The sequence below is a fragment of the Tachyglossus aculeatus genome, chromosome 2, assembly GCF_015852505.1.
Source record: "Tachyglossus aculeatus isolate mTacAcu1 chromosome 2, mTacAcu1.pri, whole genome shotgun sequence".
NCBI lineage: Eukaryota > Metazoa > Chordata > Mammalia > Monotremata > Tachyglossidae > Tachyglossus > Tachyglossus aculeatus.
The window spans coordinates 42,862,137-43,150,494 of NC_052067.1; the positions used below are offsets into that span (position 1 = coordinate 42,862,137).

The window sequence follows — 288,358 nt, forward strand, 5'->3', positions numbered from 1 at the left end:
CAACTCTATTGTATTAAGCTCTCTCAATGCTTAGTAGAGTGCCCAGGACACAGCAAGGGTTCAGTATATAATTTATTTGAATGATTCTGTCCTGAATTTCAGTCCATTCAGTGCAGTATCCACTTGGCTTCGATCTAGCCGGGATATATGTAGTCTATATTCCCTATACAAGATTTGTTTTCTTCTAAATTACTATCTATAGTCATGTCCATTTTATTCAATCATGTTTATTAAGCGCTTATTGTGTGCAAAGCACTGAACTAAGCAGTTCAGAAGCAGGGTGGCTCAGTGGAAAGAGCCCTGGCTTTGGAGTCAGAGGTCATGAGTTTGAATCCCTGCTCCACCAATTGTCAGCTGTGTGACTTTGGGCAAGTCACTTAACTTCTCTGCGCCTCACTTACCTCATCTGTAAAATGGGGATGAAGACTGTGAGCCCCACATGGGACAACCTGATCACCTTGTATCCCCCCCAGTGCTTAGAACAGTGCTTTGCACATAGTAAGTGCTTAATAAATGCCATTATTATTATTATTATTATTATTATTAACTAAGCACTTGGGAGAGTACATTTACTTTCACACAAATACCTGTGGTGCTCAATGCACTGATAGCATGATTTGCACCATGAGGACATGTGTGGATTAAAGAGATGCAGCATGGCCTAGTGGATAAAGCACAGGCCTGAGAGTCAGAAGGACCTAGGTTCAAATCCCAGCTCTGCCACTTGTCTGCTGTGAGACATTGGGCAATATACTTTGCTTCTCTGTGCCTCAGTTTCCTTACCTGTAAAATGGGGATTCGATGACTGCTCTCTCTCCCTTTGAAGTGTGAGTCCCATGTGGGACATGGACTGTGTGCAACCCGCTTAACTAGTATCTACCTCAGTGCTTAGAGCAGTGTTTTACACAGAGTGCATAACAAAGTACAGTGCTCTGCACACAGTAAGTACTCAATAAATACTATTGAATGAAATACCATTAAAAAACCCCAACCTGGGCAGGGAATGTTACTACCAACTCTGTATATAGTTATATATCATTATATTGTATGATCCCAAGTGCCTAGTACAGTGCTCTGCACACGGTTAAGCACTGAATAAATATGATTGATTGAACCTCATGCTTGATTGCTGACTGTCTCTGTAGTTCAGACAGGGACAGCTGTGTATATATCTATAATTCTATTTCTCTATTTTGATGGTATTGACACCTGTCTACTTGTTTTGTTTTGTTGTCTGTCTCTGCCTTTTAGACTGTGAGCCCATTGTTGGGTACAGACTGTCTCTGAAGACGAATTGTATTTTCCAATGCTTAGTACAGTGCTCTGCACACAGTAAGCACTCAATAAATACCATTGAATGAATGAATGAATGGCAGAAGTAAAGTGTTATTTATTTTCAACACTTTGTTGGATGTGCTGTTGCACAGAGCTGAGATTTTGTTTTGGATGACAGTCCAGGATCTCCTTCTGAAGCCTCTGATGGATATGTTTGTTTACTCAGAAGTTATGTAATGAACAGCCATTCATCAGGGAAAAAAACCCTTTCCAACAACACAACTGATCCTATCTACCTTGGATTAAATTTAAAAAATTAAACACTAACCCTTTCCCAAACAACAGTTCATTAAAACTGTCTTGTCCCCTAGATCCAGGTAGACAGATTTCAAATGGCCTTAATGAATTCTACATTCACTATTATGGCCATTATTTTGAGAGTGTCAACTGAGATTCTCCCTGCTGGAGCATGGGAAATGGATCACATCCAAGTCTCAGTTCCCACCATCGCCATCCCACCTCTTTGGAAAGAAGGAAGACTTGTCTGGGAATTTTTGATCTTAAAAATTCTTTACGCCTTTCCAAGAGAAGTTTGCAATTTCAGAACCGATTTCTTCCTCCTTCTCAGATCAGTTAAAATATGGAGCCAGGGAGAAGTGATACCACACATATAATAATGACAATGGTGTTTGTTTAGTGCATACTATGTGCAAAGCACTGTATGTGATAATCAACTCCCTTTGTTCTTCCCTTCTCCCACCCCCACAGCACTTAGGTATATAATCTGTAATTTATTTATTTGTATTGTCTATCTCCCCACCTCTAGACTTTAAGCTCATTGTGGGCAGGGAATGTGTCTGTTCATTGTTGTATTGTAATCTCCCAAGAGCTTAGTACAGTGTACTGCACAAAGTAAGATCTCAATAAATAAGACCGAATGAATGAATTAATGATTGAATGAATGAATTCGCGAATCAATGAATGAATCAGTGAATGAGAAAGACATAGTCCTTGCCCCACATAGGGCTCATAGTGTATGGGGGAGGAAGAACAGATATTTAACCCCCAGTTTGCAGATGAGGATACTGAGGCCCAGAGAAGTTAAGCGACTTGCCCAAGGTCATTAAGCAGTAAGTGTGGGAGAGCCTGGATTAGAACCCATATCCCTGACTCTCTGGCCTGTGCTCTTTCCCCTAGGTTACACTGCTTCCCGTGGATGAGGGAACTGAAGTTCCAGACAATAAATTCCATTAACAATAATACATATCACTGTTTCTTACACTATCAATCAATCAATCAATCAATCGTATTTATTGAGCGCTTACTATGTGCAGAGCACTGTACTAAGCGCTTGGGAAGTACAAATTGGCAACACATAGAGACAGTCCCTACCCAACAGTGGGCTCACAGTCTAAAAGGGGGAGACAGAGAACAGAACCAAACATACCAACAAAATAAAATAAATAGGATAGAAATGTACAAGTAAAATAAATAAATAAATAAATAAATAGAGTAATTACACTACAATTCCCAGAAACACTTGCACTTTGAGCCAGAATTTTTATGCCTGTTCGAATCCTGGGAAATTTCCAGTTATTCTGCGGCTTTTAATGAGATTCCTTGGAGAGCCTCCAAAAGCCAAGACATATGGTCACCCTAGTATGTTCTGTGATAAAGCTAGTTGAAGCTATTCTAGCTGGCAACAGAGCTTCTACTTCGAGAACAGCTTCCGTTCAATCCATTCTGCAATTTTCTGCAAGTTTTGTGCTCCCACAGCTCTGCAATGCTCATATTTCTCCCTAGAGACTTCTGTAAGGGGGAAGTGGAAAAACTACAATTGGTGCTCAATAAACGTTGACTGTCACAGCAGGATAGGGCAAACCTGATCTGGAAAAAGAGGAGTGGAGGGCCGAATGTTTTTAAAGGAGCAACTTGACCTAGTCGAAAAAACACACACCTGGGATTTAGAGGACCTGGGTTCTAATTCCAGCTCTACCACTTGCCTTCTTTGTGACCTGAGGCAAATCAATTTAGCTTAGCTTAGTTTAGCAAGTCATTTCGTTTCTCTCTGCCTCAGTTTCTTCATCCGAAAAATGGGGATCCAAACCATAACAATGATAACGGAAGAGCCTTTAACAAGGATATGAACTCTGGCAGAAGATTGGATGTTCTGGAGAAAATATGCCCATAAAGTTCTTATAAATCAGAAACGAATCAATGGCATTTGATACTAATAATAAATCCCTGTTCTCCCTCTTACATAGATTGTGAGCCCCAGGTGGGACAGGGCCTCTATCCAACATGATTAACTTGTATCTACCCTCACTTAGAATTGTGTTTGGCATACAGTAAAGGCATTTTAACTACTGTGATAATAATAGTAATAATAATAATGATAATAATAATAATCTCCCTTTCCCCGGGCCAGACTTTTCAGGGTCTTCTGATCCACTCCCTGTAATTTTGAGGAGTCTTAGAGAATCTTAATCCCTATAATTTTGAGGAATCTTAGAGGATCTTAAGAAATCTTTCAAAATCTTACTCTACACCCTCTTTTCTGCCCCTTTCTCTCCTTTCCTAAGCAGTTCAGCTCTTCCTTAGAAAAAATATCTGTCCAGACTTCACCCAAAATGGCTTCATTAGGGAAGACGCATTTAAACAGATGGACCTCTACATGCCCGCTTGACCTTGAACTCTTTATTTTTGCCTCAGTCCTGATTCTCTCTAGGGGTGAGCCCTTGGCCACATTAAGATGTACTACAGTGAACTCCTGAGATAGTAGCCTGCAAGTTCCTGACTTTCCAGAAGGAGAAAAATATTTTTCTTTTTTTTTTCTGTCCACATGATCTATGACACTGCTCTGCAGATTCAGGAAGAAGAAACTATTTTAAGAAGGCACCAAATGACTCAGAATCCAGAAGAAATAGAATAACAGAGGCAAGGTTTAGAATATCTGTTCGTCAGATATCATTTCAGTTCCTTATGTCAATAATATGAGGCTTCCCTACCCACAGACACCCTGTATTACTAGAGTGCACCTTTGTTTCTTGCGTTTCTGTGGAGACGGTTGTGAAAACTAAATGCCAGATGCTCTCTAGCTTCATCATCCCAGGTCTCGGTCCCAGTACAACTGTATTCACTCATTCATTCATTCAATCATATTTATTGAGGTCTTACTGTGTGCAGAGCACTGTACTAAGTGCTTGGAAAATATATTTCAGCAACAAATAGAGACAATCCCTACCCAACAAAGGGCTCACAGTCTAGAAGGGGGGAGACAGACAACAAAACAAGATAACTAGACGGGCATCAATAGCATCAATATAAATCAATATAATTATAGATATCCTTTGAAAGTTTCAACAGAGATTTCTCCCCCAGGGTAGCCTGGGTAAGGGCTGAACAATCTTTTCTTGATCAGAGAAGCTATAATAATAATAGTGACAACACCACCAACCTCTCTGTATCACAAGCTACAACCTTGCCTTTATCCTCGACTCATCTCTTTGCATTGAACCTGCATATTCAGTCTGTCATCAAATCCTGTCAGCTCTTTCTTCATAACATAGCTAGAATCCACCCTGTCCTGTCTTGACCACTGCATCAGCCTCCTCACTGACCTCCCTGCTTCCTGTCTCTCCTTTCTGCAGTTTACCTTTCACTCTGCTGCATGGATCATTTTTCTAAAAGAAAAAAATATGTTCAGTCCACACCTCTTCACTCCCCGGTGGTTACCCATCCTTCTCTGCATCAAACAGAAACTTCTTACCACTGACTTTAAGGCATTCAATCAGCTAGCCCATTTTTACTTAGCCTCACTAATCTCCCTCTAGCACCCAGCCTACAGACTTGCTCCTCAATGCCTACCTATTCACTGTACCTCAATCTCATCTGTCTTGCCAACAACTCTTTGTTCACATCCTTCCATTTCTCTGAAACTCCCTCCTGCTTCGTATCCAATAGATCGCTACTTTCCACGTCTTCAAAGCCCTACTAAAATCACACCTCAGTCAAGAGGTCTTCATCTTCTCCACTTATTTTTCCTCCCTTCTGCTTCATCTAGGCACTTGTGTCCATACTCCGTATGCAGTTTGATATTTTACCCAGCCCACATCACCCTTAAGCACTCTGATACGTCACCCCAGCCCCACAGCACTTATGTACATATCCTTATGCTTTGCCATTTCTCCAGCCTGCAATTTATTTTGAAGTCTGTCTCCCCCACTAGACTATAAACTCTTTAAGGGCAGAAATTGTGTCTCTGTTGTCTTGTACTCTCCCAGGGGCTTAGTACAGTGCCCCTATACCCTAAGTGATCAGTAGATTCCGTTGATTGATTTAAAATGTCATTTATTGGGGCTAATTATAGGCCAGATGCTGGAGGATGCTATAAGATAATCAGATCAGGCACAATTCCTGTCACCATCTTAGAGAAAGAACAGGTATTTCCTCCCCATTCAACAGATGAGGAAACTGAGTCACAGATGAGTTAAGTGACTTGCCCAAGGTCACATAGCAGTCAAATAGTGGAGCCAGGAGTGGAGCTAGGGTCCCCGGGCTGTCAGTCCTGAGTTCTTTCCACCAGACCACACTGCCTATCGATAACACCAAAATGAGCTAAATCTGTTCTGCTTGTTAAACTGTACACTAATGGTTTCAACTTAAAATAAATATCTTGTTGAGCAACACCATTAAAAAGTTCTACTACCCATGGCTCAAGAGAACTGTGAAAGAAATAACAGGAAGAAAAGGTAGGCAAGTTTTCTATTGAAGGACCTGAAGATAGAGGAATGCTCTTAGTGCTCATCTTTTTCCATAGCTTAAAGTTTGCTCTCTGGAGTGAGCCAGGAATTTAGGATACAAAAATGTCCCTCTGTTAAAAAGGTCCATCCACTCATATAAGCTGTAAAAGAAGAAATTTCTCATGGAAATGATTTTAACAGTTGAGATATGTGAGTGAATACAGGCAGACATTGGGATACAGAAATATTAGAAGCAGATACCATTAAAATTTCCTCCATATATTTAAGAAGATGGGAACTTGTAGGAAATATCACCTGACTCTTCAATTCCCCTCCTAGACTCAAGTTCTTTCAAGAAGCTAAAAGAATAACCACATTCTTGCCTAATCTCACAACTCAATTTATATTAGAGAGGAAGGGCCCCTTCTGACTCTAAAATCAGCAGAGATGAAGAAGCACCTCTCAGAAATAACTGCTTTTCTTCCTGACCCAGGAGAGTCACAGTTTAATCCAGCAGGAGAAAGAGCCCAGAACAAGGAGAAAAAAGACTTGGGTTCTAATCCTCACTTGGCCACTTGCCTGCTTCATCCATGACCTTGGTCTAGTCACTTCTCTGAACCTCGGTTTTTATCATCTGTAAAAAGGAAACTAAGTTCCTGTTCCCTCCTTAAACTGTGAGCCTCAAGAGGAACAGAGATGGTGTCCTTTATGGTTATCATATCTACCCCAGTGCTTGGCATATAATAAGTGCTTAACACTGATATCACAGTAATAATAATTATGGGAAGCTTTCACTGCAGAAAGATCTCCCCAAGCTGAGAGTGTGGGCAGAAATGTGGTAAAGAAGGCTCAGTATAAGCACAAAGGCACTGGGAAAGATACTAAGCATTGGGGGAGTACAGAACAAGAGTTGGAAAACATGTTCCCTGACCACTGACAAGACCAGCAGAATTGCTTGGGATTCATTCATTCAATCGCATTTATTGAGCACTTACTGTGTGCAAAGCACTGTACTAAGCACTTGGAAAGTACAATTAGGCAACAGATAGCAACAATCCCTACCAACAATGGGCTCAGAGTCAGCTCTAGTTGTGGAGAATGTATTCTATTGGTGCAAATGAGTTTCTAGTGACTGTCCAAGAGTTATTTTTTAATGGCATTTATTAAGCACTTACTATGTGCAAAGCACTGTTCTAAGCGCTGGGGAGGTTACAAGGTGATCAGTTTGTCCCACGTGGGACTCACAGTCTTAATCCCCATTTTACAAATAAGGGAACTGAGGCACAGAGAAGCTAAGTGACTGGCCCAAAGTCACACAGCTGACTAGTGGTGGAGCCGGAATTTGAACCCATGACCTCTGACTCCAAAGCCCGTGCTCTTTTCACTGAGCCACTGCTTCTCTTGTGCTTTACAGTGTGCTTTACATTGCCCCTAAGGGTTGAACATTGACAGTCAAGAGGGTAGTTAGTTACTTGGATCAAACCTGAGACTGATGGGTCTCCATGAAAGCCTTCTTTGTATGGGGAAAAGAGATTTTCACAGGATTTACCAAATACCATTTGATCAATAAGTCAATCAATAACATTAATAGAGTGTCTACTGTGTGCACAGCACTGTACTAAGCACTTGGGTGATTACAATCCAAAAGAACTGTAGACTCATTTTCTGCCCTTCAGGAGCTTACAGTCTAGAGGGAGGAGCTGATGATGGTTATTTGCTGATCTACTAAATCATGTTTGAGACGTGAAAGAGAAGCAGTGTTGCCCAGTGGATAGAATACAATTCTGGGAATCAGAAGGATTTGGGTTCTAATCCCAACTTCAACACTTGTCTTCTGGGTGACCTTGGGGCAAGTCACTTAACTCCTCTGTGCCTCAGTGACCTCATCTGTAAAATAGGGATTAAACCTTTGAGACATGGACTGTGTCCAGCCTGTTTAGCTTGAAGCTATCCTACGCCTTAGTACAGTGCCTGGGGCATAGTAAGTGCTTAACAAATACCATAAAAATAGAAGGAAGTACGGGGAGGTGGAAGAGTGATTAACTTTCATCTTGGTGAGTTTGGATCCCTGTTGAGTTCTTGCTGACTGAGCCCCCTCCTTCCTTTCCCCCTCCTCCCCCTCCCCATCCCTCCTGCCTTACCTCCTTCCCCTCCCCGCAGCACCTGTATTTATGTATATATGTTTGTACGTATTTATTACTCTATTTATTTTATTGGTACATATTTATTCTATTTATTTTACTTTGTTAATATGTTTTGTTTTGTTGTCTGTCTCCCCTTTCTAAACTGTGAGCCCGCTGTTGGGTAGGGACCGTCTCTATATGTTGCCAGCTTGTACTTCCCAAGCGCTTAGTACAGTGCTCTGCACACAGTAAGCGCTCAATAAATACGATTGAATGAATGAAATGCTTACTGTAGGATTGTAAGCAATTACTATCAGAATAGTGCTTGACACAGAGTAAGCACTTAACAAATACCGTAGTTGTTATTATGTCTCAGTTTTTCTAACTACCAATTCAGGAGAGGATCTACAAGATTTTTCAGGCTGAGGAGAGTTTCTTCAGTTAGGGGCATCTCACTCTTGGGTGCCCAAACCTTCACAGTAGCATTCGGACAGCAAGTACGAGAGAAGCAGTGCGGCCTAATGGAAGGGACATAGGACTGAGTCAGAACACCTGGGTTTCCAATCCCAGATCCACCACTTGCCTGCCGTGTGATCATGGGCAAGTCACTGAATGTCTCTCTGCCTCAATTTCTTCATCTGTAAAATGGGGATAAAATACCTATTCAACCTCACTCTTAATAATACTAAGGATGGTATTTGTTAAGCTCTTACTATGTGCAAAGCACTGTTTTAAGCACTGGGGAGGTTACAAGGTGATCAGGTTGTCCCACAGGGGGCTCACAGTTTTAATCCCCATTTTACAGATGAGGTAACTGAGGCGCAGAGAAGTAAAGTGACTTGCCCAAAGTCACACAGCTGACAGTTGGCAGAGCCGGGATTTGAACCCATGACCTCTGACTCCAAAGCCCATGCTCTTTCCACTGAGCCATGCTACTTCTCTAAGAATGCTTCTCTTAGAATGCAAGTCCCATGTAGGTCAGGAACAATGAACAATCTGATTACCTTGTATCTATTCCAGTGATTGGCCATAAGTGCTTCACTGATACATTATTTCCAAGGGGGTGAAACATTCATTCAGCCGTATTTATTGAGTGCTTACTGTGTGCAGAGAAACAAAAACAGCATCAGCTATTGGAAATCAAAAATGCAATAGCGAATCTTAAACTGCTACTACTACAATAATGATAATTATGATAATAATAATAGTAATATTGTATTTTAAGAGCTTTCTATATGTCGAGCACTGTTCTAAGCACTAGGGTCAAAACAAGTTAATCAGGTCAGGCACAGCCCCTGTCCCACACAGGGTTTCAAAGTCTAAGTAGGAGGGAGAACAGCTATTGAATCCCCATTTTATAGCCGAGGAAACTGAAGCATTGAGAAGTTGTGACTTGTCCAAGATCACACAACCAGAAAAGAGATGGAACCAGGATTAGAACCCAGGTCCTCTGACTCCCAAGCCTGTTCTCTATCCATTTAGCCACGCTGCTTCCTGGGAGAGAGGGTCAGTTTCTCAAAGGAAGTTTCATGAGTTTCATGGATAAAACTATACCATCAGTAGCATTACAGGAACCAACATAGACACACACAGACATTTAGAGATATGAAAGATATGACTAATCAAGCAGGAATTAGTATCCACAAGCTCCCGATTCCCTAGTCAAAATTTTCTACCTGGTCACCAATGCCTCACGACTCTAATGAAAGACATCGCCAGTAGAGGATTCACATGGCAAAGCAAAGCATCACAGAGACATGAAAAGGTTTAATGTTACATAAAGCCCCTGATTCACACTAATAGCACTGATTTACCCGTGCCTAATTTTGTGGGGAAATGAGGACCCTTCCAGTTTCACAAGTGTTTTCCAGAATGTTGCCCCTGGGTACCTCTCAATGTAGAATGAAGATAAAAGCATCCATCTCGGACACATTCACCTGATAGAAATGCTCATTACTGATTGGTTTGGAAGTCCTCAAACCAAAGGTTTATTTTCCGGCTTAAGCCAGGATCTTGGAATCCCTGTCACGTTTGGGAAAAATTCATGTTCAGGAAGTATGTTGAAAGGTACCTTCCACGGGTTCATGCTCTAGTGTGGCCTTGAACTTGTGATAAGAATCATGAGACCAGGCCAGGAGTGATGCGATGTTGGTCTAATTGGGCCGGACAGCATTCCCTTCGAGGATTCTGTGGAAGATGGATTTTCCAATGGGCTCTATCTGATCATCCGACAAGCTAGCTGCGTGCGATAAGCCCATTTCAGGTCGAGCTACATTATTCATTAATTGTCGTGTGCACTAATCTCACCAGCCCATTTCCCCTTTGGCTACTGCTTGCTTTGCTCAAGCTCCGAGGCCTGCTGTTTTATGGCTGCGATAAGACCTCTCGTTAATTTGTTCGTGCTCTGCAGCAGGGAGGAAAGGAAGCTTTCTGGCATTTTCTGTTCTTGCCAGGCTCATTAGGGAAATGTTCCCACTCAGCTCTCACATTTTTCACCTGCATGGCTCGCTTGGGGATGGGCTGAAGCAGGGCTGGATTACCCCCACTGGGCCCTCGGCATGGGCTGTGGAGAGACCACAGAACCCAGTTCCTCCTGATGTCACGATCGGGTCATCCCAGTTCCTCTGCTGAGAAGGGCGTATGTGGCAGTGGTGGGCAGAGAGGGTGGGCAAGCAAGAAAATTCTCGTCACCGAAATGTTTTCCCTTTCGTCTTGTTTTTTGCAATTCACCATCCCTGACTGCAGGAGAGAAAGAAGAGAGAGAGAGGGAGAGAGAACGAAATAGAAAGAGAAAGAAAGAGTGAGAGAGGGAGAGCCAGAATGAGAGCAGCAGTTGCCAAAGCAGAGTGAAAGTTTAACAGGCAGATTGCCCATTTCTATGCTTTCTGGAAGTCCGTCTCCCTGCACTGCTGATGGAATACTTTGTTTGGTTGATTCTGAAGAGCATCAGAGGGTTTAATCAGATGTTTCTAGACACGCTGTGTGTGTGTGTATGGGTGGGCCTGTGGATGTGTGGCTGTGTATACAAGCATGTGTCTGTGTTTATGAGTAATACACACACACACATACACACGCAGTATGTGTATGTTAGTAAGTATGTATAAACATACTGCAAGTACGGTGCCGTAACTCTGCTTGTGTGGGAGTGATGTGCGGGTGGGTTTGTGTATCGATGTTCTGGCGTGAGGAGGTTTGCGCAGATGTGCACATAGATTTGGGTGATTTCATGAAGTTGTGTTACCTGTGGGTGTGCATATGCATGCCAAGTTGGTGGGTGTGAGTTTGGAGGGTTGATTTACGTGTGTTGTGTCTTTGTTTAAAATTTACGAAGCTTGGAAAGGGCCTTCTTTTATTTTCTGCAGAGGGAAATAACTGACAACTGAGAGGAAGCCCGTTTGTGTGCCTGTAATTAACAAGGACTGGATTTAGGTTGGAAAGCAGATCACAGAAAATAGCATCAAATAAAATGGGTTGGGGAAGGACTCCTAGGATTAAAAAACTCCAAACATTGAACGTTCATTGGGATTTCCCACATATCTGTAATGATTACATTTTTAATGGTCTAGAAAAAGCAGCTCTTTGAAAGAGCTACCCTACACAATGTGCTGGCATGAGCAATAAAAAGGAGAAAATCTTTATTTAATATTGAGCAGTTTTCAGGCCCATTCTGGGTGTTTGGCCAAAGAGTATTATATTTCATATCATTTTATTATCTTGGAGAGAGGGATTTTGTATATGGATATACAGTAGTTTTATAATATAGTTACTATTATATACATACTATTATATACATACATATAGATATATAGTATGTATAGGTATACTTACTAGCATATATATACAGTATGTATATAGACATACAGTATGCCTATATTCATACTATTATATTCATGCTTTATATCTATATGCACACATATTTGAAGAAGGCATCACTGATGATGAAATTAACCTATGAGAATATATGTGGCTGTATAATTTTTTTAACAACGGTATTTGTTAAGCACTTACTATCTGCCAGGCACTGTACTAAGCATGTGGGTGGATACAAGCTAATAAGATTGGACATAGTCCCACGTCCCACATGGGGCTCACAATCTAAACCCCCATTTTACAGATGAAGTGACTGAGGCACAGAGAAGTTGCCCAAGGTCACCCAGTAGATAAGTGGCAGAGCAAGGATTTGAACCCAGGCTCTCTGATTCCCAGGCCTGTGCTCTTTCCACCTGTGCTGCTTCCTAAATGCCACTGAGAAACGTTAGGGTAATGGGTATTCACAGCTTCACTACAAGAGCATTCTTTTGTCCTATCTTTTAAAGCTCTTGTATTTTGCAGAGAAATTGTAATACTCATCCAATCAGCATTCGTCATTCTGGGAGAATTAATACTTTTGAATGTAGCATTCTACAATAGGCCAGTAAATTAGCATTCCGAGGAAACCAAATACTTGCTCTCTGAAGATGGAGTTCCAAAGGGTTAGGTGGCTTGTCAATCTCAGTATTGTCCTCCTTGAGTGGAAATTAGCATTTATTTCAGGAAGAAATGGGAGAGAGAGAGATTTCAGTTTTGAGCTCTATCTCCTTAAACCAGGAAATATAAAACTTCTTTCTTAGTGCAAACCTATTCCTCTGTGCTTTTACCATAGCATGGAAGGTTTAAACATTCCCCAGGGCCTCTTGCAGTGTTCTTTTTTTATTGTATTCAGTCAATTTTTTATGGTATTTGTTAAGCGCTACCAGGCACTGTACTAAGTGCTGGGGTAGGTACAAGCTAATCAGTTTAGACACAGTCCTTATCCCCCAAAGGGCTTACAGTCTTAATCCCCATTTTATAGATGAGGTAACTGTGGAGTCTAACCAGCCACACTAGGTACAGATGGAAAAGTCAAGTGATAATGCTATGAATTACTACCAGAGGAATGCATGAATCAATGGACAAGCCAACTAAAGTTCCCTCATCTTCAGAGAAAGAAGGAAAGAAAGGAAGGAAGGAGGGAAGGAGGGAGGGAGGAAGGAGAAAGAGAGAGAGAGAGAGAGAGAGAGAGAGAGAGAGAGAGAGAGAGAGGAAGGAAGGAAGGAAGGAAGGAAGGAAGGAAGGAAGGAAGGAAGGAAGGAAGGAAGGAAGGAAGAAAGAAAGAAAGAAAGAAAGAAGGAGAGAAAGAAAGAAAAGGAAGGAAGGAAGGAAGGAAGGAAGGAGAGAAAGAAAGAAAGAAAGAGAAAGAGAGAAAGAAAGAAAGAAAGAAAGGAAGAAAGAAAGAAAGAAAGAAAGAAAGAAAGAAAGAAAGAAGGAAAGAAAGAAAGAAAGAAAACAGGGGCCCTCTCTCATCTTCAGAGCATTTTATGACATCTAGGAATGCTGAATTATTTTTTGAGATGCAGTACTTTAGATAGTTTTATTCTGGTCATGTTCACAAATAAAAGCTTTAAGATGCAGTCCTGGAGAGGTGATTAACCTCTGCAAGTGATCTACCCTACTAGATCTTAGTACGGTGCTCTGCACACAGCAAATGCTCAATCAATACTACTGAATGATTGATTGATGGAGTAAAACTTGGGCCACTATTCAAGTGAATTCAGAAACAGTTTGATCATGGGGAAGTAGTGATGGGAACGTGTCCATTGATTTTTAAATCAAAAGACTTTCCTAATGCAAAAAAAAAAGGTATTTTGAAATATCTCCGGCATTCCCCTATTTTGCCTTTTCTTTCCTCTTTTCAAGATTTCTCCCACTAAATGCATTCCATTTGTTCGGTGTATATCCTAAGATTCTGGCTTTTCCACTAAGACATGTCGGCTCTCACCCACTCTTACCATCTCCGTTTCTCCCATTCCGATGTAATCCTCCTCCCCCACTTACTGCCCCCGTTTACATTTATCACACTTAAAATTGCTGATGAGGAAGGTGTGCTTTGCTTTCCTGATACACCTTTCAAGTCCACTAATTAAGAGATTGGGACTTCATGGAAAGGTTACTCCGGCCCTCAGCTTTCTGCAGTGGCAGGCAATGATGGTGGAGGAAAAAAGAAAAAATAACTGGTTTTTTCCTTCTAATTTTACTGTATAAGTGAGATTCAAGTGATTGAATAGCATTCACTCTGCCAGAGCCCCATTCATTTGGGATGGTACCTAATTTTATTGCTGGGTTCTGTGCTCTTGGACAGGAGATAAATAAATATCCTGTATTAGGTAGACCCAAGGCCACCATTTTCCTCTCTGTAGGGGCTGAGGAGAGTGCTTTAAAAGTGGATAGCAGGCAGAAGTCTGTCATCTCAAACCTGAAATCTGATCACTCTACCCACAACAAAATAGAAAGGGGAAACCTATAATAATGCAGAAGCAATCATTCTGCTCCAATCTGCGTGGTTTAGATAAAAAACCCACTCACGTGACTCAGCATGCTCACGTAGGTCTAATAACACCACTGTGATATTTGCATTTGTTTGTTTCTTGGTTTTTTAAATAATCAGGGGCCAAAAATGTGTCAGACGAACCCGGAAGAAAGGGAGGGTTACAGCTAAAATTTTGTTGTTGAGGAAATGGACGATCATTTGGAATAAAAGGAGGCTCAACTCTGAAGAGCTACAGCTTAACACTTATGATTTTCCCCAGGAGGCAGTGACACACCCATTATTTAAGATTTTCCTCCCTTTTCTAATAATATTTACTCAGCTCCTTTCTATTCTTAGAGGAATTCACGCTTGGGTTGGAGTATCCTCATGTGACACAAACCCCGTCGAGTCTTGTTGCTTTGACAAATAGAATTTCACAGCAATGTTTCCTTTGAAAAAGCACCTGCACCTAGCAACCCGAAGAGTAATTCTGGGTGGGTGAGCCGCAGAATGAGGGGTGTCCAATGATGCCATAGTTAAGGGTGGACTTTGGTCCCCAAAACACAGAGTTGAGTTCATGGTAAGGAAATGGTGTCCAGGCTAGATCATTTTGGGGATCTTCATGAAATGCAGGGTTGCCTAGTGGAAAGAGCAAAGGCCTGGGGAGCAGAGGACCTGAGTTTTAACTAATCCTGGCTCTGTCAGTCAGTCAGTCAGTCGATCATATTTATTGAGAGTTTATTGTGTGCAGAGCACTGTACTAAGAACTTGGAAGAGTACAATAGAGCAGTAAATAGAGAAGCAACATGGCTCAGTGGAAAGAGCCCGGGCTTGGGAGTCAGAGGTTGTGGGTTCTAATCCCGGCTCCGCTACTTGTTAGCTCTATGACTTTGGGCAACTCACTTCATTTCTCTGTGTCTCAGTTGCCTCATCTGTAAAATTGGGATTAAAACTGTGAGCCCCACATAGGACAACCTGATTACCCTGTATCTCCCAAAGCACACTTAGAACAGGGCTTGGCACATAGTAAGTACTTAACGAATACCGTTATATATATAAACAGACACATTCCCTGCCCACAATGAGTTTACAGTCTAGAGACAGAGAGCTTAAAGTCTAGAGGGGGCGATCACAAAATCGCCCTTGCCTGCTGTGTGATCTTGGGCAAGTCACTTAACTTCTCTGTACCTCAGGATCCTCATCGCCATGAGGCTGTGAGCCCTGTGTGGTATGGAGACTCTGTCTGCCCTGATTATTTTGTATCTACCCCAGTACTCGGTACACTGGTTGGCACACAGTAAGTAATTAACAAATATCACAATTACTATTATTACGGTGATGAGTATGAGGTGGGAGAGGTGAGAATGAGGGGAGAGAGGGTCTTTCTTCAATTTGGAGGCCATAGGCCATAGGTCCTATTTGAACACCTCCCTGTCACCCTGAGAGTCATGGCAGGCTTAGACAGGATCTCCATTCCCCTGGGGCCCCTGCAGGATTCAGCCCCAGTTCCTAGCTTTCCATCTTGTATAGTACTTCCTCGGGATCCACAAATGTTTCCCGGCAAAGAGGGATTTAAGGATGGGTAGTTTCTCAGTTCTGCGGTGGGGCCGCACCCCAATGGTTTGTAGTTCCGTTGCCTTTAAAGCAGTCAATTTCATTACTCCCTCCTATCTTGCCTCGCTGCTCTCCTACAACAACCCAGCTGGCACAGTTTGCCCCTCTAATGCCAACCTTCTCTCTGTACCTTGATCTCTTGTATCTTACTGCCGACATCTCACCTGTGTCCTCCCTCTGGCCTAGGAATGCCCTCCGTCTTCACATCCCACAAGCAATTACTCTCCCCACCTTCAAAGCCTTATTGAAGGCACATCTCTTCCAAGAGGCTCTCCCCGACTAAGCCCTCATTTCCTCTACTCCCACTCCCTTCTGCATCACCCTTGCATTTGGATTTGCACTCTTCATTCACCCTTTCCTCAGATCCACAACACTTATGTACATATCTTTAATTAATTAATTTATAGGTATGTCTGTATCCCCCTCAAGACTTTAAGCTTGTTGTGGGCAGGAATGTATCTAGCAACTCTGTTACATTGTACTCTCCCAAGCACATACTATAGATCTCTGCAGCAAGTGCTCAATAAATATGATTGATTGATGAACTGATCCATCAATCAATAATATTTATTCAATGTTTACTCTTTGTAGGACACCATATTAAGTGCTTGGGAGAGCACAGCAGAGTTAGACCTGAGCCTCGTCATTGACAAACTCATCCAACCAGAATACTGAATTCAGCTCAGACAATGAAAGGTTAGGAAACTTTTAGTTCAGAATGGAACAGCTTGTCCTAATGGATAGAGCACAGGCCTTGGAGTCAGAAGGACCTGGGTTCTAAGCCTGGCTCTGCCACTTGTCTGCTGAGAGACCTTGAGCAAGTCACTTCCCTGCTCTGTACTTCAGTTACCTAATCCATCAAATGGGGATTAAGACTGTGACATGTGGGACATGGACTGTGTCCAAACTAATTAGCTCGTATGTACCCCAGCGCTTAGTGCAGTGCCTGGAACATAGTAAGCACTTACCAAATATCAAAAAAGAAAACCAAAAAACCAACACAAAAAACCAATAGGATTTCCCCTTCCTGGACCAGGTCTTGTTTCTTACAGGAACCTGATAAATTAGTCCTCAGTCCCCTACTGGATTTTCAATCTTGCGTCCCTAGCTGAGCCTAGGAATTCCTAAGAGTAGGCTTTTCCTGAGCTTTGTCCTCCTCACAGGTATCCTGGGAAATCCTTCTAGATTGTCAGTCTGCCTTCTTTCCCCACGTTTGCTAATCCGGTCACTCTAGGTTAGGGTGACTTAACTGGAATAATTAATCACTGTGTTTCCCAGAATTGGAACTGAGGTACATTTGCCTTATAACGGAGAGAATGCCATGAAAGAGAGTGGGTTATGAATGAGTGTGTATAAATGAAAAAGAGGGGAGAGCCTTATAATTAAGGAGGAGCATAAATAATAATGAAAGTCATTAGTGCCATTCAGTTGAAAGAATGTCATAAATATAATTGGAGCATTAAAATGAAATCCATTATGACAAACATTAACAATACAAAAGAGGGAAAATGTGGTTATCTTTACTTAGACAGAGAATGTCAGTTTCTAGTAGGGTTTAGTTGGGATACAGAGAAACACAGCGAGTATTTTTCCTTTAGCATTTTTGGCTGGGGGATACTGGGGAAACAACTGGCACAGGAGATAATAATGGTGTTTGATAAGCACCAACCACTATGCTAAGCATTGGAATAAATACATTTTTTATGGTATTTTTTAAGTTCTTACTATGTGCCAGACACTGTTCTAAGTGCTGTGGAGAAATATGGTAATCAGGTTGGGGACAGGCCAAGTTCCACATGAGGCTCACCGTCATCTTCCCCATTTCTAGACTGTAAGCCCACTGTTGGGTAGGGACTGTCTCTATATGTTGCCAACTTGTTCCCAAGCGCTTAGTACAGTGCTCTGCACACAGTAAGTGCTCAATAAATACGATTGAATGAATTTTACAGATGAGGTAACTGAGGCACAGAGAACTGACACAAGTGCCTACGTGGGACTCACATGCTAAGGGGGAGGAAAAATGGGTATTGAGTCCCCATCAACCCCATTTTCCAGATAAAAAAAATGTGGTAGGAGATGTTAAATGACTCGTCCAAGGTCATACAACAGGCAAGGGATGGAAATGAACTGGATGATTTTTTTTTAATGGCATTTGTTCAGCATTTACTATGTGCCAGGCACTGTACTAAGTGCTGAGGTAGATATAAGCAAATCAGGTTGGACACAGTCCGCTTCCCATGTGGGGCTCACAGTCATAATCCCCATTTTGCAGATGAGGTAACTGAGGCACAGAGAAGTTACTGCCTTGACCACCATGACACAGCAGACAAGTGGCGGAGCCGGGATTAGAACCAAGATCCCCTCATTCCTCTAGGCCATGTTGGCTGAAGATTTTTTTATTCCGGAGGGGAGGGTCCAAAAATATGACACGGGTGGGTTTTATAGAAGCAGCATGATGTAATGGATAAAACACAGGCCTGGGAATCAAAAGGTCATGGGTTCGAATCATGCTCCACCACTGGTCTGCTGTGTGATGTTGGTCAAGGCAGCAACTTCTCTGTGCCTCAGTTACCTCATCTGTAAAATGGGGATTACGACTGTGAGCCCCACCTGGGAAACAGACTTGTCCAACCTGATTTGCTTGTATCTACCTCAGCACTTGGTACAGTGCCTGGCACATATTAAACGCTTAACAAATACCATCATTATTATAGAACCCCAGCCATTCACTGCCTGGGAATCAGCAATCTATTCACTGTTGTTCCAGGGGCCCAATAAACTCAGGGAAGAGGAGCATTTATTTTTATAAAGGAGCAGCTTTTTTCTCAGGGATTTTCCTTGTGGAATCTCCCTTTGTCGGTGGCTCAGTAAAGAAGATCCCAAGCAATCAATCCATCAATCAATCAATAATATTTATGGAACACTTACTGTGTGCAGAGCACTGTACTGAGCACTTAGGAGAGTACAACAGAATTGGTAGACACAATCCCTGCAACCAACAATCAGCAACATGGCCTAGTGGATAGAGCCTCAGTCTGGGAGTCAGAAGGACCTAAATTCTAATCCTGGCTCCGCTGCTTGTCTGTTGTGTGACCTTGGGCAAGTCACTTTACTTCTGTGAATCTCAGTTCTCTTATTTGTAAAGTGGGGATTAAGACTGTGATAGGGACTGTGCCCAACCTGATTAACTTGTATCTACTCTAGCACTTAGTACGGTGCCCAGCACATAGTCAGTGCTTAAGAAATACCATTAAAAATAAGCTTGCTGCTATCCCATTCATTCATTCATTCAATCATATTTATTGAGCGCTTACTGTGTGCAGAGCACTGTACTAAGCGCTTGGGAAGTACAAGTTGGCAACATATAGAGATGGTCCCCATCCCATTCACCCAAACAAGCAATAGTATTTACTGTACTCTCCCAAGCACTTAGTACAGTGTTCTGCACATAGTGAGTACTCAATAAATATCACTGGTAATGAAGATAATTGAGTTCTTACTCTGTGCAGGGCATTGGCTTAAGCATTAGTGGAAAAAATGTCTGCCCTTGAGGTGCTTTTGAAGTACCAGGGGAGACAGACCCAAAAATAAATTGCAGGGTGAGGGAAGCAAGAGACTTGAAAGATTTGTCAGTGAATACTGTAAATAAAAGGAGTCTCTTTCATTTTACCAAAAATACGCCCTCCCCAACTCCAGATCATAGGTCATAAGCCCTCCACTTCGTCCTGCCACTTGGAGTTTTCAAATTCCCCATCTTGGTAGACATGCCTTTTGAATGCTTTTAAAAACACCACAAAGTAAGGGGAGGGAGAAAGGGAAGAAAACGAGGACATTTGAACAATTCTGCAGGAAATTATATGATGCTAAAATTGAACCATGTACAGTGTGTTCTGAGGGGGTTCCCACACCCATTCTGAGCACTGCAAAGACTAATGATGATTTTTCTTCCCCCCAGGCCTGTAATTTGAGGCGTGAAAAATTCAGATTACAAAACAAAAGGAAAAATTTGAATCTGTCTAGAGACGGAGGCAGAGGGAGACAAAAGCAAAGGCAGCTGGGGAAGATTGGGGGGGAAATTAGGTTTAAAAAAATGAGTACACAAAGAGGGATGGGCAAGTGTGTGTGTTGAGGCGTGAGACTAAATAACAGGGTGGGGGAACATTAAAAGCTGACAGCATTTCAAGGTCAGGATTCCTGGCTCTTCAGCCACCACAGGGCACTCTTAATAAATGGAGGCCCTCATTGCTGAAATCTTCACACATCTAGAGAAGCAGTGTGGCCTAATGGATGGACCAGAGGACCAGGCTAACCCCTACTCCACCCTTACCTACTATATGACCTTGGGCTAGTCATTTCACTTCTTTGTGCCTCAGTTCCCTCATCTGATAAATGGGGATTCAATGTCTATTCTCCCTCCTATTTAGACCATGAGTTCCTTGTGGGACCTGATTATCTCATATTTACTGTAGTGCTCAGTAGAGTGTGTGGCTCACAGTAAGTGCTTAACAAATGCCACAACGATTATCTAGGACTCAAATCTACGTCTCCAGCCTTGATTCTCTCCCTCTCTCCAGTCTCTCATTGCTTCCTGCTTTCAAGACATCGCTACTTGGATGTCCCCCTGTCACTTCAAACTTAACACATCCAAAACAGAGCTCCTGATCTTCCCACCCAAACCCTGTCCTCCCTCTGACTTTCCCATCACTGTAGATGGCACCACTATCCTTCCTGTCTCACAAGCCCATAACCTTGGTGTTATCCTTGACTCTTCTCTGTCATTCAGCACACATATTCAATCCATCACTGAATCCTGCCTGTCCCACCTTCACATCACTAAAATCTGCCCTTTCTAAAATCTAAATCACTAAAATCTGCCATACAAACTTCTACCATGTTAATGCAGTCACTCATCTTATCCTGCTTGGATTACTATCAGCCTCACTGCTGACCTACCAGCCTCCTGTCTCTCCCCATTCCAGTCCACACTTCACTCTGCTGCCCGGATCATTTTTCTACAAAACGGTCAGGACATGTCACCCCACTTCTCAAAAAACTCCAGTGGTTGCCCATCCACTTCTGCAACAAACAAAAACTCCTCACCATTGGCTTTAAAGCACTCCACCACCCCTTCGCCTATACTTCACCTCACTTCTCTCCTTCTACAACCCAGCCCACATACTTTGCTCCTCCATAATGCTAACCTTCTCACCGTGCCTTGATCTTGCCTGTCTTGCCACCGACCCCTAGCCCACATCCTGCCTGGAACGCCCTCCCTCCTCAAATCTGACAGACAATTACTCTCCCTGCTTTTGCAGGCTTAATGAAGACACATCTCCTCCAAGCACCTTCCCAGGCTAAGCCCCATCTTTCCTCATCTCCACTCCCTTCTGTGCCACCCTGACTTACTCCCTTTGCTCATGTCACCTCCCAGCCCCAAAGCACTTATATACCTATCTGTCATTTTGTTTATTTGTATCGATGTCCATCTTCCTCCCTCTAGACTGTAAGTTCATTGTCTGTTTGTTGTATTGTATTCTCCCAAGCACTCAGTACAGTGCTCTGCACACACTAAATACAATTGAATGAATGAATACATCTAGGATTATGTCCAACCTGATTACCTTGTATCTACCTCACCTCTTAGTACAGTGTCTGGCACAGATGAACAATAATAATAATAATAATAATGGCATTTGTTAAGTGCTTACTCTGTGCAGAGCACTGTTCTAAGTGCTGGGGAGGGCACAAGGTGATCAGGTTGTCCCTCGGGGGGCTCACAGTCTTAAACTCCATTTTACAGAAGAGGCACAGAGACTTGCTCAAGGTCACACAGCTGACAAGTGGCAGAGGTGGGATTAGAACCCATGACCTCTGACTCCCAAGCCCAAGCTCTTTCCACCGAGCCACGCTGCTTCCTTAAGATTAAGCGCTTAACAAATAAATAACAAATGCCGCAATTATCATTATCAATAAGAATTGTGGTATTTGTTAAGCACTATGTGGCGTTGAAATGTCAGGTCAGACACAGTCCCTATTCCACATGGGCTCATGATTAAAGTCAGAGAGAAAACCGGTATCGAATCTCCTTTTACAGATGAGGAAATTGAGGCCCAGAAAAGTTAAGTGCCTCACCCAAAGCCTCAGGGCAGACAAGTGGCAGAGCCAGAATTAGAATCCAGGTTCTCTATCCTCTAGGCCACACTGCTTCTCTAGGCTAGTCTCTAGATAGGACAAAGTCAAACTGTGCAGAATGAGACAGAGTAGCCTGCTGGCCATTACACTGTAAGCTCCTTGAGGACAGGGATCATACTTACCAACTCTATTGTACGCTCTCAAGTGCTCAGTAAAGTGCACTGCTCAAAATAAATGCTCAACAAATACCACAGATTGAAAGAAGCCTATTCCATAGTAAATGAGTTGGATATTGTCCAGGAGTCGGATGGCAAATATTGACTGAATACCTACAGGGTTCCTCATGTTGAACGTGGTGCACCAAAAACAAGTGAGCCCACTGTGGGCAGGGATCATCTCTATTTGTTGCTGAATTGTACTTTCCAAGCTCTTAGTACAATGCTCTGCACACAGTAAGTGCTCAGTAAATACGGTTGAATGAATCCTTGCCCTCAAGGAGTTTACAGCCTAATTGACCCCCTCTCTGTGCAAGTGTCCCGTATCCCCAGGGTTTCTCTTCCCTAACCTAAAGCCTCTCTGGAAACTGTGGGCAGGAAATGTGTCTCTCCACACTGTTATATTGTACTCTCCCAAGCGCTTAGTACAGTGCTCCACACACAGTAAGAACTCAATAAACATGATCGATTGACTAGGTATGAGTTTTCTGGAGACTCCAATAGTAATAGTATTTGTTAAGCAGAAAGAAGCAGCGTGACTCAATGGATAGAGCATCGGCCTGGGAGTCAGAAGGTCCTGGGTTCCAATCCTGACTCCGCCCCTTGTCTGCTATGTGAGCTTGGTCAGGTCACTTCATTTCTCCATGACTCAGTTACCTCATCTCCAAAATGGCAATTAAGACTGTGAGCCCCATGTGGGACAGGGACTGCATCCAACTTGATTAGCTTTTATCTACCCCAGCACTTAAAACAGTGCTTGACACATAGTAAGCACTTAACAAATACAATAATCATCATTATTAAAAGCTTAATCCTTGCAGAGGACTGTAATTAGCAGAGGGAGGAATTAAACATCGTCCCTGGTCCTCATGGAACTAATAATTCTAGGGCTGAAAATGTTCACTGAGGCATCCCCAAAAGAGATAACCAGAACCCAGTGATGATAACCTGAAGGCATATACTCAAGAAGACACGCAGACTATTATAAATCATTTCATAAATTGCCTCAAAGTGCTAAGGACTGAGCTAAAGAAAATTAAGACCCAGTACCAATCTGCACCTGGCAATTTCAATACACAATCAAGGATTACCACCATGGTCTGGTGGATAAAGCACAGGCCTGGAGTCAAAAAGACCTGAGTTCTAATCCCAGCTCCGCCACTTGCCTGCTGTGTGACCTTGGACAAATCACTTCACTTCTCTGTCTGTCAGTTCCCTCATCTGTAAAATGGGGATTAAGACTGTGAGCCCCATGTGGGACGGGGACTGTGTCCAACCTAATTATTTTGTAACTACCCCAGCACTTAGAACAGTGCCTGGCACACAGTACTCACTTAGTGCTTGGCACATAGTAAGGGCTTAACGAATATTGTAATCATCAAATACCATAAAAAATAAAGAGTATAGACCTGGCAGGCAGAAGACCTGTGTTCTAATTCCAGCTCTGCCACCCTTTAGAGTGTAAGCTCATTTTGGGCAGAGAATGTATCTGTTTATTGTTATACTGCACTCTCCCAAGTACTTAGTACAGTGCTCTGCATACAGTAAGCACTCAATAAATCCAACTGACTGACTTGCCTGCTGTGTGACCTTGGGAATGTCACTTAATTTTCCTGTGCTTCAGTTCCCTCATCTGCAAATGGTCATTCAACAACTCCTGCTTAGATTGTGAGGCCCCATGTGGGACCTTTGATTTCCTGCTTGGAGAAGCAGCATGGCTCAGCGGAAAGAGCCCGGGCTTTGGAGTCAGAGGTCCTGGGTTCAAATCCCGGCTCCCCCACTTGTCAGCTGTGTGACTTTGGGCAAGTCGCTTAACTTCTCTGCACCTCAGTTGCCTCACCTGTAAAATGGGGATTAAGACTGTGGGCCCCCCGTGGGACAACTGATCACCTTGTAACCTCCCCAGTGCTTAGAACAGTGCTTTGCACATGGTAAGTGCTTAATAAATGCTATCATTATTATTATTATTATTGTAGTGACCCCATCGCTTAGAAAAGTGCTAGTCACATAACAAGTGCTTAACAAATACCACAATTATTATCTAGACTTAAAAGCATCATAGCACTTAAAGATATCAAAGTTCAAAACTCTCCACCACCTCACCCCATTATCTAGCACTTAAAAAATATTGTAGTACTTAAAATATCTCAAAGTTCAAGGCTCTCCACCAAATCACCCCACCTTTCACATTTGCTCTGCATTGCACTTTCCTGCCCACGGTTACTCCGACCTGGAACTTCCCCCTACCCCACATCCAACAGACAACAGTCTTTCCCTCTCCTCAAAGCCCACTTCCTCCTCTTCCATTCATTACTTGCAACCCCTATCACAATGATAATATTAATGATGGTATTTTTTTAAGCACTCACTATGGGTCAGGCACAGTACTGAGCACTGGAGTGGAGACATAGAAATGATAATAATAATAATAATAATAATGACATTTATTAAGCGTTTACTATGTGCAAAGCACTGTTCTAAGTGCTGGGGAGGTTACAGGGTGATCAGGTTGTCCCTCGGGGAGCTTACAGTCTTAATCCCCATTTTGCAGATGAGGTAACTGAGGCACAGAGAAGTTAAGTGACTTGCCCAAAGTCACACAGCTGACAATTGGCAGAGCTGGGGTTTGAACCCATGACCTTTGACTCCCACTGTTGGGTAGGGACTGTCTCTATATGTTGCCAATTTGTACTTCCCAAGCGCTTAGTACAGTGCTCTGCACACAGTGAGCGCTCAATAAATACGATTGATGTTGATGATGATGACTTCAAAGAAACCCGTCAGCCATCAATAATAATAATAATAATAATAATAATAATAATAACGTTTATTAAGTGCTTACTATGTGCAAAGCACTGTTCTAAGCACTGGGAGGGGGATACAAGGTGATCAGGTTGTCCCACATGGGGCTCACAGTCTTAATCCCCATTTTGCAGATGAGGTTACTGAGGCACAGAGAAGTTAAGTGCCTTGCCCAAAGTCACACAGCTGACAAGTGGCAGAGCCAGGATTAGAACCCATGCCTCTCTAGCACTTATCAATCAATCAATAAATTAGTCAATCAATCAAAGGAATTTAATGAGTGCTTACCATCTGCAGAGCACTGTACTAAACACTTGATAAGGTATAATATGACAGAGTTGGTAGGTGTGATTCTCGTCCACAAGGAATTTATGTACTTATACCCATCCTTAAGTCAGTCAGTTGTAATATTTGAGGGCTTAACGTGTGCAGAGCCCTGTACTACGTGCTAATAATCAACAGACACATCGCTTGCCCACCCCGAGCTTACAGCCTAGAAATTTAGGGCTTACTCAAATGGGCCTTTAAAATTGTACATTCCATTATTTACTTTGATTGCTCTATTTGCCAATACTTTTAGGTCTATCTCTCCCATTAGAATATAAGCTTCTTGTGGGCAGGGAATATGTCACTTGCTTGATTTCTACTTCCTACCTGATTAGAATACTGCATTGTACCCAGTGCTCAATAAATGCTGTAACTACTACTACTCCAATCAATCAATGCTTGAGTACTTGAGTACAGTGCTAAGCACTTAGTACAGTGCTTTGCACACAGTAAGCACCCAGTAAGTACAATTGAATGAATGCTGTCCCCTATTGGTGTTCAGTACAGATATGAGTCTGAAATAGATATTCACCCTGGAAAATTATTCTCCCAAAACCCATCTCTATATGTTGCCCACTTGTACTTCCCAAGCACTTAGTACAGTGCTCTGCACACAGTAAGTGCTCAATGAATACGATTGAATGAATATCAATCATACAATCGTATTTATCAAGTACTATGTTCAGAGCACTGTGCTAAGCACTTGGGAAAGTAAAATATAACACTATTGCCTGCCCACAGTGAGCTCACAGTCTAGAGGGGGAGACAGACAAAAATATAAATAAATAAATTATGGTGAATAAATAAATTAAGGGAGCAAATCGGGGTGATGCAGAAGAAAGTGATAGAATAGGGAAGGAGGGCTTAGTCTGGGAAGACCTCTTGGAGGAGATGTGCCTTCAATAAGGCTTTGAAGTTTCGGTGGGGTGGGCGGGTGGTCACATAGCTAATATGCCAGCATCCTGGATTACTGGAAGAGGCAATCTTCCAGGTCAACGTAGATGACAAGATCATTTTTCCAGAATTAGTGTCTTTCTCTCATCTGGGTTTTAGAGGCTCCAATACAAATCCACTGTCTATCTGGGATCCCTACACCACCGATCTGTTGTCCAAAATTAGGGTATTTCTTTTCTACTCGATATTTCAACTTTTTCTGCCTTTCCCGCTTGCTTTCCAGTTTTTTTTTCATTGTTCTCTTTATTGCAGCTATCCACTCATCCTATTTTGCTTAATTGAATGAGACTTGCTTTCATTCACGTGTACTTTGTGAGAGAATTTGCACACATTTGGGGGTTTTGAGCAGCTCAGAACATTTTCTCCCCCATGAGGGTCTGAGAGTAGCACTTTTCCCAACCCAAATATGAATATGATTGGAAAGGTGCTAATTGCTTAAATACATCATGAGCCTTCTAAGTACACCCCAATTCCTAACTTATGGTTTCTTCCTTGCAAATAGGGACTAGTCCCTTACTATCTCCACGTTCCTCAGGGAGGCTTGCAATTAGAAAAAAATGAATGAAATCAGCATTCTTTCCCACTTGCCAGAAACAAAGAATGAATCACCCCTGGCTAAGTGGCTATATTGGGGTTGCTCTTCAGAAAGCTGGACCCCATGGAGAGTATTTTTTTTTGGAAAGGCAGAAAAGTTTACATAGTGTTTGTTTGACAACTGGGTAAGTTGTCGAGCTGTAAAAGTGAAGCGTGAAAATTATTATTTAACATCCAGTGTTTCCATTCCAGTCTCACACTTGCCCAGCAGGAAATTTTGTTTATGCTAATTAAGAGGAACAATGGAGTTTCGGAGTTATTTACAATTCTACCCATAGAGCCAGAGAAGTTTTGCAGATGTACAAGTTTCCTTCTGTGTTGGGGAAATGTGAAAAGCAATTATCCCCTTTGCAGGAGGTTAACCGTGTTGTGAAACTGTGAAAAAGCCTTGCCTTTCCTATCTGAACTTCCTTGGAACCCAACTCCCTATTCAGGGATGGTCCAGCTGGATATTGCTGCAAGTCTACTTCCATCACCGCAACCCGATTTCTAATCCCAGTTCTGCCACCTGTTTTCTGTGTGACCTTGGGCAAGTCTTTTGACTTCTCTATCCTTCAGTTACCTCTATGTCAATCAATTGTATTTAGTCAGTTGTCTTCATTGAGCGCTTACCATATGCAGAGCAATGTACTGTTCACTTGAGAGAGTGCAATACATCAGAGTTGGTGGACACGTTCCTTGCCCACAATGAGCTCACTGTCTAGAGGACTCATGGCTTATAAAATGGGGATTAACACTGTGTGTCCAGTCTGGGACTGTGTCCAACTCCATATGGTTATATTGTACTCTCCCAAGTGCTTAGTACAGTGCTCTGCACACAGTAAGTGCTCAATCAATATGATTGACTGACTGGCTGATTGACTGGGTTATTTTACAGATATTTTACAGGCCTACATGAATGCCCTGGGGTTATCTGAGTAATCTAGAAAGACTTCCTGGTTGAGGTGTGTGTTTGAAAGTGTTAATGTTGAATATGGCTCATAATAATGTTGAGGTCTCCCAACTGAACTGTAAGCTCCTTGAAAGTAGGGACCGAATCTATTGTAGTGAATTCTCCCAAGCATTTACTACAGTGCTCCACACACAGTGAATGCTCAAAAACTACCATTGACTGATTGATTATGTGCAGAATTTCCTCTTTGTAATGACGATGGATCCATCAACCAATCAATTAATGGTATTTATTGAGAGCTTACAATAGTACAGTGGAGCACTGTACTAAGTGCTTGGGAGGGTATAATACAACAGAGTTGAAAGGTAGTGGACAGGGCTCTATAGCCAGAATAGAAAGGCAAAAGAAGAGTCAATCAGTGGTACTTACTGAACACTTACTGTATGCAGAACACTGTACTGAGCACTTGGGAGAGTACAATATAGCAGAGTTGGAAGATGATATGGACAGTGCTGATTCGTGCTTCCCCATGGAGTCTGGGAATAATCAATCAATCAATCATATTGCATGCTTACTGTGTGCAGAGCACTCAATCAGCCAATCAATGGTATTTATTGAGTGCTTACTGGGCATAGAGCACTGTAGTAAGCACTTGGGGAGTAAACTGTAACCAAGTTCTTAGGCATGTTTCCTGCCCACGTTGAAATTATGTTAGTCATATTTATTGAGTGCTTACTGTTTGAGGAACACTGTGTTAAGCGCTTGGGAGACTACAGTACAACAGAGTTGGTAGACATATTCCTTGCCCAGCATGTGCTTACAGTCTAGAGGGAGCTTAGATTGCATTGCCCATGCCTTCTTTCCTTGGTTACATAAAGAACCTCTCTCACACTTTTCAGTCACACTGATACTCATTACTAAACTCTTGCCATCCTTCAAAAAGAGAAGAAGAAAGTGGGGGAGGTAAGAGGGAGAAAGTGAGAGAAAAAGGTCACTGATAGTCCATGTGAGTCAAAGGATGTGCCCTATCCCGTTAACTTCTTTGTCCCTCAATTTCCTCATGGCAAAATAATGTGATAAAATAGCTGTTTTCCCTCCCCCTTAAACTGTGAGCTTCATGTGGGTCAGAAACTGTGTCCAACCCACTAATTATGTTGTATCTACCTCAGTGCTTAGCAAAGTGCTTGGGATACAGTAATCACCTAACACATACCAATATTATTATCAACATCATCGTCAAATTTCTTCACATTTCCAAAATTTTAGAGCTGATCTTACAATGAGAAGCAAAGCGGCCTAGTGGATAGAGCCCTGTCCTGGGAGTCAGAAGGATGTGGATTCTAATTCCAGCTCTGCCACTCATCAGCTGTGTGACCCTGGGCAAGTCACTTAACTTCATTGTGCCTCTGTTACCCCATCTGTTAAAGGGGGATTAACACTGTGAGGCTCCATGTGGGTCTGGGACTGTGTGTCCAAACTGATTGTCTTGTATCTACTCCATAGTACAGTACCTGGCAATATAGTAAGTGCTTAACAGATACCATAAAAAATACGCTGCAGACATCCCATTTCAATCAACTTAAGAAGAATGGCAACCAACTGACTGCCCAGGGGCTATTTATTTTTATGGCATTTATTAAGAATTTACAGTGGGCCAGGCACTGTACTAAGCGTTGGCATAGATACAAGGTAGTATTTCATTTGTGGAGCAGCTAACATCCAGGTCACAGCAAATGATGACAAATAAACACCGCTGAGGTACTTCGAAATCCAGGGACTGAGCACAGCCCTCTCTCATCATCTGCTTCAAGGCTGCTGCTTCTTGGGTTTCCAATATCTGTTTCCACTGTCTGAAGGGTTGCCACTGCCACTGCAGTGGTTGCCACTGCACCCACTCCAGTGCCCTGGGTTGGAATCCCCCTGGCCCATCACCTTTATTGTGAAACAGGGAAATGGGCTGGAAAATGTAATAACAGCCATACGACACCCCCTTTGACAAAATGATACACTAGATCTCTAATGAATCAATCCAACAATCTCATTTGCTCAGTCAATCATATTTACAGAGCGCTTACTATGTGCAGAGCACTAAACTAAGAGCTTGGGAGAGTACAGTATAACAATTTAACAGACAAGTTCCCTGCCCACAATGAGCTTACAGGCTAAAGGGAGAGCCAGACATTAATAAAAAATAAATAAATTATGTAAATTAATAAATTTATTGAGCGCTTACTGCATGCAGAGCACTGTACAAAGCACATTGCAGAGTACAATAGAACAGAGTTGGTAGACATGTCCCCAAAGGTACATTTATGTTCTTAAGCAAAAATATGCAATGTGATATGATATTCTGCAATATAAATGTTAAGTTGCCTTCAAAGCCTGAATCACCCAGATCATCACAGGCTAGGAATTATCTGCTCAACGTGGCTCCTACACTCTGTCTGGGCTATGTGATCACTAGCAAAGATTTCTGACTGACAAAACACTTGGAGATTTCCAGAAAGTGAAGAGTTTCAGGAGGAATCCCCACCCCCCCACCCCAAATAGCTGATTAATGTGCTTGGCATTTGATCGCATTATTATTATTATATTCACCCCACCCCTAACCCCACAGCCCTTATGTGCATAGTTTTAAATAATTCATTATAAATTACTTATTCATTCGTAGTGAGGCCTGTCTCCCCCTTTAGACTGTAAGCTCATTATGGGGAGGAAACATGTCTGCTAATGCCGTTGGATTGTACTCTCCCAAGCACTTAGAACAGTGTCTTGCACATGGGAAGCACCTAGCAAATGCCATTGATTGATTGATTGACGAGCAGAGTCAACAGCAGCTATCAAGGCAAACACCTGCTCGGTTTTTGTGCCGGGGCAGAGCATTGACATTAGGCTGGGGTCACTTGCCCTATTATTATGTCCCACATAAAAAACACCCAGGTAGGTGTTTCCTCTGCCTCTTCACTCAATGGACTCAGTGCCGCCGAAGGGATATGATTGGCCGGAGTGAGCAGCGTGGAGTCAGAAGGACCTGAGTTCTAATCCTGGATCACCACTTGTCTCTGGTATGACCTTGGGCAAGTCACTTAACTTCTCTGTGCCTTACCTCATCTGTCAAATGGGGATTAAGACTGTGAGCCCCATGTAGGGCATGGACTGGTGTCCAAATTAATTAGCTTGTAGCTACTCCAGCACTTAGTACAGTGACTGGCACATAGTAAGCACTTAAGAAATACCCCAAAACAAAAAAAAAAGAGTACAATCAATTCCTTCTTGCAGATTCTCGATTCCCCTGAGTCTCTGGTTCACAGCTTTCCCATTGCTTGCAATTCGAGACTTCCATCGCCTTTTGAACTAATGTGAAAAAAGTTTTATTTGCCAAAAGAAAAGCTTTTTGCACATTAGTTGGACAAAGGAACACCACAGCTAATCAAACAATCAACCGATGGCATTTATTGATTGCTTCCTGTGTGCAGAGATCACTGGACTAGGCACTCAGAAGCACATAATACAATTGGTAGGTTTGATTCCTGCCATCGAGGAGCTTACAGCCTAGTGGAGTTTACAGTCTAGCACACAAACAACAGCATTAAAAACTCAGTGCATTTCCAGTGCAACTCTACAGAAGACTTGTTATTTTTTCTCTCTTTTAGACACCCCATTCCCATAGATGAAAATAGGAAGGTCATCTTTTTGGAATCTGTCATTGCTGGGTACCACACACCTCTTCAGATCAGCATGGCCAAGCAAATAGAGCATATGTCTGGGAGTCAGAAAGACTTGGGTTCTAATCCCGGTTCTGCCACTTGTCTACCGGATGACCTTGGGAAAGTTGCTTCACTTCTCTGGAATTTAGTGACCTCATCTGTAAAATGGGGATTAAGAATGTGAGCCCCATGTGGGAAAGAAACTGTGTCCAACCTGATTATCTTGTATCTACCCCAACACTTAGAACAGTGAAGGGCAAGCCCTTGATAAATACCATAAAAACCAGAAACACAAAAGAGAATCTGGCCTAGCGTTCTTACCGGTAGAATGATGATGCCCTAAATTACCCTACAGGATGAGCAAGACCTGTTGCCTTGCTCTGTCGGCTAAGTTCGAGTCCCAACCAGGTCATGAGCCCATTTTAGACTGTGAGCCCACTGGTGGGTAGGGACTGTCTCTATAAGTTGCCAACTTGTACTTCCCAAGCACTTAGTACAGTGCTCTGCACACAGTAAGCGCTCAATAAATACGATTGATGATGATGATGATGTTGGATAAGGGTTGTCTCTATTTGCTGCCAAATTGTACTTTCCAAGCCCTTAGTATAGTGATTTGCACACAGTAAGCACTCAATAAATATGATTGAATGGATGAATGAAAGAATGGTCTATTCCTGAAGTCATCTGCTTGGATTTACCAACTGAAAAGCATGCTTATGTCCTATGCCTTCTTCCTCCAATTCTAGAAATAGAAAGGTCAAATCAGTTTGAAGTCATCCAGGGCCACTCAAAAGACATCAAATATCTACATCCTCCATGGCTCTCTCATCACCGACCCTGAAACAAAACAAAGAAATCTTTGATGCTCCTTAAAGAAAAGCTGGTTAGAAAGAATTATTTTCATTTAAAGATATAGCTGTCTCAGGAAGCCTTGAATGAGTCCATCAGCTTTGTGAATTTTCAGTTAGTCATGGGAGCTCTATATCATACCCAAAATAAATTTTTGTGCTGACCCTTGTTGTCATGTGAAAAGAGAAAGTACTGATTTTCCAGATATCTTTCCCTCTCTCCTTTCAGAAACACCTACCTGAGATTGATGGAGCTTAAAAATGGCATTGGTTAATTGGTTTCTTTTCTTTTTTTTTTTTTAACTGTGTGCAGACCACTGTACTGAGTCCTTGGGAGAGGATTGCAGACATGATCGTTGTCTTCAAGGAGTTTACAATCTAATGATTCAGAACCCAATTTTTCTTTCTTTTGGGATTGTAGGAGAGGGACATTTTCCCCTTGTGCTTACTTCTGATTGATTCTGACCTACCTCTTCCCTCTGATCCAGAATTGTCTCCTCATATGAATCCTGCAGATGTTATCTCTGAAGGAAATTTCCCAAGGTAACATCTGCACAAGCACATGCGCACGTGTGTGTGTGTGTGTGTGTGGTCATTAGACAGACTATATAAAGATTAAAGTGTTCCTAGAGATTCGTTTTCCTGTGTGATGACAAGAGGAAAGGGAGAGAGGGCTGTCTGAAAAGGCTCTGTGCCATGAGAACATTTGGTATAAAGCCTCCCAAGTCCTCTTTGTTTGTGATCGTGACATTTTTGCAGACTCCGATGCATCCGTGATCTAGCATTGCCTGTTGATGTTCTAAAATGTGATTTTAGAGTTATTTTTTGGCTCACCACAAAATCTCCCTGGAAGTTGGCTGAAAACTTTTCTGGCTGCCTTGTTCAAATGTCATTCAATCCACGGTATCAGTCGAGTGTTTTCTGTGTGCCGAGCACTTTCCTGAGCACTCAGGGGAGAGTTTGGCTGACCTCTCCTGCTCATCTTGGTATTGGGGGGGGCGGGGGGGGCGGGGTGGTTACCTTCTCTACTCGATGGGTCAGGGAGAGGTGGATGGGGTCGGGAGGAATGGTAGCCCCTCTGAGGTCTTCCAGTTCAGGACCCCCTGAGAGAGGTGGGCAGGGGTGGTAGTAAGTGACCTGCTGGGACAAGCACAGAGCCACTTTCTGGGGTGATTAATGAACCCCATTACTAGTGAGAAGCACACACTCCCTGCCGTCAAGGAAACTTCCTGTTTAATGGTATTTGCTAAGTATTTACTATACGCCAGGCACTGTATTTAGCACTGGGGTAGATAGAAGATAATAATAATAATAATAATCATGTTATTTGTTAAGCACTTACCATGTGCTGTTCCAAGCACTGTTCAATGCACTGTTGTAGATAGCAAGGTATCCGGTTGTTCCCACGTGGGGCTCACAGTCTTAATCCCCATTTTACAGATGAGGTAACTGTGGCACAGAGAAGTTAAGTGACTTGTCCAAAGTCACATCGCTGATAAGTGGCAGAGGCAGGATTAGAACCCACAACGTCTGATTCCCAAGCACGTGCTCTTTCCACTAAGCCAATCAGGTTGGACCCGTCCATGTCCCATATGGGGCTCGCAGTCCGAATACCCATTTTCCAGATGAGGTAACAGAGGTCCAGAGATGTGGAGTGGCTTGGCTAAGGTCACACAGCAGACAACTGGCAGAGGTAGAATTAGAACCCAGGTCCTTCTGATTCCCAGTCCTGGACTCTATCCACTAGGTCACTCTGCTTCTCGGTTTCTCTTCCCAACTCCCCTCGTTTTCATCTTGGCATCAAGACGGAGGGTTGGCAGTCCCTAGTCAGAGGTCAAAGAGACATGGGGAGAGGTGGCTCAATGGAAAGAGCACGGGCTTGGGAGTCAGAGGTCATGGGTTCAAATCCCGGCTCCTCCAATTGTCAGCTGTGTGACCTTGGGCAAGTCACTTAACTTTTCTGTGCCTCAGTGACCTCATCTGTAAAATGGGGATTAAGACTGTGAGCCCCATGTGGGACAATCTGATCACCTTGTATCCTCCCCAGCGGCTTTGAACAGTGCTTTGCACATAGTAAATGCTTAACAAATGCCGTCATCATCATTATTATTATTATTAATGACATCACCAACTCTAGGAGGTCCAGAGATGTGGAGTGGCTTGCCTAAGGTCACACAGCAGACAACTGGCAGAGGTAGAATTAGAACCCAGGTCCTTCTGATTCCCAGTCCCGGACTCTATCCACTTGGTCACACTGCTTCTCAGTTTCTCTTCCCAACACCCCTCGTTTTCAGCTTGGCATCAAGACGGCGGGTTGGCAGTCCCTAGGCAGAGGTCAAAGAGACAGGGGGAGAGGTGGCTCAATGGGAAGAGCACGGGCTTGGGAGTCAGAGGTCATGGGTTCAAATCCCAGCTCCTCCAATTGTCAGCTGTGTGACCTTGGGCAAGTCACTTAACTTTTCTGTGCCTCAGTGACCTCATCTGTAAAATGGGGATTAAGACTGTGAGCCCCATGTGGGACAATCTGATCACCTTGTATCCTCCCCAGCAGCTTTGAACAGTGCTTTGCACATAATAAGTGCTTAACAAATGCCATCATCATCATTATTATTATTATTAATGACATCCCCAACTCTAGGAGAAGCAGCATGATGTGATGGATAGAGCATGGGCCTGAGAGTCAGAAGGTCATGGGTTCTAATCCCACCTCCACCCCTTCTCTGTTGTGTGACCTTGGGCAAGTCACTTCACTCCCTGTGCCTCAGTTACCTCATCTGGAAAATAGGAATTGAGGCTATGAGCCCTAAAAGGGCCAGGGACAGTGTCCAACTCAATTTGCTGGAATCCACCCCAGTACTTAGTATAGTGTCTGGCACATGGTAAGCCCTTAACAAATACCGTCCTTATTAATATTAGGAAAGCTCTGTGTATTTCCTTCTGCAAGGTTGGAGAGCTTTCAAAGAGCACTGGGCCAATTCACATCCTAGCCTTGTTTCAATTAGGGTCTTTAACATGCGCGTTACCAATTTCGTTCTTTCAGAGAGGCACAGTTCTAAAGATGCCAGCCAGAGAGGCAGTTGATCATTATTAATTGAGCACATTCTGTGTGCAGAGCACTGTACTGAGTGTTTTGGAGAGTAAAATATAACAGACATATTCCCTGTCCACACGAGCAAGAGTGCATGCATATGGTGCGGTCAGTCAGGTTTCTGGACATTCTCACTTCTAGTACGTCTAGACTGTAAGCTCTTTGTGGGCAGGGAATGAGTCTGCTTATTGTTGTATTGTACTCTCCCAAGTGCTTAATACAGTGCTCTGCATACAGTAAGTGCTCGATAAATATGATTGAATGAATGACTATTAACCAAACACCATTATGGTTTGGGCCTCTTTACCTTTTCGCCTTGGAGTTTCCCTCTTTGGCTAAGGTGGAGATTGGATCAAGAGCTGCAGGTTGGGTGACATATGCAAATAGATTATCCCACTGCAGCCTGGGAATATGGCACTATTAATAAAATAATTAATAATAATAATAATAATTAAGTGCTTACTATGTGCCAATTACGAGATGAACAGGTTGGACCCTCTCCCTGCCCCATGTGGAGTTCTCAGGCTAAGTAAGAGGGAGAACAGGCACTGAATCTCTATTTTACAGATGAGGAAACTGAATCACAGAGAAGTTAAGTGAATTAACCAGGGTCATTCAGTAGCTAAATAGCAGAGCCAGGATTAGAGCCCATGTCCTCCGACTCCCAAGCCCATGTTCCTTCTACTAGGCCATGGTCCTACCCGTAAAGTTCTAGAATATTCTCAAAATCAAGCAGTACTGATCCCAGAGCAAAGTTTTGTTTGCGTGGCCCATGGGTGGGATTATGGGCCTTCCGAATCGCACATGTCAGAGATTGACCAGCTCAGAGCTCCATCCCATCACCGCTAATCAGGGAAATGGACCGTGGACACAGAGATTTCTGTGGGCCTCATTTTTATATTCATTCATTCATTTATTCAATCATTTATTGAGCGCTTAGTGTGTGCAGATCACTGTTCTAAGTGCTTGGGAAGTACAAGTTGGCAAAATATAGAGACAGTCCCTACCCAACAACGGGCTCACAGTTTAGAAGGGGGAGACAGACAACAAAACAAAGCATGTAGACAGGTGTCAAAATCGTCAGAACAAATAGAATTATAGCTATATGCACATCATTAACAAAATAAGTAGAATGTAAATATGCACAAGTAAAATAAATAGAGTAATAAATCTGTACAAATATATACAAGTGCTGTAGGGAGGGGAAGGAGGTAGGGTGGGGGGATGGTGAGGAGGCTCAGTCTGGGAAGGCCTCCTGGAGGAAGTGAGCTCTCAGTAAGGCTTTGAAGGGAGGAAGAGAGCTAGCTTGGTGGATGTGTGGAGGGAGGGCATTCCAGGCCAGGGGAAGGATATGGGCCAGGGTTCGACGGCGGGACAGGCCAGAATGAGGCACAGTAAGGAGGTTAGTGGCAGAGGAGCGGAGGGTGTGGGCTGGGCTGTAGAAGGAGAGAGGGAGGTGAGGTAGAAGGGGGCGAGGTGATGGACAGCCTTGAAGTAGTACACCAAAGTACTACTTTGGTGCACTTTGGTGTACTTATAGTACACCAAAGGCAGAGCTGGGTCTTTTCCTCTTCCCACAGACTTATTGGGCTTTTTTTTTTTTCTTGGAAAGAAAAAAAATGGATTTTACGTAACTTTCTCTTCTGAAAATGAAATTTGATATTGCTGAAACACGCCCAATTAGCAATCAGCTGAGTCAGGATGTTCATTCGTAATTAGTTAAGCTCTTTGGTGCATTTGGCCGAGTTTCTTCAACCTACCTGAGAAATGCTAGAAGACAGTCACATTGAAAGGCACTTCCAAAGGTCTGAAAATCCTGTTGAGTCGAGAGGAACAAGTTCTGTTTTGGATTGAAGTATGTTTTCCTAGGAGAAAGTGAGTTCTCATTTCTAGTCAGGCCCCCTCCCCTTTCAGAATTCTCTAAAAGTAGGAGAGATGAAAATCCGTGTAGCCAAAATCTTTTTTGTGACACCCGGTGGCGTGGTGATTTCAGAGGGTTTTTTCATCATTAAACAGTGCTCTTCTGCAGATTCAATGTGTCTGAGAAGCAGCGTGACCAAGTGGAGAGAGCCTGGGCCTAGGAGTCAAAGGACCTGGGTTCTAATCCTGGCTCTACCACCTCTCTTCTTTGTGACCTGGTCAAATCACTTCAGTTCTCTGTGCCTCAACTATGTCGAGAAGCAGCATGCCCTAGTGGATAGAGCATGGGCCTGGGAGACAGAGGACCTGGGTTCTAATCCCCACTCCACCACTTGCCCACTGTATGACCGTGTATATAGAGAAGTAGCGTGGCTCAGTGGAAGGAGCCCGGGCTTTGGAGTCAGAGGTCATCGGTTCAATTCCGGCTCTGCCAATTGCCAGCTGTGTGACCTTGGGCAAGTCACTTAACTTCTCTGGGCCTCAGTTACCTCAACTGTAAAATGGGGATAAAGACTGTGAGCCCCCCGTGGGACAACCTGATCATCTTGTAACCTCCCCAGCACTTAGAACAGTGCTTTGCAAATAGTAAGTGCTTAATAAATGCTATCATTATTGGAGAAGCAGTGTGGCTCAGTGGAAAGAGCACAGGCTTTGGAGTTCATGAGTCATGGAGGTCATGGGTTCAAATCCTGACTCTGCCAATTGCCAGCTGTGTGACTTTGGGCAAGTCACTTCACTTCTCTGTGCCTCAGTTACCTCATCTGTAAAATGGGGATTGAGACTGTGAATGGGACAACCTGATCACCTTGTAAACTCCCAAATGCTTAGAACAGTGCTTTGCACATAGTAAACACTTAATAAATGCCATCATCATCATCATCACCGTGGACAATCACTTAACTTCTCTGTGCCTCAGTTACCTCATCTATAAAATGAGGATTAAGACTGTGAGCCCTCTGTGGGACTGTGTCCAACCTGATTAACTCATCTCTAACTGAGTGACTAGTATAGTGCCTGGCATGTAGTAAGCACTTAACAAATGCCATTAAAAAAAAGTATGACAAGTTAGGAGTGAGAAAATTCAAACCCCCTCGAATTCTACGTGGGTGTACAGTGGAAAACATTCGACAATATGGTCTTACTAAAGATTGGCTGGTAATGCTGGAGATATGTCCACGGCAGCACTGCTGAATTCTTTACTCTTGGATCACTCCACTGCAGTTTGCCTGTTCCACACAGAGCTGGTTCCAGGACGAAAGGGTCACCAATAATACCAGAAAAAGTCTCCTTCATGGCGATCCACGATAGCGGGCTCCTCCGATAGTATCAGACTAAGTTTCCCTCATGGCAGTCCACGATAGCTGGCTTACATTAATAACCATATCTTCCGGCTGGGAAAGAAAAATGACTATTGTTTTAAGCACTTGCTCTTTGACCAAAGCATCTCTTATTCTCAGTCAACTGTTCAACATCTGTGAGGCATCATAGAGAAGCAACTTGGTTTAGTGGAAAGAGCATGAGCTTGGAAGTCAGCCAGCTCCACCACTTGTCAGCCGTGTGACTTTGGGCAAGTCACTTCACTTCTCTGTGCCTCAGTTATCTCATCTGTAAAATGGGGATTAAGACTGTGAGCCCCACGTGGGACAACCTGATAATCTTGTATCTACCCCAGTGCTTAGAACAGTGCTTAAGTGCTTAACAAATGTCATCATTATTATTACTGGTATCATTTGTATTCTAGGAGATAAGGGTGGTTTATAATGCTTCGTTAATAGGTTTGTGTTGGTCATGGCTTGTTCTCTAATTTTCCTCCTTGGGGTGACTAATTGCAGTTCTCATCTATCTCTGGAGCCATTGGGGAGCAGGACAGGACTGTTCCCCAGGCAAGATGGTTCAGAGCCTGGGTTTCAAGGTGTTTCTGCCAGAGCTGATCTATATTCGTTTTTGTTTTTTTTTAAATGGTATTTGTTAAGCTTTTACTCTGGCCAGGCACTGGGGTAGATTCAAGCTAATCAGGTTGGATGCAGTCCATGTCCCCTATGAGGCTCATGGGCTTAATCACAATTTTATAGATGAGGGAACCGAGGCACAGAGAAGTGACTCGTTCAAGGTCACAGAGCAGACAAGAGATGGAGACAGGATTAGAACCCATGTGGTTCTGACTTCCAAGCCCGGGCTCTAGCTGCTAGGCCATGCTGCTCATACACATGGGCCAGTCTACTGTAATCTTGCTGCCAATCAATAACCCCCTGGCAGAGATGCCCTGTTCTCAGCTGGACGCAGGACAACCACTTGAATGTAGCCGGTGGGAGCAGAGAGACGCCATGTGGAAGGGAGCTTCCAACCCCCCACCGGTTTTTGTGCTAAAATCGGGGTCTCTCCATCTTCTCTACCCCAACCCTCTGTCCATTTGGGGATTACGTGAGAATTGAAAAGACAGCAGCAGCCAAGGCAGGAAAGCACTTTCCAAGTGACTAAGGAAGCAAAGGTTGGCAAACAACCCTGCCTTTTAAGTGGCACATCTGCCCCTGCCACTCCCCCAAATCGGTTCTTTTGCTGCAGTTTTTTGCGGTGCATTTCCCCGAAGCTGGCAATCTCTTTTTACGAGGTTTTGAACGGGGATGAAGCCAGGCTTCTTGGCCACCCATCTTGGGGGGGGGGGGGGGGGGGAGCTGTGGGGAGTGGATGGGGCAATCTCTCCAAAAGATCTAGAGGCTGGGCACCACCCCTTCCCCACCCCACCAGGGGTGAGGAGGTGAGGAGAGAGGTGGGCGAAGGGGTGGGAGTTGATGACCATCTGGGAGAGACCCGGGAGGGGAAGGAGGGCAGTTTCTGCGGTGATTAATGACCTGGTGATGAGCATTCAGCCCCGCGCAACCGTGGCACCGCTTGCGGGAAGATGCACCCACAAGCCGGAGGCTTGCAAGGGAGGTCTTCTTTCCTCTCTCTCCATCTCTCTCCCGGCCCACCCTACGGTCGGGAGGGGGCTTAATGGGGAGAGAGGGGGGACGCCGAATCCCCCTGATTGGGGTGGGTGGGATCTGCGGTGGGCCCAGCTGCAGAGATGCCCCCCTCAAGAGCCAAGGGAGGTTTGGAGAGCTAGCTCTGGGCTGGGGTTCAACACGCTGCGTGGGAGGAGGAACACACACACACACACACAGACACACACACACACACACTCACTCACTCACCCGCCCCCCTCCCCAAGAGGCAGACAGAGGGGGAGAGAGCGGCGCGCACAGAAAAGAGACAGACAGAAGAGGAGGGGAGACGGGGCGATTGCAGGCTGGAGACAGGGAGGGAGGGACAGCGGCTGCAGCGGTTTGCAGAGAAGCAGGGGGTGGGAGAAAAAAAAAAGAGGACAGGAGAGGAGAGAAGGACAGGACCTGAGCGCTTGCTCGGGAGGTGGAGGGACTTTCAGAGAAGGGGGTTTTGGAGGCAGAGGACAGGGAGACGGACCAGAGGACAGACAGACGGACATCTCAGCAGAGGCGGCGGCGGCAAAGGACTCCCCCAAGGGCCGCCGCCGCCCTCCCCATCACCCCAGGACCGGACCGACGCCCTTCTTCGGGGTAGATGCTTCGCTGTAAAGCCCTCCTCGACCCTGCAGCCCCTTAGACCCCCCCCCGAGACCGCCCCCCACTCCCCTCCCCGATCCACTCAGCAGGGCGCAAAAAGACCCCCGCCCCTCGCCAGAAAGGCAGAGCCCCCAAAGACCCCCGCCCCTCTCCCTCCCCTCCACCCCAAAAAGGCAGAGCCCTAACAAAGTCACCAAGGAGCTGGGAGAAAATCCCGGTTTCGGTCCAGGTAATCCTGATGGTCTTCAGCGAGGGGCAGGGATGCGGGTTTTCTGGCGCGGGGAAGCGCGCGCGATGCGCTAGGGATGCGCTGGGGATGCGCTCAGGATGCGCTCGGGATGCGCTGGGGATGCATTCGGGATGCACTCAGGGTGTGCTCAGGATGCGCTGAGGATGCACTGGGGATGCGCTGGGGATACGCCCAGGATGCACCGGGGATGCGCTGGGGATGCGCTCAGGATGCACTGGGGTTGGATTGGGTTCTGTCTCCGTCCCGTCTCCGCTTTGTGTCTTTTCTGTCTCGGGGTCTCCCCCCACCTCTCTGTCGCCGACCATCCCACCGTGGGCGCCTTGTCGGTCTTGTGGCTTGAACATTTTGCTATCCGTTGTCTACTTTTCCTTCCCCCCACCCCCGGCCGAGGATTGGGGATTCGCGGGCTGGGGACGAGGTTCCTTCCCGCAGGATTCTTCCTGCGCCCTGGACATCTGAGATTGGGAGCCGGGAGGGAAGCGATGGAGCCAGCCCCCTGCTGCAGAAAAAGTTGGGATACTTTCAATTCCTAAACCGTGGGGCGGGGGGTTGGAAAATCGAGCTGTTACCCGAGTGCCCCAGGATGAGAACAGAGCCCGCCTTAGAGTTCTTTTTGTTTTTCTTTTTTCCCCTTCCCCAAATCGGAAATTGTGTGTTTCACTCTAGCCTTCACTGTAGTGTCTTTTAACTTCGTGCTGTGTTGGGTCAGGCTGAGTTTGTCATCTCACACGGGTTTTTAGGAAGTTAGAGACACTGTCTCATTATCTCTAAAATGTTGCAGTGGCTCAGCTCGGTTTCCGTAGAATAGAATCGATGGTGCGTGTGTGTATACCTCTCTCCACATGGGTACGGTTGCCTGCTTTAGGCAACCACACTCTGCCTCTGTGGGTGACAGTGAATAATAGATCCAGAAAACCCGAGGAGTGAAAGAGGGAAAAGAAAAGAGCAAAGTTGAGGAAATCCAGAACTGAGTGTAATGCCCGGCGGGTTTTGAGACGCTGCTTTTTGAGAGCATTTTGGGGTAAGGGGTATAATGGGGGCAGGGGGTGGGGAATCCCTTATCTCTTTAAATGTAGCCTTAACTTGGTTCTTGAAAAAGAATTTGGGTGTTTTCTTCAGAGTTGAAACAGCTCCTATAAACCTCTAACAGATCAGGAGCACTGAGATATTTGCTTTTTCATTCATTCATTCAATCATATTTATTGAGCGCTTACTCTGTGCAGGGCACTGTACTAAGCGCTTGGGAAGTACAATTCTTTTCCTTCCATTAGTCTCTTGAGAGACTCCAACTTTAGACCTCTGTATGATTCTTTGGTCAGGGGGGCATGGATAGGAAAATGAGAGATGGCAGGAACTGTTTTTCTCTTGGTTGGAACTCAGAAATCCTTCTGACCCAATTTGTGTGAAATAAACCACTCCATCCTTCTTTCTTGATGATGCTACAGTGTGTGTGTCATGTCTGTGTTGACTTCATCATTTAGTTAATGTCATTTTCAAGAAAGGAAATTATAGACCTGGGATCTCAAAAAAAAAAAACGGCAGTAAATAACTGGGAGCGTTACTCCCTTGGCAGTAATTACCAGTTGCTGCCTGCCTCTTGGGAATTAACTATGGCAGTTATTTTCTATATGGGCATTCATGCAGGACTTGTTTGCCTAATGATTCATTTTTACAAAGATATCTGTGCCTCTGCTATTCTCCTTACCCCGTTACTTTCCTTCACCAGCTCAGCTAATTGAAATTTTCCAGAATGTCTGGTTCTGTTTTTTATTTTTGTTTTTTTTTTTTGTGTGTGTGTGTATGTTCAGACCTGCATTGGGGGAACTGCACTTGTCTTTTCATTTGTGTGTGTGTTGGGGAGAGGGGGAGGGATTGGGGGGGAAAGAAAGGGGGAGGAGGTGGGTGCGAGACAGAGGAGAGGTTTTATATAAATTTGTAGAGGTCCAAATTTATATCCTATTGCCATTATCCTAATGCTTCCAATGGCATGCTTCTAAGTCAAAGAGATCTCTTATCGGGAATAATGAGAAATCAGGACTAATGCGACGTATAGTTAGCATGATCCTTGCCAATGTGACTGTGTTTGCATTTATTATGAAGTCTGGTTCGGTAAGTATTTTATTTTCCTTAAACTCCACCAAAGACAATTTGCAGATTCTGGCCAAAGAAAAAGATTAAAATCCATCCGTCGGTTTGCATTTGTTTCAGCATAAGGTAGCCAGGGTAAGGAAGATCGATTTAAATAATCTGCAACCCAAAATACCTCCTAGCCTGACCATCAACTTTTCAGTCACTTAATCTAACTGCATGCCGATTTTTTCAAACAACCCTCATCCAGGATCAGGGCAAGTTTGTGTGCCCTTTTAGGTTTTCAAATTACTAATCTCAGCAGCGGTTTTGCCCCTAAACTCCCAAATGAACCTGGTTACCTTGAGAACTGTGACATTAGTGCTGTTAGAGCATACACCTCCTGGGAGCTCTGGTGCATTCTATTTTTAATGCTGTTTAATGAAGGAGTGTCTCAGCGATAAAGGAAGCATGATGGAAGAGCAGAGAGATGAGTGGTTATGGATACGGGAAAAAGGAAAATTGTGAAGGTAAAGACTGTCTGTGGGAGACAGTGATTATTCACCGGTTCCTCCCAATTTATTACATTATTCTCAATTGATTGCAATAGGAGATGAAATTGCGTGTGGTTCTACCAACCTCCGTAGGAATTCTTAGAAGGAATATTTAACCATATAGGCACCCTAAAGTGTTAGAGAGATAGTAGCTGAGGCATTAAAAGTGTGTAAATTGTTCTTCTACAGAATTTGTGATTCTCAGGTGACCCTCCATGGCAAAATTCCTCCAGATGAGGAAAGTTTAAGTAATCATTTCATTGCAGTTTTGCTCAGTTTAATGTTTGAACTGTTTTAGAGTGAAATAGCCAGCAGGCTCTTAAGAAATGACAGTGAGCTGAAGCTCTGTTCATGCACATTTTCTTCATTTATCTTTATAAACTAACTGACAGTAGGGTTCCTTGGCTGAGGGAAAGAAGAGTAGGAGTTTTCAATCTCACTTAAAGGGAAAACTGAAATGATGTGTTTGGTTCTCTGTGACTTATAGATTTCTTGTCCACAGCACTCTGCACATCTTCTTTCATTCTTTCCTTTTTGTAATGTTTTACTCAAGAAAGATTACCTAAATAAAGTGTAGAAAGTAAGGACAGTACAGGTGGATCTCGAGATGTTTTGGTTGCAAATCAGAAAATCCTGGACCCCCAGGTTGGTTCTAATGAATGTAACAAAAGGGGGTGTCTGATTTGGGGTGTCTTTTATATTTTTTTCAGAATGTCAGTCCATGATAGGGGAAAATGTCAAACCTGCATGGTTTCCACTGGCTGTTCCAATCACTCATCTCTGCAGGGTGCTATACTGAGGTAGTTTCTTGGTTTGTAAAACATCTGATAACACAGTGTAATCGTTTCATGGAGAAATCTCCGATGTAGAGCATCCTGTCAGAGAAGGAAAAGCTTGGGTTGGTCTATGTTTACCGAGTAAATCAGCATTGCAGCTCCTCTGAAATAATGCAGCTAGAAACAGTCCAAGAGTAGCTTCAGATCATGCCATCGAAGGAAAGTCAAAACCAGGAACAAATAACAGAAAACATGGCAAGTACATCAAGTACTAGATAGCTCTCCCCTCTCTCCTTCTCCAACCCCACACCTAATGTCTTTGTCGATAAGGGTTTCGAAATGAAACCCCAAGGGTCATTCATGGCGGAATTCTGCAATTCTGCCTTGACAGTAATAGCACTTCCTGAAGTCAAATGGGACTTTTTGCCTAAGGATGAGAGAACATGTGCAGGGATAAAACTTCAAAGATAATCAAGTGAGTTTAGGAGGAGCCCAGTGAGACACTGGAGAAGTCTGGTTTTTGGTGTGGGAAAACCAAATCTTAAGCCGGCAAAACTCAAAACTCTGCCACCCTACTGTTGAGCTTCCTCAAATTAAGCAAAATGCAAGGTTAGTACAGATCCATGAGTTTAAAGCTTCCGTACCGACAGGATTGGAAACGTTTTCTCCGAACAGTAAGTATTGACACCATTCTAATGGGTAATCTAACCAGAGTCTGATTATTTAGGTTAATGGACATTCCGTGCTTCAGGGTTTATGGTGTTGGATGGTTTCCATCATTGCTCATTGAAGGTATCTCAGACAGCTCTTCAACATCACTGAAGTTGGCTCTTCTTGGTTTTTTTTTTTTAAATAATGAGCTATACATTGTAAGTCATTTTGAATGGTGACAGTCCAACAATTGTAAAAATTTTCCTTGAAATGAGGGTTAACACAGAAGTTGTACTAGAAAATGCATGAATGAGACTCTAATTTCTCTTGGAAGTTCACTTATATTGCACTAAAGAGAGCATTTCTTTTTAAGCTTATAGGATGCTGAATTTCAATGATTTGATTTTCCAGAGCCCTTCATATTTAATTGTGCATGTTTTGGAGTCAAAGCTGATCCTAATTACTGAGTAACTTGATGTAGTTATGAATAGCCCTTTATTGTTACACCTCTCCTCTGTAGAGTCATAAATGGAACAGCTGTTTTTCCAAGATATTTCCACTGTCCACAGTATATGCTTGATGAAAGAATAAAAGCCCGAACTGCTAATTCAAAGTTTATAATGTGACTCTTTCTTAGCTATTAGAGATTTTGACATTCTGTTTCTACAGAACATGTAGCATGATGTTCTTCTAAAGCCTAAAATACCTCATTTTCATTTTCCCAGAAACATGTTATCCTAAAGTTTCTAATATGTGGTTCATGAGCTGTATCTACCCAGGCAAACAGAAATGGAGACTTAAGGTAAACATCTGGATAATTCAGAGAGAACCTTGAGGGAAAATGTTATGAATTTTTAGCCCGTGGATTGGTTTTCAATAGTGATCAATTACAGGATTATTGACACATTTCCTCTCCCCACACCTTATCTTTGCAAGAATAGCTCAAGGTTACCCAGTTTTATCCTTGTCTACTTTCTGATCAATTTACAAACAACATTCCCCCATGAATTATTCCTAAGGAATGCTTTCTATCTTCTGCATTTTTTCCCAAGTCACACAACCCTTGTACTCTATCCTGAATAGTATTTTTCTTGCATGCTTTGTAATTGAAAACACCTATGAAATTGGAATTGGAGAGCTTGGTGGAAATGTCAATCATGATGGCAGAGTTGTTCAGGAAATATTCCTAACCTAGGTGATGCTCTTAATTGTACTGCATTCACGAACATCTACTCCTCCTTATCAGAATACTTTGCAAACTCTCCAGAAGGCCATTAGCAGAAAAATCAACAGAAAATCATTTCATTCCTTCAAAAAGAAAAACTCTATTCTAGGGAGATTATTGTTATTAGAAAGAAAGTCCTTTCTCAAATATGCTATAATTAAAAAAAAAACTTGTAGATATTCGAAAGGGTGAATAATTCTAGGTTTCAAAATACTTCCAAATGTAGCATCTGAAAATAAAAATCTGTTGTATGTTTGTTTTTCCTTTGTACGTAATAAAAGTTCGACTGACTTCTTTTATGAGATAGACTGACAGTTGGAGAGGTTTGAGAGGGCCAATTAAATAAAAGCAGTGATTTTGGCATTTAAAAGCTTCATTCAAGTAGTGGAGAGGTTCAGCTTGGTTAATATACTCCAGTTTACCCTTCGGCTTAAATTTCTGGGAATACTGGGCTTTAGGAGAGTAATATCCTTCGGCATGTTTTACTACAGAAGACCGAAGAGCATGGAAAAGGCATGGACATATCCAAATCTTCCCTCCGCCTGACTGTCTCAGCAATGCGTAGGAGAATATTCTAGCCATCTAAACATCGAAAGTAATTCTAAAGCCTTAATAGCCACTTGCCACTTGCAGGCCTTCCTTCCACCACCGGTATTGATTTCTGATAAAGATAGTAATGTATGCAAGGGGAAACACCTGGTGTGGCTTTCTCTATGGCCAGGAAGGACATCAGCCTTGAATCTTTGTAGCCCAAAATGGTCGCTCTGTACAAAAAATGCATGCTGATGCAATACATGGCATCCCCATGTATCTGCAGTTGAATGACGGTGGAGACTGCAGCAGAAATAGCCATGGCGTTTCTTGTTACAATACACTAAGAGCTTAGTTCAGTGCCCTGTTCACAGTGAGTGTTCACTAATCACTGATGTTTGTTCACCCAAAGCTAAATGTGTCACACTCTTTCTGTTTGTCTAAAGCAATTGAACATTCAATTGTATTTATTGAGAGCATACTGAGTGTACAGCACTGTACTGGGCGCTTGGGAGAGCATGATACAACAGAATTAGCAAACACGTTCCTTGTCCACAATGAGCTCCTCGCAGTCTAGAAGGGGAGAAAGACGTTGATCCGAATAATGTCTAATTATCTTGCTCTGGAGTCAGTGGGAAAGAGCCGATGGAGAGAACGTTGGTGTTTGGTTCACGGTCCAAATTTCCGATGTCCTAGCCTTGTTTCTGATGCTCATGTCCCGGGGTATTTAGGGGGGAAACCTCATGAGGCATATGATGCACCAAATAAAATGACACTGCCCCAAGTGACACTGAAAGGGCTACACATACTCATCTCACCTCTCCTTTCTTCAGGACCCGGACTGTAGGAAATTCATCCGATTTTGTCATGAGTGCAAGTGGCCACCAGGCTGATTTAGAACCCCGTGCCTTCGCAATGAATCCATCAATGGTATTTACTGAGCGCTTCCTGTGTGCAGAGCACTGTGCTTAGTACACTGTATATAGACATATTTTCTGCCCACACTTTTGCAGGTTCGGGAGTTACTCTGGGCCTCACCTCAAATAGGGGTTGGAAAGATTTTTCCAAAGACTTTTTTGGGTCGGTGTAAAAGATTCGGTGAGAGATGAAATGAGTCTCTCAGCTTGACTGAACATACAGTAGAAAGAAAAGACATGAACTGAACACATGACAAAGCCTAGTTTCTTGCTGAGACAGCACAATAATGATAATAATGGTATTTTGTTAAGTGCTTCCTATGTGCCAAGCACTTTTCTAAGCTCTGGGGTAGATACGAGGTAATCAGGTTGTCCCACGTGGGGCTTACAGTCTTAATCCCCATTTTCCAGATGAGGTAACTGAGGCACAGAGATGTTAGGTGACTTTCCCAAAGTCACACAGCTGATAAGTGAGAGAGTCAGGATTAAAACCCACAACCTCTGACTCCCAAGCCTGTGCTCTTGTCACTAAGCCACACTGCTTCGTCTAGCGCAACCCAACCAAAGTATAGTGTTAAGAATAAACTAGTGTGACCTTGAAGCAGAGATTTCCATTCTCCAAAGTAGCCTGATTGCTGTCAGGCAGTTTCATCCTTGCCAAAATCCTTCAAAGCTATGAGAGGAAGTAGCATGGTCTAGTGGTTAGAGCATGGGCCTGAGAGTCAGAGGACCTGAGTTCTAATCCGGCCTCTGCCACTTGCCTGCTGTGTGATCAATTCCAAGTCATTTCTCTTCCACAGGCCTAATATACAAAATGGGGATTCAATATCTGCACAACCTCCTACTCAGATTGTCAGGCAGTCCACCACTCAATCAAATTTATTAAGTGCTTACTGTGTGCACAGCATTGCACTTAGCACTTGGGAGGGTACAATACCACAAAATAACAGATGCATTCCGGGACCACATTGAGTTTATAGTCTAGAGGGGACCTGATTATCTTGTAATCTGCCCCAAGTCTTAGTACAGTACTGGTGCATAGAAAGCACTTAAAAAATACCATAATTATTAGAGCACAAATGCTAATTGCTTCTTTGGAAACAATTTACCACACAATTGTATGAAAGATCAATGTTTAATTCTTCCGGGTGGATCTAAATTGTCCTGGTTTAAGGTCATACGGCTGGCACATTCCTCTAAATGGCGTAGTGATCTAGAGGTTCTTTTTTTTTTTTTCAGAAGAATAAATATGTCACATGCTAAATGTGCTGCAATGGAAAACCATTAAGAAGTATTTGAGTAAGATAATTTATGGACTACGATGCATTTTTCAATTAGGTGGACATATTTATGATATCATAAGAGAGTTAGGAGAAGCATATTCAATAAAGTGGTGACCCCTAAAGATGGATTAGAATTCCATTTTCAATCAGTGTTTTGTAATTGTACATTTAGGTAAAAGTTCTGACACTTTATAAATGGGGAGATTAACTTTTGTGCTTGCGAAAAGTACAATCTTTCCCAAACGGTGGAAAACGGTATTGAAGTAATAACTAATGTGGATATGGAGATCAATTAAATCAGATAATAAAATGAAAAGCTAGTTTACCCGCTTGAACTCAGTACTTGATGTTTTTACTTCAAAGTGCTACGCAGAGAACTATTTTTTATTCAGAAATTGTTTCTGGATTGGACATGCAAGGTTTTTTTCTCGTTGCTGAGAATTAAAAGTATCGAGGAAAGGAAAACATGGTCAACATAAAAAATGTGTATAAAATTATCAATCAATCAATGGTATTTATTGAATGCCTGCTCTGTGCAGAGCACTGTACTAAACGCTTGGGAAAGTACTATACAACAGAGTTGGTTTATGCAATCCCTGCCCACAAAGAGCTTACTGTTTACAGGGGGAGACAGATGTGAAGACAGATTTGGAGCAAGGGAAATAGTCGAACATAAGAATATTTATAGAAGCATTACATAGGGAATAGGAAACAGTGATCTAACAACAAAATAACGGGAAATAGATATACTAACAGTAGTGATATCTGTTAAGCACTTCTTACCTGACAAGCACTAGGGCCCATCATAATAATAATAATAACAATAATAGTATATGTTAAGTGCTTACTATGTGCAAAGTACTGTTCTAAGCACTGGGGTGGATACGAGGTGATCAGGTTGTCCCACGTGGGGCTCACAGTCTTAATCCCCATTTTACAGATGAGGTAACTGGGGCCCATAGAAGAAAAGTGGCTTGCCCAAAATCACACAGCTGACAAGTAGCAGAGCCAGATTAGAACCCATAACCTCTGACTCCCAAGCCCGTGCTCTTTCCACTGAGCCTATCAGATCAGTTACTATCCTCTCGCACAAAGGGCCTCACAGTCTTAGCAAGAGGAAGAACCGGTTTAGAATTCCCATTTTACAGATGAGAAAACTGAGGCCCGGAGAAGTTAACTGACTTGCCCGGGGTCACACAGCAGGACACTGGCAGAGCTGGAATTAGAACCCAGGCCCGAGCTCTTTCCACTAGGTCATATAAATATTTGCTTATATTAATGTCTGTCTCCCTCTCATTGTAAGCTTGTTGTGGGCACGGAATGTCTCTGTTTTTATATTGTACTGTCCCTAGCGCTTAGTACAGTGCTCTAAACACAGTAAGCGCTCAACAAATAGAACTGACCGACTGCAGCTTCTCAAGTCATTTAAAAAATCTAAGCCGTGGTATGAACTGGAGATGGTGTTGACCACCCTGGCCAAGGGGGGCCGTGAAGATGAATGAGATCTTAAATGAAACCACCTTGAGGTCTCTGGAGAAATGTAGTTTAGAGGCCTTCCCCAATTAGCCCTCATTTCCTCTTCTTCCACGCCTTTCTGTGTCACCCTTGCATTCAGATTTTCTCCCTTTATTCAACCCTCCCTCAGCCCACAGCACTTACGTCCATATCCATAACTGATTTATTTATATTAATGTCTGTTTCCCCTTCTAGACTGCCAGCTCATTGTGGGCAGCGAACGTGTCTACCAACTCTGTTGGATTGTACTCTCCCAAGCGCTTAGAACAGTGCTCTGCACACAGTAAGTGCTCAATAAATACGATTGATCTAAATACATCTAAAGCAATGCTATCTTGATTTTAAAGCGGGGGGATGGCAGCAGCAGGTCTCAGAAGCCACTCGCGGGGGCAGTTCAGACACCCTGAAAATCCTCTCTGATCCCCCATATTAATTATTGATTGATTGGGGCAGCTTTTATTTCCTGTATCGGAGATTGCCGGCCAGACTGTGGGTGAGCCAACCTCTTCAACGAATTGGCTGACCCCGGGAGTACAACTCAGACCAGAATGTTAACTTATTGTAGGCAGGGAATGTGTCTGTTTATTGTTCTTTTGTACTCTCCCAAGTGCTTAGTAACGTGCTTTGCCTGGCACACAGTAAGCGTTCAATAAATACAATTGAATGAATGGTGGCTGGACCCCAGTTTCCCTCAGCTGCAAGCTCTGAGGTCCAGGCATCCTTTGGGAGTTTCTGACTGGAATGGTTCCTGATCGGTGGATTTTTTTTCTCTTACGGTGTTTGTTAAGCGCTTACTGTGTGCCAGGCACACAGTAAGCAGCATGGCTTAGTGGAAAGAGCATGGGCCTGGGAGTTAGATGTTTGTGGGTTCTAATCCTGGCTCTGCCACTTATCAGCTGTGTGACTTTGGGTAAGTCAGTTAACTTCTCTGTGCCTCAGTTACCTCATCTGTAAAATGGGGATTAAGACTGTGAGCCTCACGTGGGACAACCTGATTACTTTGTATCTACCCCAGCACTTAGAACAGTGTTTGGCACATAGTAAGTGCTTAACAAATACCATCATTATTATTATTTATTATTACTAAGCACTGGAGTAATAATTGTGATATTTGTTAAGTGCTTACTATGTGCCAGGTACTATACTAAGCACTGGGGATGGATACAAGAAAACCAGGTTGGACTCAGCCCCGTCCCACATCAGAGTCACGGTTTTCATCCCCATTTTACAGATTCATTCATTCATTCAATCATATGTATTGAGCGCTTACTGTGTGCAGAGGACTGTACTAAGCGCTTGGTAAGTACAAATGAGATAACTGAGGCACAGAGCAGTGAAGTAACTCAACCAAGGTCAAACAGCAGACTTCCAGGACCGTGCTTTATTTACACCTTCCCATCTCCCCAGCCTCACTGGCCTTGCTACCCTCATCCCCATTATCAACGTGATTGTGAACAGAATTTACCTTTCCCTAATTCATCTCACCTTTATTCACCGCAACATTGCCTTCCTTGGTGGGCTTTTCCTTCCCCCATCCAGAGACCATCCCCAAAGATATTTTTGTGGTTAGTATCCCCTCTGTGTGGACAAGGGCTGTGCAACACCTCGATGCTTTGAGCATGCTCGATGACCTCTTCCTCCCCAATGTCAGCTTGGTCTCAGTCATTCATTCGATGGTATTTATTGAGCACTTACTTCGGTAGAATGGAATTAGCATTTCTCAAGTTGTGGCGAACCTCTCTGGCTGCCGTGGGTTCTGTGGGTTGTTCCCATAAGTCCGAAGAGACTGGTTTGTCCTCTGACCAAGTGTTGGATGTTACTGGTCTGAGGAGAAAGCAGGATGTGGCTTTTTGTTGGTTTATTCAGTATCCACTGCACACCGGCGATGAATCTGAGGATTCATTCTGGTGGCTCTCACCTCCCCAGGCCCACCCTTACAGGCCCACCCATCCATGGTTGTTGCCCGTCTGACACATTCCATAGAGTTTCCTACAATCCGAAGCAGACACTGGATCATTATACTTGCCATCTCCCGAATGACCAGTGGTGCATCGGACTCTATATTCAGCTGCAGGTCCTGTATGTCTTACTGGTTTTAAATTTGGATTTTTCTTTTAACTCTAATTTACAAATCTGGTGTATCTCTTTCTTCCTGCTCACCACTTAGTGACAGAAGCCAACTGATTTTTTCTTTTCCATCAGGATGGTTACTTCTTGGTTTCTGTATGGTGAAAGTACATTCCTGGGAAAAGAGTAATGGACCAATTCTGCAAGGAGCACTGTACGATAATATTAATTATTATTATGATGTGCTGAGTGCTCACCATGAAACAATCACTATAATAAGCAGTGGGGTAGATAGAAAGTGATTAGGTTGGATACAGTTCCTTTCTCAAAAGGGGGCTCACTGTTTATGTCAAGGGAATGCATTGGACTCTGTTCATTTTTTTTAAATGGTATTTGTTAATTGCTTACTATGTTCCTGTCCCACATGGGGCACACAGTTTCAATCCCTATTTGACAGATGAGGTAACTGAGGCAAAGAGCAGTGAAATGACTAGCCCAAGGTCACACAGCAGATAAGTGGTGGAACCAGGATTACAACCCAGGTCCTTCTGATTCCCGGGTCCATGATCTATCTGCTAGGCAATGCTGCTTCTAAACACTGCTTCTGTCAATCTCCAAAGGTGGGAAAGTCCACATTTTAAAACTCCAAAGCTTTCAAAAGAAAACTAAATCCCATAAGGATATAGCTCAGAAGCCACATGGAGGTGCAGGAATCATGATGGGTCTCCGAAGAAACCTGTGATGGACTGAACGGAAGTCGTGGTTTCAATGGAGATGATGTTTTTGACATTCCCACAATATAGTCTATTGGATAGAGCACGGGCCCGGGAGTCAAAGGGACGTGGGTTCTAATCCCAGCTCTGCCACCTGTCTGCTGTCTAACCTTAGGCAAGTCACTTCACTTCTCTGGGCTTCACTTACCTTATCTGTGAAATGGGGATTAAGACTGTGATCCCCATTTAGGGTAGGGACTGTGTCCAACCTGATCACCTTGTATCAACCCCGGCCAGCTCTTAGAACAGTGCTGGACACATAGTAAGCATTTAACAAATACTATTATTATTATTATTATCATTATCATTATTATTTACCGTGCATGATAACCTTCTTGGAAACTTTGATTGAGGGTGGACTGTGGAACTGGAATAATGCTAAATCCAGTTCTCCCGAAGTCCTTATTACACCTAGGGAAGAAATGCCGTGACCTATTTGTGAGACTTCTAGACTGTGAGCCCATTGTTGGGTTGAGATTGTCTCAATTTGTTGTTGAATTGTACTTTCCAAGCGATTAATACAGTGCTCTGCATATAGTAAGCGCTCAATAAATACCATTGATTGATAATGAGTACTAGTCTAAGAGGGCATAAATGAACCCAGAAACGATTGCTAGCTGAAGACAATTATTTCCCCTGTGGACAATTATTTCACCTTTTGGAATGCAGCATGTTGTAGTGGATAGAGCCCCGGTCTGGGAATTAGAAGGATCTGGGTTCTAATCCCAACTCCACCATGTGTCTCCTGTATGACTTTGAGTAAATCGCTTCACTTCTCTGGGCCTCAGTTACCTACCTCTAAAATGGGGATTAAAACTGTGAGCCCCATGTGGGTTAGGGACTGTGTCCAACCTGATATGCTTGTATCTACCACAGTGTTTAGAACAGTGCTTAATAAATATTGCAAATATTGTTATTATTATTGAAACCTGGACGGTCAACTTCATGGTGTTCTAACCAGCCCCCAAGGATTATTGAGTCAGACAAATAGTCACGTAATTCTACTCTCTACCCAAGTCCTCTTTCCTTGCCTGATGATCTCAAAGACTGTGGGAAGAAGGCAGAGACTGCTCACCCTCTGGAGCTAGGAAAATGTGTTGGGAGTTGGAGAATTGAGCTTAGAATTTAATCAATGATGAGAGTACATTCCCTTCACTTGCTGTTGCCAGTAAATGGGAAGGATTTTTTTTTAAATAAGGACATAAGCCCTTTCATTCTGGGTGTGACTTATCCAGGCCAGTATTCTGTTTCTAAGGTGACACCAAAGGCAGCTTAGAATTATAGCATAATGAATATCTTCATTTACATCCATCCTTCTCACAATCCTAACTTTCCCCCGTAATATGTCATCAAGGACAAGTTGTCTATTAAACTGCCTAATTATTTTTAACATTTCTAACCCTTTCCTCTAGTAATACAATCTAGAGGTGTAAGAGCATAAAAATGTTTGGACAAGAGAAGTGACATTTGATGAGGGGAAGAGTTATCACCAGCATCGTTGCATTTTTTTTTATCATATTTGTTAAGTGCTTACTATGTGCCAGGCACTGTACTAAGCACTGGGGTAGATATAGATTAATCACATTGGATACAGTCCATTTCCAACATGGGGCTCGCAGTCTTGAAATCCCATTTTTAGATGAGGTAACTGAGATTCAGAGAAGGTAAGTGGATTGCCCATAGCAGACGAGTGGCAGAGCAGGATTAGAACCTGGATCCTTTGGACTCTCAGGCCAATGCTATATCCACCAAGCCATGTAGAACACTGTACTAGGTGCTAGGGAGTTTTGTAAACAGAAAGAAGGCTGGTTACCGGTACTTAGGAAATTCTCAATCTGGTAGTCCACTACAAGACTATTCAGTTCAGTTCAGTAGAGATAATAATTATGGCACTTGTTAAGCACTTATTATGTGCCATGAACTGAATTAAGCCCTGGGGTAGCTACAAGATAATCAGTTTCGACACAGTACCTGTCTCTCAGTCTAACTAGGAGGGAGTAGGGAGCTGGGCTTAGAACCTATTCCCTCAAACTCCGAGACCCATGCTCTTTCCACTAAATAACATGTCTATCAACTCTGTTATACTGTACTCTCCCAAGATCTTAGTACAGTACTCTGCGCACAGTAAATGCACAATAAATATGATTGAATGATTGGAGGATGAGAAATAATATCTGTATTGGGTAAGCATTCAGAAAGTATTTTCTTCTTTGTCTTCTGAAACGGGCTTCCTCTGCGGTAAGCTCTTTCCTTCGGGTGAGATTTTCATGGGCTTTTAGGCCAGGATTGGAATTAGCAAAGGGATTGATGAACGATCCCCTTCAATCTATCTAGCAGCCAGGAATCTCTGCCTTGTTTCCCCCTGCATGACAGAGAATAAAACAAGAACTGTAAGCATCTTGGATTCTGAGAAGATATATAGCTCTGCATCATTCTCTTTTAATTGGCTTTCATTTTCAACATTAGAAAGTTGGAAGGGGATGTCCTACTGAAGGGTCACCTCCTCCAAGGGGCCTTCCCAGACTAAGCCCCCCTTTTACTAAGCCCCCCTTTTCCTCAGCTCCTCCTCCCTTCTGCATCACCTCGACTCACTCCCCTCTCTCCACGCCCCACAGGACTTATGGATTAATTCTATGCATTTATATTGATACCTTTTTTACTTGTTTTTGTGTCTGTTTCCCCCCGTTTAGACTGTAAGTCCAGAGTGGGCAGGGATTGTCTCTGTTTACTGCTGAATTGTACTTTCCAAGCACTTAGTACAGTGCTCTGCACACAATAGGTGCTCAATAAATGCATTTGAGTGATTGAATGAATTAGTGAATGAAAGGATATTAGTAACTGCTCTCGGACTCCTTAATTGCCGCAGAGACTTTGAGACTGTTTTGTCCATTTGTTTGTATTGGGTTTTAATGTGTCACCATTCCTGATGTGTCTTTTTCCAATCCCTTCTCCCTGATTAATCCCGGAGATTGTGATCCACCTGTGTATTACCACCTGTGTATTCTTTTCCAGTGCTTAGCTCAATGCTCCGCACACAGTGAGCACTTACAGTTGCCTCCTCTGTAAAATGAGGATTAAGACTATGAGCCCCTTGTGAGACTGTATCTAACCTAATTACCTAGCATCTACCCCAGTTCTTAGAACAGTGCTTGGCGTATAGTAAGCACTAAACAAATACCATTATTGTTATACAATTATAATAGTAATTATTATTATTACCTTTTTTATCACAGTCAAAAATGCAAAAATATGCCATTCCGGATGAACATTGCTTGATTAACCCACGGTTGTCATGGGTGACATTATAACAAACCAACCTTTTGGTCACCCTCTCTGAATTTCACCCCTGGTAAACAGAAATCCCATACTTGGCAACATGGCAACCACAGACGTCAGTTCTCTAAACTCTAAAATTAGAGTTGGGTCCTACCCAACTAAGGGTGGTTGTGAGGGAGAAGCATGGAATGGGTTCACAGTGTCATTTAGGGCTAGGTTTTCAAGTCACCTAGTGTGCGGATAGCAGTCACAACACGTCAAGCCTGGCGCAAGGGAATCAAGCAAAGGGGTAAAAGGTGAACAGGTGGTTGCAAGAGGAATCGTAGAAGCCCTGCTCCATGGCACTGCAAGTGTCCTGATGTATTCTTAAGTGAAATTCAATGCGCGGACTCCATTGGCAACATGGGGCACGGGGGAGCAAAAATAGTGTGCAAATGCGTGATCGAACATTCTTAAGGTTCATATCTGAAAGCCTAGTAGGATTGGAATAATAGGTGGGTCCAGTTTCTGGCCCGATGGATCAGGTAAGCTTTTGGTTTTGAGAGCAAAATGCTGCAAGAGAGTTGAGAAAGGTTATCTCTATGGGTTTTGAAGAACTCAGCACCCACCCTGTGCTTTTGAATAGCACTTCCACCTGCTGGTTATTTCAGCTCTCTCTTCTTTCTTCTTTCTCAGGCTGACTTTTGTCTCTTGGGGGGAAATTGATAACAGGGAGATGCCTTTTTTAATCATGTTCAGATTAAAATATTGATTTTAGGCTAAAGATTTAGTGGGGAGATTCCAAAGTGGAATTATTTTCCCACCAGGTTTTCTTTTGATTAACTAGTTGAGGTCGATTTATTTAGATTTGATTCTTATTTGGTTTATTCGATTGGACAATCAATGGTATTTAATGCTTAATCTATGCAAAACATTGTTCTAAACATTTTGGAGCATGCTCAAGAGTTAGACATGATCCTTATCCTCAAGCACCTTACAATCTAGCAGTGGAGATAGACATTAAAATAAATTACATGTGGAAGAAAGCAATGGGGTTTAATGATAGGCAGATAAGCAAATCGGGTTGGATGCAGTAGCTTGTCAGGTTGGGCTCACGGTCTCAATCCCCATTTTATAGATGTGGTGATTGACGTATAGAGAATTTAAATGACTTAACCAAGGTCACACAGCAGATGAGCAGCAGAGCTGGTGTTAGAGCACATGACCTTCTGACTCCCAAAGCCCACCTTCTATTCAGTACCCCATGCTGCTTCTGCTGCAATTTGAAACACTGCAAGTATCAGAAGGTATCAGAAGAGAAGCATCATGGCCTAGTGAATAGAGCACAGGCCTGGGAATCAGAAAGACCTGGGTTCTAATCCCGGTTCTGCCATTTGTCTGCTGCGTGACCTCGGTTAAGTCATTTAAATTCTCTATACCTCAGTCACCACATCTACAAAATGGGGATTAAGACTGTGAGCCCCATGTAGAACATGGACTGCATCCAACCTGATTAACCTCTATCTTAGTTCAGTGTCTGGCACCTAGTAAGTGCTTAACAAATACCATAAAAAAAGTTACAGAGTTAAAACCTAAAAAAGAAATGGTGTAGAGAGGTGTAATATATTGGGTTTCCCCCTACTGCCAAATGTAATGCCACCACGGAATATGTCGATGGAGACCACTCAGTTTGCTAAATTGAAAACCTAAGCAATTTTCTTGCCTAATAATCAGAAAAATAATCTATTTCATTCATTCAATCTTATTTATTGAGCACATACTGTGTCCAAAGTATTGTACTAAGCACTTGGGAGAGTACAATATAACAATAACCAGATTGCATTCCCTGCCCACAACAATTTCCAATTTTTCCCCTTAAATTAGACTGAAAATTGCCGCTTAAATCTGGCTGTGTGGTCACAGTTGAATTTAGAGATTTATTTAGAACTGACGGAGCTTTAAACATTTGCAATATTAAAAGGCAAGAACTGCTTAAGTCTTTTTATCGACACTGACAAAATTTGGTGGGAGATGCCTCTTACCTGGTAATCCTAATGAAGATATTCCTGTTCAATTTTAAAATGATCATTTCTCCAAAATGGGCTAGCGATGTTTATCTAGGTTGATTTAGCTCTCCGAGAATAATCTAGAATCCTCCTTTTCCTCTCAATTCAAACTGCTACCACTATGATCCAATCTCTCGTCCTATCCATCTTTGACTACCTCATCAGCCTCTTTGCTGATTTCCATGCCTCCTGTCTCTCCCCTCTCCAGTCCATTCATTCATTCGATCGTATTTATTGAGCACTTACTGTGTGCCAAGCACTGTACTAAGCATTTGGGAGAGTATAATATAACAATAAACTGACACTTTCCCCGTCCATAATGAGCTTACAGTCTGCACTTCACTCTTCTCCCTGGGATCATTTTTATTAAAAAAAACATTCTGCACATGTCTCCCCAAGCCTCAAAACCCTCCACAATTTGCCTTTCCATTTCCACATCAAACAGAAACTCCTTACCATCAGCTTTACCATCAATCAACTCTCCCCTTCTCGCATACCCCACCGATCTCCACACACTTCCTCAAATGTCAACCTACTGACTTTACCTGGATCTTGTCTCTTTCACTGCTAACCCCTTGCTCACATCCTCCCTTAGGCCTAGAACTTCCTTCCTCTTATATATCTTACAGATCCCCACTCCCCAGTTCTTACCCCTTAAGCTCTTTGGTATTCATTCAATCATACTTATTGAGTGCTTACTGTGTGCAGAGTACTGTACTAAGCACTTACTCACCCCACCCCAGACCCACAAGGGTACGTACATACCCTTATACTCTGCTGTTTCCTCATCTGTGATTTATTTCAATGTCAGTCTTCCCCACAGTAATAATAACTGTGGTATTTGTTAAGCGGGTTTGTGCCAGGCACTGTACTCAGTGCTGCGGAGGATTCAAGCAAATTGGGTTGGACACAGACCCTGTCCCATGTGGGTTTCACAGTGTCAATCCCCATTTTACAGACGAAATAGCTGAGACACAGAGAAGTGAAGTGACTTGAGTAAGGCCACACAACAGGCAAGTGGCTGAGCTTGGATTAGAACCCATGACCTTCTGACTCCTAAACCCGTGCTCTATTCACTACACCAGGCTGCACACTTAATAATAATAATAATGGCATTTATTAAGCGCTTACTATGTGCAAAGCACTGTTCTAAGTGCTGGATTGGATTACACTTAATTGTAAACACCTAGACAGCAGGGATTATGTTTACCAATTTGATTGTATTGTACTCTCCCAAACACTCAGTATAGTACTCTGCACAAAGCAGTGCTCAATAAATACCATTGATTGATTGATTCATTGATTAAAGGTGCATTTGCTCCCTCCTGTTAAAGCAAACTTGGTTATTCAGGGGGCGATTATTAAACATTGTGGATTATCCAGGCTATTCCTATCCAAGCTTTCTTGCTTCTTGCCATTTTTCCTTTGGTAAATTTTCCTAGCCATTAGCTCTTAATAATAGTAACAATAATTATGATGGTATTTGTTAAGTGCTTATTATGTGCCAAGCACTGTTCTAAGTGCTGGAGTAGATACGAGGTTATCAGGTTGTCCCACGTGGGGCTCACAGTCTTAATCCTTATTTTTCAGATGGGGTAACTGAGGCACAGAGAAGTTAAGTGACTTTCACAAAGTCACACACCTGACAAGTGATGGAGCCGAGATTAGAACCCACAATCTCTGACTCCCAAACCTGTGCTCTTTCTACTAAGCCGCGCTGCTTCTCTTCCTCTGGAGGGTGGGAAAAATAAATCAAATGAAATTAAATCGGTGAAGACATTGAACTTGTTGGTCAAAATATTTTTTTTTTGGTGGGAGGGGAGGTTATTTCAATTATCCATGCCATCCACGTTATTCTCCTTTATTCTAGATAATCCAGATTTGGTTGTTTCGCTTTGATACATCAATGAATCAAGTACATTATTAGCCTCCTTTATGCCATACTGTTTGCAGTTACAATGCTCATTTTTCAGTATCACTTTCCACCATTCCTTTCCAGCCTTTATGTTAGGAGCAGAATGGGTTACAGATGAGATTCCTTCTGTGTGGTAGATTTAGCAGTCTTCTCCCAGTTCCTTAATAATAGTAATAATAATAGTAATAATTGCAGTATTTGTTAAGTGCTTAATATGTGCTAGGCACTGAACTACATACTGGGGTGGATACAAAGAAATAGGGTTGGACACCCCTGTTCTACCTGGAGCTCAAAGTGTCAATCCCCATTTTACAGATGAGGTAACTGAGGCACAGAGACATGAAGTGTCTTGCCCAAGGTCACACAGCATACAAGTGACTGAGCCTTGGGATCATACTAATACAGGTCTTTTCAAAGGTTAATGATAATGGTGGTATTAGTTAAGTATTTGTTATGTGCCAAGCACTGTGCTAAACACTGGGTTTAGATATAGGATAATTAGATTAAACACAGTCCCTGTCCTTTGTGGAGTTCAGTGTCCAAGAGGGAGAGAGAATAGATATTTAATTTGCATTTTATCGATGAGGTAACTGAAGTACAGAGAAGTTAAGTGACTTGCCCAAGTTCACACTACAGGCAAATAGCAGCACCAATACTAAAACAGGGCCTTTCAGTGGTAATAATGATAATAATGGTATTTGTTGAGCTCTAACTATGGTGCCAAGCAGTGGGGGTGATTAGGGTCAGTCTCTATCCTACACAGCACTCACAGTCTAAGAGGGAGGGAAAACGGGTATCGAATCCCAATTTTACAGTTGAGGAAACTGAGGCAAAAATAAGTGAAATGACTTTCCCAGGGCCACACAGCAGGCAAACGATAGAGTCAGGATTAGAAGCCAGGTCTCCTGACACTCGGGTCCTTCCTCTTTCAACTAGGCCACACTGGTTCTCACTGAATTTAGAAATTATGAACTAGCCTTCTCCAGGAACCTGAAGTTTCTTCCCTTCTCGTATCTCCTTTCTTATATCCAGCCCCCTAAAACACACCCAAACACGCACCCAGACACACACACTCACACACCCTGACTCCCTCGCCCAACTGAACACTCCTGGAGTGATAGTCCGAAGACCCTGGAGCTTAAGGAGGTGAGGCCTAGAAGACGGAGGGAGCTGAATTGAAAAACACCTCCTATAACTGCAGCTGCTGCTTCCCAGGCCTCCAGCCTCTTTGTCTGTGAGTTAGCTTCCCTGGGCTCCAAGGAAAAGGGGAAACGCCTCAGAGAAAACAAGGGTGAGTAGCAGCTTCCCTGGGGATTTTTCAGTCATTCAGTCAGCCGATGGTATATACTGAGCACTTACTGTGTCCAGAGCACCGTACTAAGTGCTTGGCAGAGCAAAACATAACAATAAACAGATTCCCTGCTGACAACAAGCTTACACTCTAGTGGGGGAGACAGACATTAATAGAAATAAATAAATTACAGTTATGGACATGAAGTGCTGTGGACCTGGGAGGGGGGATGAATAAAGGGAGCAAATCAGGATGACACAAAAGGGAGTGGAAATGGATAATTCTCTCTATGGCAACATCAGTAATCTTTTGTCCACCACCGTGAGATTATCCATTTATCCATCCACCTATCTACATATCTATCCATTATCTAGCTGATCATCATCAATCTATCTAGCTATAATCTATGTAGCTATCAATTATATATTTTCCTGTCCAATCAATCAATCAATAGCATTAATCGAGAACTTACTCTATGCAGAGAACTGTATCAATCAATTGATCCATCAGTGGTATTTATTGAATGCTTACTACATACAGAGCACTGTACTAAGCACTTGGGAGAGTACAATAGGGTCAGTGCACATGATTGCTGCTTTCCAAGAGCTAACAATTTCCAAGAGCTAACAATCCAGCAGGGGATGGTGGTATTAAAATTAATTATTCATCCCTCTCTCTCCATCCCTTTATTCATCCATCTAGCCATCTGTTTGTCCTTCTATTTATCTCTCAATCTACCCTACCATTTACTCTCACAATCCAATCTATCTTTTGCATCATTTTTGTAACAATGAGATTGGGTTTATTATACTCTAGTTGTTAGGGGAGGAGTAGGAAAAAGAGAAGAAGAAAAGGAGGAAAGGAAGGGAGAAGGTAGAGGAAGGTAAGAGGTCACTAGAGATGGCATCACTTTATTACTGCTTACAATTGACACAAGTCTCTCCATGCTGTGTTTTGTTTTCTGGGGTTCTCACCCCTTTTAATGAGTTAATCCCTCACTCCTGTTGTCAAATTCTCCTCACTCTGCTCTCCCTTCTCATTTTCATCTAACAGTACTGTTAATGGTATTTATTGAGCACTAACTGTGTGCAGAGCTCTCTAGTAAGTGCTTGGGAGAATACAAACCTAATCCTGGCTCTGCCACTTGTCTGCTGTGTGAACTAGGGCAAGTCACTTCACTTCTCTGTGCCTCAGTTATCTCATCTGTAAAATGGGTATTAAGACTGTGAGCTCCAAATGGGAAAGGGATTGTGTCCAACCCTATTGTCTTTTATTCACCCTACCACTTAGCACAGTGCCTAGCACATAGTAAGTGCATAACGATTATTACAAAACAATAAACCTCGTAGACATAATCCCTCCCCTCAAGAAGTGTATAATCTAGAGGGGGAAATTTTGACTGTGAGCTTCATGTAGGACAGGGACTGTGTCGGTTCTGTTTATATTGTATAAGTCCCAGAACTGAGAACACTGCTTAGTGAATAATAAGTGCTTAACAAAAATTATTATCATTATTCCAATCAATTTAATTTAGGTCACAAGAACCTCCAGGGCAGGCTGGGGTCTTCTGATTTCATTATAAGCTCTCAAGAGCCTAGAACAGTGAAGCAGCGTGACCTAACAGAGACAGCATGGGTCTAGGAGACAGAAGGATCTGAGTTCTAATCCAGCTCCTCCACTGGTCTGCTGTGTGACCTTGAGCAAGTCACTTCATGTCTCTGTGCTTCAGTTAACTCAACTGTAAAATGAGGATGAAATACCCATTCTCCCTCTTATTTAGAATGTGAGCCATGGGTGGGGCCTGATTAACTTGTAGCTATCCCAGCACTTAGAACAGTGCTTGACACATAGTAAGCGCTTAATAAATCCCTTTTTTTTTTAAATGAAGTGCTTACTATGTACAGAGCAAGATACAAAGCCCTGGAAAGAGCTCTACAGATAAAGAATTAGAGATCGTTCCTGGCCTTAAGGGACTGACAATCTCTGGCATTCTCCCATATCTGATGTGCAACAGAGATCATGGCTCCCTGCTGCAAATCCAATTCACAAGCAGATTTCAGGACTGCAAGATTAATGACATTCTTTAGTGGCTGGACCAGAAGGATTTTTGCCTGTTATAAATTTACCATAATGGAGATCAATGAGTTATGCCAGAAAATATGAATATCCTGAGGGCAGGGAAAGTTCGTAACAACTACACTGTATTGTTCTCCTGCAAGCACCTAGAGCAGCGATAGGCACATTGTATGCGCTCAGCTTAAATACCCATGGATGGAGTGATTCATTGATTTCAATCTTTCTTAAAAGATGGGGCTGCCTTTGAAATTTTGTTAGTTCAGAATTCTATATTTGGAGGAAGAGACAGAGAAGGCAATTGAGTAGAACATTCCCCCTGGCTAGTAGATGTTGGCAGGTCTATGTTAAGATCTGAATATTTTGTAAGTAGTAGTAATAGTACTTGCCGAACACTGAACTAAGTGCTAGGAAAAAATGCACAGGTGGGAATTTAACATCTTCCCTGTCCCTCAATGGGCTCAGGGTCTAAAAATGAAACAGGGGACGATCTTTGATGGAAACTTTTTTATAGTGTTTATTAAAGCCTTACTACATGTCAAGCACTGTTCTTAGCACTGAGATCCTGTCTTGTCTTATGTCATCGAGTCGTTTTCAACCCATAGTGACAGCACAGACACAACTCTCCCAGAAAGCCCCACTCTCCAACTGCAATTGTTCTGGTAGTGGATCCATAGAGTTTTCTTGATAAAAGTATGGAAGTGTTTCACCATTGCCTCCTTCCAAAACTCACCCGCACTGGGCAACAGTGGCAGGGGAGAGAGTTGAAAGTGGAGCACTGGGATAGATACAAATTAATCAGGTCAGATGCAGTCCCTGTCCCACCAGGCGTTCACAATTTTAATAGGAGGGAGAACAAGCATTGAACCCCCATTTTAAAGATGAGGAAAGTGAGGTTTAGAGAAGTGAGATGACTTACCCAAGGTCACACAACAAGCAAGTGGAGAAATCGGGATTAGAACCCAGGTCCTTTGACTCCTGTGGTCCTGTGGTCTTTCCACTAGGACACCCTGCTTCTCATTTATTAATGACTGGAAGAACGGTCATTTCCATTAAACCATTATACTTCTGAAGGACAGAGTCATGTTTAATTCTCTCCTATGTATTACCTCCCAATGCTTAGTTCAGTGCTCTGCACACAGTAAGCACTTAATAAATGCTATTACTATTAATACTACTACTACTAATAATGACTGTGGTATTTACTAAGCACTACTATGTGCCAGGCACTGTACTAAGTGCTGGGGTACATACAAGGTAATTGGATTAGATATAGTCCTTGTCCCACTTAGGGTTCACAGTCTTAATCCCCATTTTATAGATGAGGTCACTGAGGCACAGGGAAGTGAAGTGACTTGCTCAGGGTCACACAGCAGACAAGTAACTGAGTCAGGATTAGAATCCAGGTCCTCGACTCCCAGGCCTGTGCTCTATCCACTGGACCACAGCGCTTCTTATTCATCTAATCCTTCTTGGAAGAAAGTGGTGAGGGTATTACTGAAACACTGCCACGATTTCTTTTCAGATTCCTTCCCTATCTATGATTAGGAAGTGTCACTAATGCCCCTCGGGGGTGCTATGGAAGTGACAGGGAGTGTGTCTACCAACGTTGTTATATTGTACTCTCCCAACCATTCAGTACAGTGTTTTTTGCTCAGTAAATGCTCAATAAATACTGTTTATTGATTAACTGAGTCTTTGGGGATGCATGCTAGCCTTTGGTTAATGGAAAGTTAATTGTAGGCAGAGAATGTGTCTATTATTGTATCGTACTCTCCCAACCGCTTAGTACAGAGCTCTGACACAATAAGCACTCAAAAAATATAGCTGAATGAATGAATTTGATCAACTTCGGAATCCCCCCAGTCGTCAAGCCCATTCCATTTTCCACAATGTTGGCTTCGATAAGCAACTCTTTTATTGATGTCCTGGCCACTTAGGTACTCACCCCACTCTCTACCCCAATATCACTTAAGTATATATGTTTATACTAGGTTGGTTCCCCTGCCTGTAATTTGTTTTAATGTCTGCATTCCCACTAGATTGTAAGCTCCTTGAGGAAAGGGAATTATGTCTATTTACGCTATACAACACTCCTAGGAGCTTAGTACAGTGCTTGGCACTCAGTAAATGGTTAATAAATATGATTGATTGTTTGATTGATGTATTGATGTATTGATCATCGTCATCATCATCAATGGTATTTATTGAGCATTTACTTTGTCCTGATCACTGTTATAAGCCCTAGGGAGACTCGTTCTCTGCCCACAATGAGCTTACAGACTAGAGGGATAGGCAGGCATTAATATAAAGAAATAATTTCTAGTAATTTATATTTTTCGATCGACCATGTTCTTAGAGGCTACGTAGTAAAAAAAGTACCCTTTAAAGACATCCATTTGCTGGTCAAAGCCCATGAGGTCACTTGCTTCGATAGGGCTGCTTGGATCCTGTTACAATGCTTCTTGCAAGAATCTCAATTATCCGGGACTTTGAAAGTCAGCCAACTGAATGGTTTCAAAGTCCCTTTACAGTACATCAGCTTTTATCCTTCGGGAAAATCTGGAGCATCTGAAGAGATGTTCAGGCCAGCCCGTGACATTACACATAATGGTAGTAATGTGAACATCATTTAGAATTCGCTATTGGATAATGGTGTAATCAATGAGAAGACTTTGTTTAAAATGTAGGTGCATCCAAAATGCCTTTCTCTTACTCATTAAGTAAAATATGGTAGCCAATTATAAGCTAATTGTTAGCACATTCACTGAGAAGGTACAGGGAAGTGTTATTGAGCTTTCCAATCCCATGTGGTCCAGTTATTTACTTATTTTTTCCATGGTGGTTGCGATTAAGTTTTCTAAGACATTTAGCTTGTCGGATGTTGGTCTTGTAATGACGAATCTATTTAGATCGTTATTACATCCTTTTCTTTCTCCTCACGGGTGTCCGTTTTGAAAAGGCAACTGCACTGATATTGCGGTTATGGTATTCCTGTTTTAGAGGCAGGAGAGGGGTTATAAGACATTCATAAATACCTAGGGGCAGGCTTACAAGGATTTAACCAAGTGACTTTCAGATAGAGAATAATTAAGCTCCAAACTCGTAAACCTTGGTGTCAAAAAAGGCACACTTTTCACGAAGAAGTGGCATTGAAGACTTCCTTTTGTGACCCAGACTTCATCAGAAAGTCTTTGATTTTGCCATACCCCAGTGTGGAAGCCATATCTGACAAGTTAGTTCATTTGTACCAACTGCCATTCTCCTTATTAGACTACAGTTGCCCCCAACAACCCTTAAAATGGGTATTAAGGCTGTGAGCCCAATGTCGTACATCGATTGTGTCCAACCTGATTAGCTTGTATCTACCCCAGTGCTTAGTACAGTGCTCTGCATTAGTAAGTGTTCAATTAATACCATTGACTGATTGATGAATGCCTATCCAAAAAAGATACCTCGGCTTTTTCCTGGAGGGATATAGCCCCGCTTTCCCTACCGAAAAAACTAACAAACAAGTCCCTCTTCATTATTACTATTATTATTATCAGCAGCATTATATTTGTTAAGTGCTTACTTTGTGTCAAGTAGTGTTCTAAGTGCTGGGATAGATACAAGTTAGTCAGGCCAGACACAGTCCCTGTCCCACTTGGGACGTACAGTCTAAGCTGAAGGGAGAATAGGCTTTGAATCCCCATTTTATAGTTTTTTTAAATTTTTTTTCTTATGGAATTTGTTAAGCACTTTCTATGTTCCAAGGACTATATACAAGCTAATCAGGTTGGACACAGTCCCTGTTCCACATAAGGCTTGTGGTCTTAATCCCCACTTTACCACTGAGGAAACAGGCCCAGAGAATAATAATAATAATAATAATGGCATTTGTTAAGCACTTACTACGTGCAAAGCACTGTTCTAAGCACTGGGCACTGTTCTAAGCGCTGGGCATGTTCTAAGCACTGGTCTAAGAAGTGAAGTGCCTTGCCTAAGGTCATACAGCAAGTCAGTGTAGGAATAGGGATTAGAACCCAGGTCTTCCGATTCCCAGGCCTGTGTTAATAATAATAATAATAATAATAATAATGGTATTTGTTAAATGCTTACTATGTGCCAAGCACTGTTCTAAGCGCTGGGGGAGATACAAGGTAATCAAGTTGTCCCACGTGGGGCTCACAGTCTTCATTCCCATTTTCCAGATGAGGTAACTGAGGCACAGAGAAGTGAAGTGACTTGCCCAAAGTCACACAGCCACACAGCTGACAAGTGGCAGAGTTGAGATTAGAACCCACAACCTCTGACTCCCCAGCCCGGCCTCTTTCCACTAAGCCACGCTGCCTCTGTGTTCTTTCCACTAGGCACACTTCTTCTCATATCTGAATCTCTGAACCTTATCATCATTATTATATCATTGTTATCATGGTCCTTGTTAATCTTCTCATGTGCCAAGCACTATACTAAGCGCTGGGGTAGATGTGAGATAGTTTGGATCCAGTCCCCATCCCACAATGGTCTCACAGTCTTAGTAAACTCATATCTTCATAACTCCTCCTCCTTTCCTGGTTTTTCCAGCTGTCTTTGTGGGTGTAGAGTGTTTTAGTAGTCCAGACATGCTGCCAGTACCATGATATACACCCTCTGCTGGTAACCTAATAAAATAATAATTATTTTCATTACTATTATCACATTTATTAAGCACTTACTATGTGCTGGGCACTAGGGTAGATGCAATTTTTTATTGTGTTTGTTAAGGCTTACTATGTGCGAGGCTCTGTACTAAGTGTCGGGGTAGATACGAACTAATCAGGTTGGACACAGTCCCTGTTCCACATAGAGCTCACCATCTTAATTCCTCATTTTACAGATATGGCAACTGAGGCCCAGAGAAGTGAAGTGACTTGCCCGAGTTCCCACAGCAGACAAGTGGTGGAGCCAGAATTAGACCCCAGGTGCTTTGGAATCCCAGGCCATTGCTCCATTCATTAGGCCACACTGCTTCTCGACGGGTCACATCAGATATAGTTCCTATCCCACACAAGGCTCACAGTCTACCTTATCTCCTTTTTGCAGATGAGGAAAGTGAAGCCCAGAGATGTTAGGTGATTTAGCCAAAATCACCCAGCAGCCAGTGACCAAGCTGGAACTAGAGTCCAAGTGCCCTGAGCCCCAGTCCCATGGTCTGTGCACCAGGCAACGTTGCCTCCTAGATGAAATATCTCTGAACTGTCATGCTTCCCCACTCGCTGGATGTTTAACTTTTCATAGCATCAGTAGGATGAGCTCTGTACTTGATTTTCAGTCATCAGGATGAATTGCACTGAGCCATCCAGACTTTCTTGTCTAGTGCCCTTGTGGCCAAGATCACCGATTACTCTCCCAAGTGCTTATTATTATCATTATTATTAGCAATAAAAATAAACATAATAATTTCATCTTTGTTAAGTGCTTACTCTGTGCCTAGCACTGTACTAAGGGCTGTGGATGATACAAGATCAGTAGCTCCCACATGGGTCTTGCAGTAATAATAATAATAATAATAATAATGATGATGATGGCATTTGTTAAGCGCTTACTATGTGCAAAGCACTGTTCTAAGCACTGGGGAGGATACAAGGTGATCAGGTTGTCCCTCGTGGGGCTCACAGTCTTAATCCCCATTTTACAGATGAGGTAACTGAGGCCCAGAGAATCAATCAATCAATCAATCAATCGTATTTATTGAGCACTTACTAAGCACTTGGGAAGTACGAGTTGGCAACAGAGAAGTTAAGTGACTTGTCCAAAGTCACACAGCTGACAATTGGTGGAGCCGGGATTTGAACCCATGACCTCTGACTCCAAAGCCCGTGCTCTTTCCACTGAGCCACACTGCAGTAGGAAAAAGGATAATAATCCTGGTATTTGTTAAGCACGTTTGATGTGCCAGTCTCTGTACTGAGTGCTGGGTGGAGACAAGCAAATCTGGTTGGACACAATCCCTGTCCCATGTGGGGCTCACGATCTCAATCCCCATTTTACAAATGAGCTAACTGAGGCCCAGAGAAGTGAAGCGACTTGCCCAAGGTCACACAGCAGGCAAGTGGTGGAGGCGGGATTAGGACCCATGACCTTTTGACTCCCAGGGCCAAGCTCTATCCACAAGGCTATGCTCCTTCTCCCTGTGGTCTTTGCCTAGAGAGATTTTGGTGAGGAAAATGGAGCTAGTGAGCCATTAAGGATAAGAGTTACCTGTATATGCTTCACCCATGGGTATTTGGGTTCACCTGGGGGTTAGGGTGGGATCATAGGGCCTACTGGATGCCCTCCCTCTTCATATCTACCTTGTATCTACCCCAGCAGTTTAAACATAGTAAGTGCTTAACAAGTATTATTATTGTTATTATATCTGTCAGACAATTACTCTCCTCCCCTTAATAATAATAATGGCATTTGTTGAGCACTTACTATGTACAAAGCACTGTTCTAAGCGCAAAGCCTCATTGAAGGCACTTCTCCTCCAAGAGGCCCTCCCTGACTAAGCCCTCTTTCCTCTTCTTCCACTCCCTTCTATGATCCTCTGACTTGCTCCCTTTATTCATCCCCCCTCCCAGATCCACAGCACTTACATACATATCTGTAATTTTAATTGTGTATATTAATGCCCTTCTCCCCCTCTAGACTGTAAGCTTGTTGTGGACAGGGAATGTGTCTGCTACACTGTTATATTGTAGTACTACTCCCAAGTAGTACTGTGCTCTGTAAACAAAAAGCACTAAATAGAACTTGAAATCTTTTCTGGGTCCTCCCATTTTTCTTCACTACCCTAGTCTAAGTCTTTGACTCCTCACAAGTGGATTACACCATTAGCCTCATTGGACTTTCTGCCTCAAGCTTCCCCCATCTTTGGGATGTCTTGCATAGAGCTACTTAGATCATTTTTTATCAAAAGCATTTATAACATCCTAAAACGCTGTTGAGAACTCATCATTCCATTCTTCAAAACCCCTTAGGTTACCCATTTCTCTGTGCAGTAAACAGAAACTCCTTACCACTGAATTTAAGGCTCTCCTTAAATTCAATTTAAGGCTGTTTCTTAACTATTTAGTCTTTAAAAAAAATGGAACTGGTTAAGCACTTACTGTGTGGCAGGTACTGTGCTAAGTGCTGGGGTAGATACAGAGTAATGAAGTTGGACACAGTTCCTGTCCAATATGATGCTCACATGAGGTAATTTTGAATAAGGTAATTTAAAAACACAGAGACATTAAGTAATATGCCTAAGGACACCCTGCGGACAAATACTGGAACCGGAATTAGAACCCAGGTCTTCTGACTCCATCCAACTTCTCTGTGCCTTATTTTCCTCATTTATAAAAAGGGATTAATTACCTATTCTCCCTCTTAATTAGACTGTGAGCCTTGTAAGGGACAGGGACTGTTTGCGTTCTAATTATCTTGTATCTATCCCAAGTTTACTCTCTCCCAGAATAAGCACTTAATAAATAACATTATTATTATTATTGTTATTCTAGTGAATTCCACATTAGCACCGGGAATGTTCTCATTAGTTTATTAGTTCATTAGTCATTAGTTAATTATTGATTTGGAAGGGGAGAAGGAGAGGACAGTGTCTGACCCAGATGGCTTCCAGGAGCTCTTCATGGCGTCAGATAATTTATATGATTGAATAAAAGCACCCTTTCTTGCTGCTTTCTTGTCTTCCAGTAATTTTCCTTTTTTCCTTTGTCACATTTAAAAACAAACAGGGAATATGTTATTGCTAACAAGCAGGCATGATTAGAAATTAGGGGGTTGTGTAGTCTCCTAAGCACTTAATTCAGTGCTCTGGACACAATAAGCACTAAATAAATATGATTGACTGATTGATTGAAGTTGGTTGATTATTTTAGCTACTCTAGGATCCTATGCAGAAGGGCCCTGGCAATTCAGAAATTCATGTGATCTCCTGGACCTTTCTGGGGCAAAATCTCAAGGTGAGGCATTTTGTTTGACAGTGTTGCTTGATCTTTGATTTATATTATCAGGACTCAAATAATAATAATAATAACAATCATAATAACTACTGTGGTATCGGTTAAGTTCTTACTATGTACCAAGCACTGTACTAAGCACTAGGATAGGTTTAAGACAATCAGGTCCCAACTGGGGCTAAGAGTTTAAGTAGGAGGGGGATTGGGTATCTCCCCCTTCTAAACTGTGAGCCCGTTGTTGGGTAGGGACGGTCTCTATACGTTGCCAACCTGTACTTCCCAAGCGCTTAGTACAGTGCTCTGCACACAGTAAGCACTCAATAAATACGATTGATTGAATGAATGAATGAATCCCCATTCTGTAGATGAGGCAACTGAAGCACACAGGGTGACGTGTAGGTTGAAATAGAACTCACAGCGAGTTTTGTTTTTTAACTGGTATTTTTTAAGCATTTACTATGTGCTAGACACTGTACTAAACACTGGGATGATAGAAAATAATCAAATCAGACACTCTCTCTGTCCTGATCACAGTCCCTGTCACTGTCTCAGTCCTAATTCCCATTTTATAGAAGGGGTAACTGAGACACAGAGGAGTTAAGTGACTTGCCCAGTATATCACTGGGATTAGAACCCAGATCTTCTGACTCCCAGGCCCCTCATCTTTCCACGAGGCTGTACTATTTCTTATAATAATAATAATGATTGTGGTATTTGTTCAGCGCTTAATATGTGCCAGGCATTGTACTAAGCACTGGGGTAGATACAAGATAACTGGATTGGACACAGTCCCTTCCCATGTAGGGTTCCCCCTTTTACATGGGGTAACTGAGGTGCTGAGAAGCTATGTGACTTGCCCAAGGTCACAAATCAGAAAAGTGGCAGAGCCATTATTAAAACTCAGGTTCTAAACAAGATCATTCCTGTTTAACAGTAGACTTAAAGCTTGCTATGGGCAGGGAACATGTCTCCTAATTTTGTTGTGTTGTACTCTCCCAAGTGTTTAGCACAGTGCTCTGGACGTAGTAAGTGCTCAGTAAATTTGATTGATTGATTAAACACTGTGCTAAGGCGGTTACATACAGTTCATTTGATCATTCAGTCGTGTGTATTGAGCGCTTACTATGCACAAAGCACTGTACTAAGTGCATAGGGGAGTACAACACAACAGTAAACAGACATATTCCCTGCCCACAGCGAGCTTACAGCCTAGAGTGGGGGATACAGACATTAAGATAAATAAATTAATTATAGATAGGTACATAGGTGCTGTGGGGCTGGGAGTGGGGAAGAACATAGGAAGCAAGTCAGGGCAACACAGAAGGGAGTGGGAGAAGGGGAAAGCAGGGGGGCTTAGTCAAGGAAGGCCTCTTTGAGGAGATATGTGCCTTCAATAAGGCTTTGAAGGTTGGGGAGTGAATTATCTGACAGATTTGAGGAAGGAGGGTGTTCCAGGCCAGAGACAGGATGTGGGTGAGGGGTCAGCAGTGAAATAGATGAGATCAAGGCACAGTGAGAAGGTTAGCATTTGAGGAGCAAAGTATGCAGTCTGGGTTGTAGTAGGAGAGTAGTGAGGTGAGGTAAGAAAGGGCAAGGTGATTTAGTGATTTAAAGCCAATGGAGGGGAGTTTTTGTATGATGCAGAGGTGGACAGACAACCACTGGTGTTTTTGAGGACTGAAGAAGCATGTCCTGATCGTTTTTGAAGAAAAATTATCCGGGCAGCAAAGTGAAATATGGATTGGAGTGGGGAGAGGCAGAAAGCTGGGCGGTCAGCAAGGAGGCTGATACAGTGATCCAGGCAGGATAGGATGAGTGATTGTATTAACCTCATCATCATCATCAATCTTATTTATTGGGCGCTTACTATGTGCAGAGCACTGTACTAAGCGCTTGGGAAGTACAAATTGGCAACATATAGACCTGTTAGCAGATTGGATGAGAAGGAATAGGTGGACTTTAGTGATGTTGTGAAAGTGTGACCAACAGGACTTAGTGATGGATAGAATATGTGGGTTGAATGAAAGAGAGGAGTCAAGGATAAAACCATGGTTTCAGGCTTGTGAGACAGGAAGGGTGGTGGTGCCATCAACAGTGGTGGGAAAGTCAGGGGGAGGACAGGGTTTGGGTGGGAAGATAAAGAGTTCTGTTTTAGGCATGTTAAGCTTGAGATGATGAGAGGACATACAAGTAGAAATTTCCTGAAGCCAGGAGGAAATGCAAGTCTGCACAGAGAGAGAGAATGAGAGATCAGGGCTGAAGACATAGACTTGGGTGTCATCTGCATAGAGATGGTAGCTGAAGCCATGGGAGAAACTCAGTTCTCCAAGGGGGTGGGTGCAGATGGAGAATAAAAGGGGAACCAGAGGTGAACCTTGAGGGACACCCACAGTTAGGGAGTGGGAGGCAAAGGGAAGATAATGAATGGCCAGAGAGATAAGACAGTGAAGGACACTGCGTCAGTGAAGCCGAGGTTGCATAGTGTTTGCAGGAGAAGGGGGTGGTCAACAGTGTCAGAGGCAGCTGAGAGGTCGAGGAGGATGAGGATGGAGTACAATCTGTTGGACTGACAAGAAGGAGATCATTGGTGACCTTTGAGAGATCGGTTTCTGTGGAGTGAGAGAGACGGAAGCCAGATTGGAGTAGGTGAAGGAGAGAATTGGAGGAGACGAATTTGAAACAGTGGGTGTAGACAACTCACTCAAGGAGTTTGGAGAGGAACGGTAGAAGGGAAATGAAGAGATAACTGGAGAGAGCCGCAGGGTCAAGGGACTTTTTTTTTTTTAGTATGTTGAGACATGGGCATGTTTGAAAGCAGTGGGGAAGAAGCCAATGGAGAAAGATCAGTTGAAGATAGCTGCTAGGGAGGGAAGAAGGGAGGGGGCAAATGTTTTTATAAGGTGTGAAGGAATGGGGTCGAATGCACAAGTGGAGGAGGTGGATTTTGAGAGGAGGCAGGAAATCTTCTCTAGAGATACTGGTGGGATACTGAGGGGCTGAGGGGGGCCAGGGTAGATTTTATGTAGCTCACTCCTGATTATGTCAATTTTCTTAATAAGTAGGTAGCCAGGATACTGGGGGCAGAACTTTGTCTTAAAATGTGAAATCTATTTTCTGCTAGGGCAGAGTTGGAAAAAGCAGAAAAGAAATCAGTATCAGTAATAATTATGGCTTTGTTAAGCACTTACTATGTTCCGAGAGCTGGGGTAGATATAATCAGGTTGGACACAGTCCATGTCCCACATGAGGTTCACCCAGCAGATCCTGGACTAGAACCCAGGACCTCTGACTCCCATGCTTGTGTTCTCTCCTCTAGGCCACACTGCTATTGGTGTTATGTTGTTTATCAGTACTTCATTTTAACAACATATCAGACAATGGGAAAGAATGGAAATGAACAATGCCCTTCATGGCTGAGTTATTAATCATGCATGAGAAAACCCTTTCCCTGTAACTTCCAGTTTGCAGGAATTAAATTTTGCCACAGGCTGCATCATAAATTCCTCCAAAATCGCCATGATCCCCTTTCACATATTTTATTAAGCTTTTCAGAAAGTTCTCCCTCACACTGGTATATTATGTCATTGGAAATAAAAACAGGAATATCTCTCTCCCCTGCACTTAAACGAGGTTACAATCAAGCATGCTTAGAGTAAGGCCCTTTTTATTAGACAAGCCTATTTCCCAGAGAAGATCGCCAGGCAAAAAAACAAGGCTCTAGGTGATGGAGTGGTTTCTGTCTTGCCCTATCTTATTGGAGGGTTTTGTTTTATCTTTATCAAAGATCTCAACAATCCTGGGGCTCAGTGGCATGAGATTTCATGTTCAGAAAACTGGGCTGAAACAGAATCTTTGCGATAGACAAATCCCAAAATGTGTCCTTTTTTTTAACGGTATTTGTTAATCACTTATTAAATACCAGGTAGTAAGCACAGGGTTCGATACAAGCTAAACAGCTTAGACACTGTCCATGTCCAACCTCATTGTCTTAATCCCCATTTTACAGAGGAGGTAACTGAGGCACAGAGAAGAGAAGTGATTTGCCCAAGGTCACACAGCTGGCAAATGGGGGAGTCAGCCAGTCAGTCAGTCATTTGTTCATTCAGTAGTTGTTATTGAGCAGTTACTGGGTGCAGAACACTGTACTAAGCTTTGGGGAGAGTATAATACAACAATAAACAGGCACATTCCCTGCCCACAATGAGCTTACAGTCTAGATATGAAGACAGGCTTTTATATAAATAAATGACAGATATGGACATTAGTGCTGTGGGGCTGGGAGGGGGGATGAATAAAAGGGGCAAGTCAGAGTGATGCAGAAGGCAGTTTAGAATCCAGGTCTTCAGACTCCCAGGGCCAGGTTTCTTTCCATTATGCTGAGTTGAAGGTGGAGAATCATCACCTCTGGTTCTGCTCGAGAAGAAGGCATTGTAAACAGCAGGAAGAAACACCAGTTTGAGGGGTGAAATAGTTCCAAGTGCCGGGCCTGTTCTGGCAAGAGTGGGAAAACAAGTTGTTTGTTTTATGGACGGTATGTGAGCCCCATCAGATAAGACAGAGATGGTGTCCGGCAGTATTTGGTATAGTCCATGACACATAGTAAACGCTTAATAAATGCCCCAATTATCATCATTATTACTAGCCTTGGAGAAGACTAAAAACTGAAGATTAATGTTCAGTCTGCCCCTACCTTTTCTTTCATTTTCATACCCACGAATTTAAGAAAATCGGAATGTCTATCTACAGAAAATCAGCCCAAAGAAGGCTCTCAAATTTGACTGAAATGATGCGAGGCATTAATTATGAATTAATTATGATACTCATTAAGCGCTTACTATGTGCCAAGTGCTGTTCTTAGTTTTGAGATTGATACAAGTTTGTCAGGGTGGACACAGTCCCTGTCCTATGTGGGGCTCACAATCTAAGTAAGATGTGAATATAGACAGCTAAAAGCCATCAAGTTGGTAATGTGTTTTTCTTAAATATTAATCCATCACTTCCCCCTGATTCTCCGCTCAGTTCTCATCCCAGCATGGAGTAGTTGCTAGAGCACGGGCCTGGAGGTCAGGAGGTCAAGGCTTCTAATCCCAGCTCTGCCACTTGTTTGCTGTGGGACCTTGGGCATATCACTTCACTTCTCTGTGCCTCAGTTACATCATCTGTCAAATGGGGATTGAGACTGTGAGCCCCATGTGGGACAGGGACTGTGTCCAACCTGATTTGCTCATTGCCATCCCTGTGCTTAATACAGTACCTGGCACATAGTAAGCACTTAACAAATGCCACAATTATTATTATTATCCTTCCTCTTCCAGGACAGCTCCCCTCTCTCCACTCCCACCTCTAGGCCCAGTTCAGATGCTCAGAATGTTTCCATTTAGCTGGCTCCTAAAAAAAGCCTCATTTGTTCCTCTAGACTCTAAGCTCATTGTGGGCAGGGAATGTTTCTGCTAATTCTGTTGTTTTATGCTCTTCTAAGCACTTAGTACAGTGATCTGCATGTAGTAAGCACTGAATAAAAAACACTGACATTGATTGTTTCCAAGTGTCACTAAAACCAGTTCTAAACATCACTAAGACCATTAGGCTGGAAACTCCTTGAGAGCAGGGGATCAGGTCTATCAAGGGGATTGTACTCTCCCAAGCCCTTAGTACAGTGCTCTGCACAAGGTAAATGCTCAATAGATACCATTGCTTGAGTGATGGATTATCATTATTTTCACTGTTATTATCATTGTAATTATTGTTTGTGGTATTTAAGTGCTTACTATGTGTCAATCACTGTACGAAGCAGTGGGATAGACATGAGATGATCAGGTCCCACATTCCCCTTAAATTGAATTCCCATTTTGCAAATGAGGTAGCTGAGGCACAGAGGAGTCAAGTGACTTGCCCAAGGGCACACAGCAGACGAGTGGCAGAGCAGGGATTAGAACCCAGGTCCTTTTGACTCACAGGCCTGTGCTCTATCCACTAGGCAATGAAGCTTCAGAACAGATCAGATTCAGACAGAGGGCTCACAGGGAGCTCACTGCCTAAAAAAGAGGGAGAACAGTCATTTACGGTTTTTCTATCTCCTCATTTTTTCCCATTTTACAGAAGAGGAAACTGATGCCAAATCTACTATACTGTACCTTCCCGAGCACTTATTATTACAGTGCTCTCTGCACACTGTAAGCTCTCATTAAATAGACTGTGAGCCTGTTGTTGGGTAGGGACCATCTCTATATGTTGCCGACTTGTACTTCCCAAGAGCTTAGTACACTGCTCTGCACACAGTAAGCACTCAATAAATACAATTGAACGAATGAATTAAATACCATTAATTCAGTGATTAATTCATGCCCAACATCACATGACAGGCAGGCAGCAGAGCTGGGATTAGAACCCAGGTCCTCTGACTCCCTAATCCATGCTCTTTCCACTAGGGCAGGTTGCTTCCCAAGGTCTACTACAGTGAGACTTGACTGTCTTTCTGTACCCACTCTCTCATTCATTCATTCATTCATTCATTCATTCATTCAATCGTATTTGTTGAGTGCTTAATGTGCACAGAGCTCTGTACTAAGTGCTTGAGAGAGTACAATGTAACAATAAATGGACACATTTTCTGCCCACAATGAGTTTACAGTCTAGAAGGGGAGACAGACATTAATATAAATAAATAAATTACAAATAATCCTCCCCCGCAACGCAGCCCCCCAAAAAGCCCTTTGTTTCTATCTATAAACTTACCTCTGGACCCCAAAGTTCTGCTTAGAAATTGAAAGCCCAAAAGTCAGTTGCACAAGGGCAGGAAACTGAGGAAGCTGAAGATGATGGAACTGTAGTTTCTCACTATCACTTGATGATTTAAATCATCCAAACATTCTTTGACCATTGAGGCAGTAATTGGACTTGTTTGTGCCTAAAAAAGCATATTGTCACACAGCAGGTGAAGTTGCATGTGAGAAGCAGTCTTATGAAGCCATTTTCACAAGTGGTGTTTTCAGCTCTTAAGGGTTTGTGGTTTCCATCCACAGAATGCAATTTTCTTCTTCCCAAACATCACTTCTCTCTTTTCTGGTGGAGTCTACCAGAGGCCTAGTGGAAATCACACAGGGCTGAGAGTCAGAAGACCCAGGTTCTAATCCCAACTCTTATCTTTTCCTGCTGTGTGATTTTGAGCAACTCATAACTTCTCTGAACTTCGCTTTCCTCATCTGCTAATTGGGGATTAAATACCTGTTCTACCTCCCCCTTAAATTGGGAGCCCTATGTGGGGCAGGAATTGTGTCTGATCTGATTATGAGCAGTAGCGTGCTTAGTGGTTAGAGCACAAGCTTGGGAATCAGAAGGATCTGGGTTCTATTCCCAGCTCTGCCGCATGTCTACTGTGATAATGTCTAGTTCTTTCCGGGTTTGGGGCTGGTTCCTAACCCCACTGCTGTCCCTGCATCATGTGAGGTGGCAGGGGTGAGGGGTGGGAAGGTGGGATGAGGAAACATTAATCTTGGAAGGCCAGACTACCATCTCCACAAAAAGCCACTGTCATGTAGATTGTTTATAGCCAACCCCATCCTCAAGATGAGGGAAACTGAGGCTCTTGGGCCGGGGTCTGTATTATATGTAGCTCTGAGAGGGTGAAGAAGAGGCTGGACTATAACCGTTAGCCACCCCCATTTTCAAGTTGGAGAAAAATGAGACTCTCTGCCTGGGGCCAGTACTGTCATTGCCTCTGAGAGAGCTAAAAGGAGGCTGGATTAGAATTTGCATTCATTTTTTTCTGTAATGGTATTTGTTAAGTGCTTATTATGTTCCAGGTATTGTACCCAGCTGGGTTAGATGCCAGCTAATCATGTTGGACACTGTCCATGTTCCACATAGGGCTCATAATCTCTATTTGACAGATGAGGTAACTGAGTCACAGAGAAGTGAAGTAATTTGTCCAAGGTCCCACAACAAACAAGTGTTGGAGTGGGGATTAGAACTCAGGACCTCTGACTCGCAGCCCTGGGCTCTGTCCACTAGACCACGCAGCTTCTCAATTCGAGGTTCCCAAGGTCCTCAGGGTTCCAGAGCTCTTGCAAATTGTGCACCAATGCAGGAACAGGGTAGACCCTTTGACCACTGGGCTATTTCTGGGAGTCCTAAGATGTCTCACCGCCATGTATCCTTCCTCTAAGGATAAATAGCCAGGGGGCCACTGGAGGCTCACTGCCATGTATCCTTCTGTTAAGTATAACACAACCGGACCCCACCAAGCAAAATCCTGCATTGTGGAAAGGAAAATTCCTACCAACTCTGCTATATTGTTCACTCCCAAGTGCTTTAGCACAGTGCTCTCGATAAACACCATTGATTGACTGATTTACTGTGGTCCGGCTTGACTTGCTTCTACACATTCTTTATGGCAAAATTGTCCCAGAGCAATTAATATGTGTTCTACACAAGGTTTTCTAGCTGATTTGGGTGGTCAGCGAATTACGAATGTTTGAGAGGGCAAGAACTGAGAGCTTCCAGCTTCTCAAGGTGTCCCTTGTGATTCAGGATGCGTGGGTTCCTAGAGAGATTGGGCTCTCCTGTTCTTTCTATCTGGCAGGGAACCTCTGACTCTCTCTCCTGGACCAAGGGAGACTTGGGTGATGGGAATGTCATCTGGACAACAACACTGCTTGTGGTGGTGATGGTCCAGGGCTGTTGCTGATGTAGTAAGCGCTTAACAGCAAGCACTTAGTACAGTGCTTTGCACACCATAAGCACTCAATCAATGTGATTGAATAGTAAGCAGCATGGCCTAATCGCAAGAGCTCACGCTTGGGAGTCAGAGGACGTAGGTTTTAATCCTGACTCTGCCACCTGTCTGCTGGGTGACCTTGGGCAAGTTACTTCACTTCTCTGTACCTCAGTTACCTCATCTGTAAAATGGGGATTAAGACTGTGAGCCCTATGTGGGACAGAGACTGTGTCCAACCCAATTACCTTGAATCTATCCCAGTGCTTAGTACAGTGCTTGGCACATATAAATACTTAACAAGTACCATTATTATTATTATAATTATTATGTCACCTGTCAATCCACCTGTTGAGTCCATTTGAGAACAGAGGAAAAATTCCTTTGTCTTCCTAAATCTCCCCTTCCACAGCCATGATTTCTTCAGTAATGCCTTAAAGGGAACCCAGAGAGGTTAATATTTTGTAAGCGTGCTTTTGAGTCCCTGCATTTTGGTCCTATTTCTGTCTGTGAATGTTATCAGGTGAATCTGTTGAAATACTGTTGATCAGGCTCCTTGGCTTTCCTTATCACATTACCCTTAACCCTTTCCCTCTGCCCACCCCACAGTGCCGCTTCTTCCTTCCTTTTAACTGTCACATCTGTATTTTGGCTACTGCAGTTCCTTTTGTTCACAGGCATTGTTAGGAACCAAAGATGCATCTTTCAATCCTTGAACAGAATTTATTCCCCAAAAAGCCAAAATGGAAACAAAACAGCAATTGCTCTTAGGTTGTTTTCTTTCTTAAAGAAAAAGGAATATCTTAAAACCCTTAAACATCATATTCAGAAACCATTCCCTCTTTGGTTAGTGCCATGATATGCTCCTGGTCTTTAGGATCATCATTTCTCTTCTTCTTTCTCTGTTTGAACCATTTCTAGTTACGATTGTTTATGATCCATTAGTTAGCAAAAAATAAAATAAAAATAAAACCCTGTTAAACTTCTCAAGCAGATGCCTCAGCCTCAGCATAACCTCAGGCTCCATTTATGGGCATCCCTGGTGCAAGAATTGAAGGGAAATTATAGGATTGCTCTTTTGGCAGTAAAATAAAAAGGATGCTTAATTTTGCTTTACGTGCAGCTTTGGAAAATTGAATTCGGAAGAGAGATATTCTGGCATCTGTGACATTTATATTTCCCCAGTAAAGTGATTGTTGCCTATTATGTGAGACTGCGTCACAAAGGAATTGAGATAAACAATTGGGTTGAGTGCGCAACTTGGTGAGGTACATGAGATGATGTGCATTGTTCAGGAACATGTTTGACGTGGCTATGTTTAAATGAGCCCATTATCAAAGGCATCAGATTCACATCATTAAGATTCCACCCCCCAGCCAAATTAGTTCTAATAATTATTTATTAAGCAGTTATGGTGTGCCTAGCTCTATACTAAGTCCTGGGGTAATTACAAGATGATTAGATAAGAGCCCCACATGGGACTCAAAATCCAAGAGATTAGTAGAGCAAGTAGTTTATCCCCAATTTAGAGATGAGGAAACTGAGGCCCAGGGAATTTAAGTGACTCACTCAAGGTCACACAGCAAGCTAGTGGCAGAGATGGGATTAGAATCTGGTGCCCCTGACCCAGAGCCCCCTGCTCTTTCCAGGAGACTGCCTCTTTAAAACTAATTTACCTGAGTTAAAACCCTAGGGAATTTCTATCCGAGTCCTTTCCCCCGATTTTTTCCCTATTTCTTCACCTTCTGAGTTTGGAATTTTGCCTCTTCATTTGATGGCACCAGAGTCTAAATATTAAATGTGTCGGCACCAGTTAGGTTTCCAATGAGCTACTCTGCATTTCAGAATGATCGTATATTATTACTACCTTTAGGCATATTTGTCTGGATACTATAAAAGCATGATTTTGCCAGCCTTTTGAAGTGTGTCTTTTGAATAGATCTTCCTCAGTTGGGCTTTAAGTACCGAAGAAAGAAAGTTGGCAAGCCCTTATGAGGTAATTTCATGTAGTTTCAAAAGCCGAAGCAGATGGGATTGAGACAGATTGAAGGAGATAAACCGAGAGTGACCCTCACAATGATTTGGGAAGGGAAAATGTCACTAGCCGTAGTGTCTGACTGAAACACAGATGCCCCTAAGTGCATTTTCTGTACAAGACCTGGAGAAAAACACTAGCATTATTTTCAGGAAAAATGATCTCGGTTTCAGTGCAATGCCCTCTGGCTAATATACAAGAAAAGAGGATTACAGTTAAGTGGAAAACAATGTGACGGTTTCTCTTACCTTGGGTTTTATTGAGTTCTGAATCTTCCCTCTTTCTCTAAACCGACCGCAAACTCAGAGACATTTGGTCAGAGAAGATTATCTCAGTGGGATTAAGCTCTCCTGCCCCGTTTGCCAACTCATTCGATCAGTGGTATTTATTGAGGGCATACTATGTGCAGGGCACTGTACTAAGCGCTTGGGAAAGTTCAGTACAACAGAATTAGTAGTCATGTTTCCTGCCCATAACGAGCTTACAGTCTAGAGGGATGGAGGCCAGCCTGGTGCATTTTTTTAATGGTGTTTGTTAATGCTTACTATGTGACAGGCACCGTACTAAGTGCTTGGAATAGATAAAAGCTAGTCATGTTGGACACAGTCCCTATCCCACATGGGGCTCACAGTATTAAACCCCATTTTACAGATGAGGTATCTGAGGCCCAGAGAAATTACGTGACTTGCCCAAGATCACACTGCAGAAAAGTGGTGGAGCCAGGATTAGAATCCAGGTCTTTGCGACCCCCAGGCCCGTGCTGAATCCTCTAGGCCATTCGTTTTCTGTGTTTCAGTTATGGGTGTGACAGAACTACCACAGGGAGTGTCAAAGGGCCCAGTCTAAGTTCTTTGGAGAATTCTGACTTCAGTCTTGAACCTCGCTTCTAGGTTAGGATCTGCTGACCCCCTCCTACTTTATGACACTGATCTCCTGCAACCCACCCATCAAACTCTGCTCCTGTATCATCAACTGACTCTCTGTACCTCAATTTTGCCTATCTCGCCACCGACCCCTGCCAATGCCTTTCCGCTGGACTGTAACTCCCTCCCCCTTCATATTCGACAGACCACTATTCTCCTCACCTTCAAAATTCTCCAAAAATCGCATCTCCTCAAGAGACCCTCCCTGACTAAACTCACATTTCCCCAACCCTCCCTCCCCTCTGTGTCAACTACACCTTTGACTGTGTACCCCCAAAGCATTAAGTGCTTAGTACAGTGCTCTTCACACAGTAAGCACTCAATAAATACAGTTGAATGAATTTTGATACCAACACCAGCCCCACAGACCTCACGTAAATGTCCTTATATCTACTATTTCCTCTATATGTAATTTATATACATATAAATTGTAGGTTCCTTGTGGCAGATTGCACCTGCCAATTCTATTATATTGTAATAATGATAATAATTAATAATAATAATGATAAGCACAGTAACCACAGCACTTACAGATATTTCCAAAATTTATTTAAATTAATGTCTGTCTCCCCTTCTAGATTGCAAGCTCCTTGTGAGCAGTGAATGTGTGTACAAACTCTGCTATACTATATGCTCCCAAGCCCTTAGTTCAGTGCTTTGAACATAGTAAGTGCTCAATAAAGGCTCCTCACCCACTCCTCACCCACTTCAGGGAAACATGGAATTTTGCTTGTTGCTTCAGAGAGATTGAGATATATTGGATGTTGGGGAATTGTACAGTTCAGGAAAAGGAGATGCAGGAGAGCATGGATAAAGAGAATAATAGCAAATAATTATGGTATTTGTTAAGTGCTTACTATGTGCCAGGCACTGTACTAAGGGCTGGGGTAGATACAAGCAAATTGGGTTGGACACAGTCCCTGTCCCACATGGGGCTCACAGTCTCAACCCCCATTTTACAGGTGAGATAACTCAGGCACAGAGAAGTGAAGTGATTCGCCCAGGGTCACACAGCAGACAAGTGGCAGAGCCAGGATTAGAACCCATGACCTTCTGATCCTCAGGCCCGTACTCTGTCCATTAAATCAGGGAAGGAGAGTAATAAAACTTGGGCTCTCTTCCCCTCTTCTCCACCTTCCTCTCTCAACTTCCCAGTGTTTCTTACCACCATTCTTGTCCATAAAATCTTAGGTTTTATAGACTTATCAATCATTCAATCACTCAATCAATCATATTTGTTGAGTATTTACTGTGTGCAGAGCCCTGTACTAAGCTTTGGAGAGAGTACAATATAACAGAGTTGGTAGATACATTCCATGCCCACAAGGAGCTTACAGTCTAGAGGGGGACATAGACATTAATTTAAATGAATTTTGGAAATGTACATAAGTGCTGTGGGGCTGAGAATCAAGGAGGTAGGCGACGTAGTGGGAAGAGCCTGGATGTGTGTGTATTAGAGGTTCTGAGTTCTAGTGACAGCTCTGTATCCTTAGTTGCATCATTAAACCTCTCTGTGCTACAGACTCCTCATCTATAAAATGGAGATTATAGCACTCCAAATATCTTGCTGATGTGGTATAGAAAAATCATCTAAAAATCAAGGTATTATTAGATGTTATTTGTTTAATCACAAGCACTGTGGCCTAAAGAAATGAGCAGGAGCCCGGGAGTCAGAGGAGCTGTGTTCTATCCCTACTCTACCACTATCCTGCCATGTGACTTTTGGCAAGTCACTTAACTTCTCTGTACCACAGTTTCCTCAACTGTAAAGTGGGGATTCAATACCTGTTCTCCCTCTACTTAGACCATGAGCCCCATATGGGACCTGATTATCTTACATCTAAATAATAAGTTATTAAACAAATATGACAATTATCATTATTATTGTTATTATAATAATACTATAATCACAAATTCCTTTTACAAGGCTTCCAGGAAAGGGTTGGATGCTGCTGCTAACAGTTGCCATATAGCTTCTACTTCACATGGGCACTTGCCAAGTTGTAGTTGGACGGCCATGCCATCCTTCAGAAAGTACATAGTGCACCATGCTGGGTAGGATAAAAAATGATAATAATGACATATGTTAAGTGATTACTATGTGCCAGACACTGTACTAAGTGTTGGGGTTGGTACAGGAAAGCAGGTTGAACATAATCCCTTTCCCACGTGGGGCTCAGAGCCTAAATCCCCATTTTACAGGTGAAGTAGCTGAGGCATAGAGAAGTGATGTGACTTGCCCAAGGTCATGCAGCAGACAAGTGGTGGAGCCAAAACTTGAACCTGTGACCTTCTGACTCCCAGGGTCATGTTCTATCCACTACTCCATACTGCTTCTCTTATCAGTCATGCAGTTACTGCAAACTGCATATGTATTAGAGAAGCAACGTGACTCAGTGGAAAGAGCACGGGCTTTGGAGTCAGAGGTCATGGGTTCAAATCCAGACTCTGCCAATTGCCAGCTGTGTGACTTTGGGCAAGTCACTTCACTCCTCTGTGCCTCAGTTCCCTCATCTGTAAAATGGGGATTAAGACTGTGAGTCCCCCGTGGGACAACCTGATCACCCCCTTCTAGACTGTGAGCCCACTGTTGGGTAGGGACTGTCTCTATATGTTGCCAACTTGTATTTCCCAAGCGCTTAGTACAGTGCTCTGCACACAGTAAGCGCTCAATAAATATGATTGATTGATTGATTGTAACCTCCCCAGTGCTTAGAACAGTGCTTTGCACATAGTAAGCGCTTAATAAATACCATTATTATTGTTATTAGACAACAGATTCTTGAAAAAATCTCCCTCCTCCTATTGTGACTCTTGAGATGACCAATTTGAATAGACAATGGGCAATGTTCTGCTCTTCATTTGTTGGAAAGCTTCCTTAATGGGATTTTGTTAAACACCTACTATGTGCCAGTCACCACTCTAAGTGCCGGGGAAGATACAGTCAGGTTGGACCCAATCAGTGCCCCACATGAGGCTCACAGTTCTCATTCCCATTTTACAGATGAGGTAACTGAGGCACAGGGAAGTTAATTGACTTGCCCACGGTCACATGCAGACAAGTGGAAGAGCTAGGATTAGAACTCAGGTCCTCCTGAGTCCCAGGTCTATGCATTATACAGTAGGACACACTAATTATTTCTGAAGTTTTTGGGGGGTGAGTTAGGAAAGTGAGGGGAGGAGGGGGGAGAGAAATCGCAATTCTGGGAAAGACCAGAAGAAGAATACGAATAATTTGAAGGAAATTCTGCCTATATAAGTATGAGTTTGAGTCCTTGAAAGGCAAAGATCTAAGTGATGAATAAGTGGGAGCATGAGAAATAATTATTATGGCATTTGTTAAGCACTCATTTGTTAAGCTCTGTTTTCAGTATAAGGTCATCATCTTGGACACACTCCCTGTCTCACTTGGTGCTCACAATCTATTTTATCCCAATTTGCAGGTAAGGAACTTGAGACCGGGGAAGGTAAGTAACTTGCCCAAGGTCCCACAGCAAGCCAGTAGTGGAGTCATGACTAGAACCTGGCTCCTGTGATCTTTCTACTAGGTCAGGATGCCTCTCACTGAAAGGATCAATGGGCCCAGCAGAGGGGAAAGAAAATAGTTGTCAACCAAATGGATTCTGCCACACATATGTATCTTGGCTTGTTCCCTCCACTGCACTTGCAGAATAAATCTATTACCATGTGTGGACAGAAAATCTTTGTGCATTTCCTCATTGCAAGGTACTAGGGGACAGGGCCGCTCTTGATAGAAAGCATTGGTAGTGAGAAAACACGATGCTTTAGCTCTTTAAAGCCTTGTTAAAGTCACATCTCCTCCAAGAGAGCTTCCCCAACTAAGCCCTCTTTTCCCCTATTTCCTCTCCCTTTTGCAATGCCTAGGCACATAGATATTAAAGCTCTGATAGTCATCCCACTCTCAGCCCCCAAACACTTATATAATACTTCTTTATATTAATATCCGTCTCGCCCTCTAAACAGTAAACTCCCTGAGGGGAGAGAATGTGTCTGCCAATTGTGTTATATCTTAATCTCCCAAGTGCTTAGTACAGTACTCTATATACAGTAAACTCTCAATAAATACCACTGATTGATGAATCTTCATCCTGGTTTTAGCTTAACCCCTACTTCCACAGTGACACAGGATCCGCTAATCAGAAAGCAATGGGCTCTGAGTGGGAGGAATTTTCATTCTGTGCCTTTCATGGGATTGGCTTATAACTAGTCCTCATGTTTAGTGTTTTTGAATAAGAAATGAGAATAAAACTAACAGCATGGCTTAGTAGAGCACGGGCCTGGGACTCAGAAGGTCATGGGTCCTAATCCCAGCTCCACCACTTGTCTGCTGTGTGACCTTGGGAAAGTCACTTCACTTCTCTAGGCTCCAGTTACCTCATCTGTAAAATGGGAATTAAGACTGTGGGACAGAGACTGTGTCCAACCTCATTAGCTTGTATCTCAGCCTCAGCTTAGTACAGTGTCTGGCACATAGTAGGCACTTAACAAATACCATTAAAAAAAATGGAAATTTTTCAGAGCTGGGGACAGACCGGGGCTGGGAGATTGGTTTCCAGTACTAATTCTGCTCTCACTTTGCAGTTTGAGCTTAGGTTTGCGGGTTAGTAAATGAACAGAATCAAGACTCGCCACCTGCTGTGTTTTCATATGTTTATTTGAGGATGAATGAGGAGCTAGGGCCCCTCTCAGGTTCACACCTGGAGAGTTCCCAGTACACTATCAGTCTCTACTACAGAAGGGAGAGTTAGGCAGAGGCGTACCCCTTCCATTCCTAGCTTGGGCAGTAGACAGCGAGTGGAAGGCAATCTGTTACAATTCAAACCTCACCTGTGTTGGGCAGCAGTAGCAAGGGAGAGAATCAAGGGTGAAGACTGAGGTTTACTGCATGGAAGGAGATAATGGTAAAGCACTTCTGTATTTTCACCAAAAAACTCCATGGGTGCACTACCAGAATGATTGCAGATGGAGGTAGGCTGGGAGAGATGTGTCAGTGGCGTCGCTATGGGTCGAAGACGACTCAGTGGCATAAGACAAGACCAGAGGAGCTATGGTGAAAGCTTTAGGAAGACAGGAGTTCAAAACTTGAAGATTTATTTAACACCATTTAGAAAGTACAGCTCAGAATGAATTGCACAAATTCTAAGATTCTGACTGATTGGAAGATGTTACCTCATCTATAAAATGGGGATTAAGACTGTGTGCTCCAGTACTGGGGTAGATACAAGCTAATCAGGTTGAACACAGTCCCCGTCATCATCATCATCAATCGTATTTATTGAGCACTTACTATGTGCAGAGCACTGTACTAAGCGCTTGGGAAGTACAAATTGGCAACATATAGAGACAGTCCCTACCCAACAGTGGGCTCACAGTTTAAAAGGGGGAGACAGAGAACAAAACCAAACATACTAACAAAATAAAATAAATAGAATAGATATGTACAAGTAAAATAAATAAATAAATAAATAAATAAATAGAGTAATAAATATGTACAAACATATATACATATATACAGGTGCTGTGGGGAAGGGAAGGAGGTAAGATGTGAGGGATGGAGAGGGGGACGAGGGAGAGAGGAAGGAAGGGGCTCAGTCTGGGAATGGGGCTCATAGTGAAGTAGAAGGGAGAACGGATATTAAAACCCCATTTTACAGGTGAAGATTGTAAGCTCCTTGAGGGGAGGAATCCTTCATTTCTTTTGTATTCAATAGAGGCTCAGTCAATGCTGTTGATAACTGATAATTGATACTGATAACTCTTAAATTGAAAGCTCAATGTGGGACAGGAACCATGTCCGACCAGATCTTCTTGTATCAAGCCCAATGCTTAACACAGTGCTTGGCACATGGTAATGTTTAATAAATCCCATTATTATTATTATTGCTATATTGTCATTATTACTGTCCTTTGAAACTGTATCACAAAGTCCTTCTGCTAAATGCCCATTGTGAGCTTCCATAGCATTCTGCAGCCAAGTCACCTTGGACAAGTCTGTGCCTCAGTTTCCTCACCAGTAAAGTGGGGATTCAATATCTGTTCTCTCTCACCCCTAGACTGTCATCCTTGTCGGGGACAGGGGCTGGGTATGGTCCGATTAGCTTCTATCTACTCCAGTGCTTAGTACAGAGCTTGGCAATTCTTAAATGCTTAACACATATCACAATTTTTATTATTGTTCAGCATTTGTGAACACAGCCATTTATCTGTCAGGAGCCATTCCTGGCAAGGGAATGATTGGGAAGGTGAGATGCATGATTTTGGTTTATAGCTTCTTATTTCCCAGTGTACTTTGCTTAGAAGTATCAATCGATCATATTTGTTGAGCTCTTACCATGTGTAGTGCTCTGTACTAAGCACTTTGGAGAGTACAATATAACAGACACATTCCTTGTCCAAGCTTACAGTCTAGCATCTTCTAGATTGTGAGTTCGTTGTGAGCAGAGAATGTTTCTACCAACTCTGTTGTATTGTACATTACTGCATATTAGCATAGTGCTCTGCAGGCAGTAAGCACTCAGTAAATGTGATTAACTGATTGTTTCTTTTGGGGAATTGGCTATTTCCCAGCTTTTAAATATCTCCACATATTTCAGACCATGGCTAGGTCTGACTGATATCCATAGTTTTTGAGAAGAAAGTTCATTCCCAATTCTTCTCTCAACAGAAAGTTTCCCCTCCCAGCCACCTAGATTTATTCATTCCTTGGTAAAATTGTTCATTGGTTTATATGATAAGTTGAAACTTTCTTGATGGTTACCAGCCGCGGGGCCAGCCTATTAAAGCTTCTATTTCTGAGTAAAATTCAGCTTCAACATTGCCTGCCACCCACACTGGTACAAGTTGCAACCTAATCAGCACACTGGGGGCTGAGGCAGACTTAAAAATAAATGAAAACTTCATGGAAAGGAGATACCTCCGGTTTCTCAGCTCACTTACTTCACATGCAAGCATGGGCAAGCATCTTTCCATCACTATTTTTTAATGGTATTTGTTAAATGCTTACTAAGTGCCAGGCACTGTACTAAGTGCTGGGGTAGATGCAAATTATTCAGGTTGAACATAGTCCCACATGGGGCTGACAGTCTTAATCCCCATTTTACAGATGAGGTAACTGAGTCCCAGAGAAGTGAAGTGACTTGCCTGAGGTTACACAGCAGACGAGTGGTGGAGCCGGGATTAGAACCCAGGTCCTTCTGACTCCAAGGCCTTTGTTCTATCCAATAGGCAGCATTGCTTTCCAATTTCAGTTGAACCTGGGAAATAGTGACTGGCTCACTGTTAACATCACAAAATTCTGTCAACTGACTCAGAGAAGCAGTGTGGCTTGGTGGAAAGAGCACGGACTTCAGATTCAAAGGAGATGGCTTCTTACCCCGCCTCTGCCAGTTGTCTGCTGTTTGGCCTTGAGCAAGTCACTTAACTTCTCTGTGCCTCAGTTACCTCATCTGTAAAATGGGGATTAAAAGTGTGAGCCCCACGAGGAGCAACCTGATTACCTTGTATCTACCCCAGCACTTAGAACAGTGCTTAGCAAATAGTAAGTACTTAACAAATACTATAGTTATTATTATTAAAGGACGTTCCATAATCCTTCCACTGAGATTTCTGTTCCAGGTGAGAAGCAGCAAGGCCTAGTGGAAAGACCAGGAGCCTGGAAGTCAGAAGGACCTGGGTTCTAATCTGGCTCCTCCACTTACCTGCTGTGGGGTCTTGGGTTTGTCATTTAACATCTCTGGCCCTCAGTTTCCTCATGTGCAAAATGGAGACTCAAACCTTGTTCTCCTTCCCTTTACATGGTGGAAAAGGACTGTGCCTGTGCCTCGCATCTACTTCAGCACTTAGCACAGGGCTTGGCACATAGTAAGCACTGGACAAATACTGCAGATTTTATTATCATTACTAGGTGGGCTCAGAGCTGTATTTCCCAATTCCCGGATGGCCAGTGTCCTCTGAAATAGGAGAAGTAGGTCGTATTTTTCCTCTCCCCCCCCACCCCCACCCTTGTTATACCCAGCATTCATTCATTCATTCATTCAATCATATTTATTGAGCACTTACTGTGTGCAGAGCACTGTACTAAGCACTTGGGCAGTACAAGTTGGCAACATATAAAGACGGTCCCTACCCAACATGACCAACAGAGGTTAGATTGTGCTGGACAGCAACCCATGAGGCAGAATTCTGTTGCCTTTCCCCCTCCCCTGCCACTTGTTTTTTTATAGTATCCATTAAGCACTTCTTATGTGCCAGGCACTGTACTAAACGCTGGAGTTGATACAAACTAATCAGTTTGGACACAGTTCCTGTCCCACAAAGCACTCCCCATCTTCATCCCCATTTTACAGATGAGGTAACTGGGTCACAGGGGAGTTAAATGACTTGCCCAAGGTCACACAACAGGCAAATGGCAGAGCCAGGATTGCTCTGAAGCAGTTTTCTCTCTGTAGCTGCAGCAGCCTGAATTTTCATCAGTAAACAAGCCATCCATTTGGGAAGGCACCCAAAAAATATTCTGCAATATGGGGAGAGTTTTACTCAATCATTTTCCTGACAGTAGCCAACCCCTGGCATGTTTGAGTAATCTCTCCAGCTTATTTGGGGGGAAGCAAGTACTTCCTTCGGCAAGAGCTATCCCTTGAAATAAAAGATGGAATAAATCCATCCTCAACACCAAAATGTTGATAGGGTGATCATCGAACTCTATTTGTAGGTGCCTACACATGCATGTTAAGAATCTCTTCGTTATGGGATTAGTGTGCGTGCGTGTGTGTGTGTGTGTGTGTGAGAGAGAGAGAGAGAGAGAGAGAGAGAGAGAAAGAGAGAGAGAAAGAGAGAGAGAGGCAGACCTCAATTTTTCCAGTGACTGGTTAAAATTCTCCAGGGTGAGAGTGAGAATGTGTGTGTGTGTGTGTGTGTGTGTGTGTGTGTGTGTGAGAGTGACAGATCTTGCTTTTACCAGTGACTGGTTAAAGATCTCCAGGGTATGAGTGAGTCAGTGAGTGAGTGAGTGAGCATGTGTGTGTGTGCGTGCTTTTGTGTGTGTGTATGCGTGTGCACTCAGGCTAAATGTTTTGGGGGCAGCATGTTGAAATTGTCATCTGTTTAATCAGTGAGACTTTAACTTGCTCATCCATAAAATGGGAATTGAAATACCGGCTCTCCATCCTCCTTAGACTGTGAACCCCATATGGGACAGAGATTGTGCCTGATCTAGTTATATTACATTAATCCCAGTGTTTAGTACAGTAATTGGCATGTTGTAAACGCTTAACCAATTCCACAGATATTAAGCCGATGAAGACAGGAAGAGTCAGTGGTAGGGGGAAGTTGGATTTGGCAAAGGACAGAGAGAGGCTGGAGTGCGGTCAACCTGCTCGCGTTGTGTTCCCAGAAGAGGGAATAATTATAGCCAACTATAAAAATATTTGTCATCCATATGGCCTGTTCTTCTCATATCCATATGCTCATGTTCTTATATAGGTCTTGGGAGATGATGTCTTTGTGATTCAGACATGGGAAAGAATGAGTTTTCTGCATTGCTGTACTCTCCCAAGCACTTATACTCTCCCAAGCTCTTAGCACAGTGTCCTGCACACAGTAAGCTCTCAATAAATATGATTGATTGATTGCTGATCATGCATAAAATCCTTCAGTTCAAGGAGAAGGCATTTCACTAATTTGCTATTCATTTGAAAACTCTGGTCCAACCCCAGGTTGAAGCTGAAAGTAAGTGTCCTGTAGAGATTTGTTCTTTTTTCTCCACTTTGATGAACAGGGTTTATAGCTGGCAATCTCTCATGGTGTCCCTACTGCATCACTTACCTGCCTTCAAATTCAAATTTACATTTGCATTTCACAGTTTATTGGGAAAACAACAAAAATCTTGCTCCAGCCTGCACTATTCCAGTACCCTCTGAGACGGCTCTCCCAATTCTAGGCGGATTTCTCTAGTTAGTTAGTGGGGATATGCTGAATCCCACCCAAGTCCTCCGGGGCCTTCGTGAAGTCCCAGAAGGCCCAACCGGCAGAGGCCAGAGGAGTGGTCGAAAGGCTAAATTTAGGACCTGGAACAAAATCTCTTGCCATTTCTTCAGTCATAATATGATTTCTTGGCCTTCCTCTGTGAATGTTCCAATTGTATTTTCTTTCTGCAAGGGGACAGAGAGGGCAGATTCATATTCCCAGGCAACTAGTGGGGTTTGTTTCTGTTATCAGTCACCACATGAAGTAAACTCCCTCCTTCCTTTCCAGAGAGGTGATTCTCCATAAACGGAAGAAAAATTTTTGGTTCTATTCACATTATGTAACCGTTTAGGCCAAGCATGATGTTGGAATTTCAGCCTGCGGGTTTCCTTGGGAATTGCAAAAGGGTCCGCAATTCAGAAGGTCTGGCTGTCCCAGGAATGGACGCCTGTGAAATTTGGGGCAGTGAGGATTTCAAAAAGGGCAAATCCTTGCTGCAGTCTCTTGCGTCGGTGAGAATCAAGAAGGGTTATTAGTTGCAGTTAGTTAATGCGTCAGCATGTACGGTGCAGCAGGTGTAAGGGAGTAGCAATTCGGACCCGGTACACCAGATGGGTGTTATCGAAGAAGGCTTGGTTTGCCTTTTCTCAGTGTTTGTCTGCCAGCCGTCTCTGCCATGGTTCTTGTAGGAGTTGTGAAAACGAGAGCCGGCGTTAGATCACTGGTTGTTTGCCACCCGAACCCCGTCTCCTCCCTCTCACCGTGTCCCATTGCTATCAAACAAAATGCCGAGCTGGCAGGAATAGCCCTGATGAGTGAGTTGTCTGGATGACTTGAGTAATCTGAATCCTCAGAGTTTGGCTCTCCCTCCACCGCTGAGGCAGAGGGAGAGATCTTTGTCATCCGCCTCTTATGTAAAGTTTTCTGTGACAGCTGCTGTTCATTTTTTTTTCCATTTGCACTTTTGTGCAGATCAGCCTCATTAAACTGACACCTTAAAACGTGTTTCACTCAGGGAACTTTTCTTCCAAGCGATCACAGAAGCTCCTCTAGAACCCAGCCCATCAGTCCTTCATTGGGGCCCGAGGATCTTCTTAAATAGAGGCAAGGAATGTGTCCCTAAATGATATTGATTCATATCAAAGCAAACATGCAAGCTTATATATAGATATATGTTTATATATATATGTGTGTATATATATATTTTTAATGCCAAATGCGCGTATTCCCTAAAAAAGGTTAAAAATTGAAGTGAGTAATCTTCGGTGCATAATGCAATTGTTAATTTTAGCTCTTTGCGTAGGAGCTGTTATGACTTTGAACAGCCGCCTGTAGCCTTCATTAGAGAAGAAGCAGGCAGTTTTGAGACGGGTGGAACCGAATCAAGCTGTGAAAGTGATTTGCTGGAAGCCGGTCATTAGTGTTCGAAATCTGGTCCTATTTATTCTATCCTTAACCCTGCCATGATGATTACAATTATTATTTACTTTTCATCTCTCTCCAGGTTGATGATGACCCGTCACACCATCTAAAAGAACAGCATGGAGACTGGTATTCTGAACTGTTAATGGGGACATGGGACTCTCGTCTTTGATCGGTTGTGTGGATTTTACCCGTGAAGAGCGACAGAAGGAGCTGAAAAGACACCGAGAGCTACAGCAGAAAATCCACACTCACGGTAAATGGCTTGTGTGGGTATGGCTATCAGTAGCCTACTGACTGGTTGTTTCCTTTCACATTGGTGACTGCATGGGTGTGTATGCGTCCTTGAGTCTGTTCATTCTCGTGTCCATAAAATGTAGACAGGCAGGGGTGTGTGTGTGTGTATGTGTGTGTGTGTGGTGTGTGTGTGTGTGTGTGTGTGTGTGTGTGTGTGTGTGTACCTAGGGAGAGTTAGGACTAAGGTTGCCCTTGCCACAACAAACATGTCCCATTTGTGCCCAAGTGGACGCAACTACTTTTGGATGAAATGCTCTGAATCAAATAGTTGACCAGGAGTCCCAAGTCACTAGAGTGAGAAGCAAGCTGATGGGCGATAGAAAATTGAACTTTTTTTTTTACCACAGCACACACTGGGTCCCTGGGAAAGCTGAGAACAGTGTTAGAGCACACTGTGGTTGGCTCCCACCTGAAAGACCACAGTCCTTCGGAAAAGCACATTTTGTTTCTAAATGCCCACAATCCTTTGCCCAGTCAGCCTATGCCGGCATAGGATGGCTTGGTAAAACTGGGACATCTGACTGCTGGATTTTGAAAGGCTCTTCCATCCTTCCTCTTTCCAGTCACAAATAAAGTAGCCGAATTTAAAATCATTAACGAAACACGGCCAAGGGAATCCAGCAAAACACTGGGTTTGTCAAATAGTAATTTTCCTTCTTGCTCCACTGGCAAGGAAACTGGGAATTACTTTGAAATCTCCCAGAAATACCGCCCCCCCCCCCCCCCCCCCACCTTTCTCCCTGCAGTCATATCTCTTCCCAGCCCTCTTTGAGAAAAATCACCAATGGGGAAACAGGCAAAATTATTCACCAGACACATTTACCCAGAGGGGAGGTGTCCAAGATGTTAGGGGAGAGAGGGTTGGAGGATGAGATTTAATAACAGGATTTAGCTTGGAGAAGCCAAATAGAGCAGTCCATTGTTCCCAAAGTAATTTAGCGCAGTGAAGATATCTTCATTAGAGCCGCCTGCCAAAAGCTTCCAGCAAGATTTCAGGGGGTCTGAGACTGACACGGAGTTTGGGACAAGGCTTATGATTTTAATAATGGAGCTGTCACTTTGATTGCCTGGGAACGTTGACCCTGAAAGCTTTATTGCCAAATTTAGAGTTCTTATTTCTATTGAATTATTACCTGGACAATTGATTTCTTTCCCACTGTCGAGAATATTGCGGTCTCCACACCTAAGGCGAGGATGGTGACCGGAGACTGCAATATTCTTTCCTGAGCAACTAGAATAAGGGTGGTGCAGACCTGTAGCTCTCCCTGACCTGGCAGCAGAAGCCCATCCTCCGTTCGGGTCATCTGATTTAGGTTGGAGACCCTCCTCTCCTCCCCAGCTCCCCACTGTTCTCCTCATCTTCATCTCCGGCTTGTCTGTGATGGGGGTGGGGCGGGGGCGAGTCTGTCAGTGGGCAGAGCTTGGACGTCTTCATTCTAAATTTGGTTTCCCACCTCTCCGGTCAGGCGCCCACTCCAGAAGAAACTTCTTCCTCATTTGTCCTATGCTGTTCTTCCCGGCATCTGATTTGAGAGAGACGGTCTCTCTTCCGCTGCCGAAAATTGCATCGGGCTATTATGAAGGGGAATGGAGTGACTCAGTCAAGCGGATCAATAAAAAGCCCCTCTGCATTTCTGTTTTCTGATATTTTAACCTTCCAGACTGCCCGGCCTGGTCGTTGTAATTTCCGTCTGGGACAATGTCCGAACAAGGTGAGCTGACCCCGGGAACAGGGGAAGAAGCTGGAAGCGAGCGGGACACAACACTCCCAGAGAATGGCATCATCAATAAGTCGGAATGCTTGGATGAAGAGGAGAGGCTGGAATTGCAGGTAAGAGAGGAAATACTGCCGTCCATCCCTTTATTCCATCCTTAGTTTCCCTTTTCCCAGAATCACTTTCCTTCACCTCTCCCCATCTGGGGGGAATTTTCCACTTTCACCTCAAGGAGCCAAAGTTTAAGCAATCCCTGAATTTTCATTTCCTTGACCTTAGCTGTTTATTACCTCTTCCACTGTCATGATCTCAGATCTTGACTCTTTATTACCCCTCTTTTTGTAATCCAACTTAGCCATGATCTCAAGGGCTCACAAATTTCGGAGGAGCCAGTCAAGTATAACTACCCCATTTCCAAGCCGCCCTGCAGCATGGGTTCTTTTTTATGGTCTCAAAGGCCAAGAAGGAACCGAGGAAAGACCTTATTTCCCAGGTGACTTCCAGGTGACAAAGCTTCCAAATGGGGCTGCCGAAGACCCAGAGGAAATCTGGAAGGCTTGGCTCGTGCCACCCTAAATCTGAGCTGTGCCCCCTTAGACATGAGCTGGGACTTAGCTGAGTGGTCCTTCTTTCTTGTCATATGCAACATCACCAGAAACCCAACCTTCCCCATGGAGAAAGGAAACCCCCTTCTGGACGTGCCGATTCCATGACAGGTCTTAGTTTCAAACAGATTTAAAAAGGAAGTGAAAGAGGTTTGGGGAGTGCTACCTCTGGGTTCTGTTCACAAATTCCTTGTGTCAAGAAAAGCTCTATTTCTGATAAACAGGGAAACATCCAATATGATCATAGGCTCTTGCTCAGGTTCTCTGTTTTCCTGGACCTGGTTAGGGCAGGTGGGGGTGGTGTGGGAGGTGAGGAAGATGAGACAGACCGGGATTGGCATCTTATCTCCCTGACCTCCCACATGACAGCCCCCATACCCACTCTAAGCAGCAGGTCAGGGACTGCTGGTGTTTTGAGATCGAGAATGTACAGATGAGCTGGTAATTCTGTTTTTCTGACAATCCTAAAGTGACAACTCTTTTGTGGGTTTTCTGCACACAGAAACAGCTGGATGCTCAGAACCAACAGAGAAGGAAATCTAAGGTAAGGGGAAACTCTGAGATGACCCCAGAGTTAATGAAAAAGGAAAAAGAATCCACTTCAGAGTGGTTGTCTGTTGAGGCAGGGGCTGGTTTTCGTTCTTTCTTGTTTTATTTTGAAATGGCGCAGTACACCATCCAGGTTCTCTGCTTACAACCTCCTATACCAATCCTTCAGTCTCCTCCATTTTGTTGCTTAGAAAACTGGATTCCCCCCTACTACACACACACATTTAGTCAATGCAGTAATCAAGGGATTTGGGGAAAAATATCCAACAATATTTGCTTGTCTGTGAGTCTGTTTGTGAGCAGAGATATAAACTCGGGGTGGTTCTTGGTTTGCAAATAGTGTGGATGATAACACTGGGGTAAGTTGACATGGCATATGGTATTTTGGGGAAATTTCTGTGGTTTTCTCTGTGAGCCCCTCATTTCAGAAACTGGGGGTGGATCAAGGTTCTTTCCTTGAAAGAAAGAGGATTCATTCTCCTTTTGCTGTGTGCTTTCTTAAATTTCAGTCAAAGGAATGTATGTCTTCTGAGGCAAGCTGGCTAGCAGAGTTTCTTGAGTTTCTCCATGCCTGGGCACACCACACACACACACACACACACACACACACACACATGCACGCATGCACATGCACACACACACTTGCATACACACACATGCTTGCACATATACATCTTCAGACACAGAGGTGTACATGATGATATGAAAGTACATTCTTCCCTCTGTGAGCAATTTTATTCCTGGGTTTGAAAAACCTGCCTTCAGTGGGCGGTGCACACGTGAAGACTGGTAATCAGAGGACTTCTCTTGGTTTTTGTTTTTGTTTCTACTGTTTTCAGTCAGGAGCGGGAAAGGGCAAACTGACCCGGAGTCTCGCAGTCTGTGAAGAATCATCCTCTCGGCCAGGAACAGAGGGGCTTCAAGATCAGGTATGTCCACACTCCTTGTTCTAGAGCTGCATGGTCCGGGACCACCTTGGCTTGCATGACAGCGCTATGTAATTGGGTTTTCAGCCCTGTTTGCGGGGGGCGGGCGGGGGCAGAACCTCATCACCGTGACAGTGAAGATCTCTGATCCGTATTGGCTGAACAGTGTTCAGTATGTTACAGAGTATATTACGTTTCCTTTTTTCCAGACCCTCTGAGAAATCAACAGATGGGAAGGAATTCAAAGACTTTAGATTAAAATTAAAATTAAAAGTAAGCACAACAGTGCTTTTTGTTTCTCAAAGGCACGCTCTCTGTCTCTCTCTCTTGCTCTCTCCCTCATTCTCTCTCTCTCTCTCAATTTCTTCCTTGCTACGACTGTCCCAGATAGAGCCCCAGGTACTTTCTGGTTTCTAGCTCATAGGAAATGGTTCTCCATATGCATTGCCCCACCAACTGTGGATCTTAAGAGAAAGGTAGTGCAGATCGGTTGTAATGAGGCGAAATCCCTTGGGGGACTTATAGGAACAGATTTTCTAATTCCACAAATCATGGGTTTGAGTGAATCTATGCTGGTGGTCAATTATAGGTACGCCCATTGTCTCCTCTTAGTTTTTCTTCCCCCAAATCATGGAAATTAGAGAAAATAGAGTCCAGTTCTGGCTATTGTACTGCCCAAACTTCACTGTCAATAAACTCATCATCTTTTTTGATTGCCTGTTAGATGCAGGTTGAAAACTATCCTTGAATGATGCTGCTATTGCTGACTGAAGTTTCCTTCATTTTATCAGAGTTGAGGCCAGCCAGAGAGAGAGAGAAACCAGGAAAGATTTTTTGCAGTCCAGGTAGAGGAAAGTTTAAAATCCCCTTCGCCTAAAAGTATTTCACTCTTTTTCTGTCAAAACACCTTAAGTTCTCCTCCTGGCCTCCAAGACTCACAGAGCAGTAGTTAACGACCAAAAACATAAAAAAAGTCCTTAGAGATTTGGTTGATGAGGTGGCTTTTCCCAAGCTCAGTAACTTAACCTGGCCCAGAAAGGAAAGTGGCTGGTTTATCTTTTAGTTGTAATTAATATGTTTTCAAACCATTAGCTTAATTTTACTTAGCCTATAAGAATGTGTGGCTTTTGTTCAGCCTTTTATTTGTGCTTTCTGTTTATAATGGAGACCGAAAAGGAGGCTAAATGAATATCATCACTTGTATTAATAACCACTGAATGATGGCTTATAATGTACTGCACTATCTATAATGCCCATATATTTTTCCATACATATGGACAGTGGTCTAATGGCTCCTTAACCCTGTGTGACCAAGTTCCAAGGAAAAATTCCTGCCTATATTATTTGAATGATCGTTTGTAGTACTGTGGCCCATCCTGGACCCTAAGGTCTGTTTCCTTCTTCTAATGAGCAGCAGAAAGATTAAACTACAGGTGGTCCTTTTGTTCCTAATGGTTCAGAACTAGTTGATCCAGAATAAATCTGTCAGTTCCCTCTATCCCCCCCCCCGCCCCACCCCCCGAACACACCCCCTACCCAGAGCTTGCAGCAGCTGAGGGGTGGAACGATCGAAGGGGAAAAAAGAAACATTCCTAGTCTTCGAGAGGGGAGAGAAGCAGCCTGGTGAGGTTCTGTGCCAAGTCTTCATTAGCTATCACAGAGTTTACAAAACCAAGAAAATCGATAACCTGAGACTGTACAGTACATTGCCAGAATTCTACAGAGTATGGATTGTACTGCCATCCTGATGTTCTTGTTTATAAGCTATGGAAATCTGCCTTCATTTTCCTGTGTGGGAAAACTCTTGCTACCTATAGTACTTGATCTCAGACACTGAGTCGATCGCTGAGTTTGTCCTTAATTAAAAGGAATTTTGCTTATACATTCTTCTATTGACCTCTCCGTGTACTATTGCAGCTTAAAATTTTCTTTTATTGTTATTGGGTATACTTATCCTGTATCAATGTACTCATTAACATTGTATTTTATTATTGAGCAAGTCAATAAAAAGAAATATTAAAACATAATAGATTGTTTTTACCAAATCTACAGCCCTTTTGTGTGTTTTTTCAATGCCACACTTTCCCTATAGCTGTATACATTCTGTTTAGAGTATATGTGAGTATACAGTTTTCTGTCTATGTGTCTGTTTGTAGACAATGTCTTTCAGTCTTTTTCCACCTCATTAAGAGTTGCATCTAATTACCTCCCGAATATTCAGATTAAGATACTGACTCTAGTCTGGGTTATTCTATTTTCTACTTTTTTGAAGAAGCAATGACTGCGCTAGAACATCTGAATTCCTTCAGAAGAATCTTTTAAGGGAACAAACATATTTGCTCCCGGCACCTTTTTGAACAATCAGAGTTTCTGCTGCTTTTCACTTCAAGTAAAAGGAAATCATCCTCCAATCCAGCCAAGGCAGCTTTCCAATTTAAAGCTTTTATGTTCCAGCCCATGTGGTTAATAGCTCCCATAACCTAACTCAATTCAATTCTGCATGAACCACTGATATTTCCATTCTCTAGGGACAATCACGACCATTAGGAGTTCAGCCTCAGGTAGAGATTTGCCCAAATAATTGACTTCTGTCCTATCCTGTGTTGTCATATCCAGTCTTTTGTGCCATTGTTTAACTTCATGGCAAGAGTTATTCTCCAGTCCAGGCACCTTGCATCAGAATTCCTATCCTAGAAATGAAACGTTAACACCAATTTCTCTATTTTGTTGGGTTTTTGCCATGACTCAGGCTGAATTTATAAAGTGATTATAATAATCTAGGTTGGACCCGAGTCAACAATATATAAAAAAACCTCAAGAAAACCAAACCCAGTAACAGGTGAGACAAGTGCTACTGACAGGATGCCTAGCTCAACACTGAGGACACCACAGGTCTAAATTTTTTTTTCTTCCTTGCTTAATGACCTTTTGAAGTTATCAGTTGTGAAAAATGTTCCTCTAAAGTAGCATCTTCCATATAAAAGACACATAAACTATCAGGGAGGAGGACATCATTTTGTGCCCAACATGGATTCTTCCTCAAATGAAAAATGGGGCCTTGTTCCATCATTCTTCTTCAAAACAATGAAAATACTTATTAGAAGTGCAGGCATTTTTAATGCCAAAACCACCATTAACTGAATATTGTTAGTGTATCTCAGCCATTACATCCTGGCTTTTTCTCGTCAAAAGAAAGACATAAGAGTGAATTCCAAGGCCATTGAAAGACCAATTTCACAACAAACACTGATTGAAAAGAAGCCTCTGTCTTTGGATTTCTAGTAGAAAAAAGAAAAATAATTAATCCTTCTGTGGAAACCAACACTTTCAGAACATATTCATTTTTGATAATATAATAATATCCTCTTTTGCCAAAGGCCTTTTATTTATTGAAGCTATGCATTGCAATGAGGTGGAGATTGACTAATATAACTGTGTTTTTAAAACCCTCAGTAATAATTTGTAATAAGCATTGCTCCTTAGTTTCATTATTTTAAAATGTTCCTTTTACTGTGAGCCAATATCCAAGGTGGAGAAATCACAACTGTAGTTGTTCCCAAATAGATTTTTTGTGGAAATTTTAAGCTCTAAAATGTGTAAAGAGGCATATGTGTCTGTATTTTCACTTGTGCGCTACCTGTTTGTCAGGGTAGGAGGCTGTTTGAGACTGTGGAATTGTGGGAAGAGTACTTCAAAACGCTATGTTGGTGGTGGTAGAAGCGTTTTGACTGAAATCTTTTTTTTTAAAGGAGATTAAAAATAAAACTGGGAAAAAATAAGATGCATGAATCAAGGGGACTGAATTGGCTAGTGTTCGTATTAGTGCATCAGACCCCTGCTGTTTATTGCACATCCTAACCTTTCATTAACTTCAGAGGAGCTCGATGTGGGCAGGGAATGTGTCTATTGTCATATTGTACTCACCCAAGTGCTTAGTACTGTGCTCCGCACACAGTAAGTGCTCAATATATATGATTGATTGAATGAATGAGGAAGAATTTGATCTTAAAGAACAGTCTCTAAAGGCAGGATTATTATTATTATTATTTGCACAATAGAAATACCTGCGCTTGGCTTTCGTTTGTCTGCGCTTATTCAACTTTATGCACAATGGAAGCCAGTACAAGTACATTGGATTGGGCCCTAAATGATTATATTTTTTCCCCAACAGGAATCCATTCAGTTACAACTTTCCAGATTCCCAAGCCTACAAGAAGATGATAAATCTAGTAAAGATGACCTTGAGAAGGAAAAAGAAAAGGATAAAAACAAAGAAAAAGATAAAAGCTCTGAAAAAGCCAAGATAAGAATGTTATCAAAAGGTGAATGTGAAAAATGTTTCATTCCTTGTTCAATTTGAGCAAGCACGTGTTGTGGAATAGACCCTCTGTCATTTATTCTTAGACACTCACATGCTAAAACAGAGAGATGGTATCTACAAAAGAATATCAGATAAAGTGGGAGAGAGAAATAGACAAGATAGGTAAAGAGATGGATGACAAGGTAAATGGGTAGGGTAGGAAGAAAGAAAGGTAGTTATATTAAGCTATCTTCTCCCTTCATTTTCAAAGATGAAGGAAGCAGTGTGGCCCAGGGGAAAGAGCATGGGCCTAGGGGTCATAGGAGCTGGGTTCTAGTCTCAGCTCTGCCACGTACCTGCTGAGTGACGTGGGGGCAAGTAACTTAACATCTCTACTCCTCAGTTCCCTCGTCTGCAAAATAGGGTTTCAATAGCTGTTCTCCCTCTTAAGTAGACCGTGGGCCGCATGTGGGACCTGATTATTCTTTATTCCCATGCTTAGTACAATCTTGGCACAGAATAAGTGCTTAACAAATACCACAATTATTAATATTATTTTGACTGACCAAAACATGTCATCCATGTGTTCACATGTAGCTTAAAAGATCCAAATGTATCTTAAGGCCATGCATATTCATTCATTCAATCATATTTGTTGAGCGCTTACTGTGTGCAGAGCACTGTATTAAGTGCTTGGGAAGTACAAGTCAGCAACATATAGAGACGGTCCCTACCCAACAACAGGCTCACAGTCTGTTTTAGCTATCCAGCTGATGTCAATGGGAAATGCTACTATACGACCATATAATAAAACTCAGCTTGTCCTTAGCCTGAATAGATGAAAAGAAGCTATTCCAATTATTTGTATTATGAATTTTGTTACTGCAAAGGACAATATATTCAAGGCAGTTCTAGGAGAACCCTTCTCCTCTAGTCTGTCTTCCCCGCTAGACTGTAAGTTTGTTTGGGGCAGGGAAAGTGTCTGCCAACTCTGTTGTATAGTACAACAAGCAGTACAGTGCTCTGCAAATAGGAAACACTCAATAAGTACCATTGATGTTGATGTCGATGATAAACTTTTTCTTTACTTGTAATTATGCAGCAGTGATGTCATCAAGAATTGCCTTTTAAAAATACTTTTCTTAACCTTTTGGCTCATTTTAAAGATGGCTCTTAAAACATTGGATTTAGAGTAGATGAGCTTTTAATTAATATTTAATTAATAATAATAATTGTGGTATTTGTTAAGCACTTACTATGTGCCAGGCACTGTTCTAGGCACTGGGGTGGATACGAGGAAATTGGTTTGGACGCAGTCACTATTCCACATGAGGTTCACAGTCTTAATGCCCATTTTACAGATGAGGTAGCTGAGGCACAGAAAAGTGAAGTGATTTACTCAAGGTCACACGGCAGATGAATGGCAGAGCTGGGATTAGAACGCAGGACCTTCTGATTCCCAGGCTCATGCTTTATCCACTTGGCAATGCTGCTTCTCCAGTTCCATTTTCATGCAAAGTAGTTCTCATTTTTTCAAAACGGAAGGAACCAGAAAAAATTCTTGATTTAAAACTGTTTACATTAGTCAATATTTTTCTTGTAGAAGAATAAGACTCTTAGTCAGAGGATAGAGGGTGCTTCAGATGTTGAACAGATGTAAATAAATGTGCATAATCTTATGGGTATGTGTGTGACAAAGAATTTATGTAGATATTTTTAATCCAGATATGCACACATGTAAAGTTCCATAGGCCTGCAACAAAGGATTTAAGGGTGGAACATGCATGCAGAAGAGAAAGGAAAAGATTGAAATTCTTTATCAAAATTAATTCTTCTTTAGGAGACTAGAAATTCAGGAACCTGAGCAGAATTTCTGGCTCTGCTTCTCTTGATGTAAGTTACTTGTGGGCAGGGAACATGTCTACCAACTCTGTACTTTCCAAAGCACTTAGTACAGTGCTCTACACAGAGTAAGTGTGCAATAAATACCATTGATTGATTGATTGACTAGAAGTCATGGATGCCTGGGGAAGAACTCCCTCTTTCCCTCCGTGTTATGGTAAGCATCTTGCCTGGTGCATCAGCAAGTAGGTAACAGGAGTTGACAGGGAAAGTGGAGTTTAATACTGAGGTCCAGAAGGGAATAATTAATCAATCAATCAATCTTGTTTATTGAACATGCACTGTGTGCAGAGCACTGTACTAAGTGCTTGAGAAAGCGCGATATAACAGAGTTGGTAGACACGTTCCCAGCCCACAACAAGCTAGTCATCTTTATCTGACTAAGGTTAGGGCAGGTGATCCTAACTCCCGTGGTTTCTTGAAGACGTGTGTACACTTTGTGTGTGTGTGTGTGTGTGTGCATGAATATACATTTGCATATATATGCAAGTACGTATATATATAAGCATGCACACACACAAATGCGTGTGTGTGTGTGTGTGTGTGTGTGTTTGAGACTTTGATTCAATTCTTTAGAGTAGTTGGTTTAGAAATATGACTGTTTCATAGCTAGAATTCTCAGGTTTTTATATGGGAAAACAAAACAAAACAAATCAACCAAATTGTTTATTTCAGATTGCAGTCAAGAATACACAGACTCTACAGGCATAGACTTGCACGAGTTTCTGGTAAACACATTAAAGAACAATCCCAGGTAAGTATTTTGTAGGCAGAAAATACAAGGCCCCTAAAATCTAAGCCCATTACTACTATCTACAGCCTAGACATCATTTCAGACTTCCCTGTGGAGGAGAAAACGCCCAACCCTAATTACTTGTCTAATTAGAGAGTCCGTTCTTATTCCAGATTCTCCCCATGACATCAATGCCAAGCCTTTGCTCTTAGCATTGGGCATTTAGGGGAAACAAGACCATTTGAAATGTAGCATTTATCTTTCAGGGACAGAATGATCCTATTGAAAATGGAGCAGGAAATTATTGATTTCATCGGTGACAACAAGTATGTTATTTTTTGGTTATTTTCCGATTCCAACTCACGGTGGATCACACTGATGCTTTGTAAATCAGGGTGGGGTGTGTGGGGGTGGGTGTGTGTTAATCTTTGTGTGTGCATGTGTATGTGACAGAGAAAGAGAGTTGAGAGGAGCATGGGAGGGAGAGAAGAAAGTGAGAGGAGAGAAAGGCAAGAGATAGAGGGAAAGAAAGGCAGAAGAGAGGGAGAGAGTGAACATGGATCCAATTTAATATACACATATTCATATTTGTTGAAGAAGGTGTATGCTATTGGGGATTGTTAATTCGGAGGTGTGAATTCCTGCTCATCAAATTACTGACAAAATGCCTATAAACAGAGAACCACTGATCATCACACAGTAGCCGTGACACAAAGCCAGCCTTTTCATTTTGATTATAGTTTTTTAATGGCTTCCAGCTGGCTCCAGTCAGTTATTGCCTGGAAATAATTTTACAGCTTTCACAGCAAAGGGTGTAATGATACATCTCCGGATAGCATCTATAATCAAATATTGTGTCATATCATTCTGTCTGCTTGTTGTTACATTTTTAATATGCCGCAAAATGCAACAAAATACTTTTTAATGGATGCTAAATTCTGTTTTGCTCAAAGATGCCCTAAACTATGAAAAAGAAAAGTACCACTTGCAGCTTGATCAATAGACACTAAATGTGTCAAGTCATTTGGAAATTAAAATGGCACCAGAAAGGAAATAGGCTTTGATGAGGAGGTAGTAGAGAAACAATTTTACTTCTTCATTGTAAACCTGATTTCCGACAGAGATTATAATCCGCTGATCAATTTTTATTGTGTTTTATTCCAGTAATCATTATAAAAAATTCCCTCAAATGTCATCATATCAGAGGATGCTGGTTCACAGAGTAGCAGCGTACTTTGGAATGGATCATAATGTGGATCAGACTGGAAAATCTGTTATAATCAACAAGACCGGCAATACTAGAATGTAAGCCTCATCATTATTGTTCCGACAGTCTGTTTCCCTTATTAACCGGTAAAGGACTTGTACTTTGCAGTGACGTCTCTTTCAAAGGGGATCATTTTGAAAAAGCTGAGTGTAATCTATCCTAGTCTGCAGTGCTGTTTCTTCTATCCTTAGAGGATTACCCGAAGATAATGGAAGTTTGTAGAATGAAGCAATCTAGTTGATCCCATAGCAAGCTATGACTGGCGTCTCATCCAAAAAGCCTCTTAACAGAGAATTGCTTTGCATTTTGTTCTTATCAATTCAGCATAGACTTTTCAAGGAATGCTGGGATAAATATCCTTTTATTTGCTTCCTTATTCTTTCACTGAGTCTCAGTATCAAGAGATACTGAATTTTTAATGTTGCTTCATTTTTTTTAGTCTTAAAAACATCATGATTTCACCCCTAAGTCTTCCATAAATGCATTGCCATTGGAAGCATAATAGATTTAAAGTCTAAAAGATGGTGTGGTGTGTCCTCAAATCCTTTAATAGTTTATCATATGTCCATGAATCTGGTGGTTTTTAAAGATCCCACTGTGGCCTACCCCAAAGTATCTCTTTAAATTCAAAATTATCCCTAGTTTAACCGACCTCATCACTTTCATATGATCCCCTTTCTCCCTGGGCAAAGAAATGCCGAAAAGGATTTGGTATGATTGAGGATGAATGGAAAAAAAGAGCCATAACTCCCTTTCTCACCTATGTTTCTGGAAATAAGGGAAGTGTTGAGAAAGAAAATAATCCAGAGGAACTTTGCATGGCCCTCTTGGTGCATTCTGGGAAGATGCTGCGTTTGTGAAATGACATTTTATGAGCCACGGAGGCAGTGGGAATTGGGGGAATCATTTCTTGTACTTGCAGATATGTCATCACGTTTAAAGAAGGATAGCGGAATGGATTTTCCAGAGCTGGAGCCTAGATGGACAAATACATGAAGGAGCCCAGGATGGTTTTAAGGATAGGAGAGAGTTTATTTGTCTTCAGAACCCTGCTGGGATGAGACCTGGAAAGTTTTCCGTGCCCCTGGCTCCATGCTCTTTGGATTCTCGCCAGAGTAGCTCAGTCGCAGTGCAGATACTCTCCAACTGCCACCAGCAGTCTCACCTCTTCAGCATCCCAGTCCCTCTCCTGGAGTTCTGAACCCAGAACCCACCCCCTTAAAGAACCCTCAGCAGCTGTCCCTCCCTAGGCCAATCCCCACATCTCAGAGGGGTGGCAAAGGAAGTCTATACCACTACCCCTGGTGTAGTGCCCCTAAGCGAGCGCTGGAGCTTCATATATTGATGCACTTTAACCAGTGGTGCCTTCTTGAAATGCCCATTGTTATTCTTGGTTTCTTTCCAAAGCAAGCACAGAGTTCAAACTGCTCTTTCAAGAAGAGCAGATTCGTATGTATAGCTGCTTGAAAAGCCCATTGAGGTAGCTGGGACACACCTAGATTGGTAATGAGTAAAGTTTATTGAAAAAGGACTGCCTTTGACTCCTGAATTCCAAGCTCCGGGAGGAGTTTGACTCTCCCTCATCATCAAATAAGCTGCTTTCTGGCTCTCAAGTACTCAGGTACAGTACTCTCTGACTTTCAGGAAAGTCAGGGAGGGATTGACACAGACAGTTTGCCCGAAAGCCACCTCTCTTTCTGGCTTTCTGACCCTATGTTTTAAATCATGCTAAGCAAGGGATTCTTTGTGGTTGTCTAGAAAAGGGAGAGGGATGGTGGCATGGGCTGTTAAGAAAAGAAAAATGAAATGAAATGAGAAGCAGAGTGGCTTAATGGATAGAGCACAGGCCCTGGGAGTCAAAAGGACCTGGGTTCTAATCCTGGCTCCGCCACTTGTCCTGGCTCCAACACCTGGGCAAGTCACTTCACTTCTCGGCGCTTCAGTAAAATAGAGATTAAGACTGTGAGCCCTATGTGGGACAGGAACCAGGTCCAACCTGATCATCTTGTATCTATCCACGTGCTTAGTACAGTGCCTGGCACAGAGTAATCACTTAAACAATGCCATAAAAAAGGGCCTTAGGACACAGACTGGTAGAAACACTTTAAAAATCAATAGACCAGTAATACCATCTTCTGGAGACCACAGAGTTATTAGTATATTCATTTTCCCTGCTCTGAATGACAAGTTTTAGGGAATGCAGAGTTTGAATAGTTTAAGCTTGTTTGTGACTGATTTATTTGTATCGAGGAAAAGTATGTCCCAAAAGGCCAAAGGTGAATCTGAACAAAATAAGAGTCTAAATCTGCTGAGGGGAATTTAAGCCTCTCGTAACATCACTCAGGAAAGGGAATCAAGGTGGTGGCTGGATATTAACCTAGAAGCACGGGAATTTCTTTAGATAGGTGGATTTCTGGTGCATTGGCCAAAGTGTTTGTGGAATTTCATGTTATTAGTGAAGGGGAAAAAGCAATATGTGGTCATTGTCACAATCCTATTAGGATTGTTTTTTCTATGTCGCATTCAGTCACCATGACGTGGACAAATAGAACATGAACAATTATAAACTCTACATGCATATTTAGAGGGACATATGCTAACATGAGTTAGAACCAAGGTACATCTAGCCCAGGATTGACTCTCCAATAGGGGAACAGTGTGATAGGCTCCTTCTGGGACATCGCTTAGACTCAACCTAAATAAATACAGGGGCCACGGCCCATGTATGTGTTTGTAATACAGCCAAAGGTGTGACAAATCTCTAATCGTGTCATATCAATTTTTGTAATATTCCTATGATTGTGATGGGTTCCTGGTGTGTCTGAGGTTGTGACACAAATGTGATTGCAACAGATATGTGACGGTGCCAAATCTGGGTTAAGACGTGTCTGTTTGTGATGTTCCTGGGTTTGTGACACATCTGTGATCGCGTCAAATCTAGTTCTATGACATTTGTGACCTATCTGTGGCTGAGCGTGTATTTAGAACAACACTACTGAAGTACATTTATTTTTTCTGGAAGATTTGATGCCCCATCCCCAGAAGAGTACATTCTTGTCACTAATATTGCTTAATTTTTTTTCTAATTTGCGATGGCGATTCCTTTTCCTGCCTGGCTTTTCGCACTGAGAGGACTACTACTTCCTGTATCCAAACAAGTCTGCCCTCATACATTGCCAGGATTCTTTAACATGCCAACTTTTGCTGGCAGTGGGGTTTAAACTGGGGCATATCAGGATCTAGGGATGCATCACATAGAAAGCAGTCAAGGGAACGATACTGAAAAGAAGTGGGTGTCTCTACTGGAACCCGATTCATAGGCATTCTTCCCACCTCTATCATCTCATGCAGGATTCTGCCTATCCTTTCGACCAATCGATGGTATTTATTGAGCGCTTACTATGTGCAGATCACTGTATCAAGCAGAGGGGAGGGTACAATATCACAGAATTGGGCAGACACATTCCCTGACCATGATGAGCTTACTCCTCTCAGGCACCCAGCAAAGGAGTAAGTGGTGGATGTGGGAATGGTGCTGAATTTCTTGTAGGTTTTCAGGTAGAATCAGAACTGGGCCAGGAATAAAAATGGGCACTGCTTCAAGGCAACGAACAAATCCTGAATGTTATTGATTTATTATCATCCCTTTTGACAGAGATGCAGCATGGTTTAGTGGAAAGAGCATGGGGTCATGAGTTCTAATCCTGACTCTGCCACTTGTATGTTGGGTGACCTTGGGCAAGCCACTTAGCTTCTCTGTGCCTCAGTTACTTCATCTGTAAAATGGGGATTGAGAATGTGAGTCCCGCGTGGGACAACCTGATTACCTTGTATCTACCCCAGTGCATAGAACAGTGCTTGGCACATGGTAAGCACTTAACAAGTACCATAGTTATTATTATTATTAGCCTAAACAAGTGGTACTGAAAATAGCAAGATACCTTAGCCAGCTCTTCTTTTCTTTTCCAACTAAGCTGGCATTGCTTTCCTCCAGCTGTTGAGGTGAGATTTTGAGCAAAGCCCCTGCATCATCTATTCTTTTAATAATATTCTTTTTGGGAAATGAAGAGTTTGAGCCCCCTACCATCACTCAAAATTCACCCCCTGCACCTGCACATCTGAACCCATCCCTTGTCACATTATCACAGCACTTGTTCCCTTCTTTCTTCCCTCGCTGACCTCCATCTTCAACTGTTCGTTCTCCAATGACTTCTTCCCTATTGCTTTCAAACAGACTCATGTCTCCCCTAAAAAACTAAAAAAACCACTCTCGTGACCCCATAGCTCCCTCTGGTTATTGCCCCATCTCCCTCCTACCATTCCTCTCCAAACTCCTTGAGTGAGTTGTCTACACACTCTGTCTCAAGTTCCTCTCCTCCAATTCTCTCCTTGACCCGCCTTTAAGAAACTGCCTCCTCTGTCACCAATGAACTCCTTCTTCCCAAATCCAATAACCTCAAATCCATTATAATCCTCCTTGACCTCTCAGCTGCCCTTGACATGGTCAACCACCCTCTTCTAGAAACATTACCCAACCTCAGCTTCAATGACACTATCCTCTCCTGCTTCTCCTCCTACCTCTCTGGCTGCTCATTCTCTATCTCTTTCACAGGTTTCTCCTGTGCCTCCCTCCCCCTAACTGTGGGAGATCCTCAAGGTTCAGTTCTGGGGCCCCTTCTATTTTCCATCTACACCCACTCCTTTGGAAAATTTATTCACTCCCGTGGTTTCACCTATCACCTCTATGCAGATGATTACCTAATATACATCTCTGGTCCTGATTCTCTCCATTTCCTCCTGCCTTTGAGCCATCACTACTTGGATGTCCCTTTGACACCCCAAACTTAACATCTCCCAAACAGAACTCCTTATCTTCCCACACAAACTCTATCCTCCCCAATATTTTCCCATTTCTTTAGACAGCACCACCATTCTTCCTGCCTCACAACCCCACAAATGTGGCATTTTCCTCAACTCATCTCTCATTCAACCAGCATATTCAATCTGTCACTAAATCCTGTTGCTTCACCTTCACAGCACAATTAAAATCTCCCCTTTACTCTCCACTGAACTTCTACCACGTTAATCCAAGCACTTATCTTATCCCACCTTGATTGATGTATCAGCCTCTTTGCTGACCTCCCTGCCTCCTGGCTCTCCCCGCTCCAGTCCATAGTTAACTCAGCTGCCCGGATCATTTTTCTCCCAAACCTTCAGTCCATGTTTCCCTGCTCCTCAAGAACCTCCAGTGGTTGCCCATCCACCTCCACATCAAACAGTAACTCCTTACCATCGGGTTTAAAGCACTCAGTCCCCTTACCCCCTCCTACCTCATCTCACAACTCTCCTACTACAACCCAGCCTATACTCTTCACTCCTTTAATATCAAGCTACTCACTGGACCTCCATCTCATCTATCTCACTGCCAGCCTCTCACCCACATCCTACCTCTGGCCTAGAACGCCCTCCGTCTTCATATCTGACAGATAATTACTTTCCCTGCCTTCAAATTCTTACTGAAGACACAACTCCTCCAAGAGGCCTTCCCTGATTGCCTCCTCATTTCCTCTTCTCCCACTCCCTTCTGCATCACCTGGATTTTCTCCATTTATTTACCCCTCCATCAGCCCCACGGCACTTATGTACCTATCCATAATTTTTTTCATTAATATTAATATCTGTCTCCCCCCTAGACTGTAAGCTCAATGTGAGCAGGGAACATGTCTACCAACTCTGTTATATTGTACTTTCCCAAATACTTAGTGCAGTGCTCTGCAGAAAGTAAGCACTCAATAAATATGAATGATTAAATAACTTGGGATTTTCCCCAAGTCTTGCCTGTTAGCCACTTATCCAGACAAGACCAGGACCAGGAAATTGGGCTAGTCTCTGCCTTCGATACCATAAATTTAGTGAAACCTGCATTTCCATCTGGCAGAGAAGCAGGAATCATAAATCGGTCAATTAATCAATCAGTGGTGTTTACTGAGCACTTACTGTGTGCAGAGCACTGTACTAAACACTTGGAGGAGTAAAGCAGGAATGGACTCCAAGATGTTATCCAATTTATCTTCAACAAAGTTGCTTTTCCAAATCATACAAGACAATCATCTATCTTGTTCCCCCTCTCACGGTAGCTTTTTCCAGGTTCTTCTTTGTGTCTCAACTTGAGTCCCTCATGCTTCATGTTAAGCTTACTTCTCATGCTCTATCCTAGTTGAAGATGGAGACTATTCCAGGAAGCTACTCCCCTCCATATAATGGCCACACCTACATTTGAATACTTACAATTAAGCCTTCCTCCAGTCTTCTCTTTTCCAGGAATGCCATTTCCCCCTGCCTTTGGCCAAAAATCCAATTAATCAAATAGGCAGGAGTGGTTGTGGGGAAGGAAGTCCCCTAAGGATTAAGGGCTAACTCAATGGTATTGATGAATAGGAATGCCTTCCAGTAAACCCTTATTTTCTCAAGCTTCCCTGGGTCATGGTCAATGCTTCTGCAAGAAAAATCTTTGCTGTAAAGAACACGCATTTGAATCTAGCTTTTCGATGTCTCTTTTATTTGATGGGGTCTGCGGGTGGGGGACACAGTGGATTTTGCTCAAGAGAAGTGTCAGTGAATGAGATGAAAGCATACTATGGCCCTCTACAGGGATAACTCCAAGTAACAATTCTCGGTAAAGTTCCTTTGTGCCTCCTGGGGAGTTGAGAGAGAATTGGGGCTCCAGGGAGGCTGAATGCTGGAATTGAACGGTCATCGTGGCAAATTCCTGGCTGTTCTCCTCTAAGCTCCTGAAGGCTTCTGGGAGATCTTCCCCATCTCTCAGTGGGAACTGAAGAAGATGCTTCTCTGTGGGCAGGAAATGTGTCTACTTATTGTTATACTGTACTCCCCCAAGTGCTTAATACAGTGCTTTGCACACAGTAAGCACGCAATAAATACAATTAAATGAATGAATAGAGCCTTAGGTGAGACCCAACATATATTAACTTTCCAACTTTCCAAGCTTTGTGCCTGGATCCAAGAAATTTCTGGAAAATGAATACTCTATGCATGAATCACTCACCTCTCTGGGGGTGTTGATTTTTGACTCTTAATAATCACTGGCAAGCGAGTGGAATGTTGTTCTTAGACAGTTGTGTGTTTTTCACTCATCAAATCTTGTACATTTGGCCCTCCTATCCTATGGAGACCAGAGACACTCTAAAAAATGCAGATGGTCTTAGAGTCAGTCAGTGGTTTGACTCAATGATGGACACCTCTCATCATGTCCATGAAAATTGGAATTATTTAAACTGTGAGCCCTGTGTGAGACTGGGATTGTGTCCAATCTAATTGACTTGCATCTATCCCAGTGTTGAGAACAGTGCTTGATAAGTAGTAAGTGCTTAACAAATACTATAAAATGAAATTGGATGTTTGCGATGTTGACTTTTTCCTCATGAAAGCAATCTAATGTTTGCTTTATGTGCTAGTGAGCCATTTCATTAGCCCACAATGGATTTGAGTTGCCTTACATGCCTCTTTCTCCTCTAGTAGGCTGGTAAGACTCTGTGCACGCCAGATTTTTTTAAAAAATTTATTACCCTGACTACCTAACTCCTTGTCTGGGTTGGTTAGAGGGGAGGGGACTACCTTCCTGTGCCTGGTGTGAGAATCAAGCCCTTTTGTTCCCCAGAGTTCTAGCCCATGCTGTTCCCCAAATTAACAATCAATTAATCAATATTTTTTGAGCACTCACTATATGCAGAGCACTGTTCTAAGCATTTGGGAGAGTACAATACAAAAGAATAATCAGATAAGTTCCTTGCCCATGATTATGATTCTAAGGGCAATGAACCTGGGATGTAAAGTGGAGAGAAATCACTGCTAACCTCAGAGGTTTCCTGTGGGTGTACAAACCCCTGTGGAGTCCCACAGGGAAGCAACATGGCCTAGTGGGTAGAGCATTGGCCTGGGCATCAGAAGGATCTGGTTTCTAATCCAGGCTCTGCTGTGTGAGCTTGGGAAAGTCACTTCACTTCTCTGTGCCACAGTTACCTCATCTGTAAAACGGAGATTGAGACTATGAACTCCACGTAGGACAGGGACTGTGTCCAGCCCAATTTGTCTATATCTACCCCATCACCTAGCACAGTGCCTAGCTCATAGTAAGAGCTTAACAAATACCATCATTATTATTATTATATGCCATGTACTGGGCTAGACACAATACAGTAAGATCAGGGAATCATATCGGGCTCCTGCCTCAGGAAGAGGGATAACAGTCATTGATTCCCCATTTGACAGGTGAGGAAACTGAGGTACAGAGAGGTTAAGTGACTTGGCCAAAGGCACACAGGAGACGATCAGTCAGACACTCAAATGTATTTATTCATTCATTCATTCAATCATATCTGAATGAATACAAAGCAGCATGGCTTAGTGAAAAGAGCCAGGGCTTGGGAGTCAGAAGATGTGGGTTGTAATCTCGGCTCCGACACTTGACAGCTGTGTGCCTTTGGCCAAGTCACTTAACTTCTCTGTACTTGTCAGTTGTATTATACTTTTAAGCACTTAATACAGAGCTCTGAACCCAGTAAGTGCTCAATAAATAGTACTACTAATAATAATGATGGTATTTGTTAAACACAGCTAACAAGTGGCGGATATGGGATTAGAACCCATGACCTCCAACTCCCAAGCCAGGGCTTTCTCCACTGAGCCACACTGCTTCTCATGTGGGCTGTGGGCTGTGTCCAAACTGATTAGTTTGGATCTACCCCAATACTTAGTATAGTGCCTGGCACACAGTAAAACCTTAACAAATACCATTTTAAAAAGAAGAAAATGAAGACACGTGTCTACGTAGTGACTCTCCAAAGAAGCCCAAATAGGAATTGATTTAAGTGTCTCTTAAGTGCTTAAGGAAAATCAGGAGTGGAGTTTGGCTCCCCTTAACTAGGAGTAATTTTACTCTTCAATTTGGATGGAAATAGCTTTAAGCTCAGTTGAACAATTGGATTTGCTCCCTTCTGTCACCCCTCCCTCAGACCCACAGTATTTATGTACATATCCATAATTTCTATATTTCTATTAAAGCCTGTCTCCCTTTCTAGACAGTAAATTTGTTGTGGGCACAGATTGTGACTACCAACTCTGTTATATTGTACCCTCTCAAGGGCTTAATACAATGCTCTGCATACAGCGAGTGCTCAAAAAATATGGTGGGTTGATCGATCGATTGATTGATTGATTGATTGAATAAAGTAAAAAACTTTAAACTCTCCACTCCCTACACTGTTCCCATGAAGAGTACTATTTGCCTCAACTCCTTGGAGTAGAGTGCTTCTGAACTGAGACATCAAGACCACTTAAAATTAAGAGCAACAGGCAGTCCAACAAGCAGTCTTCTCAGTCAAGGTGAAAGAACAAAGGTGAGAAGCAGTGTGACCTCATCAAAAGAGCAAGGTCATGACAGTCATCGGATCTGGGTTCTAATTCTGGCTCTGCCACTTGCCTGCAGTGTGACCTTGAGCAAGTGACTTCATTTCTCTGTGCTTCAGTTTCCTCATCTGTAAAATGGGGATTCAATACCTGTTCTCCCTCCCCCTTAGCCTGTGAGCCCTATGTGGGACAGGAACTGTGTCTGACCTGATTATCTTCTATCTACCCCAGCACACAGTACAGTGCTTGGCACATAGTAAGCACTTAACCAATGTCACTATTATTAGGTTTGGAATTGTGAACCAGGATGTTCAGTTTGTCACCAAAGTTGGAAGTTGGTGTTGCACTTGTGGTACAAGAATAATCCACTGCAGAGAATTCTTCTCTTCTAATCTTTGGAGTTCCAGAAAATGATCTGCTTTATTCAATAATTGGAGTACTTATTAAGAACTGTACTGTGTTAAGGTAGATACAAGGTAATAAGGGCCCACATGGGGCTCGCAGTTGAAGTAAAAAGGAGAACAGGTATTGAATCCCCATTTTGCAGGTGAGAAAATAGAGACACAAGAAGTGAAGTCACTTGCCCAAGGTCACTCAGCAGGTAATCTGCAAACCTGGGAGTAGAACTCAGGTCCCTCTAACTCCCAGGTCCAAACTCTTTCACTAGGCCACATTGCTTTACTTATCCCTGATTATATGTGTACAGGGTCATTCCTGCCAAAAGCAATTTAGTTTTAGTGCGGCCACACACTTCTCTTTCCTCTCTTCATTTCAGAATGATAAGTAGACTTCATAACTCTCTCATACCCTCCTTCCTGGAACTCCTTCCTTCTTCATATTTGCCTTAGCACAGCCCTCCCCACTTTCAGAGTCCTCCTGAAATTCCACCTCCTCCTGGAAGCTGTCCGTGATGAGGTTTTTTTCACTCTTTAGGTTGAATCTTCCCAACTCTCACCTCAGAACATTTGCATTCACAGGAAATGATATCACTTTTGTAAATGTTGATTTACATGCTTCACCATTGAACACTTACTTATACACCTAGCCATCATTGCACTCTCTTCTAATACTTGCCTGAAAATTATTATATCTGTATTTCTACTGGACTTTCCCAAGTACTAAGTACAGGTGTTGTACAAAGACAGTGCTCAACAAATAATAGTGGTTGATTGGATGTACCTCAATTTCGTCTATCTCACCTCTGACCTCTCATCCACGTCCTGCCTCTGGCCTGGAATGCCCTCTCTCTTCATATCTGACAGACAATTATTCTCCCCACCTTAAAAGCCTTATTGAAGGCACATCTCCTCCAAGAGGCCTTCCCCAAACAAGCCCTCTTTTTCTCTTTTCCCACTCCCTTCTGGATCACCCTGATTTGCTTTCTTTATTCACCCCTCCCTCAGCCCCACAGGATTTATGTACATTATCTGTAGTTTCATTATTTATATTAATATCTGTCTCCCTGTTTATACTGTGAGCTAGTCATGGGCAGGAAATGTGTCTACCAACTCCTTTGCATTGTACTCTCCCAAGCAATTTGTACAGTGCTCTATGCAAAAAGTAAGTGCTCAGTTAGTATGATTAATTGATTGATTTGCAAAAGAAGAATGGAGAAAGGACTTAAAATTCTGAGTGGAGTGCCTGGTTGAATTGCAAAGGACTTTGGGAGCCAGGGAAAGGCTTTGAGGATGAGGGATGGGATAGATATGGGGTAGATATGAGCAGGTTGAGTTGGACACAGACCCTGTCCTGCATGGAGCTCATAGTCTTAGTCCCCATTTACCTAATGAGGTAACTGAGGTGCAGAGAAGTGAAGTGACTTGCCCAAGGTCCCAAAGCAGACAAATAGCTGATTCCGGATTAGAACCCAGGTTCTTTAGTCTCCCAGGCCCATGCCCTATCCACTAGACTATGCTGCTTCTCACACTTCCTCACTAATCTTCCCCATCTCTTCCCTCCAGTTAATCCCAATTTTCCCATAAAAATAACCTTTCCCAAGAGATCCTTTATCTGTGATATGTTGCTCAATAAGTGCCACTGATTGATTCATTGATAATAGGTAAAACCAGCATCTTCCATCACAATTTCATTGATGATTTCATTATTGTACTTTCTAAGCGCTTAGTACAGTGCTCTGCACACAGTAAGCACTCAATAAATGTGACTGAATAAATGAATGAATTGTCCTAAGGATTGTGATATGTATATGCTCACTGTGGGGTGGGAACATGTCTACCAACTCTGTTGCATTTTACTCTCCCAAGCATTTAGTACAGAGCTCTGCACACAGTAAATGCTTGATAAATACAATTGATCGATTGATTGTATATGTTAAGGTGGTAATGGGTTTAATGCCCATCAGGCTTGGGAAATGTGATTTGGGGAAACTGAAGTATATCGGGGTCATGAGCAGACACGGAGGGGAAAGTGTCTAAGGGAAGAGAGGAGGAAAATGCAGAGTGAAGACTGGGGAGTTGAAAAATGGAGAGTCTGATTTCAGAGTCACCGTCTCAGGAAATGAAAGCAGGGAATGAAGAATAATGGAGAATCAGTGGATTTGAGAGTTTGAATTGAGTTAAAGATGAAGTCAGGAAGGAAGGGAGGACGTAAAACTCTAGAAAGTAGAGGGGAATTCGGAATCAGAGAGGGAGAAGAAAACAGCTCTTTACTCGGTGTTACTATGGGAAAATACAGGCTATTGTCAGCGTTAGAACAATTATAGAAGGAAATTTTGTAAGACAATGGGTATTGGGCTTTTAAATGCCACATCATTACCTGCATTGTTTACATTCAATAACATTTGAAGCAGTGTGTTTCTTAATTGTACCTGCAAAATATGTTCAGGCTGCTTTGCTAAACAGATAAAACTTGATTTTCAGACACACCTGAGTTGATCGTGCATACAGAAAGGTGATAAACCATGCAGTTTTTCCCGTTTGTATGACCTAGCCACCCAGGTTGGATTTGCTTGGGTTCCCTGTGGTGACAGAAATTTGGGCTTGTGTATTTGTCTATGGAGGACACATGCTTTTTTCTGGGGGACATTTTGGGAAACAGACCCACAGATGGAAAGACTTCAGGTCTGGGAGTCAGAGGACCTGGGTTCTGATCCCAGCTCTGCCAATTGTCTGCTCCATGACCTCGGGCAAGTCACTTCACTTTTCTGGGTTCTGTTATCTGATCTGTAAAATGGAGGCAAAATACCTGTTCTCCCTCTCTCTTTGATTGTGAACCCCGTGTGAGACAGGAACTGTGTCGTATCTTCTGATATAGTATCCACCCCAGTGTTTAGTACAGTGCTTGGCACCTAGTAAGCATCTAGCAATTGCCATAATTTCACCTCATAACTGTTTCAAGGCACTTAAAATTTAGAACTGGCTAAAGCCACGAAAGGAAAAATTGGGAGCTGTTCTGTTAAAGTACTCTTCAGCCACAGTGTAAGGACTCCAGCCTAAGGGTCACAGTATTCTCAGCTGGCATTCATTTTGGTTACCAACAGAGGCATGTGAGAAGCAGTGTGCCTAACGGGTAAAGCTCAGGCCTGGGTGTCAGAAGGGTCTGGGTTCTAATCCTGACTTTGTCACGTGACTGCGGTGTGACTTTGGGTAAGTCACTTAACTTCTCTGTACCTCAGTTACCTCATTTGTAAAACGAGGATTAGGACTGTGAGCCCCATGCAGGACATGGACCATGTCCAACCTGATTAGCTTGTATCTACCCCAGCATTTAGTACAGTGCCGGGCATATAATAAGCACTTAGAGTCATGTGAGCATGATGTCTACGGCTTTCCATTAAGCATCGTCTTTAGGCAGAGGAGTGCATTGAATGTTTTTTGGTAATCAACATAATGTGTGCCATGTGATTTCTTAACTCAAAAAGAAGGTGATTCTGCCTTTTAGCTGAATGTTTTTCTTCTGAAGGCAGTGAAGGCATTGGATGTTCTAGTGAGACTGTGAACAAGTTTTCTAGAAAGAATAGAAAACCTAAATAGCTCTCTCATCATTAGATAAATATACATGCAGTGAATGTTTTTCTTCTGATGGCAGGGAAGGCATTGGATGTGCTAGTGAGACTGTGAACAAGTTTTCAGTCTGAGAGAAGCAGCATGGCTCAGTGGAAAGGAGCCCGGGCTTTGGAGTCAGAGGTCATGGGTTCAAATCCTGGCTCCACCACTTGTCAGCTGTGTGACTTTGGGCAAGTCACTTCACTTCTCTGGGCCTCAGTTACCTCATCTGTAAAATGGGGATTAAGACTGTGAGCCCCATGTGGGACAATCTGATCACCTTGTAACCTCCCCAGCGTTTAGAACAGTGTTTTGCACATAGTAAGCACTTAATAAATGCCATTATTACTATTATTATTATTCTAGAAAGAATAGAAAGCCTAAATAGCTCTCTCATCATTAGATAACTCTGCATGCAGTATGGATACATAATTTAATAAACACCAAAAACAGTAACAGAAAATTATAAATCTATTTTAAATTTTGAAAAGAAAAAAATGCTGTTTGTTCATTTTTATTATACTCTGTCAGCACATTAATTCATTTTGATAAAAATGTTTAACCTGGAGCTAGGGATAGCCTCATTTCACTCTCTTCACAATTAGACATAGCACAGCTTTAATTTTAAAATTAATGGTAAAATATTTTTTCTTTTAGTTGTATTATGATAGGATGTTACCAGTCATTTGAAAGTTTAATCACTTCAGATATTTCAATTGCATAGCCTTATCTTCAAGGATTTAAATTGCAAATCAGCTATAAAACTTTACTTCCTAGTAAATGTTACTATGCTAATCTGAGCCCCAAGGATGCCTTTGGTATCCTATAAGGCTACTTTGAGAAACTGCCGTCTTAATTCCGTGTTAGGAATATAAATAAGAGTACACACTGTTTAGATAATAGTTTTTAATGATTTCTTGTTCTGTGAGTTTCAAAATGTTTGGGGTAAACAGAAAATAATTCAAGCTTAATATGTACTTTTCACTTCTGTTGTTTTGAAAAACTAAAATTAGAAGACCAAAGATACTTAATTTTAAAAGGCTGATGCATATGGATTTTGTATAAATAATGCACGTTGGAAAAACTCTAACTGCAGACCTTATTTACATAATTGATTGTAACTGGCTGTTTTCTCTGCTCATAGTCAGCTGATGGATTTATTTTCTTATTTTACTGTTTTTGCTAGAAACAAAGCACCACCACCACAACAAGATGGAAATGTTATAGCAAAATGAAAGCTAAAATAACTGTTCCTGAGACAAATAAAAAACCTAGAGTTAGAAAAGCAAATTTCTCAGTCAAATGAGCTGAAACTGCAGAATGAAGTGTTCTTTATATAGAAAGGTTTTTGTTTTTAAAGTTGACTGTCTCCTTTTTATCAAGATGCATTTCAAATCTTCGAATTTCTCACATAGGCTTTTATATAAACATTTGAGAACTCATTTAAAATTTTAAAATTCCCTCAGGTAGATTTTAATATAAACTTTTTGAGATACAGTTCTGTCCCATTCTCAGTGAAAAATAACACTCTATAAAATATTAATAAAAATACAGTTCATATTACCACTCTTCTCAAACTCTTCATCATTCCAACGGATTTTCAGTAGGCATGCTGACAGTGGTAAATCATTTCTCTGAGAAACTTGAAAAAGCAAATAAACCATTGTCAGTCCAAGAGCTCTTCATGAAATTCCGTAGTGAAATTCCAAGGAAAACAAAAGATTGCCTCAGGGGATACTGAAAACAGCAACCACTTTAGCTCCCAAACTAAAATAATGAGGCAAGACTAGGGCTGTTTGTTTGTTTGTTTTAACGAGGTCAGTGTATTGAGAAGCAGAGTGGCTCAGTGGAAAGAGCCTGGACTTTGGAGTCAGAGGTCATGGGTTCAAATCCTGACTCCGCCACTTGTCAGCTGTGTGACTTGGAGCAAGTCACTTAACTTCTCTGGGCCTCAGTTACCTTATCATAAAATGGGGATTAAGCCTGTGAGGCCCCCGTGGGACAACCTGATCACCTTGTAACCTCCCCAGCGCTTAGAACAGTGCTTTGCACATAGTAAGCGCTCAATAAATGCCATTATTATTAAAATCAGTAGACATGCACTTTTAGTTTGGACATTTACTAGAGATACCTGTGAGATACCTCAGGTATCCTAAGAGGTGACCCAATGTGGTAATACATTGTAATGAGTGTTAGCATGACACACTACCATGTCACAGTGTATAATAATAGTAATGGCACTTGTTAAGCACTTACTGCAGAGAAGCAGCATGGTTCAGTGGAAAGAGCCCGGGCTTTGGAGTCAGAGGTCATGGGTTCAAATCCTGGCTCTGCCAATTGCCAGCTGTGTGACTTTGGACAAGTAACCTAACTTCTCTGGGCCTCAGTTACCTCATCTGTAAAATGGGGACTAAGATTGTGAGCCCCCCGTGGGACAACCTGATCACCTTGTAACCTCCCCAGTGCTTAGAACAGTGCTTTGCACATAGTAAGCACTTAATAAATGCTATCATTATTATTATTACTTTGTGCGAAGCACTGTTCTAAGCGCTGGGGTGGATACAAGGCTTATCAGGTTGTCCCTGGAGTACAGCATACAAAATGTATTTCTAGATCAATTAAATACTTTCTCTTTTTGATCAGCATGGCTACTGGCTTTCCCTCCATTTTAAATACTGAATAGTCTTCCAAAAAAAAAAAAAAGAACTGAATGATTCTCCAGCTCAACAGAAGTGATTTCTGTGACGGGCGCTATTGGGAGCTAGTCAGGGAGTGAAGAGAGTCTGAATAGGAGTCTAGATAAACCGTGAGTGGTAAAGTGAGAAGTGAACATTGAATTCAGTCCGAACCAATGAGGTTTCTAGAAGAAATAATAATAATAATGATGGCATTTGTTAAGCACTTACTATGTGCGAAGCACTGCTGTAAGTGCTGGGGATGGATACAAGGTGATCAAGTTGTCCCACAAGGGGCTCGCAGTCTTAATTCCCATTTTACAGATGAGGTAACTGAGGCTCAGAGAAGTTAAGTGACTTGCCCAAGGTCACACAGCAGACATGTGGCGAAGCCGGGATTAGAACCCATGACCTCTGACTCCCAAGCCCGGGCTCTTGCCGCTGAGCCACACTGCTTCCCACCTTGCTGAAGGGCAGCAAGTTTTCCTTATGACCTTTCTCTGATCTCTCAGGGCTGTCAAATGAAGTCCAGGCACGAGTTGGAAACTGGGGCGAGGAGAAATTGAGGCCCCTCTGAGTCATCTGTTGATATTTTGTTCTTTTTTGTTATTTGGGGGATAACATAGGATACTAGCTGTTAAGTAGGCCTGAGTAACATGGTCTAGAGGATACAGCCTGGGCCTGGGAATCAGAGGGACCTGGGATCTAATCCCAGCTCCTCCTTGTGTCTTCTGTATGGCCTCGGGCAAGTCACTTCACTTCTCTGTGCCTCCGTTACCTCATCTGTAAAATGGGGATTAAGACTGTGAACCCCAAGTGGGACACGGACTGTGTTTAACCTGATTAACTTGCACCTACCTCAGTGCTTACTGCAGTGCCTGGCACCTAGTAAGCGCTTAACAAATACCATAAAAAAAGGGTCTGAGCCTTTCCTAATCAATCGCAAAACACTTTCTGAGCAGTGGGAGAGGGACTAGAGGTTTGGTGAAGGCCAACAAAAAGACACACCTCAGGCTTGAGGAACAGTAATAATGACGATGATGATGATGATAATGGTGGTATTTGTTAAAAGCTCACTATTTGTGAAGCACTGAGGTAAATACAAGATAACTGGGTTGAACACAGTCCCTGTCCTACAAGGGGCTCACAGTCTTAATCCCCATTTTAAAGATGAGGTAACCAAAACCCAGATAAGTGCAGTGACTTGCCCAAGACCACACAGCTGACAAGTGGTAGAGCCAGGATGAGAAACCGGGTCCCCTGACTCCCAGGTGGGTGCTTTTTCACTAGATGCTGCTTCTCAGTGTGTTCCAAAGGCTATGATGCCTTCCTTGACAGTCACGGAGGATGACAATTAGTAGATTATCAATGCCATGCTTCACTCCTTAGCCTCTCCTTAATCTGGAAGGTCCGGAAAGGATAGTGTGCACTTTATCAGCAGGGCTGACTGTGTAGCCTCTGTATGCAGAGCTCAATCCGGTGCCCCCTGTGAGACCTACAGAAGAAACAGCAAGACCTAATGGGAAGGGAATGAGTTTGGGAGTCAGAGGACCTTGGTTCTAATCCCATCTCTGCCACGTGTCTGCTGTGTGACCATGGGGAAGTCACTTCACTTCTCTGTGTCTGTTACCTCATCTGGAAAATGGAGATTAAATCCTCCTCCCTCCAATTTCGAATGGGTGTCCCATGTGGGACCGGGACAGTGTCCAACCTGATAAACTTGTATCGAGCCCAGCACTTACAACAGTGCTTGACACATAGTAAGTGCTTAACAAATACCATAAGAAAACCAAATAAATAAAAGCAGAGACCCATTTGATTCCCCAGAGGACTACTTGACTTATAAACTGTTTTAAAACAAAATGATTAGGGGGGTTTAAAATCAATGGGCCAATCAATACTCCGTAACCGCTTGGAGTTTTTTTTTTTTTCCTCTCTCGCTAATCAGCCATAAGGTTGTTTAAACAAAATACCTCCGGTCTCCCAATTACTGAGCTGATTTGAAAGGCAAGTGAAGGTGTGGAAGCCTAATTTAAGGGCTCCTCTTTGCCAGCGAATGTGAAGGAGGTTTGCTGAGATTCAGAAGAGGTGGAGGTCAGAGTCACTAGAAGAATATGTTAACCTCCCGCTTGACCCCCAGATCTTTTAATGAGCAGGAGGTTGGACTGTGAGCAGTACCTTGAATTCTCAGCCACAAAATGAAACTCTGACAGTGCCAGCCTACCATCCACTGAATTAAATCAGCATCACCTGAAGGAAAACCCATACCAACCCTTCTTTAAATGCTAAGTGCCTCTGTGGAAAAACAAAGTCAGAGCCCAAAGAATTAAGAACGTTACAAACAACCAAACCCCCCCTCCAAAAAAAAAGATTTTTTATTGATGTGTTTTACTTTGCTGGCAGACCAGAGCAAAGGTTTTGTGAACATTTAAAAGATGAAAAGTGTGAAGAATCCCAGAAGCGGTTTATCTTGAAGCGAGATAACTCTAGTATTGATAAAGACGACAATCAGGTTGGTTCTCAAGTTTGAGAGTGGCTGAACTTGTTCTGTTTTGGAAGGTGGGCTGATTGGTGTTCTTGTTGTTCTTGCGTTGTTTGCCCCTGCCCCTACCCTGTCTTCTGCCCTGCCCCTCACTCATCCTCTTCTCCTCTCCCCCCACCCCCTCTTCCTTCCACCTTTCCCTCTGGCATTCCATGGGGAGCATAAGATCACATCGTGATGGCTTTAAGCACCTGCAGTGTGTGGGGCTGCATGGGTGGTGCTTGGCGCAGTATTTGCTGCATGTCGGATGGGGGGCGGGGAGGCGGGGGAGGAACGTTGCAGGCTTCCAGCTGTGGGGGAGAGCCGTGTCCGTCGCATTTCCAGATGTCTGTGTAACTATGGCAGCCGTTCCACTCCCTACAGCTTTTGTCCTTCAGTTGTGCACAAATTGAGCCGTGTGTGTCACTGATCAGCATATGGACCGATGAGCCGTAAAGAACAAACCCTGTTATGGTGAGGCCAGGTAGATTTTGAAACCATCCTAAAATAAATCTTCGCCCAAGGAATCGATCTCATGTTTTAGTTCCCCACCCCTCCCCCTCCCATGTTTTAATGTCCATGTAAATGATTTGCTTGTTTTGCATGAACTGTAGCTGAACTCCTCCCCCCCCCCCCCCCGTGTGTTGCTTGTGACATGACACTACATTATTCTAGAGAAGATTGATGCGCGACATGTAGGTAGAGGATAGAGAGGTAGGTTGTTTCATGCCAGGGAAACAGTTGGTGATGATGGGGGTGGGTAGGGGAGGGAGGGGAAAGGAATAAGTGAAAAGAAGAAAAGAATGATTCCAATAGACTATCAGCATGACAGTTTGCCTCTCAAACCATCAAGATGGGTTTCTGAAATTGATTTTCACATTAGAATTCCTAAAGGTAAGAGAATATGGCTCTCGCACAAGTTATTATCCCTCTAATAGGTCTCAGTGAGTCACTCCAAGTCAGTAAGTGCATCTCTGACTCATAGTTTTGACAAGAGCTGACTTTTCCTTCTCTCCACCAGTTGCCTTTGAGTGCGAAAATAATCCCCAGGTTTGGGGGAGGAATAGGAGGAGCAAGGGTTGCAGAGTAACTCTCAGAGTTGGAAACTCTTGAAGGTAGCCAGGGAGTTGTACCATAGAAGGGATATGAAAAAGAGGATGGGAGTTCTGCCGGCTTCCGGCTCTCGTTCCGGAGTCTCTCTTCCATCTGGTGAACATCACTCCTAAACTTTTGGACCAGTTAAAGTCCCACATCAACTAAAGCATTGTCTTTGTCACTTAGGGAAAAGATGACTCTCATTGGGGAGGGTCAGAGAGAAGGAATCTTTAATAACTAACTCTTTCTTTCCACCACCGACTTTCCTGTCCCTCTTCCATGTCTGGTGATGTCTTGGCTTCCAAGGGACTCTTTAACAGTCCCCTGAACAGTGTGATGGAAAATCAGATCTGCCTGCTTCTGACCTGTTTGAAGCAGACATACACTCAGATGCGGGCCCATCTCTCCAGATCCCAAATCTAACCTGTGGGCAGGGATCAGGTCTATCTCCTCTGTTGTACTTCCCCCAGGCGCTCAGTCAAGTGCTCTGCGGAAAGTAAGTGCTCAAAAAATAGCATTGATTGGTTGAGACACTCCACCGAGTTCAATCCCCCTCCCCCTCCAGTACACACTGGTTGTCCTCAAAGCATGTACAAACACACACACACACACATACACACACCTCACACAAGCTTTGTCCTGCTGACAACCACACCACGTTGAGAGGGAGAGATACAGAGAAAGAGAGAGAAACCAAAAAAGAGCTTGAATTCCCATGCCTCATTCGTTTAAGTGAACATTTATTATTCTCAGCTGACAGTTACTTAACTGCAGATTTTAACAGCTCAACTTGTATAACCCTCCTGATTTCTTTTTTCTGTTCAGCAAAACAGAATTCATCCATTTAGAGATGACAGACGAAGTAAATCAATTGAAGAGAGAGAAGAGGAGTATCAGAGAGTAAGGGAGAGAATATTTGCACAAGATGTGAGTAGTTGTTTTAATTGCCTCTTTAGTGCTGTATCCTTATCAGCAGTCAGACAGCATATTTTCCCTCTGACACTAACACTGCAGTAAGATTTGCTCTGCCTAGCGGAAAAGATTAGAGGTAGGGGACAGTGATTGGATTGGAGGTTCCAGAGGAGTTGGTTTCTTAGATTTTGATTCCTAAGAAGAAGGAGTTGGATGTTGTATGGAGTTGGCATAATTCTGTTCATTCTAAGGATGCTAGGAAGGAAAGAGGGAGAGGCATTGTTTTTAAGGGGGCTCTCAAGGTGACAAATAGCTTCCCAACCTCTCCCTATTCAAATTGCAGTCTGATCATCCTTATTAATAATAATAATAATTGTGGCATTTGTTAAGTGCTTACTATGTGCCAGGCACTGTATTAAGCGCTGGGGTGGATACATTCATTCATTCAATCATCTTTATTGAGCGCTTACTGTGTGCAGATCACTGTACTAAGTGCTAGGGAAGTACAAATCGGCAACATATAGAGACGGTCCCTACCCAACTTGTAAATCGGGTTGGAAACAACCCATGTCCCACATGAGACTCACAGTCTTAATCCTCGTTTTACAAATGAGGGAACTGATGAACAGAGAAATGAAGTGACTTGCCTAAGGTGACACAGTAGACAAGTGGAAGAACAGAGATTAGAACCACACTTTTGACTCCACACTCCTTCCTGGCAATCAATAGAAAAGAAAGAACAGGAGCTAGCCAAAGATGACTAACTTCTGCTTTCCCAGGACATCTCTGGCCCTTTCAGGGTGTTAAGTCAGGGCAAGAAAATTAAAACATTAAGTTGTCATTAATGCTTAATTCAAATCTCGAGGGGGAAAAAAACACATCCTTTTCCACCTCCTCCTAGCAACCAGCAAAATAATTATCATTTAAATGTCAAGGTAAAAAGCACAGAGTACAGATAAGTAACTGTGAAAGCTATTCTGAGAATTGATTCCACGCCTTCCATTAAATAGGCATTGTTTCTTTGATCAGCTGGAGAAAGTGTCCGGAATCCTTTGAATCATTTCCCAGCTGTCCTGGGGGTCTCAACCTTCCATTCACTGGTAAAAAAAAATTTCATATTATTGATTTCAAATCTTCAATTGCTCCTTTTTGGTTCCCCTAAACCCAGTAAGAGACTGTATGGCTCCCTGCTTATGTAAAACCCATGTGGGAAGAATGATGTGCAAGTGATTTAGTCTAGAATCTGCAGACCGCTTTTATTTTTTCAAAGAGCTTTTCCTTAATTAGGGTATTTATCAAGTGCTTACTGTGTGCTGAATGCAGGAATAGATTCCCTGTTATGAGAATGGCCAGTATCCCTATCCCACTCTAGATTTACAATTAATCTTACCCCCTTTTACGGAAAGGGAAACTGAGGTCCAAGAAGGTTGACTAACTTGCTCAAACACTGCAAAAACTCAAACCAGGGTCTCCTGAGATATTTTCACTCCAATCACAGTGTTTAATTTCTTGTTTCTCTCTCCGACTGACTGATTGCGGTGACCTCTTCCCAGAGGGAGCTACCCTTTTACAGGGGAGAGAGAACAGCTAGTTAGTCCCTATTTTACAGATGGGGCGACTGAGGCACAGAGAAGTTCAGTGACTTGCCCAAGGTCACAGAGCAGGCAGATAGCAGAGCGAGGATTAGAACCCAGATCTCCCGTCTCCCAGTAGGCCAAACTGTTCCACTTCTGTGGGTGCCCTTACCTCTGGTCAGTCAATCCATCATATTTAGAGAGTGCTTACTGTGTGCAGAGCACTGTACTAAGCTCTAGGGAGAGTACATTATAACAGAGTTGGCAGATATGTTCCCTGCCCACAAGGAAGCTTATAATTATGAAATCACTGCACCAAAGGGGCATTCAGTATGATTGCATCCCTTCCCCTTTAATGTGTCTGTTTATTGTTATTTTGTACTCTCCCAAGTGCTTAGTACAGCACATGGTAAGCTGTCATTAAATATGATTGATTGATTGATTGAATGAATGAAAGGTTTCAAGCTTCCTAGGAGAATGTCCAGGGCAATTGGTGAGCTGTGAGGCAACTCCCCAGTCAGATTCCAATTCCTTGAGAGGACAAGGGCAGTAGACTAGAAGAGTTATCTGTAGGGTTTAAGTGAGTTGTTGCAAGCTGGCAGCTCTCTTTCTCTCTCTTCCTTTCTCTCACCAATATTTTTCCCTTCACACCATGCATGGCAGGAGATGTGACCAGATTGGATCACAGTTATACCCTTCATTACTCATCACAAAGACTATCTGTAGAAAGGCTAATTTAGTTCAATCAATCAGCCGTAAGTTATTTAGTGAGCACTTACTGAGGGCAGAGCACCGTATTAAGGGCTAGGGAGAGTATTCTCGCTCCCATTCCCTTCTGCATCACCCTGACTTGCTCCCTTTATTCATCTCTCCTCCCAGCCTCCCAGCACTTATCTGTAATTTATTTATTTATAGTGATGTCTGTCTCCCCCTTTAGATTGTAAGCTCTCTATGGGCAGGGAAAGTGTCTGTTATATTGTTCTATTGTACTCTCCCAAGCACTTGAAGAGTAGCAAGGGATGGGTGTTTTCTTTATTGTATAGGTGTAGAAACTGAAGTCCGGAATGATTGCCTTGGTTGCACATTCAGGGGCTTAGCTCGTGCTAGAATCTAGGTCCCCTGACCTCATGTACAGCAACCTTGACTTTGAAGGTTACGCATTGTTTCCAGAGCATTTTTTTTCAAAAGACAGACAAGCACTGAAGAAATTCAAGGGCCATTTGAATTTTCAAGACAGGTTTTGTTGATGATTGTCCGTTTGAGTCAAAATATGCAAATAGTTAGGGGCATCCTTCAGTGTATGTTTGGTTCTCAGAAGACCAGGGATTTCATTGGAAAATCAAAATCTGAATATTAAGTTAAGATATTTAGAGGACAACACTGAGGATGCATACCCTCCTCACATGGAAGCCACAAGGTGTTTAGTTCACCCTTTACTAGGTGCTAAGCACTGGGGTAGATACAATGCAATCAGATCGGAAACAATCCCTGTCCCACATGGGGCTCACAGACAAAGGGAGAGTTGAGGAAACTGAGGCACAGAAAAGTTTTATGGCTTGCCCAGTGTCATACAGTAGACAAGAGGCTCCATGGCCTAGTGGATAGAGCACAGGCCTGGAAATCAGAAGGACATGGGTTCTAATCCCAGCCTTGCCACTTTTGTCTGATCAGTGACCTTGGCCAAGTCATTTAATTTTTCTGTGCCTCAGTTCCCTCACCCGTAAAATAGGGAATAAGACGATGAGTCCCATGTGGGGTATGGACTGTGTCCAACCTGATTAGCTTAGTACAGTGCCTGGCACATAGTAAACACTTAACAAATACCATAAAAGTAAAAAAAAGAGGCTGAGCTGGGATTTGAACCCAGGTCTCCTGACTCCCAAGCGTTGCCCTTCCCACTAGGGCCACAGATTGTCCAGGGAGTGAAAGTAATGATTGATCCACGGGTCCCTGCTCGCTTACTGATTGAACTCGATCACCAGTTAGAACAGCTCTGCAAAATCCCGCAGCACTGCTCCTTTAGGAAGCCTTCCATTCATCCTCTGGAAAAGATGATCAAGTCAAAAGTGTCCCAGATCAGACTCGCCACTCTCATAGTTGATATACCTCAGTGACGGTAGGCTTCTTTCTTAATCAACGTGACAGCACTCCAGGGAGTTTAGATGGCAGCTTGTAGAGAGAGAAGAAGCTTCTCCTCTCCCCCACATGCCCTAGTTTAAATTCAGCATGAGCTACCTTTTCTTCAGCATTATCGAGCTATAATTGATTGCTATCTATTGTGCCCCTCGTTGAGAGAGAAATGAGAGGAATGAGAATCAAAATGCTAGGGAATGATTCTAGGGAAACTGGGGACAGCTTCATTTCCCCATGTTAAAGAAAATGGGGAACATCAAAAGAAGGCTGACATCCATCCCGATGTCTCATTCCTTCTCCACTCCCTTCCCAAGCGCCCCCGTCATCGTTGGTTTGAACGCCTCAGAGACCAAATTCTTTTTCCCTTGTTCTGAGTTTCAACGTCAGTCTCCATTACATTTATATTTGTGGCATTCGATACCACCAGATAACGCTTTCGGCTTCGGGGCTCTACAGGATTTCTACCACTTATAAGCAGGGCAGACTCCCTCCATGCCATTGGATATTCAGGGTGGTAGGAGTGGGAACCCAAAGAATCCCCAACCAGCTCTGGATTAAGATTTTCCCTGGCTCCCCCATATTTCAGCACTCTCCTCCCACCCCCCGCCCTGCCCTCCTGCCTCCCGTGAAGGTTCATGCTCTTTCTAAACCGGCGAAGCTCAGAAGGAAAGGTTCCAGTGTGCTTGGAAACGACTCGGCTTGTCTAACCCTAACTGGATTTTTCTTCCCTTTCTGCATTCCGCCAATGACATTGGTTCATGCCTTGAACGCCCCCTTGAGCTAAATGGGGAGAAGTAGTTTTAACGTCAGGCCAGGAATTAGAACCTTACATCACGTCCAGAACGTCTGATACGATGCCTTTTTTATTTTTCAGTCAGTTTGCTCCCAGGAAAGCCTTTTTGTGGAGAACAGGTAAAATCCAATTTCCTTTTTCTCTTAGAAGAAAAATGCAGTCGTGTATGTCTCTGTTTATCTATATATGCCCTCGTGTATCTGTTCATACGTGTATTTGTCACGGAGCATGCCTGCAATTAACTTGATTCCGGTGGCAAGCTTGAAAGATGCTTCTAACGCAAAGCCAGATGTTATAATGCTCCTTCGAGGAAGGTCTGCAATCCCAATGCCGAGCCTGAATCTGAGGAAAGGCTTTATATGCAGGGACCCAGGTAGTCAATTGGCGGGTACTTAGCGTTGCCTATTCCGACTTACTCCCAGGCTCCTCCTGCCTCTCCATGCCCTGGAGTTTAAATGAAAATGACTTGAACAGTAAGCACGGAGGTCATCGCAACCTCTCATTCGTCAGCAGCAACCCCTGGTTCTAAACTCTCCCCCGATCTCTCATCCCATCAATCACCGGAGAAGGGCCCACAAGATTTATTAAGAGCCCGACTACTTTATCTGTGCCGGAACTGCATTGGCCAGGCAGACGACGAATTCCCTCTCAGCAGAAAACCGGCTCATTATAGCAGCACTCCAGGGATCTGGGGATGTGTGGCTGAGGAGATGGGAAGAAAGATGTGTTCTTGTTAAAACGGGATATTTCTGCTGCTAGCCTTTAGGGGTTCTTATGATGGTTCCTGGAACTGTGCTCAGTGAAAGGGAGATCTTCCTGGATTGGGATTGCTGATTTGGAAGCATTTGGGAGCGGGGAAGGCAAAAAAACCCAGTATTGATGGAACCTGTGGCCCCTTGACTTTATCAGTATCATACCTTCCTGCTCATGAATGGTCCATCCTGGTATCTGTGTGTCCCACGTGTGTTCTAAGGCTGCACGCAGCTTGAGGAGTGTGTTCTGTTTGATGGTTCTCTAAGGGAAGATTAGAGCATTTTCCATTTGATCCGATAAACAAGAAAGCTCCTTGCTTTCTTCCTCTCCCCCCGTACAGTTAATGCTCCCTCAATCCGTCCCCGTCGGAGAAAAATTTGAGCTTCATTTGGGTGTTGGAGAAACGATGGCCCTACCTGGGTAAAATGCATGTTTTGCAAGGAGTTAAAGAATTGGATCCCAGGACTAAGTGAGCTGAACTAGAGCATTTAAATGTGCTGGAGTCATCTAATAAGCATTTTGTAGGCTTGTAATATTAAAAAAAAACACGTTCTTTCTATTTTCAGTAGGCTCTTGGATGACAATAGCATATGCAATGAAACCCATAAGAAAAGACAGCTATTTAGGTTGGTATGGATTACTTTTTATTTTTGCTTTCTTTTCCAGTAATGGGATTAATGTCATAGGGGATGAATATATTACAATTCAGTAGTGTTTTTATATGTTTCTGGAGAATAATGTTTTGCAGATCTTTTGATTCAGCGTACAGTCAGTTCCCCTAAAATTCAGGCTGGGTAGTCTAGCAAATCTCAATATTATGGAACTCATACACTCCACCCTCTGTAGTGTCCAAACCTGCATGTATGCATGCATGTGCATGGGAACATGCCGTTTGTCTCGACACTACAGTCCTGGGACCAAATTGATTTGCACTGTCCAGTGAAGATTTCCAACTACATTCTAGCCAAAGTGCATAGTAAAAACACTCGTTCTGGCAGAACTTAGGGTGTATTACAAAAAAGGTCATACTATATCCTGCACGCCTAGTGTAAATATACCTACTATCCACAGAGTGCCTGGTAAGTGACTCTAAAAAGCAAGGAAAAACCAGAAGAATCAGTTAGGCCATAATGATTAGAAAAGCAGAGAGGTATGTGTGTGAGTGTGTGTTTGTGTACATATGTGTGCAGACTTTGGAGAAAAGGATAACTGGGATGGGCTGGGGAATGAGTTAAGTGTGCTGTAAATAGGTGCTTAAGAAATGCTGCTGACTGAGAATTACAGTGGAAGGAGCATGGGCCTGGAAATCAGAGGACGTGGGGTCTAATCCCAGCTCCGCCACATGTGTGCTGTGTGACCTTTAGCAATTCACTTAACTTCTCTTTACCTCAGTTACCTCAACTCTAAAATGGAGATTAAGACTGAGAGCCCCATGTGGGACAACGACTATGTGTGGCCTGATTATCTTGTATCTAACCCAGCACATAGAACAGTGATCAGCCCATAATAACCACTTAACAAATACCACCAGTATTACTACAGAGCCCTCTGTTGCTACCAAGAGACTGCCACCAATCGCCCTGGTCTTGAAATGTCCTCCTTGAAGTATCTCGTAGAATGCCTTAGTTATTTCAGCCTACTCTCCTGTGCACCAGGACTGGAATATCACTCTCCTAATGACATTACAGCAGCCGTTTCTCTTTTGGGAGTGCAGAACTGAAAGTGAAGTGAAGCGTTACTTTGGAAAATCATCCATTTTCTTTCACTCCAGACCGTGCCGTGTAAATACTTTCAAAGCCACCTGGAGTGGAGGCATATGCACAAAATACTGTCAAACTGTTAATCTTAAAAGGGACCATTTATGCAAACACAAGTTCATGAAGGCGACCTCCAAGGGAAGATAATGCTACTGATGTTGAGATGCTCTCCATGTGATGGGGTAATAATAATAATAATTATGGTATTTAAGTGCTTACTATTTGCCAGGCGCTGTACTAAGCACAGGGGTGGATACAAGCAAACCGGGTTGGACACAGTCTCTTGTCCCACGTGGGGCTCACAGTCTCAATCCCCATTTTACAGATGCGGTAACTGAGGCACAGATACTTGCCAGAGGTCACACAGGAGACAAGTGGCAGAGTCGGGATTAGAACCCATCACCTTCTGACTCCCAGGCCCTTGCTTTAGCCACCATGTTGGGTATGGGTGTGGCGGAAAAAGCCATTGTGAAACCCCTCAGAACTCAGATTTTACCTTTAGATTACCACCACCAACAATCTGAGGAGTTGGTGTTAACTCCTCATTAAGCACCTACTGTGAGTACCAGATACTTAAACTCCATCATTTACCATTTAAAAAACAAAAATCCAAATCTCTTGTCCAGCTGCTGTCTCTTTTCGGGAAGCTTAACATTTCTCTTCTTTGGTTTAACTGGTGCAGTTCGAATCAAGTTGTTTGGCAACTGCACATTATGTCAAACAGGTGTGATCTTTAATCGGAGATCGGATATTCGTTCTGACATGCCAAGAATGAATGGTTTTGGAGTCTAACATGAAACCAGGCTTGAAGAGGGAACCAAGATTTAGTGTTCCAAATGTCGCCATTCTGAAGTGTGATTTACTTACTGAAACTTACACCAGGCCAAACCAGGCTTCTGAGGGACAGATGGACACACAGATGAAGGAAGGAGCAGGGGTGGAAAGTTGACTGAGTCTCCATCCAAAGCCCCAAGGACCAGAGCACTGGGAAAGCCAAACACCATTCAGCAAATAGCCCACCCTCAAACAAGGCAATGTGGCAGAAACTTTCATTCATTCATTCAATCAATCATATTTAATGAGCGCTTACTGTGTGCAGAGCACTATATTAAGCACTTGGGAGAGGACGATAGAACAATTAACGGATACATCCCCTGCTCAGAAGAGCTTACAGTCTAGATGAGGAGACAGATATTAGTAGAAATCAATATATGACAGATATGGACTTAAGTGCTGTGGGGCTGGGGTGGGGGAGATGAATAAAAGGAGCAAGTTAGAAAGAGGACTTAGTCAGGGAAGGCCTCTTAGAGGAGGTGTACCTTCAATGAGGCTTTGAAGGCTGGGAGAGTAAATGTCTGTCAGATTTAAGGAGGGAGGGTGTTCCAGGCCGGAGGCAGGATGTGGGCCAGCAGTGAAATAGATTAGATTAAGGTATAGTGAGAAGCTTCTGAGGGACTACTGCTGTGGACAGACACCAGGCTAACAGGGAACTGACACAAGGGGAATGTCTCTCTTTGAGCAAGAGGATATCGGGAGGAAAATTCGGAAATAAAGATCGGCCCTGTCTGTGGCAAAAATGTGGATCTAGCTTTACATGGAAATACCATCAAAGGGTCTGTTAGTCATGAGTCCGTTCTTTCAGCCACACATAATAATAGTAATAATAGTATTTGTTAAGCCTTACTAGGTGCCAAGCCCTGTTCTAAGCCCTGAGGTAGATACAAATGTAATCAGGTTGGACACAGTCCCTATCCCACCAACTCTTTTCCCCATTTTACAGATGTTACCTGAGACACAGAGAGGTGATTTGCCCAAGTCACACAGCAGACAGGTGGTGGAGCTAGAATTAGAACCCTGGTCCTTGGGACTTTCAGGCCCATGCTCTATCAACTAAGCAACACTGCTTCTCTGAATATGGAGGAGGGATTTTAGCTGCAGAGGGGTCATCTTCAGGAGTGTCCCTTTGCTTTTGCTGGTGATGAGGGATAGGTTTTGAGCAAGGAATGTGTCCATTTATTGTTACATTGTACTCTCCAAAATGCTTCATAGAGCATTCTGCACACAGTAAGCTGTCAATAAATACCATTGACTGACTGATTGACTAATGCTGCAAGAAGAAAACACCTAGGCATGGGGATATTGAATCAGCCCAGATGAGTTTAGAAGGCAGACTGTTTTGGCTCAGTCAATCAGTGGTGTTTATTTAACAGTTACTATGTGCAGAACACTGTACTAAGTGCTCGGGAGAGTACAATACAACAGAGTTGGAAGACACAATTCCTGCCTTTGAGGAGCTTACAACCTGATTGTTTTTTTGTTGGGGGAGGCGGGGGTTTCATGGTATTTGTTAAGTGCTTACTTTGTGCCAGGGACTGTACTAAACACTTGGGTAGACACAAGCTAATCAGGTTAGACCCAGTCCTTGTCCCATATGGGGCTCACAGTCTTAATTCCCATTTCCCAGATGAGGCAACTGAGGCCTAGAAAAGTGAAGTGGAGAAGCAGTGTTGCTCAGTGGAAAGAGCACAGGCTTTGCAGTCAGAGGTCAGGGGTTCAAATCCCAGCTCCGCCAGTTGTCAGCTGTGTGACTTTGGGCAAGTCACTTAGCTTCTCTGTACCTCAGTTACCTCATCTGTAAAATGGGGATTAAGACTGTGAGCCCCCCATGGGACAACCTGATCACCATGTAACCTCCCCAGTGCTTAGAACGGTGCTTTGTACATAGTAAGCACTTAATGAATGCCATCATTAAAGTGACTTGCCCAAGATCACAAAGCAGACAAGTGGCGAAGTCAAGATAAGAACCCAGGTCCCTCTGACACCCAGACCCCAGGCTCTATCCACTCAGCCACAGGGCTTCTCGAAACTTAGAGGGAGCTTACAATTCATTCCCACTGAATCGGCTTCTGTGCTCCCAGGCCACTGCAGTAATCTGATTGAAAGAATCATTGCTTCTTTAACGAAGGTTTCTCTGGAACTTTTTCTTTCAGCTGCTGCCTCCCATGTCTTCAAGAGGGGGCTTATTGGGTCAGATCCATCTTGTTGATGGGCAGAGGAAGAAAAACCTGGGAGATATCCTTTCAGCTAGCAAGAGGGCAGAGGGGTTCAGTACCATTTTCTGGGCAGTTGAAGTCATTTAGGCAATAACTTATCATGACAGGAGCCTAGGGTTTCCATCAATTACTATGTGGAATAATAATAATAATAATAATAACAACAATAATAATGGGCCTGGGAGTCAGAAGGTCCTGGGTTCTAATTCCAGCTCTGCCACTTGACCTCTGTATGACCATGGGCAAGTCACTTCACTTCCCTGTGCCTCAGTTCTCTCATCTGTAAAATAGGGATGACCATGAGCCCCAAGTGGGCCATGGACTGTGTCCAACCTGATTAGTTTGTATCTACCCTAGCATTTAGTACAGTGCCTGGCACATAGTAAGGGATTAACAAATACTATTAAAAAATTGTGTCTGTTACGCATTTACTTTGTTCTGAGCACTCCAGGATAGGGGACAGAGAGAACAGGTATTCATTTAATCATATTTACTGAGAGCTTACTGTGTGCACAGACCAGGAAACTGCAGCACAAAGAGGTTAAATGACTTGCCCAAGGTCACACAGCAGGCAAGTGGCAGAGGCAGGATTAGAACCAGGTCTTCTAACTCTTTCCACTAGACTGCTCTGCCGTTTCTCTCAAATGTTTCCAAATATAGTGAATTCCATTCCCCTGCTGAGTCTCAACTAGACTCAATAATGGACATCCCATCCAAAATACTTAAAGGATGGGCAGAGGGGATCAGCAAAAACTCCTTTACTTTACTCTGCAGATTCAGGCAGCTCAGATGGGCTCTCATTGGGATTTTCCTGATATCCAGAGGGCTGTTCTGGGTTTGTCTTGAGGTGAGGAATGCTGTAAAGGTGAGAGGCAGGTGTTTATCTCTTCTCTGAGGATATGAGAGGAGCAATCGGCAGTGTCCACCAAGTGAGAGGGCAGATAAATCCAGGATAGAAGATGGGCATCTCCCAGCTGCAGAATCCACCAATTACATCTCCCCTAGGTTGATGGACTACTTCTTTTTTCCTGGGAGTGGGAAGTGATTGGGTAGGAGGGAGGGGATTTTCTCCCTCAGCATTTGTCCAGAGGATTTCTTCCAATTTAGTTGCCTTTGAGTTGTTTCAGGTGACCCTACCTTCTCCTGGGACCCATCAAGTGCTTAGTAGAGTGCTTTGCCCACAGTAACCGGTCAATAAATACAATTGAATTAATAAACAATAGAGCAGAATAAGGACTAAATCATGGGCATCTAAGGGATGCATAGTCCCTCACTCTTGACCAGTTGCTAATTTTGCCGCCTCTCCCTAGAATGCACTAGCTAAAATACAAGCTTGATCATGAGGACATCTGTGGGCCTGACCTGACCTCCTGTACCCTACTCTGTTTAGGACCATACTCTCCCCATGGGCTCAGGAGTTTTCTCCTTCAGAAGTCCTCTTCCCCTCACACATTTCCTTTCCTAATCCAGGCCTCCAAGGTCCTTCTCCTGAATCATCCTGAAAAGGAAAGGGAAATGAAAAGGAAGATAGTTCAACGTTTGATTTTGGGTACCTGTGCTGTGCCCTCCCCAGTGCCCCAAATCACCCCCACATGTTAATAAGGAAGACTTCAAGTCAACCCACGTTCTTCTGAAATCCGGCCTACTCTCCTCTCCACCCACTTCTTACCACCCCCACTTGAATTTTCTTCTTCTGCAAAGATGTGCCAACCTTTCAAGGTCTCTTAGTGATAAGTTGTTTGCGCTGATAGAAAAAAAAATTCACCTCTGCTTTTCATTCAGGGGAAACTTTTGAAAATGGGATTGAAATGAGTTTTTGACAGGTGGGAAACTGATGAAAATGTAAATTTCATTCTCTTTTGATAGCACATGTGGTTTTTATATAGACCTTAAGATCCTGGGTTTTGGCCAGGAAGCTCGGTGATCTCCATTTATGTAATTTGTTTGTTTGGATTTGAAGCCAGTGGGTATTTTGTAGCCCACAGATCATTTCAGTTTCTTCTGATTTCCTTAAAACATTTCATCTGAGATGCACAATCTCTCCATCATTGATGATAATGATGATAATAATAATAATAGTATTTGTTAAGTGCTTACAATGTGTCAAGCACTGTTCTAAGACCTGGGTATTCATTCATTCATTCAATTGTATTTATTGAGCATTTACGATGTGTGGAGCACTGTTCTAAGCATTTGGGAGAGTACAATATTGACTCTTCCCTGCCCACAACTAGTTTACAGCCTATTTGGGTAGGAGCCAGTTAATCCATTCAGACACAGTCCCTGTCCCACATGGGGCTTACAGTCTACGTAGGAGGGGGAACAGGTATTGAATCCCCATGTTACAGATGAGGAACTGAGGCATAGAAAATTTAAGTGGTTTGCCAAGGTCACCCCGCAGTCAAGGGGAAGAGCAGAGATTAGAACTCAGTTGCTGTAATACTTAGGCCCATGCTCTTTCCACTAGGTCATGCTGCTCAGTGAGAAGCAGCGTGGCTCAGTGGAAAGAGCACAGGCTTTGGAGTCAGTGGTCATCCCGGCTCTGCCAACTGTCAGCTGTGTGACTTTGGGCAAGTCACTTAAATTCTCTGTGCCTCAGTTACTTCTTCTGTAAAATGGGGATTGATTGTGAGCTCCCCGTGGGACAACCTGATAATCTTGTAACCTCCCTAGCACTTAGAACAGTGCTTTGCACAAGGTAAGCACTTAATAAATGCCATCATTATGATTATTATTATTCCCTGTTGGATGTTTTGAAAATCAGAATGCTTTAAGGTGGAGGGGGTGAAGTCATCCTACTGTCAGGTACAGAAGGTTCAGGTCCTTTTACTTAATGAAAACATCATCTTCTCTTCCAGATACTAATTCTCCCATGCTCCACCTCTTGCCCTTAAACTCCATCAGACATCAGGCCTGTGTGAGGCTATACAATATCTGGCCTAAGCCCCACCTGCCACTCAATTTGCTCGGCTCTCCATGATTTAACTAGAAGGTGAGGGGCTGATTTTGCAGGTCAATGCCCTGCTCCTTGCTGGAGATTGAAAGCTCAAGACCCAAGTTAGTCTTGGATACATGGAAACTGAGTGGGCTTCTTACAAGGGGACCGATCCGAGTTTCCTCCTAAAGATGGGGTTGTTGGACTTTCACAGGAAGTAAAAGAAGAGACTGGTGATTGGATTTGATAGGATCCATTGCTTCTCCCTCGCCTGCAAGGATATTAACTTGGCCACCTAAAAGGCTAATCTGACTGTTTCTAGTGGCTGAGATGGACCAGCTGATTTTATACCATCCCTGATACAATCATAAAAATTGTTGCATTTGTTAAGCACTTACTCTGTGCCAAGCAGTGTACTAAAACTGGGGTAGGGGCAAGATAATCAGGTTGGAAATAGCCCCTGCCTCACACAGGGCTCACAGTCTAAGTGGGAAGGATGAATAGGTATTGAGAACCTATTCTAGAGATAAGGAAACCAAGGCTCATAGAAGTTAAATGATTTGGCCCAGGTCACACAGAAGGCAAGCACCATGGAGAGGCATCATGGCCTAGCAGGTAGAGCATGGGCCTGGGAGTAAGAAGAATCTGAGTTCTGAATCTGTCTCTGCCACTCGTCTACTGTGTGACCTTGGTCAAATCACTTCTCTTCTTGGCCTTAGCTTCCTCAACTGTAAAATGGGAAATACTTGTTCACCTTCCTACTTAGACTGTGAGCCCCATGCAGCACAGGGACTCTCTGTCAGACTTAATTAACTTATACCTACCCCAGCGCCTAGAACCATGTCTGACACTTGATAAGTGCTTAACAAATACAATAAAAAAAGGAATAGTGGCAGAGCAGAGATTATAACCCTAGTCACCTAACTTCCAGATCCTTGCACAGGCTGTGTAGAACAGGAACTTGGGAAAAGCAAACCAGTGTTGATAGAGGATCGAGCATGGGCCTTCTAAACTGTAAGCTCGTCCTCTAGACTGTAAACTCTTTATGGTCAGGGAATGTGTCTATTTATTATTATATTGTACTCTCCCAAATGCTTAGTAAAGTGCCCTGCACACAGTAATTGCTCAATAAATATGACTGACTGACTGGAAGTCAGAAAGACCTGAGTTCTAATGCCACCTCCACCATTTGTCTGCTGCGTGTCCCTTCACTTCTCTGTACCTCAGTTACCTCATCTGTAAAACAGGGATTAATACCTTGAACCCCATGGGGAACAGGGACTGTAGTCGACCCAATTTGCTCGTATGTACCCCGGCCGGCACATAGTAAGCTCTTAAAAATACCACAGTCACTGTTAAAATTTAAAGAGAGGAGCTTCCCTCCATCTTGCATCCCTGTGGGTATTGACGATGTCTAACATGCATCTCTTGGTGGTGGTGCTCTAGGGGTAATCGAGATGGATCAGGAAAGACTTCCGGCAGCCGGCACAGCAGCACGGAGAATGAGTGGAAGTGGTCGGATCACCAAAGGCCATGGAGCAGCACGGACTCCGATAGCTCCAGTCGCAACCTGAAGCCGGCCATAACCAAGACGGCCAGCGTTGGCGGGATCACTGTGCTAATGAGGGGAGACAGCTCTTCCAGTAATAGGAGCAGTGGAAAACTCTCCAAAACAGGTAGCCGTTTTTTTCTGGCATGTGTTATGTGCTTACTAGGTGTCCAGTGCTGTTCAAAGCGCTGGGGTAGATACATGTTAATTAGGTTGGACCCACTCCCATACTCTTTCTCCTAAACCTCATCGCATCCCAATATTTTAGTAGGGGCCTCTTGCTTCCATGAGTTTCGTTTGTCGCGGGCGGGGAACGTATCTTGCGACCCTGTCTCACTATGGGGCTCACAGTCTACAGTCTAAAGACACAATAAATATGGCACCTCTAGGAAAGCCCCTCTCCTGCCTCTCCCAGAATTCCCCCAACTTTGAGTCCCATATTCCAATTTACTTCACATTCCAGGGCCACAGTAACGGTGCTTTGTCTGGCTTCGCTGTAGGTGTTTTTTGCTGTCTTTCCTCTAGAAAGTTAAGCTGTTGAACCTTTCAGTAGATGTCACATCTCCTCAAAGAGGACTTCCCTAATTAAGCATTTTTTTTATCTGGCTCCTTTTCCCTTCTACCTCCTCTACGCACATGTATCTGATCTTTGGGCATTTGATATTCACCCCACCCTCAACCCCAAAATACTTCTGTACATACCTTCAAATTACATATTATAAATTGTTAAGCACTCAATCTGTGCCAAGCACTGTACTAACCACTGGGTTAGGGCAAGATCATTAGGTTGGAAATAGTCTCTGTCTCACTCAGAGCTCCCCCTCTAGACTGTAAGCTCATTGTGGGCAGGGAACGTGTCTGCCAAATTTGTTTATTATACTCTCCTAAGCACTTAGTGCAGTGCTCTGTGCATAGTATGCACTCAATAAATGCCATCAATTGATTATTTATGGTTTTCTGGAGGAGGTTGAGGGATTGAGGCAGAATTCTCATTGCATGTATGCTAATATGTACAGAAGTGCTTTTCAGATAGGGCACAAGCCTGGGTTCTGATCATGGCTCCGCCACTTGTCTGCTGTGTGACCTTGGACAAGACACTTAACTTCCGTGTGCCTCATTCACCTCGTCTGTAAAGTGGAAATTAAGACTTTTAATCCCTTATTGTACAGGGACTTGTGTCCAACCTGATTTGCTTGTATCCATCCCAGGGTCTGGTACATAGTAAGTGCTTAATAAATACCATATTATTATCATTATCATTATTATTATTTTCATTATTACACTCACAGCATATCAAATGTTTCCTTGATCCAGGCTTCTAAAATACACCACTTTTTCTTTACCACAGAAGGATGAAGGCAATCTGTTTGCTTTATGTTGGTTCTCTTTTATGTCAAGAAATGGTTTCTTGTTGAAGTTGGCTTTGCCCATATAGATGTTACTTTAATTTTCCATTTTCCATTTTAGACCTACCAGCTTTACCCCTTATTTCCTCAGACTGGCCACCAGTCTTCTAGGGTAGGGGCCAACTATGTGACGTCCTAAAAAAAAAAAAAAAAAAAAAAAAAATATATATATATATATATATATATATAAAGGAAAAATTTGAAAGGCATAAACTCATAAGTGTACCACTGTACTAAGTGGTGTGGTGGATACCATAGGAGCTATGTTTAAAGCAGAAGAGACTTTGCATCTCTTGGTGTTATTGGTGATTGCCTCTCAGACCGAATCTCACCTTGATTAATCAATCAATCGGTTGTATTAATTGAGCACTTACTGCATGTAGAGCAATGTACTGTGCACTTGGAAAAGTACAATATAACACAGCTGGTAGACACATTCCCTGCCCACAACGATCTTACAGTCTAGGGGGAAGTTTATAATAATAATGATGGTATTTGTTAAGTGCTTACTATGTGCCAAGCAAATTTATCTAAACTGTGGCCGGATTTGAGCTGGGGTTCAGTGTGGAACTTTCATTTATTCATTTGATCATATTTATTGAGCACTTACTGTATGCGGAGAACTGTACTAAGCGCTTGGGAGAGTACAGTACAACAATAAACAGACACATTCCCTGCCCACAACAAGCTTCCAGTCTGGAAGAACAGAGTCCAAAAACATAATCTCAGAGATTTCTAAGGTCTCTAAAAAGCAAATTCACCCCCAAAGGGAATCAGATAATCGCATTCTGCCATTTGAAAACTTCATTCCATCTCAGAGGTAACAGAAGAGGAGAGTTTTCATTCCTCAAACCCCCACCCCCAGCCTAAGCCTAACAAGTGATCACGGTGGAAATTGGCATCCGATTTCTCTCCCGATGTAAATTCGGTCCCACAGAGTAAGAATCCACATGGCCTGGTGGAAAGAGCTTAGTCCTGGGAGTCAGGAGATAATAACTGGGGTAAGTATGACTGACTGACTCTGTATAATAAGCACTCTATAAATACTATGCATTGTTGGATTGATAGGTGAAGCCAAGGTATTAGAGGGTGGAGAATGTAAACCCGTGGAAACTGAGAGATCTTAAATCGTTTCTTTTTTGTTTTGTTTTTTAATCTCCTTAAATTCAGAAACTAAGCAACTTAAATGGCACACTTAAAAAACAGAGAGAAAATGAGCTCTTCTGAATTTTAAATTGATCAATTTCGTAGGGGCACCGACTCCCCCAATCCCTTTCAAAACAGCACTCTTCTGAAACCGTTAAAGCACTTCAGGAATGCTAGAATGCCACATTCTCTTTGAAGACTGATTCAAAAATTTCTTTTTCCTTTCTTAATCTAGGTGTTTCAGTTTGAGGGTTTCCAGGAAGGGATGATAAATGGATTTAAAAGAGAGAGGTGTCAAAATTCAAAACATACTTGCATTTCTCTTAGTGGTTGAGAGAGCAGAGTGGTCAGGTCTGATAGGGTCAGGGAATCAAAATATAGAAAAATAGGTGAAGTTCATTCAGTCATATATATTGAGCGGTTACTGTGTGCAAAAAGCTGTACTAAGCACTTGGGAGAGTACAATATAACAATAAACAGACACATTCCCTGCCCTCAACAAGCTTACAGTTCAGAGGGGCAGACAGACATTAATATAAATTACATTGCCGACAGATAGACCTCAGTGAAAATGGCCTTGAGTGTCAAGTTTAAAGACCTTGCCCTGCCTCCCCAATTAATCACAACAACGGTATTCATTAAGCCTTTACTATGTGCCAAACATTGAACTTAATGCTGGGCTAAACAAACAGGATCAGGTCAGATTCAGTCCCTGTCCACAGTGTAAGTAGGAGGGAGAGCAAGGATTGAATCTCCATTTAACAGATGAGGTAACTGAGGCACAGAGAAGTGAAGTGACTTGCCCAAATTCACTCAGCATGAAAGTGGCAGAGCCAGGATTAGAACCCAGGTCCTCAGACACCCAGACCCATACTCTTTCCATAAGGCTATGCTGCTTCTTCAATCAATCAATCATATTTATTGAGCTCTTACTGTGTGCAGAGCACTGTACTTAGTGTTTGGGAGAGTACAACACAACAATATAACAGACGTATTTTCTGCACACAAAGAACTTTGAGAGTGTGTTTAGTAATTTGATCTTTTCCTTAGCTAGAGTCCTGGACACCATCCTCAAGTTTTCCTCTGGACTAGATCTTCTATTTTCTTTTTCTACACCAACAACGGTGGACCAAGAATTATAGGAATTTTTTCCCACTAATTCTCCTTGGCCTGTTTCTGCACAGGCAGACTGTATTAATTGCTTTGCACAAGGAGATATTGGTGATGAATGATGCAACTTAAGCTCTTTCCAGTTTTCAAACTTTCGAGCCTTACTTTTCTTGCAGTGGAGAATAAAAGGGAGCCTTTTGTGCATAGCTGAAAACACTCTTGGAATGGAAACATACCTAACATTCATTGTCAATCGTGTTTTTGAGCATTTTCTGTGAGCAGAGCACTGTACTAAGCACTTTGGAGAGTACAATACAACAATAAACAGACATTCCCTGCCTACAGTGAGCTGACATAATAATAATAATAGCATTTATTAAGTGCTTACTATGTGCAAAGCACTGTTCTAAGCACTGGGGAGGTTACAAGGTGATCAAGTTGTCCCACGGGGGGGCTCACAGTCTTAATCCACCTTTTACAGCTAAGGTGACTGAGGCACAAAGAAGTTAAGTGACTTGCCCAAAGTCACAAAGCTGGCAATTGGCAGAGCTGGGATTTGAACCCATGACCTCTGACTCCAATGCCCGTGCTCTTTCTACTGAGCCATGCTGCTTCTCATCTGAAGCCACCCCAGAGCAGCATCATGAAGACATCAATATTCTATCCAAAATAATACAGACCCATTGATCACTGGGCACTTGGTATTCACCCCACTCTCAGCCCCTCAGCACTTATGTTTGTAGCTGTAATTTATTTATTTATACTGATGTCTGTCCCTTCTTCTAGACTGTAAATTCACTGAAGACAGGGAACATGTCTACTGACTCTGTTGTACTGTCCCAGTCCCTTAATTCAGTGCTCTGTACCCTGGAAGTGCTTAGTCAATACTATTATTAATAATATTAACAATAATAATACTGATAGTAATAGTATTTGTTAAGTGCGTAGTATGTGTCAAGCACTTTATTAAGGATTGAGGTAGATACAAGATAATCAGGTCCCACGTAGGGGTCAAAGACTAAGTAGGAGGGAGAACAGGTTTTGAATTCTCACTTTTGTAGATGAGGGAACTGAGGCACAGAGAAATTAAATGATTTGCTCAAGGCCACACAGCAGACTAGGGGCAGAGTCAGGATTAGAACCCAGGTCCTCTTACTCCCAGGCCCCTACTTTTTCCACTAGGCTGGCGGAAATACCATTGATTGATTAATTATTGATAAATTAACTCCAGAATTGCAGTGGGAAGGGATTTGCCTGGAGATCAGGCCTTTGGTCACCAGGGGTGATTTTGGTTAATTTCTCTCCATCCCTGTCACGTCCTACTGAAATTCAGACTGAGATTGCACAATACCACATACATGTTACCTGGTCCGATTTCAATGCACACTTTTGCTTTCCCCTCCCCTGTAATAATGTTGTATTCTTGTCATTTGGTTAAAAAAAAAACCCACTTTAAAAGAACTTGTTTTTCTCTTGCAAATGACGCTAGCTGTTGCTTTTATATTATGGACTTTAATGGGTATGGAAAATACATTATTAAAGGTATAAATCAATATTTGGGGTTAATAACTTAGCAAACCTCTTGAGCTGCCTTCTTAGAACTCATGTTTATCATGCAAATCTCCAATTAACCTGCACTTTTCTAACACGGGCTGCTTTCTGAGGCAGGAGGTTTGATTTTTAATGAGACAGGTGAGTTGGACAATGGATCCTAAAAGCAGTTATGCATCAGCAGGGCAGCTGTCCAAGAGCTCCCCTGAGGAGGGATAGTCTGGATAGTGCCAGGAGTAAGCACGGGCATAGTGGCCTAGTGGAAATTTCACGGGCCTGGGAGTTAGAAAGACCTGGGTTCTAATCCTGTCTCCGGCACATGTCTGCAGTGTGACTTTGGGCAAGTCACGTCATATCTCTGGGCAGAATTATCTCGTCTATAAAATGGGGATTTAAATTGGGAACCCCAAGTGGGACAGGGACTGGGTCCAACCTGATTTGCTTGTATCCACCCCAGTGCCTGGCACACAGTTAGAGCCTCACCTCCTCCAGGAGGCCTTCCTAGACTAATCCCCCCTTTTCCTCTGCTCCTCCTCCCCTCCCCATTGCCCCTACACCCTCCCTCTGCTCTACCCCCTTCTCCTCCCCACAGCACTTGTGTATAGTTTTATATATTTATTACTCTATTTTATTAATGATGTGTATATATCTATAATTCTATTTATCTATTTTGATGTTACTGATGTTACTGTTTTGTTGTCCGCCTCCCCCTTCTAGACTGTGAGGCTGTTGTTGGGTAGGGATTGTCTCTATCTGTTGCTGAATTGTACTTACCAAGTGCTTAGTACAGTGCTCTGCACACAGTAAGCACTCAATAAATATAACTGAATGAATGAAATACCACAGTTATTATTATTATCCCCAATAGAGAGGACTGCTCTTTTTCATTTCCTTTTTTAATGGTCTTTGTTGAACGCTTACCATGTGCCATTCATTCAATCATATTTATTGAGCACTTACTGTGGGCAAAACACTGTACTAAGCACTTGGGAGTGTACAATATAACAACAAACAGACACATTCCTGCCCACGAGGAGCCCAAGGTCTAGAGTGCTAAGCACTGGGGTAGATACAAGTAACTTCCCTGTGCCTTAGTTACCTCATCTGTAAAATGGGGATTAAGATTGTGAGCCCCACGTGGGACAACCTGATCACCCTGTAACCCCCCAGCACTTAGAACAGTGCTTTGCACATAGTAAGCGCTTAACAAACACCATCATCATTATTATTATTATTGTTATTATTATTACTCAGGTTGGACACAGCCCATGTCCTGCAAGAGGCTCACAGTCTTAATCCCTTATTGCACAGATGAGGTAACTGAGGCACAGAGAAATGAAGTGACTTGCCCAAGGTCACAGAGCAGACAAATGGCAGAGTCAGGATTAGAACTCCCAGATCCTTGCTCTATCCGCATGCTGCTTCTCTTCCCCTTCCTATTTGTCTAACATTTGGCTCTCAGGGAACCTGTAAATTCCCTATTTTCGGTCAGGTCCCAGAAAGGTGAAACTGCTACCAACCAGTCAGTGGTATTTATTGAGCGCTTGCTGGGTGTTGCATACTGTACTAAGCACTTGGGAAAGCACAGTATAATAGAGGTTGCAGATACAAACCCTGACCTCAAGGACCTTACAGTTACCTCCAGAAATCACACGTGTGTGGCAGCAGACGTTAGTAGAAATTCCCAACATGTTGGAAATGCCTCAGTTCCACAAAGACTCTTTCTGTGAGGGGAGGGATCATGTCTACCATTCATTCAATCATTCAATCCCATTTATTGAGCGCTTACTATGTGCAGAGCATTGCCCTAAGTGGTTGGAAAGTGCAGTTCAGCAAGAGACAATCCCTTCCCACAGTGGAATTACAGTCTAGATGGGGGTAGACAGACATGAAAACGAGTAAACAGGCATCAATAGCATCGATATAAATAAATGGAATTATAGATATATACACATCAAAACAAGTAAACAATCTTATTAAGGCGTTGTCCCACGTCTGGAGGAGCAGCATGGTGTAGTGGATAGAGCATGGGCCACGAGTTCTAATCCTGGCTCCACCACTTGTCTACTGTGTGTTCTTGGGCAAACCACTTCATTTCTCTGTGCCTCAGTTACCTCAACTCTAAAACAGGGATGATGACTGTGACCCCAGTGAGGGCAGGGACTAGTCCAACCCAATTAGCTTGGATCAACCTCAGCACTTACTACAGTGCCTGGCACCGAGTAAGCTCTTAACAAATGCCACAATTATTATCATTATTAATATTACCAACTCTACTGTATTCTCCCAGACATTTAGGACACTGCTCTTCCCCCCTAAACTATAGGTTCATTAAGGGAATGGAACATAATTCTAAGCCTCCTTTCCTTTTTTCCCAATACCGTCTGTGTCACCCTGACTTTCTCCTTTTATTCATCCCTATGCCAGCCCCGTAGGACTTATGTACATACCTGTAATTTATTTATATTAATGTCCATCTCCCCCTCTAGACAATAAGCTCACTGTGGGCAGCGAATGTGTCCATTTATCGTTATATTGTGCTCTCCCAAGTGCTTAGTACAGTGTTCTGCACACAGTAAGTGCTAAATAAATATGATTGAATGAATGAATAATGCTGTTATAGTCCTCTCTCAAATGCTTAGTTCAGTGCTCCACACAGAATGAACGCTCAGTAAATCCCATTAATTGATTGATTGATCGACTGCTGTCTCCACACAGTAAGTGCTCAATAAATACCATTGATAGATTGATTAGAATTTTCTCATCCAGTACAAAGTGTTCATAAACCCTTAAAGCCAGAACCCTCTGTTGAACAAGGCCCCTTGTTTTCTATTTCCCATTTAGGTAGGAAGGATTCCGTTTACCCTTCCATCGTCTACGTTTTTCCTTTCCCCTCCAGTTCCCTCTCTCTATGCCTTCAATGATACAATAAACTGTGATCTCAGAGTAGGGGAATCCGTGATGGGAGAATTGAGCCTTCATTTTAACAGAGGAACCCTGTAATCAGCAGCTTCAAGTGTGCCTGATTTCTCATTGCCAGTGTGAATGGGAATATGATCATGACAATAATTACACTGTAATTCAATCATTACAGTGGATTGCAATAATTCCATTATTTCTATTACTGTTATCATCATCATGACTCATTTGTTTCCTTCTGAATAAAGTAGTGTGAGCCCTGCACTCTCTATATATTGAGAGAGTCCTATTTCTAGAAATGGGGACAGGGTACCCAGGAGGGCGACAGACATGAATGTATGTTCCTACAGGGACAACCCTCAAGGCTTAGAACAATGCTGGCACATTCGTTCTATCATATTTATTGAGCACTTACTGTGTGCAGAGCACTGTATAGTAAGCACTTAACAAATACCATCATCATCATCATTAAGGAAGATATGTTGCCCCACGGGAAGCAGCATGACCTGATGGAAAGAGCACAGGGCTGAGAGTCAGCGGGGAACCTGTCTAATAATAATAATTGTTATTATGGTACTTGTTATGCACTTACTCTGTGCCAAGCACTGTTCCAAGCACTGGGGTAAATACGAATCAATCAGGCTGGACACAGTCCCTGTCCCACATGGGACTCACACTCTTATCCCCATTTTACAGATGAGGTTACTGAGGCACAGAATAGTTAAGGGTCTGTTGTATTCTCCCAAGTTCTTAGTGCAGTGCTCTGCACACAGTAAGCACTCAATAAATACAGTGGGCTGACCGACTGACTGAGTCAGGGGTGCTGGGTTTTTTGGATTTTTTGGTTTTGGGTTTTTTTGGTATTTGTTAAACACTTATTCTGTACCAGGCACTGCTGTAAGCACTGGAGTAGATACAAGATAATCAGGGTGAACACAGTCCGTGTCCCACATGGGGCTCACAGTCTTAATCCCCATTTTAAAAGTGAGGTACTGAGGCACAGGGGAGTGAAGTGATTCGCCCAAGGTCCCACAGTAGACAAGTGGCAGAGTCGGGATTAGAATCCAGGTCCTACTGACTCCCAGGCACGAGCTCTATCTACTAGGCCATGCTGGTTCTAATCCTAGATCTGTTGCATGGCTGCTTGTGTGAACTTGGGCAAGGCACATAGTTTATCTCTGCCTCAGTTTAACTCATCTATAAAATGGGAATTAAGACTGTGAGCCCCATGTGGGACATGGATTGTGTCCAACCTGACTAGCTTGTATAATAATAATAATAATGGTATTTGTTAAGCGCTTAATATGTGCAAGCACTGGGGTAGATACAGGGGTAATTAGGTTGTCCCATGTAGGGCTCACACTATTAATCCCCATTTTACAGATGAGTTAACAGAGGAAACAGGGAAGTAAAGTGACTTGCCCAAGGTCACACCTAGCAAACAAGTGGCGGAGCTGGGATTAGAACCCAGGACCTCTGACTCCCAAGCCCGTGCTCTTGACACTAAGCCACGCTGCTTCTCACTTAATATGGTCTCTGGCACATAGTGTAGTGCTTAAAAAATACCATTAATAAAACCAAAAAACACTTGGCTGACATTGCTATTATGACTGTTGTCGCTGATAATAACTTAACTCTTGGGTTGGGGGTATGAGTACTCTCCCAAGCCCTTAGTACAGTGTTCTTCACACACTAAGCGTTCAATAAATACTAGTGAATTGAACTGAACAAATGAATGTCCAGAGAGGCTTTTGTTTCTTTTGCCATCTCCCAGGGTTTGATCTTGCATGTCATCCCTCTTCTCTAGCTGCCCAGTGGGGTCGGCTGACAATCGGTCAATCAATCAGTGATATTTATTGAGCACTTACTGAGCACAGAGCATCATATTAAACACGTGGGAGAGTACAATAGAACAGAGTTGGTAGACAGATTCCCCACCCAGCACGAGCTTACCGTCAAGCAGTGTGGCTTAGTGGATAGAGCACGGGCCTGAGAGCCAGAAGGACCTGGGTTCTAATCCCGGCTCCACCACGTGCCTGCTCTGTGACCTTGCCCAAGGTCAATCCACTTCTCTGTGCCTCACTTGCCTCATCTGTAAAATGGACATTAAGAGTGTAAGCCCCTCATGGGACAGGGACTTTGTCCATCCTGATTAGCTTGTATAGGCCAAGCTAGCTCTCTTCCTCCCTTCAAAGACCTACTGAGAGCTCACCTCCTCCAAGAGGCCTTCCCAGACTGAGCCCCCTTTTTCCTCTCCTCCTCCACATCCCCCCTGCCCCACCTGCTTCCCCTCCTCACAGCACCTGTATATATGTTTGTACAGATTTATTACTCTATTTATTTTACTAGTACATATTTACTATTCTGTTTATTTTGTTAATGTGGTGCATCTAGCTTTATTTCTATTTGTTCTGATGATGACACCTGTCCACATGCCTGTCTCTTCCTTCTAGACTGTGAGCCTGTTGTTGGATAGGGACCATCTCTATAGGGTGCCAATTTGTACTTCCCAAGTGCTTAGTACAGTGCTCTGCACACAGTAAGCGCTCAATAAATACGATTCAATGAATGAATAGTGTTTGCCCTCAAGTAAGCGCTTAATCAGTATCATAATTATTATTATTATAATGAGAGGACAGCACCCATCTTCATCTCTGTGTCTCGCCGTTCCAGGTTCTGAGTCTCCCAGCAGCACGGGCTCTTCGGGATCTCTGTCACGGACCCATCAGCCTCTCCAAGGGGCACCCATGGGCCCCGGAGTTCCAGCTGCCACGACAGGAGGCGGGCCTTATCCGGAGAACAGCCTGGGAGGCCAGGTAGCTCCCGGAAACACCAGCTACATCTTGCTTCCACTTGAAGCTGCGGGTATCCCACCAGGCAGCATCCTCCTCAATCCGCACACAGGTCAGTGTCGTAGGGCCTTCTGGTCACCCAGTGCTCCCACTGGGGATTCTCCCCTCCCCGATGCTGGTCCGGGAGGGAGTGTCTATTAAGTCAACCTTCTTCCTTCTCTATAGACACCTCCCCTGGGAATCTGCTTGGCCTCTTTCTGCTCCATCTTGGACCTCCCTTTCCCATCTGTCTTGAGAGGAAACCATAGGGCTAGAGGAATGCCCATCTCTAATGATGATTATAATTATGGGATTTGTTAAGCGCTTATTATGTGCCAGGCAGTGTTGTAAGTGCTGGGATGGATACAAGCAAATCGGGTTGGACACAGTCCCTGTCCTACAGGGGGCTCACTGTCTCAATCCCCATTTTACAGATGAGGTAACTGAGGCCCAGAGAAGTGACTTACCCAAGTTCACACAGCAGATAAATGGTGGAGCCAGGTTAAGAACCATGACTTTCTGAACCCCAGGCCTGTGCTCCATCCAGTATGCCATGCTGCTTCTCAAGTAATTAAGTAGTCTAGTCAAGCAGGCCTCTATCTCCAGCTATTTCCCAGAATTCCTCAGGATGCTGAAGGACTCTGGGAATTCCACAGAGTCCAGTTGGGTGTCCAAGGCCTTTAGGCTTCCACTGGGCAAGATTGTCTACTGTTTTGTGGGTGCAGGGGGAAGGAAGGAATTAGTTGATTCTCTGAGCAGCCAGAGTCCTTATGACTGAGTAGGACTTCCTACCGAAAGGATAACTCCTTCCAGATGGAGACAAGCAGACATCAGAATTGCATTGTAGCGAAATCGCCATATCGCTTTTCTAAGATTCTTTTTTTTTTGGAAAAAAAAGGATAGTTGTTAAGTGCTTACTATATGCCAGATGCTGTTCTAAGCACTTGGATAGAGCTGTTAATCAGGTTGGACACAGTCCCTGTCCCACATGGAGCTTACAGTCTTAATCCCCATTTTACAGATGAGGTAACTGAGGCCCAGAGAAGTGAAGTGACTTGCCCAAGGCCACATAGCAGATACACAGGAGAGCCGAGGTTAGAACCCATGACCTTCTGATGCCCAGGCCCGTGCTCTATCTGCTGCTTCCCATGTTGAGCACTGTACTAAGCACTTGGAAAGAACAATATAACAGAATCCTAGTCAAGGTCTGAGTGAAAGTTTCCAATTGTTCTGATAGTGAATCCTCAGGGACAGAGCTGACTTTCCTGAAATTTCACTTGATAGCCGACTTTTTAGGGAACTCAGAAGAGATTTAATTTCAGGCTCGATTTGTGGGCAGAGGGTGCAGGGATGTTTCTCAAATGCCAACAGCCTGGTTTTCCCTCATTCCAATGTTTCATGAAGAAATCTGTGGTGATTATTTTTTGGAACAAGTATAGACTCAGTTAAAAAACCTGGAGGACTCTGTAGCATGTGCAAGGTTGAGGATTCTTTCAAAACTCGCTCTTCTTCTGCTACTTGGTTTAAGTATTGTCCCTTTTAATTGAGACAGAGTGATTTCAGATAGGAAACAATCAATCAATCGTATTTATTGAGCGCTTACTGTGTGCACAGCACTGTACTAAGTGCTTGGGAAGTGCAAGTTGGCAACAAGGAGGGAGCTGTGCCTTTGCTCTGCACCATGTACTAGTAGCTGAAGCCTGCCTGATTCATCTCAAAAGTCTTGACAAGCACACTGCGGAGGACAGAACGGAACAGCACCTCTGAAATAAGAGCCGTGGTTTTGTGTGCATTTTCATCTATAATCCTGTCAGTGAAATAGGGAGAAAGAGCTGAGCAAAGCCACATAGTTTTTGATCAATCCTGAAAATACTCTCTATGGTAAGATAAGAAGCAACGAGGTGCAGTGGTTAGAGCACAGACCTGGGAATCCAGACAGTCCTGTGTTCTAATTCCAGATCTACCACTTGTCTGCTGGGTGACCTTGGGCAAGTCATTTCTCTTCTGTGTGCCTCAGTTCCCTCATCTGTAAAATAGGGATTGGGACTGTGATCCCCATGTGGGACAGGGACTGCATCTAATCCGATTTACCTGTATCCAACCCAGTGCATAGTAGAGTGCCTAGTGCACAGTGGGTACTAAACAAATACCAGAATTATTATTATCATTATTATTTGCAAAGAGAAATTTCAGCAGGGTCCAGGAATCTGCACCAGGAGAACATCACAGGAGCCTATCCCATCAACAGTGGGATAGGAACTGTGTCCAAACTAGTTATCCTGACTCTACCCTAGAATTTCATCATCATCATCAATCATATTTATTGAGCGCTTACTGTGTGCAGAGCACTGTACTAAGCACTTGGGAAGTACAAGTTGGCAACATATAGAGACAGTCCCTACCCAACAGTGGGCTCACAGTAGTAAGTGCTTGAAAAATCTGACTTTTATGATTATTGTTATTAGCAGCCAAATTTAGATAGCCATGTCATTTGAGGTTTACAAAACAAGAAAAGGCCTATAGAATGTGTAAGTGAAATCTTGGAATGTGTACATTGGGATTCAAGGTCAAAAAAGTAGAAGCTTAGACATTTTCTTCCATCCCATACCATATCACATTATTAGTAATGATAATAATATAATAACTGTGGTATTTGTTCAGCGCTTACTAGGTGCCAGGCACTGTTCTAAGCACCGGAGTTGTTACAAGCACATAGGGTTGGACACAGTCCCTGTCCCGCATGGGGCTCACAGTCTCAATCCCCGTTTTATAGATGAAGTATCTGAGGAGCAGAGAAGTGAAGTGACTTACCCAGGGCCACGTAACAGACAAGTGATGGAGGAAAGGGAAAAAATACTGTGAGGAAAATCCATGACTTTATGACTCCCATACCCATATTCTAGCCATTATGTCAATGGTTTTTATCGAGTGCTTTAACTTTATGCAGAGTACTAAGCACTCGAGAGGGAGGGTACACTGCAATATCATTGGTAGATGTGATTCCTGCCCTCAAGAACCTTTCAATATCGTGGAGGAGTTTACAATCTAGCAGAGGAGTTTACAGTCTAGTAGAGGATCTCACAGTGCAGGTAGAATCCTACCTCTTTAGCACAAAACTCTCTTGCCCTTCATATCTGACAGACGATCACTCTCCCCACCTTCCAAACCTTATTAAAAACACATCTCCTCCATGAAGGCTTCTCTGACTCGTTTTGAACTGGATGCTCATATGGGAACGTATCTGTTAATTCCGTTGTACTCTCCCAAGTGCTTAGTACAGTGCTCGGCAATAGTAAGGGCTAAATAAATATAATTGAGAGATTTATTGATTGATTTTCCCATGAAGAAAATTGGGTGGGAAAAAGTCTGTCAAGGTCTAATGATCAGTAAGTCAAAATTACAAGCATCCAATGGGTTTTTTCACTGTTTTGTGCTCTGGGGCCGCAGGGAACTTGAGGTAGTAAATTTTAAAATGCCCCCTGGAGTCCCTTGATGATTCTCTTTAATTAGCAGCAGAGTGATCCTCTCCTTAAAGGGCTGGACTTAGGGGAAGAATTTGATAAAAGCTCTTTAAACATTTTAACATCTTATACTCACCCCACCCCCAACCCCACAGCACCTCTATACATATCTTTAAATTATATATCATAAATTATTATTCGTATTAATGTTATCTCCCCCTTTAGACTGTAAGCTCATTTTGGGCGGGGAATGTGTCTGCTAATTCTGCTGCACTCTCCCAAGAGCTTACAGCATAATGTACTCTTGCGAGAAGCATCGTGGTCTAGTGGAAGAGCACAGGCCTGGGACTCAGAAGGAACTGGGTTCTAATTCCAGCTCCACCACTTGTCTGCTGTGTGACCTTGGGAAAATCACTTCACTTCTCTGTGCCTCAGTTCCCTCATCTGTAAAATGGAGATTAAGACTCGTGGAGCCCCAGGTGGGACAAACTGTGTGTCCAACCTGATTAGCTTGTATCTACCCCGGCACTTTGAACAGTGCCTGGAACATAATAAGCACTTAACAAATACCATATATCATTATTATTATTAATAATGATAATAATTATGATGGCATTTGTTAAGCACTTACTATGTGCAAAGCACTAATACAGTGCCTCTCCCCTCTCAGGATCGCACCTGGAGAATTTTCAGTACTTACAGCCCCAGCAGCAGAAGTAGAGAGCAACTATCTTAATAGGATGCCCCTCCTGAGCAGTAAATACTTGATGGTGGAGAAGGGTCAGTTGGTATTAACCAGTCCCTCACTACGATGCAGAGTGCACGTGAATAGAGCGTGGGCTTGGGAGTCATGGGTTCTAATCCTGGCTCCATCACATGTCTTCCCAGACTGAGCCCCTTCCTTCCTCTCCCCCTCGTCCCCCTCTCCATCTCCCCCATCTTACCTCCTTCCCTTCCCCACAGCGCCTGTATATGTGTATATATGTTTGTACATATTTTTTACTCTATTTTATTTGTACATATCTATTCTGTTTATTTTATTTTGTTAGTATGTTTGGTTTTGTTCTCTGTCTCCCCCTTTTAGACTGTGAGCCCACTGTTGGGTAGGGACTGTCTCTATATGTTGCCAATTTGTACTTCCCAAGTGCTTAGTACAGTGCTCTGCACATAGTAAGTGCTCAATAAATACGATTGATGATGATGATGATGATGTCTTCTGAGTGACCTTGGGTAAGTCACTTCACTTCTCTATGCCTCAGTTACTTCATCTGTAAAATGCGGATTGAGACAATGAGCCCCACATGGGACAGGGACTCTGTCCAATCTGATTAGCTTGTATCCACCCCAGCGCTTAGTACAGTGCCTAGCATATAGTAAGCACTTAGCAAATATCACAAATATTATTACTATTATTATTTGGATTGGCTCTTTCCTGGGAGAATCGATCCATCGCTCCTGGGGAGGGGAATTCTCACCCCATCCCGATGTTTTGTTTCAGGCCAGCCATTCGTGAACCCCGATGGTACACCTGCAATATACAACCCGCCCAGCAGTCAACAGCCAATGAGGAGCCAGATGGTCAGCCAATCTCAGCAACAGCCTCTGCCCCAAAGCCAGCAGCAGCCTCAGCCTCCTCAGCAGCAGATGGCAAATCACCTTCTCCCCCAGGTACAATGGCGCATGAAAAGGATCTTCTGGGAAAGGAACAGGGTCTCTTTATTGCCCACTATTTTCTGGAGGACGAATCGGGGACCAAAGGCATTCTCGATATGGCTTCCCTTTAAAATAAGTAGGCAGTGACCTCCTGAATAATAATAATAATAATAATTATGACATTTATTAAGCGCTTACTATGTGCAAAGAACTGTTCTAAGTGCTGGGGAGGTTACAGGTTGTCCCACGGGCAGCTCACAGTCTTAATCCCCATTTTACAGATGAGATAACTAAGGCACAGAAAAGTTAAGTGACTTGCCCAAAGTCACGCAACTGACAATTGGCAGAGCTGGAATTTGAACCCATGACCTCTGACTCCAAATCCCGGGCTCTTTCCACTGAGCCGCGCAGCTTCTATGTGGGCATTTGGCTCTCCAACAATAATTCCAATTCCAACATTTGCGATGTCACTGAGGAGGTAGATTACTTCCAAGTAATGGGAATGGTGAGGCAATCCCACAGTGTTTTGTTGTTTTATGGTATTTGTTAAGAGCTTACTATGTGCCAGGCACTTTACTAACTGCTGGAGTAGATACTAGCTAATCAGGATGGACATGGTCCATGTCCCACATGGGACAAGCAGTCCCAATCCCCATTCTGCAGATGAGGTAATTGAGACCCAGAGTGAAGTGAAGGCAGTTGACTGCCTTTCCAAGTGAAGTGACTTGTCCAAGGTCACACAGCAGACAGGTGTCAAAACTGGGATTAGAATTTAGGTGGTTCTTACTCCCAGGCCCATGCTATATCCACTAGGCAACACTACTTCTCCAGATGCCACTGAAAACCTGTTAGGCACACCAGGCCTTAGAAAAAGTGTGGGCTAATGGAAAGAGCACAGGCCTAGGAGTCATAGGACATGGGTTCTAATCCCCCAAAGCAGAGATTGGGCAAAAAAAAAAGAAGTAATTTGGGAGCTCGCACTCACCAAAAGCAGAGAACTGAGCAAACTCCCATCTAAAGCAGTGAGGCTTATGGTCGCTACCAAAAAAGAAAATAGTCGGGTGGTCACACCCAAGAGTTGTAGGAGCCCCCCAACTATAACTGAAATATGGCCACCCACCAAAAGTAGGGAGTAAGACATCCCCTGCTTCAAAAGCTCAGAATTCCAGCTTCAACCCACCATAAGCAGTAGGTTGGCAGGCCACCCTAAAAAAGAAAGAGAGTTGAGTGGTTGCCCCCCAGAAGTAGAGGTGGGAGTCCACCCCCTCAAAGAAATCAGGTGGCTCCCCAAAAGAATATGGTCAAATGACTGCCCCTCTTACAGAAGACAGACTGGTGGCCCCCCACAAGAATATGGTCAATAGAATGCCCCTCTAAAAGAAGAGTCGAGTAGTCCCCCCCAAAAAACCTATGGTCAGTTGACTGACTTTCCAGTAGAAGAAAGTCAGGAGGCTCCCCAAATGTATATGGTCGGTAGACTGCCCCTCCAAAAGAAGAGAGTATAGTGGTGCCCCAAAAGAATATGTTCAGTAGATTGCCCTTCTAAAAGAGGAGAGTCAGATGGCCCCCTAAAAGAATATGATCAGTAGAATACCCCTTCAAAAGAAGGGAATTGAGTGGCCTATCTAAAGAATATGGTCAGTAGACTACCCCTCCAAAAGAAGACAGTAGAGTGGTACCCCAAAGGATATGATTAGTAGACTGCCCCTCCAAAAGAAGAGAGCCGGGTGACCCCCCCAAAATAATATGGACAACAGACTGTCCCTCCGAAAGAAGAAAGTCAGGCAGTCATGACCCCAAAAATGAAGTACATGCAGTCACTCCCTAAAAGCCGAGATTTGGGTGGTCAATCCCCCAGAAGCAGAACTTCACTGAATGCTCTCCCAAGCTCTGCTGTCTATGGCCGAGTGCGGAGTTGGTATTCTGACGATTTGTTATTTCCAATTCACACTTTCCTTTTGCTTTCATTTCAGCCTGTTCAGGCCATGCAGCCTTCTTCCCAGTCGGTGCAATATCCAGCAGTTTCTTATCCACCCCAACATCTTCTGCCACTGTCCCCAACGCAGCAATACCCAGTGGTAGGCTATTTCTTGGCTTTTTATCTCTTCCTTGGGGCTGGTAATTGCAGGGTATGGGAGGAGCGCAGAATGGAACATTCCAGGCAGCTATGCACATGTCGCGGTTCGCTGACTTGAATGCCCATTCTGGTTAAATAATGAAGAGGAAGCATGTCTGCTTATTGTTGTGTTGTACTCTCCCAAAGTCTTCATACAGTAAGTGCTTAATAAATACAATTGAATGAATGAAAAAAGGATGGGAAGCACTGTGGTCTCCACCTCCTCCTTCTCCTTCTCCTCTTTCCTCTTCCCATCCCCTTTACCTTCTCTTTCCCCCTCTCTTTTCCCTTCCCCTTCTCCTTCCCATTCCATTTCCCCTCCTCCTTCCCCTTCTCCTTCTCCTTCCTAATACTGATGATTCCCTGTACTCTGTGCCTTGCAGAGAGATGAGGTGACGACCCAGTTCAGCCATATGAGTCTGAGCCGGCAGTCTTCAGGAGACACCCCGGAGCCACCTGCCGGCCCTGTGTTCTCCTCACCGATTCTGCAGCCTCCTGCCCAGCAGCCTGGCTACGTGTTAGCCTCTACCAACCCGCAGCTCCCTCCAGCAGGCTTCTCTGGCTCCGGGCCTCCCGTCTCCCAGCAAATCCTCCAGCCTCCATCCCCCCAGGGGTACATGCAGCAGCCTGCTTCGGCTCAGGTTAGTTTGGCTCCATTAGGGTGACCAGGGCCTGTGGCGATATTCGAGCCTTCTGACACCAGAGGCTTCTCACTCGTGGCCTTGGATGAGTTGTGCCATCTGTGGGCAGGGACAGGGGCAGGGGTAAAGACAGCCTCCTCCAAACGCTGCCCGTCACTGAGGTTGGACCATCATCATGTCGATGACAAACCTGTGCCAGAAAAAGAGGAAAAGAGAGGCAGAGAGAAAGGGATCGAGGACCGGGACAGCAGGAGGTGACAGTGATGGACAGACAGGAATGGAGGAGAAAAGAAAGTGAGAGAGAGAGAGAGAGAGAGGAAGAAAGACCAAGAGAGAGAACTAGATGGAGAGAAAAAGAGAGGAAGAGAGAGAAACAGGTGCAGAGACAGAGAGGAAGAGGGACCAAGAGAGAGAACTAGATGGAGAGACAAAGAGAGGAAGAGAGAGAACTAGGGGGAAAGGCAAAAAGAGGAAGAAATATAAAGAGGTGGAGAGACAGAGAGAGGGGGGGATGAGAGACTAAAAAGAAATAGATGGAGAGACAAAGAGATAAAAAGAGGAAGAGAGAGAACTGAATGGGGAAACAAAGAGAGGAAGAGATATAAAGAGGTGGAGAGACAGAGAGAGAAAAATAAAGGGAAAGAGAAATCCTATTCTACCATCTCCAACCTAGGGTCCCGTACATATAAGGAATTCAGAATGATTGCAAAAATGCAAGGGTACAAGGAGATCGTCATTATCAATGGTAATTATACCATGTGCAAAGCATTATACAGTCTAAGTCCTTACAAATAGGATGTACCCTTATGTCCATCATGAGCAGAAGCAGCGTGGCTTAGTGGCTAGAGCATGGGCCTGAGAGTCAGAAGGACCTGGGTTCTAATCTTGATTCTGCCACATGTCTGCTATATGACCTTGGGCAACTCACTTCACTTCTCTGGGCCTCAATTCCCTCATCTGTAAAATGGGGATTGAGAGTGTGAGCCCCATGTGGGACAGGGACTATGTCCCACCTGATTAACTTATATCTCCCCCAGAACTAAGAACAGTGCTTGACACATACTAAGAACTTAAGAAGTACCATAATTATTATTATTAATAATTATTATTAGTAACGTGACTTGGGCACAGTCCCTGTGGAAGCGGAGAATCGGACTGAATGACCTCAAGAGATCCCACCCGGGCTTTGAACCCACCTCCCCCAAGTCCTCCCTTTCCCATCACTGCCATGTGCATTTTCTGTTTGCCAGTCTGGGCTTCAAGCTGCATCATGGCCATAAATACAAAAGAGACAGCCCAGCCCACAGCCAGGGTCTCTCTCTGTCCCTTGCGCAGAGAGCGAACCTCAGACACACCAGCCCAGGCAGCCATTAATCATATTTAATTGACTCGAACATGTAAGACACCACAGATCAGTGATTTTTACTGTCTTCCCAAAGACTGATTATGTTTTACCGTTCGCCACCAAACATCCCCAGCCGTCTCCTGGGTATCTCTGCAGAATATTGGAAGTGATTACTGTCAAGAAGTAAAATGCACAGAGGACTTTCTGGCCCGCTTTCAAGGTACATATAGACCAAGTAGAATTCCCATTTAATTAAAAATTACTGCACTGATTCTGTGGTCTAGAATACTGAGGGTCAGGGTTTCCTTTATCAGCAACTTAACATTCCAATAAACAATATTGTTCTTTTTTTTTCAAATCTTTATTGGAAAATGATCCTTCATCCCAGTTCTCAGGGCTGAATTGATGGCTCACCTTTGGCTTCCTGCCCCATGACTCATCTTCTGCTCTGTGACTAAGGGGTATTGTTCCAATAGCTATGGTTTTCAGTGGGTTTAGGAAACAGGGGCCCGTTAATAACCTAATTATCTTCCCAGCAAATGAAATGGCTCCAAGCTAATCATTTGTTATGAAATAGTCACACTGTTCTCCCAGCTAACTAGCATGTAACCATTCCTGCCCATCTCAACCGTCAAAATGAAAAGTTGGCAGAATGTTTAATAGAAGAATCTCCCCCTCCTCCACTGCAGAAAAAAAAATTAAAATGAGCTTGATGAAGAGATTTCAATATCCCCTCCCGACAGGAGCAGAGAAAATTCAGAACCCCTGGTGGGTCTGAAATGGTAGCTTCTTCTTCAATCTCTTCAACAAATCTGCAAGTGCCTGAAACGAAAACAGATGTTCACAATCAGGCCGAGCAGCTGTGACTTTTTTTTCAGACCCGCAGCGATAGGTAAAAAGATATTGCCCATAGTGACTGCTTAATTAGCATTCCTCTTAAAGACAAAAGACCTCAAAGACTGCACTTCTTAGAAAAACGAAATGGATATATAGTCCTAGAAAAACAAAATTAATATTCTGCCCACAGACCTTCAGGGCAAGTGCATAAACTCTGATTTCTTCTTCAGAAGTCAAATGGCCACCTACGTGATCAGTTACCTTAAGCTCAAGGTGGGTGGGTGTTGGGAAGAGAGGTCTAGATTTAGAAAACAGGAGGGAAGAAAGGGTTGTACTCAAAACACTTATGCTTTTCAGTTTTCATTTCCTCTGTCTCCTTTTTTCCTTCACTTCCAGAGACATTCATTGATTAGTGGTATTTATTGAGCACTTACTGTGTGCAGAGTACCGCACCAGGCACTTGGTAGAGTACATTAGAGGTGGGAGACATGCTCCTTCAAAGAGCTTACAGTCAAGTGCTCACTACTTTGTCAGCTGTCTTTCCACTCTCCCAGGCCTGTGCCAGTGCCTAAGAATGGCTGCCTCCTCCAGGAATAGTGAAGTGTGTCTTTTGTGTGCAACCCAATTCTTTCTACTATCAACCAATCAATCGATCAATACCATTTATTGAGAGCTTACTGTGAGTACAGCACCGTACTAAGTGCTTGGGAGAGTTCAATACAACAGATTTGGTAGGCTTATTCCCTGCCCATGACAAGCAAACAGTCTAGAGGGGCAGACAGACTTAAATAAATAAATGAATTATGGATATGTGCTTAAGAGCTGTGGGGCTGAGGGAGAGGTGATAAAGAGAGCAAATCAGAGTGATGCAGAAGGGAATGGAAAAAGAGGAATTTAGGGCTTAGTTGGGGAAGGGCTCTTGGATGAGATGCGACTTCAATGAGGCTTTGAAGGTGGAGAGAGTCATTATCCATTGGAAATGAGAAGGGAGGGCGTTCCAGGATGGAGGCAGGACACGGATGAGAGGTCAGCAGTGTGATAGGTGAGAATGAGGTACGGTGAGTAGGTTGGCAGTAGAGAAGCGAAGTGTGTGGGCTGGGTCGTATTAGGGGAGCAGCAAGATGTATTCAGTCAGTTGTATTTATTGAGTGCTTACTGTGTGGAAAGCACTGTACTAAGCACTTGGGAAAGTACAATACAGTGACATTTCCTGCCCACAAGAAGTAGGAGGCCCATAGAAAGGTTGAGACTGGAGGAGAGGCTCTGACTAAGGGCATATGGGCATGGACCCCAGAGCTAACCTTGCATTCTTCTCACTTCATCTCTGAGAAACAGCATGGCCTAGTGGATACAGCACAGGCTTTGTAGTCAGAAGGACCTGTTTTTAATCCTGGCTCCGCCATTCGTTGGCTGTGTGACCTTGGGCAAGTCCCTTAACTTCTCAGTGCCTCCGTTACTTCATCTGTAAAATGGGGATGCAGAATGTGAGCCCCATGTAGTACAGGGACTGTGTCCAACATGTTTAGCTTGTATCTACCCCAGCGCTTAGTACAGTGCCTGGCACAGAGTAAGTGCTTAGCAAATACCATAAAGAAGCTCTGAATCCAGCAGAGTGAGGCAAGAGAGGGGAGAGAGAAGAGCAGGGGAACTATATGTAAGAGTCGCAGGAATTGTGTGTTTCCCTGAGGAAGTGAGTGAAGCTTTGCAGCCCATGGCCAAGAGTGTGATGGATTCTCCTGTCTCTGTTTACTAATCTGCTCTTCACCCCAGAAAATTTTCCAACAGGAAGGCAATAGAACCAATGGTTGAATAGAAGGCAGGGATAATGATGCTGTCAGAAGGGTTATGCCACGTCCTACTGCCGGTCGTCTGGAGGCTGGTTTTTTTGTTTGTTTGTTTGTTTTGGTGTGCGTGTATGTGTGATGTGTGTGGGTGTGGGTGTATGAATGTCTGCCACAGGTTAGGCATGTTATACCAGTTGTGCCCTAGATGCACGTTCTAAAAAGCTGCAACTTATGTACGCATGTATTTGTTGAATTACTATGCATCTAAAATATTACTGTTAGAAAAACATAAGTAAGGGTGGGTGGTAGAATGAGAGTGAGAGAGAGGAGAGAGCAGAAACAAGGGCCATGTTCAGAGCTAAGAGTTAGAAGCGAGGAGAGGAGAATGCAGTAAAGGGAGAGAGACGGTCAACAAGAGAGAAAGCGACAAACACACCCTTCATTCACACACATATACCATCACTCATGCAAACTCACACGGCAGACATTCACACACACGCACACGTACATACTCACCGTCTCACATACACATGTGCATATTGCCCCTGCACACATATTCTCACACACAACTACACATTCAGTCATGCCTACACTTTCACTCATGAGTCCTCTCACTAACACCCACACGAGCTCTAACTCACTTCTTTTAGAGACGTATACACTTTCTTACCTCAAATACCCATTCACATACACTTTTAAGTACACCTTCCCACTCCCACTCCCTTGCAGGGAGAGATTCATTTGCACACAAATATTGTACTCCCATACATGTGTTCACATAGAAACACGCATACCCATAACAGCCTCATATAAACAAAAGTACACACACACACACACACACACACACACACACACACACACACACACACATGAACCTATACACATTCACTCAAATACCCTTCTCCTTTACACACTGTCTGGCTAGAGGAGAAGGAGAGACAAGGCCAAAGCTGTTCCTCCCTCACCTCTGGCATCAAGGACTCTGACCCCTGGTCCAGAGGGCCTTCATCCTGGAGAAACTGTGGTCATGTCAGTCAGTCACATTTACTGAGCACCTACTGTGTGCACTATACTAAGCACTTGGAAGAGTCCCTTAATAACAGACATTACCTGCCCACAACGAAGTTACAGTCTAGAAGGAGAGAAGAGTGTGACCTAGTAGAAAAACCCCAGGATTGGGAGTCAGAGGAGCTTGGTTCTAATCCAGGCTTCACCACTTCAATGAGTTGTATTTATTTAGTACTTACTGTGTGAAGGGCACTGTACTAAGCACTTGGAAGTGTACAACACAATAGTGGTAATAATAATTATGGTATTTGTTAAGTGCTTACTATATGCCAGGCACTGACTAAGCACTGGGGTGGATACAAGCTTATCAGGTTGGACACAGTCCCTGTCCCATGTGGGGCTCACAGTCTCAATCCCCATTTTACAGATGAGATAACTGAGGCACAGAGAATTGAAGTGGCTTGTCCTAGGTCACACAGCAGACAAGTGGCAGAGCCGCGATTAGAACCCATGACCTTCTGACTTTCAGGCCTGTGCTCTATTCCCAGGCCATGCTACTATTTAAACAGACACATTCCCTGCCCACAATTAGTTTACAATCTAGAGTCTACTTCTTTGCTGTGTGACCTTGGGCAACTCATTTCACTTCTCTGGACTACAGTTACCTCAACTGTAAAATGGGATGAAGACTGTGAGCCATACGTGGGGAAGGGACTGTGTCCGACCTGATTATCTTGTATCTGCCTTAGTGCTTAATATAATGCCTGGCACATAGTAAGCACTTAACAAATACCATTACAAAAAAACCATTACAAAGGTTTCTAGCCTAAAAAAGCAGATAGAACATAAGGTAAGGCTTTGAAAGAAAGTTAGAAAGCATTTTATACTGGATATTAAGCCCTCTAGACTGTAAACTCTTTGGGGGTAGGGAACATGTCTGCCAACTCTGTGCTTAGTACGGTGCTCTCCACACAGTAAAGGCTCAATAAATACGATTGAATGAATAAATGAATTGATTGATTGACTGATTGAAAATAACTTTACGGAAGGTTTTAATGGGACAGCCTCGGGGCAGCAGTGTTCTCAGAGCAAATGTGAAAGATGTTTATGTGACTGTTAAGTGAATATATCACCTTAAAAAATAATGATGTCTTTTCTGATGATATACCTAGGTTATCAGTTTTAAAAAAGTACAGGATTAAATCCCATACAAGAAAAAGATTCTCTATTGAACTAGAAGATAGATGTGCTCAAGACCACATTAGCCTTTCCTAAGAGATCAGATCACTAATTCTTTAACCATTATCAAAAGATCCATCTGGCCCTCGAATTGTGTTTCTCGTCAACTCCTTCTCTGATTTTGGAAATAAAATAACTATTCTTAGACAAGTCAGCTGCGGATGATTACTGTCAAATCCAGCCATTAATCACCGCAAATTAAATGATTTTCCAGAATGCTACTAGCAGAACTTTTCAGGATGATAGATTGGTGCAGTGATAAGCTATTGAAGGCTGTACAGAACCATATTTCATGGCCATGGATGGTCTGCTGGCCAGATTAATGACAATCTGTTGCCATCCTAGCGCATGGAGCTGAAATGATTTATTGGAAGGGACTGCACCAATGCAGCCCTGATCACTTCAAGTACAAATGTACAGTCTTGTGGATTCTAATTCGTGTTCATAAAAGGCTTTCACCTTCTTCAGAATTGGAGACAGAAGAAGATATCAAGATGTAGATGGATGGATGGGTAGATGATGGATAGATATATAAATAGGTAGGTAGGTAGATAAAGTGTTGGGGTGGCAGTATATGCATAAATCCCATAAACCTGATTTTAGTTATTTGTTTTAGTTATCTCTACTGTTGACAAAAAAGGAGGAGGAGGGAGAGGAGAGGAGAGGAAGAGGAGAAGGAGATGCAAATAGGTGCTCAACAAGTACTAGTAATAAATAATATTTTCAAAAAGGCTCACATCAAGGCTACCCACTTAGAAAGCTGCAAGGGAAACCGATACCTGGAGAGTAATGTATTTGCCGTCTTCTAGCCTATCTCCTGCTCCTCAATCAATCAATTGTATTTGTTGAGCACTTACTATGTGCAGAGCACTGTAGTCTAGTTTACAATTTACAGTCTAGTCTCTTTTTGTCAGGAAACCGTGAAAGCCAACCGCCACACCCAGTAGAGTTTCCGGGACAGTTGAGGTATAACAAAGTAGCACTGATTTATAAACTCAATCGAGAAACAGCTTACATTTGGATCTTTCTGAATCCAGAAACCAGGTCTCATCTGACCACTGCATCTGTCTTTGCCTATGTCCCTCAATCAATGGCATTCATCGAGCGCTTACTGGGTGCAGAGCACTATATTCGAAAGGTACCCACTGTTTCCTTTTTCTTGGTTTTCTTTCTCCCACAGATGTCAGTCTATTATTACCCATCGGGTCAGTTCCCTACCTCAGCCACCCAGCAGTACAGACCCATGACCTCTGTCCAGTTTAGTACCCAGCGGACTCAGCAGCTGCCTCAAGCCACACAACAACCAGGTATCTGCCCCTTTCTCTTGCCCTCCCTCACCCCCGCTCACCCTCCCTCTGCCAATTCCATGCGTCAGAAACTGTAAGAGATGTCCTTCCATTTCCCACCCCCTCCGGTAATACTCCTTCTGCCAGTTTCACGGGTCAAAAATCTAGATATCCTGCTATTTGCGACTGGCAGTTCCTTCTACGTGTGATCGAAGTGTGTGAGAAACTGATCGGGATACAAAGTCACACCAAACAGTGAAATACGGAATGCTCATCTGCTGCATAGAAATTATCTCAGTGGCCAGGTTCACCATGACAGCATCCTCTTTATTTCATCCTATCCCATCTCCGCCCCATGGAGAAATTCTTTAGCCATTTCCCAAGTCAGTCAGTTCATCGTATTTGTTGTGTGCCGGGCACTGTATTAAGCGCTTGGGAGAGTACAATACAGCAATATAACAGATATGTTCCCTGCCCACAGTAATAATAATAGTGATGGCATTTATTAAGCGCTTACTGTGTGCAAAGCACTGTTCTAAGCACTGGGGAGGTGACAAGGTGATCAGGTTGTCCGATGGGGCCTCACAGTCTTAATCCCCATTTTACAGATGAGGGAACTGAGGCACAGAGAAGTTAAGTGACTTGCCCAAAGTTACAAAGCTGACAATTGGTGGATCCGGGATTCAAACCCATGACCTCTGACTCCAAAGCCCATGCTCTCTCCACTGAGCCACACTGCTTCTCTAGTAGGCTTACAGTCTAGCGGGGGAGACAAACATCAACAGAAATAAATGAATTACACATCTGGACATGAGTGCTTTGGGGCTGGGATCGCGGATGAATGAAAGGAGGAGGTCAAGGGCAACACAGAAGGAAGTTGAAGAAAAGGAAAAGAGGGCTTAGTCAGGGAAGGCCTCTTAGAGGAGATGGATGTTCAATAAGGCTTTTAAGGAGTGGAGAGTAAGCCATGAAGAAGGCAGGAGGGGCATTATCTCTGGGCTCTGCTAAAGCCAAAACTTGTATTTCTTCTGTTGTGCGCTCCACAAGAAACAGGTACCATGTCTAATACCCACCTGTGAAGCCCCTCTAGACATTAAGCTTGTTGTGGGCAGGGACCATGCCTGCCAACTCTGTCGTACTGTCCTCTCCTAATTGCTCAGTACAGTGCTCTTCACATAGTAAGTGCTCAATAAATACCACTGAATGAATGAATGAATTTAAAAGACAAGTTCTGCTTCGGTAGCCGTCACCCTGGGGATCGGTGGGGTCAAAAGTTGTGCTTTTCGCCTTCCCTCCCACAACCGAGACGGGTGTGAGGTCTGCCCCAAGTGAAGCCGGATTTAAGGGGGACGGAACAGGGCAGGAGATTGGACAGTCGGAAGGGGGGCCGTTACACTGTAAGAGAGTGAGTACCAGGTCTCACAGTGAACCGGTCTCTTTCCCGACTGGATCTGACTCCCAGACGGAACTCCGTGGCCCAGACATGGCCCCAACGACAGTAGGAACCGGAACCGGCCTGAAGCCATCTGGACAAGTGAGAAATTTGATTTTGTTCTGGCCGGTTAATGACACAAAGTGGCCGGAAAGGTTGTTCATTGCAGGTAACCCTTGAGGACGTCTGGAGCAGGAAGCCGGCCGATGAAATTGTAAGTAGGTTGCCTAAGCGAATATGACTTTCCAATGACTGCTTAGAACTGCCCAACCTGATGTTTGATGGAAAACGCCTCACTTTTGTCAAAGAATCCTTAGTTTGTGCTTTGAGCAATTCTTCTACAGGGAAATTGATATGCCTAGCTCCTCCAAGAGACGTTGCGGTAATGCTGCTGCTGAGAGATGTCTCTTTCTTCATTAGGTCTGGTGAAAGAAAGCAGCAGCAGCAGAAAGAACAATAATTCATTCATGCTCTTTTAACACTGTCTAACCCATCCCACTCTGAGAGCAGAGAATGTTTAATAGTTTCCAGGACAGCTGAGGTTTAACAAAGTAACACTGATTTATGAACTCTATGGAGAAACAGTTTACATTTGGATCGTTGAACCTGGTCCCATCCAAAGCAGGGTTAGGGCTATAAATCTATCGTAAATGATTTTTTAAAAAAAGATCGTGGGTGGGGGCAGAAATCCATTATAAAGGATTTAAAAAAATAGATGGTCGATTAAAAAAAAATAAAAACAGTGAAAATGTTCAGATAACAATAATGATGGTATTTGTTAAGCACTTACTAGGTGCAAAGCACTGTTCTAAGTGCTGGGGGGATACGAGGTGATCAGGTTGTCCCATGTGGGGCTCACAATCTTAATCCCTATTTTACAGATGAGGTAACATGCACAGAGAAGTTAAGTGACTTGCCCGAAGTCACACAGCTGATAAGTGGTGGAGCCGGGATTAGAACCCATGACCTCTGACTCCAAAGTCCGTGCTCTTTCCCCTGAGCCATGCTGCTTCTCTATAGGAGGATCATTTTAAGAAAAGGGAAAGGAATATTGGTAGTGTCTTCAGAGAAAATCAGAACAATTGAAAAACTGTGACAATTTGCTCTCTCTTTCAGTGGCCTAGACTTACATTAGGACATTGCTGGTTTCTTCATTGGTTGTCTTTCAGGCTATTTTCTCCTTCCTTCCTTTCTACTTTCTCTTCACCTACTCACCCATCCCCCTCCCCAACCATTCCACCATCCTTTATTTCTGTACATGTCAAGCAGTTCTTTCCAGTGCTCTGCAGTTTGGCAGTCATCTGCTCCAGTTATTAGCGACTGCTTTAGAACCTGTAGGTCCCACCTTGGAAAATGCAGACCCTCCTGGGAAGGCAGCCTATTCTTAGGGATTTGCTGCTTGTTTTGGTGAATGATTACAGAGCATTCATGGAGTTCTTCTAGGCCGTAAACTCACTGTGGGCAGGGAACTTGTATACCGCTCTTTGTACTGTACTCTCCGAAGCGCTTCCGACTCTGTTATATTTTCATATTGTACTCTCCCAAGTGCCTAGCGCAGTGCTCTGGACACAGTAAGCACTCAAAAAATGCAATTGGTTGGCCAGCTTTCCCTTGGTCTTCTCCGGGGCCTGGAGGAACCAATTCAGCACGGAGAATTGTGGGGGTCAGGGAGAAGTGCCTTCCTTAAGTGTCTTGTCTTATTCCGTCGAGTCATTTCCGACCCATAGTGACACTATTGACACATCTCTCTCAGAACTCCCCGCTCGCCATCTGCTATTGTTCTGGTATTGTAACCAAAGTGTTTTCTTGGTAAAAATACAATAAGTGGTTTACCATTGCCACCTACCACACAGTAAACTCGAGTCTCCACCCTCCACGCTCTCCCATGCTGCTGTTATCCAGCATGGGTGAGTTATGCCTTGTAGTAGATTGCCTTCCACCTGCTAGCCACTGCCCAAGTTAGGAGAAGAATGGATATGCCTCTGCTTGACTCTCCCTCCTGTAGCTGAGACTGGTAAAGTACTGGAAACTCTCCAGATGTGACCCTGAGAGGGGGCTTAAGTGTCTATCTCTCCCATACGTGGTAATCTCCTTGAAAACAGAATCATGACTTCTGACTCTTTTATACTTTCCCACTGCCCTTACTTCAGTGCTATGTACATAGTAGGTGCTCAATAAATGCTATTAATATAAACATGTACTATGTGCCAGACACTGAACTAAGCACAGGGGGAGAAACAAGCTAATCAGGTTGGACACAGTCTAAGTCCCACATGGAGCTCACAGTCTTACTCCCCATATTACATATGAGATAACAGGCACAGACAAGTGACTTGTCCAAGGTCACGTAGCAGACAAGTAGCAGAGCAGGGACTAGAACCCAGGTCTTCTGACTCCCAGGACAACACTCCCTCCGGCAGACTATGCTGTGATTGATTGATTGGCCTTGGAGATTATCCTGTGCCTTCCTATCCGTGGTCAGTAATGTAGGGACTGCAGGTTTAAAGTTTCCCCATATATAAATGTCTCAGTACAATGAACCAGAAACCCTTACCATCGTCGGAACTTACTGATCCTTATTTTGCTCAGAACACGGTTCTAGGCCTTGGGAGCCTACAGTGAAAGAAAAATTCATGGCCCATTCCTCAAGGAGCATACAGTCTGAAGAGAAAGATAGGTAATCTTACATTGACCAATGTATAGTAGGTAAAAGTACATGAGAAAAGGTACTTGTAACAAGCAGTTTAAAACCGGAAGATGAAGAAGCAGCTGAGAAGCAGCATAGCCAAATAGAAAGAACATCGGCCTAGGAGTCAGAGGACCTGGGTTCTAATCCTGCCTCATCCATTTGTCAGCTTTGTGACCTTGGGCAAGTCACAACTTCTCTGGGCCTCGGTCACCTCATCTGGAAAATGGGGATTAAAACTGTGAGCCCCATGTGGGACAGAGACAATGTCCAAACTGATTACCTTGATCAACTTCAGCACTTAATACAGTGCCTGGCGCATAGTAAGTGCCTAACAAATTCCATAAAAAAAAAAACTTGTTCCGGGGGTTCTGGATTAGCCTAAAGTATATTTTTCTTTATCTTCAACAAAATTGTTAGCAAAAAAGAATATCCATAGAGTCACACATTATTTCTAGTACTTATAACCATGTTCTTTTTCACCAGAAACTTTCTTGAAGAACCCCCTTGATAAAGTGTACATAAACAATCAATGAATGGTATTTAATGAGCATTACCCATGTGCAGAACACTACTAAGCTCTTGGGAAAGCACGATACAACAGAGTTGGTAGACCCAATCCCTGTCATCATCATCATCATCATCAATCGTATTTATTGAGCGCTTACTATGTGCAGAGCACTGTACTAAGCGCTTGGGAAGTACAAATTGGCAACATATAGAGACAGTCCCTACCCAACAGTGGGCTCACAGTCTAAAAGGGGGAGACAGAGAACAAAACAAATGTACTAACAAAATAAAATAAATAGAATGGATATGTACAAGTAAAATAAATAAATAAATAAATAAATAAATAGAGTAATAAATATGTACAAACATATATACAGGTGCCCCAAACAGGGACAGCCCAGCCACACCCTCCACTCCTCTGCTGCTAACCTCCTCTCTGTGCCTCATTCTCACCTGTCCCCCCCCGTTGACCCCTGGCCCACGTCTTCCCCCTGGCCTGGAATGCCCTCCCTCTGCACATCCACCAAGCTAGCTCTCTTCCTCCCCTCAAAGCCCTACTGAGAGCTCCCCTCCTTTAGGAGGCCTTCCCAGACTGAGCCCCCTCCTTCCTCTCCCCCTCCCCATCCCCCCACCTTACCTCCTTCCCCTCCCCACAGCACCTGTATATATGTACATATGTTTGTACATATTTATTACTCTATTTATTTATTCATTTTACTTGTACATATCTATTCTATTTATTTTATTTTGTTAATATGTTTTGTTTTGTTGTCTGTCTCCCCCTTCTAGACTGTGAGCCAGCTGTTGGGTAGGGACCATCTCTATATGTTGCCAACTTGTACTTCCCAAGCGCCTAGTACAGTGCTCTGCACACAGTAAGTGCTCAATAAGTATGACTGAAACAACCTGCAGTCTAGCAGCATGGACAGACCTTAAAAATAAATTACAGATCCAATCCTACTTTGATCAGATAGTGTCAAACTCTAATTCATTGCAAAGACTCTGCACTACTGAGTTAGGAGTTCTAACATCCCTCCTAATAATCTTGTCAGGGTTGGTTGGACTCTGTCAGTTAGATAAGCCATGGTATAGTCGTAAACTGAACTATTTTGATTGTCAGCTCCTCGAGGGGAAGAATTCAGGGAGTATTTTGATTTTATGCTCCAAAGTGCCATCTACCATCTTCAATCTATCGTTGACACATCTGATGTTTGTGCCTCAGAGGCACGACAAAGGACAATATCAGTGCTGATGGCTTTTTATGAAGAGCCTCTCTTTTCTCCAGCCTATGGGTATACGGCTAATGTACCACAAATATTGCTTATCTAACAGATGTGGGCAGTTTGCCAGAGAATTCAACTCAGGCAGGGAAGACATTTGCTTTCAGACAGCAGCGCATACTTTAGATCTTAACCACTCTGTCTCCAGTTTGGGAATTCTTTCGGGTCTGTGATTCCTCTGGACTGGTATGTAACATCAGTCAACAATACAGAATTGTTTCTGAGCTTCATTCAGGGCTTCCTCCAAGATTTCCCAAATGCAAAGGTGTCCAGTTTGATTTGATGGAAGAGACAGGAGACCAACAAACAGAAATGAGCAGTTTCGGAGAAAAGAAAGAGAAGAGATTGAGCTACAGTGGCAAACATGAAAGGGAAAGGAGGACTCTTGAAGAAAGAGCACTGGCCTTAGAGTCAGAGGACCTGGGATCTAATCTTGGTGCCTTCACTTGCCTGCTGTTTGATCTTGGGGAAGTCATTTCTCTGGGACTCAATTTCTTCATCTGTACAATGGGGATTAAGCACCTGTTCTTCCCCCTATTTTACCTTGTGATCCCTGTGACAAAGACTGCTTAACCACAAGTGCTTAGTACAGTGCTTGGTACACAGTAAACACTTAAATACCAATACCACCACCGAACAATAACCTAATAATTATCTGTTAAGGAGAACTGTGAATGGAGGCACGAGTGGATTCCAAAGAGTTTATAAAAATTGTGGTATGTGCGCTTAGTAAGCGCTTAACAAATACCATAAAAATAATAAAAATTTAAAAAACTAAGTGCTCTGGGGACATAATAAAATCAGGTCAGAATTCATCCCTCTCCCTCATGGAATTCACAGTCTAAGGGGGTGTCTTCCTCGCTGCACTGGGAAGATCTGGGAACTCTGTAAGAGTTCAAACTAGGAATATTGGTTTTCCAGATATTGGGGGTCTCTCTTTCCCTGTAGGACTGTAAGTTCCTTATAGGCACGGATTACATCTACCAACTCGGTAGTATTATACTAAGTACTGCACTCTGCCCAAAGTAAGTGCTCAATAACTACCATTGATTGATTGAAATGTGGGAAAGAGTGAGGAAGCTGACATAGCATCCTTGGTGCATTGGCCTCTCCTGGATTTCTAGACATTAAAATCAGATATCATAATTTAAATTTGCCCAGGAAAATTACTGCTGCCTCTCATGGAGACATGATAAGGCAAAAAATCATCCCAGCATTCTGAATTCATCCCAGAAGCTCTATACCCCTAAAGGTTGTTGAAAGGGAAAGTGTGGAGTTAAAATAGGATGTCATAACTTAACTTTTCCCAGGAAAATTACTGATGCCTCTTATGGAGACCTGATAAGGCAAAAATCAACACAGCATTCTGACTTGGTCTCAGAGGATCTGTACTCCTAAGACTGTTGAAAAGGAAAAGGATGACGTCAAGATGGATGCAGTAGGAAAAATGGGAGGAGGAAAGGGGCACATTGAGATCACCTAAAATTAGATGATTTTAATCTAATCACTAATCTAATCATTTTGATGTTCCATCAAAAAAGTATTTGCAGGAGCAATGAAAGTTTCTGAGTTGCTGATTTCAGTTTCTGTTAAGTGGCCCATTTGGGGCAAAAACCCATCCGGTAGGTCATCTTACATGGATACTTTTTAAAAGCTCAAATGAGGGTTCAGCAGAACACCATGAAAACACATTCTTAAAAATGCATCCGCCTGCCCAAACCCAAGAGCAGTTACTGTGATGCTTATTTTAGACCGTGGACTCCTTTTTGAGCTTCAGTAAACAATGATTTTTAGAAATTGTTTTGTTAATAAGATGCACAGACTTGGTGTCTCCTTGAAACTACTTTTTAACCTATTTTACTCAAACCATTTCCACTTCAAGTTTTTCCGTGCCAGTTAGCTAGCAAATATAAACTGAAAAGTTGTCTTTGACTTCAAGGAATGGATAGCCTTAAACTGCTTTTGTTCCTTCCTTTGTAAACATTTAGGTCATAAACATTGTGTACTTGGAATTGAATGTGAACCTGTGAAGTTACAGATGAGGAGAACAAATATATTTCATCGGTGCAGAGACAGGATAGAAAACACCACTTCATATTTCAGCAGGAGCTGAAATGTAGCTTTAGAGCATTGTTATGTGAAACATGTGGAACTATGGTGGGTGAATTGTAAAAAGAAGCAGCATAGTCAAGTGGAAAGAGCCCAAGTCCGGGAGTCAGAAGACCTGGATTCTAATCCCGGCTCTGCCACTTGCCAGTTGTGTGACCTTGGGCCAGTCACTATGCTTCAGAGTTTTTTCATCTGTAAAATGGAGAATCAATACTTGTTCTCCTTCCTAATTGGATTCTCAGTCCTGTATGGGACAAGGAAACTCACTTAATACCTCTGGGTCTCAGTTTCCTCATCTGTAGAATGGGAATTGAGACTGTGAGCCCCATGTGGGACATGGACAGTTTCCAACCTGATTAGCTTGAATCTACCCCAGCGAGTCAGAGGTTCTAATCCCAGCTCCTCCACTTGTCAGCTGTGTGACTTTGGGCAAGTCACTTAACTTCTCTGGGCCTCAGTTACCTCATCTGAAAAATGGGGATTAAGACTGTGAGCCCCATGTGGGACAACCTGATTACCTTGTATCCCCTCAGTGCTTAGAACAGTGCTTGGCACATGGTAAGCACTTAAATGCCATCATTATTATTATCATTAGCAGTAGTAGTAAATGCTTAACAAATACCACAAAAAAGGACTGTATTTGATCTGCATATACTGTATCAACTCCAGTGCTTAGTACAGTGCTTGGCACATAGTAAGAGCTTAATAAATACCATAATCATCATTATTAAATATATGGTCTTATAGGCACATACAGAAATGGTCTGAAAAATAATGGTGATAAACAGGCATGGGAACAATCTCTGAACATATACACATAACAAAATGATTAATTATCAACATCAGGATTCTCTCTCTGCCCAAATGGGGTCCCCCAAATTCCTGAAGTTTCCCCAAGGCCTCCCTAAATTCCAAAAGAGATACACAGTGTCCATTCCATGGAGTTGACGAAGACGAATGGAGGTTGTTGGTGATTGGAGCTTCCTTATTGTTCCTGCTGTTTTCTGGCTCAAACCCACAGCCTTGCTCACCCCAGGCCTCCAACAACAATAATTACTGTGGTATTTGTTAAGCACTTACTATGTGCCAGACACTGTTCTAAGCACTGGGGTAGATATAAGATAATCGGGTTGGATGCAGGCCTTGTCCCAGTTAGGGCTCACAGTCTTATCACCATTTGACAGATGAGGGAACTGAGGCACATAGAAGTTAAATGACTTGCCCATGTCCGAAAACAAACAAATGGTTGAGTGGGTTTAGAACCCAGGTCCTTCTGAATCACTTTGTGGGCAGGGACTGGGTCTCTTTATAGTTGCGTTGTACTCTTCCAAGCACTTAGTATAGTGCTCTGCACACAGTAACAGCTCGGTAAATATGATTGAATGAATGAATGAATGTCTCCCAGGCCCGGGCTCTATCCACTAGGACACACTTCTTCCCAATACCTGAGCAGGACTGAAGAGAGAAAAGAATACTTGGGTAGGGATGAAAAACACCCCAAGAGGATCCTGAAAAACCTCTTAAACTTTGAGAAGCTTGTGTGTCAATCCCAAATCCTGTACTATTGCTTCCTCTTACGAGCCCAATTCTGAAAAAGAGATGCAAGGCTCTCTGTTCTGAAGACTCTGGGTCCTGCTGACCCTTAGGGCCCAGAACCCAATCCCATTTCATGCTGATGGCGTGTAACTCTTGCACAATTTATTTCCCCCTCCATTTTCTGCAGGCAAGTGGAGGAAAAAAGGGTGGTTCCAGGGTGGTATTTGAGGGTTTTTTCAATGGTAAAATGTTAATCAATCAATCAGTCATATTTATTGAGTGCTTACTGTGTGCAAAGCACTGTACTAAGCACTTGGGAGAGTACAATATAGCAATAGGTTAAGAGTTTACTATGTGCCAGGCACCATTTAAGCTAATCAGGTTGGACACAGTCCCTGCCCTACATGGGGCTCACAGCCTTAATCCCCATTATCAGTGAGGCAACTGAGGCCCAGAAAAGTGAAGTGACTTGCTTAGAGTCTCACAGCAGACAAGTGGCAGAGTCAGGATTAGAACTCAGGTCCTCTGGACTCCTAGGCCTGTGCTCTATCCACTAGGTAACACTGCCTCTCTTCAGGAGCAAGTATCTTCCTTCTCTGCTGTACAGAACCTGGCTCTCTGCTGGCCAGAAAGCACCATGTCTGAATTCCCATTCAACAGTGCCTCACTGTTCTCACTTCAGCGATCACTGGAAACTTGAGTTGAAGTTCTCATGTGACATCCATCCATCAATCAATAGTATTTATCAAGCACTTAATATGTGCAGAGCACTGTACTAAGTGCTTGGCATTTTGAACTCTGGCTCTCCAACCAATAGTTGAGAGGCTTTGAGAGAGTTCTGCCATCTGACTGCTGTGGGACTTCAGGCCAGCTACTTAATTTTTTGTGCCTCAGTTTCTTCATCTGTAAAATGGTGTTTCATGACTGGTTCTCCCTCCTACTTAAACTGTGCATGACCTATTGGATAGAGCACGGGTCTAGGAGTTAGAAGGACTGGGTTTTAATCCCAATTCTGCCACTTGTCTGCTGTGTGACCTTGGGCAATTCCCTTAACTTCTCTGGGTCTCAGTTACCTCATCTGGTATCTACCCCAGCACTTAGTACAGTGCCTGGCACATAGTAAGAGCTTAACAAATACCATTATTATTATGTGGGACAGGGATGGGGTCTGACCTGATTATCTTGCATCTACCCCAGTGCTTAGCATTGTGCTTTATGCTCAGTAAATGCTAAACAAATATTACAATCATTATTATTATTTTTATTACTATCATTGGTATTATTTACATGGGGATGTATGAATTAATGAATACCGCTTTGTTGCTCTGTGGATTATTTACAGTCTGGGTGATTTTTGGTTGTGTGATTATTTGTACTTCATCATATCTGAATCAGTTTTGTGAGCCAAGCTGCTGAAATGAGTTGATTCAGTTACCATACATTGATCATGTGGTTCTGCAGCAATGATCTGATCTGCTAATTAAGGATGTGAAACTCACAGCCTAAAAACTCCTGTTCCAATCTCTAGATCTTGCTGGCTGGGAAATAAATAGTACCTAAATTTCATCAACTCAGTAATGAAGACAGCCAGCTAAACAAATCAATCCATTTTTAAACAGAATATGTGGTCTTTTCAATTTTTTACAGTTCAGAATCCCAGCAGAGATGAAACATATCCTCAGTGGATATTGCAAGAGAAGGGGGAGTAATTGGATTTTAGTTCTGTAATTCTGCTGCTAGGGCATTATGGAGAGACTTTTACATATCTGAGAACAGGAGCGTGTCTTTGCATGAGCCATTTCAGAACTTGGAGTCCATTTTTGAAAGTATTCCGATTGTCAGAAATAACCACTTCCCATTCAGATCTGCCTACATCTCTTATGCACGTATTATCTTTTCCCTTTTTAATCATCTTAGCATTTTTCTCAATGCGTAACAATTGAATGCCTACAATGGCACCTCTGTCAAAAAGACATAATTATACGTGACAGATAGATTTTTGAAAACTATTCAAGCAACAATTCCTTTCTTGATAGATATGCAGGAATAATCTAGCAGCAGAACTATTTGTCTCCATGGAGGGTGATATTTCCATTGTACTAGTGCATTGTTAGCATTTACCTCTTCTAGTAAGAAAAAAAGGTTATTGCCTATTTGATGTTGTTCCAAAACACTTTTTGGAAAGGGCAAGATCTACCTTAATAGAGTCTATAAATTTATATAACCAGAACAATTGAGTCAAACTGACAATGAAATTCTGCATTTTTACCTTGCATATAAGCAGTTAGATGTCGGGGTAATTGAAAGGTTTTTATCTTTCAATGTCCTTTCCCTCCTTCTTTTCTACTTGAAGCATTGGGTGTAAAAAAAGCATTTGGTTTGCCAGCAAGGGTTACAGGGAGCGATTGTATTACTCCAACTTCATTAGGCATCTGAGGAGATTTGAAAGTTGATGACAGATTGGTTCATATTTTCATTGTCCTTTAAACCAGATTAAGACATCCATTCCTCGTTAAGAAGAATATAATAAGCCACCATCATTCAGGAAGGCAATTTTGGAGTGGTTACAGTTGACTGCATTGAGGGGACTGCTTTGCACTTTAGGTGTCCACATTATTTCTCAGCAAAGTGTGAAGGGGAGAATTATCAAAGAGTTACAGGAGGATTTAATTGCATGATTTCTGCTAACATCAGGGGAGCCACGTGAATCAGCCCTGTAGAATGCTCTGTTTTGAAAATTTCAGGTTGCAAAGGTTTCTATGGAAATGATCCTGCTTTTCTTTCACTAATTAGCCTAATTATTCCATTTACCAAAAGGGAAACTAAAGAAAGAGAGATATTCAGGAGTAGATTGTGTTTACTGGAATGGTTTCTTAGTATTTCCTTTTTTTCTCTCAGCTTCTCATTTCTCTCTTGAACTGCCTTGTCCTCCAGTCTTTCAGCTTCACTGATACTCACATGATCAAGTAGCAGCATGGTCTAGTGGAAAAAGCCCGGGCTTGGGAGTCAGAGGACATGTGTTCTAATTCCCTGCTCAGCCAAATGTATCTGGGTGACCTTGGAAAAGTCACTTAACTTCTCTGAGCCTCAGTTATCTCATCTGTAAAATGGGGGTTAAGGCTGTGAGCCCCCTGTGGGGCAGGGACTGTGTAAAACCTGATTATCTTGCATCTACCCTAGTGCTTAGAACAGTGCAGGGCACAGTAAACGCTTAACAAATACCACAATTATTACTAAACTCATACACTCTTCACGATAAATCTCTCCTCCTGTTCCCTTTCATCTCCTACCTGTTCCCCAGGCTCTTTCTCCCTCCCATTACCTAGAATCATCCCCTTCCTGACACACCCTACCGCTGTGTCATCAGGAGGAGATATCTCAACTTATCCATCCTTCCCCCCACTAATAATAACGATAATAATATTTGTTAAGCACTTACTAGATGCCAAGCACTTTATTAAGTGCCAGGTTCTTGTCTTCTGCTGTCGAGTGGTCTCTGACCCATAGCGATGCCATGGACGCATCTCTCCCAGAACACACCACATCCATCTGCAATTCTTCCGTACTGTATTCATAGAGTTTTCTTGGTAAAAATACAGAAGTGGTTTATCACTGCCTCCTTCCATGCAGTAAACTTGAGTCTCTGCCCTCGACTCTCTCCCACGCCGCTGCTGCCCAGCTCACGTGGATTTTGACTTGTAGCAGATTGCCTTCCACTCGCTAGCCACTGACCAAGCTAGGAATGGAATGGGTAGGTCTCTGCTTGATTCTCCCTCCCATAGTCCAGACTGGTAGAGTACTGGCAACTCCCCAGGTGCGACCCTGAGAGGAGAAGTGCTAGGGTAGAACCTGCCTGGGGCTCACAGCATAAGTAGGAGAGAAAAAAGGCACAGAAACCCCATTTTGCAGGTGAGGAAACTGAAGCACAGAGAAGTTAAGGACACACAACAGGCAGTGGTAGAGACGTGATAAGAACTGTGACTGTGCTAATTAACTGGCACTTCTCCTGTGCTGAGAACAGTTATTTGACTCATAGTAAGTGATTAACAAATACCATTTGAAAAACCCCAGGTCCTCCGTCTCCATGAACCATGCTCTTTCCACTAGGCCATGCTACTTCCCCTCTACCAGTTTACAATCTCAATCCAACCTTCAGTGGGCAAAAACAAGGTTCTCTTTGGCCCATGCTTCCATTTGCAGAGCTATAACAGGACTGTAATGAGGATTGTAGCTCATTATGGGAAGGGAAGTGATTGCCAACTCTGTTATATTGCTCTATTGTTCTCTCCCAACCACTTAGTACAGTGCTCTCTACACAGTAAGTGCTCAATAAATATGATTGATTGATTGGCAACTGCCCAGCTTGTTCTAGCATTGACACTGTCCCCAGAAAATTTGTCTCCATTTTTTTAGTCTTTTTAATTTGGCAGTTTCCCCTCGAGTGGGATGAGTTTATACTTGGGATGCCTCACCAGCTCTCATAACCTCACCGATTGAGACAGTGGCCTAAATGTCACCAGCATTGCATGATCTCAGTTGGAGGAGGTGGAGAAGAGGCCTTCCCAATCGATCAATCAATCGATTAATAATCAGGGCCTCCATAAATGCTACTCATGGATTGACTGGACTAAGATTATAGAGGTCTGGGTTTACCTTGTGCAGAGCGGACTGTGAGTCACCCTCTAGATTGTGAGCTTGTTATGGGCAGGAATGTGTCTGTTCTTTTATTGTACTCTTCCAAGTGCTTAGTACAGTGCTTTGCACACAGTAAGTGCTCAATAAATATGACTGAATGAATGAATACATGAATGAATGGAAGGAGAAAGAGAAAGAGGAAATGTGTATTGTCTCCCTACCTAGACTGTAAGCTTGTTGTGGGCAGGGAACATTATGGGTTTGCTGTGGGCTGGGGATAGTATTCCATTACATTGTACTCTCCCTAGTGTTTTGTACAGTGCTATGCACACAATAAGTGCTCAATTAATATGACTGACTGCAAGGAGGTTGCAGTCTAATGGGGGGAGACAGACGGAGGGTAATTCTAGACACATCGTGGGAGCAGGAGGAAGAACAAGTATATAATAATAATAATAATAATAATAATAATAATAATAATAATAATAGTAGCCTTTGTTAAGTGCTTACTGTTGGTCAAATACCGTTCTCAGCGCTGGGGAAGGTCAGACACAGTCACTGTCTCACATGAAGCTCACAGTCTAAGTAGAAGGGAGGACTGGTATTGAATCCCCATTTTCCAGATGAGGTAACTGAGGCCCAGAGAAGTTAAGTGACTTAGGACTCCCAGGCCCATGCTCTATCCACTAGGCCATGCTGCTTCTCTTTGTCAAAAGGCTCTTCCTCCTGCCCATTAGGACACAGGGTGGGAATAGGGGAAGACCTCTAAAACGGACATTTAGGTCTTGATTTTGATTCAAAGAGTTCTGACTGAAAATACTCTTTTTGACTTATTTTTGCTCACAGAAGGGGAGTGGCATAGCTACCTGTGCCTGTCTGTGTGTGAGTGTGTGTGTGTGTGTGTGTAATAATAATAATAATTGTGGTACTTGTCAATCACTTACTATGTGCCAGGCACTGTACTAAGTGCTGGGTTGGATACAAGCAAAGTGGGATGGATACAGTCCCTGTCCCAAGTGGGGCTCACAGTCTTAATGCCTATTTTCTTAGATAATAATAATAATGATGCATTTCTAAAGCTCTTACTATGTGCAGAGCACTGTCCTAAGCATTGGGGAGGATACAGGGTGATCAGGTTGTCCCAAGGGGGGCTCACAGCCTTAATCCCCATTTTACAGATGAGGTAACTGAGGCACAGAGAAGTGACTTGCCCAAAGTCATACAGCTAAGTGGCAGAGTCGGGTTTTGAACCCATGACCTCTGACTCCCAAGACCATGCTCTTTCCACTGAGCCATGCTGCTTCTCTGCTGCTTAGATGAGGTAACAGAAGCATAGATAAGTGAAGACACTTGCCCAAGGTCATACAGGAGACAAGTGGCAGAGCCGGGATTATAACCCAGGTCCTTCTGCCTTCCAAGCCACACTGGGTGTGAGTGTGTGTGTGTGCGTAAAATGAACACAAACAGCCGCTTTCCTCTCCCTTCCGAGCAGGAGGCTCAGCTGTTGTTCTTTCTTCTGCCAAGAGATTTTGCTGTCTCCCATTTCCCTTTGTTCACTCTGATGTGCCGTGAAATGCACTTGCCAGGAGTTGGTGCCTTTGCGGAGCAGCCCCTGGACCAGTGCCGGCACGGAGGGGGTCGTTTCCCTGGTAACCATCACAGGGGAAAGGATGCACCAAAATAGCTGCTCCTCCCTGGTCCGGGCAGTGTGTACAATGATATGTGAAAGGGTGGGTCCATTTTCTATAGCAGCAGAGGGAGGTTGGCACCAAAATAGGCCTGGGCAGACTGATGTTTGGGCAGGAGAAGGCCCATCTCACCCCTCATTCGCATTCCCCTGGCTGACAGGAAGCCTTGGTGACAGAGAGAGAGAGAGAAGCAACATGGCTTAGTCAATAGAGCATGGCCCTGGGAGTCAAAAGGTTCTGAATTCTAATCCCAGCTCTGCCACATTCATTTATTCAATTGTATTTATTGAGCACTTACTGTGTGCAGAGCACTGCACTAAGCGCTTGGGAAATACAAGTAGGCAACATGCAGAGACAGTCCCTACCCAACAATGGGCCCACAGTCTAGAAGTCACACATGTTGGGTGTGTGATCTTGGGCAAACCACTTTACTTCTCTGGGCTTCAGTTACCACATCTGTAAAATGAGGATTAATGGGACAAGGACTGTGTCCAAACCAATTAACTTGTATCTATACCGGTGCTTTAGAGCAGTGCTTGGCACATAGCAAGCACTTAACAAGTCTTGTCTTGTCTTATGCCATCAAGTCATTTCCGACCCATAGCAACATCACGGACACATCTCTCCCAGAACGCCCCACTCTCCATCTGCAGTCATTCTGGTAGTGGATCCACAGAGTTTCCTTGGTAAAAATACGGAAGTGATTTACCATTGCCGCCTTACGTGCAGTAAACTTGAGTCTCTTGATTTTGAGACTGTGCTGCCCAGCACAGGTGAGTTTTGACTTGTAGCAGATTGCCTTCCACTTGCTAGCCACTGGCCAAGCTAGGAATGGAATGGGTAGGCCTCTGCTTGACTCTCCCTCCCATTCCTGAGACTGGTAGAGTACTGGAGTACTCTCCAGATGCAACCCTGAGAGGGGGTCTTAACAAGTACAACTATTATTAACTTCTCCTCTCTCCCTATTTTCCTTCTCTACTTCCTCCCCTTCCTCTCCACCCCCAAGCACTTAGATACTCTCTGAATCCAGATGGCAAGCCCCTTCTGGGCAGGGAAAGTGGCTATCAACTCTTACATTGTATTCTCCCAAGCACTTAGTACAGTGTTCTACACAAAGTAAGAGCTCAGTAAATATCACTGATTGACTGATTTCCCTTACCTGTAATTTATTTTCATATCTGCCTCCACCATTAGGTTGCAGATTCCTTGAGGACAAGGGATTATACTCTCCCAGGTGCTTAGTAGAGTGCTCAATAAATACCACTGATGGATTAATAGATTAGCAGAAGTAGGTATAGATGAGATAAGAGGGTTGGGAGTATATGGGTGGAAAGAGGTGGAGGTGGAGCCCTGGAGACATATCCTTTCTCCAGTGAGATTGTGGCTGGAATAGTTACTCTGTGATTATGCCTCTCTTTCAGCTGATGAGCAGCATGGTGTAGTGGATCGAGCATGCCTGGGAGTCAGAAAGTCATGGGTTCTAATCCCAGCTCTGTCACTTGTCTGTTGTGTGGCCTTGGTCAAATCACTCTATTTCTCAGAGCCTTTGTTACCTCATCCATAAAATGAGTTTGAGAAAGTGAGCTCCATGTGGAACAGGCACTGTTCCAACCCAACTTGCTTGTATCCATCCCAGCGCTTAGTACAGTGCCTGGCACACAGTAAGTGCTGAACAAATATGATAATCATTATTATGACCATGCTATTCTCCTCTCCCCTTTCCCAGTATCAGTGTTCAGGTTGGGAGGAAAGGAAGGATTTAGAACAAACAGGATTCGGTGACAGACTGTATATGTGGGTTGAATGAGAGAGATGAGTAGAGGATAATGCCAATGTACAGTGTCTGGCACATAGTGAGCACTTAACTAGTAGTAGTAGTAGTAGTAGTAGTAGTAGTAGTAGTAGTAGTAGTAGTAGTACAGCATTCCAACTGACAGTAGAGCAGTATTCTCAGAATGTAAACAACCAGCCAACTAATCAGTCAGGAAAATCTCGGAAGCAATTTCTGTTTTGCCCCAAGTTTCCACCGAGAATGCTCTATGTATGAGTATCAGGCATCAAGTGTGAATTTTTCCATCATAGTGTTTTCTGATTGAAGAATAGAATGATCAGATCTCCATTTATATTGATCTTATTAGTCAAATCCTCCATGCATCTTGGCCAATGGCACATGCCAGTAGGATGGCTGGCTCCACGTGTTTTTTTTTTTAATTGTGTTTTTTAAGTGCTTACTATGTAGACTGTTTGCCCGTTGTTGGATAGGGACTGTCCCTACATGTTGCCGACTTGTACTTCCCAAGTGCTTAGTACAGTGCTCTGCACATGGTAAGCGCTCAATAAATATGATTGAATGAATGCCAGGCACTGTACACTGTACCAAGCACTGGGGTAGATACATGGTAATAGGGTTGGATACAGTCCTTGTCCTACATAGAGATCACAGTTTTAATCCCCATTTTACAGATGAGGTAACTGAGGCACAGAGAAGTAAAGTAACATGCTCAAAGCCACACAGCAGATGAGGCAGAGTCAAGAATAAAACCCAGGTCCTCTGACTCCTAGGCTCTTGCTCTTTCCACTAGGCCATGCTGCTTCTCTGGTTCTCTGGGACATGGACTGTGTCCAACTTGAATATCTTGTATCTACCCAGAGCTTAGTACATTGCCTGGCACGTAGTAACTATTTAACAAAAACCATAAAAAAAAAAGGATCGTTGGCCACACCTCACTGAAAAGTGATGTGGCCTAATAGATTGAGCCCGGGTGGGCCTGGGAACCAGAAGGACCTAGGTTCTAATCCCAGTTCAGCCACTTCTCTGCTGTTTGACCTTGGGCAAGCTGCTTAACTTCTCTGTACCTCAGTTCATTCATTTGTAAACTGGGGATTTTACTGTGAGCCCCATGTGGGACATGGACTGTAACCATCTTGATTAGCTTCTGTTAGCACAGCGATTAGTTCATCACCTGGCACGTAGTGAGTGCTAAACAACTACCATTTAAAAAAAAATGGATTGTTGAACACACATCGGCCTTACCAGTCAAGACAACATACAAACATAGTGTAGCATTGTTATAGAAATCACTGTTGATTATTAAGGGTAGCTATTGACACACGTGCACACATACACCCCCACACCCCCACACCCAACTATCATTGAGATAGTCCAGTTTCCCGGGGTTGTCTGACTAATCTGAACTGCAGAAGAAAGCAAAACCTGTTTCATCTTCCGAGGTTTCCTTGTTTTTCTTAATGCTGAAATGCTGGGTGCCGAGAGGGAGGTGGAATGCGTCAGGAGCCTAGGGTAAATGGAAAAGCAGCATCATTCATCGGTCAAACAGCGGGGAGTGTGGGAGAAGTAGTTTAGCCTTGAGCAAAACTTGTTCACAACTCGGAAGGCAGTTATGCCACCGAAGGGGATGTGTCACAGTCAATCAGCTCGTTTTCTCCTTGCTTTAAAGAAGAAATTCAGGGCTGGACTCCGTATTCAGATTCCTGCTGAGGAAGGCTGACTCAGGTCCAGACTGTGTATTCTAGTTGTAGGGTTTTTTTTCTTGAACGCTTCCATTCTGTCATGCCCCATTTCCCTCCTCTCCAAACCCCTTGAGAGAGTTGTCTATACCGGCTGCTTCTACTTTTGCTTCTCCAGTTCTCTTTTTGACCCTCTCCAGTCTGACTTCTGTTCCTTTATTCCACCAAAACTGCCCTCACCCATGATCTCCTTCCTACCAGATCCAATGGTTTCTACTCCATCCAAATCTTCCTCGACCTCTCAGCTGCCTTCAACATGGTGGACCAGCCCCTTCACCTGGAAACATTATCCAACCCTGGCTTCATTGACTCTCCTCTTCTGGATGTCCTTCTTTTTCTCTGACTGCTCCTTTTCTGTCTCATTCACGGGCTCCTCCTCTACCCTCTAACTGTGGGAGTCCTTCAGAACTCAGTTCTGAATCTTCTCTTCTTCTTCTTCTCTATCTACAGCCACTTGGAGAACTCAGTTACTCCCACAGCTTCAACTAGCATCTCTACGCAAATGATTCCCAAATCTACCTGTCCAGCCCTGAATTCTCTCCTCCTCTGCAGTTCCACATTTCCTCCTGACTTTGGGACATCGCTACCTGGACATTTTGCCAAAACCTCTAACTAAACACATCCAAAAGAGAGCTCCTTATCTTTGCACCCAAACTCTATCTTCCCCTTATCTTTCCCATCACTGTTGACAACACCACTATCCTCCCTATCTCGCAAGCCTGTAACATTGAGTGCTTATAATATGCAGAGCACTGTGCCATGTGTTTGAGAGAGGACATTATAACAGACTTGCTAGGCAAAATCCCTGACCATGAGATGCTTACAATCTACATGGTGAAACAGACATTAAAATATTTTAGGAATAAGAGAAATAGTTGAGGATAATATTTTTTTATGCTTTTTGTTAAGCACTTACTACATGTCAAACACTGTTCTAAGAGCTGGGGTAGCTACAAGTAATTAGGTTGGACACAGTCCCTGTCCAGCATGCAGCTCACAGTCTAAGAAGGAGGGAGAACAGGAGAACCAAGGCACAGAGAAGTTAAGTGACTTGCCCAGGGTCACATAGCAGGAAATAGGCAGAGGTAGAATTAGAACCCAGGTCCTCTGGCTCCCAGGCCTGTGTTCTTTCCACTAGTCCCTGCTGCTTCTCAATTTTTACATAAGGATTGAGGGACTAAGGTGAGTATCAAAGTGCTTAAGGGCTACACAGCAAGTGCCTAATAGGAGGCTGAAGTCTTGGAATTCCAGGGCAGACATTTTTCCGACTAACTTCCCCACATGGAAAGCGCAGATGTCACAGCTGTTCACTAAAGAAAATGTATGGAGTTGCCTACAGGAGATCATAGAAACTCAAATGAACCAACACCCTTCCATGTCAGTTTTACAGAGGGACTTTTGTTACTGGGAAAAATCAAGCCCAAGCCATCCCTCAAAGGTGATTTGAACCAGCCAAGCACTGTGAGATTCGGGAAAAGTTTTATGCGTCAAGCTATCAACCTGCATGAGTATTTTTCCAGGGAAGATATTTTGAAGATATCTTTGCTGGTTCCCTAGGTTCTGACTCACCACCTCAGATCTGGCAAAAAAAAAAGGAGGCATCTATATGGTGCCATTCCATTTGTTGATCAGTTAGAGGGATTGGATTCTAATCCTGCCAAAAAACACTGTTAACCAGGAAGGGTAAATGGTAAAGTAGTATGGCCCAGTGGAAAGAGGCCAGGCCTGGGAATCAGAGGACATGGATTCTAATCGTAGCCCCTCCACTCATCTGCTGTGAGCACTTCTCTGTGCCTCAGTTACCTCAACTGTAAAACAGGGATTCATTACCTGTCCTCCCTCCTACTTAGACTGTGAGCCCTATGTCAGACAGGCACTGTGTCCAACCTGATTATCTTATATTTTCCCTAGCACATAGTACAGTGCTTGGCATATAGTAAGTGCTTAACAAATGTTGTTTAAAAGGTTTGATTCCTGGAAGACTGCTTCAGTATAACACTAAGATTGACATGGAGGTTTGTAACATTACACCCCTAGAGAACAAGCTCTGGGGGCTCCCAAGGTTTGGAAGTTCATTGTGAGATTTTTTTTTTTTCATGAATCTTGTCCAGGTCCCAGGTTACCCGCAAGACTCTGTGGGTTGTGGTTGTACAGAGTTGCCCACCAATTGGTTGAGGGTCAACCTGAACCTGAGGGGCATTGAGAATGTGTAAGATTTGTGCAATGATTTGATTTTCTTAATGTCTGAAAATCAAACACTTGCTCTGCTGTAGCAATCAAAACATTCACTTCCAATAAAGAGCATATTTACCAACACCAACATTTTGTTAGCTACAACTCACCAATGTAAATATGTCTTATTTGCTTCCTCTCTGTATGAAACACATGCAGTTTAACAAATCCAACGTATCCTCTGTGATATATCTTTAATGTGTCTAACAACTCCATTATATTGTACTCTCCCAAGCTCTTAGTACAGTGTTCTGCATACAGTAAAGCACTCAGTGAAGATGATTGATTGATGTGAAAGATGAGCAGGTTTTCCTTAAGTTTACATTTTCTTTTACTAGGGAATTGTTTATTGAACACTTACTTTCCACAGAGAACTGTACTAAGCGCATATTGGGTGAGACAGACATAACATTATTTGCAACGAGAATAGTTAATACAATAGAATCAGATATGCAACTGAATAAAGACAGCATCAAAAGTGTTGAGGATGGGTATGGGATATGCACTCAGGAAGAACAGAACCAAGGCAGAAAAGAAGCTGCATGGCCTAATGGAAAGAACACAGACTTGAGAGTCAGAAGGACCTGGGTTCTAATGCTGACTCCACCACTTGTCTGCTGGTGACTTTGGGCAAGTCACTTAACTTCTCTGTACCTCAGTTACCTCAACTGCAAAATGGGGATTAGGACTGTAAACCCCATGTGACAGGGACTGTATCTAACCTGGTTACCTTGTATCCACCCCGTGCTTACAGGGCCTGGCAAACAGTAAGCATTTAAACAATCAATCAATGGCAATAATACCATTAAAGCAAAAAAGGCTTTAAGGCTTTAGTGATGTGGATGGCTTGGAGAAAATAGCAGCAGATAGACCAGTTTGCCATGTGGCAATCAGGAAAGGGATTCCTCTTCCTGGGGGAAAGTTGGGGGCCTATGAAACAGAATCAAAAACAGAGACAGACTCTGAGGCACTCCACTGAGCAATCTATCTGACCCGATGGAGTTGAATGGAGGGTCCATTTCTCATAGACTTTTTAAACCACCTCTACCTAGGTCTGAACCTAATTTTGGGCTGGGAACATGCTAATTCTGTTGTATTGTATTCTCCCAAGTGCTTAGTACAGTGCTTTGCACATAGTAAGCTCTCAATATATTTCCACATCAGTGGGATTGCTCTGAAAAGCTCTGAAAATGAGTCTGAGTTAAGGTGTAAACGTTCTAATAAAGGTTCTAATTCCCACTTTGCCACTTGCTAGCTGTTTGACCTTGGGCAAATCATTTCTCTGGGCTTCAGTTACCTCATCTGTCAAATTGGGATTCAACATCTCTTCTCCCTCCCATTTAGACTGTGAACCCCTTGTGGGACAGGGATTGTGCCTGAATGGGTTATTGTGTATCTACTTGGGTACTTAGTACAGTACTTGGCACAGACTAAGTGCTTAACCATCCTTATCATCATCATCATTATTATTATTATTAATTATTGAAATGAACACAGGCAAGGCTACTTAAAAAAACCAAAGCAACAGTGTACTTGTAATTAACCACTTCTCTCTGTTCAGAAAGTCTTTCCTACTTCCTAGAATGAAAGCTGAACTCTATGATTCATGTATTCATTCATTCAATTGTATTTATCGAGCACTTACTGTGTACCGAGCGCCGTTCTAAGCGCTTGGGAGAGTACAATATAACAAGACACGTTCCATGCCCACAGTCTAGAAAGACAAAGAATGGGCAACACAGATTCCCCAGATTTGACTTCCAACCCAGCCAGGGATCTTCTCTGCCATGTTACATTCCTTAGCCTACTGGATAATCCTTGGGAATCAAAGTGTTGGGGCTGGACAGACAAAAGAGGTGTTCGCTTAGTGGAAAAACCAAAAACTGCCTCAGCCTCAGGAACAGGGAAGGCATTTTTATTATTATTATTATAATAATCCCAAAATAACAAAAATATGTCACTAATTTGTTTCTCCAAGTGCCCTGGGTGCCATTGTATGTGAGATATTATCATGAAAAACAGATTATGGCAGTAATCCTAGGCCTCAGGGAATCTTATGAGCCAATTGCCTTTGCTTGGGTCTGGTGTGTAATTTATCATTGGCATGTCCTATCCTGCTAAAAAGCGCCCTTTGTGGGCAGAGGCAAAGCTAATATACTTTCCAAGTGTATTTGAATTGCTTCAATAAATCACAGCTGTCACTGTGAGCAGTTTCATCATTTGCCAGAACAATAAGTTATCTTCATGCTTTATAGAACCAGTGTTCTCTAAGACTTTTATTTGTTTAAGTTGCAATGCATCATAACCCATTACCTAAAATGAAATTAGGAAGCACCTCATGTTTTTATCTTTTAAGATGGAAACAAGGGATACTCAGGAAACCGCCCTGCTGACAGTCCTCCCGAGCTATATTGTCCATAGCACCACGGGCCAATGATCACAACTGTTGTATTGAATTTCCTCTTGAAACCTCTGTGTTCGGGTGGTTGACTCAATCTCCTGGAAAAAAGGGGCAGGAGACGGAAGAAAATGTCTCCCTATTACTGAAGTTCGATATTGTTCTATTGTACTCTCCCAGACACTTAGTACAGTGCTCTGCACATAGTAAGTGCTGAAAAATTACGTTTAATTGTTTCCGAAGTAGCTGGAAGAATATTCTTGGATATGTAGACCGTAATAAGCTCCTTATGGGCAGAGATTGTGTCTTATAAACTCTGTTGTACTGCTCTAAGTGCTTAGTACAGTGCTCTGTAGCACACAGTAAGAGCTGAATAAATACAATTGACTGATTCTGAAGTACCTGGAAAAATGTTCTTGGAGTGGATCATAAGCTCCTTGTGGGCACGAGTTATGTTTTACCAACTCTGTTGCATTGTACTTTCCCAAGTGTTCAGTACACTGCTCTTTTCAGAATAAGTGCTCAATAAATACCACTGACTAATTGATTGATGTTTGTGACATGAGCCCCATGCTGGCGCTGGAGTGACTCCAGATCTGCTCCGAACCCAGGAGATGCAGGGGAATTAAGACTACAATTCTGAGAATGCTTGAGATTATTTCAAGCCAGAGCGATGATGTGGACAGTTCAGCTCCAGCGTACATCTGGGTTTTGCCTAAAATATTACTAAATATTTACTAGACCACTTGCCATCACTTTTCTTGTGATAAAGGAGTACTACCCTTTAAATGGACACAGTAGTTCACTCCAAAAAGAGAAATCCAAGTCCTGGGTTCTAATCCTGCCTCTGCCACTTGTCTTTGGGCAAGTCACTTCACTTCTCTGTGCCTCACTTCCCTCACTTGGAAAATGGGGATTGAGACTATGAGCCCCATGTGGGACATGGACTGTGTCCAACCTGATTAGCTTACATCTACCCCAGTACTTAGTACAATGCCTGGCACATAGTAAGCGCTTAACAAATACAATGAAAAAAAGGTGCTTGTTTATCATATTGCGTGGATGTGAGCTTTAATTCTTCACATTAATTGGAAAAATGAACCAGGGGTTTCCTCGAAGGGAATTTATTTCATCATATAATATTCCTAATCACAGATGCCAGGAATAGATTTTTTTCACTCCTAAACATCACAAATCAGGCAGAGACTGTCATTCCTAACTTCTTATACCTAGTGCATCCATTTATTAGCATCCACTGTTATGAAGAGCTTTTGTAGTAAGTTTTCTAGGCCACAGAATAAGGACGGGGGTGGGGGAAAAACCATTTAATCTACCTGGTTCTCTATTTCACAAAATAATGAGCAATAGAGAGTAAAAGTATTGGAAAAGGACTGCAGTAATTTTGGTCAAGTACAAAATATGGATAGAAAATCTCCTTCCACAGACACTCTATCAGTTTTGCAAAGAGCTATTCACCTTAAGTGAATATTCTTCCATACATTTTGAGGAGCTGAAAAGAGTAAGTGGGTAGCAGGCATGTTACGGGCAAGAGATTTGGAGGGAATTTATCTGCAAGACTGTCAGAAGGGGTTCTCATCCGCAGGATTTATACCTGGTTTAAAATTTCATAGTGGTGTGTAGTGTTCTATCGAGTGTCCCGTTAGCGTTTCTGTTCTCTAGGATGGATGATTCTCGTACCTTGAAGACCACCAGACTATTTCTTTGTTACAGCGTTAAATGGGCTTATACTCCTACTGAAGTCAATTTTGAAAAAGGGCATTTGAATGGTAACATGATTCTGCTTCAAAAAGTGGCGTTGTTTTGATGGTAGGATATACTAATAGACTTGGATGAGCTGAGCGACCAGAACAGTTCTGGCTGGATGGATGATTTAGGGGGCAGAAGTGGGAGTATAATTCTGATTTGCCCTAGAGATTCCAACAGTTCTGGCTGGATGGGAGAATTTATAGGGCAGCAGTGGATGGATAATACCAATTTACCCTAGAGAATCCTAGACTTTTGTGGGTTGACTCACATACAGTAAATTTGACCATCTTTTTCTATTCAGTGATATTTTGTAAGTGTTTATGTGCCAGGCACTATGCTAAGCACTGGAGTAAATACAGCTAATCAGGTGGGACACAGTCTATGTCCCACATGGGGCTCACAACCGTAATTCCTGTTTTACAGATGAGGGAACTGAAACACAGAGAAGTGAAATGACTTGCCCAAAGTCACACAGCAGACAAGTGGTGGAGCCGGGATTAAAACCCAGGTTCTTCTGACTATGGCCCATGCTCTATCCACTAGGCCATGCTGCTCCTCAAGAAATTAAGTAACTGGTGTCTTAAGAAATTCACCAAGCTACAGCACGATGAAAGGCTCAGTAGAGTCAGAGCCACATAATAATAATAATTGTGGTACTTATAAAGTGCTTACTATGTGCTAAGGACTGTTCTAAGCACTGGGTTAGACATAAATCATTCAGGTTGGACAGAGTCCCTGTCCCACATGGGCTTACACTCCTAATCCCCATTTTAAAGATGAGGTAACTGAGGTCCAGAGAAGTGAAGTGACTTGTCTAAGGTCACATATGCAGAACACTGTACAAAGCGCTTGGGAGAGTACAGTACAATAAATTTGGTAGAGATGTTACTTACCTGCAAGGGGCTTGCTGTCCAATCCATTCTCTGCTGCTCTGCTGACAGATGCCGAGAGAGAACCGAGTCTAAATATTCTACTGGTCCACCAGGAAAACCTGTGAATTTAACAAGATGAGAAACACACCCAAACGTCAAAGGTTCAGAAACTCCTGTTATCAGAGGCAACCTGGTCTAATCGCTAGAACACGGGCCTAGCTATCATGGGTTTTTGGCCTGGCTCCTCCACTTCTCTGTTTTGTGATCTTGGTTAAGGAACATATCTCTAATTCCTTTGTATGGTACTCTCCCAAGCACTCTGTATAGTGTTCTGCACATAGTAAACACTCTATGAATCCCATTGAATGATCTTGGTAAAGTCACTTAACTTCTCTGTGCATGAGTTTCCTCAGTTGTAAAATGGGGATATGTTCTCTATATGTTGCCGACTTGTACTTCCCAAGTGCTTAGTACAATGCTCTGCACACAGTAAGCGCTCAATAAATACAATTGAATGAATACTTAGACTGTGAGCCCAGTGCAGGACAGGGACTGAGTCCAAACTACCCAGGTTCTTAGAACAGTATTTGGCACTTAGGAAGTGCTTAACAAATACCATAAAAAAGAGCCCGGCTCCACCACTTGTCTTATGTGTGATCTTGGGCAAGTCACTTAGCTTCTCTGTGCCTCCATTGTCTCTACTGTATAATTAGGATTAAGACTGTGAGCCCAATGTGGGCCAGGGACTGTGTCCACCCACATTATCTTGTGTCTACCCAGTGCATAGTACAGTGCCTGGCACACAGTCAGAACTTCACAAATGACAGGAAAAATATGACTGTACTCTAGACGCACACACAAACAAATCAATCGATCAATTAGTGTTATTCATTGAGTACTTATTATGTGTAGAGGACTGTACTAAGCGCTTGGGAGAGCACAACGTGGCAGAATTAGCCCATAATGAGCTTACAGTCTAGAGTACATGTAGCTGGCTATGAATCTCTTTGCAGATTCAGCGCAGCCCAAAGGACTGACAGTAAAACTAAAGATGGAAGTTATTTACCAACCCATACTGGAAAACCCTTAACACAACCACCGACAATGAATAACTTAAATTTGTCACTGAATTCTGCTACTTAGGCAGAATCATGTTCAAAAATCCAGAGATGGATAAAGGGAGAGAAATTGGAATATAATAATAATGATAATGATAGTAATGACGGTTTGTTAAGCACTATGTGCCAAGAACTATTCTAAGCACTGGGATAGATACAAGGCTACCAGGTTGTCCCACGTGGGGCTCTAAGTCTTAATCCCCATTTTACCAATGAGGTAACTGAGATACAGAGAAGTAAAATGACTTGCCCAAACTCACACAGCTGAAAAGTAACAGAGCCAGGATTAGAACCCATGACTTCTGACTCCCAAGCCTGTGCTCTTTCCAATAAGACATGTTGCTTCTCTATAAGAAAACCAACAAAAGTTTTGGCCAACTGTAAACCAATCATATTTACTGATCATTTACTGTATGCAGAGCACTGTACTAAGCACTTGGGAGAATACAGTGAAACAATATAACAGGCACATTCCCTGTCCACAACAAGCTTACAATCTAGAGGGGAAGACAGACATTAATATAACAAATAAAAAAATTACAGCTATGTACAGTAAGCGCTGTGGGGCTGGGAGGGGAGATGACTAAAGGGAACAAATCCAGGTGATTCAGGAGGGAGTGGAAAAAAAGGAAAAGAGGGCTTACTCACAGAAGGTGTTGTGTGGTTATGGTGTTGTGTTACTACGTGATCTGGGCCTCTTTTGAAGATTCATCCAGCTTGTGGTGTAGTTTCACCATTACCACCTAAAAATCATAAAAAGCATCATCATCATCATCAATCGTATTTATTGAGCACTTACTGTGTGCAGAGCACTGTACTAAGCGCTTGGGAAGTACAAGTTGGCAACATATAGAGACAGTCCCTACCCAACAGTGGGCTCACAGTCTAAAAGGGGGAGACAGAGAACAAAACCAAACATACTAACAAAATAAAATAAATAGAATAGATATGTACAAGCAAAATAAATAAATAAATAAATAGAGTAACAAATATGTACAAACATATATACATCAGAGGACAGACAAGATTTCCAGGGAGATTCTCTAATAAGTGTTCACAGGAATCCCGTTCTACGGGGTGGATTGTTTGGTGAGAGTTAATGACAGCTGCTTCGTATGTTCAACTCCACAGGCACACTCATTGATCAGGGTGGCCAGAATAAGAGACCTAAAGGCACAGCAATACATAGTCTCCGATCAGTCGATCAATCAATCCATCAATGGTATTTATTGGGCTCTTAGTTTGTGTGGAGCACTGTAGTAAGCGCTTAAGAGAGAGTACTATATGACAATTAGCAGACGGTTCCCTGCCCACAACAAGCAATGTGGGAAAATGAGAAGCAGGGTGGCCTAGTGGAGAGAGCACAGGCTTGGGAGTCAGAAGGATTTGGGTTCTAATCTCAACTCTGCTGTGTGACCTTGGGCAAGTCACTCAACTTCTCTGCACCTCCATTTCCTGAACCGTAAAACGGGGATACCTGTTCTCCCTCCTACATAAACTGTGAGCCCCAGGAGGAACAGAGACTAATTAACTCGCGCCCACCCCAGCGCTTAGAACAGTGTTTGACATAGAGTAAGTGCTTAACAAATACCAAAAAATAAAACAAAATAATAGATTGCAGTGTGGCTCCTGCACTGGGTAGACTGGTGGGCAGAGAGGGGAGAGGGGTTGTCCAGCTAGGACAAAGAATTTCCACAGATTTAGATGGCACAAGGTAGGCCTGAAAGTGGAAGTGGCATGGTATGGGACAAACCAAGGAATTCTCCTTAAATGCAAACAATGTGGCTGCTTTTGCTGGTCATTCATCATTCCTTCAAGCCACATTTGGACTAAAAAATGGGCTTTTACCATCAACAGGGTCATCTTCCAAGATGAAGGACAGAAAACTACTTACCTGCTGTGGGAACTTGCACAAGTCATTCCCAAGCTCTTAGTACAGTTCTCTGCACACAGTAAGCACTCAATAAATACAATTGAATGAATGAATCAATCAATCAATAGCATTGACTGAACACTTCCTGAACAGCACTAAGCGTTTGGGAGGGTACAATGTAACAATATGACAGACTCATTCCCTGCTCACAGTGAGTTTATAGTTTCAAGGGGGAAACAGACATTAATATAAATAAATAAAATTATAGATATATACATAAGTGCTATATGGGGGATGAATAAAGGGAGCACATCAAGGCGACGCAGAAGGGAGTGGGAGAAGAGGAAAGGAGGGCTTAGTCAGGGAAGGCCTCTTGGAGGAGATGTGCCTTCAATAGGCTTTGAAGAAGGGAAAAGTAATTGTCGGATACGAGGAAGGAAGGCATTCGTGGTACTGTAAGTGGTTGTCGGATTGATATCGCTCAGGGCTTCTCAGTAAATCTCACTAGTGTGTTTGGGCCCATCCAGTTGTGGAGAGCTAGCTTAGTCCATTCTTCTTCAGACAAATAAAAACAAACCCAAACATGTTTTGATTGAATAGTTGACTTTGCCTGCCAATAGACTTTGCCCCCCTTTTAGACTGTGAGCCCAATGTTGGGTAGGGACTTTCTCTATATGTTGCCAATTTGTACTTCCCAAGCGCTTAGTACAGTGCTCTGCACATAGTAAGCGCTCAATAAATACGATTGATGATGATGATGATGAATAGACCCCTCCTTGGAGTTTGGCTTGAACTCTTCAATCAGGAAGCAGTCAGAAAAGCTGAAACTATTTCCCTATCTGCCAGGCACTGTGCAAGGTTTCAGGACCTGCAACCCAGAGCCCAAGAAGTTGAAAAATGTGGTCGGGAACATGGAAAGGGATGCAATCATTTAGCCTAAGTCAGGAACGGAAAGGGGTGCTTAGCCCAAGTTTCCATTTTGTTCCATTTCCTGGTGATATCCTGACAAAGGAAAGATGACAGTCCTCTCTTCTTGGTGAGGGAACAGGATGCATTTTGTGCTCTTCTGCAGATGGAACGCTTAAATTCAGCCAACGAATAGCTTGCTTGATTTTTTATCTGAGCCATGAATGCCACCCTATCAGGTCATGTATACCAACAGCACTCACATCGCAGTTGTTTCTTTTAATGATCTTTGTTAAGTGCTTACTATGTGTCAGGCACTGTACTAAGCACATAGCTAATCAGGTTGAACACAGACCCTGTCCCACATGGGGCTCACAGTCTTAATCCCCATTTGACAGATGAAGTAACTGAGGAGCAGAGAAGTGAAGTGACTTGTCGAAAGGCACAGCAGACATGTGGAAGAGCTGGGATTAGAACCCAATCCCTCTTACTCGCAGACCCATGCTCTAACCATTAGGCCATGCTGCTTCTCATGCTTGCTCTGTTTTAGGAGGAAGTTCTCACATTCTTCGAACACTTGAAACATCCAATTTCTTCTTCTTTCAACCTGTTGGCAAAGACTTTGGCCTCGGCTTTCTGTGACTTGCTCCCATGGCAGGATCAAAACCCAGATGTTACTAGTCTCTGCTTCTAATTGACTTTTTTTCAGTTGTAATACTGAGGGAGGAAGAATGTTTTGAAGTACCCTGTTGGGCTTTAATCACAAATGGTATTTACATCCTATATGGCAATGCAGTTTTAGAAAACAGCCTCCGGGAAAGTTGAATGCCAGACCCAGCTGCTAAATGGGTGATAAATATAAATTAGTGGAGGATTTACTGAGGATTCAGTAAGCAGTGAGAAGCTTAGTGGATAGAACACGGGCCTGAGGGTCAGAGATCTGGGTTCTAATCCCGCCTCTGCCATTTGTCTGTTCTGCCTCGGTAATGTCATCTGTAAAATGGAGATTAAAAAAGTGGGACATGGACTGTGTCTAACCAGATTAGCTTGTATCTAGCCCAGTGCTTGGCACAGAGTAAGCACTTAACGAATACCATTGAAACAAACAGAAAAAAAAATTCAGCTTCTGGTGGATCACAGAGCTATTGAAAGCTGTTCACGGATTATCTTCACAGGTTAAAAATTCTACCTTGAGGGTGAATTAGAAAACTGAATGCATCTCCAGTCTTCTATTTCAGAGCTTCTGATCTCTTGTAAAAGTCAATGGAAATCTGTTTGGCTAATTGTCTTTATCTAGACAGCTTCGGGGAGAAAATAAGTGCCTTTTCTTCCAAAAGGATGAGTTCTAATTCTGGCTCTTGCCATTTGTCTGCTGTGTGACTTCGGACAAGCCACTTTATTTTTCTATACCTCAGCTACCTCATTTATAAAATGAGGATTAAAACTGTGAATGAGCCCTTCCCTGGACATGGACTGTGTCCAAACTGATTAGTTTGTATCTGTTCCAGTGCTGAGTACAGTGCCTGGCTCATAGTGCGCACTTAGCAAATGCCATTAAAAAAAGTAAAAATAACAGCGGAAGGAAAGTTTCGGCTTTCTGACCAGCAGGTGAGTGTATCCCACTCACCTTTCATCCAGGAGAGAAATTGAGCAGAATAAATGGCATCATAATTTTATATGTTGCCGACTTGTACTTCCCAAGCGCTTAGTACAGTGCTCTGCACACAGTTAATGCTCAATAAATATGAATGAATGAATGAATGAATATGAGGACCAGAAAAGACCAGGCATTTTACTCGGGAAAATGATGTATTCTGCTTGTTCCATGTTTCAGCATTTTAAAAGACTAATTTCTTCTGGGAAAGCTTTTAGGGGTTTCTATTCATTGCAAAAAATTTTCCCATTGGCCATTGATGTGTATCCCCATTTATGTATTGGGAAAATACTGATTTGTGTCTGGCAAGGATTTGAAATGGAGAACTGAGTACCTTCTTTCCAGGTTTGAATCCAGCAAATGCAGTTTTTCCATGGTGATCTACGCAGACGTTGAGAAGAGCGTTTCTTCCAGGGCTTCTTTTAAAGTCTATTGATGATGGCAATTGCAGGGTTAAAACCCAGGTCCTTCTGACTCGGGTCAGGTTTCCTGAAGAAAAAGTGAGTTTAGTATATCTAGTGCCTTTAGCCAACTAGTGATAATCTGAAGACATTGGGGAGATTCCATTCTGCCATGAAAAGCTGTCTAGTTGCAGTATAATGAAGATATGGCTACCTCAGACTTATCTCGTCCAGCCCAATTTCTTTCATTCATTCAACCATATTTATTGAGTGCTTCCTGTGTCCAGAGCACTGTACTAAGTGCTTGGGAGAGTGCAATATAAAAATAAACAGACACATTCACTGCCCACAACAAGCTGACATGGGATTCAGGATGTGTGGATATGGGTTTTTGGAATGGACATTTACCCCTCTTGGGACAGATTTTTTTTTCTGCTTAAATTGCGTATGTTTAGAACTTGGAGCTGGTACTCAAGTGGTTTAAACCCTGGACAGAGATGAAAAATCATTTTCAGTCTCATCACTTCAGTAGTGACTATAGTCACGAGATCAGACTACATTCTCTACATGCCAATACCGTGGAATTTTATCCCCTTTCGATAATCACTAAGAGGCAGCAGTTCACACCTCTTCATAGAGGAGGCATCTCCTTATGACTCCTGTGGATTAAATGAGCTCAACAGGATGAAATGCCTTCCTTTATGACCCCCATACTTCGGTTCACCTGTGTCAATTACTGACTTGGTGACTTTTTCTTGTTCCAGATGGATTCAAGGGCTTCAGATTACCCAAAACAGCTGCACGTGTCTTGTCCTAGTGATTCCCAGGATTTTTAAGTTGGCACTCTAAGACAGGGACAGGACTTTGATCAGAAATGCCTTACCCGAATTACCCTCTCCAAATGGAACTGCTCATTATTCCCTTGCAATTATTTTTGACTGCAGCTGCCCGGTCCTCCTCATATTTTCACTTTTTTTAAAAAATCAAAGTGAGATAAAAGGATTTAGGGTTTGAAAATAGGAATTTCATTCCTCTGTCATCTGTGAAAGCCTAGAATTACTGTGGAAAGGGGTGTCTATTAACACCATGGGATTTTCTTTACTCTACTCCATCCTAATCCTCCTCTACCTCTCAGCTGCCTTTGATACTGTGGACCACTCCCTTCTCCAGGAAACATTATCAAACCTCAACTTCACTGACACTGTCCTTTCCTGGTTCTCCTCCTATCTCCCTGGCTGCTCATACTCAGTCTCTTTTGCGGGCTCCTCCTCTGCTTTCCATCCCCTAACCGTGGGGGTCCCTGCAGGTTCAGTTCTTAGTCTCCTTCTTTTCTCCATCTGCACCCACTCCCTTGGAAAATTCATTCACTCCCACAGCTTCAACTATCACTTCTATGCTGATAGCACCCAAATCTACATTTCCAGCTCTCCCTCTCTGCAGTCTCACATTTCCTCCTATCTTCAAGGATGTCTACTTGGATGTCCTCCCATCACCTCAAACTTAATATGGCTAAAACTGAATGTGTTATCTTCCCACCCAAACCCCATCCTCCTGCTCATTTTCCCATCACTGTTGATGGTACCTCCATCCTTCCCATCTCACAAGCCCATAATCTTGGTATTGTCCTTGACTCCTCTCTCTTCTTCTACCCACATATTCAAGCCATCACTAAATCCTACCAGTTGTAACGTCACAACATTGCCAAAATCCACCCCTTCCTCTCCATCCAAACTACTACCATATTAATGCAAGCACTTATCCTATCTGGCCTTGGTTACTGTATCAGCCTCTCTGCTGACCTCCCTGCTTTCTGTCTCTTTCCACTCCAGTGTATAATTCATTCTGCTACCCAAATCATTTTCCTTCAAAAACGTTCATACCATGTTTCCCCACCCTTCAAGAAACCAGTCATTGTCCATCCACCTCCACATCAAGCAAAAACTCATATTTATTTATTTATTGAGAGCTATGTGCAGAGCAACTGTACTATGCACTTGTGAGAGTACAGTTGATCCGTCCTTTCCTCTCCATCCAAACTGCTACCTTTCTGGTTCAATCTCTCATTTTATCCCAACTGGATTACTGCATCAGCCTCCTCTTTGATCTCCCATCCTCCTGTCTCTCTCCACATCAGTCTATACTTCACGCTGCTGCCCAGATCATCCTTGTGCAGAAACAAGTAAAATAAATAGAGACATTCTCTGTCCACCTGAAGCTTATAATCTAAAAGTCAATCAATCAATCGATTGTATTTATTGAACACTGAATATGTGCAGAGCACTGTACTAAGTGCTTGGGAGAGTACACTAGAACAATTTAACAGACACATTCCCTGTCCACGACAAGCTTACAGTCTAGAGGGCAAGAAAGAAGAACCGATATTGAATCCTTATTTTACAGATGAGGAAAAGCAGTCACTTTCCCTGACCATAATGAATCTGCAGTCTAGGTGGGAGACGGACATTAATATTAACAAAGAATTAATAATATAGTATTTATAGATATGTTCATAAATGCTGTGGAGCTGAAGGTGGGGTGAATATCAAACGCCCAAAGGTCACAGATCCAAGTGCATGGAGTTTAGAGTGAAACTTCTTAAGGGCAGGGAATAAAATCTTTTCTTTCTTGGATACATTTCCAAGTGCTTAGTACAGTCAATCAGTGGTATTTATTGAGCACTTTCTATTCTCAGAGCACTGTATTAAGTGCTTGGGAGAGTACAATGCAACAGAATTAATAGATACATTTAGCAGTGCTTTCAAAATGTTAATGAAATTTATTGCCCTGGACCATTGTTTCGGTTCGAGTCTGTGTAATAAAAGGAAACATTAGTTGACCACTAATGAGGAAAATCTTTCTTGAGTGTTGCTGGGCATGAGTTGTCCCCTACGTAAACTGGAGAGGATCATCTACTTTTAACAGTGCCTTTCTTCAGGAACTTAATAATGCCATATCTCCCAGGAGCTGCTGAAGTTCAGTTTCATTGCATAAGATTTTTGTTTGACCTTCCCTCCTGCTCCACCAAAATGCCAACCAGGCTTAATTAAAATTTTGGTCTCAAAAGATATGCTATATATGCTTTTATTAAGCTAATAATGAAGGCACTTTATCATATCAGGGGCTCAATCTTGTTATTTTTTTAATATTGGTCATGTACAGTTTTAGTTTTGCCAGCATCTTTATTAATAGACTGTGAGGACAAACCAGTGTCTCTATTTGCAGCTTTTAGTGAGTCTGTTGTCCTGAAACGAATTGCAAATGCTCGAGGCAGGGTTTTAGGGAGGTCACTTAAGAGATGAGATAGTAAAGTCTAATTGCTTGTTCAGTGCTCCATGTGGAGAAAGTACAATATTGCAAAACATTAATAATAACGATTATGGTGTTTGTTAAGCTTTTTTTTAAGTTTCGACCACTAGGGTAGATAATAATAATAAATAATAATGATGGCGTTTATTAAGTGCTTACTATGTGCCAAGCACTGTTCTAAGCACTGGAGGGATACAAGGTGATCAGGTTGTCCCTTGTGGGGCTCACAGTCTTAATCCCCATTTTACAGATGAGGTAACTGAGGCACAGAGAAGTTAAGTAACTTGCCCAAAGTCACACAGCTAAGTGGCGGAGCTGGGATTCGAACCCATGACCATGATACAATATCAATCAATGGTATTTACTGAGTGCTTACTATGTGCAGAACACTATACTAAGCACTTGAGAGAATATAATACAATAGAATTAGCAGTCATGTTCCCAGCCTATAATTACCTTACAGTGTAGAAGGGAATGAATGAATATTTATCATTTATCATTTAGAGATATGTACATAAGTGCTATGGGGTTGGGGTTGAGGTGAATATCAAATGTCCAAAGGTCACAGCTACAAGTGCAATAGAGCACAATGAGATCTTACACACTCTCTGTCCAACTGAAGCTTATAATCTAAAAGTCAATCAATCAATCAATTGTATTTAGTGAGCACTTAATGTGTGCAGACCACTGTACTAAGTGCTTATGAGAGTACACTAGAACAATATAACAGACACATTCCCTGTCCTTGACAAGCTTACCGTCTAGAGGGACTTCAGGGGAGCTTCAGGGGAGCATCCCCCCAACCCATCCAGAACCCATGTGCACGAACTGATATTTAATCCTTATTTTATAGGTGAGGAAACTGAGGCACAGATAAATCAACCAGCTTGCCCAAGATCACAGAGCAGGCAAATGATGGAGCTGAGATTAAAACCCAGGTCTTCTGGGTCTCAGGCCTATGCTCTTTTCACTAGGCCACTCTTAAATGACTTGCCCAAGGTCACACATCAAGTAAGTGAGAGAGCTGGGGCTAGAACCAACATCCTCTTACTCCCAGGCCCATGCTCTATCCATTAGGCCACACTACTCCACCAGGAGGTCCAGCTCTGACAGCCATGAGGAAAGTCAACACCATAATAACCTTGTAGATCCCTACCTTCAATCAATCAATTTATTGTGTTGACTGAACACTTACTATATGTACTAAACATTTGGAGGTCCCAGGAGGACCAGTCTGACCTTTATTATTCTGCTTTCTGCTCTACCAATACATACCCAACAAGAAACAGAAGGATAAGACTACCCTCAGTGATCTCCTGGAATACCATCAGTTTACAAGTCTGGGATCCGTTCTCACACACAAATTAATGAAGTGTTCCATATTTTTCCTTTTATTTATTTTTTATTAATATCTGTCTTCCCCTCTAGATTGTGAGCTCATTGTGGGCAGGGAATGTGCCTGTTTATTGTTGCATTGTACTCTCCCAAGTGCTCTGCACACAGTAAGCACTCAATAAATACCATTGAATGAATGCACATTTATTCATTCCCCTCCCAGCCCCAAATGTGCTTAGTGAAAAGAGCACGGGCTTGGGAGTCAGAAGTTGTGGGTTCTAATCCTGGCTCCGCCACTTGTCAGCTATGTGACTTTGGGCAAGTCACTTCACTTCTCTGTGCCTCAGTTACCTCATCTGTATAATGAGGATTAAGACTGTGAGCCCCACGTGGGACAACCTGATTACCTTGTATCTTCCCCAGTGCTTAGAACAGTGTTTGACACATAGTAAGCACTTAAAAACTATCATCATTATTATGATAATTACTCATGTCCATATATATTAATGTCTGTCTCCCCCTGGACTGTAAGCTTCTGGTGGGCAGGGAATGTGTCTGTGTATTGCACTCTCCCAAGTGATTAATACAGTGCTCTGCCCACTGTAAGTTCTCAATAAATATGAATGAATGAATGAATAGTCAAATAGTTCATTAGTTGGGTGGGACATGAGGATAATGGAAGGCATCTTGGCATGACTGAAGTTTCAAATTAGCATAGCCCCTGACTCCTCTAAAGCACCTTCTGATGTAGCAAGCCAGTGTCCTTTTATGAATCAGATTATCTTCAAGAAGGGAGTCCCACTGGGGCTACTGGAGTCAGGGGTCATTGAATCAATTAATCAATTATATTTATTGAGTGCTTACTGTGTGCAGAGCACTGTACTAAGTGCTTGGGAGAGTACAAGATAACAGAATTGCTAGACACATATCCTGCCCATAACGAGTCTAGGGGGTCAGGGAAAAGAATCCATTCAGAATCTGAAAATACTGGGGCTCAGGGAGTCCATGAATCATGAGATTTGGGGAAATGGAAGCCTTAAATTAAAATACTGGAGCAAAGCTAAATATATCAGAGCTGATGGTGTGTATCTAATGCTAACTAGAGAAGATTTGGAAGTCATAATTATACATCTCTAAAGATTTAGGTGGCCCTGATTTGAGAATCTCCCATTGGTGACCCCTTGAATGCAAGGGTCATGTTTGCTTCATTTCCTCACTCATTCCCCACAATGTTCTATGCTCTCTAGCGGGTGTGCCTCCATGGTTGAAGACTTGGCCAGGAGATTCATTCAGTCGTATTTATTGAGTGCTTACTGTGTGCAGAGCACTGTACCAAGTGCTTGGAAAGTACAATTTGGCAACAGAGACAGTCCCTACCCAACAATGGACTCACAGTCTAGAGGAAATGAGCACAATCTACAGGGAGATGAGGAGCTGGCAGGTGCTCCTATGCAGACATATGCATGAAAAGGGGAAAGTCAAATCTTGGGCCAGTTGGAACCAGATAAACACAACTAGGAAATCTGACTCAGACAAGTGAGGACCTCATGCTTTGTTCATCTTTGGGTCTGATCTAGGGCCTGGGCTATTAATCTGCCATTTCCCATTTCTCTGGGAAAGTTGGTTCGGCTCCCAACAGCCTGCAATTCTTTGGAAGTGTAGCCGTCTTTTCAGGGAACCTTTGAGAAACCAGAAGACAAGGGCAACAGAACACCAAATTACAACCAGCTTTGGAATTTGCTTCTTACCTTTCCCCCCTCATTTTTCCAAGGCTGAAGCAACGCAAAACCGTGTTGTGCCCTATTGATTTTCCATTAGACGGAGATAGGTTAGCCAGAGATAGAAAGCAAAACAAACAAAAAAAAATGATGTTTCTTTCATCAGTGTTTTCTTCATTCCCAGGCGATGATAAACCTTTCTCCTCTGCTGACCCCTGCCTGCCTTGACAGGGGAAGCCATTACATTTTTTAAGGGAATCATAGCAGAGTCCTTTTGAAGATGGTTATTTCTCTAAGGTAACCCTGGCAACCCCCAGGAACAGGGAGTTTATCGTAATTATAAGCTCCACTACTTGCCTGCTGGGTGACCTTGAGCAAGTCACTTAACTTCTCTGTGCCTCAGTTACCTCATCTGTAAAATGGGTATTAGGACTGTGAGCCCCATGTGAGATATGAACTGTGTCCAACCTGATGAGCTTATATCTACCCCAGCACTTGGAACAGTAAGCCTGGCACATAGTAAGCACTTTAGAAGCACCACAAGAGTTATCAGTTGTAGTATTCGTTAAGTGCTTACTATGTTCTGAATGCTGTAAATAAGCTCTGAGAGAGATGCAAGATAATCAGATCAGATACAGCCTCTATCCCAGGTAGGACTCACAATGTAAGTAGGGGAGGGAATAGGTAATGAATCCCCAGTTTACAGATGAAGAAACTGAGGCACTGAAAACTTCAGTGATTTGCCCAAGCAGAACTGGAATTAGACCCCAAGTCCTTTGACTGCCAGGCCCCTTCTCTTTCTATGGAAGTTTAGAGGTATGGGGGAGTTTCTAGGGGGGATTCTGGATTAAAGACCACAAGCCAGTTAATATACTAATTACTGTCTCCCTCCACAAAGTCTTGTTTTGAGGTTGTCCAAGCCTGTGGAGGTTACAGAAAAGGACAATCATTGCTAAGGGGAGAGATGTGGTGAGTTTCAGGGAGAAAGATCATTTCAGAAGCAGCATGGGCTAGTGGATAGAGCACGGGTTTGGGAATGAGAAAGATCTGAGTTCTAATCCCTGCTCCTGCGGTTGTCTGCTGCGTGCTTAGGGCAAGCCACTTCACTTTGCTAGACCTCAGTTACATCATCTGGAAAATGGGGATTAAGACCCTGAGACCCATGTGGGACAGGGACTGTGTCCAATCCAATTACCCTGTATCTATTCCAGCACTTAGTACAGTACCTGGCACATACTGAGTGCTTAACAAATATGACAATTATTATTATTACTACAAGGCCTGGTGTTCCCAACTGGGGACTGAACGTGGCAGTGGCTCCATTTGTTTGCAATTGTGTGACAATTGATCCTGGCTCTGTTTCTTTCCCCTTTCCCTCTACTCCCCATTGACAACTATCTGGGTTAGGTTTCAGGTCATCGGTTGGTGTTTTATGTCAGCCCTCAGGACCCAGAGCAGCATGGCCTAGTAGCTAGAGCATGAGTTTGGAAGTCAGAAGGACCTGGGCTCTAATCCCGGCTCTGCCACTTACAAAAAATAATTTTAAAAATATAAAAAGTGCTTAACAAATATTCTTAAAAAAATTCAGGCAGAAGAAGTAAGGTTTTGGAGGTGACATGAAGATTCTCAACAGGAAGATCTTACTAATAATAATAATAATTGTGGTACTTGTTAAGCACTTACTATGTGCCAAGCATTGTACTAAGCCATGGGGTAGATACAAGATAATCAGGCTGGGCACAGCCCCTGTCCCACATGGAGCTCACAGTCTAAGTAGGAGGGAGAACAGGTATGGAGTTCACCTTTTACAGGTGAGAAAACTGAAGTGAAGTGACTTGCCCGAGGTCAGACAGCTGGAAAATGCCCGAGTCAGAATTAGAATCCAGATCCTGTGATTCCCAGGCCTGTGCTCTCTCCTTTGGACTGATCAGCTTATTTACTAGTTAGAGGAAGGGTATAGTGGGAATAGTTCCTCACTCTTTCCAGCCCAGTGACACCAAAATCAATCAATGGCTTTTACTGAGCACTTACTAGGTGCAGAGCACCATACTAAGTGCTTAGGAGAGTTAGATACAGTACATAGTAAGCACTTAAGAAACACCATAACAGCATTCATCAAGTGCTTTTGATGGTCTAAATGCTGTTAATAAGCTCCAAGAGAGATGCAAGGTAATCAGATCAGATACAGCCCCTGTCCCAGGTGGGACTCACAATATAAGAAGGGGGGAGAATAGGTGAAGAATCCCCTTTTTACAGATGAAGAAACGGAGGCACTGAAAATTTTAGTGACTTAGCAGATGTATTCCCTGCCCATAACAAGCTTACAAAACAAGTTGTGATTAGAAAGGGGAAAGCTTTCTTTGTTCTGGATCTCTAGGAAGTACATTGAACCCCTCACCTTGGTTCGAAGGATGAGTTTGGCAGAGGTTGCTACCTCAGACGCCATAAGTCCTCATTTATCTTCCGAGCCATAAGGCCTCATTTAAGAAACATCTTTGAGTCTTTCACATAGTCTTTTCTCCCCCACACTGGGTGGTTTCAACTTTCTGTCGTTGAGCCGCAGGATCCAGGTCAAGCGGGTTCGCAGAATTACCTCAATAATATTCCAGCCCCTTCCCTTCAGACTGGAATCCAGGACCATCTTCCCTCCAAAGTGCTCGTTGAAATTCCGGGCACGGCTCATTCCTCCGGTCGTTTAACAATGTCTCTCGTGTTTGCCCTGATTTTAAAAATCTTCCTTTGTTGCCGAGATAACACGAAGCAGGATGATATAATTGTGGTAAAGAGGCCCTGGAGCTATAGTAATAGGATGGTTCATCTGATTTGTATCACTGTTAGAAAATGACCCATGCATGTGTGTTCTCTGGGGACGGTGAAGAGGCTTTTAAGAATCGCTCTTTATAGTGTCGGAGAGCTAATGAGCGAAAAGGCAAGGACCGGGAAGAGCTGGTGATTTGGAAGCACGGTTTCACTTACCAGGTTCTGCCCGAATGTTTGTGTCATTTTCCCGCTTCCTGACCCACTTTCCCCTGGATTCTTTCCCGTCAATTGCTTTATGAATTGAAATGGCCTGAAAATAAACCCAAAGGAGAAAGAGTCATGTTCAGAGAGAGATGGAAATACGCCACAGTGAGAGTGAAAGTAGCTGTGTAGTCTGAAGACTGCAGAAACTTCCCTTTCTAGAAGATTTAAAGGGGTGGCGGGGTTTCAGGATACAGCACTTATGTGCATCTCACTGTCTGTATCCCGGTCTAGACCGTAAGCTCGTTGTGGGCAGGAATGTGTCTGTTTATTGTCATATTGTACTCTCCCAAGCGCTTAGGACAGTGCTCTGCACATAGTAAGCACTCAATAAATACGATTGATGATGATGACACTCAGATTTCTAAGTCAGGATCTTCTGAGTCGGGGTCTTCTTGATGCCAATCACTGGACACCTGTAGGCTGTCATGTTGTCCTGTAGACAGTAAAATCTTTGTGGGCAGGAAATGTGTCTACCGACTCTGCTGTATTGGACTCTCCCAAGTTCTTAATACAGTGCTCTGAGCACAAGTGGTCAATAAATATGAATAATTGATTGATTGATTGATTGATGAGAGAGGGTTTAAGCAACTCAAAGTCCAGGACTGTTTTGTGAGGGTAGGGAACTTGCCTACCAACTCTGTTGTATTGCACTCTTCCAAACACTTAGTATAGTCAGTCAATTCTATTTATTGGGCATTTACTGTACAGAGCACACTTGGGAGAATACAATATAACAATACAACAGACACATTCCCTGCCTACAATGAGATTACAATTTAGAGGGGGACCGTAGACTGTGCTCTTTGTGCTCTGCACAAGCTACTCATTATGGATGCAGTCCATAGCCCACACGGGGCTCACAGTCTTTATCCCCATTTTACAGATGAGGTAACTGAGGTGCAGAGAAGTTAAGTGACTTGCCCAAGGTTTACCCAGCAGACAAGTGGTGGAGCTGGAATTAGAGTGCAGACCCTTCTGACTCCTAGGCTTGTGCTTCTCTGGGGAGAGGTGGCTTTATCATTGATGATATTCTTTTATCAGGTTATTTTCCATTTCAAATAAAACTGGAGGCCATCAGGGTCATAGTGTATGAATATGCTGCATAAGAATTTAGAACATAGGTCAGTACTAGGAGGATCTAGGCTGTAAGCTCCTTTTGGGCAATATAAGTCTATTAAATTGTACTCTTCCAAGAGCTTAGTACAGTGCTCTGCACACAGGGAGCACTCGATAAATACAACTGATTGATTCAGCCCTATTGTTTACAAAAGAGAAGCTGCATGGCCTAGTGGAAAGAGCATGAGCCTGGAGTCAGAAATATCTGAGTACTAATCCGAGCTCTGTCACACGTCTGCTGTGTGACGTTGGGCAAGGCACTTAACTTCTCTGTTTTTCAGTTCCCTCATCTGTAAAACAGGGATTAAGTCTGTGAGTCCCATGTGGGACATGGACTGTGTCCTACCTGATTAGCTTGTTTCTATCCTAGTGCATAGTACAGTGCCTGCCATGTGGTAAGCATTTAACAAAAAACATAACAAAACAAGAGCCAAATTCTCTTAATTAACAGATTTCATTTGGCAATTTCCAGAACAGCAGTTCAGTGAGAAACATGCTGTAGTCATAAATTTACAATGGGCATTCTGTACAGATTCATTTTATTGGGAAAATTATAGGCCGCTCAGTGGATCTGCGTTCTTGTGTACACTAAGTGTACACTTGCTGTGGAAGCTCTGCACACAGTAAACACTCAATAAATACAATTGAATAAATGGTTTGATGCTGTGCCTACAAGGAGCACCATGGCCTAGGGGATAGAGTCTGAGACGGTGAGTCAGAAGCACCTCGGTTCTAATCCTGGCTCTGCCGCTTGTCTGCTGTGTGACCTGGGGCAAATCACTTCACTACTTTGGGCCTCAGTTACCTCATCTATAAAATCAGGATTAAGACTGTGAGTCTGACGTGGGACAGGGACTGTGTCCAACTCAATCACCTTGTATCTACCCCAGGGCTTAGTAGAGTGCATGGCAACACAGTAAGCATGTAACAAATACCCCAATTAAAATGAAGGGTAGTAGGAAGTGGAGGGTTGAGGTAGAGGTGGAGGATGAGAATGAGAATGAAGTGAAGAGTTGAAATGAAGGATGATATTCGGCTTGGTAGCATGAGTCAGAAGGACCTGGGTAATAATCCCAACTCCGTCACTTGTCTGCTGTGTGACCTTGGTCAAGTCACTTCACCTCTCTGTGCTTCAGTTCCCTCATTGGTAAAATGGGGATTAAGACAGTGAGACCCTCGTGGGACACGAGCTGTGTCCAACCCGATTTGCTTGTATCCACCCCAGTGCTTAGTACAGTGCCCTGCACACAGCAAGCGCTTAACAAATACTGCAACTATTTTTCTTATGATGATGATTATTATAATTATTATGGTAGGAGGAGGTGGCCAAGACAACCAAGGGAAACAATTGCAAAACTCAGCTTTGTAGCAAGAGGAGATCAGACTCCTCACTGACCTCCCAGACTCTTGTCTCTCCCTACTCCAGTCCATTTTTCACTCTGCTCCCCAGATTATTTTTCTTCAAAAACATTCAGTCCATGTTTCCCCACTCCTCAAGAAACTCCAGTGGTTGCCCATCCAACTCCACCTCAAAAAAAATAAACTCCTTGCCATTAGCTTTAAAACACTCAATCACCTTGCTCCTTCCTACCTCACCTCACTACTTTCCTACTACAGCCCAGCCTCCACACCTTGCTTCTCTTAATGCTTCCTTCTCTCTGTTCCTCAATCTTATCTTTCTCACCACCAATCCCACACCCACACCCTTCCTCTGGCCTGGAACATCCGGCTCTTCATATCTGACAGATAATCACTTTCCCCGCCTTCAAAGCCTTATCGAAGGCACATCTCCTCCAAGAGGCCTTCCCTGACTAAGCCCTCATTTCCTCTTCTCCCACACCCTTCTGCATCACCCAGACTCACTCCCTTTATTCATCCCCCGTCCCAGCCCCACAGCACTTATGTCCATAACGCTAAGCTATTTATTTATATGAATGTCTGTCTCTCCCTGTAGAGTATAAGCTTGTTGTGGGCAGGGAGTGTGTCTCCTATCTGTTACATTGTATTCCCCCAAGTGCTTAGTACAGTGCTCTGCATACAGTAAGCGCTCAATAAGTATGATCGAATGAATGAATGAGTAGATGGTTCACACATTTCCTGGTGTCTCCCGTGCCCAGGGGAGAGAGATGGCCAAGTTTAGGACTGCAGTTTCTGGGGCAGAAGTTTGAAACACAGCCAGCATCCCTACCGGGTTAATGGAGTAAATTTTCAGTCCTTCCTCCGGGAAGCATGGAACAAGACATCACACTAAGCACTGGGGCGATTATAAGAAACCGGACTGAGACAGGGTCCCTGATCCACAAGGAGTTCCCAATCGACAATGGGGAGGGCAGACCCACGAAACAATGAGAATAAAATCCCAAAATCAGACTAATAATACAATAGAGAAGTGGTGTGGCCTAATGGAAAGAGCACGGACTTGGGAGGCAAGAAATCTGGGTTTTAATTCCAAGTCCTCCATTTGCCTGCTGTGTGGCCTTGGGCAAGTGACTTAACCTCTCTGTGCCTCAGTTTCCTCATTCAATACCCCTTCTCCCTCCTACTTAGACTGTGAGCTCCAGGTGGGATGGGGTTGTGTTTGACCTGATTATCTTGTATCTGCTCCAGAGCTGAGTACAGTGCTTGGCAGAGTGAGTGGTTATCAAATACCACTATTAGTACAATTTGATGATGATGATGATGGTATTTGTTAAGCATTTACAATGTGCCAAGCACTGTTCTAACCACTGGGGTAGATAATCAGGTTGTCCCACATGGGACTCACAGTCTTGATCCTCATTTTACAGATGAAGTAACTGGAGCCCAGAGAAATGATGTGACTTGCCCAAGGTCACACAGCAGGCAAGGGAGGAGCCGGGATTAGAACCCACAACCTCTGACTCCCAAGCCTGTGCTTTTTCCACTGAGCCACACTCCTTTTTTTAAAAAAAAGACTAAAATCCATCTAGCCAGTACATCAATAATAATGTCAATAAGGACGGAGAAATAATTTTGCCAGGCTGAGGAGAGGGCAAACTTAAAGCATGCAAGGATAAAGTTTAAATGGACAAAATCGGCCTGATATCTAGATTTCCTCCAACAGTGCTCTGAGGCTCATCCACAGGAGTAAAGGAAGCGAACTGTGGAGGTGTTCCAGAGTTGTGGGTTAGTACACGGACGGTGTCCTACCTGACAGTTAACCGGTGGTGATTTTCTTCTAGGTTATCAGCCTGTCTTGTCCAGTCAGCAACAAGGATTCCAAGGCCTGATCAGCATGCAACAGCCTCCTCAGACTCAGAACCTGATGAATAATCAACAGGGAAATCAGGTGCAAGGCATGATGGTCCAGTATCCAACCATGTCTTCTTATCAGGTATTGATCTGCGGAATTGCTTTTTTTTGTTTGTTTTTGCGAAGAGAGCAGAGTTCCATTCTCTGAGGTAGAATTAGTGGGTTATGCTATTTATGGCATGCTTACTAGATGCTAAGTAATTGGGTTGGGAGATAAGGTAGAGTTCCTTTCCCACATGGGGTTTACAATCTAAGAGGTAGGGGCAGTAAGTTTTTTATTGTCAGTTTTAAGATGTGAAAACTGAGGCAAAGAGAGGTTTTGTGACTTGCCCAAGGCCACATGGCAGAATACTGGCAAGAAGCAACGTGACCTAGTGGAAAGAGCAGGGGCCTAGGAGTCAGAGGACCTGGGTTCTAATCCCAGCTCCTCCCCTGCCTGCTGTGTGACTTTGGGGAAGTCATTTCACTTCTCTGTGCCTCAGTTTCCTTATCTGTAAAATGGGGATTCAACACCTGTTCTCCCTCCTACTTAGACCGAGAGTCCATGTGAGATAGGGACTGTGTCCCACCTGATTAAGTTGTATCTATCCCCAGTGCTTAGTGCACTGCTTGACACACAGTAAGTGCTTCACAATTACCACAATTATTGTTATTATCAGCGGCAAATCTGGGATTAGAACCCAGGCCTCCTGACTCTTAGATCTATGCTATGCGGCCTATACAAGGCTATGCTGCCTCTTTCAGAATATTTATTTGCTCCAGGATGAGAAAAGATCTGAAGGAATACATTCACATCTCCTCAGCTCCCTCGATATTTCGGAGATGCCAAGTCCCTGCCTGCCTGCTGCAGGGGAGGACTGGGAGAATAAATAAGCGACCATGAAGAGAAAAAAGATACCACCAATTGCAAATGTTAATTACCGTTATTCATGAGTGTGAACTGTGAGAGTATTAGCCCTAAGGTCACAGGGAGAGGTGGAGAAGTCTGCTTCTCCAGCCTATCAAGGATGGGATTGTTAAGGGTTCCCTTCAATCAATCAACCAGTATATCAATCTATAGTGTGTCTTGAGTTGTTACTGTGTGCAGAGCACTGTACTAAGTTTTTGGAATCGTACAACCAAGTTGGTAGATATGATTATTACCCTCGGGGAGAAGTGCATCCTAGGAATCAGAAGATCTGAGTCTTAATCCTGGGTCCACCACCTGCCTGCTGTGTGACTTTGGGAAACTAGCTTCACTTCTCTGTGCCTCTGTTCTGTAAAATGGGGATTCAATGACCGTTCTCACTTCTACTTAGATGCTCCCTCCTACTTAGACTGTGAGCCCCATGAGGGACAGGGACCATGTCTGATGTGATTATCTTATAGGGGCAAGAGCACGGACTTGGGAGTCAGAGGACGTGGGTTCTAATTCCAGCTCCACCATTTGTCTGCTGTGTGACCTTGGACAAGTCACTTAACTTCTCTGTGCCTCAGTTACCTTATCTGTAAAATGGGGATTAAGACTGTGAGCCCCATATGGCAAATCCTGATTACCTTGCATCTACCCCAGCACTTAGAACAGTGCTTGGCCCATAGTAAGTGCTTAATAAATACCATCATTTTTATTATTATTTTACCTACCCTAGCACTTAGAACAGTGCTTGGCACATAGTAAGCACTTAACAAATAGAATGATAATAATAATAAGAAGAATAGAGTTTACAGTGTACTGCTCATGGACTTTTTCCACTTCCAGCTATTCTAGCACTGGGCCTTTTTTCCTCAACAGGAAATTAATGGATGGCGCTTGGCATTTAGTCGAGTGATCTGCCCGCAGCACCTGGCTCACACAGAACCAGGAATGTCTCAGTTTCCTCATCTGTAAAATAGGAATTAAGCATCTGTTTTTTCTTCCCTTAAAACTGTAAGCCCCCTGTGTCCATTCCAGTGATCTTGAGCTTAGCACAGTGTCCGAGCCCTAGTAAGCACTCAACAGATTCCACAGTCACTATTTTGCGGCTTCCAGAATTCCAGTCAATATTCCCAGTAATAAAAATTAATAACAAATCAAATGTTTGCTGGTTAATGGTGTACAATTCCGTCATGTCTGCTGGATAACAATTGAGGTATGTGTTAAGTGCTTACTATGTGCCAGGCACTGTATTAAGCACAGGGGTAGATACAAGATAATTGGGTCAGACACAGCCCCTTGTCCCACCGTGGGTGCGCAGTCTTAATTCCCATTTTAGAGATTAAGTAACTGAGGCACAGAGAGTGAATGTGACTTGCCCAAGATCACCCAGTGGACAAGTGGCAGAGCCAGGTTTAGAACGCAGGTCCTTCTGACTCCCAGAGACGCGCTCTATCCACTAGGCCATGCTGCTTCTCCAGTCTCCTCTAGACCGTAAGCTAGCCATGGGCAGGGAATGCGTCCATTTATTGTTGTAGCATACTCTCCCAAGTGCTTAGTACAGTGCTCCATCCACAGGAAGTGCTCAATAAATATGATGGACTGACTGACTGATGGATTGATTTCCTCAGGTGCCAATGACCCAGAGTTCTCAAGGATTGCCGCAACAGTCATACCAACAACAGATCCTGCTTCCCAACCAGTCAGGTCAGGGCACGCTGTCTACCACAGGGATGCCCGTCTTCTGCAGCGTCATATCTCCGGCCTCGCAGAACAACGTGCGGCTAATGGGTCCCCACTGCCCCGCGGGTAGCATTCCGGTCATCTCTGCCAACTGTCGGACAAACTGCGCCAGTATGAGTAATCCCGGGTGGCAGGTCAAATATTAACAGCCGGGAGGAGCGTGAAAACCCGGGTGGGTGACTCTGCGTTGATGAGGACGCGTTACCCAAATCCCTCCAGGTGGAAAGGAGGAGTGTGACAGAATCAGTTGAGGATGTAAGGATTCACAATGCTCAAATGATTGCTGCTGATATCTGTAAAAAAAAAAAAAAACTAATAATAAATCAAACGTTTGCTGGTTAATGGTGCATAATCTCGTCATGTCCGCTAGATATGCCTTTATAGCTTAGCTAGTGACATGGATTCATCAAGGTAAGATTTTTTCCTACCACTGAACGCCACTGTGTAGATTGTAATATCCCTGATTTGGATTAGTTTTGTACTTTGTGTTGAGTTTGTGAAGCTAAAGTATTTAAAAAAAATTATATAATAAAACCTCATGGTACCAAAGCTGTAATGGAAAAAATGAAAAAGAAATGCTGAATTGAAGGAATAATTTATATACACTATAGAGTTTTTTATGGATATATACTGTATTGTAGTGTCTAATCAAAATAAAACTATTTGACCTTATGGAGGAAGGTCATGTTTCTACCCCTTGTTTGCTCTCTTCTCTCTCTTAAATGCCCTTGTCTCATGCTCTCTCTCCCATCTAATTGGATGGTCACATTGAGCGCAACATACTTACAGTCTGCAGATGAGTTTACATTCTGGAGGAGCTTGCTGGGAAACAGTGACACTTCCTCTCGACCTTGGCAGCCCTCTAGACAGCAATCTTGTTAGGGGCAGGGGACATGTCTGATAATTTTGTTGATTAATAAGCGCTTCCAAGCGCTTAATACAGTGCTCTGTGCATAGTAAGTGCTTAACAAGTCTACCACCTACCCACCTTTAACGTTTGAGTGTCAGTGAATTCTATACTCCATCCTCTCGTCCCTTCCTCTCCCTCCGCAAAATCCTCTGAAAGTTGCCTGTCGACGTAATTCCAACTGGAATCCGATGCCCCCAAAACGTCTTCCATTCCTGCCGGCTCTGAAGGATCACTCCCAAACCGGATGGATGCTCCAGTCTTATATTGCGTTTTGTGCTTTCCCCAGGGTCTGAGGAGGTTGTGTCTGGAGGGTAGAGAGAGAGGGAGGACCACATAAGTTTGTTAATGAGCTGTTTCCTGGTAGTGAATTAGTTCACCGAAGAGCATCCCATTTGCTCCTATCGGTTGCTAATTGCCTTCATTACCATTGCCGCTGGGTAATTTTGCATTGCAACCTAGGTCTTATTCGTGCCTAGCTAGTGCAGTTCAAGGAGTTGGCTGTTCAAAACTGAGAGTTTCCAGACCTGTCTTTGCTCCAGCCAGGCCGTAGAATAATAGTATTAGTATTTAAGAGACGCAGCATGGCCTAGTGGATAGAGCACAGGCCTGGGAATCGGAAGGTCGTGGGTTTTAATCCCGACTCCGCCACCTGTCTGCTGTGTGACCTGGGACAGGTCACTTCACTTCTCTGTGCTTCATTTACCTCATCTGTGAAATGGGGATTGAGACTGTGAGCCCCATATGGGACAGGGACTGTGTCCAACTTGATTTGCTTCTAACCATCCCAGTGCTCAGTACAGTGCCTGGCACAAACTCAGCACTTAACAAATACCATCATCATTACTATTATTTTTTTTTATTAAGTGCTTACTGTGTGCAGGTTACTCACTGCACCTTAGACTTCTGGTTCTTTCCTTTCCGAAACTAGCGATTTGGTAACTCAGCCTAATGTACCCCCAAAGCTCTGCACCCCTATCACTGCCACCACCCCTTAAATGAAGCCCAGGAGTCTTCCTCAAGGTGGAGGGGGTCAGTCGGGACCACCCTGCCACCCCCGTCCTGAGATTAGCAGCCCGAATCCACATAGAAACCACTCCCCCACCCTTTTTTTAAAAAAATTACATTTGTTAAGGACTTCCTACCTGCCAGGCACTGGGGTAGATGCACGATAATCAGGTTGGACACAGTCTCTGTCCCACATGAGACTCCCAATCCCCATTTTACAGCTGAGGTGACTGAGGCACAGAGAAGTAAAGTGACTTGCCCAAGGTCCCACAGCAGATAAGTATGAGAGCTGGGATTAGAACCAAGGTCTTTCTGACTCCCGGGCCTGTGCTCCATCCACTAAATAGATTAATAACGATCACTGTACTGTTCGTTAGGTGCTTTCTGTGTGCTGTGCAGTACAGAAAGTGCAGTGCAGTGCAGAAGCAGCATGGCTCAGTGGAAAGAGCATGGGCTTTGGAGTCAGAGGTCATGGGTTCAAATCCCAGCTCTGCTGATTGTCAGCTGTGTGACCTTGGGCAAGTCACTTCACTTCTCTGGGCCTCAGTTAGCTCATCTGTAAAATGAGGATTAAGACTGTGAGTCCCCCGTGGGACAACCTGATCACCTTGTAACCTCCCCAGAGCTTAGAACAGTGCTTTGCACATAGTAAGTGCTTAACAAATACCATCATTATTATTATTATTATTCTCATTATTATTATTATAGCAAGCACTAGGATCAACACAATACAATCGGATTAGACATGCTGCCCATCCTAAATTGGACTCATTATCTAAAAGGCTTCCCAACCTGCACATGTGGCTTATCACGTGACCTGGAAGGGGCTAGGGATTGATAGCTTCGTTAGCTGGCTGCCCACCCTTGTCAGTCAACAAACAGTTTATCCTCATCATCTCTAGTTGAAGAATCCATGAGAGCATTTCCCAGAGAGGTTATGGCTAAGCACAAAAGGGAGTCCTAAAAAATATCACTGTCTCCCTTAGGCAACCTGGAATTTTTTTTACACCACTTGTTAAGCACTTACTATGTGCTAATAATAATAATGGCATTTGTTAAGTGCTTACTATGTGCAAAGCACTGTTCTAAGCGCTGGGGGGGATACAAGGTGATCAGGTTGTCCCACAAGGGGCTCACAGTCTTTATCCCCATTTTCCAGATGAGGGAACTGAGGCCCAGAGAAGTGAAGTGACTTTCCCAAGGCCACACAGCAGACATGTGGGGGAACCGGGATTAGAACCCATGACCTCTGACTCCCAAGCCCGGGCTCTTTCCACTGAGCCATGCTGCTTCTCTACAGTGCTGGGCATTGTACTAAGCGCTGGGGTAGATACAAGCTGGTCAAGTTGGACACAGTCCCTGTCCCACATGGGGATCACAGGCTTATTCTCCATTTTACAGGTGAGGCACAGAGAAGGGAAGTGGCTTGTCCAAGGTCACACAGCAGATAAGTTGGGGGAGCTGAGACTAGAACCCAGGTCCTTCTTACTCCCAGATCTGTGCTCTATCCACTATGCTATGCTGGAATTTGGCCTCTCTGGGCTTCCGGTCTCTCCCCCCAACCTATTGGGAACAGCTAAAAGATCCTCTACCATAGAACTCCTTTGCACACAGTAAGCACTCAGTAAATACGATCGAATGAATGAATGAAAATAATGATTATGGCAATTAAGTGCTTATTATATGCCAAGCACTGTTCTAAGCTCTGGCCATACCCTTCACTATAGAACCCACAGCACCCCCTGAATCCTCCATACAATAACAATAATGATATTTGGTAAGCATTTACTACGTACCAAACACCATGGTAAGATGTACAGGATAACCGGATCGAACATAGTTCCTTGTCCCACATGGGGCTCACGTTCTAAGTAGGAGGGAGACCAGATATTGAATCCAGAGAAGCAGCGTGGCTCAGTGGAAAGAGCCCGGGCTTGGGAGTCAGAGGTCATGGGTTCTAATCCCGACTCCACCACTGGTCAGCTGTGTGACTTCGGGCAACTCACTTCACTTCTCTGTGCCTCAGTTGCCTCGTCTGTAGAATGGGGATTAAGACTGTGAGCCCCATGTGGGACAACCTAATTACCTTGTATCCCCCTCAGAGCTTAGAACAGCGCTTTGCACATAGTAAGCGCTTAACAAATGCCCTCATTTATTATTTTACAGATGAGGTGACTGAGCCATAGAGAAGCCAAGTGACTTGCCCAAGATCATACAGGAGGCAAGAGGAAGAGCCAGAATTAGAACCCCGGTCCTCTGACTCCTAAGTCTGTGATCTTTCCACTAGACCCCGCTACTCCTCTACTGTCTGACCCACTCCCTCCCCTATTGAAACCTCCATACCTTCCCCTATAGGTGCCAGTTACAGATTGTATGGAGCTCTACAGAGAGAAGAAATATAGAAAGTTTCATATTTTTCCTTCAAGGACTTTGAGATCCTTGGGAAAATGGTAGTTTCATTGGAAGATTTGTTCTGGAAACAGTGCCCGGCAGATAGTAAGCACTTGGCTCAGTGGAAAGAGCATGGGCTTTGGAGTCAGAGGCCATGGGTTCAAATCCTGGCTCCGCCAATTGTCAGCTGTGTGACTTTGGGCCAGTCACTTCACTTCTCTGGGCCTCAGTTCCCTCATAATGTAAAATGGGGATTAAGACTATGAGCCCCCTGTGGGACACCCTGATCACCTTGTAACCTCCCCAATGCTTAGAACAGTGTTTTGCACATAGTAAGCACTTAATAAATGCCATTATTATTATTATTATTATTAACCAATACCATTCCAAAAAGAAAAAAATGAGAGATTCCTCACTCTTGAAGACCACTAAAGGTGAAGTTTTCCTGAGCAGAGAACACCTCATTTTAACACGTCTTAAAATGTGCTGGCAAAACTAAGCCCCAGTTTTCAAATGAAAAGATCGGTTAGCCAATTTCCCTCTCTTCAAAAGCAAGGGAGGAAAATCTTAAAGGCTTAACAGTAATATAATAGGGAGCAATGAGCTGAGACTGGAAAAGAGGCCAGTTAGATTGGACATTAGGCAAATCTATCTTTCCGTGAGGACAATTATACGATGGAATAATTTCCTGAGGGAGAAGACAGGGAGAACTATTAAAAGAATTGTTTAAAGGTAGAACTGCTCAGGTATTTTGGCCTTGGGAATCTAAAAGCAGCCGATGGTCTTTCGCTATGCACCTCAGCTTGTGTTTTGGTTTTGTGAACTGCTTTTTCCGCCTGAGTTGAGCCGAGCAGGACTTGCTGTCCAAATATGACCCTCAGCAACCCTTCAGACCAGAGGAGCTCACCATAGCTGTGGGAGAGGGACAGGAGGGTGGTGAAGGCTGAGAAGGCATTAGAACCTAGGTCTTTCTGATTCCCAGCCACGTGCTCTATCCTCTAGGCCATGCTAAGTTCAAAATTCTTCAGGCGCAGAGAAATTTCTGCCCACTAAATTTGCTGCCTGCATTTACCAGCACCATGGAGAAGCATACCTGATGGCCTCAATCTTCAGGAAACTAAAGATATAAAGATCGTGTGCTCTACTGTACTTCCAATTCCTCCCCACCTCAACCTAGAATGTCAATTATAATAACTGTGGAATTAGCTATGTACTTACAATTTGCCAACCACTGCACTAAGCACAGAGGTAGATACAAGACTGTAAGACTTACTGTAGATTGTAAACTCACTGTGGGCAGGGGATGTGTGTATTATATCATTCTATTGTACTCTCTCAAGTGCTTAGGACAGTGCTCTGCACACAGTAAGTGCTCAGTTAATAGGATTGACTGATTACAGGATAATCAGATCAGACACAGTCCCTGTCCCACATGGAGCTCACAGACTATGTGGTTGAAACAGGTATTTTATGCCCATTTTACAGGTGAGGAAAATGAGGCTCAGACAAGTTAAGTGATTTGCCCAAAGTCACACAGCAAGAAATGGACAAAGCCAAAATGAGAACTCAAGTCCTCTGATTCCTAGGTCCATTAGCTTTCCACTAGGCCACACTGCTTCTCATTCTAGGCATGAAGTAGGGGAATGGGCATGGGCCTCGGAGTTAGAGAACTGGGCTCTCATCATGGCTCCACCACTTGTCTTCTGTGTGACCTTGGGCAAGCCACTTAACTTCTCTGTGCCTCAGTTTCCTCATCTGTAAAATGGGGATTAAGCCCTATGAGCCCTATGTGGGACACAGACTGTGACCAATCCAATAAACTCGTATCCACCCCGGTGCTTAGTACAGTACCTGGCATATAGTAAGTGCTTAAAAAATACCATTCATTCATTCAATCGTATTTATTGAGCGCTTACTGTGTACAGAGCACTGTACTAAGTTATTGGGAGCATGCAACATAGAGTTGGTAGACATATTCCCTGCCCACGATGAGCTGAGGTGAAATGTTTGTTTGTTAATTCATTCTTAATATTTGTTGAGCTCTCCTTGGGTGCAGATAAGCATACTAAGTGTATGCAATTCTAAGTCTGGACAGTGCTGTACTATGGTCCTACTTTCATTCATTCTTTCAGTCGTATTTATTGAGAGCTGACTGTGTGCAGAGCACTGTACTAAGCTCTTGGGAGATGCAGGGAGCTGTGTTGGCACACAATCTCTGATCTCTCTCCCTCTCTACAGTCTCACATTTCCTCCTGTCTTCAAGACATCTCTACTTGGATGTCCTCCCTTCACCTCAAGCTTGACATGTTCAAAACATAACTCCTTATCTTCCCACCCAAACCCTGTCCTCACCTGACTTTCTCAACACTGTAGATGGCATCACCATCCTTCCTGTCTCACAAGCCCATAACTTTGGCATCATCCATGACTCCTCTTTCTCATTCAACCAACATAGTCAATCCATCACCAAATCCTGCTGATCCCACTTTCACAACAATGTTAAAATCCACCCTTTCCTCTCCATCCAAACTGCTACCATGTCAATACAATCATTCATCCTACCTCACCTGGAAAACTGCATCAGCCTCCTTGCCGACTTCCCAGCCTCCTGGCTCTCCCCACTCCAATCCATACTTCACTCTGCCGCCCGGATCATTTTTCTACAAAATGAGGGCATGTTTCCCCATTCCTCAAAATACTCCAGTGGTGACCTATCCACCTCCACATCAAATAAAAACTCCTCACCACTGGCTTTAAAACACTCTACCACCCTCCTCCCTCCAATCTCACCTAGCTACTCTCCTACTACAACCCAGCCCACACGCTTTGCTCCTCTAACGCCAACCTTCTTACTGTGCCTCAATCACATCGATCTTATTCAAGCATTCAGTCCTATTAATTGAGTGCTTACTGTGTGCAGAGCACTATACTAAGCTCTTGGGAGAGTACAGTACAACCATAAACACAGAAACAGTGTGGCTCAGTGGAAAGAGCACGGGCTTTGGAGTCAGAGGTCATGGGTTTGAATCTCTGCTCCACCACTTGTCAGCTGTGTGACTTTGGGCAAGTCACTTCACTTCTTTGTGCCTCAGTTCTCTCATCTGTAAAATGGGGATTAAGACTGTGAGCCCCCTGTGGGACAACCTGATCACCTTGTAACCTCCCCAGCGCTTAGAACAGTGTTTTGCGCATAGTAAGCAACTTAATAAATGCCATTATTATTATTATTACTATAAACAGACACATTCTCTGCCCACAGTGAGCTTACAATCTGGGTGGGGTGAGGAAAGAGACATTAATATAAATAAATAAATTACAGATAGGCACACAAATGCTGTGGGGCTGGGAGGGGTGGGGAAGAACAAAGGGAGCAAGTCAGGGCAATGCAGAAGGGAGTGGGAGGAGAGGAAAGGGGATGCTTAGTTAGGGAAGGTCTCTTGGAGGAGATGTGCCTTCAATAAGGCTTTCAAGGTGGGGAGGGTAATCATCTGTCAGATTTGGGGAGGGAGGGCGTTCCAGGCCAGAGGGACATGGGTGAGGGGCTGGTAGTGAGATAGAAGGGATCAAGACATAGTGAGAAGTTTATCTCACCGCCAAACTCTAGCCTAAGTCTTGCTTCTGGCCTGTAACACCCTCCTTCCTCAAATCTGGCAGACAATTACTCTTCCCCCCTTCAAAGGGGGGAAGCACACTGTGAAGTGGGGAATGTCTCTGTTTATTGTTGCATTGTAATAATCATAATAATGATGGTATTTTTTAAGTGCATACTATGTGCAAAGCACTGTTCTAAGCTCTGGGGGTTACAAGGTGATCAGGTTGTCCCACGTGGGGCTCACAGTCTTAATCCCCATTTTACAGATGAGGGAACTGAGGTCCAAAGTCACACAGCTGACAGTTGAGGGAGCCGGGATTTGAACCCATGACCTCTGACTCCTAAACCCGTGCTCTTTCCACTGAGCCACGCTGCTTCTCTCCCAAGTGCATAGTACAGTGCTCTGTGTGCAGTAAGTGCTCAATAAATATGATTGAATGCAGACCACTGTACTGGATGCACTCTACTAGGCGCTTGGGAGCACACAGCAAAAGCAGCATGGCCTAGTGAAGCATGAGCTTGGGGGTCAGAAGGACCTAGGTTCTAATCTCAGCTCTACCACTTGTCTGCAGTGTGAACTAGGTCAAATCACTTCTCTTCTCTAAGCCTCAGTTACCTCATCTGTAAAATGGGGATTAAGACTGTGAGCCCCATGTGGGGCAGGGACTGTGTTCAATCTGATTACCTTGTATCTCCCCAGCACTTAGAACAGTGCCTGGCACAGAGTAACCACTTAACAAATACCATTAAATAAAATGGCACACTGTTTTGGTCACACATCAACCAATAAACAGTATATTTTGAACTCTTACTGTGTGCAGAGCACTGTACTATGAACTTGGGACAGCACAATACAGCATCTTATTATTGATATACTGGACAGATTGATTTTAGTCTATTTGTCAACCACTTTCTCTGCCAAGCACTGTACTAAGCTCTGGAGCAGACACAAGATAATTGTCAGACACAGCCCCTATCCCACAAGGAACTCACAGTCTAAGTAGGAGGGAGAAGGGGTATTGAATGAGGAAACTGAGGCACAGAGAAGATAAGTCTCTTGCCCAAGGTCAAACAGCCCATAAATGGAAGAGTTGGGATTAGAACCTAGGTCTCCTGTCTTCCAGGCCTTGTAGTTTCAGTTTTATTGTTGGGTTTTATTCTTATTGTTTCATAGGCCTTCTGTCCCCATTTTAGATTGTGTGCCCCTTGTGGATCAGGGACCCCATCTTAATCCGGTTTCTTATAATCACCCCAGTGCTTAGTGTAATGCACACTGTAATAAACATAGGCAATAATAACAACATTCTTCTTTATCCCCTGCCTCGTGCCTTTGGGCTCTAGCTTGGACTCGAGTTATGGTTTATCAGGGAACTCTCCAAAGTGGTTTCATTTCATCCTTGTTTCACCCTGAGGCGATTAGTTGTTCTCTTGCATGTCAGAGTGTTTCAATTTTGAAAAACAATGAACCGAAAAAGACAACGTGTCTTTGTAGAATGGAAATATTCCTGCTTGTAGCAAGACTGCATCCTATAGCAGCTTCTCCCATGAGATGTTGGCTGGCATATTTCAATCATGTTTCATAATAACAATAACAATAATAATAATAATAACAGTATTTGTTATTATTATGAATCATATTTATTGAACACTTACTATGTGCAAAGCACTGTACTAAGTTCTTTAGGGGAGTACAATATAACATCAGACATATTCTCTGCCCACAGCAAGCTCACTGTCTAGAGAGTTAAGTGCTTACTATGTGTCACGCACTGTTCTAAGCACTAGGATAGGGACACAGCCCCTATCCCACAAGGGGCTCACAGTCTTAATCCCCATTTTACAAGTGAGGTAACTGAGGAACAGAGAAGTAAAGTGACTTGCCCAAGATCACATAGCAGACAAGTAGTGGGGATGGGATTAAAACCCAGATCCTTCCGACTCCTACGCCCGGGCTCTATCCAGGCCTGAGAGTCAGAAGGTCATGGATTCTAATCCTGGCTCTGCTGCTTGTCTACTGTGTGACCTTGGGCAAGTCACTTTAATTCTCTGAACCTCAGTTACCTCATCTATAAAACGGGGATTGAGACTGTGAGCCCCATTGGGACAGGGACTGTGTCCAGCTGATTTACTTCTAACCACCCCAGCGCCTAGTACAATGCCTAACACAAAGTAAGTGCTTAACAAATACCACAATTATTATTATCATTATTATTATTGAGTTGATAGCACAAAGATATCAATAGCAAAGCAAAGCTATTCCTAGGCTAACAAGCAATAAGTACACTGGTCAATAATCAATAATAAAGGAAATAGTAGCCAAGGAATACACGGAGGATTAATGTTAGGAAGACTAGCTATGAAGAGCCTGGAAAAAGTCATGAAATGTGATAATGTAGTGATTGCCACAGAAATACAAATTGTCAACTCTTTGACAACTCAGTGACAATGTATGGATCCAAATTCTGGGAAAAAACAGAATAGAAAGAACATCGATTCTTTCAAAATGTGGTGTTGGAAAAGACTTTTGCAAATACCATGGATTGCCTGAAAGACAAACAAATGGATTTTAGAGCAAATTAAACCAAAGCGGTCTTTGGAAGGCCGGATGACTTGACTTAGGTTAGCATATTTTGGACACATAATCAAGAGACTAATTCTCTGGAGAAGACACTAATGCTAGCAAAAGTCCAGGGAAAACGTGGAAGAGGCAGACTGGCAGGTAGATGGATAGAGACCATAACAATGATAACAGAAGAACCATTGGAAAGGTTATGAATTATGGCAGAGGACAGGACGTTCTGGAGAAAGTATATCCATGGAGTCGCTATAAATCGGAAACGACTCGATGATGAATAATAATTATGATAATAATACACCGGTCAATATGGTACCCCACTTTTAGCAGCTGGTAAAACTGGGAAGGAGACATCAGTTGTCTCCTTGGGCTACCTCGCAAACCATCCCGAACAAGCTTCCTTTCAAGTGGCCAGGTCAAATTTGTAGAATACTCAGTCCTGCTAGCTCCAGTGAGGGGGTACCATCTGCCTCTTGGCTCCACACAAGGTCTGACAGAGGGAGGGTCCCTAAATATCTGGGTAAAGGCAACTTGCCACAACGGTGTGACAGAGTTCCAACTTATTAATTCATTCAATCGTATTTATTGAGTGCTTACTGTTTGCAGAGCACTGCACTAAGCGCTTGGGAAGTACAGGTCAGCAACATTTAGAGATGGTCCCTACCCAACAACGGGCTCACAGTCTAGAAGGGGGACAACTTACCACCAAGAGTGTGTGGAGACCCCTCCTCAGGTATTCCTTGCCACTTCTCTATCTTCTTCCCTTTCATTGGCCAGATTTGGGGTGAAAAGGGATCGTGGGATAAGACCCATCACAATTTTTTCATTCTGGGCCTAATTGTTCAGTCTTATTCCCCAGCCAGCCCCTTCGGGGTCCATAGCACTGGGAGCTGTGGGAAGTGTTAATGCTTAGCCCTTCAGTGACCTGAACTCCTTAGCTTGGCCAGGGTGTGACTGGTCACACTATCCCAGCATTTAGAACAGTGTTTGGCACATAGTAAACGCTCAACAGGTTCCATTTTTTAATAAAAAGCTATTAGGTTCATTCATTCATTTATTTATTCAATCACACTTATTGAGCGCTTACTGTGTACTAAGTACTTGGGAAGTACAAGTTGGCAACATATAGAGATGGTCCCTACCCAACAATGGGCTCACAGTCTAGAAGGGGGAGACAGACAAAAAAACATGTAGACAGGTGTCAAAATTGCCAGAACAAATAGAATTAAAGCTATGTGCACATCATTAACAAAATAAATAGAATGGTAAATATGTACAGGTAAAATAGAGTAATACATCTGTATAAATATATATACAAGTGCTGTGGGGAGGGGAAGGATGTAGGGCAGGGGGTGGGGAGGAGGAGAGGAAAAAGGGGGCTCAGTCTGGGAGCCCTCTTAGGTTGTTGGCCAATCCAATCAATCAATCGTATTTATTGAGCGCTTACTGTGTGCAGGTATCTAAGAAAAGAGTTACCTCATCTGTAAAATAGGGATTAAGACTGTGAGCCCTATGTGGGAAATGGACTGTGTCCAACCTACTTAGCTCATATCCACTCCAGCGTTTAATACAGTGTCTGGCACATAGTAAACACTTAACAAATACCATTAAAAAAAAGAATCAGCCCATAGAACCTATACTTTCCTCAGCTGTTTCTCTATCTTCTGGCTCTTTTCATTTTCTCTGAAGAAGATTAAAATTCCCAGATGGTATATTTCTGGAACTAGGGAAATCAACTCTGCCATCTTAGAAAAACAGGCTTTTCAAGATGAGAGTGACTTCTTTTTTCTTTTCCTTTTTAATCCCTGTGGGTGGTTGTAACAAAAATAAAGTTGTCTGCAGCAACCATTCAAGAGACTTTTAAAGAACTCAGAAAAAGATGGGCAGCTGGGGATGTTAGAACTAATTTTGTCTCCGATACTGGAAACAGCTGCATCTCTAAGAATTCGCTGCTTCTCTCTCCCCACCTCCCCTTCCCCCAACACAACTCTGAATTGATTTGTCAAGACAGATCAAGGTGAATAGCATTTCTTTTCCTGACTCAATGCTCCGCAGATTCCCGGGGAAAGCGAGAGACAGGAAGTTAGTCACAGCTGGGGAGATGATACCCAATGTCCTCACTTGGTTAACGCTTTCCCCCTGGAGAAGGCAAGCTATTTGTTCCCATTATCTGACACCCTCACTGGAAATACCAGCCCAAGACCTGATGAGACATGTGGATGGACTCAAGCAGGCTCAGGAGAAGCAATGTGGCCTAGTGGATAAAGGCCAGACCTGGGTGGTAGAAGGACCTGGGTTCTAATCCTGACTCTGCTGCTCTTCTGCTGTGTGATTGGGGGCAAGACATGTCACTTCTCTGTGCCTTAGTTATCTCATCTGTAGAAGGGGTTTTAAGACTGTGAGCCCCATGTAGGATAGGGATCTTGTCCAACCGGATTGGCCTGCATCCACCCTAGTGCTTAGTACAGTGCGTGGCATAGTAAACACTTAACAAATGCTATAAAAAAAGAAAAGAAAAAAACCAGTCATCTCTAATGAGGATCAGAGTGTCCATGCTTGCTTCCCCCCCCGAAAAGGGTGGGGAAAAAAAGCACAGTGGCTCCTGGGGTCCAGCTGAAGAGGGGGCTTCTGCAATCAATTAGATCAGGGCCAAGGGGAGGGTGCTGACCATCTGGAAATTCACAATTAGTCTGAGGCTTGAAGCTAAAATCACCCTGACTTGCTCCCTTTATTACCACCCCCTGACACCCAACTCCACAGCACTTATATACATATCCTTAATATATTTATTTGAATAAATGTCTGTCTCCCTCTCCGTAAGCTTTTTGTGGTCAAGAAATGCATCTGTCATATTGTTATGTTGTACACTCCCAAGGGCTTAGTACAGAGCTCTGCACTGTACTAATCACTCAATAAATATGATTGATTGATTGCTAAGCAGAGCACTAAACACTTGGGAGAGGGCAATACAACAGAATTAGTGAACACGTTCCCTTCCCACAACAAATTTACAGTCCAGAGTACCATAAGCCTACCTGCATTTTGACAGGTTTGCAGCTCACTGTAGTATAGATGCCCCAATTTCCAATTTCGACTGATCCAGTCAGTCAATTATATTTATTGAGCCCTTACTATGCGCAGAGTACTGTACTAATTGCTTGGGGGAGTACAATATAACAATAAACAGCCACAGTCCCTGCCCACAGTGAGCTTACAGTTTAGAGGGGGGAGACAGACATTAATTATTAATAAATAAATGACAGCGCTATGTACATAGAGAAGCAGCGTGGCTCAGTGGAAAGAGCCCGGGCCCCTTCTAGACTGTAAGCCCGCTGTTGGGTACGAACCAGCTCTATATGTTGCCAACTTGTACTTCCCAAGTGCTTAGTACAGTGCTCTGCACACAGTAAGCGCTCAATAAATACGATTGAATGAATGAATGAGTGTAGCTAGATGAGGTAGGAGGGGGCAAGGTGATTGAGTGCTTTACAATGGTGAGGAGTTTCTGTTTGATGTGGTGGAGGATGGACAATAATAGCGTGTCTCCCCACCCCGAACACTCCAATTCCTCTAAAGCCACTGCATTCCTCTTCCAGGTCTGTATAAACTCTCGCACTTTATCAGAGCCTGTCTCAGACTTCAACTCCTTGAGTCGACGCAGAAGGAGTTTCAATGCTCAAAATGTTCAGACCAGTGTGAGCTCTCTGTGGTCCATCTTCCAACTCTGTTCCATTGTAAACATCCAAGCTCTTCTGCACCTAGTAAGAGCTCAGTAAATACTATTGATTGATATAAACGTGACCGGTAGCAGGCAAGGGACGTGCTTCCTGGTATTAAAGTGGATAAATGGACACCCTAAGGATCGCTCAGGTTTTTCTTCCAAAATGGAAGCTTCCGCTAGCCTTGAGCTCTTGGGGGATGATTTGCATAGGAAACAGAGGACTTGAGTGGTCCATCAGAGCTGTGCTGGACGATTTGCATAGGAACCAGAGGACTTGAGTGGTCCATCAGAGCTGTGCTGGACACGGAGGTGACTGGAGGAGAGGGAGCCAGACCTGATGTATCTGAGTCCAGATTCAGGGTTTCACCACTGGGTAAAAGAGGGTAGCATTCAGATTCCATGATTTCCACACATACACACACACACACCACCAAAAAAATAGGGCTAGCAAATAGGTCCCCAAAGAACCACTTAGATTTGCTCCTTTTATTCGCCAACCCCACCCTCAGCACCACAGCACTTACATATACGCCCACAGTTTATTTATTTGTGCTAATGTCTGAGCCCTATATGGGACAGACTGCGTCCAACCTGATTGTGGAAAGAGCCCAGGCTTGGGAGTCAGAGGTCATTGGTTCAAATCCCGGCTCAGTCAATTGTCCACTGTGTGACTTTGGGCAAGTCACTTCACTTCTCTGTGCCTCAGTTACCTCATCTGTTAAATGGGGATTAAGACTGTGAGCCCCCCGTGGGACAATCTGATCACCTTGTAACCTCCTCAGTGCTGAGAACAGTGCTTAGCACATGGTAAGTGCTTAATAAATGCCATTATTATTATTATGATTACCACCCCAGGACTAAGTATAGTGTCTGGCATATTCATTCATTCAATCGTATTTATTGAGCGCTTACTGTGTTCACGCACTGTACTAAGCGCTTGGAAAGTACAATTCGGCAACAGATAGAGACAATCCCTACCCAACACTGGGCTCACAGTCTAGAAAGGGGGAGAAAAACAACAAAACAAAACAAGTAGACAGGCATCAATAGCATCAATATAAACAGAATTATAGATATATACACATAAATACTTAACAAATAACATTTACAACATCATCTCTGTGCCTTAGTTAACTCGGCAGCATGGCTCAGTGGAAAGAGCCCGGGCTTTGGAGTCAGAGGTCATGGGTTCAAACCCCAGCTCTGCCAATTGTCAGTTGTGTGACTTTGGTCAAGTCACTTCACTTCTCTGTGCCTCAGTTACCTCATCTGTAAAATGGGGGTTAAGACTGTGAGCCCCCCATGGGACAACCTGATTAAATTGTAACCTCTCCAGCGCTTAGAACAGTGCTTTGCACATAGTAAGTGCTTAATAAATGCCATCATTATTATTATTATTATCTGTAAAATGGGGATTAAAATTGTGAGTCCCATGTGGGGCAGGGACTGTGTCCAACCTGATTAGCTTGTATCTACCCCAGTGCTTAATATAGTGCTTGGCACAAAGTAAGCGCTTAATAAATACCATTCTTTAAAAAAAATGGCAGAAATGGCCTGATTCTCATTTGATTTACAATTAGGATCTCCTGGGGCGTGAGCACACAGCTTCCCCTGAGCTGTGGAATCTCTCCTTATTTCCACTGATAGGTCAGGGAAAGCCACGAGACCTAGAAAATTCAGTCTCCCTCAGGAGAACTCTGACTCACGTGGCACCACCATAAGTATTGAGAGCCATTTATGAAACCTAATATTAAACCCGTAGCTCAAACAAACTGTCCCTCCTGCCTCCCTTGTGGCGTTTCAGTAGGCTCGCGGTCACTGTTCTTATTTTCTCATTAATTTGCTGCGAGCCCGGTTCGTATTTTAATTACTCTGTAATGCGTGTTCACCAGAAGGCTTGGTCTGGTGGGTACATTCTGAAAATCCTTAAAAAGAAAAATGTTGGGCGAGACTCACAGTGTAGGTGTTTTTGTGGTTTGTAATCAACAAGAACACTAATTACAGGGTGTCATGGAATTCTTCACAGGAACCTCCAGGGGACAAAGCAGATTATTAAGTTCCTTCCCTCTAAAAGGAAGCATTTTTGGTTGATTGGTGAATCCCAAGCAATGCTGCACGAATGAGAATAGAGGAGCTCATCACATCTAACCAACCAGTACTACAGAAAGAGGAGGAGTCTCTGTCTGTGCTTTCTTTCTGAACCCAGTTCGACCTGGTGGAAACCTGTTGACCAATGGGCCATGAGAAGGATGGGAAGGAGTCAGATGGAAATCAGGACACTCCTTCCCCATAGTAAAAATAATAATGGTATTTGTGAAGCACTTACTATGTGCCAAGCCCTGTTCTAAGCACTGAGGTAGATAGAGGTAATCAGGTTGGACACAATCCCTGTCCCACATGGGGCTTACCATCTTAATCCCCATTTTATAGATGAGGTAAATGAGGCAAAGAGAAGTTAAGTAACTTGTCCAAGGTCTCACAGCAGGCAAGTAGTGGAGCCAGTATTAAAACTCAGGTCCTTCAGACTCTCAGGCCTGTGCTCTATCCATTATGCCACACTGCTGTATTGTTCTCTCCAAAGAGCTTAGTCTAGTGCAATACACACAGTAAGTGCCCAATAAATACTACTAATAAACTTCCAGAGGCTGATAGGCCTGCAGAGTCACTTGGGAAGGGAGCTCCCCCAGGGGATGTGTCCAGAGGGAGTGTAGAAGATGATGGGTAGCATCCCCTTCTAAACTGTGAGCCCACTGTTGGGTAGGAACCGTCTCTATATGTTGCCAACTTGTACTTCCCAAGCACTTAGTACAGTGCTCTGCACACAGTAGGTGCTCAATAAATACGATTGAATGAATGAATGAATGAATGGGTAAGGAGCATAGAGAAGCAGCAAGGGCTAGTGGCTCTGCCACTTCCTGTGTGACATTGGGCAAATCATTGCCCTTCTCTGAGCCTCAACTACCTCATCTGTAAAATGGGGATTAAGACTGTGAGCCCCATGTGGGAGACGGGAGGCTCTGGGAGATTCTCGGGGAGCACCAAGTTGCTGGGATGTATGGGAATTAGAAGCAAAGCATGGTGGGCTTGACCTCCACCAGTGGGGATCCACACATGGTGGGCTTGACCTCCACCAGTGGGGATCCACACTCCACACCAGGCAGGGGAGTGACTTCATGTTGGAGACAAGATCAGGACAAAGTCAGGGGGGCGACTCTAAACATGGCATACATAGCATGACACCACTACCAGTCTGCTACCTCGTTGATTCAAGCACTTGTCTTATCCCGCCTTGATTACTGCATCAGCCTCCTAGATGACCTCCCTGCCTTCTGTCTCTCCCCACTGCAGTCCATACTTCACTCTACTACCCAGCTCATTTTTCTATATAAACGTTCAAACCATGTTTGTCCACTCCTCAAAAAACTCCAATGGTTGCCCACCCACCACTGCATCAAAAAGAAACTCCTTACCATCGGCTTTAAAGCACTCAATCCCCTTGACCCCTCCTACCTCACCTCGCTGCTCTCCTACTAAAACCCAGCCCACATTCTTTCTAATGCCAATCTACTCACTGTACCACAGCCTCATTTATCTCACCACCTACATCCTGCCTCTGGCCTGGAATGCCCTCCCTCTTCGTATCCCTCAGACAGTTACTCTTCCCCTCTTCAAAGCAGCGTGGCTCGGTGGAAAGAACACAGGCTTTGGAGTCAGAGGTCATGAGTTCAAATCCTAGCTCCACCACTTGTCAGTTGTGTGACTTTGGGCAAGTCACTTGACTTCTCTGTGCCTCAGTTACCTCATCTGCAAAATGGGGATTAAGACCGTGAGCCCCCCGTGGGACAATCTGATCACCTTGTAACCTCCCCAGTGCTTAGAACAGTGCTTTGCACATAGTAAGCACTTAATAAATGCCATTATTATTATTCAAAGCCTTATTGACAGTACATCTCCAGAGGCCTTCCCTAAGTCCTCATTATGTTGCCAACTTGTACTTCCCAGGTGCTTAGTACAGTGCTCTGCACACAGTAAGTGCTCAGTAAATATGACTGATTGATTGATTTTCTTGTCTCCCACTCCCTTTGGCTTGGCCCTGATATGCTCCCTTTATTCACCCCTACCCAGCCCCACAGCACCATATTTTATTTATTTATATTAATGTCTGTTTCTCATCTATACCATAAGCTCACTGTGGATAGGGAATGTGTCTGTTATAGTGTTCTCTCCCAAGTGCTTAGTACAGTGCTCTGCACGCAATAAGTGCTCAATAAATATGATTGATGGATGGATGACACAATGATATCATAGGTCACCTAGCAACTCCAACAAAATCCATCAGCCCTGGTTCCCACTGGAGCCTTAATTTTGCTTTGAGTGGGGACAGGCAAGTCAGGAGAAGGGGAAAGGTACAATTCAGCTTTATAAACTGCTTCTGTAGCTTCTAAGAAGGCTTTCATTCCTCTCTAGACCATAAGCTTATTGTGGGCAGGTAACATGCCTACCAACTCTCCCACATGCTTAGTACAGTGCCTGGCACATAGTAAGCCCTTAACAAATACCAATAAAAACAAAACTCTGCTGTATTGTACTACCCCTAGCCTTTAATATAAAGCTCAGCAAACAGTCCATGCTCAGTAAATACCATCGATTGAATGATCAGAGAGGAATCACAGGGCTATTATGGACACACAAAATAATCTACAGCCCCCATTAAGCTATTGGAGACAAAGAGAGACTCTAAGGCTTAAAGTGAAGGCTGACAGCCACAGAACATCGTATCCAACGCCTCGAATACCTGGGGGATCATCAAATCTCCCACAGGATTCATCAGAGTTCCCTCTTCAGAAAATGTCCCTTTTCATCACCTGGCTGTTGAGCTCATATGTTTTCTCCAACTGTCTTCTTACCCCATCCAGCAAAGACCCTGCTCAAAAACAATATCCCTTCTAAGGGCTGTATAAATCACAGAACGCCAACTGTTGATTTTTCTCTTCCGCATCTTACTATTAAATACAGCCCACTGCTGGATGGGGACGGGGTCCATCTGAGATGGTGAAGAAGAAGGGAAAAACTGCTGTTGGTCGTCAGGTGTCCAGAAGAACCTGCCATGGGGAATCAGCTTTGCCGAAGTCATTTTTGACGAGTATAGCTTGTGGAGCTAATTATAGACCCCATCACGTCTCACGGAGTGTGGAAATGAAATCGACAAGAGATACGAGGCTTTTGAATATGACTACAATGGGTCTCTAGTTCTAGTCACATGTAATTTGGTGAGGATTGATTGCTTTTCTGTGTGGGGGATTTTAAGAGAACACGGCTGTAAGCTGACTAATTGTCGTGTTGGAGCAGAGATATTCAGAATTCAGAAGACCTGGAAATACCTTGGCCTCCTGGGGATGGTGAGGGGAGGGGGAGGTTATTATTTCAGTCGGTTACCTAAATGAACGTGTAATCTGGAACTGCTGGCATAAATTACCTATTTCACAGCCTGCAATGAGCATGAAAGAAATCAGGAATTCACAAAGAGGTTCTTTTCTGTAATTCCATCAATTGAAAGCAAACTGATGAAGTGGCGTATCCAGCTCATTAATTGTGAGCTGACCTCTGAAGGTTAATGCAGAGCAGCTGGGAGTGTCAGGCTGATACAGGAGGGACAGAGGACCGTGGAAATGTTGTCTAAAACAAGCCTTGGTAACACAGCTTAGTGTTGGATCTTAGACGTAGTGTGGCTCCAACCAGAAGCTGACATAGTACATAGACTTTGAGCCCCAAGTGGGACAAGGACTATGTCTGATCTGATTAACTTGTTATATTCTATTTATTTTGTTAATGATGTGCGTATAGCTATAATTCTATTTGTTCTGACGATTTTGACACCTGTCTACATGCTTTGTTGTCTGTCTCCCCCTTCCAGACTGTGAGCCCGTTGTTGGGTAGGGACTGTCTCTAGATGTTGCTGACTTGTACTTTCCAAGCACTTAGTACAGTGCTCTGCACAGAGTAAGTGCTCAATAAATATGATTGAATGAATGAATGAATCCACCCTAGTGCTTAGAACAGGGCTTGAGGACATTCATTCAATCATATTTATTGAGTACTTACTGTGTGCAGAGCGCTGTACTAAGCACTTGGGAGAGTACAGGATAACAATAAACAGAGACATTCCCTGATCACATTAAGCTCATAGTCTAATGGGGGAGACGGACATAAATATAAATAAATGAATTACTGCTATGTACATAGCTCCCCTCTCAGGAACGCACCTGGAGAGTTTACCAGTCTTGGCTACAGAAGGGAGAAGGGAAGCAGAGCCATCCCATTCCATTCCTAGCTTGGGCAGTGGCTAGCGAGTGGAAAGCAATCTGCTACGAGTTAAAACTCACCTGTGCTGGGCAGCAGCGGCACAGGAGAGAGTCGAGGGTGGAGACTCAAGTTTACTGCTCAGATGAAGGCGATGGCAAAATGCTGCCATATTTTGATCAAGAAAACTCTATGGATACCCTACCAAAATGACTGCAGATGGAGAATGGGGCATTCTGAGAGAGATGTGTCTATGGAGTCGCTATGGGTCAGAGACGACTGGACAGGTGTATGTCCACGGAATACTGCGATACGCAGAATCCCTCTCTTTGTTATGATATCCAGGATCCCTCACTTTGTTATGAATTCCTTGCTCTGCTTTCTGTTCATGCGCCATGTATTTCTAACTGTGCCACACTTATGTAGGCCTTAGATAAGCCCTTGGCAAGCGGCCACCTTCTGTCCGGTTCTGTATAAAACCTCACCCCACACCTGTTGCGGTGCGGATGCTCCACAGATAACCCATGGAAGGGGGCTGTCCTTGCACCAGGACCTCGACTGGCCGCGTGAGATTAAAGGTGATATGAACCCCATTGCAAAGGCTCCTCTCTCTTTCTTCGGTCTCGCCGAATCCAGAATGAATCTGCTTGGAGCTAAGCTCCTGCGTTACAACAGCATAAGACAAGATAAGATATATATAAATGCTGTGGGGCTGGGAGAGGGGATGAATAAAGGGAGCAAGTCAGGTCAGGGAATGTGTGTATTATATTATTGTGTTATACTCTCCGAAGCACTTAGTATAGTGCTCAGTAAGTGCTAAATAATTACAACCGATTGACATACAGCACGTAACAAATACCGCCTCAGTCAATCAATCACTGGTATTTACTGAGTGCATGCTATGTGCACAGCATTATACTAAGCACTTGGTAGAGTAATAATAATAATAATAATGATAGTATTTGTTAAGTGGTTACTAAGTGCCAAGCACTGTTCTAAGTACTAGGGTATATACAAGGTAATCAGGTTGTCTCACGTGGGGCTCCCAGACTTAAGCCCCATTTTACAGACAAAACTGTACTGATTTTACTGTATTTTACTGATAAGTGGCAGAGCTGGGATTAGAACCCACAACCTCTGACTCCCAAGCCCAGGCTCTTTCCACTATGCCACACTGCTTCTCCGAGGAAGCCCATACAATGGCCAGGGTGAATGTAAATAAAACCGCATTACTTGTTCGATCACACTCTATCAGGGAAGGATAGCTTTTAGTCATTCATTCATTCAATCATATTTATTGAGTGCTCACTGCGTGCAGAGCACTGTACTAATCGCTTGGGAGAGTGCAAGACAACAATAGACACATCCCCTGCCCACAATAAGCTTACAGTCCAGAGGTGGGGAGGCGGACAAAGCAGTGTGACTCAGTGGGAAGAGCCCAGGCTTGGGAGTCAGAGGTCATGGGTTCTACTCCCGGCTCTGCCACTTGTCAGCTGTGTGACTTTGGGCAAGTCACTTAACTTTTCTGTGCCTCAGTTCCCTCATCTGTAAGATAGGGATTAAGGCTGTGAGCCCCACATGGAACAACTTGATCACCTGGTATCCTCCCCAGAGATTAGAACAGGGCTTTGCACATAAGTACTTAACAAATACTATTATTATTATTAATATAAAAAGAAAATAAATGACAGCTATGTACATAAGTGCTGTGGGTCTGGGAGAGGGGAAGAGCAAAGGGAGCAAGTCAGGGCAATACAGAAGGGAGTGGGAGAAGAGGAAAGTTGGGTGCTTAGAGCGAATAAAAAATGGTTTAAGGTACTGCTCCTTTAGAATACTGTCCTCTCACAGAGAAGCAGCCTAGCCTAACTGATAGACCTCCTCTCTGATCTCCCATCCTCCTGTCTCTCCCCACTTCAGCCTATACTTCACTCTGCTGCCTGGATTATCTCTGTACAGAAACGCTCTGGGCATGTTACTCCCTGCCTCAAAAATCTCCAGTGGCTGCCTGTCAACCTACAAATCAAGCAAAAACTGCTCATTCTCGGCTTCAAGGCTCTCCATCCCCTCACCCCCACCTGCCTCACCTCCCTTTTCTCCTTCTCCAGCCCAGCCCGCACCCTCCGCTCCTCTGCCGCTAACCTCCTCACTGGGCCTCGTTCTCGCCTGTCCCACCGTCGACCCCCGGCCCACATCCGTCCCCTGGCCTGGAATGCCCTCCCTCCACACATCCACCAAGATAGCTCTCTTCCTCCCTTCAAAGCTCTACTGAGAGCTCACCTCCTCCAGGAGGCCTTCCCAGACTGAGCCTCCTTTTTCCTCTCCTCCTCCCCATCCCCTCCGCCCTACCTCCTTCCCCTCCCCACAGCACTTGCATATATTTGTACAGATTTATCACTCTATTTTACTTGTACATATTTACTATTCTATTTAGTTTGTTAATGATATGCATATAGCTTTAATTCTATTTGTTCTGATGATTTTGACACCTGTGTACATATTTTGTTTTGTTGTCTGTCTCCTCTTTCTAGATGAGCCCGTCATTGGGTAGGGACCGTCTCTATGTGTTGCCGACTTATACTTCCCAAGAGCTTAGTACAGTGCTCTGCACACAGTAAATGCTCAATAAATAAGGTTGAGTGAATGAATGAATGAATGATAGAGCACAGAGCTGGGAGGCAGAAGGACTTGGGTTCTAATCCTGGCTCCACCACACATCTGCTGTGTGATTTTCGGCAAATCCCATCACTTCTCTGGGCCGCAGTTACCTCATCTATAAAATGGGGATTAAGACTGAGGGCCCCTTGTGGGACAGGGACTGTGTCCAACCTCATTAACTTGTATCTACCCCAGTGTTTAAATAGTGGTTGGCACATAGTAGTAAGCATTTAACAAGTACCATAATGATTATTATTGTTGTTATTACAGTGCTCTGCACACAGTAAGTGTTCAATAAATACCACTGATTGATTGATTTACTGACAGAAACACTGCATTTGAGTTCAGAGCACATCAGTTCTTAATGTTGACACTCTTTCTTGCCTCTGCACATTGGCCTTTTGACTGAAGATGGCCTGAGGAAGGAATTTAAGCAGTCTTGTCACATTTTATTGTCAGTGACTCTTGTCGACAGTGTTGTCTTAAAAGTGTCATTTTCTTTCTTTGATGGCATTCAACTCTTTTATAGCTTTGGAAAGGCATTTTTGAATCCTCCTCACTTCTCTTCATCAATCAATAAACCAATCAATCATATTTATTGAGTGCTTACTGTGTGTAGAGCACTGTACTAAGTGCTTGGGAGAATACAATGCAATAATACATAAGGGTTGATAGACATATTCCCAGCTCACAACATCAGGACATTCCTGTCGTCCGATGATGGCTTCTCATCCATCAGCGTGATTTAGCAGTAGGCTGGGGGATGGACTAGTTGACCTCTCAGGGTTTCTTGATTTTTCTTTTTAATTGCAAGAGACTTTGGATTGATGAGGTTGGGATTTCTTTGGTATTTAAATTCCTTTAAGATTTTTCAAATAGTTTGGACTGGGAAGTTTTCATTGCCTGTAAGTGGTTATTTATTCTTACTTCATAACCTTGTTTGGCTCCCTCCTTCTCAGAATGGCTTTCTGTCATTAAGAGAGCATTTTAATATTTCATTGCTCTGCGCTAAGGCAGCCTTGACTCTCCACCCGGGTATATTTTATGCTCTCATATTGCTGGTCAGAATGAAGGGCTTTTTAATCAAGACCTAGTAGACACAGAATCTTTTAAGTGGCTTGTGGCTTGATAATTACGTTCCATGTGACGTACTTATAGGCTGCTATTATTGTTATTTATCTTCCGGAGGCGTGAGGCTCAGCTTGCTTCTTTCCTCCCCTAATCTACCAACTTGGAGGGGCCTGATAGCAAATCCCAAAAAGCCTCTCAGGGCTTTACAGGGCATAGATCCCCCACTCCCACCCAAAACACAACCACAATTAACCCCATGACAGAGTCACTGACGAAAGGGTGGAACGATTAGCAAGGATCTCACTTTCTCGTACTTTGGCAGAAATGTTATTTAAAATATCTATTTCTATTAGACATTTCTATTAGACATTCTATTAGAGAAGCAGCGTGGCTCAGTGGAAAGAGCCTGGGCTTTGGGGTCAGAGGTCATGGGTTAAAATGCTGGCTCCACCAATTGTCAGCTGTGGGACTTTGGGCAAGTCACTTAACTTCTCTGGGCCTCGGTTCCCTCATCTGTAAAATGGGGATTAAGACTGTGAGCCCCCCGTGGGACAACCTGATCACCTTGTAACCTCCACAGCACTTAGAACAGTGCTTTGTAGACAGTAAGCGCTTAATAAATGCCATCATTATTATTATTATTAAGCGCCTCTGATGGTGCCAGTATGTGCCAAAGCCATGCTGAGGATGGAGAATTTTTTTTGAGAATGGGGAACTTTTTTAATCAACTAAAACATTCCATTCATGTCTTCCCACTCCTCAAGTGCCTCCAACGGGTGCCTATCCACCTCCACATCAAACAGAAACTTCTGACCATTGTCTTTAAAGCACTCAGTCAGCTTGCCTCATCCTACCTCACTTCTCTAATTTCCTATTCCAGCCCAGCCCACACACTCCGCTCCTCTAGTGCCAGGTTATTCAGTGTGCCCCGATCTCTTCTATTTCACTACCGACCGCTTTCGAAGATCCTCCCCTAGTGTGGAACTCCCTCCCCCTCCATATATGCCAGGCCACCACTCTCGCCACCTTCAAAGCATCACTAAGGTTGTATCCCCTCCAAGAGGCCTTCCCCAATTAATCACTCTTTTCCCCAGCTTGCTCTCTCCTCTGTGTCATCTAAATACATCAATCTGTGACCTTTGGACACTTGATATTCACCCCACCCCAACCCCACAGCACTTATGCACATATCTTAAAATAGATACCTTATGAATTACTTATTCATATTATTGTCTGTCTCTTCCTCTAGACTGTAAGCTCATCATAGGCAGGGAACATCTCAGCTAATTACATTGTACTCTCCCAAGTGCTTAGTACAGTGCTCTACACACAGTAAAAGCACTCAATAAATACCATTGATTGATGTGCAAGAAGGACACGAGGCATATAGAGAATTGTGTTTCCCAGTGGACGGAGTTGACAGATCAATAAATGACTGAGGTGTCATTTGACATTAGGTGTCCATAAAAAAATGATCCTTTACCCTCCTAACACATTTTGTAAGTTACATGGCATATATAGACCAGATCAAGCTATGTAGGGCACTTTTTTTAAGGTACTTGTTAAGCACTTACTATGTGTCAGGCACTGTTCTGAGCACTGTGGTAGATACAAGTTAATCACGTTGGACACAGTCCCTGTCCCACATGGGGCTCCCAGTCTTAATTCCCATTTTGCAAATGAGGGAACTGAGGCCCCGAGAAGTGAAGTGACTCACCCAAGATCACACAGGACAAGTGGTGGATTAGAACCCAGGTCCTTCTGATTCCCAGGCCTGGGCTCTATCCACTACACCACATTCCCCTCACTCCCGGATGGCCACTGCCCATCTATTGCTCATTGCATGGTGAATGTTTTAATGCTGCAGTAATGATGATATTGTTTTCTGAATCAAGCTTTTGGTTTATCTGGTCTTCCCAAAGTGTCTCTGTCCTTCTCCTGAGCTTATCATACACAGATTACTACAAAGAACCAGTGTGGCCTAGTGGAAAAAGCACAGGCCTGAGAGTCAGAGCCCCTGGGTTCTAATTCCGCCTCCATCACTTGCCTGCTGTATGAGCTTGGGTAAGTCAATTCACTCCTGAAGGCCTCAGTTTCCTCATCTGGAAAATAGGGTTTCAATACCTAAACTCCTCTCTAGTCTGTAATCTCATCGCTAGACTGTAAGCCTGTTGTGGGCAGGGAATATGTCTGTGTATTGCAGTATTGTACTCTCCTACGCATTTAGTACAGTGCTCTGCACACAGTAAATGCTCAATATATACAATTGAATGAGTACCTGTTTTCCCTCTTCCTTAGACAGTGAGTTCCATATCAATCAATCGTATTTATTGAGCACTTACTGTGTGCAGAGCACTGTACCAAGCGCTTGGGAAGTACAAGTCAGCAATACATAGAGACAGTCCCTCCCCAACAGTGGGCTCACAGTCTAGAAGGGGGAAACAGAGAACAAAATCAGACATACTAACAAACTAAAATAAATAGAATTGATATGTACAAGCAAGATAAATAAATAGAGTAATAAATATGTACAAACATATATACATATATACAGGTGCTGTGGGGAAGGGAAGGAGGTAAGATGGGGGGATGGAGGGGGGGCGAGGGGGAAAGGAAGGAAGGGGCTCATTCTGGCAGTCAATCAATCAATCAATCGTATTTATTGAGCGCTTACTGTGTGCAGAGCACTGTACTAAGCGCTTGGGAAGTACAAGTCGGCAACACATAGAGACAGTCCCTACCCAACAGCGGGCTCACAGTCTAGAAGGGGGCGACAGAGAACAAAACCAATCAATCAATCATATTTAATGAGCGCTTACTGTGTGCAGAGCACTGTACTAAGCGCTTGGGAAGTACAAGTTGGCAACATATAGAGACAGTCCCTACCCAACAGTGGGCTCACAGTCTAAAACAAACATACTAACATACTAACCAAACATACTCACAAAATAAAATGAATAGAATAGATATGTACAAGTAAAATAAATAGAGTAATAAATATGTACAAACATAAATACATATATACAGGTGCTGTGGGGAGGGGAAGGAGGTAAGATGGGGGGATGGAGAGGGGGATGAGGGGGAAAGGAAGGAAGGGAACAAAACCAAACATACTAACAAAATAAAATAAATAGAATAGATATGTACAAGATAAATAAATAAATAAATAGAGTAATAAATATGTACAAACATATATACAGGTGCTGTGGGGAAGGGAAGGAGGTAAGATGGGGGGGATGGAGAGGGGGACGAGGGGACAGGGACAGGGGCTGTGTCTGACCTGATTATCCTGTATCTACTCCAGCGCTTAGCGCAGAGCATGGCAGATAGTGGGAACATAACAAATACCATAATAATAATAATAATGAAAACTTATCAAGATAAATAGTAATGGTATGTTTTAGGTGTTGCTCATCCCTTTAAACTCACCGCGCCTACATAACCTGATTTGGTCCAATCTTTTCCCAGGTTTCTGCAACAATCATCACCTCAAGGCTGGTGAATAATTCCTCAGCACATAGTAAGCACTCGAGAAATAGCATTGATTGATAATTGATTAATAATAAGTGCTTAGTACAGGGCTCTGCACACAGTAAGCACTTAATAAATACTATTGAACGCTTGAATGAATGATTGATATGCCTTGCCATTGACATAGTGTAAGGACTGCCAATTCTCAAGGAGCCAGAGAACCCTCTGTGGTTAATCCTATAGACTGTAAGCTCGTTGTGGGCAGGGAATTGCCCTATCAACTCTTGTATTGTTGTGTTGTACTCTCCCAAGTACTTAGTACAGTACTCAGCACACAGTAAGTACTTAATAAATACCATTGACAATCATGATGAACACTGAAATTTCACAGTCATGGAAACCAACTCAGCCCACCCACTTCATTCATCCAACATCAACCTACTCATTTTACCTCGATCTCATCTATCTCGCCGGCAACCTCTCGCCCGCATCCGGCCTCTGGCATGGATTGCCCTTCCGCTTCACATCTGACAGACGATCCCTCTCCCCACCTTCAAAGCCTTCTTCACCCCTCCCTCAATCTCACAGCACTTATATACATATCTGTAATTTATTTATTTATATTAATGTCTTTCTCCCCCTCTAGACCATGAGCTCTTTGTTGGCAGGAACGTGTCTACGACTCAGTTATATTGTAGTCTCCCAAGTGCTTAGAGCATCACTCTGCACACAGTAAGTGCTCAATAAATATGATTGATTGATTAAAATCACATCTCCTCCCAGAGGCCTTCCCCAACTAACCCGTCATTTCACCTACTTCCTCTCCCTTTTGCATCACCTATTTGCCCAGATTTGCACCCTCTAAGTATTTCATACTCAGTCCATCCTCAGTCCCACAGCACTTAGGTCCATATAATAATAATGATGGCATTTATTAAGCACTTACTATGTGCAAAGCACTTTTCTAAGCGCTGGGGAGGTTACAAGGTGATCAGGTTGTCCCACGGGGGGCTCACAGTCTTAATCCCCATTTTACAGATGAGGGAACTGAGGCACAGAGAAGTTAAGTGACTTGCCCAAAGTCATACAGCTGACAAGTGGCGGAGCTGGAATTTGAACCCATGACCTCTGACTCCAAAGCCCGGGCTCTTTCCACTGAGCCACACTGCTTCTCTATCCATAATTATAATTTCTTGGGATGTCTGTCTCCTTCTCTAGGCAGCACGCTCCTGGTGGATACATATCTACCAACTCTGTTGTACTGTAATCTCTGAAGTGCTTAGTTAATGCAGTACTCTGCACACAGTAAGCCCTCTAAATGCCTGAAAAATAATTGATTGATTGATTGATCCAGAACTCAGAGCAGTCTCCAAGTCACCTGCGTATTGCTTTTCTATCTGGATCTCAAGAACACAATGATCAGATTGTGATAGCATCTGGTTAACTGTCTTAAAAACCTTTTATAAAAGCACATAGGTGGTTGAGTTGGAAATTTCCATTCCTATTGTGCGTATTGTTCATTTTTACTCTCACACTTAGCTAGGTTTGATTATCAAGGCATGTCATCTAGTCTCCTCTAGCAGACAGTTCCAGAATGACGGGAGTCTTTGAGAAGCAGCGTAGCTTAGCGGAAAGAGCCCAGGCTTGGGAGTTGGTGGTTGTGGGTTCTAACCGGGCTCTGCCACTGGTCAGCTGTGTGACTTTGGTCAAGTCACTTCCCTTCTCTGTGCCTCAGTTTTGTCATCTGTAAAATGAGGATTAAGACTGTGAGCCCCACATGGTACCAAGCCCCACCTGATTACCTTGTATCCACCCCAGCGATTATGTGTCAGTGCCTGACACATAGTAAGCACTTAACAAATACCATCATCATCACTCCCTTTCACTTCTTTGGTATTTCCTCCAAGAGCTCAGACCAGTGCTATGCAAACAGGAGGTGCTTAATACAATATTCTGGAGATAGGAGGAGCTCAGTACAATGTTTTGCACCCAGGAGGGGGTCAGTACAATGTTTTGCACACAGGAGGGGCTCAGTATAATTTTTGGTACACAGACAGCGTTCTATCCAATATTCACCAGGAAGGGCAATTTTTGGTACACAGAAGGTGCTCAGGATGATACTGGGTACACAGGAGGGTCTCAGTGCAGTGATTCGCACACAGGAGGGCCTCAGTACAATATCTGGTACACAGGAGGGGCTTAGTTCATTCATTCATTCAATCATATTTATTGAGTGCTTACTGTGTGTGGAACCTTGTACTAACCACTTGAAAAATATAATTCAGCAATAAAGAGAGACAACCCCTGCCATAACAAACGTTTTGCACACAGGAGGGCCTTAGTACTATATTCTGCACATAGAAGAGGCTAAGTTCAATGTTTTGCACCCAAGAGGGGCTCAGTACTATGTTTTGCATACAGAGGGTACTCAGGATGATATTTGGTATACATGAGAGGCTCAGTATAATATTCTGCACATAGGAAGGGCTCAGTATAATTTTTGGTGCACAAGAGGGGCTCACTAAAATCATCATCATCATCATCAATCACATTTATTGAGCGCTGTGTGCAGAGCACTGTACTAAGCACTTGGGAAGTACAAGTTGGCAAAATATAGAGACAGTCCCTACCCAGCAATGTTTTGCACACAGGAGAAATTCAGTACAATATTTGGTACACAGGAGGAGCTCAGTACATTGTTTTGCACACAGGGAAGGGTCTCACTATAGTACTTTGCATTCCTTCATCGGTACTGTCTATCATGCTGTCCATACAAGAGGTGGTGAATCCAGTATCCTGCCTATCCCAGGAGTCCAGCACAGTGGCCTTGGGTAGTAGTTGCTTCCAACTGATAGCACCTGGATTCTCAGTAGCCCAACGGGAAGGGCCAAATAATTCCAATTGGCATTTCCTTGTATTGACCCCAGTGCTTAGTACAGTGCCTGGCACAAAGTAAGCGATTTACAAATACTGCAGTTGTTATTGTTCCTTCTTCACCTCCTCCTGGCTGCGCTATGGTCATCACTGCTGCCAATGAGGGTCTATGAGGTGGCCTTCCCCCCACTACCCCATCCCACCTTAGGCTTTTTGGGGAGCAGATGGCACCCCCAAATCAGAGTTCCACTGGGAGGAAAGACCCCACCTTCATCTGTGGGTTGAATCAGAAGGACTTTGTCCAACCTGATTAGCTTGCATCCACCTCAGCGCTTAGAACAATGCCTAGAACATAGTAAGCTCTTAACAAGTGCAATCATTATTATCCCCCAACAAAGCCCTCTTTTCCTCAGCTTCCCCTCCCTTCTGCGTTGCCTATGCATTTGGAACTGCACCCCTAAAGCATTTGATATTCACCCCACCCTCAGCCCCAAAATACTTACTTACATATCCCTAATTTATTTATATATGTAAATATCTGTCTCTCCCTCTAGACCGAAAGCTTGTTGTGGGCAGGGGATACATCTGCCAACTCTGTTGCATTGTAACAATAATAATATCAGTAATAATAATAATGATTATGGTACTTCTTAAGCACTTACTATGTGCCAAGCACTGTTCTAAGGACTGGGATGGTTGCAAGTTAATCGGGTTGGACACAGTCCCTGTCCCACATGGGGCTCGCAGTCTTAAGAGAAGCAGCATGGCTCAGTGGAAAGAGAACGGGCTTCAGAGTCAGAGGTCATGGGTTCAAATCCCAGCCCCGCCAATTGTCAGCTGTGTGACTTTGGGCAAGTTACTTAACTTCTCTGGGCCTCAGTTACCTCACCTGTAAAATGGGGATTAATACTGTGAGCCCCACGTGGGACAACCTGATCACCTTGTAACCTCCCCAGCGCTTAGAACAGTGCTTTGCACATAGTAAGCGCTTAATAAATGCCATTATTATTATTATTATTATTAATCCCCATATTACAGATGAGGTCACTGAGGTCCAGAGAAGTGAAATGACTTGCCCAGTGTCACACAGCAGATATTTGGCGGGGCCGGGAGTTGGGTCCTTCTGAATCCCAGGCCTGTGTTCTCTCCACTAAGCCACTCTGCTCCTAATCATAATAATTGTGCTACTTGTTAAGCATTTACTATGTGCCAAGCACGGGTAGATATAAGTTAATCAGGTTGGACACAGTCCCTGCCCAACATGGGTTTAAAGTCTAGGATTTAATCCCCATTTTACAGATGGGGTAACTGAGACACAGAGAATTAAAGTGAGTTGCTCAAGGTCACACGTGAGCCCCATGTAGGACAGGGACTGTGTCCATCCTGATTTGCTTGTATCCACCCCAGTGCTTAGTACAGTGCCTGGCATGTAGTAAGTGCTTAACAAATGTCATTATTATTATTAATTATTATTATTATGTGGCAGAGCCAGAATTAGAACACAGGTCCTCTGACTGCTAGGCCCGTGCTCTTTCCACAATGCTAACACTCAATAAATACCACTGTTTGACTGAGTCTATCCTGCTTCTCCCCCCAACCCATCACTACCATCTTTGTGAAGCAGCGTGGCTCAGTGGAAAGAGCCCGGGCTTTGGAGTTAGAGGTCACGGGTTCAAATCCTGGCTCCGCCAACTGTCAGCTGTGTGACTTTGGGCAAGTCATTTAACTTCTCTGGGCCTCAGTTCCCTCATCTGTAAAATGGGGATGAAGACTGACAGCCCCCCGTGGGACAACCGGATCACTTTGTAACCTCTCCAGCACTTAGAACAGTGCTTTGCACATAGTAAGCGCTTAATAAATGCCATTGTTAATTAATTAATTGTGCTGGTACTCCCATAGCTGTTAAGGCCTGCCATGCTGTCCCCTTGCCAACAAGCCCATCTGTCTGCTGGAGAACCTTCCGGACGCTTTGTTGGACTGGAAGTGTTTTTCTAGCCAAGGTCCATCTGTATCTTCCCCACCAGGAAGATGATGCTAGGGCTACGGTCTCAGGCCCCAAACCAGCCAGCCAAGAAGCTGCAGCCTCCGGGAAGCTCAGCTCCTCAGAGGAGCAGGCTTTTCCCAAGAACTCTGTTTTGGTATGAAGGTATCAGGTAATACTATCTGCCAGGCACTGTAATAATAATAATAATAATAATGACAATGATGGTATTTATTAAGTGCTTACTATGGCACAAAGCACTGCTCTAAGCACTGGGGAGGTTACAAGGTGATCAGGTTGTCCCACGGGGGGCTCACAGTCTTAATCCCCATTTTACAGATGAGGTAACTGAGGCACAGAGAAGTTAAGAGCCGGGATTTGAACCCATGACTTCTGACTCCAAAGCCCATGCTCTTTCTACTGAGCCACACTGCTTGGAGTGGATACAAGCAAATCGAGTTGGACACAGGCCCTGTCCCACATGGGGCTCACTGTCTGAATCCCCATTTTACAGATGAGGTAGCTGAGGCCCAGAGAAGTGAAGTGATTTGCCCAAGGTCAAACAGCAGACAAGTGGCAGACCCGGGATTACAACCCAGGAATTTCTGATTCCCAGGCCCACGCTCTATCCACAGGGCCACGCTGCCTGAAGACCCCCCCACACCACGCCCAGATGGAGGCCTTTTCTCATTGTCCTAGCTGTGACCCCTAGATTCTGTACAATGGTATCATGCACAATCAAACAGAATCAGCAGATTCCTGGGGGATGGAGACTCTGTGATCAAAAACAACCCCATCCTTGAACCAGATGCAGAATGGCCCAACCTCAGGGATGTGGTCCTTATCTCCTGGAGAGGGGAGGTTGTACATCAAAAAGCAAGGACAAGGACAAGCATCTGGACTCAGGGAAAATACTGGACTTGATAAGGAGGGTAGTTGACAAGGTGATAACGAACCCGTAGCCTCCTTCCTCTTTTGTTAGCTCCCTCTGGACTGTAAGCTCCTGTGGGAAGTGATTGTGTCTGTTCCACTGTTGTATTGTGCTTTCCCAAGTGCTTTGTACAGTGCACAGTAAGCACTCAATAAATATGATTGCCTGACTGACATACAAAGCTCACAGGCTAACCCTCTTCCTTAATAATAATAATGATGTTATTTATGAAGCACTTACTATATGCAAAGCACTCTTCTAAGTGCTGGAGAGTCTACAAGGTAATCAGGTTGTCCCAGAGGGGCTCACAGTCTTAATCCCCATTTTACAGATGAGGTAACTGAGGCACCGAGAAGTTAACTGACTTGCCCAAAGTCACGCAACTGACAACTGGTGGAGCCGGAATTTGAACCCATGACCACTGACTCCAAAGCCCGTGCTCTTTCCACTGAGCCATGCTGCTTCCTTAAGAGTAAACCAGCACGGCTTATAAAGATACACCACTTACCCCTTGCTATTGAGACTCACCTTGGCCCCTCCTACCTCACCTTGCTGCTCTCCTACTACAGCCCAGCCTGTACACTTCATCAGCCTCCTCGCTGATCTCCCATCCTCCTGTCTCTCCCGACTTTAATCTATACTTCACGCTGCTGCCTGGATCATCTTTGTGAAGAAATGCTCTGGGCATGTTACTCCCCTCCTCAAAAATCTCCAGTGGCTACCAATCAACCTACGCATCAGGCAAAAACTCCTCACCCTCGGCTTCAAGGCTCTCCATCACCTCACCCCCTCCTACCTCACCTCCCTTCTCTCCTTTTACAGCCCAGCCCGCACCCTCCGCTCCTCTGCCGCTAACCTCGTTCTTGCCTGTCCCGCCATCAACCCCTGGCCCACATCCTCCCCATGGCCTGGAATGCCCTCCCTCCACACACACCCGCTAAGTTAGCTCTCTTCCTCCTTTGAAAGCCCTACTGAGAGCTCACCTCCTCCAGGAGGCCTTCTCAGACTGAGCCCCCTCCTTCCTCTCCCCTTCCCCGTCCCCCCCGCCTTACCTCCTTCCCCTCCCCACAGCACCTGTATATATGTTTGTGCATATTTATTACTCTATTTTACTTGTACATATTTACTATTCTATTTATTTTATTTTGTTAATACGTTTTGTTTTGTTGTCTGTCTCCCCCTTCTAGACTGTGAGCCCGCTGTTGGGTAGGGACCGTCTCTGTATGTTGCCAACTTGTACTTCCCAAGCACTTAGTACAGTGCTCTGCACACAGTAAGCACTCAATAAATACGATTGAATGAATGAATGAACACTTCGCTCCTCTAATGACAACCTTCTCACTGCACCTTGATCTCATCTATCTCGCCCACATCCTGCCTCTGGCCTGGAACACCCTCCCTCCTCATATCCAACAATTACTCTCCCCTGACTTCAAAGCCTTACTGAAGGCTCATCTCCTCCAAGAGGCCTCCCTGATTAAACCTCCTTTTCCTCTTCTCCCACTCCCTTCCGCATCGGTTTCACTTGCTCCCTTTATTCTTCCCTACTCCCAGCCCCACAGAACTTATCTACATATCTGTCATTTATATTAATGTCTGTCCTTCCCTCTAGACTTAAGCTCGTTGAGGGCAGGGAATGTGTCTGTTTATTGTTATATTGTACTCTCCCAATTGCTTAGTATAGTGCTCTACACAGAGTAAGTGCAGAGCAGGTGCTCAATAACTATGACTGAATGAATAAATGCAGTTGGTAGACATATGCCTTGCTCACATCGAGCTTAAAATGAAACAAATAGTCATTTATTGGGTAATATGATTACTAATAAATGTCTCTTTCCGATTCATCATCCACTATATTGTTCAAATCCTCCCAACTCACTCCTTGACTCTGCCAGCCTATACATTGGATGACATTTTCACTTGCTGTCAAAATTATTGTTGTTCTCTGCATTGAACCTGGGGTGTGGAGATCAACCAACTGGACTGGACTCCCTCCAAGTGCTTAGTATAGTGCTCTGCACAAAGTAAGTGCTCAATAAATACCACTGATTAACCAACTGATCTTGTGCAGAGAAGCAGGAGGCTTTGAAGGCAATTTTCATAAATCTTGAAGTCTTTTGGGTTGGCAAACATCTGGTTCAAAATGGTGGCCTAAGTTCAGCATCTTTCCAAGTTCCCAGTGTTGCTAGGATCCCTGCCCCAAAGACAGAACTTCATAATAAGTTAATAATCTTTTTACTGAACGTATATATTTGTTTCAGCATAAAGGAGCTCTTGGCAGGAATGCCTAATAAAAATTTATTATTTTTGCTATTTTTCATTTTTATCTTCATTAGTTTCCTATCGTGTTTTTCCCTCTAATTTTATTAAAGCTCATCTGTGGAATGATCTTGCTCTAAAGGATATAAATAAACTTTTATTTAGCAAGCTGAGGAAATTAGGGGATATGCAGCGAAGGTGATTCAGCTCATTAAGCACTAATGTCACTAATACTCTCCCACTAATTACTCATTCATTTAGATAATTGTTTTAACACAAAAGAAAAGTCTCCCTTGCCCCCACTTCCAACAATAACCTCCTCTGTGTCCACTAGTCATGGCAGAAATAGGATTGGGAAGGCCCATAATCCTCTGAGAATGTTGAGAGGATGGTCTATCTTAATATTAATAATGGTGATATCTGTTAGACGTTTCTTCTTCAAATGCCGCAGAGTCATTTCCAACCCAGAGTGTCCCTCCGGACACACCCTCTCCAGACTGTCCAGGCTTCTGTCTTAAGGTTGTTCTGGTCTATGTTTACATAGAGTTTTCTTGGTAAAGATACAAAAGTGGTTTATCATTGCCTTCTTCCTGTTAGAAATTTACTATGTGCCAAACACTGCACTAAGCACTGGGAGAGGAACAAGATAATCAGGTTGCACAGTGTCTGTTCCCCATCGGGTTCACGGTCTAAGTTGGAGGGAAGACAGATTGTGTATTCTTATTTACAGATGTTGAAACTGAAGCCAAGAGAAGTCAAGTAACTTGACTAAGGTCACACAGCAGGAGAGTTGGGAGAGGCAGGATTAATCAATCAATCAATCATATTAATTGAGCGCTTACTGTGTGCAGAGCACTGTACTAAGCGCTTGGGAAGTACAAGTTGGCAACATACAGAAACAGTCCCTACCCAACAGTGGGCTCACAGTCTAGAAGGGGAAGACAGAGAACAAAACCAAGCACACTAACAAAATAAAATAAATAGAATAGATATATACAAGTAAAATAAATAGAGTTCAATCAATCGCATTTATTGAGCACTTACTGTGTGCAGAACACTGTACTAAGCGCTTGGGAAGTCCAAGTTGGCAACATATAGAGACAGTCCCTACCTAACAGTGGTCTCACAGTCTAGAAGGGGAAGACAGAGAACAAAACCAAGCATACCAACAAAATAAAATAAATAGAATAGATATGTACAAGTAAAATAAATAGAGTAATAAATATGTACAAACATATATACATATATACAGGAAGACTGTGAGCCCCCCGTGGGACAACCTGATCATCCTGTAACCACCCCAGTGCTTGAAACAGTGCTTTGCACAGAGGAAGCACTTAACAAATAGCGTCATTATTATTATCATTGATGAATAATAATAAAGATAATAATAAAGGTGACGTCAGAGGGAAGGGGGCCGATGAACTAGATCCCCTGACTCTGAGGTATATGCTCTTTCCAGTAGACCTTTGCTGCTTCCTGGCTCATGTGTGTGTGTGAGTGTCTGTCTGTCTGAATCCACCGTCGAAATAGGATTACGCCTTCTCCCTTGTTCTTGCAAAGTTCGCTAACTTTGCTCTGAAACTTTTCTCTTCCAACAAAACACTGCCAGTGAAGGAAACGTCAAGACAATTCTGCTCATGCAAATTCAAGCAGCCACATTATGCACCTGTCAAAAAGGAATTTGTAATGAAAATGCCAACCGTGCCAAAGTGGAAAAGCATTATGGGAGCTGTTACTGTGGCTCCGTTTCTAGCACTTTACATGGAAAACTATCACCTACATAGAATGCTGCAGAGCAGTTGAGAAGCACAGCCTGGTCTAGTGGTTACAGCACGGACCTGGGACTCACAAAGTCCTGGGTTCTAATCCCAGCTCTGCCACTCGTCTGCTGCGTGACCTTGGGCAAGTCACTTAACTTCTTTGAGGCTCAGCTACCTCATCTGTAAATTGGGGATTAGGACTGTGAACCCCACATGGGACATGGACTTTGTCCACTCTGATTAGCTGGTAACTACTTCAGCATTTAGTGCAGTGCCTGGCATATATTAGAGCTTAACAAATACCATAAAAAGTGGGTATTTGTACTGAATCAATTGATTAGGCATTAACCAGGAAGTCATTTGACTTCTTTAGACCTTGCCCCTGGATTTGTACCCTTTAGTCACCCCTCCCTCAATCCTTCAGCTCCTATGCACATAACTATAATTCATTTTCAATGTCTATCTCCCTCTCTACACTGTAAAATTCTTGTGGGCAGGGAAAAGGTATTCCAACTCTGTTATATTGTACTCTTCTATTACATTATATTGCTCTACAATGAAGAGAAGCAGTAGGTTGGAACGGATAGAACAGGGACCTGGGAGTTAAAGGGTTAAGGGTTCTAATCCCAGCTCTGCCACTTGCCTACTGTGTGACCTTGGGTAAGTCACTTCATTTCTCTAGGTCTCAGTTACCTCATCTGTAAAATGAGGATTGAGACTGTGAGCCCAACATGGGAAAGGAACTGTCTCCTACTAGATTTGTTTTTATCCAACCTAACGCTTAGTACAATGCCTGGTACATAGTAAGCACTTCACAAATACCATCATCATCATCATTATTATTATTATTAGTCTAAGCTCTTACTAAAGAGTATAGTAAGTACCCAATAAATATGATCAATTGATTGATTTAGACCTCAGTTTACTCTTCTATGCAACAGGAAAAATGATATCTAGCCGAGGCTTAAAGCAGCCTGAAGAAATGAGTCCTCATCACCAACATTTTCATTTAAGAGATTTGGGAGAGGGATAAGTTTTCAGTTCAAGTTTGACATTTCTGTCACCCAAAAGAAAGTAGTAATGACATCCCTTGAAATAATAGAACACTGTGCTTATGAATCCCTGGTGGCAATATAATGATTCCCAAAATTTCTCGAGCCTTTCATTTCCAAAAGTGTTTTCACATCTGTGATCTCATCTGTCCTCCCACTACCTCCGGAAAGAAAAAGCAGGGTGGAAATTCAGGCCTAAGGGTGTTGTATCTTGCCCAAGGTCACTTAATAGGTCAAGAGCAGAAATAAGACTTTTTCTTCTAAGCCACGCTGCAACATTTTAAGACTAGAAGATCCTTTAGACTGTATGCTCCTTGTGGGCAAGGATCCTGTTTACCTACTCTATTGTATTCTCAAAGCACTTATTGGAGTGCTCTGCACACAGTAGGTGCTCAATAAATACCACTGACTGATGGAATGTGGACAATATACCCAGAGACTACCCCTGGGGTGGGGGTATTGTGAAGATCAGTCAATCTATGAGTGGTGTATATATTGAGTGCTTACTTTGTGCAGAGCACCGTACTAGTTGCCCGGGAGAGTACAATATAACAGAGTCGATTAGACATGTTCCCTGTCCACAATGAGTTTACAATCTAGATGGGTTGACAGACATGAACATAAATAAATGAATTACAAATATGTACATAGGTGCTGTGGGGCTGCGGGAGGGGTGAATAAAGGGAGCAAATCCAAGTGCAGAGATGACACAGAAGGGAGTGGGAAGAGAGGAAATGTGGGTTTAGTCAGGGAAGGCCCCTTGGAGGAGATGTGCCTTCCACAAGGCTTTGAAGGTGGGAGAGATGTAGAAAGATGACTCCCTGAAAGAGTAGATAGGATGGACTATGAGGAATCTGTTTGAGGTTGTCTCTTTAGCTCTCCTGGCTCTCTTCTGGAGAGGTCTTTTCCCTGCTTACCTCAGCAAAATCAGACTTCTGTTTAACACAGAACCTGGCAAGGTGTGAGGGAACCAGAAACAGCAGAAGAGAAGAGGAAAAAAAACAATCAGGACAGAAGGTAATTGATTTTTCTGGATTAGAGAATGGGCTCTTTTTTCAGTAGTGTACTTGAGAGAAAGTATTCCGTTAACTCCATCATTCTGGGAAAGTAAAACTCCCCTATAGACTGAAGCTCCCAGAGGGAAGAGAACTTGTCTAGCAACTCTGTTCTACTTTGCCTCTCTGCACACAGAGAAGCAGTGCTGCCTAATGGATAGAGCACAGACCTGGCAGTCAGAAGGACCTGGGTTCTAATCTAGGGATTAGATGCTTAAAGAGCTATCTGCCTACAGAAAGAATCAATCAATCATTGGTATTTATTGAACATTTACTATGTGCAGAGCACTGTATTAAGTGCTGGGGAGAGTACAGTCCAACAGAATTATCAAACACATTCCCCACCCGTAATGATCTTATGGTCTAGAGGGGGCACCCCTATGAAACTAGTAAGTATCATTTGTTTTTCAAATAATTTCTAGGGTGGAGATTGGACAGGGATTCTCCTTGGCTTGTTCCAGCCCATTCTCTCTCTGTGAGTTCCATGTGGGACATGGACTGTTTTCTATCTTCTTTCCTTGTATCTACCCCAGTAGGTTCTTATCTCAGCTCCACCACTTGTCTGCTGAGTTACCTTAGGCAAGTCCCTTTACTTCTCTGTGTCTCAGTTCCATCATCTCTAAAATGGGGATTAGGATAGTGAGCCCCATGTGGGGCTGCTAATTCTGTTATACTGTATTCTCCCAAGTGCTTAATACAGTGCTCTGCACATAGTAAGCACTCAATAAATATGATTGATTGATGTGGGATATGGACTGGGTGCAACCCAATTAACTTGTGCTGACCCTAGCCATTAGTACAGTCCCTGGCACATAGTAAGCACTTAAATGCCATAAAAAAACCCTCAACTTTAAAATAGGGAATAAAGATCCCAACTGCCAATTGGGTCATGAGCCCTTCCTTTTTTCTAGCAGGAGCCTGGGTACGTTAGCTCAAAATCAGCTACCTCTTCTCTGCTGGCTTCAGCTCTACCGAGCGCTGTTGGCATAAACAGTGCTGAAAGGAAGAGGAGATGTCAGGGAAGGCAACTGGAGAAATCGTGAATTGGAGGGGTGATAAACACAGTGCATTAGTGGGAGATGGAAATCAAATTCTGGCATCACAAACAGTCGCAGAGCGAGAGTGGAGCGAGCGAAACAGCTTAGACCGATCGCTAGAGAGAACTGGAATCCCATTCAGACACAACAGATTAATCAATCAGTCCAGAGCATCTATTAGCAACATTAGTCTTCTGGTCTATATGAGCAGATAAGACGCCAACTGGCATTAGTGTAATCCCTCAGAAAGCCCTAATTCCTGACTTCCCAGATGAGGATGGAGGGGAAACGGGTTTGGAGGAAGCAGAGACAAGCCTACAAAGGGATGCACGCACGGTTAATCTTCTTTGTGTTGTTTTCCAGGAAACTGTTGTCTGGGTGCTTGTGTATATGCGTGGGGAGAAAGGTGGGGGAGTGTGTGTGTGTGTGTGTGTGTGTGTGTGTACACACGCGCACACGCATACTTGTATGGGAGTTGTGTGGGAGTGTGCATGCAAGATGAGGAAATTTTACATGAGTGGTCCTGATCTTTTGGCTGAGGGTCTTATAAATGAATTCTGGGTGCTGAAAAACAGTGAATTAGGTGAGAGGTTTCCACAACACAGATTGGCACATTTAAACTATCTCACACACACACACACACACACCCCACACACACACCCCACTGTGGCCCCGGTGAGAGGTCTTTGAAATGAACTTTATGTTTGCTCTGCACATAGTAAGCGCTCAATAAATACGATTGATGATGAACTTTCAGAAAATAAGGGCTCCCTACTATAATGTCCACAGCTGTCTATGCTTACTCTTGGGTCCATTCCAATCAGTCACTGATAAGAGTTGTGTGCAGGCCACTATGTTCTCCCTTCCCCTTTGACTGTAAACCCCGTGGGAGAAAGAATTGTCCTTGACTTGATTATCTTGTATCTAACCCAGCACATAGTACAGTGCTTAACAATCAATCAGTCAATCAATGAATGGTATTTGTTTAGTGCTTACTATGTGCAGAGCACCATTTTAAGCACTTGTGAGAGTACAATACAATAGAGTTGGTAGTCATGATTCCTTCCAATGAGAAGTTTACAGTCTAGGGGAGCCACTATTTCTTTTCGGCCCAGTGGGGGAGACAGATCCAGATTGAATATTTATCACATGAAGAATAAAACTATAGCTATAAATGGCATAAACAAAAGTAAGCAAAAACTGAATAAATGGATGAAACAATTGACCAGACTGTGGACTGAGAGAGATTAAGAGGACGTCAGGACCAGGGAATTAGGAATTATGAAGGGTATGCTTCCTAAAAGAGATTACTTTTATTGTTAACAATAATAATCTGGGTGCTGAACACAAGACTAAGTGCCTGGCACAGTACTCTGCACATAGTGAGAGCTCAATGAATACTATCAATTGATTGATTGCCAAGCACTGTGCTGTGCACTGATGTCAATACAAAATAATCAGGTCACACTCAGTGTCTGTCGCATGTGGGGCTCACATTCTAAGTAGGAGGGACAACAAGTATTTAATCCCCACTTTTCAGATGAGGAAACTGAGACACAAAGTTCGGTGACTCACACAAGGTGCCCCACCAGGCAAGTTGCAGACTTTGGAGGTGGGGAAAAGAGTGGTTTGGGCAGGTTTGAGGAGGAAAGGATTTCCAGGCAGAATAAAGGATGTGAAGAAGATCACTAGGCTACCATCTCGAGCAGGGTGTAGGAAGGAACCGTTGGAAGAAAAAGACAGCAAATATACTAGCCTGGTCTGGGACAATCAAGAGAGGAGTTGTTCTCCTTGATGAGATACTCCAGGAAAATCCAAAAACCAGAGAAAGGCTCAAAACCCAGCAATAAACGCTATGAGGGGTAGAACTAAACAGGCATCAATCAATCAATTATTCATACAAATTGTATTTACTGAGTGCTTACTGTGTGCAGGGCACTGTTGGAGTGCTTGGGGGAGTACAATATAGCAACGTTGATAGACACATTCCCTATCCACAACAAGCATTCAAGGCAAGCAGGGTAGACAAACATTAACTTAAATAAATGAATTACGGATATGTACGCAAGAGCTGTGGGTCTGAGGGAGGGGTGAATAAAGGGAGCAAATCCGAGTGCAAAGGAGATTCAGAGGGAATGGGTAAAGAGGAAATGAGGGCCTAGTCAATCAATCAATCAGTCAATCATATTTATTGGACACTTACTGGCTGCAGGGCACTGTACTAAGTGCTTGGAAGAGTGTGACACAATATAACAGGCACATTCCCTGCCCACAGTGACTTTACAGTCTAGTCAGGGAAGGCCTCTTGGAGGAGATGTGCCTTCAAAAAGGCTTTGAAAGTAGGGAGAGTGATTGTCTGTTGGATTTTAAAAGGGAGGGCATTCCAGGCCACAGGCAGGATGTAGGTGAGGGTCTGTGGCATGATAGGTGAGATCAAGGTACAGTGAAGAGATAGACATTAGAGGAGCAAAGTATGTGGTCTGGGTTGTAGTAGGAGAGCAGCAAAGTGAGGTAGGCGGGAGCAAGGTGATTGAGAGCTTTGAAGCCTATGGCGAGAAGTTTCTGTTGGATGCGGAGATGGTTGGGCAACCACTGCAGGTTCTTGAGGAGTGGGGAGAGATGGAGTGATGTTTTTGTAGAAAAATGACCCAGACAGCAGAGTGACGTATGGACTGGAGTGGGGCGAGACAGGAGGCAGGGAGGTTAGCAAGGAAATTGATGCAGTAATCATAGCAAGATAGGTAAGGCTGAGATCTTAAGGCCCATCTGCTCCTGTGGAGACAATTCCTTGTCAGTGGTTCAAGTTCGAAGGGCAGCTACTGTATCAAAGATTGGCAAGTTGGATAGTTGCAGGATGCTGCCTGTGGAATGGTTCTGGTTTATAAACTCACTACAGCAGAGACATAATGCCATGTGCTCCCGAGTATAGAGAGCCTTATCTCTTAGCCAATTACTGGTATTTACTGCATGCAGACCACTGTACTAAGTACTTGGAGAGTACAATTGAATAAGTATCAATCAATCAATGTACAGTATGGTACTAAGCACTTGGGAGAGTACAGTACAACAGAGTTGGTAGATATGTTCCCTGCCCACAACGAGGTTACAGTCTAAAGGGGAAGATGGATATTCCCAGAAAAGCCCCCATTTATCTTCCCTCAGGGAAGAATAGTTTGCTGGAAAGAAGTGACCAGTTCTCTGTTACTCAGAAACAGGGGTCAGAAAGGAGCTCAAAATGTCATTTCCCCAGGACTCCTGGATGTTCGGAAGATATGGCTTTGATCTAATAATAATACTCATTATGTGGCTCAGTGGAAAGAGCACGGACTTTGGAGTCAGAGGTCGAGGGTTCAAATCCCCGCTACGCCAATTGTCAGCTGTGTGACTTTGGGCAAGTCACTTCACTTCTCTGGGCCTCAGTTCCCTCATCTGTAAATTTTGAATTAAGACTGAGCACCCCATGGGACAATCTGATCACCTTGTAACATCCTCAGCACTTAGAACAGTGCTTTGCACCTAGTAAGTGCTTAATAAATGACATTATTATTATTAAGCACTTACTATGTGTCAAACACTGTATTAAACGCTGGTCTTCTTTGTTTCAAATGCCTTCGAGTCATTTCTGATCCATAGCGGCTATAGGGACACACCCTCTTCAGAACATCCCATCTTCTGTCATAAAGTCATTCTCATATGTGTATCTATAGAGTTTTCTTGGTGTAGATACAGAAGTGGTTTACCACTGCCTTCTTCCTCACAGTAAAAACTTGAGTCTCTGCTGTTGTCTCTGAACAACATTTTGATCACCCTTTCTCATGCCCTTGTTGCCCAGCATTGGTGAATCAACTTTATCTGACACTTCAGCTTAGACCTTTCCATTATGGGTAACCCTATATGACACAGCTCTAAGATTCATCAGCATGAGCAAACTCTCCTGCCACGAGAAGGCATCGATTCAAAGGAAAGAGCGCTGGGGTAGATAGAAATTAATCAGGTTGGACACAGTCCCTGTCCCACATGGGGCTTCCAGTCTTGATCCCCATTTTACAGACGAGAGAACTGAAGCCCAGAGAAGTGAAGTGACATCCCCAAGATCACAAAACAGACAGGCAGTGGATCCGGGGTTAGAACCCAAGTCCTTCTGACTCCAAAGCCACACTGCTTTTCCCTCTGATTCCCACTTCCTCCCCAGGTGATAAATATGAACCAGGATAGGGGCTAAAAGTTTCAGGAAATAGTCTTCAACTTGGGTCAAAATTTCAGAGATCCCTGATTACCCTACTACTACCCCCATGCCTCTCCAACCCTTTTTATCCCTGCATTTAAATTTTCTTAGCTTCAAGGGGAGGATCCTTCAAGTGGAAACACTTGAGTTGAAAAGGAAGATGAGTGAAACTGCTACGTTCTAGGATTTCTTTTCATATCATAATTGTAGGTGTTTGCTGGAGGGTGTAATTAGCAAGTTGGGTGAAGGATATTTCCAGAACAATTAGTGACAGCCTCCCACCTCAATGTACATGCCTCTCCCTTCTTTCCTATGCCCCTCTCAGCACCTTTCTCCAACAGAGGCATCTATTCTTCAATCCACACTCCTCAGCCCGGGAGGAACAGATTGATAAAGGGAAAGGAATATCGAAGGAGGAGGAAAGGAAAATTAGGGCACCAGTGCCTCCATTTTAATGAGTCTTTTAGAACGGCTGGCACTAGAAAAAACAAAATTGTGGTTTCCTTTTCGGCCTGTCTTTGTCTGGAGAGACAGAAGGGATGGGAAATCTGGCCTCCGTCCTCCCGGTAGCTGAGAATTGTCATTGCGCAGCAAAAATGCCAGAAGCTGTCATTGTTTTCAAACAGCAGGCCCATGCAAGGACCATCTCCTTGGAGCAATGAATAATTCATTGAATAATTTGGTACAGAATCCATCCAGCAGGAGAGCTATAAATAGCTGGGGAAATTGGGTGTCTCTGACCTGATGGAAGAAAAAAAAATCCTCGGTTTCTGCTAAATTTTGCTGGGTGGCACCAGGAAACTTGGTTGGAGGTATTAATGAAGCAGCGTATTGTAGTGGATAGAGCACGGGCCCAGGAGTCAGAAGGTTCTAATGCCGGCTCTGCCACTTGTCTGCTGTATGACCTTGGACAAGTCACTTCACTTCTCTGTGCCTGTTACCTCATCTATAAAATGGTGATTGAAACTGTGAGCCCCACATAATAATAATAATAATAATGTTGGCATTTATTAAGCACTTACTATGTGCAAAGCCCTGTTCTAAGCACTGGGGAGGTTACAAGGTGATCAGGTTGTCCCACGGGGGGCTCACAGTCTTAATCCCCATTTTACAGATGAGGGAACTGAGGCACAGAGAAGTTAAGTGACTTGCCCAAAGTCACACAGCTGACAGGTGGCGGAGCCGGGTTTTGAACCCATGGGAAAGGGACTATGTCCAACCCGATTTGCATGTATCCACCGCAGTACTTAGTACAGTTTCTGGCACATATTAAATGCTTAACAAATACCAAGATTATAATTAATGATTGTACTCTCTTGTATCCCTTCTTCAGCAGTTTTAGTTCTTCAGTTGATCAATCGATCCACGATATTTAGTGAGCGCTTTTTAAATGGCTTTTGTTGAGTGCCTACTCTGTGCCAGGCACTGTACTAAATGCCAGGGTAGATACAAGATAATCACTTCATGTCCTACAAGGGGCTCAGTTTAATCCCCATCTTACAGATGAGGCAACTGAGGCACAGAGAAATAAAGGAACTTGGTCAAGTCAAACAGTAGGTGAGTGGCGGAGCTAGGATTAGAACCCAGGCCCTTCTGACTTCTACAGCCCAGCCCGCACCCTCTGCTCCTCTGCCACTGGCCTCCTTACTGGGCCTCGTTCTCACCTGTCCCGCCATTGACCCCTGGCCCACATCCTTCCCCTGACCTTGATGCTTCTACCCTGTGCCCACCACAGTGATAACTTGTGGAGGGTGGAAGGGAGTGTCTGTCTGGATGTGTTTTACTGTCTAGGGTTGCACCGAATAATGCACACTTTGTGAGATTTTTCACTGTGAAATCCTTCTGCATGGGGAAAAAAAATCTCACCCCCGGTACCCATACGGGCGGTGAAGTATAGAAGTTTGCATGCAGTCCAATCCCAAAATATTCATTTCAATTTTACCACTTGCCAAATGCATTGTGTTTGGGAACAGAAGGCACCAAGAAGCATTGACTTAGTTAAGCGATACTCAAGCTGGAATGTTTTTAGTTTTTTGAACAAGGACATTTTATATTAATGCAGAGCCAGAAAATACATCCCTTGGGAAAACTAAGTGTTCATGGGAGGCCGGCATTATAAGTTCGAATCTTGACCTCACCGCGTTACCAAAGAATCTGCCCGGCAAAGAACATCAGATCATTTAGGCAATTACTGGAGTAAAGCAGACTGAATACATAAGTAGTTAGGGCAGCAGAGACCGGTGCTGTTCCCATAGTCTTCCATTTAACCTCTCAGACCCACAAATCTAGCAATCTTTAAAGTAGGGATTCCCCCGTGTCAAGAAACTTCAGAAGTCCAAAAGGCTGTTATTGTTTCTGTTGACCGTTTTCCTCCACTTATTCTTTGTCATCAGATGATAAGTTTGGCAAGTAAATAGCCCCACAAAAAAGAAGCAAATCAATCAACAGGATTTATTGAGTGCTTACTCTGTGCAGAGCACTGTGGTAAGTGTTTGGGAGAGCATGATGCAATGGAGTTGCTCACAAGGAGCTTACAGTCCATAGGGGGTGAAGAGAGGAGGGGTGGGAGGAATCATGGTGAGGTCCAAGAATTTCTTGGTTAGAGTACAAAGTCTGGGTTTTTTCTAGGATGAAATTCAAGTCAAAACTTACTGCAAACTATTTAAGGCTTTATATTGGTATAATGCATTTGAGAATGCAAGATTATACACATCATCTTGGTTCAGACCAGTGGCTCAATCCAGCCCTGTATTCTGTTTCTGCAAAAGGCAACTTGATGCTTGGAGGAGAAATGGAATCATCATCCTCTATCCCCAACATTCTGGAGATGGTTGATTTTGCCTCCAGAAAAGAAGTGGTTTGCATCAGAATTTGAGAAAAAGAGTTTTATGGCTAAAAGTAGTCAGAACTCCTGGGAGTCTGCCATATTGACAGACCTGTGCTGATACCATGAATAATGGCTTCCCGCTGAAGAATTTCCAAACGATTTTTGCAGGACAGGTTTGGAGGAGAAAAGGTCTTTCTTTTCCCCACTGGTGCAGTCTCTGGGATAGCAAGAATTTTCCAAGAAATTGTCCTGTCCACCTCTTTCAGTCCAAGGCTGGCTTTGGATTAACTGTACCAAGTTTTATTCCCTCTTGAGGCAGTGGGGAACACAGAGAAAACCCCATGCTTTCTAAGAAAGCCCGCTCTGGGCCCACCCATATATGTACACAGGGCCTGGGCCAAGATATTATGAGATTGGGAGCTGTAGACTGTGAGCTCCCTGAAAGACCATCTAGAACGTACGCTTCTTGGGGGCACAGGTGGAGTCTATCATCTCTGTTGTATTGTACTTTCCTAAGTACTTAGTACAGTGCTCTGCATACAGTAAGTGCTCAATAAATACTATTGATTGGTTGATTGGGAGAAAAGAGGAGAAGGCAGGCATGTTTACTGAGTCAAACAGTGTACCAGGCACTGTACTAAATACTAGGGGAGATACAAGATAATTTGTTTGGACATGGTCCCTGTCCCACATAGGGCTCACAGTCTTAATAATAAAAATAATGGCATTTATTAAGCACTTACTACATGCAAAGCACTGTTCTAAGTGCTGGGGAAGTTACAAGGTGATCAGGTTGTCCCATGGGGAGCTCGCAGTCTTCATCTCCATTTGACAGATGAGGGAACTAAGGCCCAGAGAAGTTAGGTGACTTGCCCAAAGTCACACAGCTGAAAACTGGCGGAGCTGGGATTTGAACCCATGACCTCCGACTCCAAAGCCCAGGTTCTTTCCACTGAGCCACACTGCTTACAGAACTGAGGTACAGAGAAGTTAAAGGAACTGCCCAAGGTCACGCCACAGGCAAGTGGCAGAGCCAAGATTAGAACCCAAGTCCCCTGACTCTCAGGCCCATGGTCTATCCATTAGGCCACGCTGCTTCTGTTTTCCCAAAGCCTCAGCTCACCTCCAAGTGAGAGGAGCAGAGGCAGAACCAAGCGATCAATCAAGTGATTGAAACAACATCTTTTGACCTCCGGGTTCAAACCCTAGTGTGCGAGGAAGACCTGCTATTTTTTAGAACTGGGCTCTGGGATTCCAATTTCCTGAAGCCAAGTGACCCCACTCAGCATATTTGTTTCTAAACAAATTGCATGGCTTCAGACAACTGCAGGTGTCCTGTCCTTTATCACCTACAGCTCTTCCCTGACAGATGAAAAATATTATCCTTGCTCCTGCTTGTTGGAAAGATAAGACCCCCATAGGGGACCTGCTGATGCAAGCCTTCAAGTCTTCTCCATTTTTGGTACTTGTCTTCTGGAAACTTCCTCCATTGTGTTACCCTGACTGTGGTATTTGTAAGTGTTTACTATGTGCTAAACCCTGTACTAAGAGCTGTGGCTAATACAAGATAGTCAGGTCTGACACAGTCCCTATCCCACATTCAGGGGGAACAGGCTGTTAATCCCCATTTTCCAGAAAAGGAATCTGTGGTGCAGAGAAGATAAGTGGCCTGCCCAACGTCACACAGCAGGCAAATGGCAGAAGCAGGATTAGAACCCGGGTCCTCTGATTCCTAGGTCTGTCCTCTTCCCACTAGGCCAAGGTGCTTTAATGGTTGATCATTGGTCAAACCCAGACTAAGCAAGAGGCCCAGAGGGTCTCGCAAAGGGCAAAACCAATATTAGATTCTCCTCAAATTCAGATACATTGGAAAAACGGGCAAGCAAGAAACATAAAGGAAGTATCAATTATATCCTTAAACACCATTTCTTCCAATTCCTGCTGCATTTTACCCTCAGATGCCCTTTGCTCTGACCCTGGAGTCAGATATGAAGACCATTTTGCAGACTTCTTTATGCTATAATACAAAGTGTGGAAGAAATGTGTGGCTTTTTTGTGATTCTTGATTTCATTTTAGCACTAAAGTGGTATTAACATGGGATTTACGTTTGCTGTTTTTCAGTCTGAGTTTTTAAAGTCCCAGAGTGGTTCTGAGTGGTTCTTAACAAAAAATGCTGACAGGTAGAAAGGATGGTGGGGGTCTGCAGAGGGGGAGAAGGAAGATGGGGAAATGCAAAAGATAGCACCAAAAGCCCCCAAGTCAATTAAACCATCAATCAATGGTACTAATTCAGCATTTACTGTGTTCAGAGCACTGTACTTTGCTTTGAAAGGTACCATACGACAGAGATGATAGATGTGCTCTCTGACCACAAGGAGCTTTCAGTCTATAGGGGTAGACAGATATTAACAGCAGCAGGGAAGTGGTGTGGTCTAGTGGAAAGAGCACAGGCCTGGGTGTTCTGGGTGCCACTTGCCTGCTGTGTGATCTTGGGCAAGTCATGCCACTTTTCAGTGCCTCAGTTCCTTCATCTGTAAAATGGGAATTCAATACCTCTCCTCCTTCCTACTCAGACTGTGAGGAGAGGGACTGTGCCTGACCTGATAATCTTGGAGCTACCCCAGAGCTTAGTACGGTGCTTGGCACATCATAAATGCTTAACGAATACCACAGTTATTATTATTGTTACTGAAATCCCTTTATGCTGGGTGGAGAGTTGCAGGCAAGATTCTTTTCTTTGCCTTCTTTTCATCCTGACCCCACAAACCAGGAAATCCACATAATGTTAACATTCTTGCAATGATCACTTGAGACAAACCCCCACATGCTAGGCTTGCGGACAATAATCTAGACATGAATGCCAGCACCATATGCCCCAAACACTGCTCTGTTTTCTGAGAGAAAAAAAAAATGGGGGCATTTAGGAACCCCTCTGTGGGAATCTATTAGCCATTCCCTAAACCTGTCAAAAAAACAAAATCCCCAAATGATCGATGACTGGTTTCATCCATCCTTTGTCTAACAGAGCATGGAACACCCTCGCCTACACACGTATGCTGTTTCACACGAACAGAACCGTCTCTCCCATCCAAGAAAGTGGCCGCCTCAGGGCCCAGGTTGGTACAGTCAACATGGATGCCTCATGCCACCTATTGTTGAAAATTAAAATCTGGGAAAGAACAGATAGCTCTCTTTTGGGCTATTGCTCCCGCAGTACGGCCCCGTCTTTAGAAACCCGGTACCTGTTCTGATCGGAGCGTAATCGTTTCTGCGGGCACCCCGGATGGCCCGCTTTGCCCAGTGCCATCATTCTGAACGTAGCCAAGCGGACGTTATGTCATGGCGGCCGGCAGGGCAGGGAGGCGGGTAGGCCTCCTTGGCCTCGCCAGAGAGGCAGCGGACAGGTGAGGGGCGATGACAATCCCGCCACATTTCATTCGAATCAGAACAGCTCCGAGCGGGGTCCAGATTGCCCCTCTGGGACCCACCTTCGAGCTCATTAATCCTCATTTACAGAGATGCCAGTGTAACTGCACCAAGGCCTAGTGGAAAGAGCACAGGCTTGGGAGTCAGAGATCATGGGTTCTAATCCCAACTCCGCCATTTGTCAGCTATGTGACTTTGGGCAAGTCAGTTCACTTCTCTGTACCTCAGTTACCTCATCTGGAAAATGGGGATTAAGACTGTGTGCCCCACCTGGGACAACCTGATAACTTTGTATCTTCCCCAGTGCTTAGAACAGTGCTTGGCACATAGGAAGCGCTTAACAAATACCATCATTGTTATCATTATCATTATTATTTTCATGGGTTCTAATCCTGACTCCACCACATCTGCTGTCTGATCTTGAGCAAGTCACTTTTCTTTTGTGGGCCTCAGTCTACCTCATCTGGAAAATGAGGATTATGAATGTGAGCCTTATGTGGGGTAGGGGCTGTGTCCAACCTGATTAACTAGACTCTGAGCCCGTTGTTGGGTAGGGACCATCTCTATATGTTGCCAACTTGTACTTCCCAAGCGCTTAGGACAGTGCTCTGCACACAGTAAGTGCTCAATAAATACGATTGAATGAATGAATTAATTAACTTGTGTCTCCCCCAGCGCTTAGAACACTGCTTGGCACATAGTAAGCGCTTAACAAATGCCATCATCATCATTATTATTATTATTATCATGGGTTCTAATCCTGGCTCTGCCACATGACCGCTGTCTGACCTTGGGCAAGTCACTTTGCTTCTCTGGGCCGCAGTTTACCTCATCTGGAAAGTAAGGATTGCGAATGTGAGCTTTATGTGGGACAGGGACTGTGTCCAACCTGATTAACTTGTAATCTACCCCAGCACTTAGAACAGTGCCAGGAACATAGTAAGTGCTTAACAAGTACCACAATTAATTGTTATTATTATTATTATTATTACCCTCAGCTGAGCACAGGGTCCCATTTGCCTCTGGTTATGGCTTCCCTTCCCACTGATGCACCTCACAGCCAAAAGTGACCAGAAAACCCCCCATCCCAACACATTGGATCCCTCTTCCCCTCAGCTCTGCCTCTCCTCCTCTATCTTAGCTACATCTTGGCAGATCCTAGACCAAGAAATGCCCATTGTTTGGGACAAAAGGAGAAGCTTCCTCCTTCTGCCAGAATCAGAATTTATGGAACCTCTGCCTAAGGTTTGGGGAAGTACCGATTGTCTGAATGTGGGGAATGGTGGCATGCTATTCTAGAGACGGGACTACACAAAGCTCTTACCTCGGGCCTTAGCAGGTTTCTGGAGGTAGCTAAAAATGATATTGTGAGGCTCTTCCATTTCTTCTTGGATGTCAGCTCATGCTGATGGGAGAAGGACCTTTTGTTTTCCGAGTGGTCGCTCTCCACGGCAGCATATGGACAAGTTTCCCGAACCGAGATGTGGATGAGAGTCACCTGAGCTGGATTCTTGGGGTTCTAGCCAAGTACCCTGCTTCTTGGTTAGGTCACACAGAAGACAAGTGCCGAAGCTGGGATTAGAACCCTAGTCCTTCTGACTCCCTGAGCACTCTGCTTCTATTTGCTAAGTGTTCACTATATGACGAACACTGGACTAAGCACGGGGGTAATTCATCAATTAATGGCATTAATCAAGGGCATACTGAAGGCAGAGCACTGTACCAGATAGTTGGGAGAGTATGATGGAGTTGGTAGGCATATTCCCTGCCATTAGTAGCTACAGATCAGACACAGTCCCAACCCACAAGGTGCTCATAATCTAAGGGAGAGGGAGAACAGGCATCGAATCCCCATTTTACAGATGAGGAAAGCGAGGCACAGAGAAGTTAAGTGACTTGTCTAAGGTCACCTAGCAAGCAAGTGACAGGTGAGATTAGAACCCAGATCTCCTGACTCATAGACCTCTTCTCTTTGACTGGGCCATGCTCCCTCTTTATACTGGACAATCTATGGGACTCTGTGCTATTTTAAAAAAATGATATTTGCTAAGTACTTCATTCAATTGTATTTACTGAACACTTACTGTGTGCACAACACTATACTAAGCTCTTGGAAAGTATGATTCAGCAATGAAGAGAGATAATACCTACCCACACTGAACTTACAGTCTAGAAGCACTTACTATGTGCCAAGCAATGTACTACATACTGGGTTAGATATAAGCCGATCAGGTGGGACACAGTCAGTGTCCCACATGGAGCTCACAGTCTTAACCCCTATTATACAGATGAGGTAACTGAGGCCCAGAGAAGTGAAGTGACTTGCCCAAGGTCATACAGAAGACACGTGGCAGAGCTAGGGTTAGGAAACCCAGGTCCTCTGACTCCCAGGCTGGTACTCTATCCATTAAGGCCAGGCTTCCAGGCCAGAACCATTTCCACAAGGACAGGAATGGAGAATCACTGGACGGTTTGGGCCCAACCAGGGAACAAGCAGTGGCATTTTCAAGACAATGGAGGTTTTTGATCATCTCCAAGCATGAATCAAGAGAAACATTTCAGTGTGCATTAATCCCCTTTGTCCCACTTTCCCTCCCATCTCAGTCCTGCCGAGGGGGCTGGTTGGGGATTGGATATTTGCCTCCTCCAAATCTACCAGACCAAGGCTCTATTTCCCCAGTACACCTCAAACTGAGCCAAAGAACTCTTCCGAACAAAGAGCAGCTTCTCCATAAATTGTACATTGTGTACTATATCAGCCTCCTTTCCGATCTCCCATCCTCGTGTCTCTCCCCACTTCAATCCATACTTCATGCTGCTGCCTGGATTGTCTGTGTCCACAAATGCTCTAGGCATGTTACTCCTAGAGAAGCAGCGTGGCTCAGTGGCAAGAGCACGGGCTTTGGAGTCAGAGGTCATGGGTTCACATCCCAACTCCGCCACATGTCTGCTGTGTGATCTTGGGCAAGTCACTTAACTTCTCTGGGCCTCAGTTACCTCATCTGTAAAATGGGGATTAAGACTGTGAGCCCCACGTGGGACAACCTGATCACCCTGTATCCTCCCCAGCACTTAGAACAGTGCTTTGCACATAGAAAGCGCTTAATAAATGCCAATTAATAATAACAATAATACTCCTCTCCTCAAAAATCTCCAGTGGCTACCAATCAATCTGCGCATCAGGCAGAAACTCCTCACCCTCGGCTTCAAGGCTCTCCATCACCTCGCCCCCTCCTACCTCACCTCCCTAATCTCCTTCCACAGCCCAGCCCGCACCCTCCGCTCCTCTGCCACTAATCTCCTCACCATGCCTCGTTCTCGCCTGTCCAGCAGTCGACCCCCGGCCCACGTCATCCCCCTGGCCTGGAATGCCCTCCCTCCCAACATCCTCCAAGCTAGCTCTCTTCCTCCCTTCAAGGTCCTACTGAGAGCTCACCTCCTCCAGGAGGCCTTCCCAGACTGAGCCCCCTCCTTCCTCTCCCCCTCATCCCCCCTCCATCCCCCCCGTCTTACCTCCTTCCCTTCCCCACAGCACTTGTAGATATGTATATGTTTGTACATATGTACTACTCTATTTATTTACTTATTTTACTTGTACATATCTATTCTATTTATTTTATTTTGTTAATATGTTTGGTTTTGTTCTCTGTCTCCCCCTTCTAGACTGTGAGCCCGCTGTTGGGCAGGGACCGTTTCTATATGTTGCCAACTTGTACTTCCCAAGTGCTTAGTACAGTGCTCTGCACACAGTAAGCACTCAATAAATGCAATTGATTGATTGATTGATTGCATTCCTTTTAAGGCTAGTGTGTAGACAGCAGCCTGACCCTTGGGATCGTTCAAGAGCGAGGCCTGCCAGGCCACAATGGAGAATCCTGTCTCCATCCACCTGACAGAAAACGAGAAGCAGTATGGCCTAATTCATTCATTCTTTCAATCATATTTATTGAGCGCTTAATGTGTGCAGAGCCCTGAACTAAGTGCTTGGGAGAGTACAATGCAACAATAAACAGACACATTCCCTGCCCACAGTGAGCTTATGGTATATGGGTTGTGGGGAGAGACACTGATATAAATGAATAAATTACAGACAGACATAAGTGCTGTGAGGCTGGGAGGGGGACGAACAAAGGGAGCAAGTCAGGGAAACGCAGAAGGGAGTGGGAGAAGAGGAAAGGGGGGTTTAGTCAGGGAAGGGCTCTTGGAGATGTGCCTTCAATAAGGCTTTGAAGTGGGGAGAGTAATTGACTGTCGGATTTGATGAGGGAGGGCATTCCAGGCCAGAGGCAGGACGCAGGTGAGGGGTAGGCAGCCAGATAGACAAGATAGAGGCACAGTGAGAAGGTTGGCATTAGAGAAACAAAGTGTGCAGGATGGGTTGTAGTAGAAGAGTTAGTGAGGTGAAATGGGAGGAGTGAAGTTGGGTCTCAGTCAAAATCCCCATTTTACAGATGAGGTAACTGAGAAACAGAAATTAAGTGATTTGCCCAGGGTTACACAGCAGACAAGTGGTGGATCTGGGATTAGAACCCAGGTCCTTCTGAATCCCAGGCCTGGGCTCTATCCACTAGGCCACACTGCTTCTCCCTCCTACTTAAACTGTGAGCCTTAAGTCGAATGCAGAGCTGTGTCCGACCTGATTAACTTGTAGCTAGAGCGGTGTTACATATAGTAAGAAGTTAACAAACACCACAAAAAAATTAAAAAACTCTGTAGACTGGGTTGTCATAAGATGTTTTGTGAAAATTTATTGGGTGGTTTGTTGGGGGAAGTGAGGGAAGATGAGAAAGGGAGTCCAGTGAAAGAGATTGGGAAAATCCTTTGTGTACTAAGATAAAGCAGAATAAAATGCCATCTAAAAGGTAATTTTAAGAGTATCCTGGTTTTCTTTTCCTTGGCCTTTGAAAAGCATGTACATTTTACCTTGGTAAAATTCAGAACTGTGTCTGTGGTCTTGCTAAACTTGTTCTTAACAGAATGTGACAACCAGCTGGTGGCTAGGCCTGATAATACTGCATAATGAAATTTCCAATACAGATAAGGGTGTTGGAAGCTGAGAAAACTCCCTGCAAAAGGTAATCTTTGGTGATTTCTTTTTTAACCCTGTCTTCCAAAGTCTTAACTGGTTTTGTGCAAGGCATGATGTTAAAATATCTCTCCAATAAGATCGGGGGGGGAGAGAGAGAGAGAGAAAGGTGGGGGGGAGAGAGAGGGAGAGAGGGAGAGAAAGAGAGAGAGAGAAAGAGAGAGAGAGAGAGAGTGCCAATCATATTTATGGAGGGCTTACCATGTGCAGAGAATTGTACTACATGCTTAGCAGAGCACACAATGGCTCAGTGGAAAGAGCTTGGCCTGGGGAGTCAGAGGTCTTGGGTTCTAATCCCAGCTCCACCACTTGTCAGCTGTGTGACTTTGGGCAAGTCACTTAATTTCTCTGTGCCTCAGTTACCTCATCTGCAAAATGGGGGTTAAAACTGCGAGCCCCATGTGGGCCAACCTGATTACCTTTTATCCCCCTCAGTGCTTAGAACAGTGCTTGGCACATAGTCAGCGCTTTTACAAATGCCATCATTATTATTATTACAATATAACACGCACTTTCCCTGCCAACAAGTTTACAGTGTAGAAGGGGAGACAGATTTGATATAAATAAACAAATAAATTATGGATATGGACATAATTGCTGTGGGGCTGGAGGGGGGATGAATAAAGGGAGCGAGTCAGGACAATGCAGAAGGGAGCTGAAGAAAAGGAAAAGAGGGCTTAGTCAGAGAAGGCTTTTTGGCAGAGATGTGTCTTCAATAAGCCTTTGAAGGCAGGGAGAGTAATTGTCTGTCAGATATGAGGAGGGAGGGCGTTCCAGGCCAGAAGCAGGATGTGGGAGAGAGTTCGGTGGTGAGATAGATGAGATGCAGCGATACTATTCTGTGCCTCAAGCCGTGTCCTACGGATTCGAGAATGATGCTCCCAAAGTGTGAACTATTCATCCATGTGTGCAGGTGTAGACGGGAGAGCTCATCAACCCTTGCTGAGCTGCCTCGTTCATTACCCACAGTGCCTGTTGCCGTATTCTTTTCTCCCTTGTGGTTCTGCCATCTCCTTGAGACCGCTGCTTCCAGCCAGCCCCTGCCACTTCTAATCACCGAGGGCCAGCTTGCCGTGTCTGCCAGCTGTTCACGGCTGCAGCACCTGAGGTTCTTCACTTCTGTGTGTCGTTAAAACATCGCTTCTGTCTATCCTGTTTACAGTTTCCCCATTTCAGCTCACTCTGGAGCAGCTGTTTGGGTCAACTGCTGTTGCCATCGTCCCTCGAGACTGGGGGATTTTGTCTGGCTGTTACCTTGGTAGTGTGATGTTTAATATATTATTTAAGATGGTCTGCACCTGAACAAGTGGAAACTTTGGGACTTTCTCTTGTTGTTCACAGAACACATTAACCGTTTGATGCAGACCCGATTCTTGACCCTATTTCTCCCCTAATCCAATCACTTCACGATGGGCATTGGGTCTGCTATACAACCGTGGGCAAGTCAGTTAACTTCTCTGTACCTCAGTCCCTCCTCTGTAAAATGGGGAATAAGACTATGAGCCTTATGATGCAGGTGGCTGCTTGTTTGTTTGTTTTTCTACAGTATTTGTTAAGCACTTACTATGTGCCAGGCACTGCACTAAGCACTGAGGTAGATACAAGCTAATCAGGTTGGACCCAGGCATTTTTTTTCTTCTAACACACTGCCGAAAAAACTTTTTTTTCTTTTCTGCTTATCTGTGTGGTTTGAACAACTGTAAGCCGCAGCCAACGAAAGCTAAGCTAGGTGATCTAAGATGCAACTTTACACTAAATTGCTGTCTTTGGGAAATTCATTTAAATCAGGAAACAAATAACATACCCTGTATCACAGAGACCAAAACCATATGAAGAATGTCTGAAAACCTCCCTACCCATTTAAGACGGAAAAAGCAACATCGTTTTTTGGTAGTGTGGCAGGCCCAGTTGCCACCGGCTCCTCCTTCTCCTCCCCTTTCGGGCTAATGAATGTAGTGTGGGCTAACAAGGATGTGTAAACAAAACACACAGCAGGCTTTTTCTGATCTAGTTCCCACAACTTCAACAGCCGCGATTTTCTGTAAGAACCTCTAACTCTGGACCAGGAGATGGCACCCTTCACCAACCCAATATAATCTTCCATTATTCAGGGCCTAATAAAAACAATAATAATGGTATTTGTTAGGTGCTTACTATGTGCCAAGCACTGTACTAACCTCTGGGGTGGATACAGGCAAATGGGGTTGGCCACCGCAGTCTTAATCCCCATCTTACAGATGAGGTAACTGAGGCCCCCGAGAAGTGAAGTGACTGCCCATGGTCACTCAACAGACGTGGCAGAGCCCGTATTAGAATCCATGATCTCCTGATTCCCAGGCCCATGCTCTATTCATTATGCCATACTGCTTCTCTTGGATTAGAAGACCTCACTAAACCTAGACAAGCCTCCCCTTTGTTAGTGGTATTTGTTAAATTCTTACTATGCACCAGGCACTGTACTAACCGCTGGGGTAGATGCGAGATAATCAGGTTAAACAGTCCGTGGAGCTCACAGTTTATTCCCCATTTTACAGAGGAGGGAACTGAGGTACAGAGAAGTTAAGTGACTTGCCCAAGGTCATATAGGAGACCCAATGCCCATGGAGACGTGATTGGATTAGGGGAGAAATCGGGTCAAGAAGAGCTGAGCACTTTCAAATAGCATATATTTGCTAATTTCTCCCCTAATATGTATCTCTCTTTCTCTCTCTCTCTCCGTCTCTCCCTCTCTCGCTCCACATGGAGGCAGCAGCAGCCCAGGACGAATAGCTATGGAGCCAAGCCGGTAGTTGTTACTGAGGAGCAGCCCTCAAATTGGAGCCAGGCCAGCCCTGTCAAGAGTATCCAAGAATCAGAGGACATAACAACAATAATGATGATAATAATAATACTAATTGGGATAGTTGTTAAGCACTTACTATGTGCCAGGCACTGTACTAAGCGCTGGGGTGGATACAAGCCAATCGGGTTGGACACAGTCCATGTCCCGCATGGGGCTCACGGTCCTAATCCCCATTTTATAGTTGAGGTAACTGAGGCATAGAGAAGTAAAGTGACTTGGTCAAGGTCACACAGCAGATTAGTGTAAATTAGGATTAGAACCCAGGTTCTCCTGACCCCCAGGACCATGTTCTAGCCACTATGGTTGTACATATTTATTACTCTATTTATTTATTTATTTATTTATCTTACTTGTACATTTCTATCCTATTTACTTTATTTTGTTGGTATGTTTGGTTCTGTTCTCTGTCTCCCCCTTTTAGACTGTGAGCCCACTGTTGGGTAGGGACTGTCTCTATGTGTTGCCAATTTGTACTTCCCAAGCGCTTAGTACAGTGCTCTGCACATAGTAAGCGCTCAATAAATGCGATTGATTGATTGATTGATTGATAGAGAAGATTGCTTCTCATGACTCCCCCATATCCCACCACCACTCTCCCAACAGTGAAGAGTATCAATCTTTCTCCCTTCTAGACCATAAACTCCCTGTGGGCAGGGAACATGTCTACTGACTCAGTCATGTTGTTGGATCAGTAGACCAGTGTTCCAATTCTGACTCTGCAACTTGCCTGCTGTGCCACTTTGGACAAGTCACTTCATTTCTCTGTACCTCAGCTACCTTGTTTGTAAAATGGGGATTAAGGCTGTGAGCCCCAAGAGGGATGGAGGCTGTGTCCAACCTATATAACTTGAATCTACTCCAACGTTTAGTAGAGTGCCTGGCACACAGTAAGTGCTTAACAAATATAATAAAAAGGAAAAAAACTACGACATCCAAGATGACTCCAAAGAGGAAAAAGGAAGGAAGAGATGTCCTTACAGGGCAAGAAAGTTTATTTCCACAGCCATCCTCTTTATGTGTCTGTTTATTGGTATAGTGTACTCTCCTGAGCACTTAGTACAGGCTCTGCATACAGTAAGCGCTCAATAAATACGAATGACTGACTTTACAATTTCCTTTCATTCAATCAGCTGGTTCTTACTGTGTTTTAAAATTGGAACTGAGAAACAGCATGGCCTCATGGAAAGAGCATAAACCTGGAAGTCAGAGAACCTGGGGTCTAATCTTGGCTCTATCAGTTACTTGCTATGTGACCTCAGGAAAGTCACTTCTCTGTGCCTCAGTTCTCCTATTCAACCTCCTATTTAGACTGTGAGCCCCTTGCGGGTCAGGGACTGTGTCCAACCTTATTGCCTTGTAACTATTCCAGTGCTTAAAACTGTGTGACACATAGTAAGCACTTAACAAATATTATAAAAGAAAAAATAATTGGGCTTTAAAGGCTTGAACATTAACACGACTGCCCGTGATCCATCTGAGTACTTTTAATCAATCAAATAATCCTACTTACTGAGCTCTTACTGGCTGCGGAGCACCGTATTAATTGCTAGAGCTAGTAACACTGCTTGCTTGATGGACTAGTATAGTGTTTCCCATCTCAGACATGGTGTGAAATAGCACTGGTCATAATTATCACTGCCTCTAATAATAACTGTGGCATCTGTTAAGTGCTTACTATATTCCAGGGACTGTACTAAGCACTGGGGTAGACACAGAATAATCAAGTTGGACAAAGTCCCTGACCCACACAGGCCTCACAGTCTTAATCTTCACTTTACAGATGAGTCTAAACATGATTGCCAGTGATCCTATTGAGCACTGTTAATCAGTCAGTCAATCAATCGTACTTTTTGAGAGATTTCTGTGTGCAGAGCACTATAGTAATTTTTAGGGCTAAAAAGGCCATGTGTTTGATAGGCTAATATATCATTTCCAGAGAGAGCCTTTCTCAGATAAACACAATTGCCAGTAATCCAATCAAGTACTATTAATCAACCAATCAATCAATCGTACTTATTGAGGGCTTACTGTGTACAGAGGACTGTACTACTCCTTAGGGCTAATAAGAACCAGTGCTTAATGGGCTAGTATAATGTTTCCAGAGTGAGCCTTTCTCAAGTTTGCCGCTGCCTGGAGATTTCATCACCATAGTGATATGACTGGAGGGTCTCCTTAGGACACACACAGAATCCAATTCAGGGACTCTCTGTTCGCCATTGTTCTCCTCAGCATTCCAGGGCAGACCTTGTGCGTCAAACACAGCTTTAGGACACTTCTGTTTAACGGCATAGAAACCGACTATTTGCTCATTCCACATCCATCCATTTTAATTCATTCATTCAATCATATTTATTGAGCACTTACTGTGTGCAGAGCACTGTACTAAGCACTTGCGAAGTACAAGTTGGCAACATATAGAGACGGTCCCTACCCAACAACGGGCTCACAGTCTAGAAGGAGCCCTACCTCTAAACACATTCAAATCACACTGAGGCCAGATAAATCCCAGCTCAGACATGGTGTGAAATAGCATCGGTCATAATTACCACTGCCTCTAATAATAACTGTGCCATTTGTTAAGTGCTTACTATGTTCCAGGGACTGTACTAAGCACTGGGGTAGTTACAGGATAATCAAGTTGGACACAATCCCTGTCCCACATAGGCCTCACAGTCTTAATCTCCGCTTTACAGATGAGGTAACTGAGGCACAGCGAAGTTAAATGACTTGTCCTAGGTCGCACAGCGACAAGTGGTGGAGCCAGGATTAGAACCCAGGTCCTTCTGACTCCTAAACCTGTGCTCTATTCACTAGGCCACACTTTTTCTCTAATCTAATCTAAAACTGTCCCTATTCCAGCCTTGCGGATGGTCACTGTACTGCTCCACTGTGGAGAGAAAATTGCCTATGGGCCTGGCTTCCCGTATGATCTTTCGGCACCATGGTAATTAAACAGTATTCTTTGCCTTGGTCCTATCCCTGCTTCCCCTCAGCTATCTCTCTCTACTCCAAACACCATTTCAGTCCTATCCTTGAAATGGGGTCAGGGGAAGATAAGGACTGGATGATTCAGGTGATCGGAAATCCTTTTCACAACTACAACATACCTTGATTTAGACTCTCACGTGACTGGCATGATGAGGTCAAGAGCATATATCTAGGAGCGAGGAGACCTGGTTTCATTTATTCATTCATTCAAATGCATTTACTGAGCACTTACTATGTTTAGGGCACTGTACTAAGAGTTTGGGAGGGAACAATACAATGATAGACACATTCCCTTCCCACAATGAGTTTACAATATTCTGGGGGTGGGGGGGGAGAGAGAAATTAATATCAATAAATTACAGATATGGGCTGGGAGGTCTGGTGAATAAAGGGAGCAAGTCAGGGTGATGCAGAGAGGAGTGGGAGAAGAGGAAAAGGGGGTCTTAGTCAGGGAAGACCTCTTGAAGGAGATGTGCCTTCAAGAAGACTTTGAAGGTGGGGAGAGTAATCTACCTCCAGCTTCACCAAAAGCCTGTTGTGTGACCTTGGGCAAGACACTTAACTTCGCTGTTCCTCAATTTCCTCATCTGTAGAATAGGGTTTAAATACCTTTTCTTCCGACCCCTTAGACTTTTAATCCCATATGGGACAGGGACCGAGTCTGATCTGGTTGTATTGTACCTACCCAGGTGCTTGGCATATAATAATAATGGCATTTGTTAAGTGTTTACTATATGTCAAACACTGCTCTAAACACTGGGGTAGATACGCGTTAATCAGGTTGGATACAGTCCTGTCCCACATGGGGATCAAATTCTAAGTAGGAAGGGGAAGAGGTATTGTATCACCATATTACAGATGAGAAAACCAAGGCACGGAGAAATTAAGTGACTTGCCCAAGCTCACACAGCAGGCAAGTGGTGGAGCCAGGATTAGAACACAGATCCTCTGGCTCCCAGGCCCACCTTTTGTCCACTAGGCCATGCTGCTTGCTCATAGTGGTCAGGGAATGTGTCTCTTTATTGTTATATTTTACTCTCCCAAGCATTTAGTACAGTGCTCTGCACACAATAAGTGCTCAATAAATATGATTGAATGATTGAGTGAATTAATGAAGTGACTAACTGTGAGTTAGTCCTTAAATTCCAGAATTACTGTTAGTGACATTCGCTTTTCTACTTAACTTCTCTGTGCTTCAGTTACCTCATCTGTAAAATGAGGATTAAAACCATAAGCCCCACTTGGGACAACCTGATTACCCTGTATCTACCCCGGTGCTTAAAACTGTGCTTGGCAAATAGTAAGTGCTTAACAAATACCATAATAATAATAATTATTATTATTATCTTCTTCTGTTTCTCCACGTACAAAGAGGAAATATTCCTCTACCCTTATGTGGAAAGAACACCTGAAAATATATTCTTGGGGCCTTTTGAAGTTAGGGGAAGCAAGAGGCTATACAATGAGAACAATATTAAGGTTATTATTTGTTATTCTCAACTTTAATAACCCTATCTTCTCCTCAGCCACTCTCCAACGGTCCCTCAAGTATTTTTAATCATCTTCGCCAATTCAAGATGATTACAGGTAAATGTTTGCTAGCAAAATGGGAACTTCAGGGCACTCTATTATAAAAGAAAATCAGACTAGCTTACTTTATATATTCCAGTCACCCACCATTAAGGAAGAGCAGAGAGATTCTATTACCGCCTTTCAGAGTCAGTTTGGGGTTCTGACAAGTAGGTAAGAGCTCTTCTTTACACACCTGCCTCAGTACATTTTTTCCAAATGAAAATCCAGAACTGAAGCAGGATTGAACTGTATCAGGTTCAATTGCCTAATAGACTAAAACACCAAGAGGGTTATTTCTTTGGAAGCTACAGAGCTTCCTGCCAGAAGCCTGAGGCAGATTTGATAAGAGCAAACTAGACATTCATGGAGATAGACACCATGTTGGTATTGGGTGGATATGGGGACGAATGCAAAATGTCAGTTACCCTTCTCCCCAGATTCCAGGAAAGAGCAGGAGAAAATAATCATAACTGTAATGTTATTATTACTTTATGTCCGTTGCTTCCTGGTTAGGAAAGGAGTTTCAGGTATTCCAGAGAGCTATCGTATAGTCATAAGGGTTGGATGGAGTTCTCAAAAAGCACCCCCGTAGAAGTGAGAACACTTCTCTTTTTTTTAATGGGATTTATTAAGCACTTGTTATGTGCCAGGCACTTTATTAAGCACTGAGGTAGATATGAGTTAAGATACAAGTTACAAACTGACTTTTTCCAATTGGACACAGTCCCTGTCCCACATGGGGCTCACAGTCTTAATCCCAATATACAGATGAGGTCACTGAGGCACGGTGAAGTGAAGTGACTCGCCCAAGGACACATGGCAGACAAGTGATGGAGCTGTGATTAGAATCTTGGGTTCTTCTGACCCCCGGGCTTGTGTTGTGGGTTGAAAGAGGACCTAGGGTTTCCCAATAGCTGGCTGCTTAGGGCTCAGTCTATCAATTAATAGTATTTTTTGATGGCTTACTGTGGGCAGAGCACTGCACTAAGTGTTTGGCAGAGTACAATACAATAGAGTTAGTAGTTATGTTCCCTGCCCACGAGGAGAAGCAGAGTGATCTGCCTGGGACTTCAACGATCTGGGTTCTAATCCCAGTTCTACCATGGGTCTGCTGGGTGACCATGGCAAATCACTAAAATTCTCTGTGCTTCTGTGACCTCATCTGTAAAATGGGGATTTAGAGCGTGAGCTTCATGCAGCACATGGACTGTGTCCAACCCGATTAGCTTGTTTCTACCCCAAGCCCTGGCCTGGCACATAGTAAGTAGTTAAACTCATTTTGAGCAGGGAACGTGCCTACCAACTCTGTTGTATTGTACTCTCCCAAGTACTTAATACAGTGTTCTGCACACAGTAAGCATTCAAAAATGCCATTGATTTACAAATACCAGTAAAAAAGAAAAGTACCTTAGAATCTTAATTTTCATCTCTCAGTGTAATTGAATTGGATATCCCCTGTCCCTGGAGCTGGCTTAACATCAGACCAAGAAGGTTGTTTTGTCCTCTCCCAAGTGCTTAGTACAGGGCTCTGCACACAGTAAGCACCCAAGAAATGCCATTGATTGATTAACACCATTTTAAAAAAAGAGCTTAGTGTACCTGCTGTGTGTTCTTGGGCAAGTGTAAAAACTTCTGTTTAGGACTGTCCCAGGTCCAGGATGATCGCTTAAACCACTGATGCCTAAGACCTTATGTCTTTCAAAAATGGCCAGGGCCCACAGGTGAGAGAACAGCATGACCCCAGATTTTATTTCCCTCCACCCCACGTTTCCGTGGTGGGTGGAACCAACTCCGGCACTAGTTTGCCTCCAAAAAAAGCAAATTACTTCCCGTTCCGTGTAGGACTCGCTCTAAAAAGCCCCTAGGAAACGCAACTCAGAGTCTTCGATGAGTGTATCGTTTTCACTTAGGGGTGTTGAGTAGGTGTGATGGATGTGGGGGAGAGACATAAAGTAGGACGGCCTGACGCGCATCAGGCAGAAGTTTCTCGTTGCTCTCATTAATGAGAGGTTTGTCCTGATTCGTGTTAGCACGCAGGCTGGGATGCTCCAGATAACTCTCTTATTGTCTTTTGGAAATAGAGAGACATAATTAATAGCCAATACTCCAGTGGGTCAGGCATCACCCTAGAGAATGATGGGAAACATATGAATGAGGCTTGTGAGTTCAGCTTGTGAGCATGGGCCTCGGAGTCAAAAGGACCTGGCTTCTAGCTCAGGTTCTAACACTTAAGAATAATAATAATAATAATAATATTGAGGTATTTGTTAATCACTTACTTACTATGTACCTGGAATAGTACTAAGCACTGGGGCCGATACAAACAAATTGGGTTTGGCACAGTCCCTGTCCCACATGGAGCTCACAGGTTCAATCCCCATTTTATAAATGAGGTAACGGAGGCATGAAGAAGTGAAGTGAGTTGCCCAAGGCCACACAGCAGACAATTGGTGGAGCCAGGATTCGACTCCAGGTCCTTCTGCTTCCAAGGCCTGTCCGCTATCCACTAGGCCATGCTGTTTCTCAAACACTTGTCTGCTGTGTGACACTGGGAAAGTCACTTCACTTCTTTGTGCCTCAGTTCCCTCATCCGTAATATGGGGATTAAGACTGCGAGCCCAGTGTGGGACATAGACTGTGTCCAACCTGATTAGCTTGTATCTACCCCAGCACATAGAACAGTACCAGGCAAATAGTAAGTGGTTAGCAAACACAGTTATTATTCTTATTCTCTGTGCCTCAGTTCTCCCATCTGTAAAGTGGGAATTGAGACTGGGAACTCCGTGTGGGACAAGAATAGCATCTGACCTGGTGGTCTTGTATCTGTCCCAGTCCTTAGTACAATATCTAGCACATAGTAAGCACTTAAATACCATAAAAAAAATGTAGCCAGTTCATGCTTGATATACATGCCACTTGAACCTGCTCTCTGGTGCTCTGGAGACCAGAAAGTCTCTAAATTGAAGTCCTGAGTTTTGAAGACCAGGAACTTGTCTGCTGTGTGACCTTGGACAAATCATTTCACTTCTCTGTGCCTCAGTAACTTCATCTCTAAAATGGGGATTGAGACTGTGGGCCCCACATAGGACAGGGACTGTGGCCAACCGGATATGCTTGTATTCACCTCAACGCTTACTATTGTACCTGGCACATTGTAAGTGCTTAACAAATACCATTATTATTATTACCATTATTGTTATCTGGTCTAAACCCCATCAGGATACTTGGGCACCACTGCTGGAGGATTTCTACAGGTTGGAAGGGCTAGGAGGAGAAATCGGGATCACCAAGGAGTATCACAGCAACACAATAGGGCCTGGGCCCTACTACTGCTGTGGCCATGCACATGCTGCGTGATCTCAGGCAAGTCTCTCAACGTCTCTGTGCCCAGATTTGTATCTGTCACTTGGAGGTCCCAATACTGTTCTCCCTATCCCTATCAGAACTCCTTATTTTCCCACCCAAACCCTGTCCTCCCCGTGACTTTCCTGTCACTATAGACAATACCACCATCTTCCCTGTCTCATGAATCCTTATTGGCGTTATCCTTGACTCCTCTCTCTCATCCAACCCACATATTCAATCTGTCACTAAATCCTGTCAGTTTGACCTTCACAACATCACTAAGATCTGTTCTTTCCTCTCCATCCAAACCATGTTAATCCAAGCACTTATCCTGTCCTGCCTTGATTACTGTATCAGCCTCCTTACTGAGTCTCTTCCTCCTGTTCCTCTGCACTCCAGTCCATATTTTTGCTGCGTGGGTCATTTTTCTACAAAAATGTTCAGTCTATGTTTCTCCACTCAAGACACTTCAGTGGCTGCCCATCCACCTCCGCATCAAAAAGAAACTCATTTCCACTCATTTTAAAGCACTCAATCACCTGCCACCTCCTACCTTACCTCCATGATTTCCTACTTCCTCCTCCTCTAATGCCAATCTACTCCCTGTACCTCAATCTCATCTTTTTTGCCACTGACCTCTCACTCACATCCTGACAATCACTCTAGCCACCTTCAAAACCTCAGTGAAGGCACATTTCCTCCAAGAGGCCTTCCCTGCCTAAGCCCTCATTTCCTCTTCTCCCACTCCTCTCTGCATCACCCTGGCCCTTGCATTTGTACCCTTTATCTACCCCTCCCTCAGCCCCTCAGCACTTACATACATACTCGTAACTTATTTATTTATATCTCCCTCTAGACTACGTTTGTTGTGAGCAGGGAACATACCTACTAACTTTGTTTTATTGTACTCTCAAAGTGCCTAGGTTCTACACAGAGTATGTGCTCAATAAATAGGATTGATCGATTAATTGATCCTATCTGGACTGTGAGGCCCAGGTGGATATCCCAGTACTCAGTACAGTGCTTGGCACATAGTAAGCACTGAACGAATATCGCAATTGCTACTAGTATGACAAGAATGTTTCTCATAAAACAAAAATTCACCCTCAGGCCAGAATGAGTCTAATCCTTCAATCAGCCCTTCAGATATAAAATATTTATTACTGGACAAAGGCAATGTTTAGAAGCATACCATTTCACTGGGAATGAAGTACCTATGGACAAGCACTTTGCCACTGAGTTTTTTGCACAAATAGTCAAGAGTTACTATAGAGCTGAACCCAAATCTGGATTCAAAACCCCATCAGAACCTGGTGATTATACATACCATTGGTAAGAAGCGAGAAAAGAGCTCAAACTTTTTCAGGCCTCTAGCACATGCTGAATAATAATAATAATAATAACAATAATGTTTGTTAAGCACTTACCATGTGTCAAGCGCTGTACTAAGCCCTGGGGTAGATACAAGATGAGCAAGTCAGACCTAGTGATATTCTTCTGGCTTAGAGGCATCAGATTAATGTAGAAGCAGTGTGATATTGTGAATGGCCTATGGGCCTACAAGACAGAGGACCTGGGTTCTAATCTCAGTTCTACTATATGTCTGCTTTGTGACTTCGAGTGAGTCACTTATCTTCTCTGTGCCTCAATTTGCTCAACCTATGTTTTCTCTCCAATTTAAACTGCATGCCCCAAGCGGGACAGAGACTGTGTCCAACCTGATTATCTTGTATGGACTCCAGACCTTGGCACACACTAAGCATTCAACAAGAGCACAGTTATTATTATTATTATTTAGTCAGGTCTGACAAGGCCCACAGCCAACTCAGCTGTCCCTAGTGAACCCCAAATTTCCATCACGAATGGTTGAAGCTACCCAAGTTCACCAGTTTGGGAGGAGGAAAGCAGAAGGGGTAACATTTGAGTACCTTGGTAATGCATGCTGGGTTCTGGAGTCCTGGACTTACTGTGACTAATAACTAGAGTCAGAAGGCAACTGTTTTAAAATCTCTGGATCTGCTGCGACCTAATTTTCACCTCCTTGAAAATCCCAATGAGCCTGAATTTTCTGTCAGGCCCGATCCAAGCCCGGATTGGATTGGAAAATTTGGCAACCTCTCTATCCCAGAGAATTAAACGGTGCCTGGATAGGTTACTAGGTCTCACAGTGACAGATGGATCATTATGAGAAGAGGTGTGGCCTAATAGATAGAGCACGGGCCTGGGAATCAGAGGATGTGGGTTCTAATCCTAACTCTGCCATATGTCTGTTGTGTGACCTCAGGCATGACACTTACCTTCTCTGTGCCTCAGTTCCCTCCTCTGTAAAGTGGGGATCAAGACTGTGAGCCCCTTGTGGGACAGGGACTGTGTCCAACCTGATTACCTCAGATCTACCCCAGTGCTTAGAACAGTGCTTGGTACATAGTAAGCTCTTAACAAATACCATAATTATTATTATTACTATTTTTCTTCCTCCCTACCAATGAAAATGAAAGATTATGCAAGATTAAACAAGCTTTGTATTCCACCCAAGGTGAGCCTGTTCAGAGACAGAACATACTGTTTCCTCTTTCCTTTCAGACATGGAAAGCTGGTCTATTTCTGTGCTGACTGGGCACTTCAGCAGCAACCGTTGAGGACGAGTAATTATTTTCCACGAATCAGGGTCACCAGATAAATGAGAGCAAGCCTGAACATCATTTCACGTCTCGAAGACGGTTGGTGAGCTGCTCGTTCTGAGTGGAAGTTTTCCAAATTGGCTGGTCTAGTGTGTATAGCAGCTTTCTGTGTCTGATCAAACTTCCAATCTCTTGGTCTACTGAGGTGTGTAATGACCTCCCTTCTGCGTCACATCAACGGTACTTTGCCTTATGGGAGTCAAGGGCTGAAATGCCAACCCTGAAATCCTCTCCCTTCATCACCTGTGCTCTCCGATCTGTACTTTTAAGCACTTGATATTCACCCCAAGGCACTTATTTATGTATCAGTAATTTATTTTCATGGCTGTCGCCACCTTTTAAACTGCAAGCTCCTGAGGGCAAGGAATGTGTCTATCAGCTCAGCTGTATTGTACTCTCCCCAGCACTTAGTACAGTGCTGTATAATAATCACAATAATTATAGTATTTGTTAAGCACTTACTATGTGCCAAGCTATGTTCTAAGTGCTGAGGTAGACAC

The 288,358-nt window shown here is 43.5% G+C and overlaps 1 protein-coding gene and 2 non-coding genes across 16 annotated transcripts; 1 reads left to right on the forward strand and 2 right to left on the reverse strand.

Annotated features, from left to right (window-relative positions):
* The first annotated feature begins 41,171 nt into the window (after positions 1 to 41,171).
* On the forward strand, positions 41,172 to 218,915 carry ARPP21 (cAMP regulated phosphoprotein 21). Of its 14 annotated transcripts, none has more exons than XM_038760093.1 (22): positions 41,172 to 41,365; positions 46,160 to 46,236; positions 95,469 to 95,642; positions 97,345 to 97,514; positions 98,506 to 98,547; positions 99,392 to 99,481; positions 103,650 to 103,800; positions 106,356 to 106,434; positions 106,680 to 106,739; positions 107,578 to 107,718; positions 126,189 to 126,297; positions 128,227 to 128,328; positions 132,895 to 132,932; positions 134,133 to 134,192; positions 142,758 to 142,987; positions 153,666 to 153,896; positions 158,783 to 158,952; positions 160,911 to 161,015; positions 161,437 to 161,694; positions 169,088 to 169,214; positions 215,518 to 215,669; positions 218,111 to 218,915. In XM_038760093.1, exons 4-22 carry the CDS (start codon positions 97,383 to 97,385, stop codon positions 218,366 to 218,368), a joined length of 2,535 nt encoding a protein of 844 aa, XP_038616021.1. In that variant the 5' UTR covers positions 41,172 to 41,365; positions 46,160 to 46,236; positions 95,469 to 95,642; positions 97,345 to 97,382; the 3' UTR covers positions 218,369 to 218,915. The 14 variants fall into 14 exon arrangements, with proteins under 14 accessions (XP_038616021.1, XP_038616013.1, XP_038616026.1 ...); XM_038760091.1 differs by lacking the exon at positions 41,172 to 41,365 and adding an exon at positions 44,002 to 45,457; XM_038760085.1 differs by lacking the exon at positions 46,160 to 46,236.
* LOC119924759 lies at positions 182,441 to 182,578 on the reverse strand. Its single transcript, XR_005449455.1, has one exon. It is a non-coding gene; the product is annotated as a small nucleolar RNA SNORA7 (small nucleolar RNA).
* On the reverse strand, positions 185,853 to 185,991 carry LOC119924718. Its single transcript, XR_005449414.1, has one exon. It is a non-coding gene; the product is annotated as a small nucleolar RNA SNORA7 (small nucleolar RNA).
* Positions 218,916 to 288,358: the final 69,443 nt, after the last annotated feature.

What these genes read in the sequence shown, in the direction of transcription:
- ARPP21 (XM_038760093.1), top strand. Translation starts at nt 97,383, where the DNA reads ATGTCCGAACAAGGTGAGCTGACCCCGGGAACAGGGGAAGAAGCTGGA. An exon ending in CAGAGGGGCTTCAAGATCAG is followed by an intron (nt 99,482 to 103,649) that starts GTATGTCCACAC and finishes TTTCCCCAACAG; the next exon opens with GAATCCATTCAGTTACAACT. An exon ending in AAGACCGGCAATACTAGAAT is followed by an intron (nt 107,719 to 126,188) that starts GTAAGCCTCATC and finishes CTTTGCTGGCAG; the next exon opens with ACCAGAGCAAAGGTTTTGTG.